The sequence below is a fragment of the Podarcis gaigeae genome (genome assembly GCF_964106915.1).
Source record: "Podarcis gaigeae genome assembly, chromosome: 6".
Classification (NCBI taxonomy): Eukaryota; Metazoa; Chordata; class Lepidosauria; order Squamata; family Lacertidae; genus Podarcis; species Podarcis gaigeae.
The window spans coordinates 42,979,340-43,260,555 of record NC_139682.1 but is presented as its reverse complement, the minus strand read 5'-3'; the positions used below and the strand labels follow the sequence as shown (position 1 = coordinate 43,260,555).

At 42.9% G+C, this 281,216-nt stretch overlaps 11 protein-coding genes and 1 long non-coding RNA gene across 14 annotated transcripts; 5 read left to right on the top strand and 7 right to left on the bottom strand.

Annotated features, from left to right (window-relative positions):
* The first annotated feature begins 4,109 nt into the window (after positions 1 to 4,109).
* Positions 4,110 to 20,858, top strand: LOC310847292 (acidic mammalian chitinase-like). Its single transcript, XM_083744860.1, has 20 exons — positions 4,110 to 4,160; positions 4,307 to 4,336; positions 5,086 to 5,290; positions 6,744 to 6,800; positions 7,105 to 7,270; positions 8,138 to 8,262; positions 8,394 to 8,517; positions 8,618 to 8,800; positions 9,667 to 9,783; positions 10,227 to 10,359; positions 11,439 to 11,591; positions 12,774 to 12,978; positions 13,614 to 13,670; positions 15,052 to 15,217; positions 15,349 to 15,473; positions 16,296 to 16,419; positions 17,411 to 17,593; positions 18,405 to 18,521; positions 19,597 to 19,732; positions 20,524 to 20,858. The coding sequence occupies exons 1-20, from the start codon at positions 4,136 to 4,138 to the stop codon at positions 20,790 to 20,792; spliced, it is 2,700 nt and encodes an 899-aa protein (XP_083600986.1). The 5' UTR covers positions 4,110 to 4,135; the 3' UTR covers positions 20,793 to 20,858.
* A 6,685-nt stretch (positions 20,859 to 27,543) lies between these two features.
* Positions 27,544 to 38,119, top strand: LOC310847299 (acidic mammalian chitinase-like; the record flags this gene model as incomplete). The annotated part of the gene is made up of 11 exons (XM_083744885.1): positions 27,544 to 27,568; positions 28,175 to 28,204; positions 29,169 to 29,373; positions 29,861 to 29,917; positions 31,025 to 31,190; positions 32,345 to 32,463; positions 33,512 to 33,635; positions 33,737 to 33,919; positions 34,941 to 35,057; positions 35,265 to 35,400; positions 37,732 to 38,119. The coding sequence occupies 11 exons, from the start codon at positions 27,544 to 27,546 to the stop codon at positions 38,010 to 38,012; spliced, it is 1,443 nt and encodes a 480-aa protein (XP_083601011.1). The 3' UTR covers positions 38,013 to 38,119.
* Positions 38,120 to 47,240: 9,121 nt separating this feature from the next.
* On the top strand, positions 47,241 to 54,978 carry LOC310847300 (acidic mammalian chitinase-like). 3 transcript variants are annotated; one of them, XM_083744886.1, is made up of 10 exons: positions 47,241 to 47,264; positions 48,044 to 48,245; positions 49,160 to 49,216; positions 49,433 to 49,598; positions 49,723 to 49,847; positions 51,520 to 51,640; positions 51,730 to 51,915; positions 52,603 to 52,719; positions 53,532 to 53,667; positions 54,631 to 54,978. In XM_083744886.1, exons 2-10 carry the CDS (start codon positions 48,103 to 48,105, stop codon positions 54,894 to 54,896), a joined length of 1,317 nt encoding a protein of 438 aa, XP_083601012.1. In that variant the 5' UTR covers positions 47,241 to 47,264; positions 48,044 to 48,102; the 3' UTR covers positions 54,897 to 54,978. The 3 variants fall into 3 exon arrangements, with proteins under 3 accessions (XP_083601012.1, XP_083601014.1, XP_083601013.1); XM_083744888.1 differs by lacking the exons at positions 47,241 to 47,264; positions 48,044 to 48,245 and adding an exon at positions 48,872 to 48,890; XM_083744887.1 differs by lacking the exons at positions 47,241 to 47,264; positions 48,044 to 48,245 and adding an exon at positions 48,971 to 49,042.
* A 6,208-nt stretch (positions 54,979 to 61,186) lies between these two features.
* Positions 61,187 to 84,384, top strand: LOC310847722 (acidic mammalian chitinase-like; the record flags this gene model as incomplete). Its single annotated transcript, XM_083745783.1, has 22 exons — positions 61,187 to 61,239; positions 61,872 to 62,012; positions 63,392 to 63,430; positions 64,885 to 64,914; positions 65,740 to 65,941; positions 67,333 to 67,389; positions 68,685 to 68,850; positions 69,587 to 69,711; positions 70,334 to 70,457; positions 71,284 to 71,466; positions 72,677 to 72,793; positions 74,047 to 74,176; positions 78,014 to 78,043; positions 78,705 to 78,906; positions 80,262 to 80,318; positions 80,678 to 80,843; positions 81,702 to 81,826; positions 82,552 to 82,675; positions 82,766 to 82,948; positions 83,252 to 83,368; positions 83,742 to 83,883; positions 84,194 to 84,384. Exons 3-22 carry the CDS (start codon positions 63,406 to 63,408, stop codon positions 84,382 to 84,384), a joined length of 2,496 nt encoding a protein of 831 aa, XP_083601909.1. The 5' UTR covers positions 61,187 to 61,239; positions 61,872 to 62,012; positions 63,392 to 63,405.
* Positions 84,385 to 87,884: 3,500 nt separating this feature from the next.
* CIMAP3 (ciliary microtubule associated protein 3) lies at positions 87,885 to 95,835 on the bottom strand. The gene is made up of 7 exons (XM_083745264.1): positions 95,699 to 95,835; positions 93,423 to 93,593; positions 91,950 to 92,092; positions 91,530 to 91,628; positions 90,109 to 90,245; positions 88,871 to 88,988; positions 87,885 to 88,136 (listed from the first exon to the last, which is right to left on the bottom strand). The coding sequence occupies exons 1-7, from the start codon at positions 95,730 to 95,732 to the stop codon at positions 88,065 to 88,067; spliced, it is 774 nt and encodes a 257-aa protein (XP_083601390.1). The 5' UTR covers positions 95,733 to 95,835; the 3' UTR covers positions 87,885 to 88,064.
* A 1,511-nt stretch (positions 95,836 to 97,346) lies between these two features.
* Positions 97,347 to 104,935, bottom strand: LOC310847297 (acidic mammalian chitinase-like). Its single transcript, XM_083744883.1, has 11 exons — positions 104,828 to 104,935; positions 104,240 to 104,269; positions 103,579 to 103,780; positions 102,428 to 102,484; positions 101,858 to 102,023; positions 101,157 to 101,281; positions 100,610 to 100,733; positions 100,226 to 100,411; positions 99,060 to 99,179; positions 98,823 to 98,964; positions 97,347 to 97,694 (listed from the first exon to the last, which is right to left on the bottom strand). The coding sequence occupies exons 1-11, from the start codon at positions 104,850 to 104,852 to the stop codon at positions 97,429 to 97,431; spliced, it is 1,443 nt and encodes a 480-aa protein (XP_083601009.1). The 5' UTR covers positions 104,853 to 104,935; the 3' UTR covers positions 97,347 to 97,428.
* Positions 104,936 to 115,653: 10,718 nt separating this feature from the next.
* Positions 115,654 to 201,934, bottom strand: LOC310847307. Its single transcript, XR_014565769.1, has 2 exons — positions 201,866 to 201,934; positions 115,654 to 115,800 (listed from the first exon to the last, which is right to left on the bottom strand). It is a non-coding gene; the product is annotated as an uncharacterized lncRNA (long non-coding RNA).
* On the bottom strand, positions 116,091 to 123,524 carry LOC310847294 (acidic mammalian chitinase-like). The gene is made up of 11 exons (XM_083744880.1): positions 123,452 to 123,524; positions 122,578 to 122,607; positions 121,586 to 121,787; positions 121,122 to 121,178; positions 120,854 to 121,019; positions 120,080 to 120,204; positions 119,248 to 119,371; positions 118,561 to 118,746; positions 117,793 to 117,912; positions 117,489 to 117,630; positions 116,091 to 116,468 (listed from the first exon to the last, which is right to left on the bottom strand). Exons 1-11 carry the CDS (start codon positions 123,474 to 123,476, stop codon positions 116,176 to 116,178), a joined length of 1,470 nt encoding a protein of 489 aa, XP_083601006.1. The 5' UTR covers positions 123,477 to 123,524; the 3' UTR covers positions 116,091 to 116,175.
* LOC310847296 (acidic mammalian chitinase-like) lies at positions 128,984 to 138,901 on the bottom strand. The gene is made up of 11 exons (XM_083744882.1): positions 138,780 to 138,901; positions 137,547 to 137,576; positions 137,224 to 137,425; positions 136,522 to 136,578; positions 135,039 to 135,204; positions 133,453 to 133,577; positions 132,180 to 132,303; positions 131,861 to 132,046; positions 131,132 to 131,251; positions 129,966 to 130,107; positions 128,984 to 129,352 (listed from the first exon to the last, which is right to left on the bottom strand). Exons 1-11 carry the CDS (start codon positions 138,802 to 138,804, stop codon positions 129,078 to 129,080), a joined length of 1,452 nt encoding a protein of 483 aa, XP_083601008.1. The 5' UTR covers positions 138,805 to 138,901; the 3' UTR covers positions 128,984 to 129,077.
* On the bottom strand, positions 143,076 to 157,076 carry LOC310847302 (chitinase-3-like protein 1). The gene is made up of 10 exons (XM_083744891.1): positions 156,858 to 157,076; positions 156,390 to 156,422; positions 154,824 to 155,022; positions 153,642 to 153,698; positions 151,635 to 151,785; positions 150,800 to 150,912; positions 149,000 to 149,123; positions 147,245 to 147,427; positions 145,455 to 145,571; positions 143,076 to 143,635 (listed from the first exon to the last, which is right to left on the bottom strand). The coding sequence occupies exons 1-10, from the start codon at positions 156,880 to 156,882 to the stop codon at positions 143,477 to 143,479; spliced, it is 1,161 nt and encodes a 386-aa protein (XP_083601017.1). The 5' UTR covers positions 156,883 to 157,076; the 3' UTR covers positions 143,076 to 143,476.
* LOC310847298 (chitotriosidase-1-like) lies at positions 160,275 to 175,177 on the bottom strand. Its single transcript, XM_083744884.1, has 11 exons — positions 175,025 to 175,177; positions 173,487 to 173,516; positions 172,150 to 172,351; positions 171,522 to 171,578; positions 168,849 to 169,014; positions 166,976 to 167,100; positions 166,673 to 166,763; positions 165,961 to 166,143; positions 163,459 to 163,575; positions 161,955 to 162,090; positions 160,275 to 160,843 (listed from the first exon to the last, which is right to left on the bottom strand). Exons 1-11 carry the CDS (start codon positions 175,047 to 175,049, stop codon positions 160,578 to 160,580), a joined length of 1,398 nt encoding a protein of 465 aa, XP_083601010.1. The 5' UTR covers positions 175,050 to 175,177; the 3' UTR covers positions 160,275 to 160,577.
* A 27,846-nt stretch (positions 201,935 to 229,780) lies between the features above and the next one.
* On the top strand, positions 229,781 to 234,895 carry BTG2 (BTG anti-proliferation factor 2). The gene is made up of 2 exons (XM_083744894.1): positions 229,781 to 230,401; positions 232,034 to 234,895. Exons 1-2 carry the CDS (start codon positions 230,227 to 230,229, stop codon positions 232,369 to 232,371), a joined length of 513 nt encoding a protein of 170 aa, XP_083601020.1. The 5' UTR covers positions 229,781 to 230,226; the 3' UTR covers positions 232,372 to 234,895.
* The last annotated feature ends 46,321 nt before the right edge of the window (positions 234,896 to 281,216 follow it).

The following is a 281,216-nucleotide window of genomic DNA, read 5'->3' as shown; positions in this document are numbered from 1 at the left end:
CTTCAAAGAGTAGAGAGAGGACATAACAGGTTAAAGCCTATGAAATGGTCCAGTAGGAAAGAGATTCTTAGTTGAGTTGCAGAATAACAAGCTCCAGAACCTGTCTTAACAATGACAATACAAAGTGGGTGTCTAATGGCAGTGGTGTGTCCACTCTTAAAAAAAAACTTCATTAGATCCCTTAGACCTATCCAATTACCGCCCAGTTTCAAATCTCCCATACCTGGGTAAGGTAATTGAGAGAGCGGTTGCTGAGCAGCTTGGTAGGTTTCTGGAGGAAACATCGGCATTAGATCCATTTCAGTCCGGTTTCCGTCCTGGTTTTGGGATGGAGACGGCTCTGGTTGCCTTAACAGACGATCTCCGTAGACAACTGGATCGAGGCGGGTCAGGACTGCTGATCCTCTTAGATTTGTCAGCAGCCTTTGACATGGTCGATCATGATCTTCTGGACCACCGCCTCGCAGACGTGGGGATACAGGGCATAGCCCGTAACTGGTTGTGCTCTTTTATCTCTGGTCGGGGACAGAGGGTGGCACTAGGGAGGGAAATGTCGTCGCACCACTCCTTGGTGTGTGGAGTGCCGCAGGGCGCAATTCTCTCCCCGATGCTTTTTAACATCTTTATGCGCCCCCTTGCCCAGATTATCCGGAGCTTTGGGCTGGGCTGTCACCAATATGCTGATGACACTCAGCTCTATCTGCTGATGGATGGCCACACCGACTCGGCCCCAAACACATTGACCAGATGCTTGGAAGCTGTGGCTGGATGGTTTCATGGGAGCCGATTGAAACTAAATCCTTCGAAGACAGAGGTCCTATGGCTAGGTCGGGATGGCATGGGGATGAGGGACCAACTCCCTTCTCTTGCGGGGGCCCAATTAGTGCCATTGCCTTCCGTTAAGAGTTTGGGTGTAATCCTTGACGCCTCCCTTTCCATGGAGGCGCAGGTTACAGCAACAGCCAAGGCGACATTTTTCCACCTTCGCCGCATCAAGCAGTTGGTCCCTTACCTTTCCCGCCCTGACTTGGCCACAGTGATCCATGCGACGGTCATCTCCAGGCTTGACTACTGTAATTCGCTCTACGCGGGGCTGCCCTTGAAGCTGTCCCAGAAACTCCAGCGGGTACAGAATGCTGCAGCGAGGCTCCTCACGGGGTCTCTGCCATGGGAGCATATTCACCCAGTGCTTTTCAAGCTGCACTGGCTCCCGGTGGAGTACAGGGTCAGATTTAAGGTGCTGCTTTTGACCTTTAAAGCCCTTCACGGCCTAGGACCCTCGTACCTCCGGGACCGCCTCTCCTGGTATGCCCCACGGAGAGCCTCAAGGTCCATAAATAACAACACCCTAGTGGTCCCGGGCCCTAAGGAAGTTAGATTGGCTTCGACCAGAGCCAGGGCCTTTTCAACTCTGGCTCCGGCCTGGTGGAACGCTCTGCCTCATGAGACCAGGGCCCTGCAGGATCTGATTTCTTTCCGCAGGGCCTGTAAGACAGAGTTGTTCCGCCTGGCCTTTGGCTTGGAGCCAGTTTGATTCCCTCCCTCCCCCCCCTCTCTTTTTCCCCCTTCTTTTCCTTCTCCTCCTGCGATGAGGCTACATTTTAATATTTTAATGTTCCATTATTTTAATTGTTGTGTTTTATTTTGTTTTTAAGTTTGTAATCATTCATCTTGTTTTTATTATTGCTTGTAAGCCGCTCTGAGCCCGGCCTTGGCTGGGGAGGGCGGGGTATAAATAAAAAAATATTATTATTATTAATGCAAAATCAAAGAATGTTGGCTTATCTAGCTAAAATTTGCTTCAAATAGAGGCAATTAAAGATTAAACTCTAAATAGATTAATTCTTGCAAAAAAATTAAATGTGAGTGGTTTTAGGTTGTCCCAAATTACTGACACTGAAAGTAGTGGAATTTATTTTTATGAATCAATAGCTTGTGTTCAACATAAACCATAGTGTTTAGTAGACCTATTGAAATATGTTGCTAGTCATGACTGATTTAACTAGAGATGAAAGAAGGAGCGATGGCAGATTTTGCTTGTAAGCCCAAAATGAAATGGTGCCATAGAAATAATGTAATCGCATTTGTCTACATGCACCTGTATGCAGGTGCACCTCTTGGTAGCAGGAGGTGTGATCCCAGGGTTTGAGAAGGTGGAGCTCACTTCACCCATTTCTATTGGAGCTGTTGACTTCTAGGTGCAGGTTAATGACTTTGAGACCTTGGGACCTTGACCAACTAAGATAGAGAGTACCAGTAGCTTCAAGGCTGATAAGCCTGCGTTTATGTAACCATTTTGTTGGTTCCCCTCATATCTCAATAGTCAATGTAACACTTGATTTTGAGAAGCAGAAAGAAAATGGACTTCCCTGGCATTTTCATATTCACCACCATCAATCTTTATTTAAAGTTCTGTCTTACCTTTCTCCCAAAGGAGCCCAAAATGTCGAACAACAAAACAGCAAAACAATGCAATAGCAAATTTAATGCCAAATATCCTCACAGCTAATTTCAAGGATATCTTGGAACAGTTTATTTTAACCATCAAATTTCTTGGTAAACAGGAATGTTTTACCCCTCAATATTAGCAGGCATTCCACAAATGGGGACCCACCCTCCATGTCATGGATAAGAACCATAGCTAGTAAAGGTAAAGGGACCCCTGACCGTTAAGTCCAGTCACGGACGACTCTGGGGTTGTGGCACTCATCTCGCTTTACTGGCTGAGGAAGCCAGCGTTGACTGCAGACCGCTTCTGGGTCATGTGGCCAGCATGATTAAGCTGCTTCTGGCAAACCAGAGCAGTGCACGGAAATGCTGTTTACCTTCCCGCTGGAGCGGTACCTATTTATCTACTTGCACTCTGACGTGCTTTCAAACTGCTAGGTTGGCAGGAGCAGGGACTGAGCAATGGGGGCCCACCTTGTCGCGGGGATTCAAACCACTGACTTTCTGGTTGGCAAGCCCTAGGCTCTCTGGTTTAGACCACAGCGTCACCCGCGTCCCTTGCTAGTCTTACTCAAAAGACAAGTTGCAGTTTCTGAAGCTTGGAATAATTGCTCATGAATCCACTGATTCAAAGAAAAGTACTGTAATGAATTAATAGCTCTGTAATATGGTGGCTGGTTTCAGCCAGAGAAGGGGATGGGCGATTACTTTGCAATTCTGAAGTGTGTTGCAGAGGAAATGCTCAATAGCAAAGTGCCTGGTGAGAAAACAAGAGATTGGTTTGGAGTTTGGTGTCAGCAATAGTCTGATGGCACCCAGCTCCAAATCCTGTTTTCATTCAGTCTATGTCATACAGGTAAGTATGCTAGATACATGGCCATGGAGAGTGGATGTTGGCTGACTCAAGTTGACTAATAAATTATAGCGGACACTGATAAAATGCTTCAGCAAACGTAAAGCTGCAGTCACATTTCCATTTAATGTACACTCACTGTTTCCAGCTCTGCTTTTTAGTCTGTGTTCACAAGGCATTAACCAAATTGGGTATGTATTCTATACTTCGTTATATGATACAACAGGATACCGTACATTGTTTCTCAAACCAGCTTCACACTGACTGGAGTTCTTCACTCAAAGTGTGAACACCGTGGCACAGAGGAAAAGACATTCTGTCAGTGCCCCCTGGCGTGTAGACAAGCAGGAACAAATGGAATCTGCAGGTGTGAGCAGCTGCGCAGGGTGCGAAACAACTTTGAAAGGCACAAAAAAAACAACCCCTTATCCAGTCCATGGGGGGATGTTGGTGGGAAGGGTGTGTGGACTGCATACATAAAACATCATCTGCAGAATACTTCAACCTAGTTGTGTTTTTCATAAAAAATGTAGCAAGCAAGGCAATTGGGCACTCAGTAAAAATACCCACGTTACTACATTGTGAATCTAGATAGATAAAATAACACAGTATGGCTTAATCCCCACCAACTCTGAATCCAAAGCATTAGGGGTTTCTTCTTACTGACTTCATTATGATTAATTACTATTTTTTAAATGTTCAGTAGACTTGTTTTGCTGTGATCCTACCTTCTCAAGAGTCCAGGTGTGCAGATTCCACGGCGATAAGAAGGCCTTGCCCTCCTATAAAGTGCTGCTCAGAGCTTCACCTGGCGCTCCTTCATGTGAAAGCAAGATGGAGAAGGTGCTGCTGTGGGTCGGTGAGTCATTTATAATATTTTGTAGACTGTCTCTCTTAAGGTTTGTAAGGTGGGATTTCTTTTCACAGACACCAAGAATGGTGCTTTGTTAAGCTACACTGTGCAATTTTTCCATTACGTTGGACTCTCTTCTCTGTTCTTTGCAGGTTTGGCTGTTTTGCTGCAGTTGCAAATCAGTAAGTACTTATTCCATCCCTTAACTAGGGATGAGCAGTGTGTTTGTGTGTGTGTGTGTGTGTGTGTGTGTGTGTGCAGAAGATGCAATTAATTAATTAATTAATTAATTAATTCCCTGCCCATCTGGCTGGGTTTCCCTAGCCACTCTGGTAGGCTCCCAACAGAATATTAGTAATAATTTAAAAAAGCGATAAAATATACTCTACCCAGCATGGTGCTGTCAACTGAATTTCGGACTTGAGAAGCTCAGGTTTACTTTCCTTCTACCTTAGCCATCCCAGGTAGACATGTCTCATTACTTTAGAGTCATTTCAAAGGTAAAAAAGGGATAATTTATATGGTAAGCCATCAAGAATCCTGGGAATTCCATGTGAAAGAAATATTTACAAATAATCAGAACTGCTATTTAACTCAAATTAACCAGTGCCCCCCCATATTTTATTCAAGTTGGCACTCCTAGTTGTATATATATACTCCAAGTCTTCTCCCTCACTCCACAATTTATCATCTTGCTTCATGCAAAATTTGCCTGAGTGATGAAGACTTTTGGCAAAATGGTACAAATTAAAATAGCCACATCCCATCTTTCCAAAAGTTTGTCCCGTAGGGGTTTTGTTCTTGCTTCCTACACAGTCCTTGCATGCTTACCTGGCATATAAATATACGGTTGGGAAGGGATTTTAATTAATAAATGAGATGTAATGAGTATTTTAAACAGCTGCTTCATTGTTTTGTTTCTTCCGATCAGGCTCGGCATGCAAACTTGTATGCTATTTCACCAACTGGGCTCAGTATAGGCCAGAGCCGGCCAAATACTTCCCAAACAATGTGGACCCACAACTTTGCACCCACCTGATCTATGCTTTCGCTACGATGAATGAAAATAAGATTGCCCCTTATGAATGGAATGATGAAGACAGGCTCTTCCCAGAGTTTACTGCACTGAAACAAAAGTAAGCAGCAATGCAACACCGCAGAACAACATTTCACATATAGATGTCTGTTTAGGGCCACGTAACTGTCAATTTATGTGCCAGGGTGATAGGAATTCTTCTGAACAGTGTCCCTTCACATGACGCCTTTCAGCTAATGTGGTGATGTCAGCTGCTTCAGTCTTCGCTTGCTGCTGTGCGTTACATCAGCTTTTGCCATGCCATCACTAGCTATTATTTAGGAACTTTGCTTCTAGCTGCAATATAATATTTGCCGTGCGCTGCGATTGGTTTATAATATTAGGCCCACAATTCCTTAACTCTGATTGCATCAACTAGAGCAGGCATAGGCAAACTCCAGCCCTCCAGATGTTTGGGACTACAATTCCCATCATCCCTGACCACTGGTCCTGTTAGCTAGGGAAGATGGGAATTGTAGTCCCAAACATCTGGAGGGCCGGAGTTTGCCTATGCCTGAACTAGAGAATGGCTGTGAATTCATACTAAGATGGTTCTTCACACGCTAATACTAATATACTAACTAGAAGTTTGAAGAGTTTTACTGAAAGGCATTAACAGTCCATGGTAGAGTGAATGAACATGAGCCCCTGTAGATCAGGTCAAAAGTATACAAAGTATACAAAAGTATACAAAAGTATATATATTCTGTCCTCACATTGACCAACCAGATGTCCATGGAAAGGACATGAGCACAATAGCATTCTCTCCACTTGTGTTCCCCATCAACTAGTATTTAGAGACATACTGCCACTGATCCTGGAGGCCGCAATGAAACACTGTGACTAGCCTTATTCATCATGAATTTAAAGGTCTCTGGGTTGGTGGCCATCGCTGTATCTTGAAGTAGCAACTGTGTGAAGGAGGATTTCCTTTTTTTCCATCTTGTGTCTCCCAACACTTAGATTCTTTGGTTCTAGTGTTATGAGAGAAGAGGAAAACAACCTCCTTGCCCTCTTTCTCCAATGTATGCAATAATTTTGCACACTCGGGTGAAGTGAATAGCACATGGAAGTTGGTTTGGGTTTAAATATCCACTCAGTCCATGTTACTTACCAAGTGGTCTTGGGCAAATCCCCACATTTTAGCTTGACCAACACTGTTGTTAGTAGAAATAAAATAGGATAATTCCATGTAAGCTGCTTTGGGCATCTTGTAAGAAAGGGAAGATACAAATGTGATAAAGAAATAAGCATTGGGTTGGATCCAACTAAAGTTAGACACACTTAGGTCCTATAGAAATAAATGTGTGAAACGTTAGTTGGTTTCAGTGGGGCCTAAATGCAACTCCTTTGGGTTAGATTCATCCGATTGATGCATGTGCCACATAAATACATAATTGCACAGGGAATGGTGCTGTACTGTTGTGTATAATACTGTCTTGAGTGTATAAACCTATATCTTTAAAACGTTTCTCTATTCACTTTAATATATTAATATATTCTGTGCCTTTTAGGAATTCCGAACTGGTTCAGCTGTTGGCTATCGGAGGGTGGAATTTCGGCACTCAGAAGTGAGAACGGCTTTTGTTTATTTACCTCTACACTGACAAAGAGTTCAAATTATGAATCAACCAGATGGTTAGAAACCACACTAAGCTGTAGCAGATGTTAGAAATTCTGAAAATTCACAGCAATAAAGAGAAATTAAGTAGTCTGTACGAAAAGGCAGGGCTAGAGCTAAGTATTAATTTATTTGCGAACATGTTCTTGCAAGTGTTCATACATTCTCTAAGGGAGGCATTTTTACCTTAAAGTAAGTTTTCCTTAGTACCACATTAAAAATGCAATACTAAGAATGAGATCTGTTCCTTTTAGATTCACCACAATGGTCGCCACAGCTGCCAACCGAAAGACCTTCATTGATTCAGTGATAGCATATCTCCGCAAATTTAATTTTGATGGGATTGACTTGGACTTTGAATACCCGGGCTCTAGAGGCAGCCCCCCTGAGGATAAGCAACGGTTTACCATCTTGATTCAGGTGAGGTACCAGCCCAGCATTCTCTCACAGATCTAGTATATTTCCATAGCTAGCTTAGCCTACTGAAAGCTTTTAACAAACATAGAAATCTCATAAGTAGAATGGATGATATATGCTGTTGAGTTGTTTCTGCCCCTAAATGGGCTATATACCAAGAACCTCAACTTATATACAAGGTTCCCCCTAAAGTTGCTTATCCAACCCTGTCTTGGAAATAACAGAAACCCAGCATTTTTCGGGATTGTGTTAATCAGCATGTTGCTGATCTTTGCAGATTAAAAACAGATTAATGTTTGGGATATATTGTTACCATTTTCAGAGCTAAAATGTTTTCCTCTCACTATCACAAAGGGGAAAAAATATACATTAGAATCTGGCAATTGCTGAACATGTGAAGAGGAACTTAAAAGTCCATTGCTGCTAAATGGCACAGATATAAAGCTAGATCAGTATGAGGCAGACCAGATTATAAATTTAGGCTCTGGCCTTTCAGATGGATCTCTTGAGATGAAAGGCAAGATGCTGGACTAGCTCAGCTTTCTGACTTAGTTACTGAGAGAATCCCTGATAAATTGGTACTCTTGACTGAGATCTCTGATACCATTGTCAGTTTTAGAATGGTCATTTAAACTCATGGTCAGAAAGACAAATGACCTTCTAATAGGCATGTCTGACTCCATGTTTAGGGTGCCTAGGCATCCTACTGTTTGGGCACTGTCATTTTAATTTGCATCAGTGCCCCACATTGATGCAATGCATTGTAGGAAATTAAAATGACCACAGCTGCCTAGTTCCAGAAAAAAATGACACGTGTTTGCTCTTGCTCCGCTAATAGGTATTCACTAATAGTTCCTCCTCCCTCTTTAGGAAATGTTGGAGGCCTTTACAGCTGAGGCTACCAGCACAGGTCGCCCCAGACTGCTAATCACAGCAGCTGTGTCTGCAGGGAAAGGAACCATTGACGCTGGGTATGAAATAGCCGCAATAGGAAAGTAAGTAAATGAAAACATGCATTTTCTTCATAATAGCCCCCTTCTCTGACTTTGGCTTCTCTTAGATACACTCCTAGTGCCTGTGTCAGAACGTTGGCTGTTAACTCTGCTTCTTGTGCAACTTCCTCCAGGCTCCTGGATTTCATCAGCGTGATGACGTATGACTTCCATGGCGGCTGGGACACCTTCACAGGCCACAACAGTCCATTGCATGTGGGATCCAAAGACCAGGGCGACTTAAAGTATTTCAACTGTGTAAGGAGATGGAGAATAGATTTGACCAACTACCATAGAATAAGACAGATATTAAATCCCACAACCCCCTCCATATCATATTCTTTTTTCCCCAAAACAGGAGTTTGCAATGAAATACTGGAGAGACAACGGTGTTCCAGCTAACAAGCTTCTCATGGGATTTCCCACCTATGGACGCACTTTCAGGCTTACTACCAGTGATACATCTGTGGGTGCTCCTGCTTCTGGGGCTGGCTCTTCTGGACCTTATACTAGAGAAGCTGGGTTCTGGGCCTACTATGAGGTAATGATTTGAGGAAATTTCAGGTTGTTTCTTCATTGAATGAGTATTAATGCCTGCTATCAATTCCATGCACGAATGCATTCATTCTGGGTAAGTATTAATGCATATTCATGACAAAAGGCTGTAGCTCAGTGGCAGAGAATCTGCCTTGCATGCAGATTGTCCCAGATTCAATCCCCGGCATTGCCAGATAGGGCTACAGAAGGACACCCCCATTTGTATTCCTGGAGCTGCTGCCACCAATTGGTGCAGACGGTACTGAGCTAGATAGATGAATGGTGGGACTTAGAATTGTAGAGTTGGAAAGGACCACAAGGATTGTCTAGTCCAACCCCCTGGAATGCAGGAATCTTTTGCACAAGGTGGGGCTTGAACCCATGACCCTGAGCCTAAGAGTCTCATGCTCTGTCAACTGAGTTATCCCAGAAGGGCACATAAAGCAGCTTCCTGGGTTCTTATGAATGGGCAGCCAGCCCATTGGCCACTCCCTACACAGTCGAAATGATTGCACAGGAATGACAGGTTCCCTAAAAACAATCCATAAACTGCCCAAATGGAAGGTTCAGATTGCATGTGTAGAGAATCCTATGCATCTTTGGGTACAAGCATAGGCTCCTATGCAAATTTATTATAATAGGAGGCTAATCAAATTGAATACCAATTGAGTACAATTACATTTAAAAGATACAAGTAAATTCACAAAGGAGCCCTCTTCTGCAAGTGACAGGCAGGAGCTGCTGCAGGTATGATCCTAAGCCTCTCAACCATGTGGTAATTTCTAAGCACAATGAGTGTCATTGTTTTCTTGACATGACCATTCTACTTCTTCATTTTGTCCTCTTGCTAATATCATAACATTTTGGCAGATCTGCACATTCATAAGAGATGCCACGGTTAGTTGGATTGAAGACCAGAAGGTGCCGTATGCCTCCAAAGGGAATGAATGGGTTGGCTTTGACAATGCCAAGAGTTATGAGTACAAAGTAAGAACCCTTTTTGCATACAGCTTTCCCCCTTACATTTGGTTTGTCACAGACATCGTTATCAGCATTCTCAACTTTGTGTGTTCTGTCACGTTTTGTGCTATCACAATTTGCATGTTGTAATGTAAGTGACTTCTTCCATGCAAGGCTTCCCCTTCCAAAGATTCAGTGTGTGGGAAACCACGGAGTTCCATGTACAAGCAGATAACCATTTCTGTGTGTGCATTATTCCATATTGTTTCGTGAAATTGTAATGTTATATGCTGAAAACTGCCCCGAGTGGTCTTTTTAAGGGTGGGGCATGAATGTTTTAAAAAGCAAGTAAATGAAATACAAGTCAGATGGTAATATGAATAGCACAAGAAGAGGCCCGATGCAACTGAAGCTTCCTCCAGATGTGAAAATGGCATCATGGGAATGTCATGATGATGATTCTCTTGCAGGCCCAGTTTGTGAAGGATAATAAGTTTGGGGGTGCCATGGTATGGGCAATTGATTTGGACGACTTCAGTGGTGGATTCTGTGGTGAAGGAGCCTACCCATTAATAAACAAACTGAAGAGTCTCCTTGCAGGAGGTAAGGCATCTAAATGTAGCACCAAAGGCCATCTTGCGCTCCACTGTGTGTGAAGCAGGATCCTCCACGGGCTCTCCAAATACAAGGTGGCCCTATTTACAACAGTGAGACATTCCTTCCTTGGGTGGGTGGGTATGTATGTATGTATGTATGTATGTATGTAGCCAGTGGGAAAATTCCAGCAAATCTGATTCCCTAGCATGTATCAAAGGGACTTCAATGCAGAATGTGAACTGATGAAGTTCTCCCCCATGTCATTTGATTTGTACCTGGCTAACGGCGTTTCCGTGTGCTGCTCTGGTTTGCCAGAAGCAGCTTAGTCATGCTGGCCACATGACCCGGAAGCTGTACACCAGCTCCCTCAGCCAATAAAGCGAGATGAGCGCCCCAGCCCCAGAGTCGGCCATAACTGGACCTAATGGTCAGGGGTCCCTTTACCTTTACACTCAGTTGAGGCTCACTGGGACAATGTCAGAGACTTTCCTCGGTTGTTAGCTAATCTGGCAACAAATTCCTGCATAGTATCCAATTCGTAGGTCCTTTGTCTATACAAATTAAGTTTGCTATTGCCTCCTGCCCTCTATCTTGTGACCAAGTGCAGATTTTGTAGCTTCCAACATCAGGCCAGCTCAGCAGCCTGATGAAGAGTTCAGAAGAAGTAGAAATTTTGCTCATTGTTTTGTGACATTTTGGGTGTTCCAAAGTATCGGTCAGTTGTGGATTTTGGTTTCGTTCTTATGGAACAGCAAGCTACTTTGGTCTTTTTTAGCAATAAAAATGTAACCTACTGCTTGCCCATCCAGTGCCCATACACCAGTATGCCTGTTGACGTGAACCTAGATCAGAGGTCTCAGGTGAATCTCAGAGTAATTAGTTTTTAAAGATTAAATGCCATTTCCCATCAAAACAGGAGCTTAAATGTATTTCTCAAAAGCCAGTAGAGCAATAAGATATTACTGACAGCTTAAAATACTGAACAAATTCAGTATTGTCAAAGAAGCCACATAAGTCAAAATACGTATTAAATGCACTCGCGGTTTCCACATGCCTTTCTGAACATCTGCACTTCTTATTGTTAGGCTGTGGTGATGTTCCAACTGTTGATCCTCCCACCATACCTCCTGATGAAACTACTACTCTTCCTGATGACGTAACACCACCTCCTGAAGAAACCACTACTCAGGTTCCTGATGAAACAACTCCTAAGCCAAGTGAAAATCCCGATGAGGATGGTGAGTTTGCTGTGGACAAAAGTTACAGTTAGCGGTGTAGGAAGATGTAGGGATGGAGCAGCTCATGGGTTGGAACAATTTTTAAACTGGCTTCTGGTGGCCTAGCAAGTGATTGTCAAGATGTGATAAAATATGTCCACAATTTTATTTTTGCATGTGTGTGTGTTTGTGTGTGTGCGTGTGTGTGTGAAAAACATGTATAAATGGAGAGACATAAACACTCAAAATGTATTTAATATGATATCTGTATTTTAGTTGTCTAGGTGATGTTCTGGCATAATATTCTGCCAACATTTGCCACTTTGAACACATCTGCACACTTTGGTTTCTGGCTCCACTCTCCAAAAGGTTGACCATAAGTAGGGAAAGGAAGGTTCTCTTTGCTTCTCATTTTTCCTATCTTAAATTCAGTTCCCTACATTTTGCAGCAATTTGCAATAAAAAAAAACCCACCTCATGAAAATTCACCAGCATTTTCATACAAATTTTTCCTAATAAATACATTTTTAATAGACAGTTCATAAACACATTTTTGCAAGCCATTTCCCCTAATATAATGCATTTTTAACTAATTTATTTTTATTAATACCTTCATTTTTATGCATATCTTCATTTTATGCATATCTTCATTTTTATATATCTTTCCCAACATATATGCAGTTTTGTAAACATACGGTTCCCCTAGCTTGAATACTGCAGTCGGCAACAGTGTCCAGACAGAAATTTGAAAAAAGAATCCACGAAAGCTCAACAACTTTGGGCAGAACTGAAAAAAGCTTAACACTGAAATATGGCAACCCTAGTAAACTTCGCTTGATTGGAGAACTGCATCAAAAAACTTGGATAAATGTGAACTTTGAAGGATAGTTGTGTTTGGGTTCATGTATTATTTCAGAAACAATATTGGTTCCCCATCACTGAACTATAGCTTTAAATTGGAAATGGTAGGCTTGTGGAATGATATCTGAAAGTTGTGTGACAAACTAGCTCTGGGATTTTGTGCTGTAGCCCCCACTCCTACTAGAGCCCCTGGACTGTCTTTAGAGCTAGGAAAGATTGCATAATTGTTATGTCTGCTGCTTAAAAATCCTCAGTCCAGACACGCTTTTAGAGGATAATGACTGAATGAACTCTGAACATGACTTTGTGTCAACAATGGCACCATCTCCGTTTTCTCACCAGGCCATTCCTGCAAAGTTGTGTGCTATTTCACCAATTGGGCTCAGTACCGCCCTGAACCAGCCAAGTACTTTCCAAACAACGTGGACCCACATCTTTGCACTCACCTCATGTATGCATTTGCAACTATGAACGACAATAAGATTGCTCCTTATGAGTGGAATGACGAGGACAGGCTCTTCCCAGAGTTCCAAGCGCTGAAGCAGAGGTCAGCTTTTTCTTAGAAACAACATTAAGATGTAACTGTGATGTGGGTAAAAGAGGTGCTTAACTTTTTGTAAGATGCTTCTGAGCTGTTCTAGCAGCTGATACAGAAGCTGTGGGTCCACCAGACATTTCTCTAGCCTAAACTGATACAGTGGTACCTCGGGTTAAGAACTTAATTCATTCTGGAGGCCTGTTCTTAACCTGAAACTGTTCTTAACCTGAAGCACTACTTTGGCTAATGGGGCCTCCTGCTGCCGCCGTACGATTTCTGTTCTCATCCTGAAGCAAAGTTCTTGACCCGAGGTAATATTTCTGGGTTGGTTCAGGTTACAGACCTGAAGCGTCTGTAACCTGAAGAGTATGTAACCCGAGGTACCACTGTACAGATATTGCAGATGTGCCATCTGATCTGGTGATAATGATACATTGGTAGCAGTAGACCTCATAAAGAAAGAACTTGTTCTGTAATGTAAACTTGACTTTATATAAGCATTAAGTAGAAGTCAGTGGGAAAATTTGGCAGGCAGAAGATATAAATAGTGAGCAGCTAATTTTTAACAAGAACAATATCTGTAGATTTTCTACATCAAATCTGTTTTCAGTTTTTGTTTAAATATATATATTTCCTTTTCACAGAAATTCTGCCTTGGTGACATTGCTGGCTATTGGAGGGTGGAACTTTGGTACACAGAAGTAAGTTTTCTCTATAACTTTGGAAACATGAGTGGTAATCAGCATACAACTGTTGAACATAATAGTATTTGACAACTGACAGACTGTGAGTGGAATCAGACTCCTGTAAGCTAAGCAGTGCCATCTGGGATGCCCTCCCTCAAGATTCCAGGTCTGTTTGACCTCTCTATACTTTTTGTAACAGGAAAGTAAGAGACTGAGAATGGCAAGTGCAAGGAGACGGGAGAGCTATTCTCTGACATGCCTAATTCAGTCACTTCCTTCTTAGATGTGACAGTGCCCACGACTGTGTATACATCACACACTTAAAGCACATTTGAAACAAATTCTTTCCCTCAAAGAATTCTGGGCACTGTGGTTTATGTCTCATGGAGTGACAATTCCCAGCCACCCTTAACAAATTATGGTACCCAGAGTTCTTTGAGGGAAAGAGCATTCTTTAAAGGTATAATGTGTACCCAGCTATAGACAGCTGTATATTTACATTCAGGGTTTGCTGCTTTCTTATTCCTTCCTTAGGAGATGGAAGGCAGGAATGGAGGCAGATGCCTGGTCTGTATTTGTAGTAAATTGAGGTGGTACAGTCCTGAAGCGCATAATGGACTGTACCATTTCAGGCTGCAGATCAATAATGCCACTTTAAAAATGTTCCTTTCCAGATTAAAAATACATGAGAGACAGATTATGGTCTAGTCTGCATCTTAGTGTTCTATCCTTTGTACTTGAAGAAAACTCTTAACACGAAGTGCACTAAAAATTTGAAAGCAACCCTCCTCTCCAGACTGAAATGGTACAGCCCATTTTACCACCTCAGGGCTCTTTCCCTCTTCTTTTACTGCATAAGTTGACCAGACCAGACCGGGGATATCCATGGGAGAGGTTAGTCCATTCTTTCCTCAGATGCATTCTGGTCTCTCCTTCCCCACTCTCCACTTTCAGGTAGCATGAAGAGATAAGGAAAGTTTGGCCTTCCACCCTCTCTTGCAAGGTGCTGCAGACCAAGATGTAGTGGGGGGGGGGGGGAGAAACAAACCCAAACACAGATTTATGCAAAGCTAAATGTCATATAACTGAGGGTAGGACTGTGGCTGATAATGGAAGTATCTCAACTGCATAAAGCAAAGAAAGCAAGAAAACAAAGCTGAGGAACAGAAAAAAAATAGTCTGTAAAGCAATGTGCAGTTGGATTGGCTGACAGGGAAAAAACGAACCGCAAACCAAAAAACAAAACAAAAGGAAAGATACTAGCAACAGATGCAAGAAAAACAGAGGTGCAGAACTGTACCTTGGTAAATTGGATGAAGGTAGGCTATACTCTTGCCTAGGAATGCTCTTTTAAGAAGGTGCTGCCAGACTCCACTGTTGCTTTTGTTTCCTTCAGATTCACTACCATGGTCTCCACTGCAGCCAACCGCAAGACTTTCATAAACTCAGTTATAGCATACCTCCGCAAATTTGGCTTTGATGGGATTGATCTGGACTTCGAATATCCAGGTTCTAGGGGTAGCCCTCCTGAGGACAAGCATCGTTTCACTATCCTTATCCAGGTATGAGATCAGTAAGTTCAGCAACCCGGCTGGTCAGGCTTCGCAGTTGGGGAAGAGGTTTGTAGAGACCTGTAGAAATAGGACTGTTTCTTAACAAAAGGCTGGGATAATAGTTCATTCTCTTCCTTTAGGAAATGGTAGCAGCTTTTGACCAAGAGGCCAAAGAGACTGGGAACAACAGGTTGTTGGTGACAGCAGCTGTCTCTGCTGGTAAACCGACCATTGATGCTGGATATGAAATTGAAGAAATAGGGAAGTAAGTGGAGAGAAAAAAAGAGCTTTGTTAAATGCGGTTATAGTAATGCTTAATTGATCAAGCCTGCTTGGAATTTCAGTCCTATGCCCTGTAAACCTTATCACTTGATGCTAAAGGAAGCTACATACAGAGGTGTACTCCCTTGCCAATTATTGCTTCACATGTTGCCAGAGCTGAGACTGCCAACTGGAAATGAGTACCAAAGGCCAAACGTCCTGCAAGACTTGTTGCATTGTTTGGCCTCACATGGCTGATTTTTTTAAGGCATACTGCCCCCCGCCCCCGCCAGATCAAGACCATGAAGTGAAGGCAGGCAGGAAGGTGTTTTTAACAATTTGCAACCACCATAATCCCAATCAGAATTGCCCTCCTTCGTCCTTGATGTCAATGGGAGAGCTTTCCTTTCATTTTGAATAGCAAGTGCAGAAGGGGGGCTTTTTACAGTTAGAAGCATGGTCCCCTACCATGGTCCTCACTCTCAGTCCCCACCTCAGCAGCCTCTGGGCAAGGCCAGAAAAGACATAAACATCACATAGAGTTTGGCCTTGACTGAATTTTGACTTTCTTTTCACCCCACATTCTGACTGATGGTCTCTCACTCATGGTCCCTTGCAAGTGAGGTTGATAAGGTTCTGAATGCACGAGAAAAACATTTTTATTGCAAAAATTAAAATATGCCAATGTGAAAAGTTTATTTCACTCTGTGGTGGGTGCGAAACCTCCAAATAACAAAACCTACCTAGACTTGGTTGTTTGAATTGTAATAATAATTGTAATTGTAAACCGCACTTGAATAATTGTAAACCGCACTTTTCATTTCAGACATCTGGATTTTATTAGTGTGATGACCTATGACTTCCATGGTGGCTGGGACACCTTTACAGGGCACAACAGCCCACTGTACGTTGGTTCAGCTGATATTGGAGACTTCAGATATTTCAACTGTGTAAGAATATAAAACACGGTTTATTTTCTTTAGTGGGTTGCTTTGTGTTGTAACATGGAGTCACCCCACAACTGCCTAACTTTGACTCCCATAGGTTCAGGTCAGGTGTCACAAACATGAGACTTTAGCTAGGAGATAGAAGCAAAACAGTGGCCTGTAGCCCTGATCTTTATCGTTGCAACAAGACTTCCCACTACCACAAAGACGAAGCAGCCAGAAGCCCCGAACAATGGTTACACCAGTATTTTAAAGTTTCCCAAAGTTTCCCATAATACATCTCAGGATGCATCATCAAGACATCATGGATATGTCACAGAAAAGGTGTAGTCTTCGGTAGATTGTGAGATCCAGGCATGCCCATGTCACTCAAATATAGTCTTTCACATTTACTCCATCACAGTACAAAGGAAAGTATTTACAGTTCCCTGGTTGCCAAGTCAAGTCAAATACACCCCTTTGTCTTGTCGGGGCTTCATCCCACTATGGGGTGGGTAGGCATTGTGATTGAGATGGTTATCTGTCTCGTGCTCTTGGGGCAGGATATCACCGGTCATGACTCCTTGGGAAGGCCCTGCAAACGTGACTGTACATCTCTCAGGGATTATGGTTGGCTCATACACCCCTCTCCTTATACCTCACTTTCCTGGGTCCTAAATGCCATTGGAACTGAGAAGATTGATACGAGTGATTTCTTATGAATTTCTAAAGTCTTGAGCCAGTACGTAGATACATTTATCAAGTGAATTGCTACATTTAGTACTGACACTTCCCCTGTTTCCTTTTTTTGGAGACCTGGGGCTCAGAGGCGAGTCGCAGGCTCCTTCTGCAAATTGAGCTGAGCTTCCCTTGCAGATGCAATGCCTTTGTAGATTGTACATGTTGTAGATGTTGCTGTGTGGGGTGGGAAGGTCTCTCACCCCCATTCCAATTTCCCGGTAACAGTGTTGGTAAACAACGATTGTGAGGTTAATTCACACTGTCATATTTGCAGGAGTTTGCCATGAAATACTGGAGAGACAATGGTGTTCCTGCTGGGAAGCTTATGATGGGATTTCCCACCTATGGACGTACCTTTAGGCTTACTACCAGTGATACATCAGTGGGCGCTCCTGCTTCTGGGGCTGGCTCTTCTGGACCATACACTCGTGAGGCTGGTTTCTGGGCTTACTATGAGGTAAGATGCTGGAGAAGTCCTAGGGCAGGATTCCTTTTAGGTTACAGTCCTATGTATGCTTACCTGGCTGAGAATAAGTCCTATTGAATTCAGTGGAGCATGCTTCTGAATATAGAATTGCACTCTAATACAGTTACAATCTTATGCCTGCTTACTAAGAATTAAGCTGCATCATAACTATACTTTAGGACTGCACTGCACATGGTTTGCTGCTATTCTCATGTTTTTTTCAGAATATATAAACCAAATGAGCCAAAATTATTTTATATACAAGTACCTTCAAAATCATGAACCTAACACACTGGAATATTTTGACAATATTACGCTACAAGTTTGGCCCACAATAAATATCATGCTGTCTTTCTACTTGACTTCTGGATTTGGATAAATTACAATTTTTTCTTAGCAGCTGTTATTATGGTTGTGTGAGGTTATTTGCTGAATTTCTAATATTTTGGTATCTGCATATATCAGAGTAGTTTTACCCACACAACAAATCTGTAGGGGAATTCAAACATCCACTGTTACAACAGCTGCTTAGTCTGCAAAGCAGCTTTTATGGTGCAGTCATATTGTTCCTGTAAGGGCATTTTAGGAGCTCTAGGATGCTGTCGCCCTCCATCTCCAAAAGTCAACAGGGACGTCTGCTGTGTTCCTCTCTTAACTGGGACAGAAAGTTCTGTTTCTGTGGTTTCTATGAATTAGATCATTTAAAACCAAGTAACTTCTCTGTTGTGACTTTAATTTCATGTTCCACCAGATTAATATGATTCAAATCCATTAATCTATTAATACCGTACTGTGCTTGCAGATCTGTACCTTTATAAGGGATGCTACAGTTAAATGGATTGAAGACCAGTGTGTTCCCTATGCTTACAAAGGTTCTGAGTGGGTTGGATTTGACAACAAAAAAAGCTATGGATGCAAAGTAAGGCTGCCTTTGTTGACTATGACCTTTTATTTTATGCCTCCTTATTACCCGCAGTGCCGTACTGAATGCCTGTGTTGCATAATTTGAACACACGAGTTGCCATTTCTCATTTACAGATCTAAGTGACCTTTAGATGTTGTCCCAGCCATTTAGGAGCTGGAAGATGTTTTCTCAACTATTTGTTTATTCAGAGTGCTAAATTGAAGTATAATGATTTATTTATATCATACACTGAAATACACAATAAAACCATAACATAAAATGACTCAACCACATGGGTAGGGTTTTATTGCATGTGTCTTTCCCATGGAATCTACATTGTGCTGTGGGTGCTGATTGCCTAGAAAAACATTTATACCCCCATATGGTTGGGTCCTTTAAATGTTCTCCCAGCCATGGGGAAAGGAAGCTGTTTACACATGACTGGCAGAATGTTCAGAGGGCATCAGCAGTGAAGAATGGAGTTGCATATTGCAGACCAGGAATAGCCATTGTGGGTTGGACTCCCATCAACCAACATGGCATGTGGCCAGGGATTATGGTAATTCATCCATTTACAGCCCTGTGATACCACTTTAAACAGTTATGGCTTCTCCCTAGGAACCCTGGGAACTGTAGTTTGTTAAGGGCACGGAGAGTTGTTAGGAGACCCCTGTTCCATTCACAGAGTTACAATTACCAGAGTTCCCTGTGAAGAGGGATTGGTTGTTAAACCAGGCTGGAGATTGGATCTCTGGGAGGGGAAGAGGGGTCTCCAAACAATGCTCAGTACCCTTAATAAACTACAGCTCCCAGAATTCTTTGTGGGAAGCCATGACTATTTAAAGGGGTATCATAGCACTTTAAAGGTGCAGTGTGAATGTGGCCTTGGTTGGCTACGTAGACCAACCCACAAACATTCAGGATACAAACATCAAGACTAGATTAATGGCTGATGTAATTTTGCCAAGTAGCCTGTTTGGTAGTTTTCCTGGTGTCATGCTGGTGTTGAATTAGTGGGTTTTTCTCAACAATTTTCACTGCTTGCTTGGGGGCAGAGCTTGTCATAAAGCATTATCCTTTTTGTTTATAGACCCAGTTTGTGAAGGACAACAAATTTGGTGGTGGCATGGTGTGGGCTATTGACCTGGATGACTTCAGTGGCTCATTCTGTGGTGAAGGACCTTACCCTCTCATAAATGAGCTGAAGAACCTACTTGCAGGCAAAGGTAAGATGGTACCAAAGGATCATTGGAGGTGGGGGAGTTATTAAAAGTCAAGCAGTTGTTTAGATTCCACACCTGACTCTTTGCAGCTATGTTTCAGTAATGGGAAAGATGCACATTCATTGTCCAAGTGGCAAATGTTTTGGAACCAGCACATGGTGTTTAAAAGCTCATCTCGCCACAAGATATCTTAGCGTGTGCTATTTAAATGAAAGAAGAAGCAGATGAACTTTTTGCAGTGCATGCATTCCTTAAAAGTCAACTGTGTTGACTTTCACCAGGTTGTATGGGGGGAAAAGGCACAGTCACTTCATGTGGCATTTGTTTCTATGGACCACCACACCAAATCCTACACAACATAGTACTTCATTTTGAGGAAGATTTTACATTTCTAGTTTAGTGTTAAACCACCAAGCTAGCTGACTGAGAAGCTCCTTTTAGAGCATGCATTATTTTGAATGCCCAGTTGCTGCTGCATGGCTTAAAACATTATTTAGCAAAATGAATCTCATTGTATACAGAGTTTCTGAATTCTATTAGAAAATAATTTATACAGGATAATAAGCTTTGCCTCCATGATATTTTATACAAACGTATTATATAATGCTCTGACACCCAGTCACCTGCATTATGTGAGAGTAACAATATTTCCTGCTATGGAAAGTGCAGCTCACTACCATTCCTCCTTCCTAAAGCAGGTGGTTTTTATACTCGTAGACTATAATGGTTCTAGGAAGAAGTTTTTGGTGGATGAAAGCAAATGTCTGATTCCTGATTTTGCATGTTTCTTTCAGTTTGTGGTGACCCAGGAAGCACCATAATACCATCAACCACTCCTGAGCCTATTACTACTCCGGGGCCTACAACCACACCTGATCCAGATGCTCCCACCACTCCTCCTGGAACAGAATTTTGTGCAAACAAAGCTGATGGCATGTATGTTAATCCAGTCGATCCCAATAAATTCTACATTTGTGCTGGAACTGCAACATTCCCCATGTCTTGTGCAGCTGGGCTGGTCTTTGATGAAAGTTGTAAGTGTTGCAACTGGCCACTGAATTAAGGACTCTCAGATGCAAGGTGCTAACAATAACCACCTCTTCTTACAATGCCTGTAGCACCTCCCTTTCCCTTCATATGGAGCAATAAAATTTATTCATGGATCTTGGTGCTTTGATGTTTTGTTTATTCTTTCGGGAGGCAGCAGGAGGACACTGGCCAATTTAGCCCAATTTAGGTGCACCAACATAACTATTGTATACGGAGAGAAATTCAGTGCAAACATTTCATAACACTTGAAACTCTCTCTCTCTCTGTGTTTGACTGGCATACTTTTTCTGCATGTGAATGGTTTCTGGCCACCAAGAACATCCACCTTCACATTAGATCCCTGAATAATACTTTTTTCAGACCATCTTTTAACGAGAGGAGTTGGGTGGAAGGATGTAAGTTGGAACTTTGGAGAGCTGGCAGCAAAAGTATTTTATTTTACAATGTATTTATTAGAAATATTTCTAAACTGCCCTTCATCCAGGGATTCTCAGGCATTGTACAATAATTCATTGTCAGACATGGATGTTACTATTTGCCTAATTTATCCCCTCCCACAAGGGATCCTCAGACCCCCAACACAGGCCCTTCCCTCAGGTACTGACAGGTGGATCCTTGACTCCACAGAGAAACAAGAACCCTTTGCATCCTAGGGGTTCCTTCTGTGTGCAGCAGCTACCTATCCTTTACCTTGTTTCCAGCTCTCTGAGGACCCTGGTCATCTTTGCTTTCCCTTTAATCCTTTGTGCCTGAGTCTCTGCTGAAGGAGAGGCTATAGCTTGCTCTGCCTTTACACCTCCTGACCAGGCTTCCTTTCCTGGAGGACCTCTCTCTTTTCTTTTGCCCAGCCATTCCCAATGGTGGTGCTGTGCTCCCGAATGCCCAATGCTAACCTTTTTGTGGGGGTCATAGTGAGTGCAGGAGTGTGCTGGCTTATTGGTTACAGATGTGAGTAGTATTGGCTTAGGCACTGGACTAGAACCGACTATATCTGACTCCTGCCTGCCATGCAGGTAGTCTAGAAAGGGTCAACCACCAATAGGGGGAGCCCTGTTGATGTACATCAATTGTGAGCTCCCGCAGGGTCCCTGATGGGGTCGTGGCATGGCCCTAGCCCATACTCAGGCTTCGGACAAGATCCACACCCCCAGATCCCTGTAATGGAATACCCTTAAAGAGGAGGGGCAGGTGAAGGCCACAACCTCCCCTCCCATAAACCAGGTTTTTCCAATGCCTAACCACCAAACCTTACAAAGTTGTGACAATTGCTACAACGCAGGCAAAAACCACATGGCTGGTGCCAACTTGCCAAGTGGGAAAATTCCTACCTGGTCTCCTCAACAGGTGACCAACCGTGGTCCATAGCAAGGCCAAGATGGTGAATGCATGGAAATAGGGCAGGAGGGCGGGAGATCCGAAGCACGAGTAGGCAAGAAGGGAGAGCCCCCTGGCTGCGTGGCTGGTTCAATAGCCCAAGCCATGCCCCCCTGACTGGATTGGTCGGCCAGGGGCTGTGACGCGGCCAGGGACTCCCTGTAATGCAGGTGGCATCGCCACGCCCCCCCCCCCGGCTGTGCATAGGTAGAGCGTGAGGTCTAACTGCAACTCTGCCCTGCCCCAGGAAGGGGAGCGGATTTCCCACCACCATGACTCCCAGGTCAAAGAAAGACAATTTGGAGACCACAACACGGCTGTCTCCTCACATTCATGTACAGCTAGGGATGGAGGAGAATTTAAAGTGAATGAAGTCCATACATGATTCAATTCATTTATGTTATTTTCACTAATTTATGCATTTTGTGCATACTTTCCCTAATCTGTGCACTTCTGTACACTTTTTTTTTTTTTGGTGGAGCAGTGTGAATATCAAAGGAGGTTTTGAATCACAGATTCTTTTGGGAAATGCAGATCAGGTCTGTTCTCATTAAACTGAGAGATGGACTGAATCCCTAGAGGTGGATTTAAGGGAGTGTGACTGGTTTGGTTGCACTGGGTGCAGAGAGGGGGTGCTGCAGGGGGGGCACAATTATAATGTTGAATGGAAGGCAAGGGGGGGGGACATCAGATATTGGCATCACACAAGGCACCATAGAATTTTGAGACCCACTGTTCTCCCCCCATCCCTAGCTACAGCAAGATTTTTTGCTCCTCTTCCCCAGCACCCCGAAAGCCTGTACCCCAAATTGCCATGCCAGCACTTTTTGTGTGTTGTTTATTTCTGGTCGGAGCCAGAAATGTTGAATGTATGGCTATGGTTGTCAGACTGCAACTCAGAGAATGTATGTGGGCCTTTCACAGTTATGTAACTCAAGGAAGGGGATGCAACTGTGGATACCCCTGCTTCCTCTAGCAGGCTTGGAAAGAGAGTGGCTAAAGGGGTGGGGGTGGGGGGACAGAAGAGGAGCCCAGTTAGAGCTGCAAATTTTCATGGCTGTTGAGCTGTCAAGGCGTCATGCATTCTCTACTCCGATTGCTGGACAACCCTATTAGGACTCTGGAGCTTGCAGCATTTGCCTGCATTTGCCCTCTTGGCTAGCAGATGGTCTGCTGGCTGCCAACACAAGTGAGAGAAACCTTATGAACCGGCTGAGGGTCTCAAAGGCATTCCAGTTGCTATGCAAAGCTGTTTCTAATACATGATGCTGGGGCCACAATACCTTCTTCTCACTAGCAGAAATGAAGTATGAATGTGTAAACCAGAGGAATGGTTTGTGATGACATTACAACGTGTAAGATCTTTCACTGCTTGTTACTAGCAAGGAGAGATGCAAAACTGCTGGTTTCAGCAACAGCAGCAAAGTATCCCCCATAACATTCAGCCCTGCCCAGAGATTACTTTTTGCATTTTGTCCATGAATTATGCATTTGCTGATGGGGATGCAATTATGAAAAAGAGTCTTAAAAATATCTAGACAATGGAACAAATTCCTAAGGACACTATATGCATTCAATTCTTTTATGTCTACTTAACACAAACTTAGTTCTTTTAAATCAATTTCAAACTTTCATGTAGTGGCATCCTTTTAAACCTTGGGATTTTGTACCACTATCCCTTCCTTCTCACATGCCAAAGTTAATTCATTGTAATGGTCTTATAGCCCAAATGCATCAACATAGATCAGGCCTGCACAACTTCTCACTTGCAAAACCAAGCATTGTCTATCGTCCTACTGCATTTCTTGCAATAGAATTTTATGGCAGAATGCCTACTACAAGACTCATCTATACAGCTCCAAATAAAACATGTTAAGTGTGTTTTAAGTGCAATATAGACTGTGACACTAGATGGTGATGGCATGCCTTATGGAAAATTCAATGTATTTTTAAAAACGCTTTAAAAAGCATTTTCAGAACAGTTTTTATATGTAGATTCCAACACAGTTGAAGTAGTTTTGCGGTACTTGGACTAATAGGAACTTAAGACGCTGTATTGTACATTACCAAGTCACAGCATCAGTCTATCTAGCCTAGCACATTATTATCTATATGGACAGGCAGCAGTTCTCCAGGGTTTCAGGCAAGGGTCTTTCCCAGGCCCAGTTGGAGATGTCAGGGACTGAACCTGGAGCTTTTATATCCACTACTTTCAGGCATAGCAGTAACCAATGAATGATCACATCAAGGACCAGTCCTGTAGCCAAGATGGGGCAAATCGGTGCACAGTCATTGTCTCCCCCACCCTGAGCTGTGCTTTGTCCCCCCTCTGGATTCTTAAAAAATGTTTTTTTTTTTTTAATATGTGACATGACAGGCAAAGACAGCCTCCATTTAAAGAATGACAACTTGTTTTAAGAAGAGGAGAAATTTAAGAATAGGAGCCTCTGAAGTATTCAGCAAATAAGGCAGGGTGAGCACACCGCAAAAGCCTCATTTAGAAGAGCCACCACAAAGTCTGCTCACTCAAGATTTTCCCTGATTAAGGGTGGATTTTTCATTATCACAATCACCCTATAATTACTTAAGTAATCTTGGGTGTGTGGGGAGGGGATGGAGGGTGGGGAAGCCTGCATTGTCACAGCAACAATCGCAGATAACAATGGCTCTCAAAGTGAACCATTCACAGTGGGATAGGTGTTAAACAGACTTGTGTTCTTGCCCCAACTCTATTCAATATTTTCATTGCCATGATCCTACACTTTGTCAAATGGAAACTCCCCACCAGAGTAGAAATCATATATTAAACAGATGGAAAGCTCTTTAATCTGAGCAGGCTGAAAGTAAAGAGTAAGGTTACCGCAACTTCCGTCATAGAGCTTCTGTATGCTGATGACAATGTAGTGTGTGCATGCTCAGAGGATGACCTCCGAACCTTCCTAAATATCTTTGCAGAAGCTTACGAAATGCTTGGCCTATTGCTCAACATCCAAAAAACCAAAGTGCTGCACCAACAAGTACAAAATAACCCTTCTGCAGTGCCACAGATGTTGTTACGTTAGAAAATGTTGATCACTTCTCCTACCTGGGCAGTTATCTATCCACAAGGGCCGACACTGATGCCGAAATCCAGCATTGCCTGAGCTCTGTGAGTGTGGCTTTTTCCCGATTGAAGTGCAGAGTGTTTGAGGACTGGGACATTCGCAGGGAAACCAAAATGCTTGTTTACAAAGCTATTGTACTACCAACCTTACTGTATGCTTGTGAAACACGGACCACTTTTAAACGCCATCTCCAACTCCTCGAACGATTCCGTCAACGGTGTCTCCAAAAAAATTTACACATCATTTGGGAAGAAAGCTGAACTGTGTTCTTCCAGTGTACTGGAAGAAGCAAAGATCCCAGTGTTGAAGCAATGGTTCTTCAACATCAACTTCATTGGACTGGTCATGTTGTGTGGATGCCTGATTATCATCTTCCAAAGCAACTACTCTATTCCAAACTTAAAAATGGAAAGCGTAATGCTAGTGGCCAACAAAAGAGGTTTAAAGACTGTCTCAAGGCAAATTTTAAAGAATGTAGTATAAACACCAACAACTGGGAAGCACTGGCTTGCGAGTGCCCAGAAACCTATGTCCCCACTGTGGAAGGACGTCACCTATGGACTCATTGTTAAAACCGTGTTTATTGAAGACAATCTTACTCGGCTACGAGTGATCACCGAAGAAGAAGAAGACCAGGTCAGTCAGGGCCACAGTCGACTGTCCTCCCTAGATGGGTTGGTGGCTACTTTTCTAGATGGAGCTTCGGAGATATGAGCTACAGTCTCTCCTGTGCTTCTGAGAAACTAGCTGGGACCTGAAAAGTGGCAACTTTAAAAACACATATCTTTCCAAAAGACAAAACGGAGACAAAGAGACCAGGAAATAGAGATATTCCATGGTAAATAAAGGTAGCTGCAGCATGTGCATCAGTGACAAAATTATTACAATGCAGAGATTGCCAGGGCTGCTCCTTTTCCCAAGGCAGTCCTGTTTTAAGGCGTCATCAGGGACACACCAGGCCTCCTTGGCAACCAAATAGCCAAGATCTGTTTCCAAACAGCTGATCTTTCTCCCTGCAGAATTGGCAGATTCAGAGTGGATTTGGGACAGAGTGAACTGCCTTGGCCGACTTTAGTGATTAGCACACTGGTGATTTATAGGCCATTCATCATGGTCTGAAGGGCACACTGGCCCTTTTGACACCTGGCAGGCATGGAATTTAACAAGACCAGAGACCAGGACAGCTGATTTGCTCCTATCAATACCCGGTAGGGTTTTCTGCTTCTTATCAATATGGTTGCAAGGCAGTTCAGTGGATAACAGCCAAGGAGATCAAGGTTTTTTGTGACTGCCTGAGTTATGTAACTCACAGTTCAATCCTATACTGTACATGTCCCTTCAGAGTAAGTCCCATTGAGTTTGGGCTGCCATATTCCCAAAAGTGAAAATCCGGACAAAGTTGTTGAGCTTGCTTCTCCCCCTCAAAGTCCTCTCCCCAACCCTAAGTTTTCAGCCTTTTTTTGAATTTTAAAATGATTTTTAAAAAAATCTTAACCCTCACCTTGCCATATGTCTGGGTTCCCCCAGACATTTTGCATATTTTCTGAAGATATGCCCAGATGCCATTTTCCTGTAACTCAGATGTATGGCAGCCCTAGGTTACTCCATTCTAGGGTAGAGAATGGCAGCCTTTAGTTTGCTACCGAGCTTTTGTTAGCAAGTTGCCTTAGGCTGCAATCTTATGCATACTTACTTGAATGAAAGTCCCACTGAAGTTTATGAGACTTAGGCTGTGCACACATTCCCATTTAAGCTGCATCCAGTACATTCTCAATCCTGGCACACGTTATATCAGCCACAATTCATAGCTATCCGGTGGTTTCATATTAAATTCTAAGTTTTGATGAGTTGCGCCTTCCAAAATCAGCTTTAATCCAAACTGAGAAAAAGAACAACCTTGCTATGTTTTAAGCTGGTAATGTGTACGCAGCCTTACTTTTGATTAAACATGCCTAGGATCCCGTTGTGGTTGGGAATCAGGAGCTAGACTTTGTCACAACTTTCATTGCAACTACTTGGTGACGTAGCTGTCCCATTGGCTAGTCAATGCCACTGTAATCTTTAGGGGACTTTGGGAGATTTTATCTTTGTGAAGGCTTCTCAGCAGTTGTTGACCTTGACTAAATGAAATTTTCTACCTGTGATATTTCATCTGAACTTTTTGGAAGTCTTATCTCCCTCATTGCAGGTGCCTGGGTCCCACAATGATAAGAGGGATTTTGCCCTCTACATAAAGCAGATCTTACCATTGGGAGTTGGGCACTCACAGTTGGAAAAACCAGGAAGATGGGGAAGGGTCTGTTGTGCTTTGGTGAGTATATCTTGCAGTTTTCAATCTTCCTACTACAATTGTTAGGAAGGACAGAGGTTTCCTACAGAGTTGGTCTTAATAGCCATGGGGTGAATGTGTTCTAGAAAAGGTTTCACAGTGTTGTCTTCTGAGAATGAGCAATAATGTTCAAAATGCTGTCACATGCTTTGGAACTCTTTTTATTAGAGTTATGCCAAATTTGTTCCAACATAAAATGTATGGGGAAAACGTGGAGCTACTGAGAGTGGGATTTCTCCAATATTTTTGAAAGAAGGCATCTTCCTGAGGTGATCCCAGGTAGTCAGAATCGAATTAGAAAACACTTAGATAACACTATTTTATCATGTCATCATTCATTCAATCAAATATAGCTATGTGATGATGCCATGAAGCCAAATCATGGCAATGCTTTTGGTGGACAATTCTGTTCCGCCTTGCAGCAGAATCCCAAAAATAACCCTAAAAATGGGTATAGGGTGGTGCTGGTTCATCACACAGGAGGTGCATTGTGTGAAGCATGGCCCCTCCATTTTGATTCAACTTTATTTCTACATACTGATGAAAATATTTTTATCTGTTTCTAACACGTTTGCCTTTCTTTTGCAGGTTTGGCAGTTCTGCTGCAGCTGCAGCTTGGTGAGAAACTTTCCGTATATGGTTAATGAGACTAAAGTAAAGGTGGCTTTCTAGTGAGGCAGAGTGTTTAAACCAGCCATATTTTCTATGCTGTTATAGTCCACAAGGGGTCACACAGTGAATATGACTGCTTAGGTAACAAATGACTATTATAGCATTAAGGTGTCTGGAAGGGATAAAGCTCTTTAAAAATATAGTTTACAGATATTTTGGCATGAGGATGCCATAGGGAAACAACTTTGTAATCTCAGTAGGATCAGTGAGAAGCAAACTAGACTTCCCTGAAGGATGGTGGAGTTATTTCAAACTATATGTGATTATTTCCTCCAGTTGTTCATTTTTTTTTAAATCACAGCACAGTCTTGCATGGGACACATGGTGCATAGCTGTCAACTTTTGCCGTTTCTTGCGAGGAATCCTATTCGGAATAAGGGAATTTCCCTTAAAAAAAGGGAAACGTTAACAGCTATGACATGGTGGGAAAAGGGGATGTTTAACCCTTCCACCTGTTCATCCTTGAAAATAGTTGTCCCTAGCTATTTTCCCACCCACTGAGGAAAATATAAAGGCTCCCTGTGCATGTATTTTTCCAACTTTGAACAACACGTTGAAACCCTCCAGTTCTGAAACAAAGTAGCCCTTCTGCCAATCCATGCAATTTTTTTGGAGGGGGGAGACAGACATCTGTAAAGGAGAGCCTGGTATACATGCACAAACTCTCCCTGTTTTGGAACTCTGAGCAGGGAGAGCTAATATGCACAAGGAGGTCCCCTTTTACAGACACCTTCCCTGTGTGGGCAGTGGGCAGTGGGTGTGGGAGATGCCCAATAAGGGCTAATTTGCAGCGAGTGGCTATTTTACTAGCTAGAATAGTTTTTATAGCATAGTTGTATAAGGCACAATGACAGCAAGAATGAAAATGAGCCCTGCAAATGTTGCTCATCTTTGTTTCACCCCCTTTCAGGTTCTGCCTACAAACTAGTGTGCTATTTCACCAACTGGTCTCAGTATAGGCCAGAGCCAGCCAAATACTTCCCAAACAACATTGATCCAAATCTCTGTACTCATTTGATATATGCCTTTGCCACTATGAATCAACATAAGATTGCCCCTTATGAATGGAATGATGAGGACAGGCTCTTCCCTGAATTTCAAGCACTTAAGAACAGGTCAGTATTTTCTTTCTCCAGAATGAAGTGAAAACGGGTGATTTTCCAAACACGATTTTCCAGGTATGGAGGCACAAATAGTATTGAAGACGGAATCACATATAACTGTTTTGATGCAAACGTGAGCACAAATAATCACGAATGCACAATAACAAACACATTTGGAGAGGCCCATAGTCTAATTACTATGTAAGCTTCATGCAAGCAAATCAAGATGAATCAATAGGTCATCTGAAGAAACCCTGTCTATTTGTACAAGCATGTAACATGGATCCTTTTTTAAAATTTCAATTTCAAGAAATTGTTGCAAGAGATCTTGAAATAACAGAATAATAATAATAATAATAATAATAATAATAATAATAATAATACGTTACTTTGTGCCTTGGTTTTTATTCAGCATTTCAACATTCCTTTAACATTTCACTTTTGACTCTGGAATCACCATGCAAGTTTCTAGACTGATATTCTCTTACATGTTTCACAGCAACCCCAATCTTGTCACACTGCTAGCTATTGGAGGCTGGAATTTTGGCACACAGAAGTGAGTATCCTTTCCACATACATACTAAACTGTGACAGTATTAAGACTCTGAACCCATAGAGTGTGTTCCTGTTGAGCATTTGAAACGCAAGCAGACGTAAGGTTCTGGCCAGAGTGATAGCTATGGACAAGCAATGATCTGAAATTAAATTGTGACACTGGTTGAGGAATAAGGTATGGGTTGTGATAACAAACCACTCCAACAGGGTAAAAGCAACTTTTGATGAGGGGTTCCAGTGACCTTGTTAACTAGGAATAGGGTCAATAAAAGTGATGATGATTGACATGATACCTGCAGAACTGTGTATGCTGTGTTCTAAATAAAAACACAAAAGCAACAAATCACAATTTTGTGCTACGATAATCTAGTTCTATGCCAATAATTCTGAGTTCTGTATAAATTATTACAAAATGGACATATTTGCATATATTTCTTTCATTTGCACAATGTAATCTGATATGGCTAACCAGAGGAGCTATCCAGGGTACTGGATAGGGTACTCTGCCTGACCTGTCCTACTTAGCCTTCCTTCTGGCTTCTGAGCATAAGGCAATGTCCAAATTGTCATACTTCTACTGGGTTCCTCTTACATGTTTCCCAAGCTGCTTGCCCATGGGCAGCTTCTGCATGACTAGAGCAACATTTAAAGGACTCAACCCTATGAGTGGGGACTGATTCCTCCAGTCAACGAATCAATGCTTTGCCAAGAAGGAATGCCGGTTACATGGGCAAGATCTATATGATCAGACCTCTGACCAGTGGTCGGGCCATTTAAACATTACTTGAGCTGTGTGGGAGATGGTCTTGGAGAAGTGGCTCCAACATTGTTGTGATAAAGTTTATAAAGTACATAGCAGCATTCATTAAGTAAGGGAAGAAGTTTGCCGCAATTCTTAGGGTGTAAATTTTGCATTCACTACTAATCTTTCACTGTGTGATTGTGTTTCATACATACTCCTGATTATGGGAGCATGTGTGATATCAGTTGCAAAAAAGAGCAATCATACATTAAACAGGGTAATATATTTTGGTTAATAAAAAGGGAATGATATCTAAATGGTATGCAAGGGCATGTGGGAAACTATCTAAGAATCCCCTCTTCCTAGGTTCACTGAAATGGTTGCCTCAGCTACCAATCGTAAAATCTTCATTGATTCAGTGATTGAATATCTTTGTAAGTTTGGGTTTGATGGGATTGACCTGGACTTTGAATATCCAGGATCGAGGGGAAGTCCTCCCGAAGACAAGCAACGCTTCACAATCCTGATTCGGGTGAGAAATCAACACACTAGTTTTGATAATCCCCCACAATCTGTGCTTCAGAAAATCAGCAGTAATGTTTGATTCCCAAAACCCCTTTGAAACCACACTTTCCTTATGTCTTACAGTTGTACATAAAGTTTATGTGCAGTTATTCACTACGCCGGATTTATGTACTGCATGAAAGCTTAAATGATTGGGACAAAATATTTTTGGCATAATATTTTGTAGCCTTTCTGGCTTTTGTCACTTTAAACAACACAATTGTTAGATTAGCACTGCTACACCAGAGCTGCACACTGTACAGCAGGTGACACTCTTCCTCCAAGGATTTAAAAGAATAGCAGCAGCAACAGCTGAAATATAAGCAACAGGGCATGACCAATAACTTAGTAATAATAATGACTTAAATGGGGGCAGGCATGTTGGTCACTTGCAGAAAACAATGGAAGAGAGTTCAGTAGCACCATAGGACACTAGTCTGTTAATCTTTAAGGCAGGAGTGGGGAACTTCTGACCTCTGAGCTGGATGTGGCCTGTGATGGGTTCTCAAATGGCCCTAGGCCTTTCCTCCCCAGTCCTGCTCACATAGTGACAGGAGAAGATAGATGAAGGAAGAGAAGTCCCACAAGGCTCTGTCATTTTAAATAACAGCAGCTCTAAAAAAAGTTCACAAATTGGTTTGGGTGGGTAGTCATGTTGCTCATCATTAATCGTGCAAAAAAGGAAATCGATCAATAGGTATGGCTCTTGCACTATTATGTTTCACTCACAATTCAGAAAAGGAATGGAAGCACGTCTTGGGACAAGAAACCCATTCCCTCCCCGCCCCCCCCCCCGGTACAAAAATATTATATTTTTAGTGCAGGGAAATGCACTGGAATGAATGCAGTGGAATGAATGCAAGAAATGTCCAACAAGCTGATAGTGTGGAATGTTCTAACATTTACGTACAAGATGTCTGTAGATCAAAGTGGTGTTTGACAACTTAAAAAAAAAGACATACATGCCAATAAGGTGGCTGGTGAAATAACCATAAATTTATGTAACACGTTAACAAATTTGGGGCTGTTTCAATATATCCTATAGAAATGTGTGAATAACAGATACTCATGAGAAACAACAGTAAGGTTTGACATGATTCTCAATACTGTATCTCTCCACAGGAAATGCTGGCTGCCTTTGAGAACGGTAAATGTAATGGGAAAAGGCTTTTGATCACAGCAGCAGTTTCTGCTGGCAAAGGGACCATTGATGCTGGATATGAAATTGCTGCAATAGGACAGTAAGTACCAGGAAGCTCAAATGAGGATTTCAACTCTGCTCCTAAATTAGTGGTAGAATTTCCATTTTGCGCAGTTAAGTACCAGTGTCACTGATGAAAACCTAAGAAGATTATAGAGTCATACCATAGCCTGGTATTGGATTTTCCAGTGTTTCTTATGTCATTACTCCATGACAGGGGTTCTCATATTTTTTACCTCAGGACATCACTTGAGATAACTGAAAACTACCAAGGCCCACCTTGGCTCAGAGCCAGAGCCAGTCACATATTGGTGGTAGAGCTTGGCTTAGTAAGCTGGCAAATATCAACACCATTTTCTGCTGATATCTAATCACTCTCTTGAAATTGCTAAATTCTTCTCCACAATTATTTTCTTGTGGCAAGGAATTCCATAGTTCAGCCTTCTTCGAGCTAAGTACAGACATCAGCTCTGGAGGTTTTGTGACTTGGAGTCCCCATTTCGGGCAGAATCTGCTAATCCAGAAGTGCTGAGTGAAGACAGCTTTTTATTTTATATTTTCCCTTCTGCTTGCCCACATGCTGCTCAAAGTATTTTTTTTACTCTTGTGTTGCCATCTCTTCTCCCACTTTTCTATTACATTTCACTTGTACCCCATTCCTCTCCAAACTGTGAGTTTCTTTCACCTTTCCTCTCTACCCCTTTTACATTTACTTCGTCCTCTCTTATCCTCTTCTCTGTTCCTAATTTATTTATTTTTCTGTAAATATTAGTCTTCTGTCTTCAGCACCTCCTCTTGCCCTTTCCCCACAGAGGAGGGAGACCTCCTTTTCCTCCTTGCTCCCAAACACCTGTCTCCTGACCACTTTGTGAGGACCTGCAGGTGTTGGTACTGGCCCAGCCAAAAACTACAGCATAGCTAAGGGGACAGGGGCACAAGGTGGGAAAATGAGGAGGTATTGTGGCACTGAGGCCCACCTAAAAGTGGTCCGATGCCCACTGGTAGTCCCCAGCTCGCTGCTTAAGACATGGTGGTCTATAAGAAACCATGTACTAGCTATAGCAATGGTTTTGTTTGATTTATTCCAGACTTTTAGATTTCATCAGTGTAATGACATATGACTTCCATGGTGGTTGGGATACCTGCACAGGACACAACAGCCCATTGTATGTGGGATCCAAAGACCAGGGTGATTTAAGGTATTTCAACTGTGTAAGTAAAGCCTCCTGATCCTAGAAATGCTATTATTGTGTGTTTTTCACGAGACAGATGAATGTACTGAGTCCTAATTCCACCCTTCCCCTTTTCCTCAGGATTATGCCATGCAATACTGGAAGGACAATGGTGTCCCAGCTCAAAAGCTGCTTATGGGATTCCCCACCTATGGGCGCACTTTCAGGCTTACTACATCAGATACAGGTGTTTGTGCACCTGTCTCTGGGGCTGGCTCTGCTGGCCCTTACACCCGCGAGGCAGGCTTCTGGGCCTACTATGAGGTAACTCTCTTGAGCAACTCTCTTTCAAACTCTGCTCCGCTTGTCAGGCTTTTCATGCAGGCTAAATGTGATATGACTGTGTATATGATTAGTTCCTGGGTCAAAGGGGGAGTACTTGAAGAGGGAACTTCCTGTAGAAGCCCGGAGACCTAGGAGTAAGCAAGGCTCTTTGTCTGCTGTAAAACAACTCAATGACCTCTTGCTTTAATAAGCACTTTCTCTGCATATGTTGGACAACCTGGAACAACAGCATCTTATTAAAAAATTAATTAAATGGCAATTCTAGAGAAAAGGGTGAAAGCGGAAGTATCCTTGGAGCTGAAAGACTTAGCATCCATGTCCTGTAACCATCTTGTGCTCTTCCTACAGTGCTTAATGGCAACAGGTCTGCAAGCCGCTAATAATGTCCCATGCAATATGAGAGGACTACCACATAGCGCAGTTGGCATGGACTAAGGCTGATAATTGCATGTTCTCATAGTGCTGGCACATGTTCCCAAGTAGTTGCATTGTTAGATACCCCCCACCCACATGCTATACTTAGTCTTAGATTATTTAAGCACCTAATTAGGGAACCGGACTACAATAGTTTTGTCATAAATGTTTCTCTCTATAGCTATCATGCTTATGCCAGCATTTTAAACAGTATCAGACATTTACCTTATCAAATGTGATATCTTGTGCTCAATAATAGGTGCTTAGCTGTGGCTTGCTTTTCTTACCCTCTGTTTCCAGGTCCACCCTCTCCTTTTAGATTTGTTCTAGAGGTCCAGTTTGAAATATTAATGATTTACTCTACACAGAGGTTCAGATCAAGGCCTTAGACACATGTGGCCATTCAGAGATAGATGTGTCAGGGGATGCTCTGATATGAGAGAAAATCCTTCTCAGGAAACCCTAACCCTTATTAGTTTTTAGGTGCCTGAATCAGCACAAAACGGGGGCCAAAGCTGAGCCCACAATGATGTCCTCTGGTATTAAGAATTGCAGAATGATTTTTGTGTGTGTAATGTTTTCACAGATTTGCACATTTTTAAAAACTGCCACAAAAGAATGGATTGATGACCAGAAAGTTCCATATACCTACAAGGGTAATGAATGGGTTGGATATGATGACATTTGCAGCTACAAATACAAAGTAAGATGAATGTGTTTCATTTTCTTTTTACCATTTTCCTAAAATTAGGACATATGTGGACTGCATGTTTGAACTGACATGGGATTTAGCAAAGATGTGAATTATCGCTGTCCAAATAAGAAGTGGTTTGAGTAACAGATATGAAATGAAAAGGAAAAATGCTGTGGAATTTTTTATTAAATAGCTTTTTGTTTTGTTTTTTGCCAGGTCAAATACCTGAAAGAGAACAATTTTGGAGGTGCCATGGTTTGGGCAATTGATCTGGATGATTTTCTGGGTACATTCTGTAATGAAGGAAAATATCCTTTAATAAACAAGCTGAAGAGACTTCTTGAATCAAATGGTAAGCTGTTTCCAGAAGGGTAGCCATGTTAGGATCTTGTGGCATCTTAAAGATGAGCAAATTTCCTACGGCAGAAGTGTTCATGGGATGGATACAGTTCATGGCATGAGTTGCATGAAGTAGCAAACAGATATACAAACAAAAAGGGTGACGGTGGGAATGTAGAGGACTGAGGTAAGAGGAAAATGAAATGCAGAAAGAACAGACTGTGTTGATTACCTGAAAGCAAGATAGTGACAGTGACAAATTAGCAACGCAGCAGTGATCTTGATGACACCCTGGCATTAACTTAATCTCAGTTTCAGCTACCAGTGACAGAAATGAATTGCCTGATAAACTATAGTTCAGCGGTTTCCCACTGAAGTTTCCATCTGTAACTCCTTTGTTCAATGATCTAGGACACTTGGAAAAATTATTCCTGCTCAGTTATGTTATTGTTAAGTAAATAGGCATGGTTAAGTTAATAGAATATTTGACTTCCTGTTTAAATAATGCTTCCAATATGGCTCCAAGACTAGGAATGGTTATACACTGCTCCTAAATCACCAGAAACAGTGTGAATGCTTAAAGATTCAGTCTCTGGCACATGGTCATAACTGGTGACCTTGCACTGCAGCAATGTCAGGATCTTAGCACAATTGCTACGCCTCTGCTGCTCACACAAGGACACTCACATTGGCAGTGCGGAACGGACAAGGTTTCCCTTTATTTCTTTATGTTGCATTCCCTGGGCTTCTCATACTTAGGACATAATATCCTGGGATTATTTTAGCCTCAGAATGATTCCACACAGGGCCGGATTTAGGTTTGATGAGGCCCTAAGCTACTGATGGTAATGGGGCCCTTTATATGTCTAGCTGTCCTTTGTCAACAACAAAATGTCGCTGTTTTTTGTGTACATACGCCTTGTCTCATGGACGTTCCAAGTTGCGTCCGTGGCAAACCTGGAAGTAAACACTGGGTTTGCCACAATTTGTGCATGCGCGGAAGCAGCTTCTGCCATCTGCACATGCGCAGAAGCGCACTACCGCCAAATTTATTGATCATTTTAATACTTTCTTTATTTGTAATTAAATTCATTAATGGTTTCATTACAATCAAGCAGCATATAAATGTTGTGAATGAATGAATGAATGAATGAATGAATCAATCATGAAGCCATTTTCTACAGTGTGAGAAGAGGACCATGCCTGTAAACAAACAGTGGAAATAAGCAACACCGAGTTGGGGATCCCCCTTGATATATCCATTGTATGATCCCATATAATATGATCATATGATCCCATATAATTATGAACATACAGAATTCCTTTACAGGGTTCTGTGTTCAATGGGAGTCACAAATTCCCAAGCCATAAGCCTGTCTCCCATGTGAAGTGCAAGTCAGCCCCTAGTTAGAATCATAGAATCATAGAGTTGGAAGAGACCACAAGGGCCATCGAGTCCAACCCCCTGCCAAGCAGGAAACACCATCAGAGCACTCCTGACATATGGTTGTCAAGCCTCTGCTTAAAGACCTCCAAAGAAGGAGACTCCACCACACTCCTTGGCAGCAAATTCCACTGTCGAACAGCTCTTACTCTCAGGAAGTTCTTCCTAATGTTTAGGTGGAATCGTCTTTCTTGTAGTTTGGATCCACTGCTCCGTGTCCGCTTCTCTGGAGCAGCAGAAAACAACCTTTCTCCCTCCTCTATGTGACATCCTTTTATATATTTGAGCATGGCTATCATATCACCCCTTAACCTCCTCTTCTCCAGGCTAAACATGCCCAGCTCCCTTAGCCGTTCCTCATAAGGCATTGTTTCCAGGCCTTTGACCATTTTGGTTGCCCTCCTCTGGACACATTCCAGTTTGTCAGTGTCCTTCTTGAACTGTGGTGCCCAGAACTGGACACAGTACTCCAGGTGAGGTCTGACCAGAGCAGAATACAGTGGCACTATTACTTCCCTTGATCTAGATGCTATACTCCTATTGATGCAGCCCAGAATTGCATTGGCTTTTTTAGCTGCTGCGTCACACTGTTGGCTCATGTCAAGTTTGTGGTCAACCAAGACTCCTAGATCCTTTTCACATGTACTGCTCTCAAGCCAGGTGTTGATCATGTACCTCTAAGAAATGAATAGCATTTGCAAGAAGGCAAGTGGACTGGACATCTTTGGTTTACATACGCACACAATGAGCTTTGCCTGGGAGCACTTTCTTATTTATTTATTTGTATCTAAATTGATATGACCTGTTTGCATAAACACACCTTCCCTGGGTGTCTCAGTTCTTTAGTATGATTCTGTAGGAATATGATTTTCTCACTGTGTTGTCAAATATTAATTTTAGAGCCTATTGTGCCAGACTGCCCTGGTGGTGTGACTCCAACGCCTTCCACAACTACTACAACCACTAATGGAGATACAGGTCCTCCTCCTCCTCCTCCTGCAACAACAACTCTGGGGCCCCCAGTGCCTGGTAACTTTTGTGCCAACCAACCGGATGGTATCCATGCGGACCCAGAAGACAAGACCAAATTCTATGTATGCGCTAACCATCAGACTCACAGTTTCAGCTGTGCAGCTGGATTGGTTTTCGATGACAGCTGCAAGTGCTGCAACTACCCTTAAATATTAACAGGTGGTTTCCATCAAGAAGAGATGATTAAAATTATGTAGCCTTGTGGTCCACAGCAGACCCCTTTGCCTACAAATAAAATCTACCAGGCATGGCTAAAGTATGTTTGTGCTGATGTCTTTTTGGTAAAATATATTGGCTGGGTGTCCTTACTTTCATTCATGATAAATTTAAAGAAGAAGATGTGGCTTTTTATGTCCCGGGCAAGATGGAGCTAAATGTGGCTTACCCAACATAGGCTTGTGCCTAGGAGGGAATCACCAAAGGGACTTGAAAAGGGGAAGGGCATAATCCAAAGGCATACAATGCAGCAATTTTGTTAAAGTTAATACTAGCAACAGAGGAAGTTTTCTTTATCTAGCCCAGCATTGTCTACTCTGGCTGGCAGAGATTCTTAAGATTTCCAGGCAGATAGTATTTCACAATTCCTTCTACCTGATCTCATTTTGTAGTTTTCTGTTGTGAACTGCCCTCGGATCTTCGGATGAAGGGCAGTATACAAATTCAATAAATAATAATAATAATAATAATAATTGGAGATGCCAAAGATTAAACCTTCAGCATGCTAAGCATCTCTCCCCAGTCCAATCTCAGTGTGGTGATTTCTTAGATGTGAAACTGCCCAGGAATTCCATGTATTCTGCCTCCCATTCCATCACAGAAGAACAAACAAATAATAACGAACAGTATCTTAATTTAGGCTGGATTCTGCCCAAATTAATAGTGTTGCACGCCATCCCAATCTTTGAGTGATGCAAGATTCCAGAGGTTCCAGGTGTGCTTACCCAGGGTCCATGTTTCCTTTTGGAAGTGAGGCACAATGGAGACTGTGGTGTCTTTAGGATATGTGTTTATTTACATAACCTGAGCCTACGATGCAGGGGTTCACAGCATTAACCCCCCCTGTGATGGAGGGGTTCACAACATTAACCCCACAGCATTAACAGAAACAAGAGGGTCTTGTTTCTCCCATAGCTGCAGCCTTGGATTCAAATAGACACCAGCCATGGGTCTAACCCTCTTTCCAGCTTGCTGTCTTTACCAGACTGCAACCTTTCCCCTCCAGGTCACATCCCAGCCAACTCTAAAGCCTTGCTTTCGTTCTTCTGAGCAGGAGGGTTCCCAACCACTTGCCATCTAGTACAGAGCCTTTGCTGTCTTAATGGCTTTCTTTATGGCTTAGCACCTTCCTCTTGTCCTTCTAATGGCCCATAATCTCAGTTGCTTTTCTGCTCAGAAAATTGGCCTATCTTATATAAAGTATTAACAATTGCCTTGATTAAATTCTAACCCCCACTGGACCCAGGAATTTAGAGGAGTCTGGTACCCACAAACTCATAACAATATCAGTCTGTTTAGAAATGACAACCCATCTTTTAACTTGCCAAAATACCCTAGGTGAGATCCAGAATAAATTAACAACACAGCACAGCACAACACAACACAACACAACACAACATGGGCGTGTAATACTGATGAAGCTCTGTGAAGCAGTGGAGTTACTGCTGCATCTGCAATCTAGTTACTCAGCACAAGGTAGTGGTGGGGAGAGGTAGATTGGGTCTGGAACAGGCTTTCTGCTGGTGCCACCAGTTGGGAGAGTAGCTTGGGCAGACCCCATTTCAGGGCCTTCTGTGGGGCTGCACTGGCAGCGATACCCCTGGCTAGCATCCTGCATGCCACTGAATAGTGGGTGGGGTGGGCAAGTTCTGTGCTGGTGGGATTGCACTGGCTGAAATGACCAAAGGAATTCCTCCACTCAGTGCTTGCTTCTGGGAGGACACAGGGTGCGCATACCCCTAAACATTTTGTGAAAGCCGGTCACCTTCCAAGGTGGGCTGGGTTGTGGTCAGGCCTCAGACTCTTCCTGCATTCAGCGGGGGGTGTGGCTAGTCCATAGGGGGAATCCCAGTTGCATCATGGCCACAGCTGGCCAATCCGGTTGGCTAGGGGGCATGGCTTGTGGCATTTAAACAGCTGCACAGCTGGGAGCTCACCCTTCTGTTCCTGCTTCCTTGGATCTAAGTTTGGCCTCATTGAGGGGCAGTATTTCAATCTGAGTAGGAAAATGAGAGTACCCCTAAACATTTTTTTAAGAAAAAAAGCACTGCCTCCACTCAATCCAAATCTCATATGTAAGAGGGGTGTGTATGCTGAATTGCATTAAATATCAAGTTATAAAAAATAGAATATAAATAGCAGAAGGGCAGCAGTCAAACAAAGAGGCACAATTAAACTCCAAAGCAGCGGTAGAAGATCATGCCACAGTTCAATCAGAAGCACAGGCAAATAAATTATTTTTAATCCCTCTCCTACAATTTAACAAGGATGGCAGCAGATGGACATTTCCAAGGCTGGCTGGCCCAAGAACAGATGGCACTTCAGGAGAAGGGCATGTTTAGTGCCCAGGCCCCATTGTTCAACTTCTGATTGCCTTTTGTAAGCTGCCTAGGACCCCATTTTGGAGGGAAGGCATGGGATGTATTGTGAACATTAGTTCTACTCAGAGTAGATGTATTAAGCAACTTGACTAACTTAGGTACCTTCATTTCATTTGGCAGGATTCAACTACCTGATTACACTAGCAGAAGCCAGTGCAATGACTCCCACTAGCGCAGAGGGGCTTTTCCAACTCTCTCTTCCCCTTGCATGCCCCCAAGTCTGCTCTGGAGGGTCAGAAAATCCCTAGAACAGCAGTTTGGGAGAATGCTCCAATGGGCAAACAGAAATGTTTGTTCTAATGGTACAATTAGAGCAATGTTGAATTCCCCCAGTAGGTCTACTCTAAGTAGAATTTATTTAAGCTTGTTGGGTTGATTTCAAGTAATAATTTATCCCTGTCATATACAGTGGAACATTTGCACACACAGATATGTAAATCTGTATTTATTTGTGCCATATATAAGCAAATGTAAAACAGTTCATAGCATAGAGGAACCTCTACAATTTAAAAATAATGTGCCCAACATCAAGAAATTGAAGTGTTCACCAACACTGGGTGGGCCACTGCTAAATAGTGTTTAGAGTAGATGGCAGTCTTGGAATGTTAATCTTAGTCCACTAGCTCAAAGCATCACCTCTCTCTCCCTCATCATAGTAATCAACAACAACATCCACTGAGTGTGTTGTAAACTAACATGGGCTATAGGTAGATGAGTGGAACTTGATTTGTGCAGTGGAATTTTCTTGGTTTCTCTCTGCATTACATTATCCTATGCCCCCTAAAGTCACTCCTGAGGGCCAAGCGACCCTCTGAATAGCTCGTGTGCAGCAGGGCATGGGGATGCTGCAGAGGGATGAAATTTGTAGTTGTGCACACACTTTCAGAAGTGTACACTGAAAGCACATGGGGTGGGGCAAACAGGTGTGATTCCCATTTGGCTAGAGATGATACAGATGATCAGTGCCAAGTGGTTACAGGCATACAATTATACTTTACTTCCCTGTCTAGTATAATGTATTCCTTTTGGGAAAGTATCATATTTTCTTCTTAAGGCTGCATTGTTAAGGGCAAACCTCTTGTGATAATGAGGAGCAGCTTATTAGCTATGTGCACGATTTATGCATGATGACTAAGATATTACAGTGGTACCTCGGGTTACAGACACTTCAGGTTACAGACTCCGCTAACCCAGAAATATTACCTCAGGTTAAGAACTTTGCTTCAGGATGAGAACAGAAATCGTGCAGCGGCGGCACAGCAGCAGCTGGAGGCCCCATTAGCTAAAGTGATGCTTCAGGTTAAGAACAGTTTCAGGTTAAGAACGGACCTCCAGAACAAATTAAGTTCTTAACCCGAGGTACCACTGTATTGTTAAATACCATGGTGATTTTAAAAAAATGCATAAAATTAACACTGAAAAACTTTTGCAATAACTGAGCTTTGTAGACCTTTTGTGGCCTGGGCAGGCCTGGAACTAGTTCCCGTGTCTTGTTCCTCTCTAAGGAATCAAGTTCAGCCTTCATGGCATTTAACCATGGCTCAGCATCCTCTGAGGTTAAACTTTGGACCTCTTGGAAGCTTGAAGGTTCCCAAACCTTCTCTGAGTTACTAACAACAGCTGTATCTACAATGACTGTTTTAGCAAACTCTTCAGCATACCTTTCGGGTGGTTTATCCTATGTGGCCCTTTCAGATCCGCATCCTATATACAACTATGGCCCAGGCAGGCTGCAGGTGGCAATAGAAAGCAAACTAAAAATGCTTTTGCAGTTCATCAAAACTATCCAGCAATATCAAGTTATAGGAAAACTGGTGCTATTAACAGTAATCCTTCTAGTTGGTTAATTGGTTCGGCAGCTTCCATGCATATGACGTGTGATGCTAATTATTTCCCCCAAATGTTAAATAATAACTAATCAGAGGCAGCTACAGGAGAGCGATGAGATTCAGGTGAGGGTCAGATGCCTTGTCAATCCCAGCAGCTATATAAGAGGAAGACCTGGCCTGCGGCCTGCCCATATGGTGGGTCCATACTTCACATAGCAGATATTATTGCTCAGGTACACCAGTGTTCAGTGATGTTTTTCCAGCAAATGTACCATGTGGGTGGCATGTCTGCATCTTTAATCAGGATAGGAGCATGATTATATTATCCACAATTTGTTTATTTGCTTCAGAAAACAGCAGTGTCATCATAGCTTCCATAAAGTGTGGCGTCATAAAGTGAGTGATAAAATGGATTATGTTTACATCACTGCTAAAAGCCCCAAGTTCACATGCAACCATTTCCATTAATTCACTGGGTAGCCCTGGATAAATGGATATATCTCAGCATTCGACTTCAATCCTATGCACACAACTTTAAGTGCCATTGAATAAAGTGGGTCTTATCTTTTAGTAAACATACACAGAATTGCTCTTTACATTCCCAGTCTGTAAGTGTAAAAAGTACTATGGAGTTGGTTCATTCAGTTCAATCCTTTGCCCCAAGAGCATTCATTAAAAGATAGCTATAGCAACTTCTGTAAAAAAGGACCTAATGAGGAAATCTTCCAACCTCATCAGGTGACAACTCTGTTCCTGGTTGGTTCTATTCATTCGGCTGTTTTGTAGCCTCTCAAATCAACACATCTATAAAATTGTACTTTTTAAAAAATCCTTCCAACTAGACCATCATAATCTCCATGGTCACCATCATGTGGTCTTCAACAAAATTGCTTTCTGGTCTCATCCAAAATATTCTCCAACTTTCCCTATCTTATGCTATGGCTTTTGTGTTGTTTACTTCAATTGACCAGAAATAGAAATGTGAGCAATGTAACCTTCATAATAAGTATATAAAAACATTTCCCTCTGAATAATTGCTGTGGAAGAGTCTAACTTTGGCTTTGCATACATGAAGGCAAATCAAGGCCGTTGAATAGGAATGCCAAATGGGTATTTTCAAAACAATAGAAACTGCTTTGCTGTGGATATGGCAGGCTAAGTACAAACAGAGGGAGGTGGCTGGTGAGGCAAGAATAAATAGCCTTGACTTTCTTTCATTATTAGATGAAGCTCAATCAGTCAAGTTACTTGTCACGTTCTGAAGGTTAAGTTGACACCATGCCTAGTTAGAACATTTCAAAGAGTTTGCTCTGATTCATCAAATGTTTGCTCCACTCTTGCCAATATTTATCTTTATTCAAGGGGCATTCAGCAGAAAGATGCCAAAGGGGAGGAGGCTATTATTGAAGAAGTACTGAGTCATTACACTTCTCTTATATCACCCTATCCAAGTCAACAAATCTGAGAAACTCAGATGTTGAACATCTGAATTGCTCTATGACTGGCTCAGCAAATAGCATCATCAAAATGGAACCACCTAATTAAACCCGGGCTGTAAAACCTGTGGCTTTCCAGAAGTTCTTGAACTACAACTCCTATCATCCCTGATTTCCCCCCATGCTGGTTGGGACTCCAACATCATGGTCCAACACCATCTGGAGGGCCAGAGGTTCCTCGCCACTGTATTAAAACCTTGGGTACTTTGAATATTAGCGCTATGGTTTATTTCCAGCCTGCCATCAACATGGAGAGAGCATCACCTGCTGATTCAAAATTGATTATCAAACCTGTCGATGCAGTCCTGGATATATGATGGATCAACACAAATATTTCACTAGGAGCTGCAACAAAATATATCTGAATATGCATAAAAGCAGAAACCGGTGACGTCATGTTCTGCACCATTTTTCAAAAGCATGCAAAAACTGACCCTGACTGTATTTGTCATGCAAATTTGTTATGGGGGTATAATTGCAAACAATAAGAGAATTTGTTGTCTGGTGAAATGTACACACATTTTTGCTGGGCCCACTAGGATACGACACCTGCAGTTTTATTTGTTATTACCGTATTTTTGCTCTATAAGATGCACCAGACCACAAGACACACCTAGTTTTTGGAGGTGGAAAACAAGAAAAAAAATTTCTGTATCTCAGAAGCCAGAACAGCAAGAGGGATCGCTGCACAATGAAAGCAGCAATCCCTCGTGCTGTTCTGGCTTCTGGGATAGCTGCACAGTCTGCATTCACTGCATAAGAGGCACACACATTTTCCCTTACTTTTTAGGAGGGAAAAAGTGAGTCTTATAGAGCAAAAAATACGGTATTTTATTACATGAATATCCTTCTCTCCCCCTAAGGAGCTCAGGGAACATAGATGGGTTTCTTCCCTATTTTATTCTCACAGCACCCCATGAGAATAAAGTAGGGTTAGGCAACAGGGGATGGAAATTCAGTTCACATTTAAAACAGAATCTATAAAATTTGCAAAACAATATGAGAACTACAACACAACCATCTTTCAAGATTCGCACTTACCTGAATTTTGCAAGGGAGTTCTCCAACGAAAAAACGTTTACAAAAATGCATATATTTGGGAAAAGTGTGCATCAAAATGAATGCAATCATACCTTGGATCCCGAATGCCCTGGAACTTGGACATTTTGGCTCCTGAATGCCGCAAACTTGGAAGTGGTAGTTTTGGTTTGAGAATGTTCTTTTGGAACCCAAACTTCTGATGGGGCTTCTGTGGCCTCTGATTGGCTGCAGGAGCTGCAGGAGCTTCCTGCAGCCAATCAGAAGCAGAGATTTGGTTTTTGAATGTTTTGGAAGTCAAAGGGACTTCTGGAATAGATTCTGTTCGACTTCCAAGGTACAACTGTATCTTAGTGAAAATAACACACAAGCATGCATTATATTAGGAGAACTTGCTAGCAACAATAAACTTCATCCAAAAATGTGTTTATTAGGAAAAATTCACACTAAAATGGCGAAGAATTTTCACCAGGACAAAAATAAAATAAAAAATTGCTGCAGAAATGTAGAGAACTGAATTGAAGACTGGAAAAATGAGAATCTGAGAGAACCAAAATGGACACACCCCTCCCATCCCTGGTAGTGATTGTTCCAAGGGCAGTTCCCCTAGTCTGGCCATTATATCACATGGGTTCTCTTTATGTCTTTGCCAGGGTAGAGACTTTTGAAGTGATAGTCAGATGCTCAAGTTGCTGTTGCCCTTGAATACATGGGATTTTATTGATTGTTCTATTTGTCTGGGTAGTATGCAATCTGGTGGGTGCACCACAGGTGTGTGGGTTCCACAGTGATAGCTGATATTTCAGCCTCCATATAAAGCCTTGCTCATCTCCTGATCTGGACTTCCATTCAAAGTCAGGAGGAAAGATGGGGAAATTTCTGCTGTGGGTTGGTAAGTCACTCTTGCATTCTCGAGACCTGCCAACTGTTGAAACCAGATTTTTTTAAAAAAAAAACATCCCTGGAAAGCTTTGCATTATGACATCTTTCCCTATTAAGTTTTGTGTTAATACACAAACTTTGCTAAAACATTTGCTTAAGGGCAGATTCAGAGGGTGAACAATTTCTTTGTGGTCAGGGTCATTTGATGGCCCGATATGAGATCAGGAAGTCTTATTACTGGCAACCCACTTTCCCAAAGGTGGGAATTCCAGAGGCATCTCTGAGTTTAGGTTTCTTTGTATGAGAAAGCATCAGTGTTTTGATAGCATTCAATTCGTTCACAAATATAGAAGCAGCTCATAGTGGAGCCGACAGGAAAGCTGCTCATCTTGCACCAACCCCTCAGAGACAACAATTGCACTCCAGGGATATTTCCACTTCATCAAACACACAGTCTCCAAATTCAAAAGGCCAAACTGTTTCTCTGCCATCTCCCTTAGCATTGGGGCATGGGGAGGCGGGACACAAGAAGGAGCTTGGCAGCTGATTCAGTGAAGGTTGCCTGGCCAGTGTAAGTACCAGAGCTGGGAATGTAGCACAGCTTCAAGTCCTCCTACTGTTGGCCATGGGATAGGCTTGTATTCTTAGACATAACACACTTTTGGCCTCTGGGTAGCTTTATGGACAGTGGCGTAGCGTGGGGGGTGCCAGGGGTGCCGGCCGCACCGGGCGCAACTTGGGCGGGGGGCGCACTCGCACTAGCAGCTCTCTGCCCCTACTTAAATCCACGGGTTAGGGAGCCCGCACTCACTCGGCTTGGCGAGGAGGTCGCAGAAGGGGGAGAGCAAAGCCTTCTGCCGCGGGCAAAAAAAGGAGAGGAAGCCGGGCGGGCGGGTGGGCTGGCTGGCTGGCGGGGGTCTGGCTGCGCCTGCTGCTGCCGTTGCCGCTGCTGCCGGGCTTTGACAGCTTGGCGAAGTGGAGGGAGAGGAGCTGTATGGTAATTGTGGCTCTCTCTCCACTGGCCGCACCGAGCAGGGAGTCTGGCGAGGAGGCGGGAAGAGACTTTCCCCCCTTTTTTCTACCTCGCCTGGTCAGAAAGGAGAGCGGAGTCTCCTCAGGGCGCCCTCAGGCAGGGCAGGGCAGGGCAAGGCAAGCAGAGCGAGGAGGAGAAAGAGGGGAAGGGGGGGGGAAGCAGCCAGGAAACGCCGCGGTGTGGAGGGGGAATCAATTAAGGAGAGAAAGCGAAAAGCCTTGGAAAAAGGGAAAAAAGGAAAGAAAAGAGGCAGCTCCGGGAGAGCGCGGGGGAAAGAGAAGCCTCGCTGCTGCTGCTTGGGAGAGTAAATTACTGTACTTGCCTTGCCCCGGGTTAGGGGGCGCAAATTACTTGCCTTGCCCCGGGTGCTGATAACCCACGCTACGCCGCTGTTTATGGACACTGGGAAAACATTAACAATGGAATGGAACCCTGCTCGTGGTGTTTCTCACTTTCTCTTTTCTTATTATTCTTATTCTGCCATTTTCTTTTGCAGGCCTGGCCATTTTGCTGCACCTGCAGCTGGGTAAGCAGCTTATTCATTTTATTTGTTTGTGTCCATGTGGCTGCATTATATATGTGAAGATGCATCATGACCTGATTCCCGCTAATGGAAGGAACTGGACACTGATAAATAAAGTCACACTAATGAAACATTTACAATATGCCACTCCCCCCAATTTCTCTGAAATATAGAAATAGGGGCACAGTAGGGACAATGATTTACTAGGAGCAGGCAAGAGTGTACAGACTGTTCCTGGTACAATAAGAGGGACAAGGGAGTACATGGCACTCATAGGGATAACTGAGCTCAAGGTTGCAATGACATGTTGTTGTCACAGGGAAAGGGACTGGAAGATGAGGGAGAGGGAAATACCTCAGTATAAAATACAGTGGTACCTTGGGTTACAGATGCTTCAGGTTACAGACGCTTCAGGTTACAGACTCCGCTAACCCAAAAACAATACCTTGGGTTAAGAACTTTGCTTCAGGATGAGAACAGAAATTGTGTGGCGGCGGCGCAGCGACAGCGGGAGGCCCCATTAGCTAAAGTGGTACCTCAGGCTAAGAACAGTTTCGGGTTAAGAACGGACCTCTGGAATGAATTAAGTTCTTAACCTGAGGTACAGAAGTCCAGCTCAGATGATATGTAAAATCTAAAAATCCTTAATATTATTGCTGAAGAAAATGCATGTAAGAACAAACCCTGTGTTACTTGAATCAGTCATTGAATGTGTGACATGAATAAGCCACAAGCAGAGGTTTCTTCTGCCTAATTAACTGTGGTTTTCTTTCTCCATCCAGGCACAGCTTATAAACTCGTGTGCTACTTCACCAACTGGTCTCAGTATAGGCCAAGCCCTATGACGTATTTCCCGGAAAATGTCGATCCACAGCTTTGCACCCACTTGTGTTATGCCTTTGTTACTATGAAAAACAACGAGATAGCACCTTATGAATGGAATGATGAAGAACTCTTCCCTCGGATCCAAGCACTGAAAGAGAGGTCAGAATTATGAAGTTGTGTTAAGGTAGCTTATCTGAATCCTGCTTATAAATACAGGGTGATAAACAATGATAGAGAAGACCGGTTGAGTGATATCCAATGAAGTAGTTTCAATAGTGCTAGGCCTCTGGCTGCTCCTCCCTCTCTTTTCCCCACATGCCCCTTGCTCCCTCCCCAGTTCTGGAGAGTTGGGGGAACCTACAGAACACATTTGAGGCATGCATGGGTGAAGGAGAGGGAGTGGAAGTTCTAAAGTGCAGCCAGAAATTCATGCGCTAATAGAACTACCTTGTTGGAAGCCACTCATTTAAATCAATGGGCATAAATAAAGTCCACTGATGTCACACTGTAATGACTTAGCTGGATATTACCCATACTCTGCAACAGCTATAAATGCAGAATAAACTATCAGCACAGCACCACTCAAACACACATCTCCTTCTTGTGCCTGCATCTGTGGCACAGAAGAATTTGGTTGCTGTTGATTCTTGTCTCTGAAGGTAGTGGCAGAGTAAATTTTGGATTTCTTCCACTTCTTCACTCTATAATTCTGTTGTTCACATGTTGCATGCAACTCATTTTGGTAGAAGTGGAATCTGCTGTTGTGCCTGCATTCATGGGAGTGACATAATATGTCAAACAAGGGTGAGATCTCATGGATTCCATCTGGTTTCAGATATTGGGTCACCAGTGCTGCATTGTGCATGCTGCATAACTTCATTGTATGGCAAAGGGTGATGTGAGCAAGTGGCTACCAGTGTCAGTGTGGCCGCACAGCCAGATTTTATAGTTCAAAGGTGCAGTGCAAACACTGTCATTTTTCTTTATCATTAAAGAAAATAGTGTTGAGGGAGGGGTGTTTAAAAGCAGCAAAATAATTGTGCTGTTTGTACTGTGTCTGCCTTTTCTCACAGGAATTCAGAACTGGTGACACTGCTCTCAATTGGAGGATGGAACTTTGGCACCGAATTGTGAGTCTTTTCCTATTCATTTTATGCTGGCACCACTCATGGTGAGAAGGTTACTGATAACACCATACATAGCCTGAATCACTTCTAAGTCCCAGATATTTCTGAACAAAGAATTAACGAAGAGTGCTTAACTTTGCTGTGTTATGCTCTAAAGTTTGTTTTTATCTGCACTAGCAGAAAAAAAGAAATCATATTTAAGAGTGGACTTCTCCACAGGTTCACCATCATGGTTTCTACAGCTGCGAATCGCAAGACCTTCATAAATTCAGTGATTGCATACCTCCGTAAATATGGTTTTGATGGAATTGACCTAGACTTTGAATACCCAGGCTCTAGGGGAAGCCCTTCTGAGGACAAGCAACGCTTTACCACCCTGGTTCAGGTAGGAATGTCACCTGAATACACCAGTTGCAAATATTCTTGACCATTTTACCTGCTTTACTCAAGACATTAATAAATTCATTTATCCTGTTGAATAAGCATTGCTCACCATTCTTGTATCATAGGAAATGCGGGATGCCTTTACACAGGAAGCTGCAAGAAGCAGGGCGTCTAGTCTACTGATCACAGCGGCAGTGTCAGCTGGTGTGGAAACGATTGATGCTGGATATGAAATCGCTAAGCTAGGGCAGTAAGTAGAATTCTCAAGATACCCTGGGTCTAATTCAATGTGATCTTGCACAGTTATTGTATGCAGAAAGTACACCCTCTCCTTTTATAAATACAGGAACAGGTTGAAATCATAATGGTCATCTTTCCTAAATACAACAATTAATGCGGCCTTTGTAAAAACACACATTACTAGGGTCGGTTTTCAATACTGCACATGGGCTCCTCAAATTTACCAAGACTGACAATTCTCTTGAAATGAATGGGATTTCCAAACCAGTGTTTTTAAGATCAGGGTTTTAATGTCCCTTGTAAAGATCCTGGGAGATTCATTAGGTGTGGATGAGTGTTGGGCTGTTGCTGTTAGGATTGCAGTGGCTCCTCAAAGTCTGAGAGATTGCTGAGATGGATGTTTTAATGGCTAAAGGAAGAATATATTTTTATCTGATTTAGAAGAGTAATGGACACTTTTTATTCAGAATGTAGTCTATATTGTAACCATGTAACACTGCAAAAACGTGTTTTGGCAATTGCTTTTCTTTCTTAACAAAACCAATAGTAGACAAAAGTAATTAAAAATGGGAGTAGGATGGTTTGTGCTCCCCCCTCACTCATAGCCATAGGTTGTATCCAGTTGTGACCCTCTGCTGATGGAATGCTCTTGGGCCTACCACAAGTTTCTGTTGATGGAAATGAGGAAGACAGTTTTTCCTGATTTCCTCTTCTTTCTGCATTTCCCTCAAATCTGTTCAAATGGGTTGGTAGATCTTTTGGAACAACATAGTAGGCTGTGTGAGGGGAAAGAGGGAATTCGCAAACCCCTTCCAGTCAAGTGACACACACCTCTCCCATTGAATCAGAGAACCTTCTGTCAGCCAGGTTGGACTTCTGATCCATAGGACTGAACTGCATATTTTCCATATCTTACAAGGGCAAGGGGAAGTCTATGTATATGGGATTCAGTAAGTGCAAAATGATGCTCCATTTGACTGGTGGCATTTTAGTTCATTTCCCCACAAGAGCAAACCACAATGACACAGTGGTTGAATTCAGTGCCTGGTGAGCCACCGCTTACTAACTGTGCTGGTCTCGGGGGGAAGGTACTGTTACCGTAGTCAGAGTTCACAGGATGAGAGGCGAGGTCCGAAACAGGGAGCCGGGCGGGGTCAGGAACACTCGAAGATCAGAAGCAGGAAGCCGGGCGAGGAACAGGAACACTGGCAGTTCAGGTCTAGGTCCGGGTAAGAGCAGATACTCCACAACGATGTTGCTCCTGCAACCTGGGACCGGGCTGACTGACCTTTATCTTCTCTAAGGCCAGGGGCGGCCCCGGCCCCCAGGAGCCCCGCCTCTCCTGGCCTTAAGGCGAGCACTCCTCCTGGGAGCAACCAGTTCCCTTCGCCTCTCTGCCCTAAGCCTCTGCAGTTCAGGAGAGGCCGAAGGGTTACTGGGCCCCGGGGAAGGCTCACCTGTAGACACTGAGTCCTCAAGCACCTCTGGGGCCAGAATGGTTTCACCTGGTGCCTGCTCCTGAGGATCTGACACAGGTGCAGGCTCCTCAGAATCTAGACCTTGCCCCAGTTCAGCCGGCCCAGGAGGCAGGGACTCCTGTGCAGGCTGGGATTCCTCTGGTTCAGCCTCTGAATCGGAATCCCAGGCCATCACACTAACGGATGATTACTGATTTGCATCAGACTCATGGATTTCATCAGCGTGATGACGTATGACTTCCACGGTGACTGGGATAGTACCACTGGATGCAACAGCCCCCTGTACTCGGGTTCTGACTGGTGTGACGTCGACTATTTCAACTGCGTGAGTAAAGATCCCTTGAAGCCCCTTTCTTATCTATCTAGTAAGATGAAAATACATTGTAAAAGATGCACCTCTTTGTGTTTTGGCAGGCGTATGCGATGGAGTATTGGAGGGACCAAGGGGCCCCGGCTGAGAAACTCCTCATGGGATTCCCCACCTATGGGCGTTCTTTCACGCTCAGTAATAGTGGCAGCACAGGTCTCTGTGCTTCAGTCTCTGGTGCTGGTCCCCCAGGGCCATTTACAGAGGAGGCTGGATATTGGGCTTACTTTGAGGTATGAAACTGAGAACATGATGCTTTCTAATAATGAATTTTATAATTACACATATAAAAATTTGAGGTTTGTTGCTGGTTCTGAGAATATTTACTGTTGCTGTTACTGTGATGCAGTTCATATTTGCATTGGGGTCCACAAACCTCCTTTGTCCTTTCTTGAAATACCAGAAGAGTTGAAAGACAAACTTACTTGCCCACCATCGTTTCTGCATTACAGTCGTGCCTTGGAAGTCGAATGGAAACCGTTCCGGAAGTCCGTTCGACTTCCAAAATGTTCAGAAACCAAAGCGCAGCTTCTGATTGGCTGTAGGAAGGTCCTGCAGCCAATCAGAAGCCGTGGAAGCCCCATCAAATGTTCAGCTTCCAAAAGAACGTTCGAAAACTGGAACACTCACTTTTGGGTTTTGATTGTTTGGGAGCCGATTTGTCCAGGAGCCAAGGCGTTTGAGATCCAAGGTACGACTGTACATGTCAAGTCCTCAGTGAGTCTAAATCAAGCTGCCTAATTTTCAGCCAGGCATTGTTCAGTTATGTGGATAGCTACCTATCAGGGATGCTAAAGTATTGGATTTCCTGTATCAGTAGGAGCTTAGACTAGATGGCCTTTGACTCAAAGCAAACTAGCAATAGCTTATTTGTTTCAAGGCAAGTCTGGATAATCTCATTAATTTTCTGGTTTTGATAGGTGTGCGCTTTCCTAAAGGATGCTGAAGTACGATGGCTGGAGGATCAAAAAGTCCCCTATGCCTACAAGGGGAATGTATGGGTTACATATGATGACATTTGTAGTTATAGACACAAAGTAAGTCTTTTTGTTTGTTTTAAAACTTTATTTACTAATTCTACCTCTAAAATATTTATTTCTGCTGTTGAGACATACATGATTACACTTGTTACTGAAGGGAGAATGATTGAACTTTACCCTCTTTTTCCTTGCCATACAATTTTATAAATGTTTAACATGTCTCCCTGTTGTTAAATTAGCTGCAGGGAGAGCAGTAAGGTAAACATTTGTACCATTGTATGATAGTTGGAGGAGATTTTTGTCTGGTCCATACTTTAAATGAACCAAACCAATTTGTACTGCCTGAACTAATAGCCAGACCAGAACATAATTATCCCTCAGATTCCACACTTCTCCAAATGTTGTGATAAACTTATTGGCTCAAATAACATATTTGGATGCATGAAAAAAAAAAGATATTTTAAGATAGAAATGAGTTTAAGTTTTTAAATCCATATTTTGTGATAAAATACATATTTAGATACAAATGTTCATACGGACTTGTTGTATGCAGATATATCACTGATTAATGCGGAAATGGGATGGAATAAACTTATGAATGAACACATGCACAATTGATACAGAATGATTTCTCTATCATCACCCTTAATCTTATCTTTTCTAAATTTAGAAGCCCCTAAACCCTGGAAGGTCTAATGGGTGGGTCAAAGACAGTTCTTTTTAATGAATTAATTCTATGGAGGGTAATGATATACTAACTGTTATATCATCTATTTCTGCCTACCTTTTTTGGTGATTCCATTGCATCTGTTTACATCTGATGGCAAATCAGAATATATAGTCAATTTTTACATTTCTTAAAATTGTAGGCCAAATATCTGAAAGAGCATAAGTTTGGAGGCGCCATGGTTTGGGCCATAGATTTGGATGACTTCCGTGGTACTGAATGTAATCAGGGAATAAATCCTTTAATAACTGAGCTGAAGCGATTGCTTGAAACAAATGGTAAGAGAGTGTGATGGAGTGCAACTTTTTCATCTTCTCTAGTATTGAAATGGGAACGAAAAGTGCATAACATATTCTGAGCAAGCCTGAATTGTTGGTGTCCCTCTTGCTGGCTTTTCCCAATAGTTACAATAATGACAACCTAGGCAACTGTGTTGGATCAGAAGTGCCTCTATATTATTACTTGGCTGGTTTGGTGCTTGAGAAGCCTTCTCTTTCACCCACACCAGGGGTTCTCAAAATTTCTAGCTCACTCAAGAAGGCTGGGAACCATGGCCACATGTATTGTAAATGTGCATTCACAAACTGATGGTGCCGAGGCAGAGCCAGTCACAAATGGTGGAGGATGGAGCCAGAGTTTGGCATAATCAGTTGGCATTTACCGACATCATATTCTGTTGATATCTAATTCCTCTTCAGAAATGGTTCCTTCTTTTCTTCTCCCGCAGCCCATCTGTCCCTTTTGCCTCCCTCCTTCCCATTTTCTCTTTTCCTTCCCTTAGACTTGGCTGGCCACTCTGCCCATTTCCTTTATTCTATTCTCTTCCTTCCCCCTGCCTCCATCTTAGCATGTTAAAGCCTTGTTCTCTAACCAGCTCCTGCACACCCCCCCCCTCTGTACTGCACATGTTGGGGTAGGATGCTGTTGGTCCAACCAAAAGCCTATGGTACATCCAGGAAATGGGCTGTGGTGCTGAGGCCCATTACTGGTTCTTAGCCTACAGTTTGACCAGCTGGAGAGAATATCTGACATCTGAGAGAGAGCTATCATTTCCTTGACTTTGGGAATGGACTTTGGTAGGGAACTGAAAGACTCTGTAGTCTTCTCCCTCAGTTGCATCCACCATGCACATGCAGTGGGAATAAGGGAGATGAGGAGAACAGGGAAAAGAGAAAGGTGTCTCTGTGTGTATAAATGAGAATATCACAACTGTTAACACTAGCTGTTCAATTTTGTTTCAGATCCCATTGTGCCAGACTGCCCTCTGGTTGATCCTCCAAGTACACCTACGGTTGATCCTTCAGTTACGCCCACAGTTGATCCTGTCGTCACGACGCCAGGGGATTCAGGAGATGGAACTTTTTGTGTTGGGAAAGTTGATGGCATGCATGCAGACCCCAAAGACAAGTCAAAATTCTACATTTGTGTGGGAAACCGGACTTTTCAATTTAGTTGTGCAGCTGGCCTGGTCTTCAATGACAGCTGCAAGTGCTGTGACTACCCATAATATGAACACTACCCCAAACAAACAACAAAGATCAGGCTTACTGTGGAAGTCTCCACTTCTCCTAAATAAAATTGTGAAACAGCCATGGGGTTCCAGTACACAATCATTTCAAAGCCAGTACACAACAATAAGAACCATTATTAACACTATGCATCAAGACAGGATGTGAGTCACTGATTTTCTAAGGCAGTTTAGAAACAATTTGCTGCTTTAAAATAGTGACTTGCATTCTGTTTTGATAGAGCAAACCTTAGCACAACAACTAGAACCATAGGAAATTGCCTTATTTTAGGTCTGTTTTCATGTCCACATAGCCCAGAATTGGCTGTAGCTCCCCAGGGTCTCAGGGAGAGGTTTTCCCCTTCACATGCTAGCTGATGCTTTTTTCAAGTAGAGATGCCTGGGACTGTGAAAAGTCAAAGTTAAAGCAGCAACAGCTTATGTAAGACAACCACAATATGAGAACATTAATTGCCTCTTTGCTGCTTGCTGGCAAACACCTTTCTAGCTCTCCTTACTCAAATTCGCGATCTCCTCCAGCATTGTTCAGATGCAGGCCTTATTCTGACGTGCCTTTCTCTATTTAAGATTGAGTTTCAGTGTGTCTTCCCACCCACATCACCCACCATAGAGTGTTTGCTAGTGCCTAGTTCAACTGGTTGAATAGGGAGAAATGGCTTCACTATCCATCTCAGAACTTTGGCAGAATAAGATCTGTTGTCTATTAAGTACGCTCCTATTCAATGTATTCTGGTATACTGGCTGCTACTGAGATCTTCTGTATCAGCTCATGTGGTCTCCCACTGAGCTACTCAGCTTAATTATACTCTGCTTCCATAAGTTGTCCTCCATCAGCAGGGTTTTGCATAGGATCTATGGGGAAGGTGTTTTCTCTTTGGTGTTTCACAGCTCACGCAAGACAGTAAATACTGGGTGCATATCACTTTCCAGAACTCAAGAATCCAAGACTGAATACAAGAAGGTGCGTGGTGGTTTACAGTAAGTCAAACTAAGTGAAGATAGGAAGTTGCTCTGTCCTCCAGCCATCTTATGAAAAATATAATTACAGGCTTCAGGCTTGAACCTTCGAACACAACCAAGGCCCATTTCCCACCACAGAGTGACTTTTAGCTCAGTTATTGCAATGGAAATCCACATGGAACCTGAACTCTGTGAATGAGTTGCCTACCATCACACTTGTGGCTAGAATACCTTGGGGGCAGCCTGTAGCCACCCACAGCCTTGAATCCATCTATATAAAGAGTAGGATTCTTGACACTGATCCATTAACACAAATCTTTCCCATTTGAGATGGCAGAAACAAATGGAAAAGCAAGAGTGATTTTAATACATCTAAGCAAGGGGGAGCATGTCCTATTTCACCATGAACATGCCGCCATGCTGCTGAACCATGTCACAACCCTTACCTGGGAAGCTGTAGAGGTAGTACTCCAACCAGTGCCCCCGAAAGTGGAGAAGATCTCATGAGATCTTGCTGGAAACTGGTGCTGCTGCTGGCAATGCTTCTTCACTGGTGGTGAAGGTGGTGGGGAGGGACTGATTTGCCCACAGGGGCACTGCCTCTTTTATTTCCACTGCCTGAGGCAGCTGCTTCAGTCTGCCTCATGGGCGGGCTGGCCCTGATCTTAGTTATCATTTGTTCTGGCCATGAAGAGCAGATTTACTTTTCAATTGAAATATTTTTGTGGAAATTCTTGTTGTGTCAATTGGATTTTAAAATTTCAGTGATGAAAAACAATAATATTTCAATTATCCAGCTGCTGTATAATGGAAATCAACACTGCATTAAGCAGTGTTCGGTCAGGGCAAGCATTTCAGCTTTTCTGGTGAATCGTTCTCCCCTCTGCTCCCTCCCCTTATTCTCTGTGTTCTTCTGAGTCTCCCAGAGCCAACTAAAGGGGGTGAGTGGGGAGCAAGGGGGAAAGGCAGAGTATGGCCTTCATCATGGCTAGTAGCTATTGATAGACTTTTCCTCCATGAATCCTTCATAGGATCCCTCACAGATCCCATGAAAGACCCTTTGTCTGATATGAACTTATTAGTTTACTCAGACATAATACTCCAATAAAAGCTGTTCAATCGCCTACAATTATTTCAAATGATTACTGCTAACAAGGTAATATTAAGAGCTAATATTTGGGTTACAATTGAGCTCATTTTGCCACAGGCAGGAGAATTAACAGTGTATTTGTTTTTCTGCTTCTGAGGCAAACTTTCAAGGTGGGAAACTGTATGTTGGGCAGCATACAGGATATTTGGATGGAACAATGAACAAGTGATAAGATCATTACAAGGTCAGGGTCATCACAGTCTGTCTGTTGCCCTGTGGGTGGTGTGGGAAAAGGAAAGATAATCTAGCCAAAGTCATTAGCCAGAGGAACAAGGATGCCTGAGGGATTGCATCCTCTACCTCTCAGGATGCAGAAGATTGACCTGACTTAACAATTATCTAAAGGACCTTAAGCTTCTGGAAGCTTGCTCTGCCTTCCTATCCTGAAAGAAGTCTGCTACAATAGTTGCCCTTTGGCTGTAGAGGCAAGACTGAAGGCAATGGTTCCAGCCACTAACCAAGGGCTTTAGGCGGTTGCACTCCTTTTCTTTTAGCAAGACTTGTGCTGAAGTCAGAATCACTGCCATAAAACACTACCTGTTTGGGGTGTTCACTGAAGGTTTAAGCATATCCATTTTAGAGGGAATCTATGCAGGTGGCGCTGTGGGTTAAAGCCTCAGCGCCTAGGACTTGCCGATCGAAAGGTCGGCGGTTCGAATCCCTGCGGTGGGGTGCGCTCCCGCTGCTCGGTCCCAGCGCCTGCCAACCTAGCAGTTCGAAAGCACCTCTGGGTGCAAGTAGATAAATAGGGACCGCTTACCGGCGGGAAGGTAAACGGCGTTTCCGTGTGCGGCTCTGGCTCGCCAGAGCAGCGATGTCACGCTGGCCACGTGACCTGGAAGTGTCTCCGGACAGCGCTGGCCCCTGGCCTCTTAAGTGAGATGGGCGCACAACCCCAGAGTCTGTCAAGACTGGCCCGTACGGGCAGGGGTACCTTTACCTTTACCTTATGTGCTGTGAGAGGGGGGCTGGCTATGAAGGAGGCTATGTGCTGAGAAAGGAGGACTGTAGGGAATAGGGGCCAAGGTTTTAGTGCTTTTAAAATAATATTACTCAGTGGTAACACTGGATTCACAGTTGCACCCAAAATTCATGGATGGTGAAATCTGGAGGTATGTGTGTGTATTTGTGCCAGTTTGGAGAATTTCTCCAGGGGAAGGTTGAAACTCAGGAGGAGCTCAAAAAGAGCATTCTCAAAATTTTACCTTACCTTTGTTATTGTTTAGTCGTTTAGTCGTGTCCGACTCTTCATGACCCCATGGACCAGAGCACGCCAGGCACTTCTGTCTTCCACTGTCTCCCGCAGTTTGGTCAGACTCATGCTGGTAACTTTGAGAACACAGTCCAACCATCTCGTCCTCTGTCGTCCCCTTCTCCTTGTGCCCTCCATCTTTCCCAACATCAGGTTCTTTTCCAGGGAGTCTTCTCTTCTCATGAGGTGGCCAAAGTATTGGAGCCTCAGCTTCACGATCTGTCCTTCCAGTGAGCACTCAGGGCTAATTTCCTTAAGAATGGATGCGTTTGATCTTCTTGCAGTCCATGGGACTCTCAAGAGTCTCCTCCAGCACCATAATTCAAAAGCATCAATTCTTCGGCGATCAGCCTTCTTTATGGTCCAGCTCTCACTTCCATACATCACTACTGGGAAAACCATGGCTTTAACTATACGGACCTTTGTTGGCAAGGTGATGTCTCTTTTTAAGATGCTGTCTAGGTTTGCCATCGCCTTTCTCCCAAGGAGCAGGCGTCTTTTAATTTCGTGACTGCTGTCACCATCTGCAGTGATCATGGAGCCCAAGAAAGTAAAATCTCTCACTGCCTCCATTTCTTCCCCTTCTATTTGCCAGGAGGTGATGGGACCAGTGGCCATGATCTTCGTTTTTTTGATATTGAGCTTCAGACCATATTTTGCACTCTCCTCTTTCACCCTCATTAAAAGGTTCTTTAATTCCTCCTCACTTTCTGCCATCAAGGTTGTGTCATCTGCATATCTGAGGTTGTTGATATTTCTTCTGGCGATCTTAATTCCGGCTTGGGATTCATCCAGCCCAGCCTTTCGCATGATGAATTCTGCATATAAGTTAAATAAGCAGGGAGACAATATACAGCCTTGCCGTACTCCTTTCCCAATTTTGAACCAATCAGTTGTTCCATATCCAGTTCTAACTGTAGCTTCTTGTCCCACATAGAGATTTCTCAGGAGACAGATGAGGTGATCAGGCACTCCCATTTCTTTAAGAACTTGCCATAGTTTGCCGTGGTCGACACAGTCAAAGGCTTTTGCATAGTCAATGAAGCAGAAGTAGATGTCTTTCTGGAACTCTATAGCTTTCTCCATAATCCAGCGCATGTTTGCAATTTGGTCTCTGGTTCCTCTGCCTCTTCTAAATCCAGCTTGCACTTCTGGGAGTTCTCGGTCCATATACTGCTTGAGCCTTCCTTGTAGAATTTTAAGCATAACCTTGCTAGTGTGTGAAATGAGTGCAATTGTGCGGTAGTTGGAGCATTCTTTGGCACTGCCCTTCTTTGGGATTGGGATGTAGACTGATCTTCTCCAATCCTCTGGCCACTGCTGAGTTTTCCAAACTTGCTGGCATATTGAGTGTAGCACCTTAACAGCATCATCTTTTAAAATTTTAAGTAGTTCAGCTGGAATACCATCACTTCCACTGGCCTTGTTATTTGCAGTGCTTTCTAAGGCCCATTTGACTTCACTCTCCAGGATGTCTGGCTCAAGGTCAGCAACCACACTACCTAGGGTTTGCGAGACATCCATATCTTTCTGGTATAATTCCTCTTGCCACCTCTTCTTGATGTCTTCTGCTTCTGTTAGGTCCTTACCACTTTTGTCCTTTATTATGGTAATCTTTGTACGAAATGTCCCTTTCATATCTCCAATTTTCTTGAACAGATCTCTGGTTCTTCCCATTCTGTTGTTTTCCTCTATTTCTTTGCATTGCTCGCTTAAGAAGGCCTTCTTGTCTCTCCTTGCTATTTTTTGGAAATCTGCATTCAATTTCCTGTATCTTTCACTATCTCCCTCGCATTTTGCTTGCCTTCTCTCCTCCGCTATTTGTAAGGCCTCGTTGGACAGCCACTTTGCTTTCTTGTATTTCTTTTTCATTGGGATGGTTTTCGTTGCTGCCTCCTGTATAATGTTACGAGCCTCCATCCATAGTTCTTCAGTCACTCTGTCCACCAAATCTAAATCCTTAAACCTGTTTCTCACTTCCACTGTGTATTCATAAGGGATTTGACTTAGATTGTATCTTACCGGCCCAGTGGTTTTTCCTACTTTCTTCAGTTTAAGCTTGAATTTTGCTATAAGAAGCTGATGATCTGAGCCACAGTCCACTCCAGGTCTTGTTTTTGCTGACTGTATAGAGCTTCTCCATCTTTGGCTGCAGAGAATATAATCAATCTGATTTCGATGCTGCCCATCTGGTGATGTCCATGTGTAGAGTCGTCTCTTGTGTTGTTGGAAAAGAGTGTTTGTGATGACCAGCTTGTTCTCTTGGCAGAACTCTATTAGCCTTTGCCCTGCTTCATTTTGAACTCCAAGGCCAAACTTGCCAGTTGTTCCTTTTATCTCTTGACTCCCTACTTTAGCATTCCAATCCCCTATAACGAGAAGAACATCCTTCTTTGGTGTCAATTCTATAAGGTATTGTAAGTCTTCATAGAATTGGTCAATTTCAGTTTCTTCAGCACCAGTGGTTGGTGCATAAACTTGGATTACTGTGATGTTAAAAGGTCTGCCTTGGATTCGTATCGAGATCATTCTATCATTTTTGAGATTGCATCCCAATACAGCTTTTGCCACTCTTTTGTTGACTATGAGGGCCACTCCATTTCTTTTACCTTACCTTACCTTACCTTTTTTTTTTAAAAAAAAAAACAACAACAACTCAACCCTAAGAATTTCATTGTATGAGCTCCAGAAGAGGTGTCTCACTTGGTCTGTGTACCAGGCCAGTCCAAGGCTAATGCAACTTTACAAAGCTGTGCTTCTGGGGCTCACGAGGAGGAGAAATCGGTTATCTTGCTATTCATCAGCTGCTTTATTTGCTTTCTGAGTACCAGCTGCTTGTCATTATTGTATTGTGTTCCTGCAGATCCTACACTGTGTCAAACAAGGTGCTTTGTGAGGTAAAGTTTGAGAAGAGGTAGAGATTCCTTGCAAAGCAGTAGGATTATTTCATACTCGATCAGGTATTGAGGATCTTGTTACCTTTTAAGAACTTATGTTGGAAGTCTGAGCTTTGCCAGTGTTTGTGTATGTGTGAAAGAGAGAGAGAGCAAGAGAGAGCACTTTCCCACATTTCTATGAGTCACTTATTTTCAGAAGGGGAGTCAGTGTCTTGTACCTTTAACAGCTTTATGAAGGATGGAACATTCCACATCTTTGCTCTGCTCTGCAATACAAGCTGCATGAATCAAAATTATCTCTTCTAGGCAGGGAAGATTAACAAATTAGCAAATTAAATTAAGATGAACAAATATGATTAACAAATTAAAAATGGGTTTCGTGTTTCAGGCTGTAGTTAATATTGTGTGCTCCTGAGGGTGAAAAAGCCAAAGAGCCCTGGACGAGATAATGCTAGAATATATTTGAATAACGCTCTCTCATGGAACAATTTCAGGTCATGGATGCAAACAGATTAATCTTAATTTATTTGTAAATATTGTTGTGGTGGAAATGGACATACCTGTGTGGGATCAAAGGTCTCTTCCTGGACCAGTTGCATAACTGACAGAGAGGGATATCAATGTCTCTTTTGGCAGTTACTTCATACCATGTTTCATCACAACATTTCTGTCTTATGACTTCCTTTTCTTTTCAGGTATTGCCTCAGAATATCAAGAATATAGGGCGTGGAGAGTGAGGAAGCAAAATGTATAAAAAGGTGCTTTCTGAGACGTGCAGTAGGCAGAGACTGAATGCTACAGAGAATCGTGCTCTTTGAATTGCAGGATTTTGACAGGTCTGTAGTTGCATGAATAACTATCTAAAATTAAAAGGAGTTCTGTGTAGGTCTTCAGGCTTTGTTCTGTGGGTTGGATCTCATGCTGAATAGGTGGAAGCTGCATTTATGAGAATGCAAATTACTTAAAGGGTGTGAACTATTGAATGAGTATTGGCAAAACATATGGAATGGTGCTGTCATATAATTTCTAAGTTTTCCATTACTGCAATATGCTACAGAACCCCCTAGATCAGAGGTGGAACATTCCATTTTTCTGCTTGAGGCAAAAGGGGAAGTGCCACCCTGCCCTGCTGCTGCCACTTCTGCCTTCCACTCTGTCACATTCACCACTGGTGGAGAAGCGCTGCTGCCATTGGTGCCATTTTGGGGCAAGCTGGCCCTGATTTTGGGTGAGATCTCACCCCAGAAGGCTGTGAAATCAGCACCTGGAAAGCTTCTTCTGCCTGAGGCAGTGGCCTCACCCTGTCTCGTGGCTGGGCTGGCTGGGTCCTAGACTCATTAGAGTTGTTTTGCTGTTGCAGTCTAGAGCAGGGGTCAGAAAACTTTTTCAGCAGGGGGCTGGTCCACTGTCCCTCAGACCTTGTTGGGGACTGGAAAAAAAGAACAAATTCCTATGCCCCACAAATAACTGAGAGATGCATTTTAAACAAAAGCACACATTTTACTCATGTAAAATCACACTGATTCCCAGACCGTCCGCGGGCCAGATTTTGAAGGCGATTGGGCCAGATCTGCCCCCCGGGCCTTAGTTTGCCTACCCATGGTGTAGGGTTCAGCTGTCTCTCTTGGGTTGCCACCTTTCTTAGAGTTTTATACCCTGTATTCTTCTTATTATGTTTCAATGTTTTCATTATAAGCAGCATCTTTAAATTGTTGTAAGCTTGCAAGTGCAACCTGTCTCTTTTTAAAGCATGTACAGTACATAATTTTCTGAAGCACCATATAAATAACTTTTGCTGTTGTGGTTGTTGTTGCTGTTTTAAAAATTGTTCTTTGCTAATGTTAACAAACTAGCCAGTCAGCAGTCCTATTATCTTAATCAAAGCTCCAACGCAGAATGTGTAGCTGATTGCTACAGGGGACATAGGTGCACCATGGGACTATGGAAGGGCTGTAGATTAGTGGTACAGTACATGCTTGGTGTTATGTATTGAAGTTCTCACCCTGGCCACCAGGAGTATCGTGTATATAGTTTTCACTCAGGTCCACATCAGCTTTTTTATGTAGACAGAGAACTAGCCATATATATACAAGTCACACACAGAGAGACAGACACATCACTCAGGGGTATGTTATTAAGCATGGGCAGATTTTGTATTAAGGCAAATTCATTCATTTTTCTGTATCTCCATCCCTCTTCCTGCATTTTTGCCTAGGTGCAAGTGTCAGTATGGGGAAGCTACTACTGTGTGCAGGTGAGTGTTGTATTAGTATCTGTGTTTCATGATAACTAATAAATAAATAAAACAATGTCATATAAATGATGTGGGGGAAGAGCTCCTTGTTATATATAATTCCATAATTCTTTCTCCAAGGGTTTAGTTTTATCAGGCAACACCTCCCCACACTACTTTCTTCTCAAGAGAGAAAAGATACAGAGCTCTGTATCCTTTTTCTTTGGGGGCTAAAATCAGCTGGTACTCCAGAAAATTGAATTGTACTTACACAATTCCTGTCCATTCATGTAGGGCACTATGTATCAATATGTGGAGGCCAGGTGCACGAGGATTGGAATAAAGGGTAACTGGATCTGGTGGGCGGGCTGTATTTTGACTTCCTCCACCCACTGTGGACTATTTTCACAGGTGGGTGTACCCACCTGTCAATCACTTGATGCCAGTGTAACACTGGATGCAAACCACATCAGCATAGACACGGGGCTTTGCAGGCACTGCCAACCAGCTGATAGGCACTGTTCTGTCCCTCAGGCCTGAAAGTGGGCCTGGGCAAGTGGTTTATTGCAGGGATTCCAAACTAGGATGACAAAAGTGCCAGAGAGACTTACAACACAATGCAGAGATTCTTGCTGCTCCGTCTTGGAATGGACATTGAAGTAGCAAGCATGCCATGACTGTCCATGCCTGACCAAGCATTTATGTATTACTTCTACAGAAATTGGACTTCTGGTAGCAGTAGTCTAATTAATCCCACCTGCCTGAAGGCCTGTTCCCAACTCCCATCCATCCATCCATCCATCTGTCAGGTGAAGGAATAGGTGACAAGGGTCCAGGTTGCATGGGTAGCTCCTGACTTCCATCTCCCTAGGCCAGCAGCCAAGCACTCAGACAGCAGATAAGCATATCAAAGGAAACAGATACACATATGTGAGAGCAATTTCACAGCAGGTACCAATTAGTCCCAGGGTTATCTTGACTACCAAGATAGCATTTATAGGCTTTCTGGGATGTTTGGCTTTACACAGGCATCTCATACATACCTCACATTTGGCAGGAAGCCACAACTTTATCCACCCCAAAGCTGATGTCACATATGGCTTCAGATGGATAACAGGTTCATGTGATTGGGAGAAAACAGCCTAGTGGGGCCAAATAAGGATTCCTGCTGGGCCAGAGACTTCCCACCACCTGCAGCAAAGGAGGACAGCATTAAATCCCCCAGCCTCCTGTGATCTTATTAATTATGATCTCCGCATCTGATGCAATTTGCATATAGCCCCCACCCCAGTCCGGGCAAATGCCAAACCCATTTAATGACATGTTTTGTTTGCCCCCCAAAATGCATATTTTGCCAAGCTTCATGGAAACCTGCTTGCCATCTGCCTACATTTTGAGTAGAATGAACAAGAATTACAGTGCCTTCTTAACACTTACATCTAATGTTCAACATTCTTGTTTCTTTTGCTTTGCAGGTTTCATCCTTCTGCTGAATCTGCAGCTTGGTAAGGCTAACTTCCTTTCTGCTTGTTTGCTAGGGACTAGTTCTAAAAATTTGACAGATCTGCCGTGTGCATAGCCTGTGTGCATTGCTCCCAGTTGAGGCAAAGCAGGAACACTTATTGTTGGGTAAGATCACAGCTCCATATAAGGGGCTCCTTATTTCAAAATGCTAAAGCCCTGCAAAGCTCCTTTATTTAGAGTACCACTATTTCATCAAGAGTCCAATCAAGTTAATGTAGGATTTTTCTAAACTGCTCAAAACAGTTTGTCTTATAAACACAGACATGTGATGAGGAAATGGTTTGATATAAGTCTGGGTAACTGAGGTCGAAACTCCAGCAGCTGCTGCTCCTAGCCAAATAAACTTGCACCAACTCTTCTATTGTGTTTTTTGGGGTGGTGGAAGTTTCCACAACAATCACTTCCCACATGTCTAGACCTGGAAAGTTGCTGGCTCTATAGCTTTCGTTTTGTGTGGAGCTGGTGGTTCTGCCCTGCAAGAGGGTCAAGCTCATGATGAGGATTTGAAGGAAACTGTAGAAAACAGCGTGGGTTGAATTCAACAAAGTCATTGTGTGAGGGAAATGGAACTCCTATCCCTTCTGCTCCCCGTTGTGCCACTCACACCCTCCCCCAAAATCCAAAAAATAGGGAGAACCGCTAGAGCAGACATGGGAGACTCAGAAGGGCAAGGAGGAGAGAAAGGTTTCATTTCACAAACAGGAGTCATTCTACTTGTGTGCTGACTTCACTGCGTAGGACCCTGCATTACAAACTGCATGCAGTATGATCTTTTCTAAATATAACCTTTTGCCTTCTCTTTCCAGGTTCTGCCTACAAGCTTGTGTGTTATGTCACTAACTGGGAACAGTATAGGGACCCGCCAGCCAAGTTCACACCAGATAATATAGACCCACATCTGTGTACTCATGTGATCTATGCTTTTGCTGGCATGGACAACAACCGACTTACCACTATAGAATGGAATGACGTGGAACTCTACAAGAAACTTAATGCCTTAAAGCAAAGGCAAGCAGCTCTCACAATGAATGTATTCACATCACAATGTTTGTTTAATAGCTGCTTCTAGACACTGCCTGACAATAGCAGCAGATGTAGAAGCAAAAGAAGGAAGAGTCTCATGGGGTCCCTTCATGAATTATGTGTTTAATAAATTAATTAAAGTACTTTTAACCTACACCTCACCACATGATTTCAGAGCAAGGTACAATACAAATTAAAATACAACCAACACAATTCCAGTATATGTAGTTGAAAGAGCAGGCAAGAACACAATACATCTTAAAAATTACATTATATAAACTCTCAAGTTAACCACCCACAGGTTCCTTCATTGCAGAAACAGTACATTGGTATTGTTCTCAATATCACACAAAAGCACAGGGAAACCAGCAAATTTTTACCTCACAGGGATAAAAGTGTCTCTGCCAATCATGCTTTCAGGGGGAGGGCATTTCTTAATTGAGGCGCCACCATAGAAAGGTCCCCATCCTATGTCACCACATAATGTTTTCCCCTTGGAGGCGCAACAATAAGAAGGCTCTCCTTCTAAGATCTGTGAACATGGGGAAGTGTTCCTTTAGAACTAAGACTTTTAAAATATTCCTCTAAAAATATAAAGGGTGGAAGTGCCAAACAAGAGTTTGAAAGTATGTGTTTCCTAGAGATACTTGTCTAAGCACTAGGATTGGCTATGGCTCCTATGGAGCATACACATGGTGGTAAATCTGTATTTTTTGCTTTGTAATGTGAAAAAAGTAATTTGGAGATGCCTGACATTCAGGGGGATGGGGATGGTTGGAGTGATACCTGATGTTTCCCTGTGATGATCATTTTTTGCATAGTAGAATTCTGTAACTATGTTTCTAAAGATGCTTGAGAGTGGAATGATAGTCATCAGGACACATATTCGTTTTGTTCTGCCCTGCCTTAATCTCTGATGAAAGAGCTTTTGCAGGTTTTTGAAGCACCAGGTTGGGAAAGACTGCCTTGCAGGAATGCAAATGTCAGTTATGAAGGGCTGCCTGCTTGTTCCTTCCACTGTAATAGCATCTGCTTGGCCAGCCTTCTCTGTCCTTGCTTGGAACTGCCAGCAATCTCAAGAACAACAGCAAGCTTTTAAGTTCTGTCTCACTTTGGGCTCTGTCCCTGGGAGCTGCTTTAATTTCCCCAATGGCCCTGACAGAAGAACTTTTGGGATTCTGCCCACACCCCTGAAAATGAGCTAGAGGAGCTCTCAAAACCTGTTTGGTTCTGAAATTTATATTCTACAGTTATAAAGGAGCAACTTGTGATGTTAGTCTTGGATATTTTGAGGTGGGGAGGGTAAAATTCCTTTTTAATTGTCACAAAACATTTGTGAAATGTTAATTCCACTATATCTTTTTCTTGCTTTCTAGGAATAATAAGCTGCTCACATTGCTGGCTGTTGGAGGGGGAAGCTTTGACAACCAGAAGTAAGACCCTTCTCTGTCTTATACTCATAGAAAGAGCAGAGGGTGTTCATGAGATATAGCTTCCTAAGAAATTTGTGATTTGGGACACCCGACTTAAGGCATTTTGGAGAGCTTGAGTCTGACATGGAGAGAATTTCCTCCTTTGAGAAATGATTGTCCTTCAAAGATCAAGGAACATTTTCTGTCTTTTGTTTCTGTGTACACTATTATTCAGTGCGAGCCTCCTTCCCAGAGATGCAGTAATGGCAGGGAATGATTTTAATAAGAGGGTCTTTTTAATATAAAAAAGGGATTAAAGAAGAGGGGGGAAAGGAAGAACCCACCCCACCAACAAATGCAAGCTCTTTCTCCTCGTTGAATCAGTTCACTCCCCTCATTTCATTTCATTTCATTGGGGAGGTGTGGTTGAAAAGTCCCCCTAAATTTGGCCAAACCCCCAAAGAGAGCAAAAGGGGACTAATCCTAATTAGTAGAAAGGGTGGGAGGGGACTGTGATGTAAACTGGCCTCACTTCACTGATGGTGGGGGAGTAATTTGATTCAGTTTATATTTAAAGATGAACTTACCAGCCGAATGGCCTGGCAGACGGTCTTTTATCCTTGCCCTGGGGGTGGGGCCAAGTGCCACCATTGACCAGTTGATCCCACGCTCAGAAGAACACCCAAAAGGCCCTGCCGCCAGTGGCCAATTTGGTGGCAGGCAGATGATCCGGCCTGCCATTCGCCGGTTCACAGGAGCGGGCTTGGGGCCCCGCCCACAACGCCATAAGGGGCAAACGGACTAACCAAATTCATACTTTTTGAAAAATTATATAAACTGAAACCCTCAGAATTCATACTTCTTCAAATTTTCCAGTGCGATTCCCCAGGTTATGTGTCCAACAATGCACATAGTAGCCTAAAATGTGCATAAAAATGCCTTATATTGGTGAAAATTACATCCAAAACTGCATTAGGTTAGGGAAAATTTCTTGCAAAAATGTGTATAAAACTGCATATAAAATATGTTTATTATGAGAAATTCACACTAAAATATTGAAGAATCTTCATGAGGAGTTTCAATTTATTTATTCATTTTTGTGGATTGCTGCAGAAATAGAAGCAAATTTAAGATTTTAAAAATGAGAAACTTGGAGAACCAGTATCGACAGATTGGTCCATCCTTGGTCCCTACTGATATCAGAGCTCTTCCATTTTATAGCAGCTGTTCATGATGCCCAGCAAAAAATAAGAGTGAAATATAGGGTGATGTAAGTTGTAAAAGGCAGCTGTCAAAAAATAACACATTTCTTCCAGGTTCACTTCCATGATATCCTCTCCAGCAAATCGGCAGACATTTGCCACCACATCGATTGATTTTCTCCGCAAACATGGGTTTGATGGTATGGACCTTGATTGGGAATATCCAGGTTCCAAAGGCAGCCCTGCAGAGGATAAGCATCGCTTCACCATCTTGACTCAGGTATGAAAAGAAAATAATATAGATGTTCATCCTAGCTTCAGCAAAGAGTGCTGGAAGCCCCTAGGGAAATAGCATGGATCATACTTACTTTGACAAAAAATGGTCAAAACCTTTCTTAAAAACAAGTGAATGATTGTAACAGGGTTACTTTATTTTAAAATGGTATTTAAAATTAATTTCCTGGAATATATACTGTAGTGATAGAACATATAAGTACCTCTGAGCATGTATAGAGTGCTTTTGTAATCACAACCAGCCTCCATATATTTATTCTTCCACATCAAGAGCAATGGTTGGTTTGGGTCCCAGTGATAAATTATGTAATGCTATGCATATCTACTCAGAAGCAAGTTCCATTAAATTCAATGGGGCCTAAGTGACCATACCTGAAAGAAAGCACTATTAAACTTAATGGAATTTTCTTCTCAGTACACATGTATAGGATAGCACTGTGAATTACTAAATATGACAAAGAAGACTCAATCATCAAGAAGAAGAATGCTATATTGTATGCTCAGATGCAGTCAAATAAAAATAAACAGGCATGCCCAACTTGTGTGTGGATATTTATCTTTATTTATTGATTAAGTTTATATCCTTCATCTGAAGATATTTCTCATCATGATATGTATGGGTGGAAGTTTCCAGACTGCAAAAGGCCAGCTGTCCTTTGAAATGTGTTCTGTTCAGTTGTACGTGAGCAACACCCAACTACTCCTGCTGTTTCCCTCTGAAGGAACTGATAGCTGCTTTTGAGGAAGAGGGCAAAAGAACAGGACGCCCACGGCTGTTGCTTTCTGCTGCGGTATCTGCTAGCAAAAACACCATGGATGCTGGATATGAAGTTGCTGCCCTGGGGAAGTGAGTCACATGCTTTCTGCTAAGCGACATGCCCTGCGTCAGAATCTCTGTTGAACACCAGCTCTGAATGCTCTAAATTCTAGGTCTAGGACAAATTGCTAAAGAACTCAGGAGAAAGCCGTTCAAATGAAAAGCCTCTGTTTTTCCTCCCTTCTCTTTCTGCTTTATTGCTATTATTATTACTTACAGTATTAAATTTGTGCTTCTGCTGAACCTGTACACAGTACACTACACTGGCTCTCCCAAAGATCCAGCCCATTTCAATAATTTTGAACCTCCTCTGGGGTTTGATGTCCTGGTTTTGTAGGCTCTCATAAACAGTGGTTTGTAGGGTGGTATTTATTGACCATTGTGTCTATGCAGCCATACTGTGCTGTAGGCTTTATATAAATAAATCTGGGCCTCATTCTACAGTGCCTCTGGAAATATTTCTGAGGGCTTTTAAAGGAGCTACTACATCATGCTTATGTAATCACAGGTTGTTGTTTTTAATTTTTTTGGTCTATGAATCAAAATAACTGTCTTATTATTATCACTAACAGTGTGGCTGTTGGATCATAGATTCCTTAATGTTTGAAGAAGTTGTTCCTTCATCTTGCCATTCCTTTCTGTGTGCATCCAGGAGTCTTGATTTAATCAACGTGATGACCTATGATTTCCATGGAAGTTGGGCACCTCAAACAGGACACAACAGCCCCCTGCACAGAGGTGCACCTTCCTATGACTCAACGCCCTTCTTCAACAGTGTAAGAACAAAGAACACTTGGCCCAATCTTAAACTCATAGCTAAATTCCAGTGACAATTTTCCCCACTCAATGCAGTAAAACTATATCAAGCCTAAGCATTAGGGTGGCCACTTGTACACCACCAGACAGGAGGAGATGTGTCATGAAAAAGACCTGAACAGATTTTCATGTCCCAATTTATATGTCTAGATGCAAATTTAGAACCAATGGCTATAAATTCAAATAGAAATAGAAAACATTTTACCATAGTGGGGAAGATGGGACCAAGTGACCTGTGTGCTAGCTCAGTCTGCTGTCCAGGAGCTGTTACTGGGTGACTTCAAGGCCCCTGCTCTCCCTTTGCATGATTCCTTATCTTTAAACTGGGCCTGGACTGGACAACTCTTTAAAAAGAGGACTTCCTCAAAGAGTGGACTCTTCTCTGTCCAGTGGGACACATGGCCACCCTAGCAAACATGGGTGGGTGGGTGATTGAAGATGAGGCTCAAAATACATGTTTTGTGTAGCTGCATGAAGAATTCCTCTTTAAAAAAAAGAAAATTCAAAGGCAGACTATATCTGAATGATTTTCAGCTCAAAAATCACCTCCCCCAAGCTTCCCCAAGCTTCTTTTTCATTTACAAATGTTTTTGGAAGACACGGAGACCCTGACTTCCCACAGATGACAAAGCAGCTTGAGGAGGTTGATCGAAAGAGGGAAAGGGTTAAGCAGCCCCTCACTGCCTGCCCTTCCTTTCAGCTCCTCCCAAATACTTTTGTCTTTTAAAAAAGTAAACTCACAGAGGAAAGAATGACAGAAGTCTGCATAATTTGTCTGTGCTTCAGGAATATGCCATGAAATACTGGAAGGACAATGGAGCGCCAGCTGAGAAACTCCTGATGGGCTTTCCAACATATGGACAGTCTTTCAAACTTGCTAGTTCACGAACCGATGTTGGTGCTCCAGCCAGTGGTGGAGGTTCTCCTGGACAGTACACCAAAACTTCTGGGATCTTGGCATATTACGAGGTAAATGGGTCTTTGGCGTTTTATTACAGAATATTGACGATTGAGAGCTACTATAATGTAGATGATCATGTTGGGGAGGCAGAGTCAAATTCCCACAGCTGTAAAGCTCAAAGGGTGGGCTTGGGCAAATCATTTTCTCTTAACACATCTTATTTTGACATCTTAGTTTTGTGAGGATAAAGTGGGGTGATCCTGTGGTAGGTGCCTAAGACATAACCAAAGTCTTAGGCAGCAATCCCATGAATATTTATTTGGGAGCCATGCCATGGGTACAGCCCTGTTCAGGCCTTCGCCTGAATAAATGTGGACTCAAACCAGGGAAGGGACAGAAGTGTCCATGTATGCTTCTCTGTTTCAGACCTTCCTGAACTGAGAGGGAAGATCTGAAAGCTGACACTTAAGTGCCTTCAGCAGAATGTGCTTGGCATCTTCACTGTGCTTGGGCTCCTTGCCTTATCAGGGTTTCTGGTGGGGAGGAGTCTAAGCACCTGTGGGAACATTTGGGATGGCCCTTGGGTATGCATTTCTGCTCTCTGCTTTCCATTTTTAGTCCATAAGCATTTAGAGGAATGCCTGAATCGGGGCTTCAGTGTTCCGTCAATAATGCATAGGACCAGCTTGTAGAGCTGCAGTCCATTGCTAGGGAGCACCTGTTATTCAATGCAGTGGGATATACTTCTGAGTTGACAAGTGTAGGCTCACACTTTTAATGAAAACCAGAACAATTTTGTTACAGTATACTGGAGTGGGGTGTCTTGTCCAGTCCAAGGGCCACAGGCAAATATTGGTAGAGTGATGGATGTGACTTAACTTAGCAAAGTAGTTTACCTTTCGGCCACACAAAATCCATAGGTTTCTAGGCCTCCATCCAGATAAGCTTAAGGTGTGATCACATGCCAAGAGCACATTCTAGCCAAGCAAAGGCACTCATGGAGGATGTGGTGCAGGGCCATTGAGGCGTGTGCCCTGGGGAGAGTCCTGAAGGTCAGAGGCAGAGGCTGTAGGAGGTCTCATTTGGCTGCTGTATACAGTAAATTAAAGCTGCAGACCACCAAATGTTGTACCCTTCCAGCTATAAAATAACCAATGATTCTGATGGGGGAAACTTGGAATGATTAACTTTTAGGATTATAGACTTTGTTTTTATTTTTGTTCATACTTCCTTGAGTTTCTGCTCTTTATCTAAACAGGGATTCTATCATTTTGACAGGTGTGCCCATTTTTAAAGGGAGCTACCAAGGGATGGATCGAAGAACAGAAGGTTCCTTATGCTTTCAAAGCTGGAGACTGGGTTGGATATGACGATGAGAAGAGTTTTCAGTTTAAAGTGTGTCACTGCCTTGTGATAATTGCTACATCCTATGAGAATGAAAATCCTTTAGGCCCTCTAGCTGCTAACCAAATTTACAGCCACATTCTCACAGACATGGGCTGTATCCAATGCTGCTATTCCACTAGTGCAGCAGACTCATGCAATGGAACTTCCCCCTTTTCTCCTATCCCTAGTGGCCCCTGACATGAAAAGTTTACAGCATCCTCTGGAACAGATTTTGAGGGCACACAGGGAGAGGAGCGGAAATGGAATTGGAAGTCCAGTTGCATGGGTGGACCTCTGTGTACACATGTTCTTAAAGGCTCCATGTTATTTAAAATCTTCTTCTTTCCCATGATACACCGTTCTGTTCCTCAACTCCATTCTTCCCCCTCTAACAGACAATCTGAATTCTGGGGCCTCTGAACATGGTTATTTTTTTTTTTTTAGTGTTCAACTCAAATATTTTTTTGGTACTTCTGCAAACCCTGGGATCCCCCAGGGCATGCTGATACCCTCTTTTATTTATAAGTAGCATTGTTTGAGTACCATCCTGTTGGCTGGCACACAACATTTTGGAAGTAGAAGGAGTGTACAATATTAAGAATTGTCTGCCTCATTCTTATTTCACCCTGGAAGTAAACAGAAATAAAATTCTGCTTCTTCCCTTATGCAAAATCAATGTTAGCAGCTCCAAGTGCTCTTTAGCCACCCTCTGTGGTTACCTCACAGAAAGAAGGAGTGTCTTATTTATGTCACCACAGAGTGGCACGCTCTCGATTCACAGAAAATGGGTTACTGAGCCACTGTATGTTAGTTCAATTTCCTTTGAATGCTATGCTTAAATGTAAATTGTATCTTTTTGTAGACTGCTTTGAGGTTGTTAGTTTTTTCTTCTTAAATCAAGTGGTATATAAAGTGTCATCTAGTCTAACCCCCTGCTGTGCAGGAATCACAACTAAAGCACATATGACAGGTGGCTATCCAATCGCTGCTTAAAAGCTTTCACAGAAGGAGAGTCTACCTACTGAGGGAGTCCATCCACTGCTAAACAACTCTTACTGTCAGAAAGTTCTTCCTGGTGTAAAGCCAGAACTTCCTTACATATATTGTAAATGTGCTGCAGTGTCCAGAAGGAATTTGTAGTTGCCTGTTATTAGCAAATGGTAGAAGAGGCATGTTATGTGACAACTATTATGGAAAGGGTACATAAGCACTAGTCTGTGGGCTATTTACAAATGTTCCCCCCCTAAACTTCTCCTTTGCAGGCTGAGTTTCTGAAGAGGGAGAATTATGGAGGAGCCATGGTTTGGACTCTGGGGATGGATGACTTCTCTGGCAAATTCTGTGGCCAAGGAGCCAATGTCCTTGTGAATAAGCTTAAGGGTCTCCTAGGAAACTGAGGTAATGACAAATTAGGCTGTAAGGCGCATGTTTCATTAAGCTACCAATCTAACGTCCAGTGAAGTTTGAATTAGGCATACTAATTGCATCAGAGTTTCAACCCTTATTTTCTAACCTCTCTTTTTAGATTTGAATGTTTGGAATAGTCTTAAGGGGATTCATGTGATAAACCCTGCAATATGAAAGCATTTTAAATATTACACACACACACACACACACACACACAGTATATGGTCTCTCAGCTGTAGTCTTCTAAGTGGCTCACAACATGAATACAAGCCACACAACAAATAAAGTTGCTAAAATTGAAATTAAATTGAGACAAGAAGAGAAACCCACTTTGAAAGGGCAGCAAAAGATCAAATAGAAAGTTAAGCAAAGCTTGTGCATTGCCTACTTACCTGGAAGTAAAGGCCACTCAACTCAATGGGACTTGAGTTACTCTCCATGTGGCCCCAAACTATATGCACCCCATGGATGCTATTTAGTAAACAACAACCAAGCATGCAGAGGCCTATGGAATGCACAGTGTCATGTCTGAGTTGGTCAAGAGTCTGAGGAAGTGTTCCAATACAGGGTTAAATGTTTCAGGGTTGTTTTTGCTCTGCTATGCTCTTGATAAATAGGAAGTCTTGCAAATATCTGATATGCTTCTGACATGCATTTGTTCTCCTAGGACAGAACATGAAGTATCACACCAAGCAAATAGAGCAATGCAACGTGTTGTGCAACAAAGATGGATCCATGTTATATCTCTCACCTCCTTGAACCTTTGCAAGCAAAAAGATACTTCAAGATATTCGCTGCCTATTAGCATGTGATCATCCAGACTTGAGCAACCTGTTGGGGAATCTTCCATTACAAACTTCTGTTTGAGTCTGCTGCGTGTCTTGTTTTTCTTCCTTTGCTGTTAATCAGATTTTGAATATCATGAGATTTATGCAGAATTGGAATGCACATGCTCTTTTTAGGCAACCTTGATTTTCTATTTCACTATGCAATCTAATAAAAAAATTATTGCATTTACTTGTACTTTAAATCATTTTAAATTGTGGCACAGTGGTGATGACAATTAAGACATTTTTTCCATACATCTGATATTTATAACTTAAAAGAAAAGCTGACCAACATAACTAGGTGCCTCTCCCTTAGCTATTTGTTTCCACCTGTCTTTAAAAGAGAAAGTTTATAAAAATCAAAGACACAGGGAGCTTCACCTAATTCTAGTTTCCAGGAAGGTGTTTGTTGCTTAGTGAGTACCTGAGTCTTGCTGTCAAGGTCCAAAAGAGGATCAGATGGCTTTTTGCTCAGTGAAGAGGCAGAGACAGCAGTGCTTAAACAAGGAGAGATTATTATTTAATCAACCTGAAATGTAAGAAATTGTATTTATTTTGAGAAAAATTCTAATCATCACTCCCTCTATTTTTTTAAATGAACCCCAAAGTGTATAACTCTACTCCCTGGAAGAAAGATCAAGGACTGCTATGGGAGTCAGAAATTCAACTAAATTCTGCTGCCCTTCTGATTGGCTAAGAGATGGAAAGTTAGAATAGTGTTATGACTTTGCAAGACACTAATCTAGACGAAAAATGGGAACGCTTGCCCTTGAAGTTTGAGATCATTACTTAGAAGACAATGCCAGAGTTTTTGTTAGGAGGAAGTTTTAGGATTTAAGTTGGCTGTGGCATGATCAAGGGGGAAAAGTGTCAATCTGTTAAATGCAGCAAGTTGGAAAAAGGGGGCGGGGCAGAACTCAAGTTGAGCTGCCTGTTTTGAATAAGAGATTGTAGCCATGAGAGAGATAGAACCCCCTTGGAGTGTAATGCTTTGAACCCCTGCATTGTAGGCTCAGGTTGTATATATGTGTAAATAAGCCATACATCATAAAGACACCACAGTCTCCGCTATGCCTCATTTCCAAAGAAAACCCTGGGTAAGCATCTGGAACCCCTGGAATCTTGCACCACTGGGAAATTGGGGTAGCGTGTAACAACAGTGTCTATAAGTGAAGCTGGGGAGCAGCAGGAGGAAGAAAGACATGGAAACTGGAAGAAAAAGCTGGAATAGAGAGTGCTGCAGAAGATCTGGACTCCAGGGACAAGTTGTTGGACAATAAGTCCTATCATCACTGACCATTGGCTATGCTGATTGGGGTTCATGGGAGCTGGAGTCCAACAACATCTAAAGGGTCACAGATTCTCCATGCCTGATTTAGCTTATGTTCTGTTTCCAACAACGGTCAGATTCAACTGGAGGCTCACAAGCAGGACCTGAAGGCTTAGTAAATCATCCCTTCTTAGAGGACAAGAAGTTCTGTGCAAGTTCATTTTAGCTTTCACAGCTCTGCTCTGTCAGTTTGACTACACTGATTGTTGTTGTTTAGAAGCTTCTCAAAGTCTCATTTCTAGCATCATCAGCAATGGTTTTAGATTGTAGTAGCAAAACTAGAGGAAACTCCTAGCTATGTTGCTGTTATTCAGCTCCACTTTGAGTTAAGGCTCCCACTTCTCTGCTATATTGCGTTCCCCTATTTTCAACATGAAGTTCAAGACCAGCATTAGCAAAGAGTCTTATCTTGCACTGATATAGTGCCATGGAGGTGTGCCTTGCAGAAACAGCCTTGGGGATTTAGAGATAATCTCAAAGTGACTTTTTGTGGGGGGCTGAAGGCCAGTTGCATAAATTTTTGGCATGGTGTATGGCTGCAAGTCACAAACTAATGTTCACCTAGGGTTTTTTGTTTTTTAAGCTGTAATTTAATGATAACCACTTGTTGGGCATGAAGAATGGCAAATTGTGCAAGAATACTTTGGCCCCATTTGGACACAAATATCATTGCTTATTTATCTAACATCTGCATGTTGAGCCGTGTGCCTTGAATGCTCTAAATAGTTGTCTAGAAAGGCTATTAGAGCCTCTTCACATATGATTACTCAACACTTGAGCAAGTTCAGACTAGGAATAGACAAATCCGTCCATTCTGCTTTTATCTTAGTTTTCTGATCTAAAGCTCACTTTCCACATTTCTGCATTGGGTTGCAGGGTTATTTACTTTAAAAATTTCTCCTGAAAATATCATTTTAATGTTATGTTTTAATGCTGGGACCTTAGAGTGAAGAGTGGGTTGTTGTTGTTGTTGTTGTTGTTGTTGTTGTTGTCCTTTGCCTACACACTCAGAGGCTGACAACACTAGGATTTGTTTTCAGCTTAACCACATATGTAATTGGGTTGTAAGATTTCTAAAATTGAACATTAAGTAATTAATTGAACCTTCATTAAAATCATTGGGACCATTTGCCGTCAGCATCAGGGCTTTGCTGACATCCAAATCTGTCAAAAATCAGAAAATATAGGCCTTTGTGGTTCTCTTCATACACACAATGTAATTTTTCATAAAGTCAACACTTTTTCCATCCTTGAAGTTAGATCTGTTTTCTGTCCCGGGATTTATTCTTCAGCCACCTGTGCACTTTAGCTGCCAGATGTATGCCCCTTTAGCAGGTGTGTGGCTCCCATACTGATAAGTGAGCAGTTTATAAGGCTGTGTTGGATTTCCCCAGATGGGCCATTTCCTCTGCAAAACAGATGGGGAAGATGCTGCTGTGGGCAAGTGAGTGGTCCTGTGTGTAATTTTACATCTTGAGAAACATAAAGAGACATTTCTTCCTAGAAACAAGGGAGGTGAACTTTGAGCTTAGACTTGGGAATGAGAACACCATCAGGTTTGCTTATGAGACACATAACCCTGGAAATGAGGTGTTTAGCAAACTGAGTCAGATGGTTTTATGCATACTGTAATGGTGTTTTGTTTTGTTTTTAAATCTTTTGTAGGTCTGGCCATTTTGCTGCACTTGCAGCCTGGTAAGCAGAATTCCTTCTTGCTCATAGATTTATTCCTCAAAAATAGATGGAATATCTGAGACAAATTGAGGGTGGGTGCAAGATGTGCTTTCAGGTTTAATATTGCCATTTTCATTTCTGCCCCCTCCTGATTTGGGAGCTTGCAGTACTAAGGGTGTGATTATGAGTAGCAGCAACCAGCACAAAGGAATGTAACATTAGGAATGAGAGACTGTATCTTTGCTTTATATAAATCCACAGATTTCTGTAAAGGAAATATATGGTCCCTCATTCTGGGGGTGATAGGAGTTGTAGTGAAAAACATCTGGAGAACACGAGCAAAGGCTAGGCTAGAGACTATAACTTTCTAATCGAGCATTGTGCATGTATCTTAATCACAATGAGTTTCCTAAATCAAGAGGTAAGTGCACAGGGCCAGATTGAACTAAGTTGTTGCACGAGCAGAATGAGATCTGCTTGTGAAATGGGACTTTGCTCTGGAAGGCTGAAGGAAAACCTAGAACAGGTTTAAGAGGTGGGAGGAGAGGGGCAAAATTCCTGTTGCGTGAGCTGACCTCATTCCATTAACACATAAAGTATGCTGGTTTTAGAGTCAGTTGCTTTGATTTCTATGTTGTTCTTGCCTATGACATTCACATCACAATGTTCTTTCTTACCTCAGGATCTTCCTACAAGCTGGTCTGTTATTTCACAAACTGGTCCCAGTACAGGCCTGATCCTGCCAGATATAAACCAGCAAATGTGGACCCCTGCCTGTGCACACATGTCATCTATGCCTTTGCTACTATGAGCAATAACAAGATCGCCCCCTATGAATGGAATGATGATGTCCTCTATCCACAGTTCAATGGTCTAAAAGAATAGTTAGTAAATTCTTTAAGCACTTGGTCATTACTAAGAATGAACACAGATTGGTTTATCTCAAAATAATAAGGCTTGTTTGGACCTGATCTGATTTTCTAAGCCCCCTAGTTGTAAATGTTTGATTAATTTTCTTGAAAAAACAGCAACTGGAAGGTTAATATTAGTTGCTGCAGAGCTGCAAAGTACTCTCTACTCTCTGCTCACTAGGCCAATGGCCAGAAGAGAGAAGGGCAGACAAGTCAGTTCTGGGCACTGCTACAACAGCCCAGAGTCTCCCTAGTGCTAAAGAATCTATCCTTTGCTATTGTCTAATATAGGGATCTCAGATCTGCAGGAGTCTTAGTCCAGGCAACTCATCACTGTTGAAACCCGCTTAAAAAAGGTAAAGGTAAAGGACCCCTGACAGTTAAGTCCAGTCGCAAATGTGGTTGCGGCACTCATCTTACTTTACTGGCTGAGGGAGCCGACGTTTGTCCGCAGAGTTTTTCCGGGTCATGTGGCCAGCATGACTAAGCCGCTTCTGGCAAAACCAGAGCAGCACACAGAAACGCTGTTTACCTTCCCACCGGAGTGGTACCTATTTATCTACTTGCACTTGACATGCTTCCCCTCAAAAATATGAGACTGACTTATACTGTGTCAGAGCATTAGTTCTGTTGTCAGACACTATTCACACTAATTGGCAGCTGCTGTCGGGCAGAGGGCTCTTCCTCATCCTGAGATCCTTCTATTGGAATGGCTACTGGCTGATTATTATTATTATTATTTTGCATACAGTATATGCTCCCTATTCACTGAACTGACTGTTCTATGCCTTTTGCCTGCCAGTTCCTTCTTGTATCTGTGTCCCAGAACATGCCACGTCTCCAGGACTCAGAGAAAACTTAACTTGACATCAAGCACATTATTTAGTATAGGAGAGTCCCAATCAGAGAGTTTCAAGGGAGGTCGTATCATGGGCAGAGAAGCTGTTATAACATTAACAATCTGGAAATGCTGTGGGGACAATGGCTTGATGTACCTGTCTGCATGGCTATTATTTGCACTGGGAAGTAATCTCTTATTAGTACCAGCCTTCCTCCCAGGGCACAAATAGGGGTTGTGGGGAGGCTGCTGCTCGATATCAATGGATCGAAGTCCCTTCCCATGATTCTGTGGCCCCAACTCTGATCACTCCTCATGGCTATTTAGTAAAAAAAAAAAGAACAAACACACAGTCCTATGATCAACACAGTATCTAGTTTGGTCCTCAGACCACGCTTAATGGCAGTTCACGAAACAATAAACGATGATGGGAAAAGGAACAATTGCATATTATAAATTTATTTCCTAATTTTTCCAATCCCTTCCATAGCAATGAGAAAATGGTTACCCTTTTGGCGATTGGAGGATGGAATTTCGGCACCCAGAAGTGAGAACTTTTCTTTCACATGTATAATGAACAAGATGGGGAGGGGAGGGGGGTAGTTTGTGGCTACTGCTGCTGGCCTGCTGAGGAAGAGGCAATGAATGGATAAAAGGGATGTGGAGGATTTTCACGAACCTCTGGTGGATAGAAAGATAAGACCACTGTGGAGTTAAAGGAGGAGAGTTGGGTTTTTTTTTGAAGAGTCAGAGGGAAGTATGGGATAAACAAGTACAGTAGAAACATTTTGCGGGGAAGGAAGTGGTAAGAGAAGCTGAAACAAGCTAGCATTGCTTAATTTTGTGGTTCATATCGTATATATCCTCATACTTTCAGTAACTTAAAAACAAATCCGGTTTTGTTAGGTTCACCACAATGGTTGCTACAGCTGCTAACCGCAAGACTTTCATCGATTCAGTGATTACGTACCTTCGTCAGTATGGGTTTGATGGGATTGATCTGGACTTTGAATACCCAGGTTCTCGGGGCAGCCCCCCTGAGGATAAGCATCGTTTCACTATTTTAGTCCAGGTGAGGAAGCTTTGCCCAGCATCCTGTGAACATCGTGCCTTGCTCTCTTTGCATAAACAAATGTAATGCGGTATGTGAATGAGTCGATTATTTCAGATCCTGAAATCACAAAGCAGATGCTGATTGATATGGTTGCTTAGTCACACATTACCTTTTCTCATGTGATGGGAGTTATCCTCAGCCAGGAAGGCTCCCATCAACAACAGACACGCTTGTCCAAATAAAGCACTAATTCCAACTAAATGTTGCTAGAAATAAGGTGCCACTGCCATTTACACAATCACATAATAGAATATCCTTTCCTAGAAAAAGGAATATACTTCACTCCATTTCCAGGTTTATAAGAATGTTAAAATAATTTGAAATTTCTTCATATTTAGCTATGTTTAAATGACAATCAGCTGACTGTACTACTACTACTACTACTAATTTATTATTTGTACCCCGCCCATCTGACTGGGTCTCCCCAGCCACTCTGGGTTGCTTCCAACAAAGATGAAAAATACATTAAAATGTCACACATTAAAAGCTGCCTTCAGATGTCTTCTGAATGTCAGGTAGTTGTTTATCTCTTTGACATCTGATGGGAGGGCGTTCCACAGGGCGGGCGCCACTACTGAGATTAGTTAGATAAAGAAGCAATCTCAGAAGCAATGGCTGAGCTTTCTAAATTCCTCCTTATATGTACATAATGGCACCATAATGGCACTTTGGTTCATATACCAAAGAAGTGGGATTTCTTCATATATATATAAAAAAGATGTTGTTGCATACCACCAATTTTTGAAACCTTGCACACAATGAATTAGCTAGAACTGAATGCAGCTGTTAACTTTACTCACCCATGCCCTTCTCCAGGAAATGCTGGCTGCTTTCTCAAGTGAAGCCACCAGGAGTGGGCAACCCAGACTGTTGATCACAGCAGCTGTATCTGCTGGCAAAGCAACCATTGATGCTGGATATGAAATTGCAGAGATAGGAAAGTAAGTGACAATGTGCTAAATTGGGGACTTGTGAAAATAGGACAAAGCAAGGCAAAATTCATTATTCATTTGGAGGGAATTATTCATTATATTAAGGAAAACGTGCATACAGAGAAATATATACATGTCAACAATATGAGACAATATATTTGTGCAGTCTTGCCAAAGATTTAAACTTGGTTGTTTGACATTCAAGAATTTAGATGCAGCATTTTGAATTCTTTGAGTGACCACTAAAGGTCTAGTTAAAGTTCAACATAAGTGGCTGTAATACCCACTTACCTGGGAGTAAGTCCTGTTTACCTTTATTAAGTTTACAGATAGATATGCATAGGATTGTAATGCTGGACCCATATGACACTAAGCTTTAGCTTTCTACACAATGTCCTCTTTAGCTTGTCCTGTGATAAAAATGAACAGTGTAGTCAACTTGAACTTCATTTGTTGGAAAGGTTGGATGTGAATTTAACAACTGGACAAATATCCTTGCAGAAAAGGGGAGCGGGAGCTGAGGATCATATAGCTAACTGTTTAGAAAATTACAAGTCAGATGTACACAATATTGTTCAAATGCATACAGTTTTTGTATGGTTTCATTCAATCTTCAAAAGCTAATGTGAAAGACAATTGGGTTCAGCCCACCAGTATCAAGAGGATCTTTATTTCAGCATATGGATCCATTAGGCAAGTTGTTATTACTCTGCCTTTTTTTTTATTTGCACAAGGGTTCTAGATTTCATCAGTGTGATGACCTACGATTTCCATGGAGGATGGGACACCTTCACAGGTCACAATAGCCCCCTGCATGTGGGATCTGCAGATAAAGGCGATTTTGTGTACTTCAACTGTGTAAGGAAATGCTAACAAACTATTGTTTGCTCAGAGCCGGTAAAAAAAATGGTCAGTTCATACCTATATTTATTATGTTCATATTGAAAGGAATTTGCCATGAAATACTGGCTAGAAAATGGGGTTCCTGCTCAGAAGCTTATGATGGGCTTTCCTACTTATGGCCGTACCTTTAGGCTTACCACAGCTGACACATCGGTTGGCGCTCCTGCATCTGGTGCCGGATCCATTGGACCTTACACAAGGGAAGCTGGTTTCTGGGCTCATTATGAGGTAAATGAAACATTTAAAAAGGACCAAAGTTTAAAAGCATGCAGTATTTAAAAATATCTAAGCAAAGTGCATTTGGTCTCTCAGCAGCTTTTGGCCTCTTGGGAAAAGTCACTTAAAAAAAATAATCATTATTTATCAGGTGCATGCTTTTTCCTCTTTGGTATAATTACAGGAAATGCTGCTAGGAATATTACATTAGCCACAGAAGTGCACCTCAAAGGATAGAATATATTTCACTGATAAAACACCAAGTGCCTGTACAGTTGTTTGCTGTTGTTTGCTAACATGAATGTTCCTTGACAGATTTGTACGTTCTTACCAGAAGCGACAACCGTCTGGATTGAAGATCAGAAAGTTCCTTATGCCTTCCTGGGGAATGAGTGGGTTGGGTTTGATGATTTAACCAGCTACAAGTACAAGGTATGTTATTTTTTTTCTAGTGTATCTAACAGATTGATCTGTACCCACACTCAAAGTACCTTGCAAGATTTACCAGTGCAATGTTTGAGCTTTATAACAATGCTTGGTGCATATGTGTGTGTGTATATGTATTGCCGACACTGATCTTGGGATTTTTTTTGCGAGTCAGCTGCTGACGTCATTGAATCAACTTTAAGTTAACATTGACTTTTAGGAATGTAGTCAAGCCCTTAGATGCATTGATCTAGTCGAGTGTTTGTCTTTCCCAAACCCCATGAGTCTAAAGAACAGCACCCCAACAATTCATGTCATGTTAGTGCGTGCAACTGACATCAAATGTGATGGGAATATCTTGTACTTGCTTTCTGCGCAGGTTGAATTTTTGAAAGCAAACAACTTTGGAGGGGCCATGGTTTGGGCCATTGACCTTGATGATTTCCTAGGCACTTTCTGCAATACGGGGCCATATCCTCTGATATCACATTTGAAGACACTCCTTGACATACAAACTCCAGGTAGGTCAATTTATTGAGAAGAACTCTGCACTAAGACGTGTATATGCATGTGCGCACATGCGCAGAGCGCCATGCTGCAATCTGGAGGTGCAAGGAAACAAGTAGCCAATGATAAACAAATTATGTGATGTGCAAAGACACTTCCCAATATGTTTTAGCAAAAGGGGGGCAATTTAATGCACACCCAATCCCTTTTGAAACCTCTGTGGGGATGTTCCCTCTAAGTGACTGGCTTTGCACTTTAGTACAACTGCAATGTATTAAACAACTTCTCTCAAGTGTCTTCTCTGATTATATTCTCCACCCTTAGGTTGTGTAGCTCCACCCCCTCCAACAGTCCCACCTCCTCTTATTTTCTGTGAAGATAAAGCTGATGGTATCTATGCCAATCCGGATGACAAATCAAAATTCTATGAATGCTCTGGGGGCAATACTGTTTCCAAGAGTTGCGGAGAAAGTCTGGTGTTCGATGAGAGCTGCAAGTGTTGTAACTGGCCTTGAGCCTGTGGCTACCAACAGTCACTAAATAAAGAGATGGAATGGCATGCAAGCCTTCTCAAAGAATGTATAAACCAAGTGGGCAATTCCTAATGATAAGAAAAAATAGATGGGAGCAAAATGAGCAGAGGAAATAAGTGACAAATGGACCTTAACAGGTGATGGGAAACACTTTACAAAGTGCTGGAGTCCGCTGTGGTTTGGGTTAAACACACACACATCTTTCAGGGTCAATTCAGTTTCTTCAATAAGACCTCAGGATGTAGGAGACAGCTAGTAGCAGTATTATTGTGCCAGAAAAGCATAAATTGATTTCTCCCTTATATTTTAACCCCCCCTAAAGGTTTTTTAAATGGATGTTTTTAGTTTAACTGTTTTCTGGGACAACTGGGGCCCTCTCCTTTCACTCCTCTACTTCCTAGAGAGGCTTACAGCCCATCATGGATATGTTGAAGGCTGCATTCCTATGCATCCTTGGGTATGACCCCAACTGATCTCAATGGAACATACTGAATAAACACCGTAAAACAAGTACTACCAAGTTACTTCATAACAGGTGTGGATATGATTGCAACAGGCTTAATTTAAGTAAAACCTTGCTTGCCTCTATAGATGCCTATTAATAAATTGTAGAAAAAATATTAGAATAGTAGAAACACATAATCCAGCCCTTATCATAGGGGGAATATTCATTATTTGTATCTTATGCCTCCCAGGTCTGAGGTCAGTGGTATTTGCATATATAAAGTTGGCATAAAGCTTCTTACAAAATCTACCTGAGCAGTTTAAGCAACTTGCAAACACCTAGGAGCTGCTGCAGGACAAACTGTGCTGCTGCTAGCAAACCTCTTTCATCAGAGTACTAGACATAGTGGATTTCTTTAGCAACAGGTGAATTGTATCCCAGAAAATGGGAACTGACAGATTTGAATTCTAGTCTGCGGGTTATTGCTTCCAGATAAAACTGTGTATAGCCAAGGCAACACTAGGCCATACTCTGATGGCTTGCAGTAAACTGTGGTGCGACCAACATGAAGTCATGAAAACCTGAAGGGGAAAGATTTGTCTAGGAATATTCTATACTCTCTGGCAAGGAGTAAAAAGAGCCTATGATGCTAGACAGAATGGAGTTACACATTCCGTATCAGATTAAGTGCCAATGAAATTCATACTACTTGAGCAATATGCTAATCCCTTGAAAATGAAAAACATACACACTGACCACACAGAATAATTTTCTGAATTTTATTATGCAGTAAAACAAATACATTTGGCTATTAATGACACATTGCTAATTATAATAAAAAGCAAGGGACTGGATGGGTGGTAGAACATCAAGCGCTATATGGCCTTATTTCACTTTGAATTTTTCTCTGTCAACTGTAAATATTTCTTCTTTGCTGTAAGGCACATGGTTTTACAGACTGTCTAATCTGAACCCTCTAGCTTGCAAGATGTATAAGGGAAGTCGTACTTAGGAACTGTAGGAAATGATATATCAGCATGTGGCTCCACTGGAATCACAAGGCTCCCACGTGAAACAGTTAAGTGTAAACAATGTTTAGAGAAATCGTGAGTTCCCAAAGGAAACTGCAAGTTCCATAAATAGGGAGGGTTATATAGATATATTGGGTTATATCCAACACTGCCATTCTGCACATGCAACAGAGTTTTGTTTGTGCAATGGCATTTTCTCTTTCAGAGCACCCCCTGAACCTGCTGGGGTGGGGATAAGTAAAGGAGAGGAAGAGGAAGTCTCATTGTGCAAGTGGGCCACTGTTTGTGCAGTGTTTGATATAACCCACTTTATTGTGATGCCATAGATAAGACAAGAACAGCAACAAATAGCAGGTTGTGGGCTAGCTATATACTATCTACCAGTACTGAGTGAGAAAACTGCAGTAGTCTATCAACATGTTTCTTATCAAGCATGTATTTCCTCCCATGTTGTAGAACAGATCAAGGAACAGATTGTATGGATGAGCCTACAGTTGTTCACAATGAAATATTCATATACCATGAGTACAAGTTTATAACACATTGCAAACATATGTTCCTAAGTAAAGTACCTGTGCCTCAGTTCAGACATAACAGGAAACCATGGTTTTTCACTTTGAGAACAAGTTAAAGTCTTAAGCTCACATGCTCCTTCCCATCCCTCCTCTTTCATGCAACTCAATGAGAAGATCAAAAGCTTCCACAATTGAATTAAAAGAACAATAGTTCCTCATGATGCCAGAAATTTTGAAACTGTGGTTTGTTTAAACTCTGAATAGTGAAAACTAGCAAAATTAGAACTGTGGTTCCTGATCTCATTTTATTAATCCAAGTTTGGACATCTCAAGAAACTGTTTAGTTTAAAATATAAAGGTATCCTCTCCACAGGCATGAAAGTAGAGAAGGAAGGAGAGATTGCACAAACCTGAGGTTCATCTAGGGCAGGGGTCTGCAACCCGCGGCTCCGGAGCCGCATGTGGCTCTTTTACACCTTTGCCGCGGCTCCGGGGCGGATACTAGCGAGGGGAGGAGGCGCATTGTGCGCCCTGACCCTCCCCACTGTGACGGGCGCTGTACTGGCTGTGATGTCGCATGGGGGCGGTGCGTGCGTTAGTCACGCACTGTCCCGACGTCACCTTCCCACCCGCTGTCAGATCGCGGCTCTGGAGATATATTTGTTTTAAATGTCGCAATGGTTTTGCGGCTCCCAGTTTTTCTTCTTCTTCGGAAATGGGTCCAAGTGGCTCTTTTTGTCTTAAAGGTTGCAGACCCCTGATCTAGGGAAACCATGGTTTCCTGCTTGGTATGAACCAAGTTTCTCTTTCCCCCAGCAGAGGGTGTCTTTGTGTAGGCAGTGCACTTTTCAGTGGTAAAGCAGCAAGAGTGAATAGCATTAAGAATCACCTCTCCCCTGTTGCCTACTTCAAATTTCAGCCTCCGTAACTGCATTATGCAAAAGAAGAGAACATTGCATAAAAGAAAATGCAGAGATAGAAAGCAGGCACTGTTGTGCTTAGACATACATACCAGGCCACCTATCATCATATCATACACAATAACAGCAGATAAATGAGCCACATGCTTCCAGGGCCTCTTGTGGTGCAAATAGCATGAGGAGGGTCAAGAAGTAAAAGGTACAGGAGATTCTGGATCTGGGAATTTCACCAGGATGTGCTGCTGCAGGCAGTAGCGACTCGTATTTGACATGGCTTTTGTGGGCACTGTGACCTCGTAACTCGAAATGTTGGCAAGATTTTCCAAAGTTGGTCTACAAATTAAAGTGAGTCAGTGACTATCTGTGCTTACAAATTATCCAAGCCTAACTGACTGCAAACTGGGAGGACTGGCACATGCAGCAAGGAAGGAAAACTGAAGGGCTAGAATAGCTGTTGTCAACAGGCAAGAGTCAAGACACCTACATTTTAAGATACTTTTTGGCTTCACAGTTATGAGTGCTTCACATAAAATCAACAGTTTTGAACTAGGCAATAAAACTAGGAAGGTAAGAGGCATAACAAGACAGCTGTTTATGAAGCAATCTGGTAACTGAATCAGAGTAACAAACAACTAACAAAGTCTAAATTTCCCTTAACAAAAACAAACAAACAAACAAACAAACAAACAAACAAACAAAGGCAAATTGGTAGTTCAAGTACACAGAAGAGGAACGACTCCAACCAGAGTAATTAATCACTGTAGTATATGCTCAGGTAGGCCACTAGGTTCCGGTGCTTCCTAAACTCTTTGTCCGAAAGCAGCTAAAACAAATACAAATATAAAATATATTCAGTGTTGTTCAAAAACCCATTAAGCACAATAAAGAAGCAAATGTTTTAGTGCAGATTTCTATCTATAGCTCCATGTCCAGAAAACAAACCGTATGAGACAAAGGAATTCCACAGAAAGAAATGTATGTTATTGTCTTCTGAAAGATCTCTAAGTATATTCCTTCCCGGGTCCTTCCCAAGCAGTCTGAGACTCTGACACCTTGTCTCTGCTCTGCCCTCTTTATACCTCAGAGGGTTCTAGGAGACCAGGGTGCGGAAGCTGGTCACAACATGAGAGAGACCCCATTGGCTTCTTCAGCAGATTGCCTCATCTCTGCCTCTTGGCCCCCAGACTCTCCAGCCTCCACTTCTGCCTCTGATTCTGGACTGCTGCCTGCCACAGCCTCTTCCTGCTCACTAAACCCTGTTACTTCATCAGCTTCTGGCACCTACTCTCCCAGTCTGCTCCCTCTTCTCCCTCTGACCACTCATTGTTGTCCCACCACCAATCCCCTGGTTCTGAGCCTTCACCCTTTAGGGGTTCTGTTGGGGGTTCCCCAGCTGGTGCCTCCCACCACTCTTCTGTACCCAGCCAGTTCATGACAGATACAGCCCTGAAAAAAATGGCTCTCCCTTGCTGAAATCAAGCCTGTTTGAGATTCTAACATTCTTAATCCCCAAATTGTCACAATGATCATTTAGAAAACTGTATCTGAATTTCATACCTCACTTCTCAGCGTTCTTTTCGCTGGCATTGGTATTAAAGACCAGTCTGGAGCCCCAAACTTCCCTGGCCAGGTGACATGCCTGTGTGGCATGCCATATGGGTCATATGTTCCAGGTCTAGAGAGAAAAGTCCTTGCATCATTTCTTCAATGAACTAATATGCTCCATTATGCTGTGCACTTTACACATTCCACATTAATACACTGAGATAATGTCTTCATATATTGTGCTTTATTCCGTCATGTTTATACTAGACTGGTAAATTTAAGAGTTATTTTTTTAAAGAAGACTGTAGCTACATCTCAACAGTGATTTGGGTAAATTGCAAAAAGCAACTAAGAATAGGCAAGAGATTAGGGATCCCTGTAATTTTTTATTTCAGGGTTGTTATTTTTTTTACAAAAATGAACTTTGGCTCTCAGTGCCCATACAAAACCATGTAGGAAATAATGTCTCATGAAAATAATGTAAAATAGAGTCTGTATTAGTTGCAGCTTTCGTACCAGGGCAGTCCAACTTTCCATACCAAGTGGGCTGCAAGAGTACTTTTACACAAAACCTATGGGCCACACACTGAATTAAATTTCTGTATTGTAAATTAAAGTGTTCACAATATATTTAATATTATTTAATATACACAATTGATATATTTAATAAAATATATATAATTAAATACATATTTAGTTACTAAACAAATTCAGTTCACAAACAAGTATATGCACTTTTGTTTAACAACGCATGATGCAAAAATTTTTTTTAAGACTTTAAGATGGCCTTTCTTGACTGTTGCCAAGGACTGCATGCAGCTTGTGGGCTGTGGGCTGGACCACCCTGTTTTGGTTAGTAAACAAGTATAGTCCCATGTAGAGTGTATTACAGTCATCTAATATAGAGGGCATCAAAGCATGGATTATTATAGCCAGGTTATTCTGGTCCAGGACTAGCTGTAGCTGGTGAACCAGCTAGAGCTGGAAGTAGCCACTCTTTGCCTCTGAAGCCAACTGGGCCTCAAGTGACAATGATGGACCAAGGAGTACCCAAAGCTCTGATCTTGCTGTTTCAGAAGGATTGCAACCCTATCTAGAACAGTCACCTCATCAGTTTCAGGGCATGGAATCACCCACCAAAAGCACCTCCATCTTGTCAGGATTCTGCATTACATTATCAGTTTCGTTAAGACCTTGCTGCTCTCATCATAAGGGGAAGCTTTGTAATGAAATGAAATGAAAAATGGTACCCAGGATAAAAGTCTTTGTCCAGAAGCTTCTCAGAAAATCGTGGCATATTGCTGCAAAAAGAGACATGTGTCGGCTGGCGTCTGTGGTGGTCTCTGATCCATATAGACTGGTATGCAGTAGGATCAGGCGTCACATGCTATAAATGGAGCATATAAAATTAAGTTACAAGACAAATCCTCTATTAAAATATTGTTATGGAACTGGTGAGGGGGTTGCCCCACTAAACACTAGAAACGAATAAATACTAGGATTTTGATTAACTGGGATATTAAGGTTCAGAACTGTGCCAGACAGGGAATTCTGGGAATTCCTGGACTGGCTTATGCAAATTCTCCTGGCTGGCTATGGGGAAGAAGAGCAGACCTGTTAACATTATAAAAAAGGTGCTGATAGGCCACAGGAGGATCCTTTGGGCTGGGGAGTCAGATGTCAAATGTTGCCGGGGTAACTATGTGTTTGATGGGGCAGGAAATGTGAGTTTGGAAGCAGGGATTCCTGGGGAGAAGACAGAGAAAGTAGGGCAGTGATCCATCTTGGAGAGGGAGGTGAAAGGGTCTCCTGTACTGTTGTGAACCATGCTGTAATTCACACACTACAGATTCATTTTGACTTGACAATCCAGGAAGAAGGTGGAGTTACATACTCATTAAATTCGACTCAGTTCATTGAGGTTTACAGCATAGTCCTAACCAGGTCTATTCAGAATAAGTCCTACTGAACTCAATGGGTCTTACTCAATAATGTGTGTCAAAGACTGCAGCCCTAATTTCCTTTCCTGGGCAAAGGAAAGTTCAGCAAGTATTGTAATTTAATGGCAATACTAAATTTCTGACATTGAAGCTGCCTTATCTTGGGTCAGTGAACTGGTCAGTGAACTGGTCCATAGTACTGTCTACTCTAACTGGCAATGGTAATCCAAGGTCTGAGCTAGAGTTCTTTTGCTCTCAGCCTTCATTCTGCATGCAAAGCATGCCACCTTGAACCCTTGAACCTTGCATGATGGAGAACAGAGAATGCCTCTTCTAAGAGGATGCTTGCTGCAATATCTCTATTTATAACTTAAAGCAAAGAATTACTGCTTTTTTCTTTAGAAAATGTTTTTTTCATAATATTTAATTAATTGCTCAATCAGCTACAACTCATACTATTTATCAATTAAGATTTCATTAGTGGCACAATACTTGTAACAAATAAAGATTGCAGTTTAAGAATTGGCAAAAGCATAGCCTCGTAGCACCTAAAGAGCATGGCTCAGAACATTTTTAAAAACCTGCTGGCATCTAATTCCATAAACAGCTTACTTCAGGACAGACATGCTGAGGCCAGATTGAAGTCAATGGAATTATTCCAGGACTATTGTAGAGGAAGTATAATAGACTATATAAAACACAGTACAGTAACGACTGAAAGCGGTCTTTACCTTGCTGAGTAGTCCAAAACGTGGGGTTGTTCTTGCTCCCATGGTGTAACCTTTAGTACTCTCTGGTCTGCGAGCCAATTGGTATAGAAGGTTGTCCTTCTATTAATTTTTATTTAGGAAAGAAAAGCACTTTGGTTATTACAATGCTACACATTTTATATACTTTACTATTTGTTATATTCATACATCACCCTTCTTCCAAGGAGCAGTGTACATAGTTCCTGAAACATTTCATCCTTAAAATCCTGTGAGATAGGGGAATGGGACCAACTTTAACAAAATATTGGGGGACAGTGCAAAGGGCAGCCCATTTTTAGAAGCAGTTCCACCAAGAGTATAGGTACCAAATCTCCTTTCTTTACTTCAAAGTGAAGATACATAAAGAGAAAATACAGCTAAATGAAGTACAGTATAGTTTACCTCTGCATAGTTATAAGCTCCAGGTCCACGATCAGGATCACCTTTAATTGGCACATTCTCATTGCCTAACCGATCTGGAGGGTAAAAAACGGGGAATATTCTTCTCTCCTGACATGATCCAAATGAATTTCGTTGCTGTGCAGCTGCAAAAACCAGGAATAGTTATGAGTGTCATTTAGAAAGAATACCATCTGACTTGCCGCATGTACTGCTAGTAACGATGAATGATGGGATACAAAAATAAAGGTATGGCGTGTTTTTCTGCCAATTGTACTGTCATCAGCAGTGACTTGTGAGGGGGAGCAGAAGCTACAGTGTCCTGCTAGCAGCGATGCTGCCATCATTAGGGAAGGGATGTGGCAGCAAGATTGGGGAAGCCCCAGGGTAGTGGTGGTGACCCTGCAGATGTGCACTTCCCCTGAAATGCCCCCTGTACTGAATTCAGGCTGGGAGCTAACTGCAGTCAAAGCATATTGGAACAATGGCGGACATCAAACTTCAAACGAACAATGAAATTTCATTATCATACACAGTGGTGGAAATGTTTGAACAACTAGTAATCAATAAGAATTAAAATGGGATGTTTTATACGCAGGGATGGAAATAAACAGAAATGATAAGTGAACAGAAATGACTTCTTCAGCTCCAGGACTGATAATTATTTTTTGTGTGATCTCTCTTCATTGTTAAATGTTAAAACATACAAGTAAGAACCACTCTGACCTTGGGGTCCTACTGAATTCCACTGGACTCACTCCCAGTAAAGTGTGTAAAAGAGGTGGACAGCTCAGCTGGTTAGAGTACAGTGCTGATAATGCCAAGGTTGCAGGTTTGATCCCTGTATGGGACAACTGCATATTCCTGCAATGCAGGGGGCTGGACTAGATGATCCTCAGGGTCCCTTTCAACTCTACGATTCTATGATTGTTACCCTACATTGCGTAGAGTTAAACATGAAAAATTTGCTGTGGCTCCACTCATGACAAAGACTGTTCTGCATGGTCTGCTAGCATGCCCCAGAATCCTTTGCAACATGCAGCTGATTCCTGTTTTACAGCCTCACCAGAGGATTAAAAAAAAACTAATGGTTTACTGCTGCCCTTGGGGTGTACTTCTCATTTGGCGACTCTAAATGGCCATATGCTTAAGTTGTGTACACACTCGAAAGCACGTTCTGTAGAATTCAAATAATTCTGTGTAACCCCACACAAGAGTTACATTTCCCAACAACGCTAAACACACTACAGTGCCCGGAATTCTTTGAGGGAAATTATGTGCTTTCAATGTATGTGGTGAAAGAAAGGGGTGGGCTCAACTGTCTCAGGGAAAGATCCCGTTTCAGCTCATCAAAAGCTCCTTTTTCAGCAGATGCCCATTCCCTGGACGGGGGAGAAGGGAGACGCGAGCTCGCCTGGCGCACCTGGGCGACCTGCTCGCCTCACACTCGTTCTGGCCAATCCGTGCCCGCCTCACCTGAGAGCTCCCACGTCAGCTGGCGTTGTCCCATGACCAAGCTGAGGGCGCTCCTCTTGTGTGCCGAGCCTCCCTGTTGCCATGGAAATACACCGAGGTGGAATCTATTCGCAATGCCCGGAAGACCTGAGCGGTAGTACGTCATTTCGTCCGAGCTATTGACAAAAGCCGCTGCAGGGAGAGAGGACCAGGAAAAGCACACACGTGTGTTTACTCGCCGGGCGCTGGGGAGGTTCAATCACCTGTTCCAAATATATATATATTTCTAAGTGTAACTAGTGCTTATTTTATTGTAGTTCTTCTCCCATTTGCGTGCGTTTTTAATTCCTAAATTGGCCCATTTGGCTCAAGTCTTCTTCTGACTGAGAGCAGAGCGAGAAAGAGAGTATACACACGTGCTGTCCTTAACAATGGTGGTGATGAGGGAGGATGTATCTTATAGGTAGGAGGCTCCAATCTCGGACCTGCATTCAGTTACAGGGCTTACCCCGGAGCATGGGAAGTAGTGCTGAAAAGTAGAAAGAGCTTGGACTACGGCTCCTATCACCCCTGAACATTGGCTAAGCTGTGTGGGAATGATGAGAGTTGTAGTGCTACAATAGCGAGTGGCCCAAGGTTGTAGAGAGGTGCAGCCAGAACGAACCTGTTCTCCTTGGTCAAAACAAATCGGTGATGGAGGGGGCAGTACCACCTTATGCATCACAGAGGAAAGGTATAATAAACAAATTATGCTGCTTGTTGAACTAGAGCTTAATCAAGTCAGGTTTTTCTCTCTTCTAATTTCTGAATGATTTATGGATTGGCTCAAGTGCTTGCATTAGTCAAATTGCTTTAATTTAATTTAATTTAATTTATAAAAATACCTCTTCTCCCAGACCGTTTACTAATTAAACAATCTATGGCCTTTAATGTTTCATCCTGTGTGTGCACAGGATGGGCATTCTTTTCGTTTGCTTCTGTGGTATGTATTTTTGTGTTTTGAAATTGTAAACCAACTTTTGATCTTCAGGTGAAGGGTGCTGTAGAAATTTAAGAAATAAATAAATACATTTAAGCTGGGATATCACTTCAAGAGCAGCAGATTGGTGCTAAGAGCTATGCAGCTGGAGAACGCTTCCTTCTATTGCTAAGATGCTGTAGGGAAAGAAGTCAGTAATGCTGCTTTAATTATATTAAAAATGGTGAGAGGGACTTATTTATTTGCTTACCATCATTAGTGTGCCTGGTATTTTGCAGAGTGCAAAAGGACAGATCCTTGCCCTGTGGAGCTTACAGTCTCACAGTCTTGACAGAAGGGAAGGAAGTGGAGGCAGGGCTAAAGAGGGTAAGAATATGTACTTAGGCTTGGTTGTTGTAGGGCATGGGGACTAAAGTCTTTTCAGACCAATGCCATGATCAGTACTGTGTGGCATGTGCACCTTTTTTAGTCACTCTTGATCATTAAGAGCTATTTGTTTTTAAGACTTAATGGGTTCTGCTGTCTCACACACCTTTTGCTATTGCTTTGTTCCCTTACCTGCTCCTCCTTTTTGATGGTGCTAATGCACCACAGTGACCTTTACAGCCCTGTTGCTTGATGACTGAAAATTATGGAGTCAGGCGTTTTTCAAAATTACAAAATGGTAAAGGACCTCAGGACCCCAAAGTCCAGTCAAAGGTGACTATGAGGTTGGGGCGCTCATCTTGTTTGTCCACAGACAGCTTTCCAGGACGGATCTTTCTAAGTACAGTGGTACCTCGGGTTAAGAACTTAATTCGTTCTGGAGGTCCGTTCTTAACCTGAAACTGTTCTTAACCTGAGGTACCACTTAAGCTAATGGGGACTCCCGCTGCCGCCGCATGATTTCTGTTCTCATCCTGAAGCAAAGTTCTTAACCTGAGGTACTATTTCTGGGTTAGTGGAATCTGTAACCTGAAGCATCTGTAGCCTGAAACATCTGTAACCCGAGGTACCACTGTAGTCTACCCTGCCATTATGTTGCTTGCCACAAAACTGCCAGCTGACTATCCCTTGTCCTACTATTCCTAGTCATTTGCCAATCCCTGACTCATTTTTGAACCACTCTCTCGCACATCCTTTGTTTGGGACTGCTTAACTTTTATGAACATCACCTAGGACACTGTTGGCACTTGATGAATGTCACATTGAGATAGGTGGGCCTGAGCATGAACTCTGAAATATTAAGTGGTATGAACTCACACAGATGATAAATTCTAAATAGATTATACTAACTAACAGCATGTACCCGGCAAAAACCCCACATAAAATGGCTTACCTGGCCATAAATTTGAACCTGACTTCAGTGGCATGGTAGAGCATAAAACTAACAGGGACAGATAAGAATAGCTGATCTTTCCCCCTCTCAAATAACAGAACTGCGGTTCTTTTCAGGGACAGCCAAGCCTGACATCATACATACTATAGAACTGTAACCCTTGGATCGCGTTGGTCTAATTATGACATAACAGTCTACATCAGGGGTCAGCAACCTTTTTCAGCCGTGGGCCGGTCCACCATCCCTCAGACCATGTGGTGGGCTCGACTATATTTTTTGGGGGGGAAATGAACGAATTCCTATGCCCCACAAATAACCGAGAAATGCATTTTAAATAAAAGCACACATTCTACTCATGTAAAAACATGCTGATTCCCAGACCGTCCACGGGCCGGATTGAGAAGGCAATTGGGCTGCATCTGGCCCACGGGCCCTAGGTTGCCAACCACTGGTCTGCCTCATTTTTATAAAACAGTGGAGGGGTAGTGTCATCAGGGCACAACTTCTCTATGGAAGAAGCTGTTTCTTTTATAGTCATGAGACATATTTGGCATGATGTGGAGTCTCTGTTTTCTAGAGCATTGATCTTCAGTTGTGGGTTGGACCCAATATTGCATCCCAAGGTGCTTTAATGTGGGACATATCAGCAGTGCTATCACCAGACAAATATATGGCATTAAATAAATGATTCCGCAAATGCATTTCTGGGTTATAGGTGAGCCTGAAAAAGTAGAAGACTACAGTTCTAGAGTATGAGTTACAGTATTCCTCACTTGTGTTTGAGGGGCCTTACCAGTTGAATCAATCTTATACTCAGCTGAGTAGGGGATTGCAGCTATATATGGTTGCCAAAACATTTCCTCCATTGCTGCACCCTTTTGGGGAATAACCACAGTTTCCAGTTTCCATCATTCCTGGAGAATCAGGTTTCCCCTTCAGATGCCCTGTGCCATCCAAGATGACTCAGCTTTCAGACCTCTGCTCTTGGATCATGATGGTAAGTGTAAAGGATGATGAGCATATACTGTATACAAGCAGAATTGCTGCAGAATGTTTTTCCACAGCTTAATTCTGTGCTGGCCATTATGTTGCCACTATTCACAAAGGCACCAAACTGGGCAGATGACAGGCTATGCTTTGGATGCTGCTGAAGCAATGTATTAATTATATTTAAGTGTCCTTTTCATTAAACACAAAATTAACAGTTTGTTAATAATGAAATATAAAGAAATAACTGGGACGTGGGTGGCGCTGTGGGTTAAACCACAGAGCCTAGGACTTGTCGATCAGAAGGTCGGCAGTTCGAATCCCTGTCACGGGGTGAGCTCCCGTTGCTAGGTCCCTGCTCCTGCCAACCTAGCAGTTTGAAAGCATGTCAAAGTGCAAGTAGATAAATAGGTACTGCTCCAGTGGGAAGGTAAACTGTGTTTCCGTGTGCTGCTCTGGTTCGCCAGAAGCAGCTTAGTCATGCTGGCCACATGACCTGGAAGCTGTACACCGGCTCCCTCAGACAAGAAAGCGAGATGAGCACCGCAACCCCAGAGTCGGCCACGACTGGACCTAACAGTCAGGGGTCCCTTTACCTTTACCTAAAGAAATAACTAGGTAATACCAAAACATTATAATGAAGGAGATGAACACACTAGGGTTTAACTTGCACGCTTTTATTTCTTAATTTTTTGCCATGAGTTTAAACTGAAAAGCCTAGGTAAGAGCTGGATAATCTGGTTTTATGCCCAGTTGCAGCATTCACAGCTTGGATCAAAGACCAAGCCAGCCTGGCAATTCTGCTCATAGGTGACTCCATTAAGACAGTGCCAGAAAGCATTTTTGTTGTTGGCCACGGGGTACAGACCATTGGCTTTGCCAGCACAGAAACCACTACCACCACTGCTGCCACTGCCAGAACTTCCACTGCCAGAGCTTCCACTGCCACTTCCTCCACCGCTAGGAGCAGCTGTGATTGGAGGATTGGGTTGGGCAGGAGCGGTACAGCCTGAAATAGAAAAAAAGCATCACACACTTAGATGTACAGGATCAGTACAGGATCAGAAGCAATGATTCTTCAACATCAACTCCGTTGGACTGGTCATGTTGTGCAGATGCCTGATTATCATCTTCCAAAGCAACTACTGTATTCCGAACTTAAAAATGGAAAGCGTAATGCTGGTGGTCAACAAAAGAGGTTTAAAGACTGTCTCAAGGCAAATCTAAAAAAAGTAGTATAAACACAGGCAACTAGGAAACACTGGCCTGCGAGCGCTCCAGTTGGAGAACAGCCTTTACCAAAGGTGTCATGGACTTTGAAGACACTCGAAGTCAGAACGCAAGGGAGAAACATGCTAAGAGGAAGGCACACTTGGCAAATCCACATTGTGATCAACTCCTGCCCGGGAACCAATGTCCCCACTGTGGAAGGATGTGTCGGTCCAGAACTGGCCTCCACAGTCACTTACGTACTTATTGTTAAAACTGTGTTTATGGAAGACAATCTTACTTGGCTATGAGTGATCTCCAAAGAAGAAGAAGACAGGATCAGTATTGCACGTATTCTTCCTTTGTCCCTAATTAGTCGTTATTTAATTTAATTATAGTCAGAACCTCTTGAAATGGTAAAAGCTTGGTGGAACAAAAATGCCTTTACTAAAAGGTCTAAAAACAATTGGTAGGATGACTACTAAACTTGACTTCTGTGCTATGCTATAGTTTCCAAGATCAGTTTCACAAAAGCAGAAGGTATTGTTGTTTGTCATTGCTCTAGTCTTTTCTCTCTTGCTGCCTTGTTTGCTTGAAAACTGCATGATGCCACCTCTCCCATCTCCCTCCAAAACCTCCTTCAAAGCTCACCTTTTTATGAAGCCTTTGGCTGAATCCCTTAGTTCCCATGCTCTGCTGAACCAGGGGATCTGCCAGTTTCTGTTCTCTTAGTTTCTAATTTTTCTAATCTTAATCCAGAATGTATACTGTGATGTGCATGATGCTGCTTTTTCCATGCTCGAACCATTTGTATGTGTTTTAAGAAAAGTGGTGTATTTTTATTATTAGCATTACTGAGACATGACTGTATTGCCATTTACAATATGCACATGTTAATTTGAGAAAGCGTCTTATTGCTGGTACTTACTGGTGCTTTGAAGACCAAGAGCGTTCTTCAGGGCAGTGATCAAGGGGTATTTGCCTTGGTTGCAGAAAGTTCCAGTGAAGTCATCCAAGTCAATGGCCCAAACCATGGCACCTCCAAAGTTGTTCTTCATCAGCCATTCAGCCTTCGAAGAAAGAAACAAAAAAACCAGTCTTGAACCTACCTGGACAGTCTAATGCACGCGAATGAATGAATGCTTTTGTGAGATTGGTACCATACCTTGATCTGGAAGCTCTTGATATTGTCATAGCCCACCCATTCATTGCCTTTGTAAGCATAAGGGACATCTTGAGGACCATCCCAAGCTTGAGTGGCTCCATTCTTCAGGAAGGTGCAGATCTGGAAGGGAGCAGCACACAATATTACCAGCTTACATGCTTGAAGAATAGCTTGCTTGGGGAGGAGAGGCTTTGTGCTAATAAACGTGGTGGAAATCAGTCCCTTAAAGTTTATAACTGACTTATTAGTTTTTAAACATGATTTTAAAGCTGTTTATCTTTGTCAGAAGATTCCTCTGATCTTATGTCTCCATTGCTTGAATCTGTAATCCACATTAAGGAGTGTGTCAAGAACAAAGCTAGTCAGGTTATTTCTCCCAGGAAAGAAATTTAAAAGAATTTCAGCACGAACTCAGATTTCATATGTTGCCTTCAAACAGAAAAACTATGGGTTATTTGGAAATGTGTATTTGACACAGTTCTTCTTGCACCTAATGCTGCAATAAGCGCTGTATAAATTAAAAAATAAACCCAGTTACTTCCAGTAACCTACAGCAATCTTGTATTTAATTTGAGTTTATCTTGTACTGCTGTTTTTGTAGATTTGAGTTATGAAATATTTTTTGTCTGTGTTCTGCTATTTTTTAAAATATATTTGCTTGAGAAGTTGGCTATTAACACTTTTGGAATGCATAATTCCAGAACAGTAACCTCGTGCTATCATAGCAGTCAACTAGTTTATTCTTTCATGAAATCATATAACAATAGCAACAGCTAATTTCATGACATGAATATAAAATAATAATAAAATTATTTGCAGTACTATTTCATGCTACAAATTGGTCCAACAATTGACCCATAATAAACTGAGACTTTTCTAAGTGTTTCTCCCACCCTAGCCTCTGCTGAACCAAAAACTTTTTATCCCCTAGAAAAAAAGGAAGCTCAGGTCAGGCATTCACTGCATGATATTTTACTAAGACGTTTCTTGCCATGGAGACAACTGTGATAGATCTAGGAGCACCCCATGCTACATACCTGTTCCTTCAGACTGGGTACAATGATCTCCAAAACAGACACTTGCCTAATCCTCATCTCATCCCTTATATTGTTGAGATAATAAAATCTGCCCCTAATTTCTCACGGACATAACTTTGTGGCACATACCTCATAGTAAGCCCAGAAGCCAGCTTGTCTTGTATATGGTCCAGCAGGTCCAGCCCCAGATGTTGGAGCACCAACAGCTGTGTTGGATGGGTTGCTGAGGATGAAGGTGTGTCCATAAGTTGGGAATCCAACAATGAGCTTCTCAGCTGGGGCACCGTTGTTCTTCCAATAGTTCATGGCATATTCCTATAAGGAAAACACAGTGCTAAAATGTCTCCAAAGACATAGTTGGAAGTTTCCTTGAGCGAATTTCCTTATTTAAAGTCAATCTCTTTATTTATAGTTCCCCTGCCCTCCAATCAGAACATTTTGGGTCAGCTTTATTTCCTTTGTTGAGGAAAGCTGATTTAGCTATTAGTGACAAAGCTTCTGAAATATACTTACAACATTGAAGTAGATGTTGCCGCCAGTGTCTGCAGGACCTCTGTACAGAGGGCTGTTCTCTCCAGTGTATCCCTCCCAGGAGCCATGGAAGTCATAGGTCATCACATGGAAATAGTCCAGGTACCTGTTGGGGAGGTAGGTACGTAGGTATTCAGAGATGGGTTCATTTGTGGCCAATTTGCTATCTTACCAGGTTGACAATGAGAATTGTGATATTGATACGGATAATCTATAGCTGGTCTTCTAAATTCTATGCAGAAAAAGCCGAAAATCCATAAGTAGGGCAATACCTTTATTAGGTCAGCCAAAATGTCACAAAATAGTGAGTAAGATTTTGAGTTCTCTAGAACACTTCATCAAGCTGAGAGCAAAGCAAAGATCTGTGTTAAGATGGAGTTTAGGAAGAGAGCGCAGACCTACCCAGCTACCCTTTTGCTTTATTGAGGCAGCAAAGGGTGATATCTCTTTATCGATTGCTCACTCAGTATGCACATGCCAGGCACCTCTAAGCAGTAGCCCAAGTACATCTGCGGTACAGTATACTTACTGGCCCAGCTGAGGAATTTCATAGCCTGACTCAATGTTGGAAAGTCCACCAGCCACAGCAGCAGTGACCATGAGCCTGGGCTTGTTGGATTGTTGGGCTTCCTGCTCAAAGGCTTCCCGCATTTCCTATGAAAGAGAAGAAGAGCTGTAGCAATTACTTCTGCCTCATGCTGTATATTACCCTCCCACTCTTAAGGAGGAAACCCCTGTTTCATATGATAAGCACAGACATTGAGAGAGTCAATAGCAAAGTGGCAACTGGAACATCTGAGGGGCTGCAGGTAGGTAGTTACTAGGACATAGTGGGGCAGTACTCTTATTTTTCCTGCAACATAACATAGGAAGCTAGAGTGCAGCAGTCCTGTGTCCCATGCAGTCATATTCATAACATTCAATTTATTCAGAGATTCTTTGGAGTCTTTTCTGCCCATCTTCCTTGGTATACATAGAACTGAAAAATCGCAGGTACATTTATGTATTTGATGCTAGCCCTTAGATATGTAAAATTTCCAGGTGTCCAGCCTTCTTCCTAGGTGACTTAAATATCTCATGCTTGTGTATGGGAATTGCTTAATTGTCCACAGTATCTTTTGCAAGGGAGGGAGATAGAGAGAAAACCAGAGTACGTTGATTCCGGCTATAGTGACCTCCTGGCTCTGCCTCCCATTAGCTGTCCCACCCACAGCACCATCTCTAGCTTACCTTAACCAGAACAGTAAAGAGGGCCTTATCCTGAGCAGTGCTGCCTCGAGAGCCAGGGTATTCCCAGTCAAAGTCCAACCCATCAAATTCATACTGGCGCAGGAATTTGATGACTGAGTTGATGAAAGTCTGACGAGTTGCAGAAGTGGCAACCATTGCATTGAATCTAGGCAAGAACCAGAGAAGTGGAGAATTAGGAGAAATAACTACAACCAGCATTCACTCCACTCAGCAAGAAAAGACTTGATAAAAAGTTGCAATGCACTACCCAATCCAACCCCAAATCTCAAGATACAGCAACCCATCCACCCCAAAGCAGCTGTCACAACTATGAAAATGGTGCACCAAATTTATACACCAGGGATTCCATAGTCAGGTACCAATAATCAAATAATTGTAAATGGTTCAAATAAGTGAGCCAAATCCAATCCGCAGGGGAGAAAAAAACCTCCCGTATCAGTTGACTTGTGAGCCAATTCCTTTCAGATCTCAAGTTAAGGTTATGATAATTCAGACTTCGAGTCAAACCCCATCACTGAATTGTCGCAATAAAAATGTTATGATGCTTACGGCGCTGTTCCAAAGTTCCAGCCTCCAATAGCCAGGAGAGTCTTGAGTTGTCCATTCCTTAAAAAAAGGAGTAAGAGAGATTAAGTTCAGTTCTGTATTTTTTTTATTCAGATGATTACTTTTCCTTGGGCAGAAGAGACACTATTGTTCTATAAAATATTGACTGTGACACATCTCATATAAGGCTATTCAAATAACCATTTTTGTTTGTTTGTTTTGCTCCTTTTTCCTGGAGCAGTGAGAAATCATTCTGATTTCAAGGAAGCTGATTATTTAGACCCATTTCAGTCTAGTTTCCACTGAAATAGCATTGGCCACCCTGTCTGATTATATTAGGAGACAGACAAGGAGAATTGCAACCCTATTGATTCTATGTGGCATTTGATATCATTGACTCCTAGATCAGGTCTGTTAATATGTTGTCTAGTTCACAGGGTTCTACTCTGTCTCCCATGCTTTTAAACATCTATATGGGATTTGCAGGACAGTGTTATCAGCATGTTTACATAAATAACAAAGAATGAATCCTGATAAGATAGAGGTACTGATGGTGGGTGGTTTCTGGGTCTGGGAATTGTGTAGATTGCCTGTTCTGAATGCAGTTCCACTTCCCGAAGGAACAGGTGCATAGCTTGGGAGTGCTTCTAGAGCTATCATTTTGACTAGAGGCTCAAGTGGCCTCAGTGGCTAGGAGGACATATTCCCAGCTATGGTTGGTCTGCCACATACAGCATTTCCTAGACCAGGATAGCTACCTGACTACAATAGTACACGTTGTGCTAACCTCACATTTAGAATACTGCAATGTATTCCACGCAGGACTGCTCTATGTGGGTCTTTCAGATAACAAAGTTGCATTTCCAAAAAGAAAAAGGAGGAAAAAAAAGGTATACAACAACTTTCACTGGAATTTGTATATAAATGCATTTGTACCTGAAACAGGTCTGGTGCTGCTTGATACATTCTAGATTTGTCGCATCCTACTGCAACAACTTCACAAGAGAAGCCTTGTGGTTTCCTGCCTTATACTGTATAATATCAGGCATTTGCTACCAATCATGCAGATGTTTTCAGAGAGGCACTCTGCAGAAAATGATCTGCAGGCAATTTAAGATAATAAACTAGAACCAACTTGTCATCAGGCAACTTACTGGTTTTTCAGCCCGTTGAAAGATTGGTAAAGGGTCACATCATTCCACTCAATGGTTGCGATCTCGTTGTTCTTCATGCCAGCAAATGCATAGATCAGCTGGGTACACAGGCATGGGTCAATGTTGTCAGGTTTGAATTTTCCCAGGCCTGGTCTGTACTGGGCCCAGTTGGTAAAGTAGCATGTCAGCTGGTAGGCAGAGCCTATGGTTAAGAGAAAAGTTGTAATAGTAGTAGGATATGTTCCACAATGAACCCAGAGTGGCTGGGGAAATCCAGCTAGATGGGTGGGGAATAATAATAATAATAATAATAATAATAATAATAATAATTATTTACAGGCCAGGATTTGGGACAGAGTCTTGGGCCTCATTCAGAAGAATAAGCAAGAACTCCTCACCCAAAAAACCCCAACAGGGTGTTTTGAAATAAATGAAGGAATGCACATTACCATGTAAAGGGAGAGGGCATGAATTCAACTCAGAAATTATCTTGTTCTCTTAATGCTATTCCTTAGGAACAGGCAGATCCATTTTTTAAACATTTTATTTATTTGGTGTATTTTTGTTTATCTCCCAAAATAAGCTCCCGAAAGTGGCACTAGTGGCATAGGAGATGCTCAACACTGCTCAATTGCTTTCCCTCTACCTGTTTATTACTTACCCAGCTGAGCATTCAGCAAAAGCGCCAGACCTACGAAGGAAATAAAGAGTAAAGAAATATGCCATTGAGGTAGGTGTGTAAGAGAGCCCAATCATATGGACTTAAAAATAAAAGGCATTCAAATAAATGATGAACCCAAGAATGTTTTGCATTAAATAATAATGGCTCTGAGATCCCCCCCCCAAGGAAAAACAAGCAGTTTCCCCTAATATGCAGTTTTGGGTGTTAGTTTCACTAATATATGTGGTTTTATGCACATTTCCCCTTAATATATGCATTTTTGTTTGGTTGGCAAACTGCATCACAAAATTTGGAGAAGAGTGCATTTCGAAGCATAGCCGTGTTTCAGTTTGTATATTGGTTTGAGAAATGTAGACTAGGTAGTCAATAAACTGCAAACAAAATCTAATTTCCCCTCCATCCCTACTCAGAAGTAGGTCTCATTAAGTACAATGCAGCTTTCTCCCAACTAACTCTTGATAGGATTGCAGCCTCAGTCACATTTCAGACTGGCCCATTCATTACAGTGTTTAAGAATAAAACTCAATAACACAATGTATAGACATAAAGTGGTCATTATAGACTTACCGGTAAGGAGAATCAACTTAGCCATGGTTGATCTGTGTACCACTTTTCCATAGTTCTCAACTGCCTTTTATAGACGACATCCTTATTTAATCACATGGCTCCTTATCAGAAAAGATAACCAAATCAGCTTTTTGACAAAGCTAATTGGTAGTTAATGGATTAATAAATAGATATTTCCATCTCACCTCTGCAGTTTGCCGTTATTTTCCTACAGTGGATTATGTAAACCTGCTGCCATTATGGAAATGACAGAGCTACAATAATAGCCTCATGGACATAAAGCCTGTTTGGGAACGTGTTTGCTCTAATCTGTATGGAGTTGATAGTGGCTATTAATGCTTCTAATTGTTATAACAGTATTTGGATTGCTGTGTAAACAGCGTTTCAAGGAATATGACTGTGGAATCTTAGTGGAGAGAATGACGATAGATAAAATTATTTCAAAGTGAACTGTAAGGCAGGGAGACCCAACAAGGTTTTGTGTATCTATCTGGTTTGCTGGCACTGCCAGCTTTTGTAGAGTCACAGTTTTGATGTCCTTGCCCTGATCAGCCACTGATTTTCTTGTGGTCAGTTGGCCTTTGCCTCTACAAAGGCTCAGAGCTTGGTTCCTCTGCTCTTAAGGGGCGCAAACCTCTAAAATGACTCTGGTCGAACTCTTTAAGGGAAAAGTTAATAGTGAAATGGCATTTACAATTAGTGGATGCATTTCAAGCCCTTGTTTTTACTATAATCAGTCTGGGGCCCTGTTGTAATAAAATATTTGGATTTATGTTCACTCATACTGAAATCCTAAATTTGGGTGGGATCCAGAGGACTTCATCATATTTAAGTCCAATTTATCTCAGTTAGCAATTAACAGCAATCAGTTTAAAGATACAAACTGGTATGATGGTATTTGGAAAGGTAGAAAACCAGTCTAGGTCATCTGCATAGAAATCTTTACTTTTATTTCTTGCATATATGCTACTGGAAATTATTCCAAAGTTAATTTTGGTTTATGTAAATCTTTAAGTGTTATTTCCTTGTAATATCATGCAGAAAGTGTTCAGTGATTTGCTGTCTTTTATTTAAGAATATTTATGAATGTGGAGTCCTGGAAAAAAATAAAAATTCCTGAACTTTAGAGTCATCCAGTGAAATCAATCCAATGTCCTGTATTTATTTGGTGCAATGTCATGACATTGCTGCACAGTGTTCTGTGCTGCTACACCAAAGCCACTATCAAAATGTCAACAAGACATTTATTAATAACCTTTATTGGAGATATCCACCAGCATGAAAGCTTACATTTGAAACCCTTTTATCAAGTTTGCACATGTGACACCCCTTAGAAGGTTACCTGAAGCTCCAGCTTTTGGAGGCCCAATGGCTTCTGAGAGCAGGTGCACAGCTGCTGTGGTGCTTGCAGTTCTGTGGGCCAGGACCTTATAAAATCACAGACAAACAATATATGTGGTACTAATCATAAGTGACCAGTGAAATACCAATATTTACACAGTGCTTCAATTCAGCCAAATATTGGTTCCTAGTCCCTTTTCTCCTTGCCATGTTACTGACCTTTAACCTCTGGGCAGCACCAGTATTTTTCCTTATTGCTATTGTACTCATTTTAGTTCTTTTATTGTCTGTATATACTACAATTATTTTTTGCTGACTTAATAAAAAAGCCCAGATAACATAGTTCTTTTTAGGGAATGGTCATGTGAAAGCACTGTACAGTGGTACCTCAGGTTAAGTACTTAATTCGTTCTGGAGGTCTGTTCTTAACCTGAAACTGTTCATAACCTGAAGCACCACTTTAGCTAATGGGGACTCCTGCTGCTGCTGTGCCGCCGGAGCACAATTTCTGTTCTCATCCTGAAGCAAAGTTCTTAACCCGAGGTAATATTTCTGGGTTAGCGGAATCTGTAACCTGAAGTGTATGTAAACTGAAGCATATGTAACCCGAGGTACCACTGTAGTGCATGTGAACAATGTCTCTTTATAGGTGACTTTCATTTTGCATTTTAAGTATTCTTTACCATTTTGAATATTAAAGATACAAACAGCTTTATGTCTTTAATATGAAATCTCTATGTTATACAGTTGATGCACAACGCACGTGAAGGGTTATGTTCTGGGGATGGTGCTTCAAGCCAAAATTGTGCATAGTCAAACCAACCCTGGAACTGCCCCCAGGCAAGAAACCCTACCTTTTCGAAGCCATTGTGCCAAGCAAGCCTTGCCCCCCCCAAGGCAGAGAGCCTCCCAGAGCATCTTAAGCAAAGCAAAGAGCTTAAAGCTCTTTCTGCATCAGGTTTGCCCACTGTGGAAAGAACTTTTAAGGTCTTTGCCTTGCGTGTGTTTAATTTGTGCCATGTCAACTGGCTGGCAACCAAGCACTTAAAACTCTGATGAGGCAAGTTAAATGCATGTAAGTTGTGAGTCGACTGTACTCAATGACAGTCTTCCCCAACCTGTTCTAGATACAGGTAGGTAGCCGTGTTGGTCTGACACAGTCAAAATAAATTTAAAAATTGTCCAGTAGCACCTTAGAAACCAACTAAGTTTGTTCAGGGTATAAGCTTCTGTGTGCATGCACACTTCTTTGGATACACTGAAACAGAAGTCACCAGACCCTTATATATAGTGGGAGGGTGGGGTGGGGTTTTTCTCAGAAGGGTAGTAGGAGATGGGTGATTGACTCAATGGTATGGTAAACCTGTTGATGACTGTTAACAACTGCAACTAGTCCTACAGGAAAAAGCAAGGGATAGTATGCAGAAGACCAAAAATAGCTTTAGCATATGTAATGAGACAAGAATCCAATATCTCTATTCAGACAAGGTCTCTCCATAGTTTTCAGTTTAGTAATAAGTTGTAATTCAGCAACTTCTCTTTCAAGTCTATTTCTGAAATTCTTTTGTAGTAAGACAGCTGCTTTGAGATCCTGTATTGAATGTCCTGGGAGATTGAAGTGTTCTCTGTCTTGTGATTCCTTTGGTGTAGGGTTTGGCCTGTTTGGCCAATATAGAGAGCTGAAGGGCACTGTTGGCATTTGATGGCATACACAATGTTAGAAGATGAGCAATTAAATAGGCCTGAGATGGCATGTTTGATGTTATTGGGTCCAGTGATGGTGTTGTCTGGGTGTATGTGGCAGCAAAGTTGGCATCTGGGTTTATTGCCAACTTGAAAGTTCATAAAGATGTCCCTTCTAAGGAGGGTGTTTCCGGCAAGACCAGAAACAGCTGAACTTCCTCTTCTGATGTATTCTGTCTTGAAGCCCCCCCATATGCCTAGACCTTGGGCTAAGGGGGTCAGCTCCCACCCCTTCCTCATTCTCTGAGAGTGTACTTCCATGGTCTTTCCCGCTCTCTGAGCTGCTTTCGTTTCTAGTCCCTGCAGTTTGCCTTTCACTGGCACACTGGCAAACTGCTGGCTGACTCTCTGCAACTCTGCTATCAGTTGGCATTCCTAAGGGTGGGGGAGTTGGTTCTCAGCTATAATTCTTGTGTCTTGCAGTTAACCCTCTCTCTTCCTGGCTCCTTCCTTCACTGGGAGCTGACTGCAAACTTCCCTTGGAGACTGGCTCATGCATGACAGATATGAACTTTCTGGTTTCTTCCCTGATCCTTGATGCTTCTGGGGGAGGAGAGAATCCCCCACGCCTGACACCTAGAATCCCAATGACACAGTAAGCTAAATTTTGACTTAGCTCAGCACAGGTGTAAAAAAGAATCTAGTATAGCAAAGTGAGAGCCCACATATAGAATTATAGAGTTGGAAGGATCAATTAGTCTAACCCCCTGCAATGCAGGAATCTTTTGCCCAATTTGGGGTTCTGTATGGTTCTGGTAAACCATAGTTTGGCTTCCTGTGTTGTTCAAACCATCTCCCTCTCTCTTGCTTTCAGGATCACCCTAAAACGAATTACTTCTGGTAGGCAAGCCCGAAGTCAATGGTTATACCCCATGCTTATGCCAAACCTCTTACACATGTAATCAATAAAAGTTGTGGTCTTATTTGACCCAAAGTACTGTTTTTTTGCCTGGTTACTGTATTCTATAAGATTGGGTGGGTGGTGGTGTGGTGCCTGGGCACGCAACACTCAGCTTTCTCTTGCCCCCCATTGATTTTTTATTTTTATTTTGCCTGCAAAAATGGTTTTACATTATTTCATATTTTCTTACAAAGGAATGTGGATTCTGGGCCTCTGATAACAAGTAGGCGACTATGGACAGATACTTAAATCTACAGGATTGATTGTGTTATGGCTTGTGTTATTTTATTGATATTTATTGTTTGTTTATTTAATTAATAATTTTTCTTTAAAAAACCCTGCAAAGTGGTTTACCAAAACAAAAAACAAAAAAAACCACAGCAGTAATATCAAGAAAAATTAACACTCCTACTTTAAAACATACAAAAGCTAAAATAGTAAGATTAAAATTACTTCAACTTCCTAAGCATCTAGGTATGCTTTCCTAAAGTAGAATGCTTTTAGCAGGTGCCCAAAAAGAGTCTAGCAAAGGCATGTGCTTTGTTGCAATAGGCGGGGAGTTCCAAAGTGCAGGTGCTGTCACAGTAAACAATGCAGTACGGATATTATGTGGAACCTGTAGTAATGCTTGAAACTACTGAAGGGGAGGTTTTATTTATTGTGGTTTCACCATGCTTTGTATTATCTGAAAAGGAAAACATTTATTTAAAAAACAGGACTGCACAGCAGCAATCTAGTCTCATCATGATCAGTGGGACTTATTCACGAGCCGACGATGCATAAGATGGGCTGCAATCCTATGCACCCCTTGCATCCAGCTTGTACCTAAAACTCTGCACAAGTCTGCACCAGAGAACTGTAGAGTTGGAAGGGACCCCTGAGGGTCCTCTAGCCAAACCCCTGGGCCAATGCAGGAATCTCAACTAGATCATCCCTGACCGATGGCCATCCTTCTTCTGTTTTTCCCCTCAGCCAGGACACACAACGGATAAAGACACAACAACGGAGACTGGAGGTGGGGGCGAGAAACCCAGCAGAGGGTGGGGCAGGAGGGCGGTTCATTAAAAACTTTTTTTAAAAAAAATGCCTGCTCCAAAGGTCTTATCTTACTAAACTAGGGATTAAATAGCTATATCTGAAATTTTATGCATATCAGTTAATATCTTGACCCTGCTCCACTGAATTGAAAATTCAGCCTTCACGACATAGGAAAATGGCCAAGTAAACAGCTATTTTTGTGGAGGAGGGTCAAGATATTAACTGATATGCATGAAATTTCATATATAGCCATTTAATCCCTAGTGCAGTAAGATAAGACCTTTGGAACAGGCATTTTCAAAAAAAAGTTTCTTATGAACCGCCCTAGTAGGGCAGTAATTGCTCCTTGATAATTTGTCACCTCCTCTATGATGGCACCTGGGGCGGATCACCCCCCCTTCCTATGCCCCTGGATAGGATCACTTCCTCCCAAGGTTCCCAGTAACTTCCACTTTGTGAATCAGTTCCTCCCTGTTGGTGAGGACCAGATCCAAGACAGATGATCCTCTTGTTGCTTCTTCCACCTTATGGGAAATGAAATTGTCAGAGAGGCAATGGAGGAATTTGTTGGACCTTACATTCGTGATAGAGTTGAGTTCCAACAGATATTGGGTAGTTGAAGTTTCTTATAACTACTGTATCTCTCCTTTTTGATTGTTTGGCAATCTGCTCTAGGAAGGCATCATCCCAAGTCTTCAGTCTGGCTTGGAGGTCTAAAGTCAATGTTGTTTCCCTCTCCTACAGTTTTAACTATCTTGGGTCAACTGAGTATGCCAGTTTGTGTAACACAGTTAAATTTGGGGTGGGGAATCTACGTAACTGAAAAGTTTGCAAAGCTACAAAGCTTTGTCCAATAAAATAAATTGTCTGAGACCAAGCATATCTTTCTAAGAGGGATCTGCTCCGTGCTTTAGGATTTCATGGACTTGTAGGGGCTTGTGGATAGACAGGCTTGCCTTGTGGTGAAAGGGTGGGCTATCTTTTCTAACTGACACCACATTTTCTACTTCTGCATCCATTATTTTCTCTGGTAGTAATGTTAGATCTAGATGCTATAAAATCTAACGTGGTCGTGAAGATGAATTCATATTGATTCACCTATATTAGGAACTTTGTATTAATTTCCAAGTGGTCAATGGGAAAAAAGTTTGGGAACCACTGATTTATGCTGTGATGGGATAATGAGCTGCTTGTGCGTAAAAGCTTGATCCCTCTGGGGTTTGGCTGGTCACCCAAACCTAGGCACTAACGGAGCCCCCAAAGCATGACTCCGTCAGTCGCTGGTAGAATCCGACAGTGGGCGTCTACGGAACTTACTCCAACATAAAAGTTGTTTGACGGACATGCGCCTCCTGGACTCTCTGCGTGACAGCTTCCGGCGAGGGGTGGGGGTTGCTAAAGGGGGTCTTGTTACCTCCTCACTGTTCTCACTAGAAGTATCCCAGAGTCTCTCCCCCGATTCCCTTTCCGCTGGAACTCCTGCTCTCCCCCTACTGGTTCCTTCTTCTGCTGTAGAGTCTCTCCTATTCTCCTGGAGCCTCTCCACCACCTGTCCCTCCGATGGCAGTTCCCTGACATCCACCTCCCCCCCAGGGCCCCCTTCACCCCCCCCGCCTCCTCTCCCACTGGCGGTGAGGGCGGAAAGCCCCAGAAGGAACTCTCCTCGTCGTCCGAGGATTCAAACACTTCTAACCACGGCGTACCGTCTCTCTCCTCGTCTTCCTCTTCTTCGTCGGAGTCGGCTTCCTCACCCACCCCTGACTCTGGGAACCCTTCAAACTCCCCTTCCTCATCGGTGGTCCCAAAGTGTTCCCTTCTAAATCGTGCCATGGGTTGCGGTTTTTTTGGGAAACGCTGATGAAATGTTTCTATTAAAACCTCGTCCTTGACTAACTCTGCTGGTACCCAAGTGTTTTCCGACTCAACTTCCCCCTCCCATTCTACCAGATATTCCACCTGATTCCCCTTCCACCTGGAATCAATGATTCCTGCCACGTTCATGTCGCGTTCTCTCTCTTCTATCACGGGCGTTTGGGTGACCTCTCTCTCATGCTCCCCCCACTCACGTCCCTCTCGGTACGGCGACAGTAATGACCTGTGAAATACTGGGTGCAATTTCATGTGACTGGGCAGTCTGAGTTTGAATGTTACTGGGTTGACCTGCTGTATGACCTCAAAGGGTCCCAATCTTTTGGGTCTCAATTTCTTACTCCCTCCCTTGAACGGTAGTCCTTGGGTGGATAGCCACACCCGGTTTCCCACCCTTATAGTTTCACCTTCCCTCCTATTTCTGTCTGCTTGTTTCTTATATTCTTCCTTGGCTTTCTCTAAGTTAAGTTGAAGCTGACGGTGGATCGCTTCCATCTCTTCAAAAAAGTGTTCCGCCGCTGGCACGCTCCACCTCTCCCCTCCTTCTCCTGGAAATGCCCGGGGATGACACCCATAATTTGCCAGAAAAGGACTCATCCCTGTGGACACGTTCTCCGCGTTGTTGTAGGCAAATTCTGCCAGAGGTAACTTATCTACCCAATCATTTTCTCTGTCTTTTACATAACACCTCAGGTATTGTTGTAAAATCCCGTTTGCCCTTTCCGCTTGCCCATTTGTTTCTGGGTGCCGGGCAGTTGAGAAATTGAGTTCCACGTGCAGTAAGCTCATAAGTTTCCTCCAGAACCTGGAAGTAAACTGTTTCCCTCTGTCGCTGACCACCCTCAAGGGGGCGCCATGCAACCTGAAAATATGCTCTACAAATAACTTGGCGGTTTCCTCCGCGGTGACCGCATGGGAACAGGCTATAAAATGACACATCTTAGTTAATAGATCTACCACCACCATGACAGCTGTTTTGCCCTTGGATTTTGGCAGGTCCGTCATAAAATCTATGGATACTGCCTCCCATGGCCTTTCTGGTGTGGGTAAGGGTTGTAATAGCCCCGCTGGCGCCACCCTCTCCCCTTTCGCTCGCTGGCACCTGTCGCAACCCCTGACATATTCCCGTACGTCCTCCCTCACCTTGGGCCACCAAAACTCTCTGGTAACCAACCACATGGTTTTGTGCTGTCCAAAATGCCCCGCTGTGGGGCTGTCATGCAACTGCTTGAGTACTCTGCCCCTCAGTTCCCCATCTGGTATGTACAGTGCCCCTTTGTAATACAACGCCCCGTTCTTTTCTTCAAACCCCCCTGTGTTCTCCTCTGTCCTCCTGAGTTCTCTGAATTTCTCTTGGGCATATTCATCGTTCTCAGTACCCTCTATCAGTTCCCTCTGCCCCACCAATGCCGCCCCACACACCCAGCGGTCTTCAGGGATTACATGCCTTGCCTCAGGCGCTCCCTCCCCCTCTAAGTACTCAGGTTTCCTGGAGAGAGCGTCCGCCCTCACGTTCTCGGAGCCTGGCACGTAACGAATCTCAAAGTGGAATTTGGAGAACTCCTGGGCCCATCTCACTTGTCTCGTGCTGTTCTCCAGTATTCCAGATTTTTGTGGTCAGTTCGGACTTGAACCTTGTGCTGCTCCCCAATCAGCAAGTGGCGCCATTTCCGGAATGCTTCATGAATGGCGAGCAGTTCTCGGTCGTATACTGTGTAGTTCCTCTCGGATTTGTTCAACTTCCGCGAGAAGAACGCACACGGTCTCCATTCGGACGTATCTTTTCCCGGCTGGAGAAGCACGGCCCCCACCGCTCGGTCTGACGCGTCAGTCTCCACCCTCATTGGTTGTTGTAGATCTACGTGCAAAAGTTGCTCTTCCGACGCAAACGCCTGCTTTAAGTGTTCGAACGCCCGCTGCGCTTCTTCCGTCCAAACAATTTTTTTCTTGCTGCTAAGACAATCCGTGATGGGCGCTGTTAAATGGGCAAAGTTTTTGATGAACTTCCTATAGAAGTTTCCGAAGCCCAGGAATCTTTGCACGTCCTTCTTGGTCTTTGGTGTTTTCCATTCCAGTACCGCTTGAACCTTGCTGGGATCCATGGCCAATCCCTTGTCAGACAACCGGTACCCCAGGAATTCCACCTCCCTGGTATGAAACTGACACTCCTCCAGTTTCACCCACAGCCGATTTTCTCGCAGTTTGCTCAGTACTTCTCTTACATCTCGCACATGCTGCTCCTCATTCTCTGAGTAGACCAGGACGTCATCTAAGAACGCTACGCAGTTCTTGTAGAGCAATGGCCCCAGGACGTGATTCATGAACGATTGAAAACAGGCCGAGCCCGCCTGTAGGCCGAAGGGCATAATGAGGTACTCAAAGGCCCCCAAGGGGGTGAACATAGTGGTTTTCCACTCATCCCCCTTTCTCACACGTATCAAGTTATATGCCCCTCTAAGGTCCAGCTTGGTAAAAATTTTCCCTTTTCTCACACGTGTCAGAATGTCATCAATTCTAGGCATAGGGAACGTCACTGGTTCTGACACTGCATTTAGGCCCCTGAAATCACACACAAGCCTGGGTTTACCCGTGTGTTTTTTGTCCACAAAGAACACTGGGCTGCCCCCCACCACTCGTGACTCTCTGATGAAACCTCGCTTGAGGTTCTTGTCAATGAACTCCCTTAACTCCTGCATCTCACTGTCTGACATTGCATACAGCTTGCCCACTGGCAATTGTGCTCCTGGGAGTAAGTTAATTTGACAGTCAAAGGGTCTGTGCGGGGGCAGTTTATCTGCTTCCTTTTCGCTAAAGACGTCAATCAAGTCAGCGTATTGTGGTGGCACCTTCCCCTTGTCCATCACTTCCATCCCTGCTAGAGTGGCCCTGGCCCCTGCCTGAGCCTCTCCCTCCTTGCAGTGTTCTAGGCAATGTGCTGATCCAAAGGAAACCACTCTCTGATGCCAGCCTACTGTCAGATTGCTGTGATGGGATAATGAGCTGCTTGTGCGTAAAAGCTTGATCCCTCTGGGGTTTGGCTGGTCACCCAAACCTAGGCACTAACGGAGCCCCCAAAGCATGACTCCGTCAGTCGCTGGTAGAATCCGACAGTGGGCGTCTACGGAACTTACTCCAACATAAAAGTTGTTTGACGGACATGCGCCTCCTGGACTCTCTGCGTGACAGCTTCCGGCGAGGGGTGGGGGTTGCTAAAGGGGGTCTTGTTACCTCCTCACTGTTCTCACTAGAAGTATCCCAGAGCCTCTCCTCCGATTCCCTTTCCGCTGGAACTCCTGCTCTCCCCCTACTGGTTCCTTCTTCTGCTGTAGAGTCTCTCCTATTCTCCTGGAGCCTCTCCACCACCTGTCCCTCCGATGGCAGTTCCCTGACATATGCTATAGTTTAACATTGCTTTATGACAGATTGCATGAGTGCCCCCTCCCCCTGTTTTGAGTGGTGCCTGGCACCTCATGGTCAGTTTTGGGGTGCCAGGCTATGACATTTTTATTTACCCAGCCCTTTGGCAGCTAAGTTAGGTTATGACCTTTTGGTGGGATGGGGTAGGACTGGTCTTATTGTGTTATTGGACGAACATTTTAGAGATTTTGTATTCTGGACTGTTTGTTAGATTTTTTTTTTACTGTTGGTTGATTTTATCTTTTTGTGCTTTATCTTCTTAAGTTGCTTCAATACTTTTTGTATAAAATGCAGATAATGATAGTTTATGTGAAAGGTAAATTTCTTTGAAGGTTTGTTGTTGTTGTTTTGCACTGCGGGGTCACCTGTTTTTGGATCCCCCTCTGTTGGGGGTCAGGTACATGCAGCCTCTGCAGGCCACATGATACCAGCCTAGATGGCAGGCTGTGAGTGTCATGGAGGCCACATGGGTGCCATCACCCACATGGGGCAATGTTGCAAGTAACCAAAAGCAAAGGCCGGATAACATAGTTTTATGGGTACTGGTTCAGGAGTCAACAAGGAAGCCAGTATCACAGGAAGCTCCCCTTGGATTATGAGCTATATTTCCTATGTAACTTTAAAGGTAAAGGGACCCCTGACTGTTAGGTCCAGTCGCGGACGACTCTGGGGTTGCAGCGCTTATCTCGCTTTACTGGCCGAGGGAGCCGGCATACAGCTTGAACCAGAGCAGTTTACCTTCCCGCTGGAGCGGTACCTATTTATCTGCTTGCACTTGGCGTGCTTTCAAACTGCTAGGTTGGCAGGAACAGGGACCTAGCAACGGGAGCTCACCCCGTCATGGGAATTCAAACAGCTGACCTCCTGATCGGCAAGCCCTAGCAGGAGAAGCAGGTGAAAAGAATAGCAAAGCCTGCATGTCATGCAAGTAAATTGACACAGAGGAAAGAGCCATAGGTTTTGCTGAATTTTATTTCTCTTTTACAGCTACATGGAATGTCGGATTGGGAAGGCTATGGAGTTAAAAAACCTGATCACTTCATGCCCAGTTGCAGCAGGAGCAGCTGGCATCAAAGACAAGACCCGTCTGGCAATGCTGCAGGTAAGTCCTGCCGTTCACACAGTGGTAAAAGCTGTTCTTGTCTGTCGGGTCTGGGTACAGGCCTCCGGCTCTGCTAGCACAGAATCCACTGCCTCCGGTGCTGGGGCTGCCACCGGAGCCACTGCTTGGGCTGCCACCAGATCCACTGCTTGGGCTGCCACCGGAGCTTCCTCCACCACCGCTGGGGGCTGGTGGGATTGGCTCAATGGGCTTGGATGGGGCTTTGCAACCTGGAAGAGAAGCAGAGGGCAAGCCATCTCAGATAACCACTACTGGCTCAAAATGTGAATTCTACATCATTCTGAACTTGATTTAAGGGATTCTGTCTACATGACATGTGTTTGGCTTTTTCCACAAAGAAAACCTGCCTTGTACTTTCTCCCTAGTGTGTGATCCACATCAGTGTGAATAGAGAAGGTGATCTCCTGATCTGCAACTCCCATCAGCCCCAGCCAGCCTGGCTAATGGTCAGGGATTATGGGAATTGTAATCCTAAACATCTAGAGGGCACCAATCAATCATGAGCACAAGGAAAAGGCTTTTAAAAATCTTATTTAAAAGACCTCTGATTTCTCATTCTACTCTAGATCTGCACAACTTGTGATCCATTGAGCTGAATGCAGGTCATTAGCTATAAACTGTGGCCTGGCAGTTTTTTGAGAACTTGTCTTTTTCTGTTTCCAGGCAGGTAGCAAGAACTGAAGGTTAATTCAACCTCTGCTTGGCTGTCACACACAGGTGGTGGGTCATGAGTTGTACAGTCCAGCTCAAATCCTTCCAGAACTTGAGGGTCCCTGTAGCTGTAAACCTAAAGTACTTGGCTATCTGTGGAGTAGGTCAGGAACTACAGCTCAGTGGTAGAGTATATGCTTTGCATACAGGAGGTCCCTGCTTCAGCCTTTGGCATTTTTAGTTTAAAGGGTCCAGAACCTGGTGATGGGAAAGACCCTTGGGATCTGTGGTCTAGATGACACTGAGCTAAATGGGCTGATAGTCTGTCCTAGCATAAGGCAGCTTCCAGAGTTCTTAATTTACGAATACATAGGTTCTGCATTCAGTGCCCATGATATGATCTCCAAAATATACCTTCTCTTTCACTCTGGACTGCAGCAGCCCTTTCTCCCCAAGTCTTGGGGAGGTTAGTTCTAAAATAATCAACAGTGACTTGTTTTTCAACATTATGAGCTTTTGCTGGAACTTTGGCTTTCACAATCGTTTTGAGAGCTTTTCCTCCTGCTGCTGCTACTTACTAGCACTCTGCAGTCCCAGAGCATTCTTCAGGGTGGTGATCAAGGGGTATTTGCCTTGGTTGCAGAAAGTACCAGTGAAGTCATCCAAGTCAAGAGACCAAACCATAGCACCTGCAAAGTTGTTCTTCTTCAACCACTCAGCCTGTCAGATGCCAAGAAAGATGCCCAAGTCAATCAATATAGAGAACCTGTACATTACATCAGCCATAGTCCTCATACCTTGATTGTGAAACTCTTGATGAACCTACCAAGACATTCTAATGCACCAGAATGAATGTATGCCTTTGTGAGATTGGTACCATACCTTGATCTGGAAGCTCTTAATGTTGTCATACCCCAGCCACTCATTTCCCTTGTAGGCATAAGGGACATCTTGAGGAGCATCCCAAGCTTGAGTGGCTCCATTCTTCAGGAAGGTGCAGATCTAACAGAGGAAACGAAAAAGGCACGTTGTAAATCATTGCAGGATTCTGTCTTGGTTGCTGTCTCATAATGCTATGTGCATAGTGCAGAGAAGTGAACTGAAAGTATCACTGCACAAATCAGCATAGGCTTCATAAAGCTTATAAGTATTTCCTCCATGGCTTAAAAAGGAGGCACAATGCGTATCAAGAGTTGAGAATACCTTGTTGGCTGCACAGTGAAAAAAGTTATTATCTTGTCCTCAGTTATCTGAAAGTCCTGCCTACCCCAAAAACCAATGTGCATTAGCCACATTACTTCATCTCAGTATAATCTTGAGCAGAAATGCTAAAACCCAGGTGCCCTAGCTAGTGATATCCATACAAAAAAATGGTCCCTTGGTCCCTATGGAGGAATTTTTTTCTTGCTTTCTGTCTGGCACTGAGAAAAATCTCACCGGCTACTAAGCTTTAGAAACATTTTTTGCACCACTAGTTTTGTGCAAACAGCATATTTTCCAAGCTATTAGGCCAAAATTTAGTTGTAGCATCTTTGTAGGATTTCTTATTTGATTGGCCTATCTTTAGAATTATATTCTTCATCTGTATAGTGTAAACTGAGTGACGCAAATAAATGTTTTAATGGATTGTGGTGGGAAAAGTGAACAAACCTCATAGTAAGCCCAGAAGCCAGCTTGTCTTGTATATGGTCCAGCAGGCCCAGCACCAGTTGTGGGAGCACCAACAGCTGTGTTGGATGGATCGCTGAGGATGAAGGTGTGTCCATAAGTTGGGAATCCAACAATGAGTTTCTCAGCTGGGGCACCATTCTTCTTCCAGTAGTTCATGGCATAGTCCTACAAAGGCAAATCATTTGTTACTCTCTGCTTGCAAAGTGGAATGCTAATTTCTTCATTTTTTTTAGGTTTAGTTCCTGGCAGCTTTTGAAGCATCCTGTAAAAATAGGCTTCCAGCTTGGGATGAGTGAATCTGCCAGTTGCAGGTTTTCTCTCTCAGTTTCTTCTTTTTTCCACCCTTAAATGTGGTTCTCCACATTTCCATATCAGCGTATGATTTTCATTAAAGTAAGCACTTTTGCCTTATACACATTTTTTTTGCAAAGCAATTTTCCCTAATACAATGCCTTTTTGTATGTTATGTTCACTAGCGTATTATTTTTAAATGCACATCTTACCCTAGTATATGTACTTTTGACACATTATTTTCATGCAGTATTCGGAAAAGTGTGACTTTCAAGGGATTGCTATGTTTCAGTTTACATGTTGTTTCAAAAAGTGCAAATTAGGCAGATTGACCTTTAAATGTCTCCCCCAGCCCTACTTTCAGCTTATACTTACAACATTGAAGTAGATGTTTCCACCAGTGTCTGCAGGACCTCTGTACAGAGGGCTGTTCTCTCCAGTGTATCTCTCCCAGGAGCCATGGAAGTCATAGGTCATCACATGGAAATAGTCCAAATACCTGTGAGGAGATTAAATGTATCTCTGTCCAGTTCTTCTTCTTCTTTGCAACTATCAGTAATATGTTGAATAAACCCTATGCTTCTAAGGCTTTTGCAGTCTCACCTTCCATAAACATTACCTCTCTAGACCATAGACCATTTTCTGCTATGCAGTAGCACCACCATTCTTTTTACTGACTATATATGATAGCATTTGATGCATAATTAGACTCATAAATGCAGTTTCATAGTGGAAGCCCATCACAGGCCCAGTTTGCTCTTCAAAAAGGATCATTATTGTGGCTTTGACTGATTATATTTGAAATATTTGATCATTGGTTTTTTTTTTAGCCCACCTTCTTAGGTTTGTCCTTCAGGATGAATATCTATAGCACTATCAATGTTTTGGTGCTTTATGAAAGTAATCAGCAGAGGAAATAGTATCTGTGGCTGCCTTGTCCCTGAAGTAACTCTGTGTACTAGGATTGGCTGTAAGGTATACTGCTCTCCTAAAACCAGCCAGTATGCCAATACTGCAGCTGCCTCTATGCCAGTGATGCTGGCATAGTGATTTTACCAATGATACATACTGGCTTGGTTTCACTTTAATGCAGAGTGTGCAACTGATGAACAATACGGCACACATCAGATGATTCAAAATTACATTAATTGTAAGGGTATCTTCACCTATGCATATACAAAAGACAGAAGTTAAATTCTGTACTTACTGGCCAAGCTCAGGAATCTGGTAGCCTGACTCAATATTGGAAAGACCAGCAGCAACAGCAGCAGTGACCATGAGTCTGGGTCTGTTCACTTGTTTGGCTTCCTTCTCAAAGGCTTCCAACATTTCCTACAAAGCAAACAGTAAGGTAAATGTGAATTTTCTGACAGAGCCCCACACTCTTGTTACTGTTCGGGTTTTGAGTCAATCCTATGAATTTTAGTCAACAAAATCATTAAAGTGACAATTTCAGACTATAAAAAGTGCCTATGAATAAAAATTTCTTGAAAAAAGTAAGAGGTGAGGAACCTGTGGCCCTGCAGATGTTGGTCTACCACCGTCCCTGACCACTGGCCATGCTAGCTTATGCTGATGGGAGTTGTAGTGAAACAACAACTGGAGGACCAGAAGTCGCCCCACTCCTGTTTTAGGTGTCACAGGAAGCACTGTTTTAGAAGAGGCACCCACTTCTGTGTGAGATAGATGAAAGCCTGCCTCTTCTAAAATGATGCTCACCAGTTTTGGTTTTTGTAGATAATGATATTAAAAATAAAGACCCCATCAATCTGAGGCAATTTTTAATTGATAGCAAGGTTTTAAAAGATTGATAAAACCTATTAACTGAGTAATGGGACAGTCGTGGGTGTTGTATTCTCCTAACTTAGGGTGGCCAAAACCAAATAAAGGCAGAGATAAATTGATGCTAAACTATCCAATCTGGCTTCTCCCTTTCTGGGTGGTGGTGGTGAAATAAGAACAACATAATCAGTGGTTTTACCTTAACCAATAAAGTAAAGAGGGACTTATCCTGAGGGGTGCTGCCTCTAGAGCCAGGGTACTCCCAGTCAAAGTCCAGCCCATCAAACTCGTACTGGCGCAAGAAAGTGATGACAGAGTTGATGAAGGTCTGGCGGGTCTCAGGAGTGGCAACCATTGCAGTGAATCTGTAATGTGGCCATAAGAGGGTAGAAGATAATTACCTACTTATTATGTGCATTCTTCTCTCTATTACTAGGATAAAGTATGCAAGCGTTGTTTCAACTTACGGTGCTGTTCCAAAGTTCCAGCCTCCAATTGCCAGAAGAGTCTTCAGGTCCCCATTCCTGTCATGGAAGAGATTGCAGAGATTAAATCTATCCTATTTCTGGAACAAGGAGTCCCGAATTGGTTCCATCTTGCTATCCATTATGTGTTTGTTTTTATAATCTTGAACCCCATTTTCTTATGACAGACGATCTGTCAAGTAGTCTAGAATGAGTCACTTTTTATTATTGGTTTGCATCCCAACATCAGCTGACAACCTTGTAGTATCGTAGCTCCACATGTACTCAAACTTTCTTGCTTCTTTGTTCTATGTAGCGTTAGGTTCAGCTAGGTTACAACCCTGGCCATTGGATCCCTCTGGGCAGGAAGGCATATGATAGTGCCTTCTGTTCCAGTTGAGCCTCATATAAACAAGGCAGAAGAAGAATGTGGGAAGGGCGGGTGACCATTGTTCATGGATACTCACTGGTTTTTCAAGCCATTGAAAGATTTATAAAGAGTGACGTCATTCCATTCAATAGTTGCAATCTCATTGTTGCGCATCCCAGCAAAGGCATAGATCAGGTGAGTACACAGACAAGGGTCAATGTTGTCGGGCTTGTATTTCCCAAGGCCTGGTCTGTATTGGCCCCAGTTGGTGAAGTAGCATGATAGCACATAGGCAGAACCTATCAAGACAAATAGGACAGGTTATAATAAAAGTTTAAATGGAATCGAGGAAGACTGAAGGGTGAGAAGAAGAAAGACAAGTGTGTATTTTCTTTAGCTGTAATAAAACATGTATACCTGCCAGGTCTTATTCTATATTGCAGATATGGCAGGTCATTATAGTAGGTGCAGAAGAGCATTCATTGCTGTGATATTTAGGAGGGATTGCTGCAATATTCTTAGAGATAGACACGTGCAGCTTAGTGTAATGTAGATGCACTAATTTTCTAAACATATTTTCTTTCAAAATATGCATTTCAAAATCCCCTTCAATGGTTTTGAAAGCTGAGAACTGTGTTGCAACGTTTAGAGAAATGCAAAATACCACAAAAAGCTATGGTCTCCACTGAAAAGACCACAGTCTGCCACTGTGGAGACTGTGGTGTTTTTATGATATTGGGTTTATTTACACATATATGCAACCTGCACCTATGATGGAGGGGTTCACAGCATTAACACCCACAGAGGCTCTTGTTTCTCCCAAAATTACAGCCTTGGATTCAAACGGAAATCAAACATTGCTCTCAAGAGGTGCTTTACCTCTAGGTCAAATCACTGCAACTCAACTCTAAACTCAGGCTTTGTCCTTCTAACTATCTATGAATTGAGGGAAGGGCCCACCCATTTGCTGCCTCACACAGAGCCCCTTTCCTTTGTTTTCCTTAATGGCCCATCACCCAGGCTGTCACTCCAACACAGGAAGCGACTAGGTGACACTTAGACATTAATTTAAAGAGCTGCTTTCCATACCTATTTGTGCATTCAGCAGGAGCACCAGACCTATAAAGAAAAAGGGAATAATTTGTAAATTAAATATGTATAAACTTTTATGAGTTGTTTAGAAATCATAGTGTATCACTATTTAACTTTGAGAAGAGTGGCAAACAATTTCTGTTTTGATGAAAGACTTTGTTGTAGGCCTTATATATATAGTTATTCAAACACGATTTTAAATAGAAGCACATTAACTGCTTGAATTTTCAAATGAATTGTAATGGAGGTATAATTTACAATGTGCATGCTACTTGGAGGAGGAATAATTAATTTTCTTCCATAATTTGTACCTCAAAGGTATCCATGGACTTCATTGCTAAGTATTATGCAGGAATTTTCAAAAACTAAAATTAATAGTGGGGAAAGAAGGGGTTGATACAACTGAATAAAAATCTGCAAGATTTTCAGTTGTAAGTATTACAGGGAACATATTTGGGTCTCCAGGAATTTTCCCCAACCTTATCTGGAGACCCAAGGGATTGAACCAGGGACTTTTTGCATGCAAAGCATGTGTTTTTCCACTGAGCTATGGTTATTCTCCAATGGAGGGAATTCCTGATTTCCAAATATCCCGAATAAAGAAAGCTTTCTCTCCACACTATGGAATGGAGGAAAGCAACACTTCTTGTTTTGTAAGGAAATATGGTAGTGAATGAAATCTTTGCTATAGAATAGCAAGAATAAAATCAACTTGCTCAGTTATTTTGAAATCCATTCGGTTAATTAAAAGTTGTTCTCTTTTAAATAATAGAATATGCACGAAAAAGTAAGGAATGAGAATTACAGAATGAGTTTCTTCTACCAGCAGAGAAAAGATACACCATTTTATGAATTTCAGATTTGTACTTACCGGTAAGAAGCATCAACTTGGCCATCTTGGTCTCTGTACTGATCTAACGTTGTTTCTCTCTTCCTTTTATACCATACACTTGCCCTTCTACCTGTTCAGTGCCTTGTGACCAAAGCATCAGGTGATTGGGACATTCATCTAAAATTATTGGCATGCAACAAATTCCAGTACCAGAACAAAGGCACAATTAAAAAACCAAACTTACGAAAAGATGGTTATCAATATTTTATATTTTACCAGTGCTATTGGGATCCTGGTGGAATTAGATTACAGTGTTTAAGTCCCTTTAATTGAATGATAACATATAGAAGTCAGGACTGTATATTTGCTGTACCAGTTTGCTTTTGATTACACTTATAAATTGAGAACAAACAGTTATATAACCTGTTTACCGAGGACTTCCAGCTGTTTGTCCCAGTTACCTGATTGTTCCCTTGCAAAACTGAACTGTGTGCATGTATTTTGTCTCTTTGAGGGGGCCGATCTAGGGTGAAGGGGAGAGAAGTGACTAGAGGAGAAGGTTCCCCCAGCATTTGCTCAAAAATCCAGATGTGTCCAGAAGCCTAGAAAGGTTTGCAACCATGGTTATAAATGGACAACTGACGATTCCTTAATTAGTGAGAAATTACGAGGATCTCCCAGCCAGGAATACTCTCTGCTTCCCTGGTCTAGGTTTAACAAAACCATGGTTAGAAAACTGGTTCTCAAGTCTTGTTAGGCTTTCCTATGTCACAGGCGTAGAACCTGTGACCCTCCAAATAATGCTGGACTACAGCTCCTATAAGGGACGTGGGTGGTGCTGTGGGTTAAACCACAGAGCCTAGGACTTGCCGATCAGAAGATCGGTGGTTCGAATCCCTGCAACGGGGTGAGCTCCCGTTGCTTGGTCCCTGCTCCTGTCAACCTAGCAGTTCGAAAGCACGTCAAAGTGCAAGTAGATAAATAGGTATCGCTCTGGCAGGAAGGTAAACGGCGTTTCTGTGCGCTGCTCTGGTTCGCCAGAAGTGGCTTAGTCATGCTGGCCACATGACCCAGAAGCTGTACACTGGCTCCCTCGGCCAATAAAGCGAGATGAGTGCCGCAACCCCAGAGTTGGACACAACTGGACCTAATGGTCATGGGTCCCTTTACCTTTACCTTTTTACAGCTCCTATCACCATTGAAGAAGAAGAAGAGGAGGAGGAGTTTGGATTTGATTTCCCACTTTATCACTACCTGAAGGAGTCTCAAAGTGGCTAACATTCTCCTTTCCCTTCCTCCCCCACAACAAACACTCTATGAGGTGAGTGGAGCTGAGAGACTTCAAAGAAGTGTGACTGGCCCAAGGTTACCCAGCAGCTGCATGTGGAGGAGCAGGGAATCAAACCCTGTTCACCAGATTATGAGTCTACCGCTCTTAATCACACTGATCATGCTTGCTGGAGTGTATGAGAGCAGAAGAGTCTGCTGGCTCAGGGCAAAGGTCCTTCTAATCCAGTATCCTGTTCTCACAGTGGCCAGTCAGATGTACATAAGCAGGACCTGAGTACAACAACACTCCACTTGAGATTCCCAGCAACTGGTATTCAGAGACATGTTGCCTCCAACAGTAGAGGTGGAATGTAATCCGTGTGGCTTGTACCCTCCATGAAATTATCTTACCCTCTTTTAAAGCCATTCACGTTGGTGGCCATCACTGCTTCTTGTTGGAGCAAATTCTATAGTTTAATTACGTACTTTGTGAAGAGGTCCCTGTGGTTTTTTTGTCTGTCCTAAATCTTCCAACATTCACCTTCATTGAATGGCCCCAAGTTCTAATGTTCTGAGAGAGGGAGGAAGACTCTATCCACTTTCTCTACATGCATAATTTTATACACCTATATCATGTCACCACTTACATGACTTTTCTCTAAATTAATCAACATGGTATTGACCTTTTTCATAGCTGCCACACACTAGGTAAACATCTTCATCAAGCTACCCACTATGATGCCAAGGTCTCCTTCATCACCAGTTAACTCCAGTTCATACCCCATGAGCATGTATATGAAATTAATATATTTTTTGTCATGGTGTGCATCATTTTACACTTATGTACTCTGGAGAGATCCTTTTGGAGCTCTTCACAATCTATTTTTGTTTTAACCATGCTGAACAATTTGACATTAGCAATCTTGGCTTCCTCGCAGCTCACCTCTAACTCCAGATTATTTATGAACAAGTTAACCAGTTTCTTAACCAGTTACCAATCCACAAGAAGACCTCTTCTTTCATAACTGCTAAGCTTACTCAGAAGTGTTTGATGAAGTCTTTTATCAAAAGCATTTTTTTGGGTGAGTTGGTGTCTAAGAACTTCTGAAGAGCACAGATTTCCTACCCTTGTCCTAAGTGAACGACTAACTTCTCCATTGTGTTGATTGAGAAACAGTCATATTTTTTTTTTTTAAAAAAAGCATATGGTGTCAACAAGGTGTTGCATTACAGGATCTGCTGAGGAAGTCAGGAATTCCTCTATTCTAGGGACTACAGAACTCAGTAAGCATCACTTTCAGGTGACCTTTTTATTGACTTGTACGCACAAAGTTTGTGAGGAGGTGATATGACATTTGTTCCTTGAACATTCATTCAGCTTTGTTGTGGAGGTTATTATATGATATCACATTAATCAATAATTATAACCACACTTTCCAATAACTTTTCCTGCCACAAAAGTCCATTTTTTAAAAAGTAGGCTTGTTGTGCAAGAGACCAAATACACTTTAATTGCGCTACTTGAATTTACCCAGTATGCAACTGAATCCCACCCATAAAATAGTGACAGTCCGTAAGTGTCGTATCTGATGGATTTTCTACTTGGAATGCTATATCCCACTACAGTTTAGGCATGGCAAATTATTTCAGCTACTTGCGCAAAACAGCTGTGTTTCAGGATCCATAGCAGGAAAGAAAGAATTAACATAAAAGGTGAGGTTATGCAATGATCTAGCCATGCTGTGTGCCTAGTTTCACAGTGAAACTAACAACCAATGAATTGAATGCTGGCTTGAGCTAACAGTTTTGCTTGTTTCCTGTTTTCCTTGTCAACATTTTGCAATTTGTAAATTATTTGGTATAAAAAAAATAATATTTTTGAGTTTCAAATTCAGATTGTTACTGAATAATTGCCTCAACACTAGAAATTCAAATGTTTCAGAGTTGTCAGCATGTCTTTGTCTTGATTTTGGTAGAAATCAAATGTGAAGCCTCATAATAATCTGTCAATCTTCAAATACCATCTACCTTTACACAAAAAAGTCAAATAGAGTCAAGTATCAGTTATCAAATACTATTCTGTTTATTTCATACAGCTGCTGTAGTGCCAGCCACTGGGTCAAGACAGGGTGAGCACGGCAGGATAAGATAGTGGGAAGATCCTTAAGAAGCAGGAGACATGCAGTTGAGGAGCACCAGTTGCCCCATCATGAATGTCTCAGGTTGGCTGTGGTCATGAGCTTTCTTTGCCCAAAAGCCTTGGTAATGACTGTGAAATGGCCAGCATTGGTAGCCCATTAGGGAAAATAGCATGGGTGCATGTTCCCAACTGTGTTGGGCATAACACTGCCACACCCTTCTGTCTAACATGTCCACATTTGTGTGATCAAGCCCGTTGACAACGATGATGGCATTTTGACAATCAAAACCACAATTTCTTTGAGGAAGAATGTATATAGTTGTAGGCAGTGCTTTCTCCCCTTAAAAAATGTTTAGGGGTTCTCTCATTTTCCTACTCATATTGAAATACTGCCCCTCAATATCTCTCTCTCTCTCTCTCTCTCTCTCTCTCTCTCCTCTTAGATTCACAAAAGGTTTAGTGGTAAGCGTACCCCTGCGTACTCCCCAGAAAAAAGCACTGGTTGTAGAGATGGGGGTGAAATTCTATTGTGCTTGCATTTAAAAATGAACCTAATGAATTTGCACTTTCCAAAACAATATGAAAACTGAAAAACTGTCATCCTGCAAAATTCACACATAGCTGAATTTTGTGCTGTAGTTATTCAACCAATGTTTCCAAGAGTGCACATACTAGGGGATGATGGGCATAAAAATGCATTTCTTAGTGAAAGTAACATACAAAAATGCATTATATTAAGAGAAAAGTCTTGCAAAAATGTGTGCATTAGTTAAAGTTTACATGTTTATTAGGAGAAAGTGGAATAAAAAAGCTGAACGATTTTCTTGAGGATTTTTTTTTAAACCACAAATTTCTGCAGAAAAGTGGAGGACTAAATTGAAAATTGGGGGAAATGGGAAATGGCGAGATCCTTCCATTCCTAATGCTTGAAATGTTTCCATGTTGGACTTGGAAAGTTTTTGTAGATCTTTTCTTTCTTGTTGTTTCCATGTGTGTTGGTGATGGCAACTGCTCTGCACTCCACTCATTGCCCCAAAGGAGGAAATACATTATCAACAAAAAGGACAGAAGATTACACAGATCTGCATAAAACTGGCAAATGTTGATTTGTATGTGTAGGTACATCTCAGTATAGTGCAGAAGAACATGACTGGGTGACCTGGGTCCCTGCTCAGTCCACTGTCCAGGTGCTGACTTCAAGGCCCCTGCTCTCCCTTCTTACTGTTCTTGGGCTTTAGACCAGACTTGGGTTGGAAGACCCTTCAGATGGAGGATATTTTGAAACAGAGGCTTGTCCTCTCTCTGACAGCCCTTCAAATAAAAGTCTGCCCTCTGGAAAGCAGGACACATGGCCACACTAGGCCTGAATTCATTAAAGGTTGCTGCTAATTGAGGTCTTTATATGTTGTGGTGGCAGTCAAGAAAAGCATTGAGGGTTGGGGGAAGTTAGAGGGAATAAACAATTTAATTGCATTTGGTCACCCGATTGCTACAATCCCAGAAATAGCATCCATAGGGGTAGCTGGGTACATACTATGCCTTTAAAGCACATTTGAATAACATTCTTTCCCTCAAAGAATTCTGGGCATTGTAGATTGTTAAGGGTTGCTGGGAGTTGTAGCTTTCTGAGGAGTAAACTGCACTCCCCATAATTCTTTAAGGAAAAGACTGTGCTTTGAAGATGTGGTACTGTATATACACAGCCTTACTATGCCTGCCGTAACAAAATCAACAAAGAATGCTGTAGCATCTTTTATAGTTTGTGGAGTGTGTGAATAGAGGATTTTTCCTCACTGTAGGAAAATGGTGATCTTCAGACTCCAACAAGACCACTATGCTGCTGCATTTATTTCCCTATATCTAACTAAATATTTACATGAGAGCTCCATACTTTGTCTCAGAATTGTAATCCTTGTCATGATTTTCTCTTGCAGCATGTTTTATATTCCTATGTTGACAGTTTTCTTGCATGTTTCATTGGACACTTTTGGGATGGTAAAAATGATCAGTATGTTTTCAAAGCAAATGAATAAATTAAATAAATCACACATTTGATCAAGTATGGGGTTGTTTTTTTACAGCACTGCAAGAAAATGTAATTGAAGTACTTGACTTAATGGGAAGAGATACTGAATTTGTGCAGAAGAAACCACAGACTATGATTTGAATGCAATGCATCTTTATTTATCATGCTGAATTCTTTCCTTGCTGTTGACTGCAGTGGAAGGTGTGTGTACTACTTTGTGGCTGTTCTCTTCATGCCCAGTTGCAGCAGGAGCAGCTGGCATCAAATACAAGGCCACTCTGGCAATATTGTTGGTAGGTCTTCCCATTCACACAATGGTAGAAGCTATTCTTGTCAGTGGGATCTGGGTAGAGGCCACTGGCTTTTCCATTGCAGAAGTTGCCACCAGAGCTTCCACTTCCACTTCCACTTCCACCAGAGCTTCCACCACCAGGTGGGGCTGCTGTTGTAGCCTGGGCAGGCTGATTAGCATTAGTGCCAAGGGTTGTTGCAGGCACCTTACAGTCTGAAAGGAAGATGAGAATGGCGTTAGAACTTTAGGAACACAGAAGGCTGCCTTAAACTGAGGCAGACTTTTGGGAATATCTTTCAATATTGCCTGCACTAGGAGTGAGGAACAAAAGTCTCAAGGAGAATTTACAATTTAACGGAGTGTGGCAAAAGAAGCCCTGGCCAGGCTAGACATGACATTAACCGCATCTTTGCAAAAATATAACCAGCAGAGAATGTATGCAGGATAATGACTGGGGCTGCAGCCCATGTAGAGGGAGAAATGTAACCTTTCCCTCCATTGTGAAAATTCAGCTAGTATTTGCAATGAGAGGAAGGCGTCCAAGGTAAGTAAGGACATCAGAGGAAAGATTTTCCTAAGGACCATAGCAGAAAAGGAAAGGGTTAAATTCCACCTCCCATCTGCTGAAATCCAGATAATTATCATCACACCCAGTGGCTTTTTCAGTAGTGGACCAGCCATACTGCCTCAAAAGAAATGAGCCAAAGAGGACAGAGATGAACACACAATAGGAATCAGTAGCACTATTTCATATACAGACAAAATGATGGTTTCTGGGCATGCCAGGCACTTTGTTCTATCTTGCCAACAGGAGTATGTTACTCACTTGGTGTGGTGACTCCCAGTCCAGATTTCAAGGCATTCATCAGGGGGTATTTGCCTTCCCCGCAGAATGTGCCAGTGAAGTCATCCAAGTCAATAGCCCAGACCATGGCTCCTCCGAAGTTGTTCTCCAACAGCCACTTAGCCTGTGAGTTAGATGGTTAAGCATTATGTAGTAAATGAGAACCAGAGCTATCTTTCCTTTGAGTTGCTAAGATAGAGAGAGAGAGCATAAATGGCTTGACTCTACATTCTAGAGTTGTGGTCTGTAACTTTTAAAGCTGCAGTTACAGGAAATAGGTTAAGGAATTACAGTACATAAATCCTAAACAGATAGTCTGAAATCCTAACCATATTTGGAGAAGAAAAGCCAGCTGAACTATAAGGAGTATACTTTTAAAAAAAACAACACACAACAGACTTGGATTTGCACTGTTAGATGCATGAAACACAGTTAATCAAGTTATTTATTTATTTATTTATTTAGGAGGGAAATACTATATAATTGTTCCACTATCCCCAGTTTTCCTGGGTGTGTGTACTTGGGTGCAGTTTTCTTTCTACAGTGGTACCTTGGGTTACATATGCTTCAGGTTACATACGCTTCAGGTTACAGACTCTGCTAACCCAGAAATATTACCTCGGGTTAAGAACTTTGCTTCAGGATGAGAACAGAAATTGTGCAGCGGCGGCAAAGCAGCAGCAGCAGCAGGAGGCCTCATTTGCTAAAGTGGTGCTTCAGGTATGGAACAGTTTCAGGTTAAGAACATACCTCCAGACAGAATTAAGTTCTTAACCCGAGGTACCACTGTATATGGTCATGGGAGACTTAAGATGTTGTGCAATATTTTCATATTCTTTACAAATATACAGGCAGAGCATAAATATACAGGTGGAACATAATGGATACTACTCGCCCATTAGGCTTCAGAAAGGGAGGGTGGGGGGAGCTTGTTCCTCCTCAGCTCCCTAGAAATCCTTCTGCTCTGACCTTTCAGACTCAACACAGTCTAAACCTGCAGTTTCTTCAAAGACAGCTTGATGGCAACACGCTCCACAGGAATGGGGAAGGTGGGAGAAGAAAGGCAAGATGCCTTCTAGGAGGAGCCTCCGGCCATTTTAGAAGAGTGCTTAATAAGGGCAGAATATGGAGACAATAAACAGGCTTACCTTGATACCAAAACTCTTAGGGTTATCATAGCCAATCCACTGATTTCCTTTATAGGCATAAGGGACTTCCTGGGGAGCATTCCACACAACCGTGGCACCCTCCTTCAAGAACGTACAGACCTGTGGAGACAAATATCTTGGATTAAGCCAATGAAAGTGTTTGATCTAGTTACCCAAGGCTAGCTAAACTATGTTGGGTTATCTTTACTTTACACCCATTTCCAGAAATCATACGAGTGTTTGTTAGCTGTGAGCGGGAGAGAAATGTGGAAATCATAGTTGGCCTTAGAATTTTATTTTATTACAATTTTATTACAAGGCAGATGCATAAAATTTCATTCCTTCCAACCATGTCAGCTCTAACAGTGCAAAGAGTGGCTTGCACATTGCCATAGTTTAAAGCAGGCTGATGGGTGTTTTAGTCAAAAACATCTGGAGGGCACCAGGATAGCAGATGCTGGCTTAAAAACAGCACACTTTCTGAATGCGAGAATTGGCCATTATGCTCCTTGGCACAGAAAGCAACAAATAAACACCCATTCAAAAACAGGAACATGAAACTATACAGAAATAAACCGGATAACTATATTGGCTCACAAGTGCAATATCCAGATGCAAAACTGCATCAGTAGTACATAAAAAGCTATAATTAAAAAAAATGAAAATGCAGGACATCATGATAACTAACAAATGTTCAGGATCGCTGCAAGAACTATGCCAGAGTTTTACCTCAAAATAGGCCAGCGTCCCAGCTGCTTGGGTGTAGGCCCCACCTCTCCCTGGCCCAGAGGTTGGTGCATCCAGGCCATGGTTAGAAGGGTTGCTCAGGGTGAAGGTGCGAGCATAGGCTCCAAATCCCACCATCAGCTTCTCAGCTGGTGCACCATTCTTCTTCCAGTAGTTCATAGCATAGTCCTGGTGGAAAGAACATTGAGGAGGCAATCAGAAGGCAAATCATGGGACAATTCTGAACTACATATCCAGCAGCTGAATATGTAGGGTATGATTGATGGTAAAGGAAACCCTTCATTTCTGTTCAGTCACTCACCACATTGAAGTAAATATAGGAGCCTTGGTCTTCAGGGCCTGCATACAGAGGGCTGTTCTCACCAGTGAAACCTTCCCAGGATCCTCTGAGGTCATAAGTCATTACATTGATCAGATCCATGTACCTTGGAGGGACGTGAGGGAAGCAAATAGGCAAATATATCAGTCCAAAAAGGAAAACTTTGGACCCTTTCCTCATATGTGTTTACTTTGTTAAGTAAGTATTGCCACTTCTATCTGAAAAAACGGGAGAATCATGGCTGTTGCACATTTATATATATCAGTTTCAATGTATTCAACATTACAATTCATTTAAATTTAGGCAAATTTACAACCGGCCAAATGTATCAGATTTCATTTGGTTAGGATTCTAGCCAGGAGGCATTATTATATAATATCCTCAGCCATCTCTAGTAATTCTCAGGTCCCTATCTCGTTTGGTCTCATGATTGAAATTGTTGATAAGTAAGAAGGCAAAGTGTCTTGCTTCTGCAATAAAGTTTAATTGTTAATATTAATACAATGTAGATATTGCCAAGTTCCCAATCACTGAGCATGGGGCAGCCTCTCAAGATTTGTGAGATTTGCAGGGTATAGATGCAATACACACAAGATCCACACAGAGACTTTCATTAATCACTTCAACATTACCGCTAATGTTTGTTTTTGTCACTGGTGAACACAGTAATATTCTCCAATGCACACATTAATAAACTGTTATGTATCTACTTCAGACTATGCTAAAGGATGTAAAGAATTCTGTGCTGAAACATAATTTGGCTGTGCATGTCCTCTGCCACATAAGTCACATTCTTTCCTCTTTCCTGAACTGACAAGTATAGGCAAGATCACAGGCAGATACAGTGGATGGAGATAGGCAGGTACTCTCTGTTTAATCTCTGCTGCTCTTGTTATTTCAGATTTCACTGAAGTGCTGAGTCATAGACATAACCACTGCTTGCTTGATATGTGACCAGGAAACCAGCCATCATATTCTGGATTTTTTTTATTAGTGTTTGGCAAAGTGAGGAGGCACCCACTCCAACCCAAGAATCTCTCAGCTTTTACCATAGTGGGTGATCAGAAGTCTTAAGCTATGGTGCAATTGCCATAATGACCAGTCTACCCCAATGTCAGTGTCTTTCCACTGTGTACGCCTGTCTCCTCTTAGGAACATAGGAAACTGCCTTATACCAAATGAAACCATTGGGCCAGCTGCCTCTGTATTGTCTATGTTAGCTCACAATGAGCCAAGATATCCACATGCAACTTACTTAGACATCTCTGGGATCTGGTAAGCAGTCTCAATGGTGCCCACGCCAGCAGACACAGCTGCAGAGATCAACAGTCTGGGCTTGTTGGTTTGAGAAGCCTCCTGTTCAAAAGCTTCATACATTTCCTGTTATTGGAAGAAGTGAATTGTCACAAGCTACTCCAGGTCTGGATCGAGGGTAGGGGCAAGGGGGGCACGTGCCCCAGGAGGTAGGTTGGGATGGTGGAAAAACTACAGACTTGCTGTGCCTGCTCCTGTGTGTGTATATGTGTGGAATGGTGGTCAAGGGGGAAATAATTATTTATCCTCTTCAACCTCCCCCCTGCTGCTGGAGTAAGCACACTAGGAGGATTAAAGGGAGCAGCAGTGCAGACATTTGCTCCTAAGAGAAAATTTGTAACTCCAGCACTAAGCTACTCTTTTAAGAACACCCACCCACCCTTATCTGAGTTTTTAAAATCTTCATTGTCTGGTTGGTAGAGCAGGAGACTCTTAATTTCAGGGTCATGGTTTTTAAAAAATGTTTAACATGCTTGGCTTTGCGGACATAATGAAGTGATGTTCCAGAATGTAAGGCACAGGGTAACTAAGAAAATTGGGTTGTATTCAACGTAGCACTAAGTAGCTCATTGCATAAGGAGAATGGTTTCCACTTGCTTGATGGAACTTTCTCCACTTTCTGCATGCCCCCCCCCCCACCAAAAAAATATTTTCTGGGTCCCCCGTCTAACTTTCCTGAGTAGAGATGGGGATGGTGTTGGGCATGCACAGAGGGTGGGGGGAGTGGGCAGAAGCAGAAGTCATTCCACTCATGCAGTTATTTAATCAAAAACTGTAATCACAGTCTCACTTCCCTCTATATCCACTTCTGAAGCTCTCCACCCACCATTTGCCTCAAACTATGAGCATCACAAACGCTGTTAATATTTCTGAGATGCAGATTATTGGAACAGGAACAGGGTACTCAGCTACATTATATTTCCCATAATAAAGTTCACAACTCATTTTCCTGAAACACTTTTTTGATGTGTCTAGATCCAGCCCAGGAAAGAATGAGAAAAAAGGTATCCTACCCTAAAGACATGGAGGTGTTATTATATCTGTTTTAGTGATTGTGTTGCCTAGACAAATAAAGGTAAAAGGTAAAGGTACCCCTGCCCGTACGGGCCAGTCTTGACAGACTCTGGGGTTGTGCGCCCATCTCACTCAAGAGGCCAGGGGCCAGCGCTGTCCGGAGACACTTCCGGGTCACGTGGCCAGCGTGACATCGCTGCTCTGGCGAGCCAGAGCCGCACACGGAAACGCCATTTACCTTCCCGCTGGTCAGCGGTCCCTATTTATCTACTTGCACCCGGAGGTGCTTTCGAACTGCTTGGTTGGCAGGCGCTGGGACCGAGCAGCGGGAGCGCACCCCACCGCAGGGATTCGAACTGCCGACCTTTCGATCGGCAAGTCCTAGGCGCTGAGGCTTTAACCCACAGCACCACCTGCGTCCCAGACAAATAGCACTGGGTAAAATTCCACAACAAACCTTTGATTGCTATATTAGTCACCTAGATACAGAGAGAGCACATTGTCGAAGCCAACCTTGAGCAAGACTGTGAAAAGTTGTTGGGTATCAGCGGGGCTGCCTCTGTTGCCAGGGTACTCCCAGTCAATATCCAACCCATCAAAGCCGTACTTGCGCAGGAAGGAGATGGCAGACTGAATGAAAGTCTGGCGGTTCTGAGCAGAGGAAACCATGTCAGAAAACCTGCAAAGAGGAAGGTTGGAATGATCAGTTCCACAAATCTGAAACCACAGAGCTTAATTAGATCTGCTGCTGATGGTCTGAGCTAGCTCTCACCAACCTAGTGCTCTCCAGATACTTTGATTATTGCAAACAGCATAGCCTTTTGAGATCGTTAAATTCTGAATTCCACAGACTTCAGGAGGGATGGGGAACCTTCAGCGCTCCAGATGTTGCTGGTCCCCACCTCTGGCCACCCCTGACCATTGCCCATGCTGACTGTTGTTGATGGGAGTTTTGGAGTCCAACAGCAGCTGCAGGGTCATAGGTTTCCCTCCCTGAACTAGAGGTTTTGATTTCCTGCTCCATAATGCTATCCCTGATTTAGATAGGAAGGGGATATCTTCAGTCACTTAACCTTAAAATCCAAATATTTATTCTTTCTTGATAATATTCCTCACATCTCTTAAGGCATGTTCATTTCCCACATGCCTACAAAGGTGTTAAGTGTGATATTAACTGAGTTATCCAATTTTATCTCCTCAACAACCCTGCAAGATAGGTTAGGCTGGGTGACAATGACTTGCCCAAGGCCACCCAGTGGATTCCATAGCTGAGCAAGGATTTGAACCCAAGTGTATCCAGTCCAAGTTCAATTGCATTGGCTGTGAACCGGAGTTCCCTCCCTTGTGAGGAACAGCTTACATTAATCTTCATTGTTTGGACTTGAAGACACTTTCCTGTTGTTTCTGGCAGTGTACCCAGCATATCCAGTGTATCTATGGATTTAATCCAGTATAGAAATGTGTGTATGTATCTTGTGAGATGAAAGTTGCCCCCTGCCCCTGGAAGTTGCTTTTTCTGACTACTTGGAAGCAGAAACATGGAATCTACTTCCAGATGCACACAAGGAGCTGGAAACAAAAAGAGAAATGCAGAGAACAGTCTCACAATACACAACTCTCACACACATCTACATATATGTGTCTAGATTTGTACATGTAAAAGTGGTCCTTGGCTTCTTTAATCTAGAACCATACTGCTATACTTAACCATACTGTTAAGGAGCTGGAGGAAGGAAAAACAGTTCTCAGATGTGCTAATTTATGGGCTAGGGAAATAGAACAGCTAATGTAGAGCAAGGTTGGAGATGATGCTAAACAATATGTCCAGGTGGAACAGAGGACAGGGCGCCTGCACCAGTTGTGTAGAAGAGGAAATTTCAGCAGTTCTGGAGGTTCTCTCTTCTGTTCAGCTATGAAGGGCACAGGGGCTCTGTCCTCTTTTTCGCCTGATCATCCTAGTGCTAAATATGGGAGGGGATCTCCTAGAAGACCTTACTTTTGGGTACCGAAGTTCCAGCCTCCAACAGACAGCAAGGTTTTCAGGTCAGGATTGCTGTAAAGAAATTATTTGGAAGGTCATTAAAGAGACTCTGAACCATATGCAAACAGTTACAAGCGGGCTGTCTTTAAAAAGAAAGAATTGAAATATCCACACAAACTTTACAAGTAGGGATCGATCCAAAGAGAATTCCTGTACCCTTTAAGAATTGCACAGAAAGAGCGATTGTTAATATAAAAATGCAACAGATGGCAAGATCTAATTGGACATTTGCTTCTCATTCCTCTCTACACTCCCTCAGAATCTGGGGAGTTGCAAGATTTTTGGAGCAAATTTAGGGGGGAGCCTGTCCAGGGCTACAAGAAACCAGAAAGCAAATTGTAAAAGTGTGCTTTTGTTGTGAAAGTGGGCAGAAGGTTGCCTGGAGAAAGGAGCAGACACACCCATTTATTACTTTCTTTTCCCTTCTGTATCATATATGTCTGATTTTTGCTAATATGAAAGACAGGTACCGGTATATTATTGAAACGGAATAGGAAATGCAAAAATTAGGCGTAAGCCATAGGAAAACATGGAGCGAAAGTTGCATGGAAGTTCATGGGATTTAAACTTAATACTCAATCCCCATTTATTTCACTGGAAATTCTCTTGATTCTGCCCCTTGTGTTGAATGTTGTATGTCAAACTGCTGGATCTTACTAGGTTTTGAGTCCATTGATGCCACCGTAGAGAGCCACATCATTGTACTCGATGGTCTGGATCTGGTTGTTTGCCATGCCCGCAAAAGCATAGATGACATGAGTACATAGGCATGGGTCAAGATCTTCGGGCATATAACGTGCAATACCAGGTCTATACTGGCACCAGTTGGTGAAGTAGCAGACAATATTGGTAGATGCACCTGCAGTTTAAAAGGTTAAAGTCAACCAATGCATTCAAATTGTTTACTAGAGGAGAAACTTCTTTTAGCTATTCCTTTTCATGGAATAAAATAAAATAAAGAGAAATTTGCTACAACTTACCCAGCTGCACATGCAGCAGGAGAGCCAGACCTATGAAAGAAAAGTTCCATTGTTAATCAAACACAAAAGCTAGTCATGTGTATTTCTTAGTTCACCCCAACTACAAGTCAGTGAACAGATCTACACTACAAACTTGCATTGTCTGCATCAGTGTCATGGCTTCCCCCAACAGAATCATGGGAAGTGTAGTTTGTTAAGGGTGCTGATCAATTGAGAATACTTTGTTATAGATCCCTAGGCTTTCTCACCCATGGTTCCTTTGAGAGACAGCATTACTCCTAAGCCTGTTTAAGTCAATGGTGTTCTCATCAGGTGGTTTTGTTGTAGATCTCTGAAGCTTTTGAAGCAAGCCATGGGCTTGTCCTGATATATTGCAAGCAATGGTTACTGGCTTGATGAGACAGACAATTCAGTTTGTTATATGTTGTGGTCCTGTCTTAGATGTATGATAAATAAATACTTGGATTCTGGGATCCTCTTCATAATGGCATAGATATAACGGGTGGAAATTCACATTTATGAGGAAAACATGGGGTTTTCCTGTTTCCTAAATAAGGCAGCGGTGGGGAACAATTCCAGATGTTGCTGGACTGCAGCTCCCATCAGTCTCAGCCATCATTGCCAATGGTCAGGGATGATGGGAGTTGTACCCAGCAATCTGCCCCACCAGTCCACCTCTGTCTCCTTCAAGTGTCCTCCCTTCACACTGACGTTATCTCAGCAAATGCAGGATTGGGATTATGTGGTTGTTGAGATACTGTGTAGCTTTATCCTGACTCATTTGTTGCTGTAAAAAGATATTGTGGATCACTTACCCAAGTTCCACACATTAAAAGAATTATTGAAATTTAAGCGACATCCTGAGAGATTTCCCTCAGTCTCTTAAAACTCTAGAGCAAGGAATTCCAAAACTTATTTTAATCTATGCCTGTTCTTACTGTTGGAAGCATTTCTTGTTATCCAGCCTAAAAACATCTGTTATAATTTGTTTTTATTCTTATGTTCTTAGTAAGAGGTCTATTTTTTCCTAAACCATCACAGTTTCTAGTCAATTTATAAACATTTTTTAGAACGGCCATCAAATTACTATAGCTAGGTAGTCTATAGATGTAGTAAGCTAGGTCAGACTAGAATAGTGTGTTGACGAAGGCAGAGAACAACAAAAAGAGATAGATTGACAGAGAGATGGAAACTTTTGCCAGCTCAGTGGTAAGTTGAGCCTGTCCTACTCACCAGTCAGAAGGAGTAGTTTGCCCATTTTGATACCTGTGTACTAGGTTGTTTCATCTGCTGTTTCCTTTTTATAAGAAGCATTCAGTTCCCACCTCCTTCAGAACACATGTGACTTCAGATGCCCTCACCCCCCAAAATTAAATAGAAAGTTAATATGTAATCATTGGTAGACACAACTAAAGTAAATTACTATACCGACCGTCCTCTTCACCTTGGAATATTATCTTTCATCCCAATCTTCTGAAGTTTGGGATTAAGCAGGCATGCATTGAAAGAGGAAGGTTATTTTTGCATGCTAGATCCTAAATCAATGTTATACCCTTCCACTCAAAATTTACCAAAGATATTGGGTATTGGATAAGGAAGGCAAACATATGTATCAGTAAGATTTGCTTATGTAATTACAGTGTTGAAAATGGACCATTTAATTGCAGAGAAATGACACTGGAAACAAATCCATGAGCCCTTAGTGAGGCATGAGAGATAACAGCTATTTGGGAAGCAAATTAATTATTGGTTCAGGCCAGTTTCTAATCAACTGCCACCAAGAATTAAAGTGCTATGGCTGTGCATAGGCAAATTCCATTCACCCCAAAAGCATATCATCCTCAGTAACACATATTTTCCTGAATTTTAATTAGAATATAAATTTAAAATAAGCATTTATACATTTTCTCCATACTCAAAATCAACTCCAAGCCATAAGATTCCCAAGTGGAATATTTTGATTCAATAACACATTACAATCGGATAAAAAAAGATTCCAACTTTTAATATTATTTAACCTAATCCTATTTCTTCTTTCCTTCCAAATCTAACAAAGGGAATAAATTTCAACACATGCAGAGTAGTTTCAATTATCTTAGTCTATTTTTAAATCAAGGTTGTAATTCTATACTTCCTTACCTGGGAGTAAGTCCCATTTAACTAATATGGGGTCTTATATCTGAGCCGATGTGTCAAGGGTTGCACTGTTTAGAACCATTTGATGCTTTCCATGTATATGTTACTTCAGTTCGTGCCATTATTAAATTAGCAGCCAACAATCCTCATGGTGCAGTGCCTGCCCTGGAGAACCAGTCTGGCAATTGTCACTCTGTGAGAGAAACAGGGTCTCCTAACTAGTCTCGGCACATTTAACAACCTATACAGTTATTTTGGCCCCTGAGGCAGGATATCTCAGGACTTCCTCTCCCTCTTCCTGGCAGTAGAAATACAAATAAACAATGCATTAGCTAACAGTCCACTGCCCTTTCACAACACCCCAAATCAGCTGCCTGAGCTAGTGTGTTATTCTGCTTAATGGTAGGGCTTAGTGCTGCTGCATACACATTGACAGTGATGGGCTGTTTACTAGTGTTGCGTCTCATATTTTATTTGCTGGTCTCTAATTTGTAGCTAAGCTGATGCTGTGAAGGGTCATAGCTCAGAGGTAGAGCATCTGCTCTTCGTGCAGAAGGTCCCAAGTTCAATCCCAGTCAGGTTTGATCCTTGGCTGGAAGAGACTCCTATCTGAAATCCTGGAGGACCACTTCCAGTCAATACAGACAATATTGAGTCAAATGGGCCAATGGTGTGACTTAGTATAAGGCAACTTTCTGTGTTCTATTGCAGCACTTGAATAATGTCTTGCATCCCCTGCCATCAGAGGTTGCTTAAATAATGGGAGTTGTCAGAGAGAGGGCTAAAAAGGCTCCCTGAACGTCCTGCTCACAGCCATCTGCTGCCATTGTGTGCTCCCTCCCCACCCCAACTCATCCTTCTTCCTGCTGTTACTACACCCTTGTGCAAATTAATTGAAACAAACAATGAATGTAGTAGTTTCTTGTACAAAACTCACATAAACATGTACAAAACTCACATATATGTACATTAGTAATGGATATGACCTCTGCTATTTTTAAGCAGCATTTGAACATGGTTTGGCAAGGAGTCTACTAGTTTCGAACAGTCACTGTTGATTTTCAGATCCCTGTACCACACTTGAATCAGCGCCTGAATGAGATTCTCCATAGTCGGACAGTCTGCAGCACGGATGAGACTTTTGCATATATCCCACAAATTCTCAATGGGATTTATGTCTGGGGAATTCCCTGGCCAATCAAGTACCTGTATTTGCTGCTCTGTCATGAATTTCTTCACCACTTTCGATGTGTGGCAGGGGGCTAGGTCCTGCTGCAATATCCCAGTACTGTCAGGGTTATCTTTTCCAGCTCTGGATTAACTCTCAATAAATTGTGGTGAGTGCATCATTCCTTCCATTGGCTGCAGGCTTCTGACACCATAATGATCAACTGACTTTTTGTGTTTGAGTACAGGATTATGAGTAAGATAGAAAACATGCTTTGTTTCAATTAATTTGCACAAGGATGTATGTAGCCAATCAGATTTTTCTACGCACTTACATCGCTGAAATTGAATGAAGTCAGTTCAAAGTGAGTGCAATGCTTCCTGAATTACACTGCTTTCACTCTGAATGTACAAATGCTTGTACCGCTTTGAACCCCATAAAATTGCTAACATGGACCAATTTTGCAGAGTATTGGAGAGTTAGTCAGAAGCTAAACTACATGATTGCTGACTACATGCCTTGCAAATTGGGTCTACATTTCTGATTCAGGGCAAACCTAGCACATTTAAAATGCCTCAAAGCTGTATGCCATTGCTCATCATATGCTTGATTATCTTTGCTGGAAACAACATCTGTTGTAAACGTTGCTTCATAGGTGCTTCTTTCAGAATCTCACATTTTTAAAAAATGCTTTGAAGCTAACAACAGCAACAAAGGCCAAAGAAAGCTAAACAGCAACAACAACAAAAATCCCTTATACCTGGACTGCTGAAATAGCTAAATAAAATAAATACTTTAGCAAGGGACTGTTGCCAAAAACACCCAGCTGCAAAAAAAAATCTACCAGCCAGCTTTGAAAAATGCTTTCATTCTATACAATGCATATTGAAACAAGTCAATTAGCTTTTCTGATGGTCCTCAAACCAGGCTAGGGAATCTGTGATCCTCCAGATGTTGTTGACTTCCAGTTCACATCAGCCCCAGTCAGCATGTCCAGTGATTAGGGATGATGGGAGCTGCAATCCAGCAATATCCGCAAGACTACAGGCTTCCCATCTCTGCCTTGAAAGAAAGGGGCAAATGGAATTGACCAGGGCCTTTGAAGGAATCACACCTTAGAAAGCAAATGTAACATTAAGCATTTGTCCTTGGAATTCTCTTATAAAAACATTTACTGGGGGAAAATTAAGATAAGATATAATGTTGCTTAGGACCTTGGCAAGTTTTGGAAATTGCCCTAGTGCTGAAATAACCCCAACTTGTACAGAGGACATAAATATGATCTCAACTTAATAAGAATGGGATTGGACAAATAATAATGATAATTGCTTAAACCCTTAACAAACTTCTGGATACAGAACTGCACTTGACTGCAGTTGATTACTGAAGATAGCAACACATTCTCTCATCCAGATTACACACTTGGGAGAGAGGTTGCATGCACATCTTAAAGCACATCTAAAGCAACCCTGTCCCCAAGAATCCTGGGAAATATAAACTACAATTCCCAGGATTCTTTGGGATAAAATGTGCCTGAAATGTATGGTGTTGTCCTCTTGGTATGGTGTTATCCTTCTTGGTAACAAACATAGCACTGTGTGGCATGGTTGCAATGCTATGCACACTTACCTAAATGCAAATGTGGCTCATTTGCAATAGATTAAGGCTGCAGGAGTTTTGTGCAAATGATTTTGCTTGATTGTGTGGAAAGGACCTGAGAGACAATTTCAGCCTCCATGGGTGGCATTCAACTAGATTTTACTCAGAATAGATCCATTGAAATCAATAGATATGACTCAGGTTGCTTAATTTCAATGGATCTACTCTGAGTAAATACTAGTTGAATACCACCCTGTGTGTGCAAAATGCTTGTTTGTGAGTGTGGTTTTTTTTTTAATAAAAAAAACAATTACATTTACACATTGAACATATTTTAAACCAGATTAATGGCACAACTTTGATAGCTCAATTGGTTAGAGTGCCATGCTGATAATGCCAAGGTTGCAGGTTCAATCCCCATAAGGAATAGCTGCATATTCCTGCATTGCAAGGGGTTGGACCAGATCCTCAGGGCCCCTTCCAACTCTATGATTTTATGAATCTGTATGCCACACCTCCTCACCCAACACATCATTAGAAGACATACACGCACAAACACAATTTCCGAGATAACTATTTTGCAGGATAAGAAAAGAAAGCTTTCCCCGAAAAAAGACAGGAGAGTGTTTTATTGAATGTATTATTTATATATTTGGAAACCAATGCAAGCACCACCATTACAACGGTGAGTTCATTTTTAAGACAGCTAAGAACAGACTTAACCAGTAATGTCATAACCCTTGATCCAGGAACTTGGCAATAGTGATGAAAGACTGCAGAAGCACAGAGTGGGATGTGGAGAAACGATGTCTTCACTTCACAGCAGTACAGCAAATTAGGAAGTAACATTAACCAAGAAATAATAGAAAACTTGCTATGGCCGTCTACATTATAGCACTTTAACATGCATCTAACAACCAAATAAACTTCCTGACATTTCCCACATAGAAAATGGATCATCTGCATTCATGTCTAGAAGAAACAGATAAGCTCCAGCATGCCTTCACAGTTCTCCTGATATTCAAGATTATCCTTTTGCAAAAACTGGAGCTTTTTTATCCAGTTCTTTCTTAATAGCACCAATTAGTGGGTATTTTCCCTGGTTGCAGAAGGAACCCGAAAAATCATCCTGCTCAAGTGTCCAAACCATAATACCTCCCAACTGATTATCCTTCATGTATTGAACCTAAAGAAGATTAAAAAAGAAAGGGGAAAAAGAATTAAAAAACAAAAACAAATTCTATATCAAATGTAAAATTTTATGGAATTTTTTTGCATACCATACATGGATTTTGTCCACACATCATGGCACACCATACAACATGACTTACCATGCATGAACCAAACACGGTTGCTTTGTTCCTATCTTGCTAGCTTGGGTGAAAACAAATCACCCCCTTTCTTAACATTACATCCAAACCAGTCTGTAGTACTTTGTGTTCTCCATACACAAAGCAGAGAAGAAGAGAGCAACCCACAGCAAACCATTAATTATGGCTTACCATGGTGTACAACCTGGGCTGTGGAAGCGTCTTAGTCTACGCTGTGGTCCAGGTGTGTAAAACAGGCTACTGCTGTCATTTCCTCAATATAGACACATCTGTCTGTCAAACAGCTGGAAGGCCACCATACTTCACATGCACACATTTGACAAACATATCTTCCAGGATGGTACCAGCCACCTCTATAGGTCTTCTGTTAGGGCTGGATTTTCACATGGCAGTCAAATGCACATGCATTCACACTCACAGCACAGTGCATTAACACCATATTCATGCACATTGCACAACAAATTTCCATATGATCCCAAAGTGCACACATGTATTCTGGGACAGCTCATACATGTAAAGCAGCAAAGTGATATTCTGCTGGGATTTTTTTTATGGGCCTCTGTATTCTCTGATGTTGGCAGCCTGATAAAAGAATAGAATTGTGAGCAGACCTGCACATTGCTTAGCCGTATAGCAATCCAAGCTACAATCTCATACCTAACAGCCACACAGCTTTATACAATGGCTTGCCACCTCGTTTGAGTATCATTGCTCAGTGAAATAGAAAATTAGATTGAAACCAAGCCAATAGTCAAATCTTTGTAAAAACCTGTCCAGGCAGTCCCCCCCCCCCCTTATGCAGGAGTTACATTCCAGAGCCCTGTGTGCTTAAATGAAATCTCGTAAAGTGGAGAATTCCCTCTAAATACCCCCATACCAAAAATACTGTATTCAAAAATACCTACAACTAGAATTGAAACTCGGGGGCTGGCTGGAAGCTGGAAAAGCGGCTGCTGCTGCACTACTCCATATATCAGCTGCTAGGTGGGGAAGCTCAGCAGCCTAAACAAATCCCTGTTGTGCCTCCAGTCTGTTTGGGGCTTCCTCCTCCCTCACTGATATTCTCTTTGGGCTCTGGAAAGGGTACCCTTATGAACCGCAAGTGCTCTCCAGCTCTCTCCTGCCATTTCTGGGTTTGAATTGAATTAGTGAATTGTTACCGAATTGATTATACCTAAGTGTTTTCGAGGTTACCAGCATGAGTTTGACCAAACTGCGGGAGGCAGTGGAGGACAGAGGTGCCTGGCGTTCTCTGGTCCATGGGGTCACGAAGAGTCGGACACGACTAAACGACTAAACAACAACAACAACAACAACAACAACAACAACAACAACAACAACAACAAGTGGGGGACACCTGTACTGCCTGTCACAGTTTTTCTTTTATTCTGCTTCTTGCCACTTAATTTGCTAGTTCTTGCAGATATGGTCTGTGTAGGCAGCTGGGATCATCCAGCTCCTATCCTGATGTACATCTTTGATGGAAACAAGATTTGCCCTCTAAATAAAATTGAGTGGTGGCATCTTTCTGTACGACATTCAGGAGCTCAGCCACTGTGGCTTATTTTAAGAATAAGAGGACCTATCCTCACACAATTTCATAACTTTCCTTACCAATACCTGTAGATCATGCAACTTAATGGACAAAGGGAATAGACATTTGCCAGTACTTACCTTGATCTGAACACTTGTCACATCTTCATATCCAACCCATTGGTTCCCTTTATAGGAGTAGGGGACTTTTTGTTCCTGAATCCATTCCTTCTTGGCACCGGAATTAAAGCCACAGATCTGACAAGAATAAATCGAAAGTCATAAATATGAATGTTGATGTCAGCAGATTGTCTATTACTGCAGGACAGGACTGGCCACCATTTTGTCCTGACATCAACCTTTTGCCTGCCAATGATGGAGAGGTTTTTCACCGACAATGGAAGGTGCTGGTGACATATTGCTTGGGGAGTCTGATCTCATAGAAGTGGGTCTCTCCTCTAATAGGCCACTAGACCCTTTCCTTGTGTCAAGATCTCCACCTGCCAACCTGCTAGGACCTTCCCCCAGGTTAGTTCTCCAAGGTCCTCCCATTTATCCTCTGACTATTCTCTCCACAATGTTTCCACAGCACTCATGACGCTATAACAATATATATGTGAGCTATATGCAGTTATAAAAAGTAGGTGAAAGTTTGACCACAACACATGTTTTTGAAGAGAAAATCTGATATAGATTTATAGCTCTCCCCCATATCATTGCTTTGAGGTCCATAAAGGGATCCCACAGGTAGTGGTACAGTTTGGACACATCACTCCCCCACTTTCCCAATTCTTGCCAGTTAAATTTGATTTTAGGGCAAATGCTTCATTTCAGATTGAGGACTTTAGCTTTCCCATTGCTTTGGGACTGGAAGTGCATACCCTCCAACAGTGCTTTTTTGTGGGGGTACACATATCCCTAAACATTTTGTGAATCTAAGTTTGGCCTCGTTGAGGCCAAATATGAGTAGGGAAATTTCAATATGAGTAGGGAAATGAGAATACCCCTAAATATTTTTTTAAAGAAAAAAACCACTGCCCTCCAACATTCCTCATGAAAATAAGAACATTGCTCCCCCCCCACCAATTGACTCTCCTTGACCCCTCTCTTTGGTCCTGCCCCCACGGAGCATTTCCTATCAGAAGAGTGGTGAGTGCCACCACCACAATACCGACAGGACACAGCATACATTCTAACATGCTGAGAAAACCCCTTATTCATTTTTTATTTTGCTTTGGTAGATTTAAAAAGAAAAACACACACCAATAAATAAATTTTAGAAAGGGTCAAGATTAAACGTGGGCGCACAAAGCTTAAATAAATCCAGACTCTTTGCTCTCTGCTCCGCTTCCACTTTTTTCCTGCCCAGGGCGGCCCTGTGCTCTGCCTGCTCCTCAGAGCCAGCACATCATGTGGGCCTGGGCCTCGGCAGCTTCTCCTCCTCACCTGCTATCCAGCAGCTGCTATGAGCTGCCCAAGGGAGGAGGTAGGCAGTGGCGGCCATGGAGAGGCCATGGAGAGGCAACGGGATGCTCCCTCGTTGCCACTGTGGCTCAGGACCAGTGCTAGCTCCTCCTCGAGCTCAGCAGTGGCAGCACTGGTGGGGAAAATAGGGACATTCTGGGATCAAATCAGAAGCTAGGATGACATAGTGGTGTGTGCATTCTCTCTCTCTCTCTCTCTCTCTCTCTCTCTCTCTCTCTCTCTCTCCACACCACACCCCCCATGTGATGTCTGGGTTGTCTATGAAGCCATACATATCTAATTATGTACCATTTCTAAGACAGAGCATGAGATAACTTTGTGTTAAATTTCTCCTGCCTTCTTCCCATCCTAATTCTTATTTGAATCCATTTCCTTGAGATTGATGAGACAGAAGGGAATTGGAGTTTCTATAGGCTAAATGGGAATTTAAATGAAATCCTCCCTACCTCATAATAGGCCAGTACCCCCGCTTCTTTTGTGAAAGGACCTAGTGTCCCAGCACCAGATACTGGGGCTTCAACTCCAGTCAGCTTGGTAGAAAGGGTATAAGACCGGCCATAAGTGGGGATTCCCATGATGATCTTCTCAGCTGGGGCACCTATGCTGCGTAGATACTTCACAGCGTAGTCCTGAAGAAGGAAGAGTAGACTAGTTACTGCATACATTAGGTAGGAAACTGAATGTTATTTCTAAACTTCTTTATTTATTATTTCAATTTCTATCCCAGCCTTCATTCATGGTCCCAACATGGTTAACAACATAAGACACCATTAAAACAATTAACAATTCAGATAAAATATACAAAATGACAATACGTCCTGCTCATACCCAGACCCATGATGAGGACAATTGACTTGAATATTATTTATTTATCAGCAAAGCACTCGGTTATGCCAGCTCCTAAATTGCAAGGGATATACACACCACTCCCCGCTAACTAGCTCTCTAGGCAATCTATCTCTGTAGACCTGTGTTCCATCTTGGACATTTGAGCAACAACATAGCCACGCCTCTTCCTGATTTCTTAAATGCCCTTGTCTGACATGGCCAACACAAGCACCCAATAGCTCCTCCTCAGTGACAGCTCCAGCTTCTCCTGTCACTTCAAGTCCCTCCTTGTGTATGGAGACAGTGGTGGGGAAGGATGGAGGCGATTCCAAAGGCACCACTCTCTCTGGACCCACCACAGGCTCTTCAGCTTCCAATACCTCCTCCAGCTCCCCACACATCACCGACCCCTTCCCCTAGATCTTCCTCCTCCCCGCTTGCCTCCTCTGCCTACACATTCTCTCAGCCCTCATGCTCCTGCCCATCCCTGACCCAAAATGCAGCACCATGATCAGTTTCTATGTGACCCAGTAAAGTATTCCCAGCAAATGCTTGGCTGAAGAAGTGTGTTTTTAGCTGCTGCTGAAAAGGAAGCATTGATGGCACCAACCACACTTGGAGGGAGAACCAAAGTGTTATCACAGAACAGGCCCTATCTTAAACTTCACCAATTGACAGGGTAAGAAGGACCTGACTGAACCACTCAAGATTCTAGCAGCTGTGTTTCCCCTTAGCTGGAGCTTCCAAACTATCTTCAAGGGTAGCCCCATGACGACCGTATTACAGTAATCTACCAAGAGGTTACCAGAGCATAGATCACTGTGTCAGGGCTCTTATGATCCAGAAATGACCATAGCTTACCAGACATAGCTGGAAAAGGACACTTTGAGCCACTGATGTCATTTAGACCTCCAAAGACAATGCTGGATCAAGGAGTACTCCTTAAGCTATGAAATGTTGCCTTCAAGTGAGGTTCTCCCCATGCTGAACAGGTCACCTTTCTACTTCCTAGACTTGCCTGTTCAGACATGTTGCAGATCTGTTGCTCAATGCTATTATCTATGGGTTGCATTTGCCTTGGAAAAATGCAGGATCCTGAATACTAGGCTGTTTTAATACCAGACTGTTTTATTTGGAAAATCTGTCCCCTATCCATCTGCTTGAGTTAATCTATCTTGTGCCAGTTATGAAATCAATGGATGGAGGGGGCAAAGTAAACAGAGCTTTACCACTGATATTTGATTCAGAACCTTGTCCACCAGGCTAGCTTTACTATTGCTACAGTAAAGAAAACATGTGGCTTTTTTTAAATAAAAAAGCTTATGGAAAAGCCCTTTGAAATATTTAACAAAGTCCTTGGACTGACAACTTACAACGTTGTAGTAGGATGCAGATCCACTGTCAGCTGTGCTCTTCTGAAGGGGGCTTAAATGGCCTGTGAAACTTTCCCAGGCACCGTGAAAATCAAAGGTCATGAAGTTAATGAAATCAACATATCTAGAGAAAGAAGAACAAATGGTTACTCGAGACCCTTGGGGAATAACTACAGTTATCTTCAGTTTCTGTTAGGTTTAATAAATGTCATCCACACTAGCCTTCCAGAATGTGGGTGTGTTGCACTGCGCTTCTTGGCAACTCTCCAAAGCTGTTGCCATAAGCAGCGGACACTTGTTTTTTAAGATAAAATTCAGGCTTAATTAGCAGGCATGCTCTGAACTAGGGAAGATAAAGTACTCTGCTAACTGATTCAGCCACTGGGTGCCAAGGATTCGACCTGGAGAAGGACTTTTGTTGCAACTATCGGTATGTTGGGGAGGTGAACTTCCATTACTTCCTTTTGATATATATATATATATATTTATATATAAATTTTTATTAAGTTTTTCTTTAACAAATAATTTTGACAACCATGTTTACCAATTTACAGTTTTTGAACTTCCACCAGTACCTCCTTCAATCATCCATTTTTCATATCTTTACACATTTTCTATGTAGTATTGCCAATTTGATAATAGCCTTCCATCTCAGTTTCTTTCTTACAATATACCTTGGTTTATCACAAAGCCTCTTTAAAACCCACTAGCATTGTCTGTTCATCACATACAGTTTTCAGATATTCCGTAAACTTTCCCCAGTCCTCAATGAATTTGTGATCTTTCTGATATTTAATTTTTCCAGTCATTTTATCCAATTCTGCATAATCCATAAGTTTCATTCTCCACTCAGTCAAGGTCGGTAGTTCCTCTTGTTTCCATTTTTGGGCCATTAGTATTCTTGCCGACCTTTTGATATATTTTGCATTTGCTAGTTTTCTTGGCAAATCTCCCCCGAAGTACGGTTTGAAATAAGCAAGCAGGACTGAAAGAGTATCTTGCTATCATTATTGTTATGGTTTAACTACAAAATTGACTGTGTGAAATTTGGACTATGATTTTGGCAAAGACCTTTAATTGAATGATAAAAAGAATTTACGATGGGAGCTGCGGTGTTTTTTATGGGAACATCAAGTCATTAGCAGCTGAAAAAAGATTACAGGAGGGAATTTTAGATATCTGCCCGGCGCTAATGGCGAAGAGGCAAATCTCCTCCGGTCTTGGCAGTGACACAGTAAGAAATGCAGAAAGTGAAAGTGGATGAGAATGTTGGATTACAGGACAATATTTCACACATAATTACAAAGGACTAATCCGCTTGTCTAAACAAACTCAGAGGATGTTAAAAATAAACAAAGGATCAACATTTGGAAATGTTTATTGGGATTATCTGACTAATTAAGGAATGCAGTAACAACATTAGATCATCACTCCCTGAACTTCAGAGCATGGGAAGTCACCCAAAGATTTATAATTTGGCATGATTATTTGGCTGTTTTGTTGTATTATAATTTGAAATGTTTTATGTGGTTTTTGCTGGATTGTTAAATTGGAAAACTTAATAAATATTATTTATGAAAGTAAATTACTGTTATTTATTAAATTTGTATACCACACTTCTCAGAGTACACAAAGAAAGTTGTGCAAATAAGTCTTAAATCATCATTATAGCATCTGTTTGCTTGCCTGAACCATTTAAACTGGAACTAAAGAAATGCACTGCTTGCTCACTGTAATTGCCCCACCCAGTTTGCTGTTCATTCTGTTTAATGTAGATTCTTTTTTAAAAAAAGTACTTACTCTGAGATTGTCTGAATATCATAACCTTTGTCAATGGCTTCCCTTCCAGCGGGTATTGCAACACTCAGTAAGAGTCTTTTCTGACCCCGCCTCCGAAATGCTACAGACAGATCCTAATGGGCAATGCAGAGGATTAATGCAGCTACTACTACTATGAATCTTACCCCTCCTTCACCATAACATCCCAGGGCCATTTTGTTATTGTAACTTGCCCTGGGATGTTATGGTGAATAAGGGGTAAGAAATAGAGCGGTACAACTTAAAACAGAATAACCAACCATTCACACCCCCACCCCAATCAGGTTAATTCCTAGTTTTCAAGTAGGTCACAAAAATAAATTTTGCCTGTCAAAAGCAAAGAGGTGCCTTTTCAGCTGAATAATGATGCTGTTAGATTGACTTGTGTAGGGAGGGAGTTTTACAATTGGGGGCTACCACAGAGAAGTCTCTCTCCTGGTCTGCCACTCCTCAGACATCTGAGGAGTTATCCACAGTTATCTTTTATCCCACATTTTCAAGGCACCAATCTACATTTTCCCATTATGTATCCAAGTGCTTTTCCCCCTTTGCCCCACATCTTTCCCCAGAAAAACCTGATCTTTACAGCTGAATTGAAGCAAATGGCTTTTCATTTTTTCTGTAGATTGCTGTTTGTGCCAATTCAGTGGTAAAAGAGCGAGGTTTTGCAGAGAAAGTGGTGGAGCAAAAACAAAACAAAGACATAGTCAAAACAGAAATCATAAGTTATTATTTGTGATTCCTTCCCATCACTGTCTTTTGAATCAATTTCTTTGTTAAATGTATTTGCATAAGGATGATTTGTATTTTGCTTTACCTTAACCAGGTTAGTCAAACGGCTTTTATCAGACAGCTCTGCTAAGGGCCAAGCAAGATCAAAGCCATCAAAGTTATTTGTCCGAAGCAACTGCAACACAGACATCACAAATTCTGAGCGTGTGGCAGGAGATGCAGTTATTCTTCTAAAGCTATTACAGACAGGAGACAAAAACGTAGAGGGATTCTTGATTACTTTGTATTTTTCATAGAAATAAAATGAAGCCATTATTATTATTTTTTACAGTAGATGATTGAAGTATTTCACAATAACTGGAAAAAAGTTTCCATGGGCAGAGAAGTATTCACACTGAAAGTATCACACCCTCCAATAGAAAACTCAGTACACCATGCCAACAGAAATGGACCACTGGAAAACAAAAGGGAGCCAACAGAAGGGTTGGAAAAACTTGTTGATGACCAGGGCCATCTTTACCCAGTGGTGCAAGGGGTGCGGGGCACCTGGGCGCTGAATTTTGGGGTGTGTGTGTGTGTGCCAAATGTATACCTACTGTATACCGGTCCCTCTCGATCGGCGACAGTGAAAAGCAATGGAACTGTCAGGTGGCTGTTGCAGTTTGAGAGTAACCAGGCAGGACTCCGACCTGTGTTTTACAGGCTTTATTTTGGTGCACACTATTTACAGTGAAGAGCCCCAAAGCTCATGTCTGGCTCAATCGCTAGCAGAATCCAGGAGTGGTCTTTTTATGGACCTCCCCCAACATAAGAGTTTCGTTACCCCCAACCGTCTCCGTCCCTCTCTGCGCCTCAGACTACTGTGCAGGATGGATGGTGGCAAGGGCATGTTTTCCTCCTGTCCAGCTTGCCCAGGTGTGGTGTTAAGGCTCGTACCAGCATCCTCTGGTCCTTGCACCTCTTCCCCACTGGAGGTGGGGCTTTCCTCCTCCCCAGAAGAGGAACTGCTTCACAAGATTTTCGGAGGCTCCCTGTAACACAACTGCCCTTCTATTTCTTGCCTCTGAGCCAATGGCAGTTCCCTGACAGGAGCGAAAGTCCCCCCCCCCACCATTGCTCTGCTACTCCATAGCATCAAATATCACCAGCGAGTCAGGAAACAAAAGCAATTTATTCCGCTGCGTCATTGTTGCAGGTGAGCGATTCCCCCCCTTAAAAAAGGAAAAAAGGTCAGCAACTTTGGCTTCCCCCCCAAAAAAGCTCAATAAAAATTAATTTGGGGTGCTGGGAGGATCTTTGCACCCTGGCAGTGCATATGCTAAAGACAGCCCTGGTGATGACTATAGAAAAATAAGAAAGCAAATTGGGAAGGTGAATTGGCCTGTGTTGGTCCTTTTACAGCTCACAGTATATATTGGAGGGCTTGACTGGCTGGAGCACTGGAAAGCAGCACTCTTGTTAAAGGAAGAAGGTACACATTTTGTTGCAGGTCCCACTTGCTGAGATGAATTGTAATCTAAAATCCAAGAGAAGAATGGTTCACTGTGCAACTTTATACACCAGGGTTTGCCCATGCTCACCCTCCCACTGGAGGTGTCAAGAAGCATTAGGCTGTCTCACAGTTAGACAGGGAGAAATGTGGAAATAGTCAGGCTCTGACCATCACCACACATGTTCAGAGAGAGAGAGTTTACAGCAAGGTGTCAACCCCACTTCTGGGAAGTATACTTGCTATACTGAAAGGACAGGCCACTTTGGAAGACAAACCTTGGGCTTTTTTTCACTTACGATTTTTACTGGCATAAGCAAAAATTAAGTTCAGTGGTACCTCAGAAGTTGAACGGAATCCATTCCGAAAGTCTGTTCAACTTCCAAAATGTTTTGAAACCAAGGCATGGCTTCCGATTGGCTGCAGGAAGCTCCTGCAGCCAATCGGAAGCCGCAGAAGTCGTGTCCAATGTTTGGGTTCCAAAGAACGTTTGCAAACCAGAACACTCACTTCTGGGTTTGCGGCATTCGGGATCCAAAACGTTCAACTTGTAAGGCATTCGGGATCCAAGGTACGACTGTAAACAGATAGCTCTAGACTTACGGTTCAGGTCCCATGAGAGCTCCACCAACAGAGAGAAGGGTCTTCAAGTTGCGATTTCTAAAGAAGAAAAGAATGAATAAAATAAAGAGTATTAGGATAGTTTTAAAAAATGATTTCAGCAAAGCAGAAGTCAACTTTTTTTATAGCACAGAACATAATCCAGAGTGTTACATGTGCACAGTTAATTAATTTTCTCTGGATTGTGCAGAAGGGGAGGGGAGACTGGCAGTAGGCCAAGCATTCTGAGTAATAGGCTGTATGGAATAATCAGAGCATTTGATACACTTGGAAGTAGCATAGTTTTCACCATCCCTCATTTAGTGCTACCAAAGCAGTGATGAGTACTTTAAATAATTGTTTCAGCTGATGAACAGCTGGAGAGGTTAGAGTAAAGTTGTGTCCCTTGATACACTCCTCTTCTGCTCAGAAACAACCTGCCAGAGACTGCTTCAAGGCTTTTACTTTAAAAAAGTTTGAGAAAGAATAATACAACTCAACACAATGTGATATTTGAACCCCAAATACCCATCAACCTGTGAAGTTAGTTAAGTAAATGAGGCCTCTCCTTTCACAGTGGTTTAATTATCAGCATTATTGATTCCATTGCTGGTGGAAAGAGCAGTGACTTGCACTGAGGAAACAGTCAAGGCACTTGCTGTCTTGCAAGAGATAGAATCTGGGGGTGCACACTGCATGCTACATAACACTTGGGTTTTACCCTTCTGAAAACAGTGAACACTAGCTACTGCTGGGGAGGCAACTAGGACTGGAATCATGGTGGATATGATATAACCTCCCTGCCATGGTTATACCAAGAACTGTCCCAAAGCATTCATTTTTGAAGATGAAAGTTTCCATTGGCTCCAATGAGAGCTTCATTTTAGATACAAAATCGGGGGCTAATTATCACTGGGACCATGGTGGAGGGGAAGGGTTAAACAAGCCATGTCCAAGCACACACCATGTTTCTGATCACCATTCCCGGTGACTATTTATTATTGTAAAACATACATATGAGGTTAAGTTACATCTTCATATGTAGTTTGACCCAAGGCCCACTCACTCCCTGCAAGAAAATTCCCAGCTAGGCTCAGCGTGGGCTGTGTCAACAATAGAGGATGCTGTGGAGGTAGGGTCCCCTTTGTGTTTCATGTTTTGTATGTGCCTTCTTATGTTACCCACCTTTTAAGCTGATTGAGAGTCCCATACGTAGTGGCATCATTCCATTCACCGGGCTCAAGCTGGTTGCCACTTATTTTGGCGAAAGCATAAATGATGTGGGTGCAGAGATTTGGATCAATCTGATCAGCGACAAAACGCCCTGAAGTTTCCCGGTACTGGGACCAGCTGGTGAAATAGCAAACCAGCTTAGAGGCAGAAACTGTTAAGATAATTAGGAGAGGTAATTAGGTTAAGATAATTAGGAGAGATAATTTTTTTAAAAAGAGTTCGTTCCCTTCCAGGTAGAGATGTAAGAAAGCATCGCTTTCCGCTGCCACCTGTGTCCATTGGATGCAGTGCTCCTTCCATCCCTCTGTTCTTCGGCTTCTTCTGACAAAACTTACATTATTTGTCTTGCTGTCCACTGTGGTGGAATTTCACATCATTAATTACATTGTCATTGTTTTGATCCATACCATTCAACTCAATGCAAAGGCAGTGCAATACAAACTGGGGTGGGGAGTAATCAATTATGTATGTATTGTTTGCAGACTGAAGACAACAGTGAATACTGATTCTTTTCACTAGATCAATTCTGTTCTGGGCATGGGATGAATAAGCAAACACCAGCAATTTCCACTGGCATTTCTACCAGAATTCTCCAACAGCCATACTTCAAAATGACCTTTTCATTCACCCTGACAGTGGTGGACATTAGGTTCTCAAATGTCAGCAGCACCCTGTGTGACACTAAAATTCAGTGCCCCCCGCCTCTCACTCTCCATTCTACAGCATTGTTGTGGCACCTCCTGCAGTGCCACTGCCCTGGTCACATCACCCCAAAACCGCCTCTGATCCTGATTCGTTTGCATAAAGTTTGTGGGGAGGTTAGAGGATGTCAGCTCTTCCCTGAGCATACATACTGATTTGTTTGCAGGGATATTATATGATGTTCCATAAAGCAATTGTTCTCTTACAATCTTCGGGGAATTTCCCTTTCATGGAGAGTCCATTTTTGAAGTGAAGTCAGTGCACCAAACCAACTTTAATTGTGAAACTTGCATTTGTCTGTATGCGCTTGAATTCCACCCATAATTAATGACAGCCTGGACACACCCTTAGTCAAATAATATGTAGGAACCTGCCACAAAAGGGCAAAATGCAGGACCTCCAATTGCTTGGGCAGTTGGTACATATGTAGACTCACTTCACACAGCCTGCATCTATATCAGGAGTAGGGCTTACAGATGTGCTCCTTCCTTCCTAACCTCTCCCTGCCCCACTCTGGGTTGAAGGCAAGGACAGGAATTCTATCTCCATTTAGTAATTTTGCACACATCCCAAATAAAACACTGATTCCGACCCTTCCCGGGGAGGGGGAAAGTGTTGGGCCACTTTCAGACATCCTGGGATACCTGTTCAGTGGCCAAAGCCCCATCATGGAGAGCTTCCCTCATTACCAACCCTTGTAGAATGATTGAAATGAGGGAATGTGAGCATATTAGAACCCTAGTAGAGACTGACACAAGGAATTTCCAACCCCAGAGTGATTTCCGAAAGCCAAGAAAAGAGGAAAAAATAACTTACCAGACTGCAGAAAGATCAGCGCAGTGATGCTTACTGCAAAAAGTCAAGAGGAGAAAATCATGTTATGACAAGACCAGACCTGCTATAAATACCATATTATCACTACCTTTTTCAAATTCTTGAATGTTCAAAGTCATGCACTTTGATTAATAAAACTACTCAAGTCAATGAGCATGATTACCCTAGGCAGAGAGGGATTTCAAACTTGCTTAGATGGTTAGCTACATGGGATTTCCCCACACAGGGATACGGGCTTTTCTGTATTGCCCATGAAATTTTAAAAGGTACATAACCATAAACATTCAAAATAGTATTCAGTTACCCTCTCCATAACTTGTACCCAATTAGCAACATCAACAACATGCAATCAGTCACTGTTGTCCTGCCAAAGCAAATCCTTGGAACTCCAGCTGGAGAAAGCCCAGGATAGTCTCCAATCCTAACCTTCAATCACATTGCCAAACTCACCAGCCCACATGGAAGCCTGACCCATCCTGGCTGCTGTACCACAATGACAACGTTGCTTTCTTTACAATTGTGCTTCCACACCGCTGATCCCAACCTTTTAAAAATAAAATTAGAAGAGGAAGTGAAGGCATGTAACAAGTGTGTGGCTTTCACACACTTGAGTGAAAATGTCCTCATTTCTGTTCCTGGAATGATTGTGCAATTGTCTAGCCAGGAAGTGTTGCAATCAGGACTGTGGAATTTTTATTTTTCACAGCATGCTGGTTGAAGCTGACATAAGGGGAAAACCAAACCAAACAAGTTTAATATCCTTTCCTATGTGTTCCAGATTACTTGATTAGCACATTTTAAATCTTGGTACGGGACCAGGTTTATCCAAAATACTTCGGCCCTGTTCACTTGTTACAGTTCACATGTTCAGTCAATGCATGGGTGGAAGGTGGACTGTGCCAGCTAGTCCCACTGCTACCACTTGCTTGACTAACCATGCCAAACCTGGCCTTTGCCTCTGCCCACTAGCACCCAGCATAGGAGGAGTCCCACTACTATTTGCCTGGCTGTCTTGTCCTCTGGTGGTTTCCTTGATGGGGCATCACCAGCTTTTGTCCCCTGTTAGGGGACCATCCAGCTAACTCTCCTGAGCTGGCTTGGCTTGTTAGTATAACTAAATCCAGGGGATTCTCTGTTTGGCAATGTTTAACCAAACCATTATTCAATCAAACTTTTACTAAATCCAGGCACAAACCCATAACATCATGGAGTTCAAGAAGGACAAAGCTGGTGGGGGGGGGAGTGCAGTGGCAGGGGTGTCTCTAGGTGTAAGAAGAACCCAGACTTGCATGGATTGAACATTTGAGCACTAATAAGTGAACTGGGGCTATAGATACACATTGATTTATAGAGCATTCAGATAGCGGTTTCCGGTGCTGATCAGCTTAACACACCAAAAGCACTGATCAGGTACACTTGGATCTCATCACAAAAAAGAGCACACCAAATTGTTTTGAAGACTATCCTCCATTTTTGTTTGCTGTGATGTGTGAGCTAGGCATGTACTGTATATATGACCAACCTGTGCTGTTGTCATTCCTGGTATTCATAGCAGAACTGTACAGTAGTCTGGCAATATGGTACAACAATTACTTCCTAAAATGTATTTGCAGGTGTATGATGGGATCAAAGTATTAATTAGGGGCCCTTTTTATGACAGGATAAATAAGTTATTTTTTATAGGAATGATATTATATTGTTTTGATTGAATTGTTTTGATTGATTGAATTTGATTGAATTGTTTTGATTGAATATTGTTTTGATTGAATTGTTTTGATTGACCTTAATAGCAGGCCATATGATCGATTAATAGATAGATGATAGAGTATTGCCAGATATATCTTTGAAGAACCCAGCAATCTAATAAGCTGATGGGAAATGGAGCCCAACAACAGCTGGAAAGGTTATAAACCTTCCTTCTCATAGATCTAATCTAGCCACCAAGAGATGTAAGGGAAGAGAATCAAATGTTGTGAAAGGAAGGAAATTTGTGTATTGAACTGTGTTTTCTCTCATTTTACTCTTTTCCCTTTAAGTGACTTGCAAGTACTGTAGAGATTTTCAGAGAGAAGCTGCCCTGCTGGGTAATTAATCACTTTCCTACTTTTGCAAATTCATGTACCATTGTGATGAACAGTTGGTATGAGAGTCTACATTTCATTGTTTTTTGACGCAGAATCTAGCCTAGTGTGAAAGCTCTTTGCAGAAGCGAAAGTGATATAGCAAATGTTGTTCCTAATTCATACACAGCTTTCTAAGACTCTGTAACTAATTCAGCGAATATTAGCAGCAATTGAGGATTATTTTTTTTAGGTCAGAACATTTAAGATGAACTCAGCTTAAAAAGTGAGTCAGTATTGGTCCTATATACATATTTAGGGATCATTTTGAATGAAACTGATTTGACCTATGATGTAGTTGCAGATGAAGTAATTGTAGTTTCAACATCAGACAAGGGGAATACAGGGCCTAATAATCACTCCATGCTGGATAAATACAACCAGAAAACCAATGATGTTAGTTATGAATGAACAAATAATCCATCAAATAAAAATAATAGCAGAATAACTTGGTTAAGTGACCAGGACAATAATTAGTCCATAGTGGCTTCTTTTAGTTAAGGAAATAAAGGAGCAAGAGTTCTTGAAGTCTATATCAATAGTCTTAGTAGAGTCACACAGTAAACTCAGTGGTAAAAGAATAAATTTGAATCAACTTAAACTGTATGTGTATATGCTTCACTGCTTCTTATTGATGATGGATGCTGAGCGCTTGCAACAGCTCTGATATTTGGGAATTTTTCTCTAAATCGCTTACATGAAATCAGAATCAACTGCTTAGAATCCCAAAATTATAGCTGCAATCTTAAACATCCAAGGGAGCCAGCACCATTGAACTGAATGGCCTTATGTCTAAGTAAACATCGCAAAGGATGGTTCATTGTCAAGAAAGACAAACCCTTAGAGATGATGAAGGTGGCTGGAACTGTGGCTTTGGCAAGAAAGGACAGCCAGCCTTCTGATCATGACTCCTTTCTAACCTGCCCTCTGTTCATGAGTCCATGAAGACCTCAGTGACTCAAACAGAATCTATTGTTTTCTAACCTTTCATCTCAGTTACACAGACTTAAGATGGCTAGCTTTTTTTCTTCCTATGCTCCTAACTGTGATTAATTTATAGGCATTTTTAAACTGAAATGCCACTTCAAGAAAACCTGTATTTTCTCCCCTGCAGTTATGAAAGCAGACACAAGGCTGTATTTCGGTTCAGAAATGAAATCAAACCATCTTTAGGAGGCTAATCACAGTTCTTCTGTGCCACATGTATATTTCAGCCCTAGTGGAAACAATAAATACAAAATAGCTGTATGCTTAAATTCAAGAGCATGGTTGAGCTACTCAGAGAAAAGGAACAACTATCTGATAAAATATAGAACATTATTTGTTAGAGAGGTGTAGAGTGCCATCTATTGGCAGAAATACTGGGCACAGCCACCAGAAATAAGTTTCCAATTTCTAGATTCAGGTAGGTAGCCGTGTTTCTGCGTATTTCTGACGCAGTCGAAATAAAAATAAAATAAAAAATTGTCCAGTAGCACCTTATAGACCAACTAAGTTTGTTCTGGTATAAGCTTTCGTGTGTATGCACACGTCATACATAGAGCCAAGAATTGCAAAGTTATTAGATACTAAAGCAAAAGCAGAAATGTCACTCTTTTGGATCCTAAATTTGTTCCTTGTGGGGTTTTTTTAAATGAACCAAACAGAGAGAATGTTTTGAAATACATGTTTAGTACCAGTTATTATTAAAATGAATTCACGGAGCTGGTTGCCTGCTAGGTATGCAACAAAACAAGCCTCTAACTACTTTTAGTTGAAATGAATTTATTTTCTTTTGCTAAAATTATCAGAAATAGGGAGCAAGTGGCTACATATTGTATAAGCAAACTATTATGAAGTGCTCATATCTTGCTGGCTGGTGCGTTGTTCTTTAGTGCAAAGCAGAAGCAGATACTATAACTCTATTTGTTAAAGACTTGGAGAAATATGCAGATGAACATATTGGAAGTATAGGCAGTTTTACAGGGACAGCATAGCACTTAGTTCTGAAGTACTTAGCTCTGAAGACAACGGAATGTCATCTTTGGGATTTGCCTATATTAGAAGCCCTTTATTGAGGATGATTGCAACATTTGCACTGGTTGTCAAAAGTTAGTCCTGTTGGGCAAGGCATGCTGAAAGTCTTTTTGTGGGTGCACATATAATACTTTGTGGCATCTTGCAAATCAGCATGGATCCCATCCTCCTTGTCAAGGCAAAAGGTGTCTGCTGTAGGTGCATCAGGTTGTGGTACATCAGGTTGTGGTGCATCAGGTTGTGGCACATCAGGTCTTGGAGGTTCAGCAGGAACTGGAGGTTTGGGGTTTGGTACCAGGCCTGCCAGAAGAAGAATATAGATAGTTTATATATATATAAAATACTGTATATATCTGGAGGTGGCGCTCATGAAAGGCTCCAGCAATGCAGCTGCCTCTTCTGCCTCTTCCTCTGACTTCTTGTTTGTGGTACCACATGCAAGGCTTCTGTGCACATTGACTTTTAGGATGCTGTGGCAAATTTAAGCTTGCAGTGTGAGGTACGCCTTTGATTGCTCAATCAAGGAAAGGTGGTCTTCAGATGTTCCAGATTAATGAAATAAATTGAATGGTGCTGAAATCTAACTTGAAATTTAATGGGGATGGGGTGAAATTAGTCACACACAAAGAGAACCTTTCAATATCAGTAGAAAAGGAACCAGGGAAAGTGCTGTTTGGTGCAGAGAAGTGGTGTGTGGGAAATGTTCATAAAACAGAAGGCATGGTGTGGAGAAAATGTTTTTCTCCTTCCTTCATAATACTAGAACCTGGAGTCACCCAATGAAGGGTGGGAGAGTCAGAAACGGTTAACTGGTTAAATGATGGGATTTCTTGCTTCCACAAGAAATGGCGCTGACCATATTAGATGGATTTCAAGGTAGGGATTAGATGAAATTATGGAAGCTAGGGCTGCTAGTGATGGGGAGAATATGCTGCCTCCAAGATCAGAGGCAGCATCCCACAGTTGCTGGGGGAGGGGGACAGTAGGAGAGACCTAGTGCCTCACGTCCTGCTTGTGTGCTTCTCAGAAGCATGTGGTTGGCCACTGTGGGAAAGAGGATAGTGGAATAGGTAGGCTTTTGGTCTGACCCAACTGGGCTCTTACGTGCTTACACAGCCTTCATTGTTCTTTCGCTGGTGTGTTGCATGAAGAGGAGGAGAAATGCATAGCCTAAGAGAGCTGTTTTAGGTTAAACAAGTTTATTTAAGCACAGCCAGAGGCCTAAAGGGAGACAAGAAACTCCCCTTTTCACAGAGACCTTTTTTCTTCTTCTTATATCATGGGTGCAACTACCTATTGCTATATAACAGGAAGCCAGAATGAAGTAAGAGTGTTGGGTAAATATTTAGTTCCCTACAGGGCTTGTGACTGAGGATTTCAAGAAAAACAAATATAATAACAAAGGATTAACCTGTGGAGCCAAGTTCTCTCTTCAGAGTCTGGAGGAGTGGGTATGCTCCTTGGCCACAGAAAGAACCACTGAAGTCATCCAGATCTATGGCCCATACCATGGCACCTCCCAGCTTCTTTTCCTTCAGATACTTGACCTGAGAGAAACAGAAAACAGGAATTCAAAGGCTTATGGGAGTAATAATAATGGTGAGCACCCTTCTAGGGCAATGAATATGGCTCCTGTTTAAGAAGGAAATTAGAATATTCAGAGGTCTGTAGGTATGCTGCCTTTAACAGTAAAGTCCAAGACAAAAGTAAATCATCATGACAACTGACTGCTTCAATATGAGCAGTTGCTGGAGTGGTGGGACAGAGCTGACCTCCAGACACTAGCATCACTGCAGTTTATGGCTAGAGCCAATCCAGCACTTCCATCAGGACATCCATGCAGCCCAGTGCCTTGCCCCACCCTACCTATGTAAGCAGCAGTGATGTCAGTATTGGGAGAGCAGCTCTGCAACATCACCCTATCACTGGCTGCTATTGTTCAACATTAAGCATTTTGTCCTTGGAAAAGCATGGTGAACCATAGCTACCCACTGCATGTGTTTTTATTGATTGATTACATTTATATCCCACCTTTCCTCCAAGAAACTCAAAGTGGTGTACATGGTTCTACCTCTCCCACATTTTATGTTCACAACAGCACTGTGAGGAAGGTTGGGCTGAGAGATGGTGACTGGCCCAGGGTCACCCAGTAAGGCTTTTCACTGAGTGGGAATTAGAACCATGGTCTCCCAGGTCCAACACCCTAATCACTATAGGCAGTGAAAACCTCAGCTTATGTCAGACTTCGGGGAATCAGATCTCTCCCCCGGTGGCAGTAATAAACAGATCAAATGAAAGGAGAGTTCTTACCGGTTAGTTTCTTTAATAATCACAGTGAAAGACAAAGTAATGCATATCTCTCTAGAAATGGCGATGCTCCCAGTAAAGGTTCAGCCCCTCTGCCCCCATTAATCTACGTCACTCCTATGTTGGGTAATCTGAGTTTGTTGCCGCTGTGCTTTCTGTTTTACCACTCTCAAAGCCCTTCTAGTGTTAGGCGAAGGGGGGGACAAGTGGGTCAGGAATGCTGTCCAATGACACTGAATTTGCCAGCTGTCTCTCTCTTGGTGTTTCCTCTTCTAGTTGTTCCTCACCCAGTATTTCCCAGCTTTCCCCCTCTGGACTATGCCCCTCTGCAAACCACTGTTCTAAATCAACACTGTCCTTCTGCCCTCAGGAAAAGTGGGGGGGGGACTCCCACCATTCCTCCTCAGTCCAGCCCCTGACACCTTAATTCCTATTGGAAATTGCATTCTACATAGCAAAGTGGTCCTTAAACAACCTAGTATCTTTATTATCTAGTAATTATGTAGCTTGCTAGCATGTTTACTAGGTGATGATTTTGAAGCATAACATTGACTGAGGTCCACTAAATGTTTTGTACAGATAAAAGCAAATATATGTATAATTGTTACCTTAGTTTTAATGCTGTCCACATTGTCGTATCCTACCCACTGATTTCCCTTGGAGGAATAGGGAGCATTCCCCCCTGGAATCACTGCTGTGGTGGCACCTTTATTAAAGTTGCAGATCTGAAACAAAATAGATTGGAGCATGGCTGTGTTACCACATGGTTGAATTGAGGTCAGACAACTTCCCCATTACGGAGGTGTAGAAATCAGAGCCTGTTGCAATTGCAAGAAGGGCAGTTAAAATGACCTAGGAGATAGAGCAAGCTTCCTCTTACGAGGAATGGTTTCGGCATTTGGGGGCATCTAGTTCAGAGAAAAGATGACATGATAGAAGTTTATAAAATTATGCATGGCATGGAGAAAGTGGATACAGAAAAGTTCCTCTCCCTTTCTCATGCAGTAGAATTCATGGAGATGAAGCCGAATGGTGAAAGATTTAGGACAGATTAAAGAAAGCACTTCTTTGCAAAGCACATAGTAAAACTATGGAACGTGATCCCTCACCAACCAGTGATGGCCACCAAATTGGATGGCTTTCAGAGAGACAAATTCATGGAGGACAAGTCTACCAATGGCTACTAGCCACAATGGCTATCTTGCACCTCCACAGTCAGAGGCATTGTGCCTCTGAATAATAGGTAGGTGCTGGAAATTGCAGGTGGCCAGAGTGCTGTTGTGCTCATGCTCAGCTTGCAGGTCTCAAAGAGGCATCTTGGTGGCCACTATGAGAACAAGATGCTGGACTAGATGAGCCATTGGCCTGATGCAGCAGGCTTCTCTTATGTTCTTAAAGCTGTCTGTATCAGGTGCCTTACCCTTAAAATAAGTAAAGCAAAATAGGGGTTTTAATGCTACTCCAGGAAGTTCTGGAAATATATTATATGACAGAGAATGATTGCTGACCTGAGGAGGGACCATAGCTCAGTGGTAGGCCACATGCACATGACAGGTGTTGGGAAAGACTTCTACTGGGGACCTTGAAGTGTCTCCACCAGCCACAGTACAGTGTTAGTGCTGCAAAGTGTTGTTAGAAGACCCCTATTCCCCTCACAGAGCCCCTGAGAAAAGAAATTAACTTTTAAACCACTCTGAGAACTGTGGCTCTGTGAGGGGAATAAGAGTTTTCTAACAACTCTCAGCCCCCTTAATAACTACATTTCCCATCATTCTTTGGCAGGGAGGAAGCCACGATTGCTTAAAGAGGCATGATGTTTTAAATGTATAGTGCAGATTATGATTATGATTATTGTTGTTGTTATTTATGGAATTTATACAGTGGTACGTTGGTTTACAACCATAATCTGTTCCGGAGGTCCAGTTGTAAACCAAAACAGGTTGTAACCCAAGGCGCGCTTTCGCCAATGGGGCCTCCCCCACCATTGGTTTAAATCCAAAAAAAGGGACATGCACTTCCAGGTTTGACGTGGTTGTAATCCAAAACGGTTGTAATCCAAAGCGGTTGCAAACCAAGGTACCACTGTATACCGCCCTATAACCGGGGGTCTCAGTGCGGTTCACAGAATGAAATCAAGATCTAAAACCACAAAATACCTAATAAAAACAGAAACAACAACCCAATAACCCCACTTTGAACCTTCTTGGATTGCATGTTCTCAGCCCTGTCCTGAAATTTGCCCACAACTTTCTCAACAAATCTGAGGATGTGTGTGGCATGAAAAGCAGAAGAGAAAAGGGAAGTATGTGTCCATAAGTTTGAGGATATTAGTTAATTGGGGTTGGGGAAAGTAAAGGCAGTGGGTTTGCCATGATCAAAACACAGTAGCAGATGCTCTTAATTCTAGATAAGAAAATGAATTTTTATTAAGACCTGCTCAGGAGGGGAGGCAGCTGGAAGTCTGGAGCCACATTGGAGCCAGAGAGGACCATGTAGTGGGAATGGAAGGGCTTCCATCTGTTCCAGCCTCACCCCTCTCTATTTCTCCTCACTTTCCTCCGGATTCTGCCATCCCAGTGCCCAGCCCAACAGTGCAGAGGGAGACATGGCAATTAACTGATTTCACCCGCAAGAAAGTAACTGGAAATAAAGTAACTGCAAATGGCGCTGCAAAAATGATAGGAATGGGATTTTTCAGTACATCACTAGATGTGTCCCCATGACAACAAAATGTTGGACAGCTAGATTTTTTTTAATATAGGACCACACTGGGGAAGGGGCATGTGTCACGAGGATGACGTAACATAAGTCTGCAAGAAGAAAAGGTTGCCATTTTTGGAGAGTAAAATAGAGGTGAGTTTTGGGGGCTTTGGAAGTTAGTGGTATCAGGGGTGCCCTGTCTCTGGAGATCTGATGTGGCAGCTTTCTTCTGCAGTATTTAAGTGCCTCCACCTATACACAACCTGTATTTGTAAAACTAAAAACAAACCTCCCGCAACAACCCAGTATTGCAAAACACAAACTTTCGTAAGCACTCTACTCCTGGAACATCCACCACTTAGAGAAGTGGGGCAAGCCTAACAAGATATATGTTTAAGCATCTTTCCTACCTCATAATAAGACAAGAATCCAGCCTCTTTGGTGAAAGTGCCAGCTGTCCCTGGTCCTGAGGCTGGCGCATTAACCCCATTTTGTGTGGAAGAAAGGGTAAAGGTTCGTCCATAGAGAGGAACTCCCAGGACAAGCTTTTCAGCTGGTGCTCCTTTGCCCATCCAGTACTTCACAGCATTGTCCTTGATGAGGCAATGAGATAGAAAGCATGATATCAATGCACGTTGCCCAATTTTACTGTTCAGATCTCTGGTTGCTCCACAGACCTGTAGTTTCCCAGCAGCCACGACTCAATGGACTATGGATGGAGACACGAGACTTTTCCCAGTCTGTATCAAATTCTCATATTCTCATACTAACTAATTCATTAGTTTAGTCTACTCCATTTCCACATTATTCAATGATGAATATTTTTAAAACGATACGAAACCATAACAATGGCATTTAAGCATGCATTATATCACAATATATATTGTATCTCAATGTATTTCAATATGTATCTCAATATGTATTTGATCTGTTTTTGTACATTTTTTCAGCCAAAAACTTTATCCCAGTTCCATATTGGAAACCTTTCACAGGATGTAGAGCTTGGCAAAGGCTGACCTAGAGGACCAAGAAATAGTGGGTTTGCTTTGTACCTTTGGACATTTTCTTTACTTTCAATTAAAATGAGAGGCTACAATTTGCTAGGAAATATTTAACACTTACGGTGTCAGGGTACAGAGGGCTGACATGTCCTGTAACACGTTCCCAAGATCCATGAAAGTCATATGTCATCAGGTTGATGAAGTCCAGAGACCTGCAAGGGGAATTCGAATATGTTTATTCCATCTCTAGCATAAGAATCCTGAGTGGATGCATTGTGGGCAATTATGTGCCCACTGGCATGATTTGTCAACCATGATTTGAAATTATTTGACTAAACTGGTTCTCAAGTATCAAATGCAAGCTGCCTGTGAGTTGCCACCATTAATTTCCCTTCATGGTTCATAAGTGCCTCATCATACTCACTGGGAAATCTTGTCCACTTCATAGCCATTGTCAATGGTTTCCTTCCCAGCTGCCACAGCAGCAGACAGCAGCAGCCTTTCCTTTCCTGTCCGTTGTGCTTCTGCCTGGAATTCTTTCACCATTTCCTAAGGCAAATAGTTGAGTAGAACAATAATTAAATTTGCTTTTGTCCTTCTCTTAAAGCTCAAGGATGTGGAAAAGATGGAAACATCCCCATTTCCACACTCTCTAGCTTCTTGGCCCACCCCCACATCTCCTGCTTCACCTATGCTGGCCAATGACCTCTGCTTCATGCCTTGCATGGACACCAAGACAGATACACAGCTCTGAGTCATTGGATGCGATCTCATCCAGGCCTCCAGGGTCCTGCTGAGGCTCTCTCAGCATGTTAATCATGGCCTCTCCCTCCTGCCTGATGGACTCAACCAGCCACCCCCCTCATTCCCCTCAGCAGCCTCCTCCTTCCCTGCCACCAGGTTGGCCAAGATGCAGCTGAAGAAGCTGGAGCAGGGACAGGCTCCTCTCAGATTTCCTTATTACTGAGAGCAATGTGGGTGAGTTCCTCATCAACGGCACCTGGGCAGGCTACCTGGAGTCAATATCTACCTTACCACTGGCAGTAGGCCTGAGAGCCCTACTGTCTCCTCCATCACCCACTGCATGAGGACCCCAGCTAGTACAGCATCTGGTTGAGCTTACGTGTATTATGTGTATTTTATGTTTATTTTAATGAACCAAATGGAGTGAAAGTGTGAGTTATGAGAGTGTGCATGAACTTAACAGTGCTTAGCGTTTTTCCCCAGCTGCTATTTTGTTAAGTTGTTAATATTGTTTTATAGATTATAAATGCTGTATTGATTTGTTAATCATACAATATGACTTTTGTTGCAATTGTGATGTTCGGTTTATTTTTCAGCTGCTGTTTTATAGATTGTAATTGTTTCATTGATGATTTGTTAATTTTTTATATGATTTATACTATATTTCTGATGTTCTATTATGGTTTATCATGTTGTAATTTATTGTTTGTAAGCCGCTTTGGGATTCATTTGAATGAAAAGCATCATAGAAATACAATAAATCAAATTAAAATCAATCAATAAAAAGGGAAATATAAATTGAATCAAAGCAGAAGAGGTTTCCCAGTAAAGAGTGGAAGTGTAGGTAGGGACCTACTGATTCAATCACTTTTCATCAGAACTACTTGAAAATTCCATATGCTTTGATTACATTTACACCCCACACCTTTCTTCTGTTCTGGAACCCAAGGCAAAGTACAAATAGTTCCCAGGCAGATGACCAGATCCAAACCTGTTTAGTTGCAGCAAGGTGGTGGCCTCGTGTACCTTCAGACCATACTGTAGGGCTAGCTTATAGAATATTTATATGTTATCTTACCTATATGTTATAGGTTCAACCTATTAGCTCACTACTTGAGGCACAAGAACCTATCTTTAAGCCCCTTGTTCCATATTGTCTCAAAAACCATTCCAGATGTGTCTGGTGATTTACACAAGTGAAATGTGATTTTCACATTTCACATAATTTAGTTTTGCTGGTCTAGGGCTCTATTTGTATACACAGTTCTGATATCTTGACTGGTGGTCAACTTCCCTTTCATAACCGAGACAAAGGCAAATCTAGGGGTTGGTCTCTGGACAACACCTTGGCACAGCCTGGGATTTGACACAAGTCTGAATCTAGTAACTTGATTCCATCCGTTCACAGAGAAAACAATAATTCATATTGTCTCTTTGCAGCACTCCCTGATATTCCTATTAAATTCATTGCCTGTTGTGCACAGAAGTTGCCCCTGGAATCTGCAGCCAGACAGTAGAATTGGTTGATGGTGATTTGCTGAGTTTTACTGTACCTGAACCAAGGAAGTGAAACGCATTTTATCAGCTGCAGGACTGCCTCTGGCTCCAGGATATTCCCAATCTAGGTCCAGGCCATCGAAACCATAATTTCGCACGAATTGTATCACAGAATTAATAAATGTCTGACGTGTGTCAGGAGTAGCTACCATAGCAGAGAACCTAGAAGGGAAGCAATTCAAGTCAAAAAGATACACATCATGGCTGTTTTGTTTGGCACCCGAGACAGTGATGGTGCTAAAAATACAAAATATCTTCCCTTTGGTTATCCACTGGACCCTTTCCTTTTAGTTTTCAGATGGTTGCTGAAGAAGACTTTGTCCACCCACAAGCTTTTACTGTTTGATTTTAGTTTTCCAACATGCTGCTGTTTTGCTTCACTGCAAGGTCACCATGTTCTGGTGTCCTGGTTCAGTCCTGCTCAGACCTCAAACGTGGAGTCTCCTTAGAAGCAAATTAGGAAGAGCAGGGCCCACAGCAGATCTCTGTACCACCAGTGACCCTGAGGAGCCATCAGATCTGGACATCCCCCCTCCATGACTGGAGCTTACATCACCCATCACCTGGGCTCCTGGTTGGCTCTTGTAGCAACTCTCATCACTCCCAAAGCCACAAAGATGCTTGTGTGGGGTTAAATGATCAGCAGTACATTCTGGAGGTCTCGATTCCACCCCTAACAGTCCCCTGCCAATGCAAAAAATATATATGTCTAATTTTACAACATCCATGATAGGTAGAGAATCATGTCATTAAGACCAAATTGTAATCTTTGCCTATTTATTTCTTACAGTTCATGGCTGCGATAGTCCAATGCCATGGAAGATGTGGTCCAAAACATTCAGAAGGCACCAGAATGGTGAAGGCTACCATACTGGCTGCATAAGCACACACACTCTGGTGTATTGGTAGTTGTTAATTTTGGAAAAGCATAACTGGTGCTTACAGTATTTTTGCTGCCAACCAACAATGCCATCTTATGAAGAACAGGTCTACAACTGAAGCCTTGGGGCAAATCAGGCAGTGTCCCCATAGAATACGTAACACAGGAACAGACTTTCCTTTTATTCCATCAAGCCATGGGAGAAACTTCATTGTTCAATCTGTTTTTGCTTTGCTTCTATAAAGCATGCCCCTGACCTGATTTGTCTCCAAAGAATGGACTTGGGAGTAGGGGGAAATGAGGTAAACCACAGTGTGTGATTATTCTGAGAACATATGCTTCTCAGAGTTAATGTTCCAACTGTAATGCCTTTGTTAGATGAATCTGAAGGACTGGTTTCAGTGGGCATTTTCAGCACTATGGTTAACATGAGATGGGAGATTGGCACTAATATGCATAGTTCTCAGTATTTCAATTTCATGGTCATGTGACCTTTAAATTATTCTGAAACTATTTGCCTCAGTACAGAGGGGGGAAATGAGGCATGTTTACCTTCTTCCAGTTTTCCCCCAAAAGCATCTTAACATTGCCACCCAATTAAAAAAAAATTACCTTCATGAAAATTGGCAACTTAACTTTAAATAGCAGCTTAGGTTGGTGTGCCAACTATGAGCCTACATGGATGGAGTAGAATTTTTGCTTTCTGTTATTCAGGCCTTATTCAAATTACTGTAATTCAGAGGTAGCCAATGTGCTTCTTCCAGATGTTGCTGGAGTACAGCTCCCATCATCTTTGATAACTGACCACACTGGCTGGGACTAATGGAAGTTATAGTTCAATAATAGTTGGACGGCACCATGTTGGCTACTGTATCTGTGTAACGCATTGGAAATGGGGCTGTTTTAAAATACAGTCTAGAAACTGAGAGCAGGGTGGAAAATTGCTGCAAGTACTGGCTGGGACTCTGCCTCTGAGCATATTATGGTAATACATCATCTTCCAGCCCAAATCAAAAAGTGTTGATTTTGACCTTTAAAACCCCATCACAGTTTGATGCTACAGTATTGGTATGACTACCATTCCCTGTATGTACCTGCAAACGCTCAGAGATCATTTATGAAGACACTTCTCTAAGTGCTTCCACCATCCAGAATATGATGGGTGCCTACTAAAGAAACAACCTTCTTATAAACGCTCGCCTAATGAACTTCACACCTTATGCTTCCTTTTAAATCTGATACTTTAACCTTCATTTGCTTTATGAAAACAAATGAAACTGAAAACATGCATTGTTGCTACCAACTTTGATTTTTTTTTAGCTTCCTTTTAGTGCTGTTATCTTTTGCATTTTAGTTATCTGTCGTTTTTATTTATTTTGGAATTCCTTACACACTAGCCAGAACATACGCATTATTGGGCATCTAGTAAATGCAATGCAATGCAAAAATGAATGAATGAAATAGAAAGATGGGGTTCTAGGATTCCAACAGGAAACTTTCATGATGCATATTATTATTGAGAAGGGGGAGGGAATGGGATATGCTACAGAACGGCACAGCACACAATATTTGGTCTGGACCTTGATTTGGGAATTTGGAAATGCCTGGTGCAATTTGAATCACTTCATAGGGACCTCACTTCACTGTGGACTTCTCCCAAATCTCTCTGAAGCAACTACAGTATTTCAGTTCCACATTCAGGATTTGACTGAAGCAAACACCCATTTTATTACATATTGCCTACTCATGATGAAGTTCCTCTTTTAGAAACCCCATGCCCAAGTCTTACTTTTGACTTCCAAATGTCCATCCACCAATAGCTAAAAGTGTCTTCAGTCTTGGATTCCTAGACAGGAGTGAAAGAGAGGAACAGAGTTCAGGTAATTTTTGTCTTGCACAGCTGAGCTTACAAATATCTCTGATCATTCCCAGTGAAGTTCATTTGTGCTGCTCATGGAAGCTAGATTTTCTGCATATATTTCCCAGCTGCATGGAAAATAGTGTACACAAACAGATCATGTGTACTGTATGTAGTTTTCTTTTGAAGTCCCAACTTGGGTTTGAGGGTATGGAGCATAGGAAATTGCTTTTAAACCTTACTAGCAAGCATAGGGCTAGTTAGTACATGAAGGGGTTAAGATCACAGAGTTAGATTCTTAGACTCAACTAGGTCTCACCCCCTTTTACCTCCATGGGGAAGTAAAGCTTCTTCCTAAGAAACAGTGAGTGACACAGCATTATATAAAGGTGTTGGCTTGACCAGTTTTCCACCTTCAAATCTCATTAACCAAACTCTATATAATTCTTAAGTCCAGAATTCTCTATTATCAGAAAATGGGAGCACTCATACAAGTTTAGATCCTAGTTCTAGGAAATTTAAAAAAAAAGTCATCCTTCCTCCCCAGCCCTCTCCATACTTTTGTTTGAGATTCTGGAAATCCTTGTAGAGTGTTTCATCATTCCATTCCAGTGTTTTGATCTTGTTCTCTGACATTCCCGCAAATGCATAAATGAGGTGAGTGCACAGATTAGGATCAATGTTCTGAGGGAGGAATTTCCCTTCACCTTGTCTGTACTGAGCCCAGTTGGTGAAATAGCAAACCAGTTTGAAAGCAGAGCCTGCAAAGATGAAAGTGCATGTAAAAATTATCTGGAATTGTTGACAAAATAACTTACCTACAGCTCCTGGGAGATTGTACTGATGCATGCTATCTCCCCCGCCCCAATATCTCTCTCTCTCTCTCTCTCTCTCTCTCTCTCTCTCTCTCTCTCTCTTTCTCTCTCAAGTTTGAGAATGGACCCCACTCTTGGTGAGGGAGTTCCAAGGTCAGATCTGCCCTCCCTGCTTCCACAGAAACATCCAGCCATCCTGGCCTTACTGATGATAGAGGTCCAATGTGGGGACATCACACCTTAAGGTTACAGCCTTGCTCTTGTCATATGGCTGGATTTGTTCCATTACTATATTTGCCCACCCATATTTGTAGAGAAGTGGAAAGCAAATAGATAAACAAGTTGTTTATAGTTTTAGAATTTAGATATGCCTTTCATATATGGGAGAGACAAAGTTTGAAACAGAACCTATTATTAAATAAATAAATAAATTTCTTTACTGCCAAGTATCACAAGGCAGTTTACAATATAAAAACACAAAAATCCGCACCATAGTAGCAAACAATACCCCCCTTTAAAAAGCCAGGGATTGTTTAATTAGCCCAAGGCCTGGGAGAAGAGGAATGTTTTTGCCTGGTGCCTAAAGATATGTGACAAAGACGCTAGGTGAGTCACTGCAGAGGAAGCCACTACAGAAAAGGCCCATTCCAGGGGGGAGCCACTTCAGAAAAGGCTCATTCTCATGTTGCCACCCTCCAGTCTTCTGACGGAAGGGACACACAAAGAAGGGTCTCAGATGATAATTGTGGGGAGAAGGAGTCTTTAAGGCATTGTGGCCCTGAGCTGTTTAAGGCTTTATAGGTCAAAACCAGCACTTTGAATTGGGCCTGGAAACTATTTGGTAGCCAATGCTGTTGGGCCAGGATTGGCATGATATGTATGTTCAAACTATCTTGCCCAGGTGAGCAATGCCAGGTGTTTGTGCTAGGTGCTGACACCTGGCTCCGTCATGCGCGGCATGCGGTAGATTATTCTAAAGCAGGAAATGTCTTAACGAAGCCCAACAAACCCAAGCTTTACTCTGCCTGATTTTCACTTGGCTTGTTCTAAGCAAGTAACAACTCTGGGAAGGCTTACTTACTGTAGTGAAAAACCAGCAAGATGGCAAAACCTAGAGAAAAATGAAAATGGAAGACATTAGACAGGTAGCTGGATTCTTTGGAACCTTCCAATAAGTTGATTCTGTTATGATAATTGTTAATAGCATTCTTATTAGAACTAATAGCATTTTCCGTACATGAATTCAAAATGGTTTATAGACTAAAACACCAAGTTGAATTTTCCTAATGATTAAAACACCAATATCAAATACCGGTAACCACATGCCTGAACATCATAATGCGTTCCTTTACAATAGGTCTAGCCATGTATTATAAAATACTGTACCAATGGTACTTAATCCCTCAATAGAATATACAAAATGAAAGACAAATGATATCATTTTGGCTACATGTCCTGTAACCCATAAATCTCAAGCTTGCCCCTCTTCAATAGCATTTAATTTCCTGTGCTATTGAAAGAGCTTGAGGAATAGTTTTTCATCCATCCTGCTAACCCAGTAACCAACAGCTAAAATGATTGTGAATGTTATGAAGGTTTTTGAGGTCATTCAGATAAAGGTTAGAATGTGATGGATGGTATATTTTCCCAAACAGAAAATGAAGTGTTAGGGTGTCTTTGTCTTTTCTCATATGACTAGAAGCAAAATAAGGCACTGCTTCTGGTCTCAAGCTTTAATAGTTGGGATGAAGGAGAAATTTCAACCAGTGTGTGTCTTAACCCTTTGCACCATTAGCCAAAGTCCCCTTTTTGACACAATCTACTGGTGATTTATTCTTAAAGTAATTCAGATCCCGCCCCCTCTCATTACCCCATCTGCTTTTCTTTCAGAATTCGCTTAATACAAACCTTCTGCCACACCATGAGAAAGTTGTCTACGGCTGTGGAATAGTACCTTAGAATATAATTCAAATAATGGGGTCTAATCTTGAAGCCCAAATCAGTCAGCACAAGCAAACGTAAGGCCTGTAATTGAATCTTTTTAGATTCAATCAAAATCAGTTTGTGATTTTAAGTCCTTATGAAAACTGAACAGCATTTTAGTACAAATTTCTCCAAAGAAATTTGCAAAGCAATTTCCCCAAGGATAATGCATTTTTTAAATTATTTTTGCAAATATATGCATTTATGTGCACACTTTATCCAAAAAATTGCATGCTTTGTACAACCTACTTTACTGGAGAACTGCATTGCAAAATTCAGATAGGTGCACATTTTGAAAGATGCCTGTGTTTTAGTACACCTATTGCAGGCATAGGCAAACTTGGCCCTCCAGAAGTTTTTTGGGACTACAACTCCCATCATCCCTGACCACTAGTCCTGTTAGCTAGGGATGATGGGAGTTGTAGTTCCAAAAATATCTGGAGGGCCGAGTTTGCCTATGCCTGACCTATTGTTTTGGGAAGTGCAAATTACATATGCTTACTTTTTCAGTATGATCTGGATCAAAGTTCTCCTCCATTCCCAATAAGAGCACATTGCACAGTAGCATATCTTAATGAGTGAAATCTAGCAAAACAACAACATCCAACATACACATGCTATTGAAGACAAACTTACACGCCAAAATGAATGCTCGGCCCATGATGAGTACAGATTCAGCACAGCCCTCCTGTTCTAAAGAAAGCTGGTGGCTGTTCCTCAGAATTTGTCTCAGCTCACTTTGCCTGTGGCATTTATAGCTACTCGCACCCAAAAAGAGTGATTGTGAAATCAAAGGAGCATTTCCCCTATGTGTGTGTGGTCAAGGCGTGCTACAATCAGGTGGTGATGAGCACAAGGGCTGTGCCAACAACTATTCTGTCTCAGAAATTCTCTTCCTCTTGGAAATAGGCTTCTATTTTTCTTCCTCATTCTGAGGTCACATCAGAATTCCTTCAAAAGTTGAAATTTCCTTATTGTTGGGAACAGACAACTAAAGGTGGAATGTGGTTTTCTCTCTCTTTCCACTATAGCATTTCTGCAGTGCTGTCTCTGCAGGCTCCCCAACTTGTCCACATTTACAGAACTGAAAAAGCCCCAGGGAAGAAGTTTTTTCTTTATTTTATTTAAAATATACATAGTTCCATTTTAATTCAAGATCACAAGGTGGTTCACTACAAAACACACACATTAAAATATGACTAAAACATGTTTAACTGCATAACAAGACAGGGGAAACATAACATTAATCATAGCCACCTCAATCTGACATCAAAAGCCTCAGAGAGCAGATATCATGAACTGGCAGGACAATGGGGAAGAGGAAGAAGACCCCAGTGAGGGGTGTGGCTGGGACTGGGACACACTGGGGCAAGCTGGAAGGAGAGGTTGATGTAGGAAGTACTCATGGGGTGATGGAGGATGATGAGGGGATGGGGGTCAAGTGCACAGGAATCAAAGCAGCAGGACCCATCACCAGAGCCATAATGACCCTCACACGGTGGGCTCTGAGGCATAGGGAGCAACGGGTGGGGAGCTCCAGGAGGCTGAGGCACGCAAGGGTCCACAGCCCAGCTCTCTAGCTCTGGCCAGGTGAGACATGCTAGCTCTGGGAGGAGGGGTGTGATTCCTCAGCTGGAGTAGGATTGGAACAGGTGAGGGTCACATGCCTCATCAAGCCTAGATGCTGCAATCAGCATAAAAAAGGGAAGCAGAGTTGAAATGCTGTGTCTTCTCAACTGCCCATGTTGATGGACCTCAGCTTGGATGCTCCAGGATCTCTGCCAGATGGTGCTTCGATTTGGACTTTGGACACGTGGCTTGACCTTAGACTAAGGACTTGACATACTGACTTGATGCCAGGTAGGCCTGGGGTTCAGGACAGCAGATGGGCCACTAAGAGAAATAAAGAAAATCTGAAATCCAGAACTTGCCACAATGCAAGCAGAGGTTAAAATGTGTCACTAAAATGTAACCCTAACCCAGAGACTTCACTCCTGTGTTAATTAATAGCAAACGTCAGATATAAGGATTGCAACTGGTAATGAGCCTACTCATGAACACCAGAGTTTGCATTGCCCAACTGTGGGAAAACAAGGAAACCCCCACAGTGAGGCTCCTTTGTCATGCCAAAATCATTCAAATATGTTGATTCATGGTGATTTCACTTCAGTGCATTGAATAACAGCCACAAGTTGTCACTTCCTTCCAGTTTTGAGATTGTGAGCTTAAGTGTCAATGATTGGTTCATGAGATATATGGGAGGCAGATAGGTTTGAAGACTATCTTTGCTATTATTAGGCTGGTGACACAGAAAAAGCGGACATTTATCCTCATGTGAATGTCCCAAGACTATATGTACTTGTGTACCAGCAAAAACAAAGAAATGCATTGTCAGAGAGTGTGAAAACAAAATGCCAGTTGAAGCCAGGGGAAGATGCATCTATTTTCAGCAAAGCTGTAAATGGTTTTTAAAGAAGCATGTGGAGCTTCAGTTAGAAGGTTGCTCTTGTTGCTTTCAGGCACCTGTCCTGAGACCACTCCGTGCCAAGCAGTGCTATTTTTCTAGAAAAAGAGGTGCTGGAACTCACCATGAACGCTTCCCTTGTTCTCTTAGATGTCAATGGCACCCACCTGAGAGGTGCCAGAACTGAGTTCCAGTGATTGTGGCTGAAAAACCCTGGTGCCAAGGATATGTGCGTGATACAAAATGTGACAATAGCTTCACTCATTGAAAAGAGCAGAGCTTGCATGTTACAATTTCTGCTACTCAGTGTAATATCCTGGATTTGTTGCCAAAGACAACTTTTTGTTTGGTGATTAATGAATGGATGTTCTTGTCTTCAGGAAGTTTAAATACTACTTACGCAAAAACAACCACCTTAATCTAAGGAGAAATTAAGACAGTGAGCCAATACTGTTACCTTTAACAATGAATAATAAAGAAATTGTCTCAATGAGAGCTTTTGAGGGATTAGCACCAATTTTAAACTTTGTATCACCCTATACTGAAGCCGAACAAGATGTTACTTTAGTTGCAAATTAGCAACCATTTCTGGGTTGTTGATTTTTTTTAAAAAAATGTATCACCACCAAGTACCAGGGTCCTGGTTTTCACTGAGATCACAACACACCAGGAAGGGGAGGTTTGCTTCTTTGCTCCCTAGCTGCAATCTGGACAACCACCACCTTCAAAATGGCAGCCAGTGATATGGAGGGAAAGCTCCCACTGGCACCATTGGGCTTATAGTCCTTGGCATTTGGTATTCAATTAAGTTTACAAACATTAAGAATGTGTGTATGTAGTGTGTGAGAGAAATATGCATGTGTGCCTGTGGTCTGTATGTGTCTGGGGAGTGCATGTGTGTGCTGCATGTGCAAGAGCTGCTGTGTTACACCAGACAATAATTACGGTAGTTGATTTTAGGATTATAGTAAGAAATAAAGTAGATAATCTAAACCTGCTCCTCGGGTAAGCAATACTGAGCTAGATGGATCCATGACATGACTCCATGGAAGGTGCTTCCAATGTTCTTAAGCTGTGTTCACACCCCATTTACACTGCACTCACTGCATATACAGTGCTGGGTTTTTAATCTGTGTTCACACAACCTTCTCCAAGATGCATATGTATCCTGTACATCCCTACCCCCATTAATTTCCCGCTGGTATGTACACAAACCTCAACCAGGGCCAGGGCCTTTTCAACACTGGCTCCGGCCTGGTGGAACGCTCTGTCTCATGATACCAGGGCCCTGCAGCATCTGATCTCTTTCCGCAGGGCATGTAAGACAGAGTGGCCTGGCCTTTGGCTTGGAATCAGCCTGATCCCCTCCCCCTCTTTCCTTTTTCTTCTGTGATGGAACCCCTATTTGGGGACTTCCCTGGCTTTTTTCTGGCCCACGTAGGACCAGTCTGGATAGTTGGTCTTGGTGAAGATTTGACGTTTTCTGGGCTTCCACTGAAATGAGGCTGCATTTTAAGTTGTATTTTAATCCTGTTTTTAAGTTGTATTTTAATTTTAATTGATGTTAGCCGCCCTGAGCCCGGTCTTGGCCAGGGAGGGCAGGGTATAAATAAAATTAAATAAATAAATAAATAATAAACAAATAAATAAATAAATAAACAGAAACCAATTGAAACTATGTGGGTGGCTAGAGGTGAAAGAGCTGTGAAATGCACAGGGAGGAGAGGAAACAACTTCACTTTGCTCTAAGGTGGTAATGTAAACACACACACACAGAGAGAGAGTTGTGTGACTTAGCATTCTGGAATAAGCGTGACGCAAATCCCATGAAACTATGCCACAGCAGATGAAGACAAAGAGAACGACCAGTGTAGATGAGGCCCATATCTGTAGTTAAGGTAAAATGGCCAAGAAAAGAAAATGATTGAAGGGAAAAAGAAAAACAGATAATATTCTTTTCTTGTTTGCTTTCTCATAATGCAGTGGTGCTATCTATTGGTCTTAACAACAGAATAAGTAAAGGTAAAGGTAAAGGGACCCCTGACCGTTAGGTCCAGTCGTCGCCGACTCTGGGGTTGCAGCGCTCATCTTGCTTTATCGGCTGAGGGAGCCAGCATACAGCTTCCGGGTCATGTGGCCAGCATGACTAAGCCACTGTTTTTAAAAATATATGTTTGATTTTTGAAAATGCAGCTGTAAAAAGTCCATAGGATATACAGAACAATAAGATAATTTTTTAAAAATCCCACCTGTAAATGTGACAGAATGAAGTACAGAGGTTGTTTACAAGATGGTCAGTATTAAGAAGTAAATATAGAGCGATGTGAGGGAGGTGCCATCTAGAGGCTTGGAGAGTGTGCAGCAGCTAAGGCTTTCCATGGGGTTTCTTTGAGGTTTTGCGTGTTTTGAGATGGGGCTCTTCCAGATGACTTATTGAACATTCATCCTGGTCACAGATCTCTCTTCTGGCTGGTGATAATTTGTGGGTGAGTTCTGTAACAAGTCACAGATGCAATAATAGTGTATTAGTGGTGGGTTTACATAACATTTGTGGATCTAGAAGAAAACCATGATAGTCAATACTGCTTGCACTTGTGTGATCTCCATTCCTGACCTCTGTTGAACATGCAAGTTGCAGCAATTTCCACTCCTGTTTCAAGTTTTGATGAATTCTCCAACATCTCTACTCACACCACTCATCTATGCAGATGCAACAGTGGTACAGAAGTGTGATTTTTTTAAAAAAGGTTTTTTTATTTTTATTTTTCTCTACTGGTATAGAGTAGGTTCTAAAAATGAACTCTAGCCTCTGCTTGGTTGGATCCATCATGTTTTTCTTCACTGTTGCTCAAGATGCTGTGTTCCTGCCATTCATAGGTGTCAACACCCTGGGTGCCCGAGCACCCACAAAATTCCCCATGAAGGGGCTTGGCACCCACAAATTTCAGTGCCGGAACCATCCATGCTGCATGGCACCCACAGCCCCAGGCACTCATGGTCATGGGGCCAAGTTGGCACTCCTGTTGCCATTTCACAACCCTTGGGTCTGTAGACAACCAAGTTGTTGATTGGGCTGCTACTGGCATTGCAGAGTTCTTGGAGTAATTGTGACAATGACACACTTCCCTGTTTTTAAGTGATAGTCCAGGGCTTTGATAGAACTTCCAGTCATGGCTATGGGGAACCTCCCTGTGAGTCAGCAGCACCCACCAGTCTTTTTCTAGGACAATATCAAAGGAAGGATACAAACCTTCTCCCTCCACTATGACAGGTGCAGTTTTCAAGCTTCAAAAACATGGACAGTACATGGATACCTTTGCTAGAAAGATGTGTGTGTCTTCGTCCCCCCCCTTAACATGTTAATTTGCATTGCAGGGGGTTGGACTAGATAGCCCTTGGGGGGTCCCTTCCAACTCTACAATTCTATGGTTCTAAGGGCAAAGGTATAAATCACTCCTGTAGCACCACCAGTGTCCACATATTAAGATAAAGAACTATTTCATTTAGTTTGGCAATGAGAAAGCCTGAACATGCTTTGTTCTTTTCTTTGAAAGAAGAGGAGTTCGGATTTGATATCCTGCTTTATCACTACCCGAAGGAGTCTCAAAGTGGCTAACATTCCCCTTTCCCTTCCTCCCCCACAACAAACACTCTGTGAGGTGAGTGGGGCTGAGAGACTTCAAAGAAGTGTGACTAGCCCAAGGTCACCCAGCAGCTGCATGTGGAGGAGCGGAGACGCGAACCCGGTTCCCCAGATTACGAGTCTACCGCTCTTAACCACTACACCACACTGGCTCTCAGTGTTGTGATGGCTTGTGGTATTACAGATCCCGTCCCCCCCTCCCCTGATAAACTGGTTTTGTAATTCTCTAAAACCCTACAAAACCTATTTGACCAGAAGTAACACTGGGACAAAAGAAAAAAAGCATGTATATACCCAAACCCTGGAAGCCTCTCGTCACACCCTTTCCAACTGCCTTTAAAATTATTATCTTTCTCCAGCAAAGACAGGAGGGTCACAGAAGGTTAGCAATAGTACACCTTGGATGTCTTAGTTGCTTTCATTATTTTGAGGAGAAACTTCAGTTTTCACAAGTAGAGGGTGTGTTTGCTATTGAAACAAATGAAGGGGTGCTTGAGAACACTTGAGCTTAGAGCATCATGGGAACTGAACTCTTCAACACTCTTGTTCTGGACATGGACCAAAAAAATGCAGAACAAGATGCCATGAATGCGTATTCCATCACCATGAATTGTCAAGTTATTCATTTTAAATCTGCCTGAGAGATGGCCATGAGTGGGTGTGTTGTTACTGGGGGTGGGTCACCAAGATCCACATATGTGAAAGAGACAGTCTCTGTGCTTTAGTTAATTTTGAATATAACAGATCTCAGGTGAAAAGTTAACCAGGAAGGGAGCAGCCCTTTCCGCTGCTGTTCATCCATTTGAACGATGTTGCTATAGTTACTCACTGCAAACATAAACTTATTTGTTCAACCTCCACTGTGAGAGTGAGTGACCTTGGAACTGCTAGGAGCAGGGCGTTGGTGCTTCAAAGGCACCCATTTGAGGGAGATAAACGGAGCAGCTATATCAGCAGGCTTGCCATTTTGAAATGCAGAGGTGCTTCTCCCCTTCTTCCACTTTGTTAAGGGAGCTTTTAGGTAGAGGCGTTTGCCAGAGAGTGTGTTGAACCTGTGTACCTGTAACACACCCAAGAATTGACCTGATCCCTGTGCTCAGAACTGTGATTCAAAGGGAATGACAGGGGCTCATTGTCCTCAGCCTATATAGCTGCTTTCCTCTTCTTGCCATCCACAGATCTGTGAACTGAATCTGTCAATTTATTTGCTCTTGGGCAGTAAAACATAATGCACAGAGCTAGCAACATATTGCAGCCACAGTGACCAGTAGTCCAGTCACCCGCCCTCTTTTTGCAGGTGCAGTGCAGCAAAACTAGAATCTGGCTCCTCATATGTTGTTGGACTATAGCTCCCATCAGCCCTGACCGGTATGGTCCAATGGTCAGGGATGGGCCATAGCTCAGTGGCACACGGCATCTGACTTGCATGTAGATGGACTGAGGTTTGATCCCTGGCATCTCCAGGTAGGGCTGGGAAACCCTGAAACCCTGGAGAATTGCTGCCAATCAGTGTAGACAGCATTGAACTAGATTGGTCTGACTCCATATCAACAGTTCCCTTTATTCCCTATGATGATGGAAACTGTAGTCCGACAACATCTGGGGACCCAAGCTTGAGAAAGGCTAAACTAGACTATGTGTTTGGTGTGGGCTGGGATAAGGAGGCTCCCTCCTGCTGCTGGTTACTCTCCTCACTTGCTTGCAAGGGACAGAAAGGTGGCAAACCCATTTGCATTTTTCAGGCATTCCTTGCAAGCAAGCACTCTAAAGGAATGCTGACAAATCCTATCTGGGCTTGTGAGTTGTGTGTGATGGTGTTTAGCCATCCCTAATTTGTTGAGGAAATCTCTGGATGGTCGATGGTCTCTGGTCCCATTCTGCTCCAAGCAAGGCAACAAGAATGATTCTTGGCATTTTATGAATGCAATCTCAACCCCCCTTGACCTTCAAACTGAGTGCTTTACTCTAGTGCTCAAGAGACCAATGACGTGCCCCTGGTGCCTACTCTTGGAAGTGATTACACTTCAATGATTACTAATATGTGCATAGAGTACCTTTCTGCAATCTGGTGTCCTCCAGATATTGTGGACTACAACTCCCATCATCCCTGACCATGCTGGTTGGGACTTTTGGGAGATGTAGCCCACAGCATATTGGCGGTACCAGGCTTGTGAAGACTGGCACAGAGGTGCAGTCTCAGGTGTTGCATGGTGTTCATCACAGCTAAACTGGATTCCCCCCCCTTGCAATATTCAACCTTGGGTGCTTTGGTGTGTGCCATGCCTGCTGGTGGGTCAGTGGAGGAGGCAGGTGACAACAAGCAGCCAGTGAGCAGCACAGAGCTGCCCTCCCAACAGCTTTGTTGCTGCCATGGCAAAGTCAGGGCTTTGCAAACTCAATGGCAGAACCTGTCTAGTGCCCCCACTAATGTGTCTATGTAGTCCTGACCTCCGTGTCACCTTGTCCTACTTCACTGACCTCAATGCCACCAGTTGCTCCAATGACAGAAAAGGACATTGCTTCCCACCAAGGTTCTTTCTTCTCTCCACATTTTGTCCCAGCTGCTGCCTGGACTTAATAAAAGGAGAAACTGGAAGTTCTCCCTTTCAGGGTTCATGCCTGGATGTTTTGGCCCTCTCTACCCTGGAGCAGAAAGAGGGCTTTGCTGTGCTTGCAGGTGGATCAGCCGATGAGGCAGCCAGTAGAGCAAAACACCAAATCCTGCCAAGATCATATCCCGTCTCCTCTCCAGAATAACAGCAATTTCTGACACTGTAATAGTATACACTGCGTGGGAAGGTGACAGCTGAAACTCCCATCCAGCTGCCCAACAACTGCATGACAGAGGCACTAGTTCAGTTCTCTTCTGAGTCTCATATTTCCTCTTAAAGCAGGATCACCATAGTGAACAATGCACAAACTTGAGAATGTGTGCATCGCCAGCACCTACTAGGGCACTCGCAGATTAATGAGCTCTGAAGAGAGCTATTAACTCAGTGAAGGTGCAAAGGAGACAGGGGAACTGTGGGAGATTAGCAGCCAAACTTAACAAATGCATATTCTTGCCTGTTAGCATGAGAATGAAATAAGTCCACAGAGCTATGTTGCTGCTAGGCAGATACTCAGATCATAGATACACAATTGGGAGAGAGGGCTCTGTGTGATGTCATTTCCCCTCCTCCCCTGGAGAGGAAGGAGAACATAATACTTCCTGTTCCCCTCCCTCTTCCTTTGACTAGCCATGGCAAGCCTCCGCTTGCTTCAGCTTTAGGTACATGCTTGAATATAAATATTTTGAATATAAATATTTTGCCTACTGCTTTTACTGCTGCCGTTGCTGTGACCTGATGCAAGATTATAAGTCAGTAAATGATATTTTTCAACTTCTCAAGCTGTTGCCTGATTCTGAAAAGGAGAACCAGCTTGGTTCACAGCTGGATTTGCTCAAAACAATGATTTACAGTCTAATTCCTATGCTTTTGTTGTCATGGATGGAATTTAGAAACTCTTATTTATTATTATTATTTATTAAATCTGTATACCACCATTCATCCATAGATCTCAAGTGGTTCATCCTACACATGTGGGTACCCAGAGTGATAAATTGTAATTAATATAGCCTCTCCTACTCATTAAAACCCATCCCACAGGAACTTGTATCATCACTACCTTGACTTGATCCTCTGCTGAGCCAGGAGATCCTTTCCCCAAGTAGACCTTTTTTCCTGAGTATATTCTTGCCAAACAAGAATATGTGACTTTGGGCTTCCATTCTGGTCTGCCACCACCTTTGCTCTTGAGTCTCAGAGAGTGATGGGGAAGAAGAAGAAGAAGAAGAAGAAGAAGAAGAAGAAGAAGAAGAAGAAGAAGAAGAGGAGTTTGGATTTGATATCCCGCCTTTCACTCCCTTTAAGGAGTCTCAAAGCGGCTAACATTCTCCTTTCCCTTCCTCCCCCACAACAAACACTCTGTGGGGTGAGTGGGGCTGAGAGACTTCAAAGAAGTGTGACTGGCCCAAGGTCACCCAGCAGCTGCATGTGGAGGAGCGGAGACACGAACCTGGTTCCCCAGATTACGAGACTACCGCTCTTAACCACTACACCATACTGGGAAGAACTGGGGATCAATATGGGGTTGAGGATGGGGTCACTGGGAGAATAAGGCAAGATGTCTCTAATATGGGGCACTTTAGGCTATCTTTCAACAGGTTTATCCATGTCTTCAGTGGGAGCAGAATGCTTCCTGGGGCCCCAACCTCTTTCTCCTATGATATCTCTCCACCACTTGGCTTGGTTTTGGAGAGTGTACTTGTTTGGATAGGTGAAGGCAACATTTTGTAGTCTATCCATCCTTTTGCCAGTAACGTTTTGGTGTATATGGTTTCTTTTCAGCAAGGCATTTGGTTTTTCCGGAATCTAATATTTAGGCTTGGTATAGGGGTGGTAGAATTCAAGGAAGAGGCAAAGAAGAGTAAGGGAGAGGGAAGCATCAGTAGTAGAAGTGGGGCCTACAACAAAATGTTGCCGTGTGGAGTGTGCCCTAGGATGCCAACCACTCATATTGCATTTGAATCCGTTTTCCATCCCCTCCCAATCAGTCAGTATTATGTGGCTACTAAGTACTCTTGGGACTATTTTGGAGCCACACCATTCTTTTAAATAAATAAACAAATTTCTTCAAAACTCAGGGTTCCTTGAAATCTGCTAATATCTCCCTCTTGAGCCTGGGTAGTGTGTTGGTGTTCGGTATATAAGCAACAGCACTCACAGCCTGAACATCAGAAGTAGAAGGAATGATTAGGAGGCTGCCCGGCATTTTGATAAATAGAAGCTCTTTAGAAAGCTTTCATTGGTTCCTGGGCCTTCAATGTATACATTTTCAAGAGTTTGCCTGCGATTGTGTGCAGGGCAGAAACCTGCTTTTTGAATTAGAAAAGGTGGTGGCTCAGGAACAGGAAGCCAAATTCCTCAACAAATTCCAGATGTTGTGCAGCAAAATTCATGGAATAGTCTGGCAAAGCCATTTGTTTTCTTTCATAATGCTTAATAGCACACAGTGGCAGGGAATTGCTTGGAGCAGGCGGTGGGGGGATGTGACCTTCCAAATGTTGTTGGATTCAACTCCCACCACTTCTGGTTAGCCAGCCTAGGAGGAGTTGTGCAAGGAAAGGGCAGGAAAAGGAGGGCCACAGATTCCCCATCCCTGACTTAAGAGGGATTCTGCAGTTAAAGTTCATTTCCGCAACACCAATCTGCAGGGACAAGAGAGAGCTCATTTCTCTTCTTGGAATCTGGTATTTTATAACAGACTGGAGCTAACTAACAATGTTTCCACCAGATATTTCCATCACATGCCCCCGTGGAATCCTTGCCTTAAACCATCCCCCCTCGCCTTCTCATAAATGCGCCATGTAATTCCTTTCAGTTTCTTCTGCTTGGGTGCCTTCGGAAGGTACAAATGTGGTGGGCTTTATGAGGTGACACACGGGAAAGCTTCCCATGTGCAGAACCACATGCACTGTAACAAACTCAGTGGGGAAGGTAACTTGATGCAAAGCTCAATGAGGTATATAATCACATCCTTATTTCTATGCTCGGTGGGGCGTTGATCTTCTCCCTTCCCTAGAGTGAGCAGCTATAATTAGGGCCTGGTAAATGCAGACAGCAGTTTCCTCCCCCTATTGCAAAACACTCTGGCCTCTTTTGCCAGGGTACAATTCTCCATATAAATCTGGCTCCTCTGTGACAGGCAACGCAATGGGCATTCCTAGGAGATCACAACTGCCATGTGGTCTCTGCTGTGCCTGTGACCACAGTGACCCCAATGTCATGGGTTTTTGTGAACTCTGTACCCTCTCCTCTTTTCTGCCTCTGACATTTTCTCTCTTTGCAGGACTTAAAGCCATGATTTCATTGCCTGGGTTCCTCCTTATTCTTTTTTTCCTTTAGGTTGTGTATGGACAATAATTTCTAAGGTGCACAGGAAATAATTTCTGCTTTACTAGCCTTGGTCTAGATCCATTAGCAGCTGGATCACTATAGAAGACAGAGTAGGAAGCAGGGAGAGGCAGTGGCCATTGCAGAAGCAGCAGCTTCCCATTAGGAAAACTTAACTGCTGCCATCTCCACTAACTTAATACAAATCAGTAACCTGGTGGACCCTGCTAGAGGCCCAGCAGCATCTGGTCTTACCCCTGCCACCCAACATTACTTGAGTGGAAACTCTGCACTAATTTGCTACTCTACTACTTCTTTTTAAACACATCCAAACACCAAAACATAGGTATCTATGATGTGTTTGTTCATTACTTTTATATCTCACCTTTCTTCCAAAAAGCTCAAGGTGACAAGCATAGTTCTCCTGCCTCCATTTTACCCTTACAGCAACCCTGAAAGACCATGAATGGCCCATGGTCACCCAGTGAACCTCATGGCCAAATGGGACTAGAATCGTGGTCTCCCAAGTCCTAGTCTGACACTGCACCACATTGGCTCTCTAGGAGTGAGTTTGGACCATTATGAATTACTCTATGATACCACTCTAAATAGACATGGCTTCCCCAAATGATTTTGGGGCTGTAGTTTGTTAAGGATAATGAGAGTTTTTAGGAGACCTCACCCCACCCCCAAGCTAAAGTCTCTTGAGTTCCCTGAGAAGAGGGGTTGATTGCTGAAGTACTTTGAGACCTGTAGCTCATTGAAAGGAATAGTGGGTTTCCTCAGCACCATTAACAACTACACTTCCCATGGTCCTTTGGGGGAAGCCACTACTTTTTAAAGTAGCATCATAGTGCTTTAAATGTATGGTGTGAATGTGGTTTTAATGGAGATTTGTATGATGGGCATTGAGATAGCTGTGTTATATTCTCTCCACCTCCACCCACTCAAGTCTCTGAATAACCAAAAATAAATTCATCTCTCTCTCTCTCTCTCTCTCTCTGTGAGAGAGAGAGAGAGAGAGAGAGAGAGAGAGAGAGAGAAAGAATACCTTTCCCCCAGGACTGTATTCCCTCAAAAAGTCAATGGCAAATTGTTTTGATAGTGCGCGTAAGTTAATTCCTTCTGTGGATGGAAAACTGACATGTTAGGGAGAAGTATTGGGGGCGGGCGGGGGGGATTCCTCGTGTAAACTTGAACCCTGGGCTTAGATTTTGCTGCTAAGAAATCCAGTCACCCACACAACCTGTAAAACTCTGGGCCTCTGAAAGAGCAGCTCTGTCGACTTTGCCCCTTGCACTGAATTCTAAGCACGTCAGCAAGAGGGAATGAGGAAAGAGGGTGATAAACAACAGACTTATATGTTGTGTTTGGACCTCATAAGCCAAAGGAAGAGGGATGTGGAGAAATTTTTGGCTTGGGGAAAAATTCCAGTTCTGAATAAAGTATCCAGAGATAGAACTCTTCCAAATCTTCTTATTAGTCACTAGTGGCCCTCCCTTTCTGAACTGAAATAACACTCTTCTGATCCTTCCATTATCGCACTATATCTAATTACTTACTTATTAAGCTCTTATCCCACATGGCACCACGGTGCAGCCGGCCAACATCTGCCAGCTTCTAATTAATTCTTGCAGACAAGCTTGGAAACCTTAACCGCCTCTTGAGATAACACATAACAGCTGCCTCCCATCAAACATTTATGACCCGTAAAAAAGAAATGGGTTGCAGCCACAGTGGCTGAAGACACCAGGCTGACCGGGCAGAGGCAGAAACGCCTCTCTGGCCAAGTATAACTCAAGGGGGTGGATTTACCCAGGGATCAGTCAAAGGTATTCATAGCAGGAAATTTGCCCAGCACTGGAGCATACAATATTAGAAATTATTTTATTTTCTATCACAAGTGTGTGTGTGTGTGTGTGTGTGTGTGTGTACATACAGTAGTTAAAGGAAAATCTCTTTAGAAAGTTGTCAAAGATCAGGTGTCACTTACTGTAGTGAGGGCAATTCTTGCGTGGGCTGTGGTAAAAATTTCATTTTTTGCAGAATTGTCCCTCAGTATTCCTGACTGCAGCAAAGCCTCTGGAGTCCCTAAAAAGAAACAGCTGTCCATTTTAGCAGTCTATTATTTCTGGATGCAACACCCTCCCCCGCAAAGAACTCTCATAGAATCAAGAAATACAACATGACACATGACACAGATCACATACTTTGAAATCCCCCTCTTATTATAACATGATGTGCTTGTTTTAACGTCTCTGGCATCTGGCATGGCCTCTCTATGATCACCATGACATGCAACCAGCAGCCCCATTTTGTGTCATGAAGGGAAACTCCAGATTCCACAGTCATATTATATGTCAGCCTTGAGGTGGAAAGGGAGGGACAGATTGCTTCTAGTAAGTATCACTTTACACTGACATAATAAATGAGATCTTATTTCTTCAGCCGTAAGGGCTAAATACATTTATGAGTAACTAAAAGAGTGAAAACTGGGGAAGAAATAGAACTCCAAGGGAGCTGAGATTCTCCTTCTGTGTGAGTCACTGATCTGGGCAGCATTTAGTTTATTCAGTTTATTTAGTTTATTGATTACACCTCTTCAAGGAGCAGAAAGTGTCATATGGGAGGAGATTATCCTCAAGTTGAGTCGAGAGTGATTGATCTTCATTGTTGAATGGGGATTTGAACCAAGATCCTCCCAGTCCAAGAGCAGGGATGGGCAAATCTGTCAATTTCAGACCTCTCATTTTCTCTTTTTAAATCTTAAATTCAGTTCTCCACATTTCTGCAGCAATTTGAATTTTTAAAAAATATAAAATCCTTATGAAATTTGTCAGCATCATAGTGTGAATTTCTATTGCTAAACATTTTGTGCGTGCAGTTTTGACAATATAATGCAAGCAGCTTCCCCAATATAATGCATATTTATATATCATTTTTACTAATATGTGTTTTATGCATGTTTTCCCTAATATATACAATTTGTACATATTGTTTGGTTGGGGAACTACATTGCAAAATTCAGAATTTTGAAGGGTAGCAGTGTTTTGGTTCCCACATTGGTTTGAGAAGTATGAATTGGTTTCTCATTAAAATGTAAACCAAATGGAATTTCTCCTCCCCTTAAAGTAGGCTACTGTCATTCATACTATCATATTATAGATGTGAGGGGAAAGAGACCTGAGGGAGACAATGGATTGCTAAAAGCAGGGGTAGGCAACCTAAGACCCTGGGGCTGGATGCGGCCCAATCACCTTCTCAATCCGGCCCATGGATGGTCTGGGAATCAGTGTGTTTTTACATGAGTAGAATGTGTCCTTTTATTTAAAATGCATCTCTGGGTTATTTGTGGGGCATAGGAATTCGTTCATTTCTTTTTTCAAAATATAGTCTGGCCCACCACATGGTCTGGTGGATGGTGGATGGGCCCACAGCTGAAAAAGGTTGCTGACCTCTGGCCTTAAAGCTACCTACAAGAGCTTGTGCCTGTAGTGAGGTTTGTACCATGGACTTAATTTTTAGCTCCCTGCTCACTCTCTTAACCATTATGTTGCACTAGTTTAGTGAACTGCAACTTGTTTCCTATAGCAGGGATGGGAATCTGTAGCCCTCTAGAAGTTTCTAGACTACAATTCCTATCATCCCTTATTGGCCATGTTCATGGGGATTGGAGATCAGCATCTGAAGGGCCTATTGGAATGTCTGGGTATCTTACGTAACCAAACAATGAGTTGTGGAATCTGCTTCCTAGAGAAGTTTAGGGTCAGCAACCATGCAGGAAAACAATAATTTTGCTTTGAGGCCAGTTGCCCAAAAGCCAAGCTTGTTTTTCCTCTCCCATGCCCACATTTTTAAAGCAGTTTATCTCAGGGCTGGGGAACCTCAGGCCTGTGGACTGAACGCAACCCACCTATCTCCACTGGATTACCCCTTGGCCACACTCACTGGTGGAGGAAGGGGATGCGGTGGGTGGGGTCCACCCCGGGTGTCATCGCTGAGGGGGGTGACATCGCCGCCCTGCCCCCCTGGGACGCTCACCCCACCCCCGCAGGCACCGCTCCAGGTGTCGGAGCAGCTAGCTCCACCTCAGGCCACACTCCCTTCCCAGCAACCCCGCTCTCACTGGCCCTGCATCACATCCTTGAGTGTCAAAGGTATCCCTGACCAATGGCCATGCTAGCTGGGGCTGATAGAATTTGTAGTCCAACAGCATCTGGGTGGGTGTGGGGTACAACTCTTGTCAAGAGTTAGCTACTTTTATTTTAGGGCAACAGCTTTTGTGCTGCTCTCAATTTCTGAAGCTCTCTAAATTTGCTGAGCTCTGTCCCCAGGCCTTTTGGAAGTAGGAAGCTGTGTCATACCAAGTGAGACCACTGGGCAATCTAGCCCAGTATTCTCTTCACAGACTGGCAGCAGATCTTCAGGTGAATGCCAGGGATTGAAACAGATACCTTCTGCATGCAAAGCAGATGCTTTACTACTGAGCTTCAGCCCTTCCCAAAACTACTGAGCTCCACACTCTTGGCTCCACCCCCCCAACACCAACACCCCCTACTCCCAATAGCAGAATGTGTTATTTCAAGAGATGATTTGGAAACCAGAAAAAAAGCTTTTGCAGGCAAGCTCTGTCTTTATTTTGCTTTAAGAGGATTCTCATGACTTCGATTCTTAAATAGGCTTTAGCTTTGAAAGATGTTCTGGGTGGTTTTATAAAATGGTTGGTTTCCACATTTTCAATTGGTATGTTTCATGGTATTTATCTCTTATTTTATTATGGCTTTATCCTGCTTCTCCTCCAAGTAGCTGGAACTAATGTAGATGATGTCTCTCCCCCCCCCCCCTTATCCTAAAAGCACCTCGTGAGGTAGGTTACACTGAGAACTGGAGACCGGGCCACCATCCGCCAGTGAGCTTCAGGACCAAGTCCAAGCCAACACACTAACTACTTCGCCACAGTGGCTGTTCATGGCTTGAATTGAAAGTCTCTGCTGTAAGGAGGTTACACTTCTTTTCTTTTTAAGCAGCAACTCAGCAGACATACAGCAGCAGTGAAACCAAGGTTTTTCCTTTTGATTCACTAATCAGCCACAAGGAGCCGCTGGTGACTAACACTCAGGCACTTCAGTCTAGTTTAAGAACTATTGTTCAGTCTATAATCCTTGTTTACAGAACAGAAATTTGTGAGCTTTGGGTTACTAATATACTCTATAGTGAAGAAACTACCACCACAATTTGTGCTGAGTTGTTTTGAATGGTTAAAAATCTATTCTGAACAATACTATCCTGAGGTAGAAGGACAGAATGGCCTTTTCTTTGTATTAAGAACTACTGGATTAAAACAACACGTGGATACAATATATTCAATGTCTGTAGGAATTATTAGGGATCTTGCATATTGCTCATATGTTTTAAGCGGAAGTGTGTATTCTTTATGATTCTTCTGCCTCGGAAAGACTGTTGTATGAAGTCATGTTATCAGAATATCCTAGAGTTCTGTTTTTCTTTCAAGAGGGAAGTAATATTCCACTTGGTGAAGATGGGAAACCTAGAAAATAGGATCCTACGCAGTTAACATTGTCATGAATGCCCCATCCTAGTTTGGATCCAGAGAGTCCTTTTTAAAACAATAAACTTCAAGCAATACATATTTTGCACAATAGGAAACTTGCTATTTCCGATGAGGGATTTCAAAATATAGGAGAGCAGTACACATTATCTAGAAGAAGGCATTCAAAAGTTCTTAGACAAGCTCATCTTTCCAGAAAGATAAAAGGAACATGGAGGTCAGATGTCAGACCCTTCTGTGTTTACGTAAGCTATAAATGGAAACTGCAATCCAGTGAAGTACTGTGCCATTCCTCTAATCTATTATTACGACTGAATTCTTCAGCTAAGGTGGTGTTCCAGATTCTTGTCTATCAGCCCTGCAGTGAAAACCCCAATGAAGTCTTCCAGCCCTCAACAAGTGCTATCCTGGCTGCCACCAATATAAACATTACCAGGTCTTTCTTTGGAATGTTTGTTTGTAGCTGTGAATATGGATAGTAATGCTGTTAAAGTACCTTCAATATATTTTGCTGCGTTACTTGAGATCTTCCAGAATCATATCCCAGAAGTTTGCTAGATAGTGGTATGACCATATATGCCTTAGTGTGTCCCTACTCACATCCCCTCCAACACTTAGGTGGGAAGGTATTGTTCACACAGTGTAATTTCACAGGGGTAAGGTGCAAGCAATGTATCAGTCTGAGGTTGAGATGGTTTTAAGCGACATCATCAGACAACCATTTTCCTTCCAGAAAATGAAGACCTTTGCGGTTACTGTGTAGTGAGAATCAAGTGCATTTATGCAGGACTAGCTCTACAATTTGGTGGAGTTAGTTAGTATCCTGGCTCAGATGCAGTTCTTGATTTGCAGAAACCCAAAAGCTTTATTCAAGAAATCAGTACATGGCCTTGGAGTTGGATCAAAGTATGGGACACAGGATACATACATCTACAACAGAACTCTAGGGTTCACAACAACGTGATAGCTAAAATGTTGTCACAACACTTGACACATCCCTCCCATTTTACTTTTAAAGAAAAGGCTGGGTCCAGTTATTTTTATGGTTCTCATCCCAAGCGAGCAGACTGAGCTTGCAAGTGTGTGCTCCTGTGGATGGGCTGTGGATGCCAAGCATCCTTGGCAAGAGGACCTCTGTCAGTCCCTCCAAGTCCCCTTCTGCCTCTGGTTCAGCCAATTGGCCACCTACCTCCTTGGCTACAGTGGAAACCTCACTCTCCAGAGGCAGGGCAAAAACTGGCCCACATGGGCTAAGGCCCGAAAAAAGCTCAATATGGAGGCCAAATGGCCGAAGTATTGGGAAATATTAGAAAAAGATGGAGATAATTGGAAATTGCAGAGTCAGGAGAAAATGAAAGACAAAGTGCGAGATTGGTTACACTACGCTCAGATTAAAGAAGTTTTCAAACTTGACAAAAAGTTAGGATTCCAGGTGGAAAAATCGAAGCTAGAAACGGAACTGTTAGAGCCTAAGACTAAGGTATTTTCAAGAATGTATAACTTGCTGTTAAAATGGAATACACAAGATGAAACGGTTAAATCAGCTATGGTAAAGTGGGCACAGGACATTGGATATAACATTATGTTTGAGGACTGGGAGAGGTTGTGGACTACGGGGCTGAATTTTACTGCATGTAATGCTTTGAAAGAAAATGTTATGAAAATGATATATAGATGGTATATGACCCCAGTCAAACTTGCAAAAATGTACTGCTTGTCTGATAACAAATGTTGGAAATGTAAAGAAAATGAAGGAACATTCTTTCACCTCTGGTGGACCTGTCCTAGAGTGAAGGCTTTCTGGGAAATGATTTATAATGAGCTGAAAAAGGTATTTAAGTATACCTTTCCTAAGAAACCAGAGGCCTTCCTTCTGGGCATTGTCGGCCAGAAGGTGTTAAAGAAGGATCGAACATTCTTTATGTATGCAACAACAGCAGCAAGGATACTTTTCGCCAAGCATTGGAAAGCTCAAGATCTACCCACACTGGAAGAATGGCAGATGCAACTGATAGACTATATGGAACTGGCCGAGATGACTGGCAGAATCCGAGACTTGGGAGAAGAGACGGTGGAGGAAGATTGGAAGAAATTCAAGACTTATTTACAAAAATATTGTAAACTGTATGAATGTTAAGAAGGATGCCAGAGTATAAACAACTTGGCACCATTAAGCTAGACAAAGTGAAATATGAAGAGAAGCTAAATTTAAGAGAAGGCAAAGTTTGGGAAATTTTAGGTTATATTTTAATTTTTAAGATTTGAATTAAAGTTACCTAAATTAGAGAAACAACATTGGAAAACCAGATAATAAGAATAGAAAAAAGGGGATAAACTTGCTGGATAGAAATTTATTGTCAGGAACGCAGGAGCAGGAGGTGTGAGGAAGTCCAAGAAGTTAAGAAAAATATGTTAAGAGATGTGTTATATTTTATTGTTTTTTTTTGGTATTGTAACTAAGACAAAAATTATCAATAAATATTATTTAAAAAAAACAAAACTGGCCCACCTGGTTCTGTGACATCTGGCAATAATGTCTGACCCACCCACCTGTCAAAGTTGGTCCACAAAGTGGGGCTGGATAAAGCTCTGGCCCCTGGATGAATGCTCAAGGTAGCATAACCCCCCTCATCAACAAGACAAGACAGAAGCAATGCTCCATAAAGACAGGACACTGATTAACTTCTGTGAAAGTGTTGTACAAGTAACTCAGGATGATGCTCAGTAAGAAGGTCATCTGGAGGAGCTCGTGACATTGTTTATGAGGAAATATCCTAAACTTTGAGTATGTTTCTTATGGTCTAGAGAACCTCTGTCCATTCTGGAAACATAACAAAATGATCAAGAGAAACTGAAGCACCTGCCCATGTGTGTGATTCTGGACCAAAGATTTCTCCAAATGAAAATACAGTCAACACAAAAGGGGTTGTCAGTGTCACACACCCCATTTAAGATGTGAACTGGCAGCATTGGAATGACACAACTTGTTTACCTGCCTGCTCTTACCATACAAAGAGCCTCATTTTTATCGCCTTTTCAAAACAAAATATTCTAGCAGTTTAGAAGACTGACATGGGAATGAAAGGTGTCGTGTGTGGGCAGGGACGGATTAACCGTTCTTTGGGCCCTGCTCCCAAAGAACCCTGGCCTTCCCATGCCTCCAGACAAAAATGGCTTTTACTTTTAAATATCTATAAATATCACAAGACTGCTTTCGTTCCACTGCAATTAAGAGGAACATTTTTTACTAGCCCATATTTACCAAATGCTATTAAATTGAATTACTGAAGGAGGGGTGTGTTTGGCATCAATGGGAGATCCTGGGATGGGACTTTGGGGTGTGCGTATGTGTGTATACACCTGAAGCCAATAGAAAAGCAAAGCAAACCTGGGATATGATAAGATAAACTCTCTGGAATTAGCCAGCGCACAAACTGCTGATGTGCTGGGAAAATAGCTATGAACTGATTCACTTGTAAAGCACATTTAATTTTAGCACATCTGATAACTTCACTTATACTCAGTAGTACATTTCTCAGTAGAACAGGAGATGGCTAAATTCCCTGCAGGCAGTTCACAGTGGCAAACACTGCAAGAGGGAAATGCAAGTTATGGAGTACAGCATCATTCTTAAAAAGAAAAGATTAAGATGGCATAAAACAACACAGGCCTGTTCAATGGTTCTTGAGTTTGACAGTTATAAATGCTGGCAAATTGCAGCATGTCCACTTTTAAGCACCAGCACTGGTGCCACCTTTTCCCTTTCCCAGGTCCAGTATTTAACACTAACCATATTTGGGCAGGTGCCAGGGCTTCAGTTCACTCTGACACCTGCCCTATCCCCCTTAAAAATGATCTTCACCAGCTCAGTTTTCCAGGCAACACTAGGAAGATGGATCTAGGCACCATATTCATTCACCACTACGCCTCCAATACAACATCACTCTGGGGCCAGGGATGTCACCATCCAAGCTCATGTTCAATGAAGTCATTATCTGTGCATTGCAGCAGCCATGTCAAATGCACACACCTCAACTCAACTACGAAGTGAGTTTTCAAATCTGATGGAAGCTAGTTTAAGGGAAAATGCACCAAAGAGCAGTATTTCTCAAGAAACTGCAGGATAGATAAAGACTGTGGCTAACATCCTGAGTACACAGCTTCAAACACCAGTGAGGGGCGCACACTGGGGACAGAGTAAACAGTAATGTGTACACAGCCTAAGGGTGTTTATGACAGGCAGGGCAGAGCAGGACATCTCCCCATCACTGGCCAATTTCAAAGTATTCCTTTCGCTGCTATAGTGCAAAAGCAAATGGTCCAGAGACTCCCGACAAATATAGCCTGAAGGGATGCACATAAACCATTTGCAACAAGGCCATCACAAGGAATTGTGGGTGTTGAATGCATGTGACTTCCTGAAACCTATTAATTGGATTACCTTTTAATACCTCTCCCTTTTTTGTCCAACCCAGGGTTATTCTGCTTGCTTTTCCCATAATGAACTCCTTAGCCTTAGAGAAAAAACACCCACATAAGTGCCAGAGCCAATCATGTGCAGATTCACAATATTCAGTGGTGTAGCGTGGGTTGTCAGCACCCGGGGCAAGGAAAGTGATTTGCACCCCCTAACCCAGGGCAAGGCAAGTAATTTGCGCCCCTAACCCCTAACCTGCCGCTGCTGCCAGCTTCTTCTTGCTGCTGCCTGGGCTGGGGTATTCACAGTTCTACGAATCTTTGGCGCTGGCTTGCTCCATTAGTTTAACTTGGGGGGTGTGTGTGAGAGAGAGATTGCAATCGTGCTATGTGCACCCAGAGGGGGGGGCACGGTTGCAACGCAGTGGGGGGGGGGGAGAAGAAGAGAAACTAGCAAGAGAACCTTGATTTCCCTCGGCAGCTCTGTGGGGAAGGAGGGCGCAGACTGGTCTCCTTCCTCGCCACAGGATCCTGGCTGCAGGGCGCAATTCGGGAGGCTCGGCTGGCCGGACCCAGGCCCCGCGGGGCTCCTCCGTGCTCTCCTCCCCCGGCCGGGCGGCGCCTGCAAAGGCTGTGGGTTCCGCTGCGCCTCTGTCTCTCTTTCCACTGATAGCGAGAGCGGGGGGGGAGGAGGAGGCCACCTGGGAGCTGGAACCAGGCGCCAAATAAGGAGAGCCCAGATCCTGGCCTTGTATGGCGCCCACCCCTCGGCCCCCGCCCGGCACCGCCGCCCCAGCACCTGCCCGCTCCTCCCAAGGGGGCTCCTCTCCCTCCCACCTCTTCACAGCAGTCCTCGCGGGGGGGGGGACAGGCTCGAGTCTCCCCTCCCTCTTGCGCCCCGTCCCACGCGCGATCCTGGCCAGGCTCCGGCTCTGGACCTCCTTGCTGGCGCCTGCTGCTCCCCCTGGTCGCCCAGGCCGACCCCTTCTCCCAAAGGAGCTGAGCCTCGAGGCTCTTTGGCAACTTTGGAGGCGGTGAGCGCGCCCCCCCAGATGTTGCGCCCGGTGCAGCCGGCCCCCCCTGCACCCCCCACGCTACGCCACTGACAATATTACATTGTTAAACTACTTCCTTGCTTTTTAGCTGCTTGGAAGTGGAATGGTACCGTATTTTTTGCTCTATAAGACTCACTTTTTCCCTCCTAAAAAGTAAGGGGAAATGTCTGTGTGTCTTATGGAGCAAATGCAGGCTGTGCAGCTATCCCAGAAGCTAGAACAGCAAGAGGGATTGCTGCTTTCACTGCGCAGTGAACAATCACTACCAGGGATGGGAGGGGTGTGTCCATTTTGGTTCTCTCAGATTCTCATTTTTCCAGTCTTCAATTCAGTTCTCTACATTTCTGCAGCAATTTTTTATTTTATTTTTGTCCTGGTGAAAATTCTTCGCCATTTTAGTGTGAATTTTTCCTAATAAACACATTTTTGGATGAAGTTTATTGTTGCTAGCAAGTTCTCCTAATATAATGCATGCTTGTGTGTTATTTTCACTAAGATACAGTTGTACCTTGGAAGTCGAACAGAATCTATTCCAGAAGTCCCTTCGACTTCCAAAACATTCAAAACCCAAGTCTCTGCTTCTGATTGGCTGCAGGAAGCTCCTGCAGCCAATCAGAGGCCACAGAAGCCCCATCAGAAGTTTGGGTTCCAAAAGAACATTCTCAAACCAAAACTACCACTTCCAGGTTTGCGGCATTCAGGAGCCAAAATGTCCAAGTTCCAGGGCATTCGGGATCCAAGGTATGATTGCATTCATTTTGATGCACACTTTTCCCAAATATATGCATTTTTGTAAACGTTTTTTCGTTGGAGAACTCCCTTGCAAAATTCAGGTAAGTGCGAATCTTGAAAGATGGTTGTGTTGTAGTTCTCATATTGTTTTGCAAATTTTATAGATTCTGTTTTAAATGTGAACTGAATTTCCATCCCCTGTTGCCTAACCCTACTTTATTCTCATGGGGTGCTGTGAGAATAAAATAGGGAAGAAACCCATCTATGTTCCCTGAGCTCCCTAGGGGGAGAGAAGGATATTCATGTAATAAAATACCGTATTTTTTGCTCTATAAGACTCACTTTTTCCCTCCTAAAAAGTAAGGGAAAATGTGTGTGCCTCTTATGCAGCGAATGCAGACTGCGCAGCTATCCCAGAAGCCAGAACAGCACGAGAGATTGCTGCTTTCATTGTGCAGCGATCCCTCTTGCTGTTCTGGCTTCTGAGATTCAGAATATTTTTTTCTTGTTTTCCTCCTCCAAAAACTAGGTGCATCTTGTGGTCTGGTGCATCTTACAGAGCAAAAAATACGGTATATTGAAAGTAGAGCTGTGCTGAAAATTTCAAGCATTTCAGTTCTGATCATCTGTGGGGTGGGTTTGGGGCAAAATGAAACACCCCCTTCTCGAATATTGGGGGGGGGGATTTTCCCAAGCATTTTCAGGAGGGTGTTGCCACTTTTCTTACATATCTTTATCAGGTGACCAAGGGTTTTCCATTTTTTCTTGTTTTCAAACTCTCCCCCCCCCAAAGCTCCACACTGCTCATATTAACAAAATGCCCTCTCCAAAGCAACACACCAACCACCCTTCCCAGCATGCCCTGGGAATGATGTCAGTTCATATCACATTGTATTTCTCCCAAGGCATTCTGGGAAGAGTGGCTGGAGAGAAGTGGCATGAGGCTTTCTCTACCGTTCCTTCCTGGCTGTACTCCTTGTTGAGACCCATTAAGGGTGAGGAACCTGTGAACCTCTAGACATTGATGGACTCCCAATTCCTATCAGACCCAACCAATGAAGAAATTTTGAATAAATTTCTTCCCCTCAATAAAACAGCAGGAAAGAGCCCTCATTTTCACACAGAGAATTTTTTTGGGAAAGGCGCAGGGATGGATTTTAGTAGCCTTAATAGAAAGTCTCTTTCGATAGCAGTGCGTGTGGTTGAGCATGCTGATCAGGTTCTGTACAATTTTTATATATATATATGTATAAAGTATTTCCTAATCAAACGTGTGCTGTCTTCCACATTAGCTTATTCATATTTTCCCCCTTTCAGTCCTGGGAAAAGATTCTACCTGCTACTGATAAGGAGTGGGAGGCTGTTGCTGTGCTGGTGCTGTTTTGTTTACATGATTAAAGGTTACAGCACTTTACTATTCATTCGTCTCCTCCCAGTCAAATTGTGGGTGTGCATGCCTGAGAGTGTGCTTGCAAGCGAAGAGGCAGGCCTTAATGTGATCCAGGTTTCATCTTGGGTCCAGGTGAATAAAAAAGAATTGAGGGTTTTTCTGAGCTTGTGTAGAGTTGTTCTTTCCCCCTGCCCCCAATGAGGAATTGGATCCCTCTGGAATAAGTTTGGAACTAGGTTGGCTGAATGCAAAAGAGAAAAAGAGGGTTCCTGCAACTTCAGTAGCTGAAGAGGGAGCATCCGCAGGTATAGTTTGCATGACAAGTTGCCCTTGCTGAAATCTCGTCTTCTACCCAATTATTAAAAGTACTCCTTGTAAGTTGGCATCTATCATGAATGCAGGCTTGAGAACTGCAACTCCCATTTTAGCAATTAAACATCAAGGAGGTGGGATGACCAGTGGATAAACCACCTCCTCCTTGTGTGGAATTTAACCACTGTACAGTGTGTTATCGTTCACATAGTTATCTTGCAAATAAATCAAGGAATGTAACAAGTGGCCTTGGGTGTTCTTTCTCTCTTTTTAACCCCTTCATCAGGGATGCATAGAGATTATTTGGAGCAAGTGGTTTCCAGGATTCAACCCCAAAACTTGTTTTCAAATTACAGGCCCAGCCTTTCAACACATGAAGTCGTGACAAAGGAGACACCACAGTCTTAAGAAAACGTGCAGAATGGCAGTTCTGTCTCAGAGATGTTATAAGCACAGCTTTCCGCTTAGGGTTGCAAGCCCTGGTATCATTCAATATGAAAGTTAATAGCGGTTATACAAATATGAGACTTAAAACAGGAGCCCAGGCCGGAATAAGTATGTTCTGTGGTTTTATAGTTTTAAAATTGATTTTTATTTTCATTGTATTGAGTTGCTTGTATGCTGTTGAGAGATGTTTGTAATTAAGCAACATATAAAGTTTCAAAATAAAGAAATACTACTGAACATGTAGATCACCACACTACACAGACAAGAGCAGCTGGAAAACAAAGCAAAAACTTTGGAGGAAAAAGCCATGGTTTCTTTGACTATGGGTTAATTTGTTGTTTATTAAATAAAACATGGCATTGTGTTATATCACAGTTCAACAACTGCAGCACATCTCTTGAGACAGCGCTATACATTCACATTCAGGTCTGAATCTAATGTCATTAGGTATGTGGGGTGGGGGGCTTAGATATTTTGGCATCTGAGAACTGCAAAATGGCTCCCCTTCCCACCAGGGAAGATGTCTACAGGGGCTTAATCTGAGTATGCACAAACCATCATCCAACACTTCTTCAGCCTGCTCAGCAGACAAGAAGCTTATTATGAGTAATAATAGCATTGTCCCTCAGTCCCCAGGTGTGTCTGTGACTCAGGGAACTTCCAGACTACCGGTTTATTCAGCATTTATCCAGATTTGTTTGCTGGGAGGTAAAACAACACTGCACCAATTAAATGTCATCACACACTTTCCTGGGCATTTTCCCAGCGCTTTCCTTATCACAGAAAGTCCAGTGTTTGGGGGTTTTTTTTTTGGAGGGGGTGTAAACAGGTTTGTTGCACAACAGAACCAAATCAACTCCAACTGCAGAACCTGAATCTGTTGGTATGTGGCATTGGAAAAGAACAATTGTCCAAAAGTGTCCTCAGTTAAGAACATGACCGTAAGAAGAGCCAGTTGGATCAGGCCAATGGCCCATCTGGTCCAACATCCTGCTCTCATAGTGAACCACCAGATACCTGTGGGAAACCAGCAAGCACAGGATCCAAGCCAGGGCTGGATTTAGGTTTGATGAGACCCTAAGCTACTGAAGATAATGGGGCCCTTTATATGTCCAGCTGTCAACAAATTGTCACTGCTTTTTGTGTTGAATATACCATATATACTTGAGTATAAGCCGAGTTTTTCAGCATATCTTTTATGCTTAAAAAGCCCCCCTCGGCTTATACTCAAGAGAGGCGGGCGGTGGAGGGATGAGCGGCGAGAAAGGTGCCCTTTCGGGCTGCCTGTTCTTCCTCTTCCGCTGCTGCTACCACCAGGTATGTGGTGTGGTGAACTGGCTTATACTCGAGTCAATAAATTTTCCCAGTTTTTTGTCCTAAGATTAGGCATATATTCTGGTTGGCTTATACTTGAGTATATATGGCATGCTATATGGTAATTTATGGACCTAATAGGTCCATAAAAATGTAAAGGTAAAGGGACCCCTGACCATTAGGTCCAGTTGTGGCTGACTCTGGGGCTGCGACGCTCATTTCGCTTTATTGGCCGAGGGAGCCGGCGTACAGCATGACTAAGCCGCTTAGCACACAGAAACACCGTTTACCTTCCCACCGGAGCGGTACCTATTTATCTACTTGCACTTTGACGTGCTTTCGAACTGCTAGGTTGGCAGGAGCAGGGACCCAGCAACAGGAGCTCAGCACGTTGCGGGGATTTGAACTGCTGACCTTCTGATCGGCAAGTCCTAGTCTCTGTGGTTTATCCCAAAGTGCCACCCACGTCCATACACAACACAAAACACTGTTGTTGTATGTAGGCTTTATTTTATTTGTTTTTTATAATATATTTTGGAAATGTACATTCAGGTTTTTTTCCTTTAAATTTTTTTGGGGGCCCCAAGAGAGTGGGGCCCTAAGCTACAGCTTGTTAGCTTATACAGTACATATATCTGGCACTGATCCGAGCACAGGAGCCCTTTCTCCTCCTGCAGTTTCCAGCAACTGGTATTCAGAAGCATCCAGTGGTTGACCTCCACATGTCTTATATCCTAAATCATGGATAGGCAAACTAAGGCCCAGGGGCCGGATCTGGCCCAATCGCCTTCTAAATCCGGCCCGCGGACAGTCTGGGAATCAGCGTGTTGTTGTTTTTTTACATGAGTAGAATGTGTCTTTTTATTTAAACTGCATCTCTGGGTTATTTGTGGGGCATAGGAATTCGTTCATACTTTTCCCCCCAAAATATAGTCTCCCCCCCCCCCCACATGGTCTGAGGGACAGTGGACTGGCCCCTTGCTGTAAAGGTTTGCTGACCCCATGTCCTAAATTCTTCACTCTATACTTGGTCTAACATTTTAAATTTTGTTATGCCCAAGAATATCTCTATTTCTAAAGGTTTTAGAGGCGAGCTCCCCTCTCCCTCAAAGGATTCCCCTCCCACACCCACATCTGATGTGCCCCAAAGGGAAGCCGCTGTTCCTTGATCAGTTCCACCCCGCCATCCAGCTGTTTCCCACGGACCGAAAGGGTTAAGCAGCCGAGAGCCTCGCTGTTTGCGTCCTACGTCACATGTTTTTCAGAAGCGCTTACCAACCACCTACAGCGAAGCTGCTGTTGCTGACGCTCGAGAGTCTGCCACGTCAGAAGCCGCCTAAGCAGGAAGGGAAACGCATTCCTTATTTGGGCGCAGAGAGCGGCGGAGCGGATTGGCTGGGAGGGAGGGGAGGGGCAAGCGAGGGGAACAGCTGCTTACTGTCAGTTACTGAATGCTAATCCCCGAGACAATGGGCTGCGTAAACATTTCCCAGGACTGGAAAAATCCCTTTGCCTGAGCTCAGCACAATTTGAGCCTTTGGCGATCGCTGCCGATAAACCATTTGATCTCGGAGCGCTTCTCGGCGTCCTTTATATATATATATATACATACATATAAATCTCTCTCTGATTATTTGCCTCCCCCTTCCCCTAAGCAACGTGTTCACAAGTGGTCAACTGAGAGAAGAACTGAAAAAACCTCACTGAAAGTACTAAAAGTGCTGAGGCACAAGAAAGAAACATAGCAGCTATTGTTTCCTTACAAGTTCAGATCTGATCCCCACTCCAGCGTTGCTCTATCTATCTAAATATATATGTATATCCCATACTATGACTCAACATTAAGGGATAATTAGTATTTTTTAAAAAATACACAGTCTCTCACATTCCCTTTTGAGCTTAAGCCGAACCAATGCCTTTTTTCGGGGGGTGGGGGGTGGGGTACTTAGGTATGCAGTACCAGCACATCTATTTTTTCTTTAGGGCACTTTCTGGAACAACTTCATGGTGGGTACTGGCACCTATTTGTCTAGAAAAAAAGCACTGAGTAAAACCCTGCTGGGACAGAGCAAAGGCCCATCATGTCCTGCCTGCACTGGATTTAGGGTGGTGCAGGTGGTCCCAGCACAGGGCTGAGGAGGAGCAAAATAACAACAACAACAACAACAACAACAACAATAATAATCCACCTATATATGGGTACCTACCCGTGACGGGGTGAGCTCCTGTTGCTCGGTCCCTGCTCCTGCCAACCTAGCAGTTCGAAAGCACATGAAAGTGCAAGCAGATAAATAGGTACCGCTCTGGCAGGAAGGTAAATGGCGTTTCCGTGCACTGCTCTGGTTCGCCAGAAGTGGTATAGTCATGCTGGCCACATGACCCGGAAGCTGTCTGTGGACAAACACTGGCTCCCTTGGCCAGTAAAGCGAGATAAGCGCTGGACTGGACCTTAGGGTCAGGGGTACCTTTATAGAGAAGATTCATAAAAAGCAACTGTACCAAAAGGAATTAGAGGAGGGACAAAGTTTGTCCTCAGAGAGCCATATTTCCAAAGTCAGCCCTAATCCCGTTCTCACAGTGGACAATCAAATGCCTGTGGGAAGCCCACCAACAGGACCTGAGTGCAATACCAGTTTCCCCATTTGTGATTTCCCCAAAAGTGTTATTTGGAGGCCTTAGCTAGTGGAGGTGGAACACAGCCATCATGGCTAGTAGCCATTCATGGCTTGATCCTCTCTTCATTTGTTTAATCCCCCTTTAAAGCCTTCCAAGTTGGTAGCTATTACTCACTACATTTTTTGTTAGAGGATTGCCTTGCAGTAGTGAATTGTTTCTGTTCATAAATACCAGGCTTCTCTATTTTGGTATTTCAACATTTAAAAGCAGTATAAATATAGAACATTTCTTAAGGCGCTAAGAGACAAATGCTCCTCACAGTGTGGGGATACACATTGTTTTAAAAATGTGATTGAATGATGGGAGAAGACCTTGGAGGTTTGTTTTTTTTTTAAGACACTTGGAACATGCAAAATTTAGATTTTTTGCTTCGTTCCCCAAACCTATTTTAAAGCTGGACATGCATCTAGAAGCATAAGTAATTGAACTGGTGAACTTACCTTATTTTTTATACTGTTGAATGTTTACCTGCTGTATGTATAGATAAAGTAAAGGGACCCCTGACCATTAGGTCCAGTCGTGTCCGACTCTGGGGTTGCGCACTCATCTCGCTCTATAGGCCAAGGGAGCCGGCGTTTGTCCACAGACAGCTTCCGGGTCATGTGGCCAGCATGACCAAGCCGCTTCTGGTAAACCAGAACAGCACACGGAAACGCCGTTTACCTTCCCGCCGGAGCAGTACCTATTTATCTACTTGCACTTTGACGTGCTTTCGAACTGCTAGGTTGGCAGGAACAGCTCACCCCATCGTGGGGATTCGAACCACCGACCTTATGATCGGCAAGTCCTAGGCTCTGTGTTTTAACCTACAGCGCCACCAGCGTCCCGCTGTATGTATGGTAAGTGGTAAAAAGCAGGTTTCCAGAAGGTCCACTATTGCATTTCTGAAACTATAGTAGACCAACTGTGGAGGCAGAGCATGGCTAGTCCTGCCTGTATAACAGGGATTAGGAATCTTTTTCAGCCAAAGGGCTGCATTGCCTCTAGGCAACCTTTTGAGGGCTACATGCCAGTGGTGAACAGGGCCAGAAGCACATGTGGGCAATGATAGCAAATTTCCCCTTTGCCCAGTTGGCTAGTTTCTGCACATGTTTTCTCACATTCCTCCCTATCTTCCATCCTGGCAAACAGAATGCACATTCCAGCCAGATAAAAACTTTCAATGAGGGTGTGGCATGTGGAGTCTCTTGAGGGCCAGACAGAAAGACTTGGAAGGACAAACTAGAAGTGACTTGTGAGACCCATGAACAGGTTCCTGCATATATTTAAAAGTGTTGACTGTGGCTGTGTGGGGGCGGGAATTTACAGGAGCACCTCGGCACTGGAGAAGGGATGTTTAATCATTTCCTCCGTTTCGGTTTCCTAATTAAAAATTTCCCTCCTTGAAGCTGTTATTTGCTCCATGGGGTTGGGGGGTGGGGAAATGCTGGTACCGTACAGGGAGATGACATTTTCAGCTTTAATCTCCAATCTCATGCTCAGGTACTTGGGAGCATGAACACAGTAGGCCTTACTTATGAGTAAACATCATAGTATCAGGCTGTATATCATAGAACCTTTATGTGGCCTTCTTGCAGAAACTCAGTTTCTTTAGTGACCAAATTTCATAGTGCTTTTCTGCTTTAAATTGGTGGAATGAAAAAGAAATATTTTTCAAGCTTGGAAGAATCACTGTGATGATGATGGGAATCAACTACATATCTGCTAGTAAAAGCAACATAAAGCAACATAAAAATAAAATTGAGTGTCCAAATATTGTAATGACATAGCACAATGTTTAGAAGTTGTCTTAATCTTTTACAACCTTTGAGAACTCAGCAACTGGTTTCCTATTGATGTGCTCTGCACTATCTATCCATAAGGTCTTTACTCATTTCCTAAAGCAATAATTTGCTGCCACTGTCTCTACAGCAATTCTGGCTCAGTAATGTTTTTCATCTTTGTGGTTGTTTTCTTGCTGATTTCTGTAGATGCATAAATGTGAAAACTTTTGTTTTTCTTAGGTTAGCCATATCGATTGTTCATGGATTATTCATAAACTATGGTAGATCCCTGAATGGTTCCATTTCACAGAACTATCTTGAAGAAATCTGTGTGGGTAAGCTAATTCTTTCTGATGAAATATTTTCAAATAGCTAAATGGAAGGAAATGACTCCATGTTCCTCATCTACAATACGTTGTACCAGAATTAATCTAGTATCAAGATACTTCCATCCTCAGTAACCGGCATTATAAAACTGCACATATGGTCTATAGAATGAATCCTGTAGAAAGCAATTGTTTCCCCTGATCAATAATATTTACAGCATAAACATATAATAGCTTAGTAACATCAAAGGCTTCAATCTTCTTTAGACCCAAGGGGGGAAAGGCTGTATCTTATTTTGGTTATTGTTTTATGAACCATATAGGTTTAGCTACACATGTGGATTGAAATGGGATTTATTTGTTTAGATTGCAGGAGGAAAGCATATTTTCTAAAAATTAATCCCCACCAAACACATCTGATTCATGTAGGCCCAATGTTGTGATAAAGCCCTGATTTTGTGAGATGTATAAGGAAATGTAAGAGTTTTCAATACACAAAATAGATGAAATTACAAATTTCTGTTCACAGCTTACAAGGAATGCAATATTGCATTGAGATTATGAATGGGGAAATCCAATTTTTTACAAGGGTGCTTATGCAGGTATAGCTAGGCACAGAACTGCAATATAGAAAATTAATTAAACGCAAACGACTCCAAGGGGATAAAGGAGACATATGCAGGATGGATGAATACAAATGGAAAGATGTGGCTGAGAATTTAAAAATGAGTCTTTGCAAAATCAAACGCCCTTTTTGTTTTACCTCCAGGTGGGCACCCTTAATTTGGATTATTAACAAGGTTATACTAAATTGGTATAAATGAATTTAAATCCAAATTAAATTACTGTATTCCATTTGGGAGGACTTTAGGTGTGTGCATGAAGTAGCAATTTCACATAGATAAAGCTCTGTTGCAACTGTTCCAAGAGACAGCCAGGCTGGTCTAGCACTGGGATTTCTTACTGGCTGAACAGGAAGTATATCCATGCCCGTCTCCTTCTTCTCCGCCATTACAACCTTGAGGCTAGTCTGTAATTTTATCTTCTTTGTAATGAATATTATGTCATCATCACACCCAGGATTCGAATCTCATGGGAGCTACCAGTCACAACCTGTGGCAAAGGCCAATGAGGCTATTGCAGAGGAGAAAAAAATCAGCCATGAATTAAGCTTTTATGCTCTATGCGCTATTTCTCATCAGTTGAAATTATGAAGCTCTGCATAATTACAGAGAGTAGCCACGATGATGTGTAACCCTGGCCAAATCAGTACATTTCTAAATGCTGTTATAAATCCTCAGGAAGATGATTGAATGACCACAAACGCTTCAGAGGTGTGTGGTTTAAATAGAGAGTTAACTATTTTCATTATACTAGTACCAACTTGTGCATTGAGGATTACGTATAAACTGTATAGTTCCTGACTAATGGGATCTGCAACGAAATGTTGCTGTGTGTTCTCTCTCCTAAAAGGAATGGTCCTGCTTAGAGTTTCAGCCAGCCATTCTCTCCATACGGAGTATTCTACCTCTGCCTCCTCTCTCCCATTCTGTTTCTCTTTCTCCAACTCTACCACTCTGTGGCTGCAGAATATGAAGCTTTCTTTGTGTTGAAGTCTCCAATTACCTCACAGGATTCTTAGGAGAATGGAATGAAGTAAGAATGTAAGCTACTTTGTGAAATGAAAAGGATTTAACAGATAGGATAATAGCAGGCCAACTTCTTCAATGCATTAATTGTCAAGGGATAGTGATAAAAAGTAGCAGGATGAAGACAGCGATGGGGATTCTGTTAGGAAAGCAAAAACTCTTTCTACTTGCTTGGATAAGAGCGAAAAGCCTGCCTGCATTTATTTTTGATCCATGACTAAACAGGGCTCCTACCGAATGATGATATCACACCTTCTAAATTCTTGACTCCTGTTCAGTATTCACTCTGGACACATTTCATATCATGCTGTTTGTGGTTTGTCCCTTTTCAAGATTGGGTCATTCTTTTGAGTCTCTGCCAGACTTGCATAATGGACCAGAGGCTTCTAGACAAATGTCAAACATGTTCTGTCTACAAAAGAACATATCCTCCTGCCACTGAATTTAGGGGGTAGGAGCCAATAATACTTGGGCCAGGGTCCAAAGAACTATATGACCAGTTCATTGCAGTCAAGGGAGCTGTGGACTTAGGTTTCAAAAGCAGATTGCGATATGGGAGGATGGCTGCTGTTCAAGAGCAGGAGTTGTGGAGCTTCTAAAAATGCTACTAGACATGCCAAGTTATTGGGCATACTTAAATTACTCCTTGGATCTCGGCCAAAGTAAAAAATCTCCGTTGGCCCATATATAATTCTTGTGCAGGGCAGAACAAGTCTGATCTAATCTCATAGATCATCTTGCTTGTTGCACTATTCTGGGCTTGCACTTTCTCTCCTCTTCTTAAATGCTTGGCAGAGTTCATTTCCTCCACCCAAGCACCTGGCCTCATTTAAGAAAGAGACATTTTTGATGCTGATTATCATTGATCTATAGCAATGAATGTCCTGTAAAATGACTGTGGTTGTGGGGTGTGTGTGATATAAAACAAGGTGGAAATGAGGTCCACAATCCTGTTTGCTCACCAAGACCTGAAACATATCGTTTCACTGAAGTCTAAAGAAAAGTTAGTAGCTGCATGGTTGGGATTCCCAGCCTTTAGAGGGCCAGTGGGCACATTTGGAATTTTGAGGAAATGTCATGGGCACCAGTCATAAAATGGCTGGCACTTCTAATGGAGCAGGAAGAAACAAAATGTTGCACAGATGCTAACCAATACACAGAAAAGGGGACCTACATCAGCCACTGCCACTCTTGGTCACAGAGAGAAGCTCTTTGCACCAATCCTCTTTCTAGAATGGATGTAAGACTGGGTGTCCAATGCAGACATCCAGTTGAAATATGGCCACATTTAAGGATGTGTGTTAAGCGTAGGTGAAGCCAAGTCAGTGCAAACAGGAATGGAGCCGGAAGAGCAAACAACCTCTCTTTGTTTCTACAGGGATGCATACTGAGACTTTTGTGGGTGTCATAGGAAGTACTTGTGGACATACTGGCACCAGTATGTTACATGGGGTAGGGCTTTCTAGGCTGCTTCACACCCAGACTCTGGAATCCTTCCTTTGGGTGGCCTGCCTCTCCCCATCCCATTCACTTTTCCAGAGGCTGCCTTCGACAGGCCTTCGGTTTGGAGTAATTTGTACCCATTAATCCATGAGGGATGTTTATCTGGCTCTTTTTCCTTTGCTCTGCTGCTGTTCTTTGTCGTCTTCTTTTTTTAAGCAACTGCTTTTTGCACTGTGCTTGATATTCTATTGCACATTGCTTTGTGGGCTCTGGCAAAGAGAAACAGCTAAATGACAAGTCATTAATGGATATAATTTACCACCTACTTGTGAATGGCACTCTTGAAGGCTTTGCACACAGAAACTGAAATCATGTTTCCCACTTGCCTTACCTTTCCTGAAGATGGAAAAAGCTGGTGTGGGGAGAAGGATTTGTATGGACAGTACCATAGAAATCAGTTGCCAATTCTGAATTCGAGTTCATGTGAATCACTACTTCATCAATGACAGCAGCATCTCTTGACATTTCAGAGGGCGATGCAGAAATCTAAATGACAGTGAAGAATGGATGCAAAGGTAATGGTGGGAAATATGTGAACAGCTCATTCTGATCTGCGTTTCCATGCATTCAATGGAAAATATCACAATGCTCTGTTCCATCAAGTCTTTTCTATCCAGATTGCATTGTATATACTCCTACAGAAGGAAATAAAGTAGCTTAGTTACCACCCTAGACCAACTGATTACTGTGTTATATCATTAGCATCAGCAAGGTCAGGCTGATGCCTAGAACTTATAGTTATATTTGAAAACATTGGCAGCATTGAGATAAATTCAACAGTGTAAATATGTTTTGATGGATGTAATAATGGAATACTGAATAGTTTAGTTTATGTAAAACATGCAGGGATTTATGTTATGCCAAATGAACCATGGAAAGAGAAGAAGGGAAGTCATTGATATTTTAAGGTTGTTCAAATGAATACTCTGAAGCAGGCTTCCTCAAACTCAGCCCTCCAGATGCTTTGAGACTACTATTCCCATTATCCCTGACCACTGGTCCTGCTAGCTAGAGATCATGGGAGTTGTAGGCCAAAAGTATCTGGAGGGCTGAGTTTGAGGAAGCCTGCTCTAAAGTGTAAAACAGAAAATGTAATTAAAAATATATTTTAAAAAAGAACTTATAGCTATTTGAAGGGTCCCAGATCCAGAGTGATCCCTAATCTAACCTCAAACACCATTGTTCTGGTGCCCGGATGATCAAGAAATGGGAAGTGGATTAGGGATAGTAGTATAAGTGGTACACTCTCACTGGGGCAGAGGATCTACTGTCAGGACACAATGCTACCCCAATGAGAGAAATGGATCCTTCACCCTGAGATAGGGCACCACTTGTATCTCTTTGTGCTAAAGCAATAGCTCAGTGGTAGAGCACATGTTTTGCATGCAATTAGTCCTACATTCCAGTCCTAACATCTCTAGGTAGGACCGGGAACCCTGCACTGCCAGTCAGAGTGTACTGTAGACAATACTGAGCTAAAACAAAAAAAATTCCTTCCAGTAGCACCTTAAAGACCAACTAAGTCAGTTCTTGGTATGAGCTTTCGTGTGCATGCACACTTCTTCAGATACACTGAAACGGAAGTTTCCAGACCCTTTCTGAAATTCCTTCAATCTCCCAGGACATTCTATACAAGATCTCAAAGTAGCTGTTTTACTACAAAGGAATTTCAGGAATAGACTGGAAAGAGAAGCTGCTGAATTACAACTTATCACCAAACTTAAAACCATGGAGAAACCTGGTCTGAACAAAGACCTTGGATTCTTATCTCATTATACATGACAAAGCCATTTTTCACCTTTTCACTCCTTGCTTTTTCCTGTAAGACCTATTGCAGTCGTTAAGAGTCGTCAACAGGCTCATCACAGCTATCTGCCAATCACCCATTCCCACCACCCTTCTGAGTAATACCCCTCCCCACCTTCTCACTATATAGAAGGGTCTGGAAACTTCCGTTTCAGTGTATCTGAAGAAGTGTGCATGCACACGAAAGCTCATACCAAGAACTGACTTAGTTGGTCTTTAAGGTGCTACTGGAAGGAATTTTTTTTGTTTTGACTATGGCAGACCAACACGGCTACCTATCTGTAACTAATACTGAGCTAGTATCGGATCAGTGGTCTGAGTCACTATAAGGGAGCTACCTATCCCCATTACTCTTCCTGTTGGGAGGCCTAGGAGACATTTCTGCTCTGGCCTGTGTGTAGATGAGAGTGGATGGTTCTTTTGCAGTGTGTCTGCTTACATGTTGCTTTAAACAGCTTTTGTGCACACTTGCAGAAGCACCGTGGGCATATATGTGAGCAGATTCCAGGCTAGTAGAATCTGATATGGGCTAGAACATCCATTGTTTCTTCCAGGTATTTAAGAAATTTGATACTGCTGATGACAAAATATTTCAAATATCTAATTCATGCTAGAAAATATTTGTTAAGCATTTACCATGGTAGGCAATAGCAAATTCTAATGCATATACCGGTACATGCAATTGCTTGTTCTTTTGGCTTACATTCTGGTCACCCTGTATCACACAAATGTTAAAACAACAACAACCAACAGATCGTCCACGAATCAAATCTGGTGACCCAGACAACCACCCTTGGCTGATCCTCCACTTTGGCTGATCCTCCTGAAAAAAATAATATAGGTGTTTGATCCACAGCCCCCTTGCTCACAGCTGGCTTCAGAAGAAAGAGAAGGTAGTTGAATAACAACAGTGAATAAGTGGTGGGGACCACAAGTCCTTTGAAATGTTCAGTGTACTCAGCTCATATACAAATGTGAGCATAGGCTCAGATCTCTGCTTCTGAGCGTGTTTTCCAGTTGGCCTTGTGCTTCCAGAGTTGTTAGCATTAAGGATTGCATCAGATCCTATGGGAAGGGGGCCATGCAAATGTTAGCTGGTTTAATTGTGCCCTTGTTGCCTGTAATACCCAAAATGTCTGCACATTGTACATAACTGCTTTGTTATGAAACCATCAACCTGAGGTGTGTCCCTTCATGATGCTGCATACATGTTATTCCAGGTCCGATTTAACACTGGGCAAAACACCACCAATGACATGTAATTAGTTTGTACCATTTGTCTAATGACTCCTATTTCCACGTGTTAAATATGGTGAAGGAAAATAGTCCTTCATTAATGGGAGTGCACTGCTCATGCACTGCTGGAACTTACCGGCTTGCAAGAGCTGTAACTCTAAAAGCTGGCATATTGCCTGACTCTGCTGCCCATTAGAGCCCTTCCTGCAGAGTGACATTCCAGATAAAGGCCAGTGCAGGACTACTGGCCTGCACAGCTCCACTGGGCCTTCCAGGTACAAAACATACTTTAAAAACCACCTAAATAGCACTGTAAATAGCCCAGCGGAGAGATGAATGCAGGCAGGTATGGACAAGGGCAAATATACCCTTGCAGTAGAGGGAATTGCATGCTGCCATTTATTTTTTTAAGTTGAGCTTGACTTGTACTAGGCAGCAACAGTGAAGGCACTGGGCACATGATTTCCATAGAATTCAAACTATAATACAATAAAAATACAGTGCCCCAAAATTATTGCACTTTTTTAAGGAAAACACAAAAGATGTTGAGCCTTCTCCCCCACAACCCCGCCTCAAATCCCCATGGTTTTTTAATTGACTTCAGAACAAAGCGCCGCCTTTCAGACTCTGCCCCCCCCATGTCAGTTCTACCTTTGAAATCCCATTAATGTTTGGGAAAATCCAGATGTATGGCAGCCCTACAATATAAGAATCAAAAGAAGCAATGGAAATACAATTAAAAATCAATATGCATATTTAGTGCAGTGGATGTCTTCTCTTCAGCCACAAATTAACAGACATGCTGAGGACTGCCTAAATGAAGTTCAGTCCATGGGTCACAATTTGGGACCCCCTGTTTTAGGGGACTGGTGCTATTTTAGGATTAGAAGTCCCTGCCTGTGTTATTTGTTTGCTTACCTCCTAGTTAACCTAGATATGTTTGTAAATAAGCAGCTATTACACCCCCGACCTAAGTGTCCAAAACTCTTCTCGAAGAAATTGACTGACCCTGTAATTCTGCCCTGGGAATTTCCTGCCACTTGGGGAAATGGCATGGAGTTACCCTGCTTACAGCCAGTCAGGACTCTTGTGGGCGTCCCCACAATGGCTTATCTATTAGCTGAATGGATAAGATTTAAATGCCCTGCCCATTTCTAACTAGCTGGGCAAGTTCCACTTTAGAATTAAAGTTGGGCAGTTACCATTGGTAATTGACCCTCCCTGTGATACTTTTAAACTTCCTGTAATAACTTTGCAAAAATGAAAGACATGCATGATTTGTTTTGGATGTAAGCATTGGTCTCAAATACTGTAGTTATGAAGTCCCAAATGTACAATGATTTGTGAGTGTGAGTGTGTTTGTGTGTATTGATGTATTCAGTGACCCTGATGTAATTCAGCTTGGGCCAAGAAGATGCTGGAAAGTATTTCTGACCCTGCTGCCTTTGTGGACATCACAGAATGTTCTGACACAAGGCAGGAAGTATTTTTCCTATCTTTTACGCACAAACTGAAATAATGGGGATGTCGTTCCCTGGCAGAACTTAGCGTGTAGCAGATCCAAGGTCTAGTCCACAGCATCTAAGATTTAAAGACTCTCAAGTAAAAGCGCTGCTCAAATTTCTGGTGGTCTGTTGCTGCTCTGCATAGTAGGAAACTATACTGTCCTGGATGGGCATTAGACAAATCCGTATGAAAAGAAGAGGGCATTGCAGGGGATCCTGAGAGCTGAGGCTATGACCAGAGCCAAGTCCTGGGAAGGATGGGACAGGAGGTAGTTCCTGAATACAGCAGACACAAAGAGCTAGGCCTTAACTTTGTAGAGAGCTCTTTGTGTTTGTATAATTGGTTAAGGGTCAGAAATATTATTCACTGGCTTTAAAAGCTCTGCCTCCAGTTTAAGCCAAAACTAAGCAGTAACCTGGTATTCCCATCCACATTATGGGTATATTATTATTATTTTATTGCTCAACCATCCAAGTAGGGTGATTCTACTACTTCCCTGGGCCACTGTTTTTCATTTAGAACCCTTTCCTTCTTGCTTCTCCTAGAATTTCGTGTGGATCTACATACCTGCAATTTAAACTCTCCCCATATGTGCTTCACCCATTGTAAAAAAAATATAGGAAAAGGACTTCCTATAAGGCAGCTTCATGTTTCTGAGCCAGACCATTGGCCCATCTAGTTCAGTAATGTCTACACCAGGGGTTGTCAACCTGGTCCCTACCGCCTACTAGTGGGCGTTTCAGGATTCTAGGTGGGCGGTAGGGGGTTCTATGGCACAAGCTGAATCCTCCTTCCATCGAGCACTGGTGGGTGATAAGGAAATGTTACCATCAAGAAAGATGCATTAGTGGGCGGTAGGTATGACTACCCCTGGTCTCCACTATCTGGCAGTAGCTTTCCAGAGAACCTTTTCTCCAGTCCTATCCGGAAATGCTGTGAGTTGAACTTAGGGCATTCTACATACCAAGCAGATGCTGCACCCCTGAGCTGCAGCCCTTCCTCGAACCTCCACATGCAACCAGTGTGTAGCTTCGAAACACACAATGATTGCACATATGATCTCAGGCTCATTTCCAACTAGACATGGATAGGGTCAAGCTGATACACATATGAGAAGAAACGTGGTCTAATATTTCAGGAAGTCAAGGGGTTGGGGGGTCTGCTATGCTACTTATCTGCTACTATGCTGAAGCTGGTTGCTTCAAGGAGTAGAATTTAGGGAGATAGGTAAAAGCTACTAGATTTTTTTTTTGGTACAGCTAGACATTTTTTGACATGTTGGCCCTATCAGTGGGGAGTGCCAGTGGATGCTCCATTTCAAGCAGCAAAATGTCTTGAGCTGGCACTTGTGACCAGTGTGGTGTAGTGGTTAAGAGCGGTAGTCTCGTAATCTGGGGAACCGGGTTCGCATCTCTGCTCCTCCACATGCATTGCTGGGTGACCTTGGGCTAGTCACACTTCTTTGAAGTCTCTCAGCCCCACTCACCTCACAGAGTGTTCGTTGTGGGGGAGGAAGGGAAAGGAGAATGTTAGCCGCTTTAAGACTCCTTAAAGGGAGTGAAAGGCAGGATATCAAATCCAAATTCTTCTTCTTCTTCTTCTTTTAATCGGGCTTGCATATACAGTATATCCAAAGTATATTTCACATTGCTCATGCTGAAATGATGAGAAGAGAGATGCAAGGCAAACTCTGCCCTAATGATGTCCTGTTGGTGAAGTAAACCAAAAGACTGAACTACAAATCAGACTCCCCCTCTGCCATGAATTCGTTTAGATGGCCTTAGGCAAGCCATTCTCTCTCTGTCTCAGACCGCAGTCCCGCCCCCCCCCCGCCCCCGGCCATTGTCTGTAACAAGAGAGAGAATAGCAACTTACTTTCCAACCAGATAATGCTTGGAAGCACACTTGGAAATATATTAAAATGCCCTTCTGGGTGAGGTTAAAGCCCTATCAAGTCCAGCATCCCGTTCTCACAGTGGAGAACCAGATACCTATGGGAAGCCCACAAGCAAGATCTCAGTCCAACTAGTCTTGAGAAGCAGACTGCCTCTGCCGGTGGAAGGAGAACATAGGTATTGTGGCTAGTATCTATCATCATATCTCGTTTTCCCTTTAGAGGACACTGCTGTTACCTCAGCTAATGGCAGTCTTGGCTCTGTCTTGCTGGCTGCCACGATGCCTTCATAGCTGAGCTTTACTTGAAAAGCCTCCAGCAAGATCTGCCACAGGCAATTTGTTTGCTCCCCTCTATCCCAAAGTATCCTTTGTTGCCGTGGGTCCGTTGTGTGTGTGTGTTTAAGAAGTGAAATTGCTGTCAAGTTGCTTGGAGGTAGTTGCCATGAAGAAGGAGGCCTATTTCAGGATTCTTGAGTGAACGGCATGTTTGTCTGAGTTATAATAGGCAGGCTGGAAAGAGAACAAAAGCAAAGGGGAGTATGAGGCACAGAACCCTAAACAGCCCTCTGAGGTGATCATTAAGGCCATTGCACACAAATGTAGAGAAGAAAGGTATTCTGGTGCAACCCAGCTCTTGTAAGTGCAATAAAAAAGCCCAGATGTCCAGCCTATTGCTGCTTTCAGTTCCCCTCTTATTCTTTGGCCTGGAAAGGTTACTTCCCACCCCCATGTTTCCACACCAAACCCTATTCTCACATCCAGCCTGGCTATTTTCACTGCTCCCCCCCAACCCCCCCTCCCGATCATGCTCACCTTTCCTTCATCTTCTAGTGAGCCTGATTTTCTTATGGTACTGCCATCTCTCACTTCCAATTTAGTTCTATAAGTAGATTTTCCCATAGTATCAAGTCTCCAGCTGACTGCCATTGTATTCTATTTCAGTCTGAGATTATTGCGATCCAGCTTTTCTTTCTTTCTCTTTCTTTCTTTCTTTCTTTCTTTCTTTCTTTCTTTCTTTCTTTCTTTCTTTCTTTTTCTTTCTTTCTTTCTTTCTTTCTTTCTTTCCCTATCCTGTCTAAGGCTGAGAGGCTGATCCCTTGAGAGGAGGGTCCAATTGCTGCCTGTTGTTTCCCATAAAAATGTGAGAAATAATAATTACAAGAGCAAAATATGTGTCTTTGCTGACAGAACCAGACACTCCCTCAAGGGCATCTGGAACAACAACACAGGAAAGGCAATCCAGTGGGCATGAAGCTGATACCAAGCCCAGGAGCACTGGGTGATGGGGAAGTTGACATGTTGTTGGACAGAATATATATTTGTGTGCTCTGATGCTGCAAAAGCTGACAGGTGTCCACATATAGAAACTAGAAAAACAGTGCACTCATTTGAACTTTGGACTGGGAGGAAATGCTTAGCTTTGAGAAATGAAGCTCTCTCTGTGTGTAGTCACATGAACACAATAGAAAAAACGTGTACTGTAACTCCCTTTATCATTACAGCTCCCTGCTAGGGAAACCTGCACCTTTTGAACTTCAGCTGTTAAAGAGATAGACCCTTTTTCAAGGAAAAAATGGGCAACCTCAGCCACAAAAACAAAAAGCAGCTTCTAAGCTGTTTTGTCTGTATCACCTCATGTGTTGGTACATCTTGCAGATGACTATTGGTGGTCCATGGAACACAGATTGGGAACTCCTACTCTAGATCTGTCTTGCTTAATTGCAATTACAGTCGTACCTTGGAAGTCAAATGGAATCCATTCCAGAAGTCAGTTCGACTTCCAAAACGTTAAAAAACCAAAGCATGGCTTCTGATTGGCTGCAAGAAGCTCCTACAGCCAATTGGAAGCCACAGAAGCTAAATCCACCTCTGTATCCCTAACAGAGGTCTTAGAGCACACTGATTCTCTTATATTATTAAAGGTAAGCACAGTTTAGCCTAATCTGTGCCTGGAAAAATGAGGGCCTGGGAATCGCATATAAACTGCTATGAAGGGTGCAATTTAAGCATAATAAAGAAATGAATAAATATGCAGTATTGTGGTCAGAAGGGCTAAAAGAGGTGTTGGATACAGATCAGGGCAGAGGAATGGCTTAGAATACACATCGCCGCTATCATTTTGTGATTTAATATATATCAGGACTTCTAGAGTTGGTGAGTCTTACTCCTTATTCAATATGGTGTCCAAAGGTTTTGCACTGAACCAGCTGCTAAAATGAAGGGGGGGGGGGAGAGAAAACCTTCCTTTTATCAGTGCCTTGCTACCTACAACGTGCTTTTTATTCCCAAATCATGTCATTTGTGATTTCAGGTGACAGACAGTATGAAGCACAAGGGTTTTTTGTTGTTGTTGTTGTGTTTTTTGCACTACCACCCACACTAAATCATTGTCATCAAAATGCCAGCTTGTCCCCCATCCCCATTTAATCCAGTTTTTATTTTTTTGCATAATACCTTAAAAACAACGAAACACTATTCCTAATGACCCGTCCGTGATATCTCAGCAACCCGTTTGCAATATGAAGCTGCCATCTGGAAGCAACCTTAGCTCAACGATAAAAATAGAGTGGGAGAGAATACAAGTAAGTGGCATGATATGACGTGTGGCATTACGTGACACAATCTCTCTTCCCATGAGAGCTGTCTTGCTAGATTCAAGCACTGCCTCTTTCTAGTACTCCACTATTTATTCAATCCAAAATGTGCTTAGCAGCCCACTTCTTCAGTGCAACTCACAAATCCTGCCTTTCTAAGTGGAGGCCACTTGTTATGGCCACCACCTCCTCCTCTGCCACATGCTCTCGTAAACAATTAATAATTGTGAAAGGTCTAGTTGCAAGGTCTGGTGCAGACAATAGAAGTATTCAGAGTCACCTGGCAACACCCGCCCAGGTGTGGTACCTCCAGTACTGCCTAAGCAATCCCAGGGTGGTGTTAGGAACTGTCAGGTGTTCTCAGTACCCATTCAGACTTCTCTGTGTCTCCACCCCTCAGTTAAGTAGATAGCATCACTTAAGGTGGAATTAAATTCTCTGTCACACACTGTTCTGGATTCTAGAGTACACAATAGTTTTGTGAACTGCAGCGATCAAGTGTGAGGCAACACAGACATTTCTTCATTCTTGGCTCCGGGTTAATGTTTAGCGTACACAGAAGGTTATTCAAATAATGATGCTTTGACCTTTTTATCCACCTCTTTCCTTTATCTTCATTGTACTTTCCCTGGAATTATAGTTGAAATGACCAGTTAAAATTGCCTAAAATGAGGATTTGCATCACCAAAAAGGAGATACCAATTTGCATAAAATTTGCATTTGGTAATATATCTACAGCTGTGCAAATTTAGAAATAATATGCCTTTCTTGTCTGAATGGAGGATAGTGAGAGCTATGTGAGTATGACTGTGCAAAGGTAAAACTTGTGTTCATTGCTGCCCCTACTTTTGCTTCTGGCCTTGTCCACTACCCAGATTAGAACTAGCATGCAACAACTTCCTCACACTGCAGAGGAATATGCCAAAGAATTGGGTATTCGAGGAAGTTTGTCAATTGCAAAACGGGCCCATCTTACTGCTACTACTAGAGGCAAGTCATCTTATTTCTGTCCTTCCAGCTTTGCCTTGCCTCCTGATTTGCTGACAACAGCTGCTGAAAGCTAAATGCTACCTACAAGGCGGATGTGGGAAGAAAACAACAAAACAAAACTCAAAATAACCAGATGCAGAAAGAAACCACCTACAGCAAGCACAAACATGTGAGCCATGCACCTCGCTGAGCAGAGAATCTGCAAGGGCTTGGCATTGTCTGGGGTCTGCTTAACCCCAATAGCCTCCATCCCCAGGGTGGCTAGTCGTTAAGAAAGGATATTGTAAAAGATGGGTCATGTCGAGGGCAAGATTGAAGGCAGGGGTGGAGGAACGCATAATCATCAAAATATTCTGGGATGCTCAACGAAGCTCAACTAGGGTGGGCAGATTCTAACAAGGAGAGGGTGCCAGCACATTGCAAGGCAAACAAACCAACAAGCAAAACCACCTGCTAAAATTCTCTTTTCCATGCAATCGTTAAAATGGCAGGACCCAGGGTCTCTGTTTCACCTAACTGACCACCCTAACTGATGTGCTGTGTGCCACCCTAAGCCAAACACATGAACGATCTCTTATAGGAATCAAATCAACCTGCAGTTTTAGGGTCCTGAAAGTGTCTGTGTATGCATGTGCACCCAGAGTACTGTTTCTCACCCTTGCTTCTTTCTATGATATTTCCTGGTTACATGCATTGTCCTCCTTCACATGCTGGCTGAACGTGGATGACAGGAGGGCTTGACTCCTCTGCTGATTGGCGACAGGGAGCAGGACTGGCTTATGCTGCCTTGCATCTTCTTGCATGGGTTATTTATGTGCCTAGGGCTGGGTTGTCTGAACCTCCCTAATAGTATGTGTAGTAGTTAAGTGATGTACATATGCATATGTGAACTAGGGCAGAGAGACAGAGAGATCTGAAATTCATGAGGGGCCAGGGATTTCTCTCAGTAGTTTCATGGAGGAATGGCACTTCTCACTTCTATCTTCTTCTGGCGGACCTTTGCCATTTGTATCGATATGGTGGGATGTTCATCCCTAATAACAAACATCAGTGTCAACGTCAAACAGGAGCAGGGTGTGATTATTGCAATTCCTTCTGCCTGTAATCAATCAATACCTTATGAAGGGCTGGGCTGCACTATGTATTGAATGGATGTTTTCTTTGATTATTGAGATTAAGATTGTTATAATGTCCGTACCATTTGCTGCCTTTAATGCGGAACAAATGGGCACATTGCAAAAGCAGAAAATATACATCATGAAGGCCAGTATAGTTGACACACTCCTATTAGTGCTGGAACACTCATCTAGGACAATGCTGTCATTATTATACGTTGCCCTTATTCACCCCATTTTTACGGGAGGAAAACGAAGAGTCCTTTCCTGGCAGCAAAGGTCAAGTAAAGTTCCCTCTTTAAAAACACACCACTGCAACCAAACTCACCCCCATCCCTTTTATGTACAAAATAACAAATACAAAACCATTGCTAGGCTTGCTTTTTTGACTGTGCCTCTGCCTGTAGCCTGAGACAAAGCATGTTTTCTTGCCATGCAGAAGAAAGTGATAGGGAAAGCATGGCTTGTTTAATTTCTATATATTGGGCAGTTTTAAAAAGGCACAGGAGCAGTTAAATGGTTTGATCTGTAGCAGGGATGGAGAATCTTTCTGACCCTCCAGATGTTGCTGCATTCCCGACTCCCGTGAGTCAAGCCAGCATGGCCGATGCTAGGAGTTGTAGTCAGAGGTGGACCTAGCCGCTCCAGCACCCGGAGTGGCATACATGCTGTGCACCTGGGAGCAGGGCCATGGGGGCGGAGTGAGTGTCCCAGGGGGCGCCAGGGTGAGCGTCCCATATGGGGTGGAGCAAGCCGCCCATTGCGGGCTGCTTCCTGGGTGGCAGGGGGGGGGGAGAGAGGAAGCTGTGCCACTTTGCCAGCAGCCTTCCTCCCTTCCTTTTGACAGTTCGGGGGAGGTCCCCCCCCAGGAAGCAGCTCAGGAGTGTGGGGGAAACAGCACGCCACCTGCCCACGACTCCCAAGCATCCCCTGAGCTGTCAAAATGAAGGGGGAAGGCCGCCGACAAGGCGACACAGCTCCGCCCCTTCCCCCCACAGCTCGGGGTAGGCTTGGGAGTTGCGGGCAGGCAGCGCACCGAATGTCACCCCCTCAGTGATGACACCAGGGTCAGACCACCCCTACCGCCCCCCTTCCTCTGTCCCTGGTTGTAGTCCAACAACATCTGGAGGGCAACAGTTCCTGATCACTTAGTACATTAAATTGGCTGTCTTTTAGGTGTCACACAAATCCTTTCTTAAAATTTTCACCCAGACATTTAAAAGCATTTTTACTATCTCTAGATTTTAAGTGTACTTTTGTCTGTTGGTTGTCTTGAGCAAAAATATAAGATCTAGGCAGATAAGCCCCAAAAGCCTGTCAAATTCAGCATCCTGTTCTCACAGTGTCCAATCAAATGCCTGTGAGAAGCCTGCAAGCCAGACCTGAGTGCAATAGCAGTCTTCTCACTTGTCACATCCAGCAACTGGTATTCAGAACAGAAGCGTACCTTGGTGTTGACAAAACTGGCCCCTGCTGGGGGTGCAGACTCAGCTGCGTGTGCAAAATTCGCCTATCAGACTGTCAAGTGTATGTCATGTATATGTGTGGTGATGTGCCACTGCTGTTGCTGTGAGATCAGTCAGATGGATGGGGCACAAATAATAAAATCACTAATACTACTACATCTTGTGGAAACAAATTTCATAATTTAACTATGAGCTGCAAGAAGTACCGTACTTCTTTCTGTCTGTCCTGAGTCTTTCAATGTTCACTTTTATTAGAGGTCCTGGCTTTTATTTTTATGAGGAAGAAAAACATCCGCTTTTTTCTCCTCTCACTTGCATCTTTTTCTCTAAACTAACAGAGGAATCCTCTGTAGACCTACATAAAAGTAAGTCCCACTGACCTCAATGTGGCTTAACTTTCACATGAGCCTGCATAAGATTGTAGGCTTTAAGAATCCCAAATGTCGTACTCTTTCTCTGTAGGGGAATTTGTTCCAGCCCCTTGTTTGTGAGTGTATTTTATTGGTTTAAGGCTACAGTGCTATACGCACTTACCTGCCAGAAAGTCCTGTTGAACTCCATGGGACCTGCATCTGTGTAGACTTCATAGGATTTTCCTATAATATTTGTAAATCACACTGAAATCACTGATAAAAGGCAGTATATAAATGTTTTAAACATTTCAAATGAATACTTCCAGGCAGTGATCCTACAGAAGATGCACAATCTCTTTAACATTTTTTCTGCCACTGTTTTTTTTTTTTACCTTTACACTATAATCCTATGCATGATTACTCAAAAGTAAGGCTTATTTATGTAGTTCACCGGAGCTAACTGCCAAGTTAAAGGATTGCAACCTTATTTCTTACCATCCTGATGACCTGACCTGTTATTGCCACTGTGTTCTGACCCTGGTCTGAAAGCCAAATACTGTATTATCTTTGATATTTATACACAGTTCCAGCTAAGCAAGCTTCAGACCTGGTTTGGCCAGTAAGCACAACTGAAATCACACAGCCTTGAAACCCAGGTCTGAACACAACTGCAGTGAGATTCCCTCCCCCCACAGCTTTCAGAGTTAGTTTGCTTTGTCTGTGCAAACAGATAGTTAACAGATTTTTCTGAGGGTAAAAAAAACTCCCTACAGCAACCCAATCCAGTGACCAGGCAATTTCAAGCAGAGGCTGCTTTTGAAAATACTACTACTACTACTACTACTACTACTAATATTTTAAAACAACAACTTTCCTTTACTTTGAAATTTAATAAACACTTCAACACATCCCCTGCAAGCAGAGTTTTGCTGATCAGTTCTAGGCATGTCTACTCAGAAGTAACCCTAAGGCTGCATACACACCATAGCTTTAAAGCACATTTGAATCAAACCCCACCCCCCAATTATGGGAAATGTTCTTAAGGGCGTTGGGAATTTTAGTTCTGTGAGGGGTAAACATTAGTTTCCAGGATTCTTGAGGGTGGGGAGGGGGAAATGAGCTTTGAATATACTATAAATGTACAGTGTATACAAAGCCTAAGGCTGTTTACCTGAGAGTAAGCCACACTGAATTCTATGTTACTTCTGAGTAAACATGCATAGGGTTGCCCCATAAACAATGTTACAATTCAGTCAGAGGCATACTTACAGTCCCACTGAGTTTAATCTGATTTAATATTTTCAATTAGAAGGAGAGGGGAAACCCTCAAATAAATAGGCACTGCCTCCTGCATACGAGGGTGGGGTGGTTTGTTTAAAAAGCCAAGTAAAGTGAATTCCTGGGAGATTCTCAGCAACTGGTATCCAGAGGCAAGTAAGTCTCAGAAAGAAGGAACCAAAAAACCCAAACAAACAGCAAGCTACTAGTTATCTTACTGGTACGGCCACATGTGCAATACAAGCTTATGCATACTTGCTCAGAAGTAAATCCCACTTATCTGCATGGGGTTTCTTCCCAGGGTTAGGGTTGCAGCCACAGGCATTTCAAATTCTTGTTTCATGTTGAAATCCTAAAGATGTTTAGCAGGGCGTAATTTCCACAGTGGAACTTTCTTCTGCGTAAACATCCATAGGATTGTGATATAAGTGACCTAAGGAAATGCCTTGTTCCACCGCCTCACATCTCAGCGCACCTCAGCCTGACGTGTGTTGAGAACTGCACCTCATACACACACACAAACAAACGCAGAGACTGTGTGTGTTTTCCCATGACAATGCAAGTCAGCCTCTTCCTTCCCTCCTGTTATTACTGACTTTCAGGGCCTCTAGGCCCTGTTACAATACTGCAATTTTCCCTTTCACAACTTTTCCCCTAAGGCAAATATTAACCTCAGAAGAAAGATTTTCCTCAAGACCACAGCAGAAAAGTAGAGAGTTACATTACACATCAAACCACCCCCCTCCCACCTCACTGCTAATGCAACTGCCCAGTTTTCAGGTAAGAGTCAGTTCACGGTCCCACAGACCGGAGTGTGTGCGCACGAATGCTATTTCCAGAGCTCCTTCCGGCGTGGAGTAGGCATGCACAACTTTCCATTGGCTGCAGGAGCTTCCTGCAACCAATGGGAAGCCAGCCAGCATCGCGGAAGGCGGTCCCTGCTCTGCTCCGTGCCGGTTTAGCACGGTGCATGGGAGCCGACCAAGAGGGCAGTGGGGGTCCATGGGCTGGTTAAACAACCCCCATGGGCTGCTTGTGGTCCATGGGCCTTAGGTTGCCGACTCCTGGTCAAAACTACGGCTTAGCCCAAGTGCAAGCTTGGACGAGAGGAGACTGCAGCTGCTTTGCTCTTCTTCCTCCAGTCCTGCCATAGGGCAAACCTTGGTGAGAGCTTGTGGTTTGCCTCAAATGAGACAAACCATGAGCCTGGGTTCAGATGACATACTAAGGCAACCTTTGGTCAGTGAAAGCAGAACTGGAGAAAGAACAAAATTGATACACTCACTGCTATGGGAACCCCCACACTGGCATGTTCATGTTAAACTATGCTTTGGCTTAATGTTGCTTGCAAACCAAGCTAATCTGCATTTTTTAAAAGCCCACACCAAACAACGAAATAGACTTTTCATGCAGAGATTTAGTGCCACGTGTAACTAGACCCCCAGAGAGGAAATTGCCATAGATAAGAAAGGGCACCTTGGAGTAAGCCACATTTAATACAATAGATCTTCCTTCCAAGCCAACATGCATAGGATTTATTGCACACGTCCTCAAGAAACTTCTTCAGGGCATGATGAAGATCTTGAAGCCCAATGTGAGGATGTCGCCGGCAGAGATATACCGGTAACCTAAATAGCAGCAATCCTCAACCTGTGACGGCTGATGTTCTTATTTCAGCTGCGTCTCTGTATGTCTCTCCATGTGTGCCAATGCTTTAAAAATAAAAAAAGCCCTTGCATGACTTTAATCCAGTGGTTTATTGCAAAGCCCAGAGACAAAGCTGGCTATAGTGAGAGATTTGCTTGGATCCTTCAGTCCAATGATGCAGATACTTTGCCATGGCAGATGGATGGGGGAAGGGAAAACACAGCTACCACATTGCCCTGTCTTTTTGTAGAGACTTTGAGAAAAGAAGACCAGCTCATTCCAAAACCTTCTGAAAACCTGAACCACTGCCTGTCCAAAATTACGACTTGTAGGTGTGGCTGCTGTGTTCTACTCCAGATGAACTTAAGCAATTGCATATTCACAGCGAACCTCCTGGGTTTCTCATGATCTCATTGTGAAAACAAACAAGAATCTCACTGAGGATCTATTGGAAACTGGGCCAGTTTCTTATCACAACGCAGGGGGTATTCTCCAGAGTAGCCAGATGCAAAAGAGGAGATAGCCCCCCCCCCCATCACCACACCTCTAATAGTTGTGTAGAAGATGGAATTTCATTACAAGCTACCTATGATGAACATATGTCTTTGACACAATTCAGTGGTTTGTCTGGAGTGAGACAAACCATTAGCTTTGGTCACCTCAACTCAAAAAAAAGGTATTGTAGAGTTGGAAAAGGTTGGCAACCAAAATGATCAAGGGGCTGGAACAACTCCACTATAAGGAAAGGTTGCAAGATTTGGGGATTTTTAGTTTAGAGAAAATGCAAGCAACCCCATACATTTAACTTAAGTGTGCTGTTTTTCTTTTTTATATGCACTACACTGCATTGCTGAAAACCTTAATAAAAATTATTACCAACCTCTCCCTTAAGAGTGCTTTAAATGTATGGTGTGTACACAGCCTTGATCTTCATTCCACTTCACTAAAACATACTAAAACCACATAAGGTTTGTTAGCACAGCGATGTTAGACATCCCATTAGATGTCCCATCACTCATATGACAAGATCAAGTGATCATTCAATGGCTAATACCAGAAACTCTTGCTTCTAAACCCAGTTAAATCCCATGCTGAAAGTCTCCATGAATACCCGTTGAGGATCAAAATGGCTATATATTATTTTCATTATAGATGTGATGGCAGAAAATGTTTCAGCAGTAAGTCAAGGCAGGAGAATATTGGACTATGTATGCGTTGTCATTTACTCTGGCTCCAGTGCACTCCCACCACTGGTGTTTGAAGCTGTGTGCGCATGTTGTTAGCCACAATCCAGATCTGTCCTGCAGTTTCTTGAGAAATACTGCTGTTTAATGTCCCCCCCCCCCAACAAGGCCGCTTCTATCTGATTTGAAAACATAAGCCACGTTCACTTCACAGTTAAGCCGACGTGTGCAGCTTTGAGATAGCCATTGTGCATGCTCATATGACAGCACATGAATAGGATTTGGAGGGGGTTGCAGGCAAGTGAGTGATGTGCAGTGGGTAAAGACAGTCCTGCCACCTCTCTGGTATGCACCACAACGTGCAAATGCAATTCTGAAATGAAGCAGGGGAAACAACATTGCTGCATTTTAAACTGCTAATGTGTACATAGCCCTTTAGAAGTGTGTCTCTTCTCTTCTTCTCTCTCAGCTGAAGGAAACCATGCAAGGTTTCACAATTCAAGGTGGTTTTGTTTATTATGTCTATTTATATCAAGTGGACTTTTGTGCAGTCTATCAAGCCAAAGTACATCCCTCCAAATAAAGGCCTGGAAGGCTGGGGGTTGAGTTGGTCTGCGGCCTTCATTGTGTTCCTCTCTTAAGCGGTACAGCTTAGAAACACTGCCTGGACTGAACTTTTTTAAAGCATTAAAAGTACAAAGAGGGATAAAAGAAGGGGGGAAACCCCCTTTAAAAAGCCAAAAAATTGCATGAGCAGGGGTTCAGGAATGTATCCCCTGACACCGATGAAATATTTGGATAAAAGGCAGTATACAAATGTGAAACATAAATAAATAATCATCTGTGCAGAACAACAACAGAAAAATCACACAAAGAGCAAATATAAAGACAGATGGGGATGTGGCTAAGAAATAGAGGTGGTATTTGGAATTCCCTTGGCTGTGCTAAAGAGAGCTGTTGGGCTGGAGTCTGGAGAGAATCAAGCTCACATCCTCACTCAGCCATGAAACTCTCTGAATGGTTTTGGGCCTTGCAGCCTAATTTACTGTACCTTACAAGGTTGTTGCGATGATAACATTAGGAAAATGGGAGAACCATGTACTCAAGAGCCCCTTGGAGAAAAAGCAGGAATACACATGTAATAAAGCTAAATCAATAGAACCCATTAATGCCAATAATGGCTTTAATCAGGAGTGCTGCTAGGTACTTAAAGGACTCAAGGCACAAGTCCAGACACCAATTTGCATACCCTAATTTATATGTTATGGATGCCTCTGGGAAATTAAGGCGGTGGGTGTCTGTGGGGTTTCATCAGCACTGCGCTTTGCAGACTGTCCAGCTGCCTTATAAGCAAATTATTTTTTAAAAGTTTAATTGGGGGAATGGGGGGAGGCAGGAGATCTGAGGTCTGCAACAAAAGACCCAGGGCCTGGGCTTCTGAGCCACCTCCTAACAATGCCTCTGGTTTTATTACCCTAAACTGTGTTATTCCTTGATTTGAACAGAGTGGAGGGGCTAGCTATCCATGTGCAGGGAGGTGTTGTTGTTGTTTTTTATATGGGGAAGTGTTCTGTCCAGCAACCCTTCTTCCAGGCTAAGTAGGTATAATCTTAGAAGGACAATATCATGTAGCATTTTTTTCAAAGCTTTGACTCGTTTCACTTTCAAGGCAATGTTCCTAGAGAACAGGCATCACACAGGGAACACTGCGTCCCGTGAGCTTCTCATTTGAAACAGCAAGCTTGGGGATTCCCTTTAGGAATAGGAGAGAAATTTGATTCAGTTCACATTTAAAGCTGAACTTATCCAATTCACAATTTCCAAAACAATATGGGAACCAAAACACACCTATCCTTCAAAGTTTGCTGTTCTCCAACCAACCCAAGTGTACAAAAATGGATATATTGGGGGAACGTGTCCCTAAACATGAATATATTAGTAAAGACTACACACAAAAGCAAATTATAATAGGCAAAATTACTTGCAAAAACAGAGAATGACTGTTGGGAGAAGAGCAGAGAGAAGAAACACCATGGAATACGGTCCAACATTTTGCCGATGAAAATAGGGGCCACAGATCCTAGGGCTTGCCAATCAGAAGGTTGGCGGTTCGAATCCCAGTGATGGGGTGAGCTCCTGTTGCTCGGTCCCAGCTCCTGCCAACCTAGCAGTTCAAAAGCATGTCAAAGTGCAAGGAGATAAATAGGTACCACTCCGGCGGGAAGGTAAATGGCGTTTCCATGCGCTGCTCTGGTTTGCCAGAAGCGGCTTAGTCATGCTGGCCACATAACCTGTCTGCGGACAAACGCCAGCTCCCCTGGCCAGTAAAGCGAGATGAGCACCGCAACCCCAGAGCTGTCCACGACTGGACTTAACAGTCAGGGGTCCCTTTACCTTTCCCATTGCATCTAACATTTCTCCAGTGAAAATAGGGACATCCTAAGGAAAAGTGGGACATTCCGGGATCAATTCAGAAACCTGGGCAGCTGCTCTAAATCAGGGATGTCCCTGGAAAATAGGGACACTTGGAGGGTCTGCCATGGTACACCAGATGCCTTCATCTGACACAAGTCCAATAAAACATGTCTCTCCCATGCCCTGCCACAGCAAGCACTGTAACTCTCCAGTGCTTTGACTTCACTCCTAGGCACACTCCTCCATTGCCTCTTAATACAGACAAATGGCAACAATACAAAAATGTGTTCATTAGGAGAAATTAACACAAAAATGCGGCAAATTTTTCATGAGGTTTCTTGTTTAAAAGAAACATCGCAGAAATGTGGTGAACTGAATTTAAGCTTGCTAAATGAGAAAGTGAGAAAACTGAAATGGGCAGATGCTTTCATCCATAGTTTCCTCCCGAGTAGATGCCCTCACAGATAATCGTATCCTGGAGAGAACAAACAGCAGCAGCCTAAATCTGACTTCTGAGTAAACACGCACAGGATGTACTGTTAAGTCCGTTTATGTGTATCTAGGATACAGATCTGATTTTAAAAGCCAGACTTCCCTGGGTTTTTTGGGGGTTGGGGACTAGCTGCTCCCTCTTCCTTGTGTTTCCGATTTGCTTGGCAAGCTGCAATCTCTTTCCCTTAATCCTACAGCTCCCCTACTAGGCAAAGCCCTATAAATAGCCTCCCAACACACGCCTCCCCCTCCAAACGGAGCCCAGCTGCCGCCGCCGCCATGTTCTCGGGGCTTGGCTTTCCCAGTTCACTCGCGTCAAAACTTCCACCCTGCTGAGGTCACAGCTTCATTTGCATTCCGGAGGGGGGGAAAGAGCTCGGCCAATCGGGAGCGTGCGGGCTGGTGACGCCTCGGTTTCCAAGCGTATTAAGAGCCCTGCGCTCAGCCCGAGCCCGTCGAAGCCAACCAGCGGGCTGGGGAGAGCGGCGGACGCGAAGGGAGCCCCCACCAAAGACCATCGTTAAGCAGCAGCAGCCGCGGCGGCTTCCGCGGGGAACGGACCGAGCCCAGGCTGCGCTGCCATCGCCTCTTGCCGACCCGCACGTTCTCTTAAAAACAGCCCGGAGCCTTAAAGGGACCGCCCCGACCTCGCCAATAAGCCAGCCATGAGCCAAATCCAGCGCTGGAATGGGAGCTGCGTTAGCAACTGCAGCCGGGCGGACATGGTGCCGGAGATCGCTGCCGCCGTGGGCTTCGTGTCCAGCCTCCTCCGCACCCGCGGCTGCGTTAGCGAGCAGCAGCTTCAGGTTTTCAGCGGGGCCCTGGAAGCGGCGCTCACAGGTGAGAGGACGGAGCCCCCTCCGAAGGATAAGCGGGGATGTCTTTCTCTCTTGGACTCATGGTGGGGCCAGTTTCCTGGGCCAGGTTACTTTTCCCCGGCGCTGAACAAGTGAGGGACACCCACCGGTCTGATGCGATCTCCTCTTGTCTTTCCTCCCCACCCCCGTCAGTTTTCTAGATGTCAGCATCCCTAGGAAAAGTCTTGGGTTACTTAGTTCAGCTTGTGTCTCTCTTCTCCCCACCCCACCTCCCAAAGCCAAACGCAAAACTCTTTAAAAAAATAAAAAATCCTCACCTATAACTGCGTAAAGATGCAGTGGTTGGAGAGAATTACCTCCGCTTCGGTGGGAGACTTTTTTTGTTTCTAGCAAAGCATTCTCTAACTGGGTATATCATTGCTGTAATAATAAAAAATTCAGACTGGAAAGCATCAACACAATCTGTTGGCTGTGCTTTCTCCCTTCTCTCTTCCTCTTCCCCTCCCCACGTTAATGTTATGACATCAGACAAAAACTTTTTTGAGCTACAAGGGTGTGGGAGACGAGAGCTCTTTGTTCTTGTCAAAGAGGAAGCTTGATAGTGGCAGAAGCCACTAGGAAGTTCGTTTTGTGCAATCTCTGCCCCAAAGAACTGGGAGGATCAGAAGGGCATGCTAGTTAATGGGTTCTGTGGAGGAGATCTGAACCCCTTTGCTGAGCTCCTGCGAACTACATGGCTTTGTCTGAAGCAACTAGTGTCAATAGTTTTAGAGAATCTTTGCTTATAGTTAAATTTGTTCTACAGCTGCTTGAAGTAAAGGCGTAATTCTTCTGCCGCAAACTTAATAGCCATGGTGTTTGTGCTTTTTGGATAATTTACTCTCCCGAAGTGCAATCCCAGACACCTTTACTCAGAAGTGTATCTCCACTGAGTTTAATGGCACTAACATTCAGGAGCTGCTAGCAACTGAGTAGCCTCTATTGAGAAGGCTATCTTAATCACTGCCCCTCTATTGTGTTACTGGATATATAATGCAATTAGAAGGGTTTTCCTAACAAATTAATTATGGGATAGAGCTGTACTGTCAGTTTGGGGTACAGAGGTGAGGATTGCCAGGGATGCATGCTAATTACATTGTCTGCCAAGGAGCTTTAAGTGATTAGTAAAGTACTCTGGCTAATGCATCAGTTAAACCTCCTGGAAACTTCTAGGTTTCTGGTACTCCTGACAAAAAGCACACACACAAAAAACACTTCCTTACTGCCAAGCCTCAGAACTTGTCCACAACTATTCCTGTATCTTTTTTTTTATATTCCTCATGGGAAATGATGGTTGAGTTGTCAATGGGAAAAAAAGCCCTATTGAACTCAAAGGGTTCAATATTAGAACAAACCTTTTATGGTGCTAGGACTTGGTCTGTGTAAAAGGTTTGCCTTAATAATTTTTTGAAAAGATTGAGAGCATATGGAAGTTGAAGTCAGGATGATTGATTGATGTCAAAGTCTCTATCAAACCGAAGGCATAGGATGGGAACCCAAATAAAACACCAAGCTAGCAGCTGTACATTGCTTTGTGTAAAATGTCTCTTGTATTTCAGCAACTATTCACTGTGATTGCTTACCATTCTTGGTGTTTCTTTTTGTGCCCTTGCAGAGCATTATAAACATCACTGGTTTCCTGAGAAACCCTTCAAAGGTTCTGGCTATCGCTGCATCCGTATCAACCATAAAATGGACCCTATCATCAACAAGGCAGCTAGCCAGATTGGACTCAACCTCCAGCAGCTATATCAGCTCCTGCCCAGTGAACTCACACTCTGGGTGGACCCTTACGAGGTATCCTACCGGATTGGTGAGGATGGATCCATCTGTGTTCTATATGAAGCACCTGCAGCACCTGTGAGCTCCTATGGGATGCTCACCTGCAAAAATCAGATGATGCTGGGGCGCACCAGCCCTTCCAAAAGTTACATGATGACAGTCTCCAGCTAAGCACTCCCTGTTGTCCTTACACTGCCAAGACATGGGCTACTGTATACCTCACCTGAGGATGTATTTTTTTAAAAATGAAGAGCTATTTATATTTTTTTTAAAAAGTGAAAATCCAAAATGAAATCAAATAGTAGGCACCACTCTTCCGTGGAGTGGTGTTGAGGTGCCTTTTTAAAAGCTGTTGCAAGCTTGCGAGTCTATTAAAAAAAAAAAAAAGCCAATATCTACCTAATTGGTGTTGGATGACAATTCTGGAGGGTTGACCTACCTACCTGGGAAATGCAGGGTTGGAAACAAGGGGGGTGGGGCAGGGCACAGCACTTTTCAGCAGTGACTAACTATGGGGTAAGTGCTACAACAACTGTGAATCTAAAGGCCAGGATGGTAGTACTTAAGTCATGAACCCTACATGTTGAGATCGGGGTGTCATGGCCTCATTCTAGCTGTGACAGTTTTCCTTAAAAGTCCGTTCATTTTTATTAAACTGGTATACAAGTTCTGCTTCACCACCAGCTTCACCCACTATCCTAATCTGAGCAATTCCTTCTGCCTTCTCATGGCTTAAAAGCATTTTACTAAAACACAGTCTCAATGATAGCCACTTTCTTTGGTCTATTGGGTGTTGAGTTTCTTAAGTGCCAGCCCATCTTTTTGCACAAAACTTGATTTCTTTCTTTCTGCACTGCACTGCATCCTGTACCTCGTGCTCATGCAAAATTCCAGTTGGCACACAAATGTATGGTTTCTAAAATCATAAGATTTGCTTGGGGAGGAGAACCAGGATCTGGGCTGAATCACTGGCTGGTTACTCTGTAGCAGTCAACTCCCATAAAACAAAAAAGTGCAATGGCCAGGCCAATGTGAACTAACCTACCTACTGGGAGATGGCCTTGATCAGGGTTTTATCTGTTCTGATGCCTTTATCTTGACCTTGTAAAATTCCTGACTATGCTGCCAATAACTGCTGAGATGTGATTTCAAAACCAGGGCACTTAACTTTTCTTTTTTTAAAGACCAACATCTTCAGAGCACAAGGTGTTCTTGGTTTATCTCTTGCTTTGAAGGGATGACTGCTTTGCCATCCCCAGAGCTTTTCCTCCTCTGCCTTTCGTGAATTGAGTTCTCAAGACACTGTGCAATATATTTTTCTAAAATTTGGGCACTCTGGAGGAGGAGAGGCTTCTGAGGGACAGTTTTCTGTTCTCGAAGCATCTGTTAACTTTTCAAAACATTTTCTCACACAACTCTTAAGATGTTTTGTGCTCGAGTGTATGAATGTTTGAACAGGGAAATCTCAGCACCGCAGTGGCATACCATTGAAGGGGTATTGTACAGAATAGGGTTTTTTTAAAGACCACCTTTTTAAAAAGCTGGAACTTGCCAGGAAGTTCTCCTGGGCAACCTCTATTGAGATGGGTAGAAGTTTAACAAGAGTGTCAACTACAGAGTTCCTATTCATTTCAGTTGGGTTTGCATGGTGGGAACTTCCTTGCACCCCAAATTTTCTAGCAGGTGCATCAGCCCATCTGTGAAATCATTTTAATTTCTTCAAGCTCAATATGTGAAGCTTCTAGTGTTTGAGCATCAGACCCTCCAGTCAATAAATGCAAAGGTTGTAAAGCACTAAGGGTCTCCTATAAGCTTAAAAGATGTGCTGCCACTCCGTTAGCATACTTGTGCAATATTTGGTAGCATGACAAGGGGAACACTTTCTGCACTGTAGCTTTCCCCCCTCCGAGGAAAGATTCTGTTCAAAGTCTACCTGGGAGGTTTGTTCCTTATCTGGTGCATTGAAAACATGATACGAGTGGGAACTGTAACATGTCCAGGAAAAAAGTTTGTTTTGCTACACTCCCTGCCTCTACATGGAATTTCCCTAATGCCAGTACTTGTTTGGCTTGCCAGGTTGGCATGATCAATGCAACTCTGTTTAAATGTATCTTAGTATTTCCACTTATTCCTTCTTTACCAACGAAGGGTGCTTCTGAAAAAACAAGCTCTATTCCATCTCCTTTGTTCCCCCCACTCCCCAACATCTTTGAAGGATTGATTGAGGGAACAGAAAAGGTTACCAAATATCATGCTATTGTACCAGGCATGGAATCTAGTATTAAGATTTTTGTTGTTGTTAGCATTAAGCCAACCAAATTTGGCCAAAATCTGTTTTGTAATGTGCATGTAAAAGCTGTGAATTGATGTATGCTCTTTGTTGCCTTCTGACTACAAGCCTGACACAAACTGTTGCAGTGCTGACTAGCTGTGATTTAGGAACAGCTTATGGGTGTGAGTGTGTGCCCTTTCCTCCCTTTCAAAAACGTTTGCAAAACTTGAGCTGGACTGTTGAGCGGGACCTACTTTTCATAATTGGTGAAAATAATACAAAGTTTGTAAGCTATTTTGTGTTTGGGGGGATGATTATTGTACAATAGTGTTTTTATATGCAAAATGTACAGATATATTGAAAAATGTACACTTTTGTTACTTTAATAAAAATGTAGCAATTTAAATACGTTGCTGGAAATAATCCGAGGCACTGGCTCATTCTTTGCAATAAGGGGTCCAACCTATCTGGCTCTTAAATAAAGAGCATTGCAACAATGCTGTTCCTACTCAGAGTAGGCCCATTATAGTCAACAGGCATAACTAACTTGGGCTTGTTAGTTGCAATGGGCTAGGGTCCTACTGTGAGTAGGACTTAGTTGATTGACTGCAACACTATGTCTACAATCTGATAATTTTGTGTTTGAAAAATAGCTTATTGGTGATTAAGGTAATGTAGGTAATGTAGAAAAAGGATGGGGATCTTGTGGCCCTTCAGATGATGATGGTAATGATAGACCTGCCAATTTCCATCAGCTCCAGCAGAGATGTTGCGAGTGGTAGACTCAACAATAGATTCCCCACCCCTGTTATAGAGCTGCTATAGTTTGCTGGTTATATCTCCCATTTTTTCCTCCATCCTCCTATGGGCCTCTGGTCAAGCTGTTTTTTCAAGACACTGTACCCATATCTCAAACAGTGCTTGGGACTACCAGAAATGCACAGAAGCAGCCCTAACGGGGATTTATGATGTGTGCCTTCAAGGCAAGACCTGGGGAGGGGAGGGGAAGTCCAGGGCTCTGATTGGCCAATGAGCAGGACAGCCCCCTCTCATCTCCCCACAGCAGGGCTAACTGGCCACATTTTGAAGTGAAGTAATACATGTGGCTATTGAAAGAAGCGTTTCTGTGTCGCCTAACTGTGCCAGTGGATAGCAGTTTAGGTGGATTATTTGTAGTAAGTACGAAGATGCAATAACGGGATTACTTTAAGGAGTTAGTACATCTGAATCGTACACCTCATTCCAAGTGTCCTAGAAACTCTAGGGCTGCTTGTGAATGGTGTCATCTGAATACCTTGTGTTTTGCAAGGGGAAGAGGCAGCAGGGATGTGGGTAGCAGTTGAATGGGTTGCATTTAGCCAGCTGTGCTTGAGGGTATGCTGTGATGGCTCCCAGAATTAAAGGCACTGCAGAGCCCTTCCAGGTACCAAGGGGACAAGTGATGCTGGCAAGGAAACAGCTCTGCAAGGTTGTGTGCCCAAATGCAGAACAGGTGCTGATTGCTTCCCATAAATAATGATGATGATGGTGGTGGTGATGATAAATGAAATGTGCCAGTTGTTACACTAGACAGGATCTCAAAATACAGTTGCTTTCCAAGTGATCTGACTTCTGCCTTGCAAGGACTGCCTGTATTGCTATCTGTCCCCAGTTTGCCAAGTCATAAAGGGTTTTATGGAGGTCCCTGGAGTTTGGTTCCGCATCCCTTGGCCAAGCTACTATGATCTCTACCTTTTTAATATTTTTTTTTATTAATTTCCATTTTTCCACATGTTAAAACAACATAACTTGCAACAAACACGCCAACCTCATTGCTTAAAAATACCACTTTTTTACAGTTCACTCCAAAAAAATTTTTCCACATATTATCTTTACATTTTAACTTGTACTGAGATTTTTTTTAAAAGCACAGTGCTCCAATGGAGTGTTTTGAGGGGACAGATTGGACTTCTAAACAAAACAAAAGAGTTGGGAGAAGCTGCATTTCCCTAATCAGTTGTCAAGGAAATGACAGGCAGGAGTCTATGTTTAATGCCATCCTTCATGACTCTGACTTCCTTGCCAAGGTTATGCAATTTCAAAGTAATTGGCTGAGAAAAGGCTGGGACATCGTTCTCCAGAAATAGCAATTCCAAGAACACAGTATGAAATGAAAGAATATTGGATGCCCAATTCTAGTAGCATAAAAGAAAGCAAAGCCTTTGTCTCACTTTAATAAGGATCTTATTCTTTCAGGTCATATTTCTCTTGTGCTTTAGATTATTCAACTAAGTGAGTTCTGGCACATTTCAGGGTGTTCTGAATTTGATCCAGAAGAGCAAAGGCAAGTTGGTCTTACCTCAGAATCTAATTGCACCCTTAAAGCAAAAGTAATCTCAATCTCATGGGATGCAGGTGGTGCTGTGGGTTAAAGCCTCAGCGCCTAGGGCTTGCCAATCGAAAGGTCGGCGGTTCGAATCCCTGCGGCGGGGTGCGCTCCCGCTGCTCGGTCCCAGCGCCTGCCAACCTAGCAGTTCGAAAGCACCTCTGGGTGCAAGTAGATAAATAGGGACCGCTTACCAGCGGGAAGGTAAACGGCGTTTCCGTGTGCGGCTCTGGCTCGCCAGAGCAGCGATGTCACGCTGGCCACGTGACCCGGAAGTGTCTCCGGACAGCGCTGGCCCCTGGCCTCTTAAGTGAGATGGGCGCACAACCCCAGAGTCTGTCAAGACTGGCCCGTACGGGCAGGGGTACCTTTACCTTTACCTAATCTCAATCTCTGGACTTTGGATAATAAAATCGAACCAAAATAAAGTCATATTAACAGTGGCACCTGTCTTGGGACAATAGATAACAGTGTGTGATTGTAAAATGGCAAATGCATTACAAGATTAAAGCAGGCACGAGCAGAAGAATCTAAATGTGTGTATGCGTGCTTCAATATTTATATTTTTATTAAAATATGACCATACAGTATTGAAAATAAACATTTATCTAGATCTGCCATTACTATATTAGATATATACATTCTACCCTCTTGTACAAGTCAATTTGATCACACCAATGATATCTTATAGTCCTTACAACATAACCAGTATTCAGCCACTGGTGGATTTGGATTTTTTCATTTGTATGCTAATTCTTTTCTTGCAGCCATGAAGAAGGTTTGCTGTCTGGATCCTATATCAGTAATCTGTGTGATTCCTTTCAGATAGCACAATAATAGCACCAAAGGATCTATTTAACGTGAATTTAGTGCAATATCCAATCAGTAGCATTTGTACAAAGCTGAGTCCTGAGATACTGTGCTTGAACCACTTTGCCTGGGAAGGTTTGTGCCAACTCACCTTCATTTTATAATGTACAAGCATGCGAGTAAACAAAAATACCTATTAACATTAGCAATCTGGCATGATGCCTAGGGGGAGCCTGTTGTCCTCCTGTGTTTTTGCCATCTCTTTCAGACTTGTTCAGTTAATTTTTGCCATGATTTGTTGTGGTACAAATAACACATTGCTTGGTGAAACTTTGGGGTTTTGATCCATGTTGCTGTTTTATTATTAGGGTTGTATTTGGCCCAGAAAATGAAGGCCCATTGTACCATAAGGGTAAAGGCAAAGGGACCCCTGACTATTAGGTCCAGTCGTGGCCGACTCTGGGGTTGCGGTGTTCATCTCGCTTTATTGGCCGAGGGAGCTGGCGTACAGCTTCCAGGTCATGTGGCCAGCATGACTAAGCCGCTTCTGCCGAACCAGAGCAGCGCACGGAAATGGCGTTTACCTTCCCCCGGAGTGGTACCTATTTATCTACTTACACTTCAATGTGCTTTCAAACTGCTAGGTTGGCAGGAGCAGGGACCGAGCAACGGGAGCTCACCTCATCGCGGGGATTTGAACCGCCGACGTTCTGATTGGCAAGTCCTAGGATCTGTGGTTTAACCCACAGTGCCACCCGCGTCCCATAAACTTGAGCTAATCACTCTCACACAAACCATGTTGGCACTGTACTGTTAGCATCATGCACATTTGCAGCAATTTAGCTCTTCAAGGGGGGGGGGGAATAAAAGCTCTTTTTAACGCTCTCCACTACTACATATACAGGTATTTGAAAGATCCCGAGCTTGTAAGAGAGCTTTTAAAATAGTGGCTGATTACCAAGCAATCATGTAGATTCCAGAACTCTATTTAGAAGGAGATGCACACCCTCCATTTGACCCAAGTGCCTGATATAAAAGCTATGTTTGGGAGAAGTTTCTCAGGTGATGAGATGATTCACCATCATTTACATTGAGTCACTGGCAATCAAGATGACAAAAAAGATTGCAGGTGTATTATTATTGCTGTTGGTGCATGGTTAATTGTGTCTGCACAACAATCACCATGATACCATGACTCTTTAATAAATAACAACATCTAATTCGCCAGTGGTTGTGTTTCAGCTGGCATAAGAGTCTTTATCTTTGGATGGAACTTTGAAACTCTGCATTTGTGAGCATTTGAAGGATAATTGGTTGTTGTTTTGCTATTGCTCTTCTAAGTCCACCCCAATGCTAAACCAATTGCAGTGCTCTGGGGATGTCAGTTGCAGAGGGCCTTCTCAGCAGTGGTGCACTCCCTGTGGAACGCCCTCTCATCAGAAGTCAAGGAGATAAAGAACTATGCAACCTTTAGAACACATATGAAGGTAGCCCTGTATTGGGAAATTTGTAAGGTTTGACGTTTTACTATGTTTTTATATGTGATGTAAGCTGCCCAGATTGGCTGGGGAAACCCAGCCAGATGAGCGAGGTACTATTATTACAGTCGTACCTTGGAAGTTGAACAGCTTAGTTCCTGAACGTTTTGGCTCCTGAACGTCGCAAACCTGGAAGTGTCTGTTCCGGTTTGCGAATGTTCTTTGGAAACTGAATGTCCAATGGGGCTTCCATGGCTTCCGATTGGCTGCAGGAATTTCCTGCAGCCAATCAGAAGCCATGCTTTGGTTTTTGAATGTTTTGGAAGTCAAACGGACTTCTGGAACGGATTCCATTCGACTTCCAAGGTATGATTATATACTGTATTATTATTATTATTGAAATCAAAGAAGTGCTACTCAGTTTGATTTCTTTTTCCCTGCATTGCTGTGTACGTAAAGTCCACTGGGATTCTCAGAACCTGTTTGGGTTAGCCCATACTGTATGAGTGCAATCCAGAGCCACTGATTCAGTGGGAGTTTTCCAGTTGACTTTAATGAGGTGTGGATTGCATCCTGAATTTATCTCCCCACCCGCAAACCTGAATCAATGGCTTAACCTGGAACCAATGGGAGTTGTCTCCCAGAGCTCCTCCCAGCAGCGAGGTAACCTACTTCCATGGAGCCTGGCAAACAGGCTTAGCAATTATGTTAAGCGCCAGCCCTCAATCTTTACTTACTACTCAGGATTTTCCTGGTCATCTTGATAGCCAGTCTCTTCCTCCACAAGGCCTCTATACTGTGTGCAGCTTACTTCTTCCACGTGTTGGAAGCCAAAGTCTTCCTTTCCCATCCTTTTTTTCAGTGAAGGAGCTAGCGGAAGATGCTAGCTAGCTCTTTTATGGTCAATATGCAACATCAGTTTCCTGGTCCAGCAGACTTCCTGTGTGACCTGCAACAGTAGTTATCACACCATTGGTATCCCTGCCTGTGTCGCAGACTCCTTTCAGGCATGTTTATATGACCAAGCACTATGGTAGTTAACACAGGTAATAAAATAATTACAGTGCTAAATGGGTCTGTGTCCCCAGTACCAAAAGGTATTTGTAGGTTGCTAGTAGCAAGCATATGCCACAACCAACACTGCTTCCCAGCCAGTGGGCTTTTAAATGAGAGCCAATATGGTGTAGTGGTTAGAATGTCAGCCTAGGCCTGAGGAAACGAGAATTAAAATCTCTATTAAGCCATGAAGCTCCTTGAGTAACCTTGGGCCTGTCATTGCCATCACTCATTACAGACTGTACTGCCCTAGATGGGCCAATGATCTGACCTGGAATAAGGCAGCTTCCTAAATTCAAATAAAAGAAAGAGGCAGGGTGACCCACTCATGTTGCTCTGAATTCCTTGGAGGAAGGACAGGATGTGCATGCAATAAATAAACAATTATTATTTATCTCTTTGAAAATGGGAAATAAAAATTATTAACAATGCCAACAAACAAGAAGAAAACATGCCACCAGCATTTACCACGAGGGAAGTTTTGTTAAGTGCTTGAGCCTTGAAAAAACTCAGGTCCTGTCCTGTAAAGAGATCTGTACAAAACTAAAATAAAAAAGTTATAATGCGTATTGAAATATGAAAATGGATATTAAGGGTTATTTAAACTCTCAATTCTTTTCTTCTTCTTTTCTTTTTAAATATATCTCTTTTGCTAATCAGGTTTTTTTTTAAATTCTGTGATTAGAAGAAGAAGAAGAAGAAGAAGAAGAAGAAGAAGAAGAAGAAGAAGAAGAAGGAGTTTGGATTTGATATCCCGCCTTTCACTCCCTTTAGGATTCCCTGTCAGGATTCATTTTGAATGGCCTTAGAAGGAAAGCATCATAGTACAAATGAAATTGGGGACGCAGGTGGCGCTGTGGGTTAAAGCCTCAGCGCCTAGGACTTGCCGATTGAAAGGTCGGCGGTTCGAATCCCTGCGGCGGGGTGCGCTCCCGCTGCTCGGTCCCAGCGCCTGCCAACCTAGCAGTTCGAAAGCACCTCCGGGTGCAAGTAGATAAATAGGGACCGCTTACCAGCGGGAAGGTAAACGGCGTTTCCGTGTGCGGCTCTGGCTCGCCAGAGCAGCGATGTCACGCTGGCCACGTGACCCGGAAGTGTCTCCGAACGGCGCTGGCCCCTGGCCTCTTAAGTGAGATGGGCGCACAACCCCAGAGTCTGTCAAGACTGGCCCGTACGGGCAGGGGTACCTTTACCTTTACCTTTACAAACGAAATTGCTATGTGAAATGTGTGTCATGTGGTGGCTGCCATGTCATGTGGAGTATTTTAGGCCAGATACAAGTAGTGTTTCAAGGGTTGCATCATACATATTTGTTTGTTTGTTAAACTTGCTTCCTACGCTTCTACCAATCGTTGCTCAAGATGGCACAGAGCCAAGAATGCAAATGCAATGCAATGCAATAAAATATACATAGGCATACAATGGAGTGGGTGAGGGGAAGCCACTCTTGTATTTTGGTTAACAGAGAATACACACAAGATATCACATGTTCACCCAATGCATGGTCAAGTTGTATACACCTGCTGTCCTTGACTTGTCTGTTGGTCACACACTCTACTATCCATGTGTTTGTTCTCAGCTCTCTGAAAGACATGCATGTACAGCTCTTCTGTGTGTGGGATGTATGTGTGAGGCGACCCTGTTTAGACAATTCATATCTAGGAGTTCTATGTGTGCAAGACTTGCATGTGGCCATTGGGGACACTTACCTCACCAGCAAGAACCTGGGCTATTCTGTACAACTCTGCAAGCTCCTTACATGTTCTTTCAATGTGTGAAAGAAAAAGCCCAAACACCATTGTAATGTGGGAATTCATGCCTAAATACATTTTATTGGAGACACAAAACAGTTTCCTGGGTGTATGAATAGTAATATAGATATAAGATGCAGTTCACGAGGGACTACCCCTTTCTATCTGTGCAGCTCCAGACATGTAGATAAGGATAAGATGTCTCTCTGTGTGAAATAAGTGTGGGTGAATATGTCAATTTTGGTTTATCCCAGTTTCTTGTTTTCCCAGTTTTAAGTTCACTTCTCCACATTTTCACATGTTTGTAAATGTCTTTTTTCAAATGTTCTCTTGAAAATTCTTCAGCATTTTTGTGCATATTTCTCCTGCTATACATGTTTTTAAATGCATTTCCCCCTAATATGCACATTTTTGCAAGGAATTTTACTTAATATACTGCATTTTTGCCTGTTACTTTCGGTAATACATGCACACTTTAGTATATGTTTTTGTACACACTAATTGCTACACTGCAAAATTTGGAGAAGCGTGAATTTTTAAGGATGGTTAGATTTTGGTTTGCATATTGTTTTGGAAACTGAATTAGTTAAGATCACCTTGAAAGTTTGCCTTTGAACTGACTGGGATTTCTCCTGCACCCCTAGTGTGAAGTCAACAACCCTCTACAGAGTTTTAGATTATATAAGATAGAAGCAGGGCTTTTTTCCAACTCAGTTGTGGGACCGTGCAGGAGGTTGCCCTTGCCATTATAAGATAACAAGGGAGGCGTTCATGGCGAGTTCTGGCACCTCTTTTTCTAGAAAAATAGCACTGGGTAGGAGCAAAAGAAAATAGCAAGAGCTGAGAACGAGGGTGGTTCTTCCTGACTTGCTTGCCCATCTTTCACAAAATTCTACAGTTTTTGTTTGTGTGTTGGGAAGCTCCCTGTTTCCTCATAAATGGAGACAGATGCACAATGCACAGGCACCAAAAAAACCCCAGATGACTCAAGAAAGGGCTGGGAGTTATGTGGTGCGGAACTTATCGCAGCTGCCAAGCCTTTATTTTGCATGTTTTACAGTGGCACCAAGTTCCTTGTTCCCAGCTGCCTCCTCTCTAACCAGACACAGAAAACAGCCTATATAATTATCTTAGATGTACAAGAATGCTCCAGGTAAAAGGAGGTAGCCTTTCCTTCAAATCCATTTCCACTGGTTGTTTTAGCGTATTTTAAATATCTCTTCTCTTTTAATTGAAGGTGGTATAGAAACTTAATAAATAAAAACAGTGTTATTTTTCTAGGAAAAGAGGTGCCGGAACCTACCACGAACATCTCCCTCGTTCTCTTAGAATGGCAAGGGCACCCACCTGAGAGGGGCCGGAACTGAATTCCTTCAAGTTCCAGCTGGGGGAGGGGGGGAGAGTCCTGAGTAGAAAAAAATAAAAATAAGATTCGAGTAAAATCTCAGTGTTGGTGCTTTTTAGAACACTTAGTCAGCCGTGTGCTACTGTTTGAAGTCTGCACGATGATGATGGCCCTATTTATTAATCGATTTGCAATACATTGGTACCGCAGGTTAAGTACTTAATTCGTTCCGGAGGTCCGTTCTTAACCTGAAACTGTTCTTAACCTGAAGCACCACTTTAGCTAATGGGGCCTCCCGCTGCCGCTGCACGATTTCTGTTCTCATCCTGAAGCAAAGTTCTTAACCTGAGGTACTATTTCTGGGTTAGCTGAGTCTGTAACCTGAAGCGTATGTAACCTGAAGCGTATGTAACTCGAGGTTACATAGAAAAAATGGCCACCCAATGTTTCATGTCCTCTGGGCATCTCCCAAAGAATGAAAAGAATAAAATTCAATATTTAAAAAAGCGCATGGTGCTAAAACTCTGCAGAAAGGGAGCATTCTGGAGCTGGGAAACACGTTTGAGCTTGTGCTCATGTCAGGGAGGTAAACATTTCAGGGCCCCTGGGTGGGGCACCGATGAATGATTCAGCCTTTATTTTTAAGCAGCTGGCGGAGAGCGAAGCAAGCTGAAGAGCCCTTCTCCAGTGTGGCAGCACTTGGCCTCCAGGTGTTTCCTGAGCTCTTTTTGTTTTCTGATGTGGGGGAGGAGGAGACATTGCGCCGGGCTCTGTTAAAGACCTGTCAGGCAACAGTGTAAGCAAAACGACAAGCTCTTGTATCTGGGGAAATCAGTCTGTAGCCTACAGCCCAGTTTCAACACCTGCCTGCCTGAAACCTACAAGGGGGAGGAGGGAGGGAGGAGAGAGAATTAATTCAAGTTGTGGCTTCAGCGCTTCTCATTCGTTTCAGCTGCCGAGGACACCAAAGTTCAATTTACCACAAATCCGGTCTCATTAATGTGTCAGGGAGGAGAGACGCATAGGCCAAACACATCATCATGCACACTGTATAAATTAAAGCAGTAATGGTTAAACTGTGATCATCCCAGGACCACCAATGTCCCCCCAGAATCACAGTGAAAATGACAAGAGGGAAATGCTGAAGAGCAGGTTTCTTTGAAGTTTCAACCACATGCTCCCTTCTCAGTGTGTTAAAGACAAAGCCATCTCTCCCCCCCCTTTTACAATTTTTATTTATACTTTTCAGATATATATATTTCACTGATTTTACAATCATTTTGACATTTTAAAACTTGACTTCCTTCTCCCTCTTTCTGCAGTTCCTTCAATTTATTTTTAATATCCAAATTAACTTAGCTTACTCATTTATTTATCTTCTTTAAATATATGCTCTTATGTAACTGCAGGTTATTACAATAATCCTGCCAGTGTTTTTACCTGTTTACAATTTATCTGTAAATATTCAATAAACCATATAAAAAGTTTGTTATCTTGATTTCTTATTCTTCCAGTAAGTTTCGCCATTTCTGCATATTCCATAAGTTTTTGAATCCGTTCTTCCTTTACTGGGACTTCTTCTTTCCATTTTTGGGCAAGTAGCATTCTTGCCGCTGTAGTCGCATACATGAATAAGTTTCTATACAATTTAGGTAGTCCTATCCTTATAATTCCCAAGAGAAAGGTTTCTGGTTTGTTTTGCAAACATTATTTTAAACATCCTTTTCATTTCATTGTATATCATTTCCCAGTAAGCTTTAACCTTACCACAAGACCACCAAAAACAGAAAGCCATCCTGCCCCTTTAGTGTTGCAAACCCCCAGCTGGGGGTGGGCTGGTGCATGCATGCAGTGGCGTAGCGTGGGTTGTCAGCACCCGGGGCAAGGCAAGTAATTTGCACCCCCTAACCCATGGATTTGCGCCCCCTAACCCATGGATTTGCGCCCCCTAACTCGTGGATTTGCGCCCCCTAACCCGTGGATTTGCGCCCCCTAACCCGTGGATTTGCGCCCCCTAACCATAACCCCATATTTTGCGCCCGGTGCGGCCGGCCCCCCCTGCACCCCCCACGCTACACCACTGCATGCATGACTTTTAATTTGGAATCCTTTGGGGCATTCTCCTTCATGGTAGATGCAGTGCTAGGAAATATGGTGCTGCACACAAAAGAAAGCCAAGCAAACTCAGATAATGATATTTTACCTAGATGCAGGAAAGATTAAGGCTGGAAAGATACCGTTCATTTAAAGCACATTTCCCCCAAATAATCCTGGGAACCATGAGGGGTTAATTATATTTCCTATGACTTTTTGGGAAACACTGTGCATTTTGAGGGAAATACATGGGGTGTGTGCAGCCTAAGAATCAGGCCCATAATTCAAACGATGGAGCCAAGGATATAATGCCATCCAATGGACTTGGATGTGTAATCAGGACTGGTTCTATCATTAGGTAGCGTGAGGTAGTTGCCTCGGGTGGCAGATGCTGGGGGACATGGGGTGGTGGTAAGATGCTGGAGGACAGAGCTATGACCCAGACACAGCTAGCCAGGGCCATCTTTAGCATGTGCAAAGATCCGCCCAGCGCCCCCAATTTTAGTTTAGCCCCCAAATTAACTTTTATTATGCTTATGTCAGACACCATGCTTACGCCTTAGGGCAGGGGGCAGAGGAGTTAGCCAAAGCGAAAAAACCCCCACATTTTTTTGCCACACTGGTGAGCAGAAGCGACCCTCAACCCACCAGCCCTGAAGCCGGCCAAGAGGCAGCCTGTCCCGCTCCGTCTTGGGGCAGTACGGCTCTCCTCCGTTGGCACTCAAGCTGGCTTGTCAGAGCGTGGCATCGGGGGAGCGAGAGAAGGAGGGTCCCGGGCCGGAAGGGAGGCATCTCAAGGAGCTTCTCACCTTTGCAGGTCTGGTTGCCCTGGAGCGCCGCCTGGAATAGGACCAGGAGGGGGACAAGGAGAGGTGCGCTGGTTCCCACGGAGGCTGCCCGCGACATGTCTTTGGTAAATGAGTGCACAAAGTCGAAAGTCCTTTAATGAAACAGTAGGTATACATTTTGGTAATAGCTAGGTATATATGCATTTTTTTTTTCTAGCTTGATCAAAATTATTTATTATTTCATAACAGGTAAATAGTTAAGAGCTTAGGCGGCTTCAGTGGTGGGCGCCTGGCGCCCCCCAGAATTCGGCACCCGGGTGCCCTGCATCCCTTGCACCCCCGGGTAAAGATGGCCCTGCAGCTTGTCTTACACCACCTAAACTAGTCTGCTGCCTTCAAATGTGGTGCAGGATGATGTCCTGTTGCCTTTGTTGAAGAAAGAATCAACTGCCATTGTGCCTGTATGGAACTGAGAGGGTAAGCCATCTTGACCTTCACTTCAGGTAGCAAAATGCCCTGGGCCTTCCCTGTGTGACATGCTCCTACAGTCTGCATTTGCAATGTGGTGAGGCTGTGGGGAAATGTTTAGCTTGTGTTGAGTTCCAGTTGTCACTGCCCACGACATGCTGGTGTGTGTATGGCAGCACTATGTACTGGATTCAGTTCCACTCAACTTCCCACATGGGTCTCTTAAATTGTCTAGAGATTAACCATTCTAATACTCCTGCTGCTATGGGTAAATTTGGATTGGCCGTTTATTTAAAAAAGAAGAAGGAATAATGTTGCTTATGCAATACCTGTTTACTTGTTTAGTTTGGAATACTCATTCACCAAGTTATTCCACATACCCCTAACAATGCTTAATTTCTGTTTCTGCCCTGTTGCATTCTTGGCCTTGATGACATGTTATAGCAATGGGCTGCATAATGCAAAAAAACAAAAACAAAACACACACACACACACACACACACACACACACACAGTCTAGAAGGCTGTTCAGTGTAACCACCACCACACTGCTTTCTTGTTCAACACTGAAAATCTACATGGAATTTCCAGTTGGAGTCAATAGGCTGGTTAATGTGCATCTCTGTTAAGGAACCAGTTGCATCATAGAAATAACTACTTTTTAAAGGCTCGGTTATGCAAACAGATAATAGTAAAACCAATTTCTCTCTCCGATTCTTACATTTACACAGAGTGGCATGCCTTTTCCAGTGGTGTGGTAATTTCATGTTGCTGAAGAGGCACGTATGTGAGCATCTCAGTCATGTGGTTAAGCCTGATCTTTTGGTTCTTTCCCATGCACTTCGTGGCCTAGAATCTGCTCATGCAACTACTGAGAGGGAAAGATCCTCTGGTTGTCCATGCCTATGTGGTTCTGATTTTTCATATGCTCCTCAGCACTGCGGGACCTCACCATTGGGGAAGCGGCTCTCACTAGTAGGCCAAGACCTGCCTCACCTTACCCTTGCATCCCTCTCCCTTTATAGGGAGCAGAAGATATCCTCTGTAAGACTAGGTCTGGACAGAGGCTTCCTAATCTGACAATAAATCGGAATGATGTGTTGCTGAATGCTAACCATAAGAAGCAGCGTGTAGCACACAGCCAGAGACTTTCCAGTCTGAAGAACTTGGCATTATCTTAATTTCATTGTCAACCTATTTCCTTTTGCATAGAGCTGCAGGAATGGAGACTACAAAGCTAAGGCTGTGGGTGGGACCCCTTAAATATCCAAGTTCCCTTTTTAATTTTTTTTTTAAAAAAGGAATGTAAGCAACATTTTCTGTCACACTTCCTGACTCTATGGGACTTCCCAGTAAAGAACAATGGGAGGCCAAAGGCGCCATCCTGGTTAGGCCTGAGAGGCAAAACGACTCTGAGTAGAAACACACACTCTCCACTTGCTTGCAAAAGGATAGATACTCTCCTAAGAAGTATTTGAACCAATGAGTGAAGAAAAATAAAAGAATATGAGGCTAGGGTAGGTGTGAAGTGTTGCCCGTGGATACCTCAGCAGAATATTTATTTGCCAATCTTCTGCCTCAGCCCCCAAGCATCAGATATGAATGACAAAACCTTGTTTCAATTGCTAGTTTGTGGCTCATGGCTCGCTTACAGTTTTGTATGTGAAAAGTGCCTTTCCTTTAAGTAGCCACAGGGGTTCAGCAATGGGGAATGGGGGGCGCTACTTGTTTGAGAGGGTGCTTCTCCCTACACTTCCATTCTGCCATTGCCATCGAAAAGAGCCAAGAGCCACTGTGTACTCCAGATTCAAGATGACCGCTGTGGCTTAGTTTGCCTGGAAAAAATGTTTACCCAAAGGGCACAAGCAGCAAACATCCCCATAACAGGAATGGGCAATATAAAATGTGATTAAACTGTACTGCAGAACTGTTGAAATCTCAGGTAAGTAGGGCATTGAAAGCATTATGTGATTCAGTTTGGACTCATCGTGACCAAGTTTGACCCTCCTCCTCTTGGTGTTATTGCTCGCCCTTTGAACCTGCACAGTGCTTATTTGCTGGTTACGCAAGGAATGTATTCACCACTGACAGAGGCAAAACATCACGCTCAGAAATAAAAGGAACCTGCAAATTTCATCATTTTATTACAAGCCTCGCAGTCTGGAGATTGAAGAAAGCTTGATGAAATGGTGAGCTTTGTGATGAACACATGAGAGCCGACGATCCTGGACAGAATAAGTAGCACTGCAGCTTAGACAGCTGGTATGCACAGGCTGCTGCTGCCCATTGTGCTGACTGCATTGTCTCATTGTGTCCTCTGGTTCTTTGTCTGGCTTGTTGCACTCAGCAGTTGTCTCACATTTAACATCAAAGCCCTGGGGTAAGTAGGGTCCGTCTTCTTGCTCTGCGATTGTACAGAGCCTGGCACTTGATGGCCACAGCCCATTCACAGGTCCCTACTGAAGTTTAAACTTTCTTGAATGTATATGGACACACAAAGACAAAGACATTTATTCTGTGTAGGTGAGTGCCTGTTCAAGTCACTTAATATGTATTCACAGTGCTTTTTTTCCCTTTCAAAAAAATGTTTAGGGGTATTCTCATTTTGATCCAAGAAAATCACCATTTTATAGTTCAAATCGGGAAAAATAAATACAGCAAATGGACAAAAGTACAAAGATTCACAAAATGTTTAGGGGTATGCATACCCCTACGTCCCCCACTGAAAAAAAGCACTGTATATTCAGCTGCAATTAGTACAGCTAAGGTGTATGGCCCATGGAGCTCAATGAGACTTGCAATGGAATACGCATAGGATTGCTCTGTTAGCCTGCAATCCTAGACATGTCTACTCAGAAGTGCTATTGAATTCAATAGACAAGCAGGGTTGGGATTTCAGCCTTAGTCAGCACATGTTTACCTTTGTTAATCACAATCCAACCAGTAAAAGGGGTTTTTCTACCCTGTCATTGTTATGGGTTAAGTGATTGCGCAAATACACGGCCAGAGCTGGCAGTTCTTTTAGATGAGTTATATTAAATATCTATGTCTCAATGTTTATACCTTAATTATTATACCTCTTAAATAACTCATATTAAGGGAGGCTTACAAATATATCTCTCTGTTTGTACAGAAACACCCCCCCTATAAATCTGTATCACATCAAATTTAAAGAAACAGGAAAACAAGCGCAAACAGCAGTAACACACACACAGCAACAGCATCATCATCATCATCATCATCATCATCATCAAAAAGTACCAGCAGGCAGCAAACTTAAAAACAAATAATCCTGGAATCTCAGAATAAAATGGCAATAAGAGCCAATTTAAAAGGGGGCTAAACAAACCTCCTTTGAGAAACTGACATGAACACGGAGGCAACAAATTATATATGAGAAAGGCAGCTCTGCGTATTATCTGCTCCTAATGCAATGGCTGCTTGCGCATACATAGATCTGTGCTGGCAATCTTCCAGAACGAAAAGCACATGGGCAAGGTTGCTCCCGGACGCGGACAGATGGGCTCACATGGGAGTGACCCTCGGCTTGCTTATTATATTCTCCCTGGTTTCGTGACAGCAGCAGCCTTGCCTCCCTGCCTCCCCCCACGACTCCGTTCCCAGTGCCATCCCTCAGCGAAGTGTTTGGCTGCTGTCTGCACCATTCTCATTTATGACCTGTTGTGGGATAAAAAGAGGCTTGTTCACCGCGACACGCAACTGGTGTGGGGGCAACTGTTGCCATCTGTCTAGTGGGGGAGCTTAGTGGGCTGGGAAGGGGAGGTGGCCTTGTTGTTTTGTTTCTTCTTTCATGCATCACTAAGCTGCACCTTTTGTCTTTTGGGGAGGCGAGAGGAGGGGGGGAACTGGGCTGAGGGAGCTTGGGAGCAAAGTGGCCTCCTATTATTTGTTCATTACACAGGTCAGGGCAGAGCTCACTCACATCTTCAGGATTTGCATGTTGATTTCTGTTCACAGAGTTTTTTCTCTGGCCTTGTGCAACTTAATAGCCCAAACTGAACCCCACTTTCTCTCCTGGTCCCCACCATCACCAGTGCTCCCCTTCTTTCCCATCATAGGCCCTTTGGACTAGAAGGAATAAGTGAGACATCTTGGTTCGAAGGCTAGGTGGGTGAAAGGGACTCTTTAACTTCCTATTTTTAAAAACTTAAAGAGAGAGGTACGTTGGGTTTATTCATTGCTCTTCATGATTCTCTCTCTCTCTCTCTCTCTCTCTCTCTCTCTCTCTCTGTGTGTGTGTGTGTGTGTCCAAGTCCAAAAAGTGAGACAAATTGGTCTGAGCACAACACACTGGAATTTTTCACATTAATTATTTCATTTCACCATCACAAAATCTTTTTGAGGTCAGAGGTATTTTATTCACATTTTACGGAGAAGGGAGTATGACTTGTCCAAGACTACCAAGGCCAAGGTTAGGGAACATCAGCCTCATCCAGCATGGCAAATTGCCTCAGATAATGGGAGTTGCAGCCCAACAACATTTTGAGGGCCACAGGTTCCCCATCCCTGGACTAAATAGTTTGTGGCTGACTAGCTAATTTGCTACACCACAACCTTCTTCTAACTCTTTCCCTGCACACCCTCCAACATTTCTCTGATGAAAATAGGGACATCCCATTCCATAATGATAATTTTACTATTTATACCTCACAAGTCTTACTGGGTTGCCCCAGCCACTCTGTCCAGTTTCCAACATATATAAAAATATAACAAAACATTAAGCATTTAAAAACACTTCCCTATACACAATTGCCTTCAGACGGCTTGGGGTTCGGACAACTCCATATCCTCCAACATTTCTCCAATGAAAATAGGGACTTCCTAAGGAAAAGCGGGACATTCCGGGATCAAATCAGAAACTGGGATGGTTTCTCTAAATCAGGGTCATCTCTGGAAAATAGGGACACTTGGAGGGTCTCTCCCTGTTTAGTTGAATGTAAAAGGAATGGAATAGTGGGAATTCAACTCACCTCCCTTTTCAGTAAAAGGCTCTGAGCATGGATTGCAACAAGTTGTTCTAAAATCACCAAATCATTTTGACAGTAAGGCTTTGCTGGTGCATTCATGAAACATCATAAATTGGAGGTTACAGTATGTGTATGCAACAGAGGACAGAAGGATGGATTGCTCAAGTTTCACCACCTCTCTCCCCTGTAGGAGGGGTAAACTGGCCTCAATGTTATGCTTAGCTGCTCTTATTTGGTATCTGTTTTACATTGTTTAATTTTATCTTACTAGAGTTTGGATGTACTTATTGTGTTCTGTTGTAACCATTTTATAGGAAACAGTCCTGAGATTGCAATGTGATGAAGGGCAGATTATAAATGAGGCAAATAAATGAATACAATAAAAGATACACTCAGCCAGGGAGCAACTGCCAGAAGAGAAAGGGGACAAAATAGATGTGTTGCGTGAGTTGCTCATTTATTTTATTATTGTCACTGTAGATATATAGTTCTACAAGCAGAAATAGAATAGGAGGTGGGGTTCTAAGGTTAGGCAGAGACAGGCAATGGGAAGCTAGTGAGAGATATATCACTAGCCTAAGTAACTAGCCTAAGAAAGGACATGCAGCTGAAATAAACACATATAGCTTCCCTGTTTTACTTTTGCCTCCCCATCCTCTGTTGTTTCCACTGTATCTAATTTTCATTTGTAAGCTCCTCCAAGCAGATTACCTTATACTCTGCAAAGCACTAGATGCTCTGATGGTGCTGCACAAACAATAATAAATACTTTAGGATACAGGACTGGTTTGGGACAGTTTGATGGTTGTCCCAGATTACGCACAGAGTCCTCTTATGTTGGACAAAATGGCAAATTGTTATATGTTAACATCTCTTGTGTTTATTTTCACACAGAGACAGTACCAGGCTCGCCTATCTGGGGAGAGCATTCCATATCCAGAGTGCCACCACTCTCACTGTAGCATGGGCATAGCCAGGATGGGGGGGGGGAGAACTGATGTGATTGGTCAGTTAGTTCAGTACTGTATTCCTATTGTTTTACTTGATCTAGGGAAGCAGCTGCCCCGCCCTGCCCTCAGTGGCTACGCCCATGCGCTATAGTTTTTTATTTCACAGTTTTTCAGGTATCCTAGTCCCAAGACATTATGAACTTTAAAACCAGCACCTTGAATATGGAACTTGAAAATGGACTGGTAGCCATTGCAGCTGATAAAAAACTGGTGTGAAATGACCCAAGTCCTAGTTAACTATATTGTAGCCCTATTTTGGATATACCGTATTTTTCGCCCTATAGGATGCACTTTTCCCCCTCCAAAAATGAAGGGGAAATGTGTGTGCGTCCTATGGGGCGAATACAGGCTTCAGGAAGCTATCCGCAAGCCTTGGGAGCCCGTGGGAGTTCCCGCCAGGCTCCCAAGGCTTGTAGACAGCAGCCTGCAGCCCGAAACCCAGGGAGCACAGCGGAGCGCGCCCCGGGCTTCAGGCAGATATCCGCAAGCCTGGGGAGACCGGCGCGACTTCCCGCCGGGCTCCCAAGGGTTGCGGATAGCAGCCTGTTCTGGGGGCTGGGGTTGGGGGAAGCTCGGGCTTCCCCTGCCCTAGCCCTGCGCCTGGGGGGGGGAAAAATAATTTTTTTTCTTTATTTCCCCCCCAAAAAACTAGGTGCGCCCTATGGGGCGAAAAATATGGTAACTACAGGAACCTTCTTCAGCTGCGGGTCTCCAGATGTTGCTGGACTACAACTCCCAGAATCCCTGGCCATTTGCTGAGGTGGTTGGGGATGATGAGAGTTGTCGTCCAACAACATATGGGGACTTGAGTTTGAAGAACTCTGAACCAGGAGCAGCTGGAAGGGGCAGTGGCACACACCTGCCCTCTTTCACCAGCATCGCTGTGGCTTGCTAAAAAGAAGAGGGGCACAGGTAAGTTGACAAAGAGGTTAGTGCACTGCAGATGCACTGGTGGGAGCAAGATGACACTCTCCCCAGTGCATCCACACCTCCCTGACCTCCCTGCTGCTTTGCCCGTCTCCCTCTTGGTAAGTCATAGTGATGCAAGTGCAAGGAGGCCGGGTTTGTGCCACTTCCTCTCCCCACCAGCTGCTCCTGTGCCAAAATCTGTGCCAGGTGTTTTCAAAGGCAATCCCAGGAACACACACTGCGGTAATCTAGAATAATAGTCCCTCCCATCTGATTTTCACCACATGATGGCTGGAAAAGTCAATGCAGATTAAGGAAAAAGCTGTTTTGAATCCTTTCTTAATCCAAAGACACGTCAATGCAATTGAAGGAAAGATTATTTTGATTTAATCCTGATTTTCTTTCTTTCTTTCTTTCTGTTTTAGGCTTCTACAGTAGCTTTAGATGCTAGAGAATGCCAGTGTTCTAGATAAATAGGCCTGCTGGAGTTTATGGCCAGAACAGCATCTAGGCCATATTATGCCAGCCAAATGTTCTGTGAGAGAACAGGAACATATCTGAAATACTTAACCATTGTGGGCACATCGCTACCAATTCATGTCAGGTTCCATAACTTTTGTAAACCCATTGCAGATCTATAGCCCTTTCCGGTTTCCCTTCTCTTCCCTAAAACTGTCATGTTCCATGAAACCTGCACCTCTTTCCCTTCTTTGGCATCAATCCAGCATTTTAATAACTTACTGCTGAAGGAATTGTGACTGCATGATTTTCCTGTTGTACATTGCAATTATTGCTCCAGAGATTGCTAGAGAAAATCCATCTAATATGCAACCACCTCAATAAAACTCTGTTATGTTCCCAGGCATCTGTAACTGCCAGATAAAAACTGAGATGTTTTCATTTAAGCTAGGGAATGCTGTTATTTTCCTGAGTACATTTCAATTGCATCAATTTGCTACAATGAGTTTGTGTGGTAGACAAATGATGCTCCCTGATAGACAGGTTTGTGAGACTCAGGTGGCTGTATCTGAGGCTAGTCCTGCTCAAACAGAATGTTCACGGTGGGCAGCAAAACAGCAGTGCCACAAGCCCTGTGATACATCTTATTTGAGACATTTCTTGTTTTGAGGCTACTTTCAAAGAGGAATATGATACCTTCAAAGACCCTTAAAGTACCAAGAAAATACTAGTCCATATCAAGTTGGTTATTCATAAACAGGGGGAGCAAGAAGCACATATTTATTCCATGATAACATACCTTTCTAACATACCCATGATAACATACAAATTGTCAGTGTGCTATGACTGTGTTTACCCCTCCACCATGGGCTCAAGTTGTATATATGTGTAAATAAGCCATATATCATAAAGACATCATAGTCTTTGCTATGCCTCATTTCCAAAAGAAACATGTCAAGTGCCTCGAACCCTTGGAATCTTGCACCAATCGAAGACTGGAGTGGCATGCACCATGCAATATGCAACTTTATAACAGTTAAATGTGTGCTTTTCAGACTTGCTGAGCAAGGTATATTTTGAAACACCCTTTGAAGTAAATTGCTTGTCTGGTTTGTTTACTCCTGCACTGTTAATCTCTGCCTCTTGAATTTTACTTTTTAGCCTCTTTGTAAGATTGTTCCATAAACCTACCAACTTCCTTCCTTCCATGCGTTTGAGATAACAGGAACTCACCCATGTAAGTAATGTCACCAGGTATCATAGGACTGATTTTTGTTGCTGTGCTTTTCTGGTCACCATTCTTTAGTTTGGCTGCATTACATAAAAGAAGATACTTGACTACTAGGCTACCATTATGCAGCATCAGGTATAATAACAGTACAGTTCAGTACATATGTGTTCAATCAGAAGTAAGTCCCACTGAGCTAAGAACTATCCCTCAGAGGCACAACTGAACTAGTGTTTCACACCGGGATATATGCTAAGGGCATGTTGGAGCATGTTAGCTCAATTGTTTTAGGGTGTCAGCAGGTCCAGGCATGCAATGCTGAAAGAGGTCATGAAGCAGCATGTCATGCACCATTCTGGACTAGTTGAGGCTTGCAGGGCATGCCTGATCAGGTCTTATGGGACATGCTGGTTCCAGCAAAGGAATAATACAATACAATACAATACAATACAATACAATACAATACAATACAATACAATACAATACAATACAGTGGTGCCTTGGTTCTCAAATTTAATCCATTCCGGAAGTCAGTTCCTAAACCACAGTGTTCCAAAACCAAGGCATGCTTTCCCTTAGATAGTAATGCAAAATGGATTAATCCATTCCAGACATTTAAAAACAACCCCTAAAACAGCAATTTAACATGAATTTTACTACCTAACGAGACCATTGATCCATAAAATGAAAGCAATAAACAATGTACTGCAGTCACACAATCAGTCAATCAGTAGCTGAACTGGGTTCCACACAATCACAAAAACAGAACAAAAAAGCTGCAAAAGCAAAAACGCAAAATAAATAGCAAAAACAGACAGACCTCAGCGTAACACTCGAAACGGAGCACGTTTGGCTTCCGAAAAATGTTTGTAAACCGGAACACTTACTTCTGAGTTTGCAGTATTTGGGTTCCAAGTTGTTTGAGTACCAAGGCGTTTGAGAACCAAGGTACCACTGTACCATATTTGTATATCCAGCATTTGGACAAATTAGAGCATGCTTGATCATGCCAACCGAAGGGTGAATGTGTTACATCAAGTTTGAGTACGCTAGGAAATCTTACATCTCCATCCTATGAGCTGGTTCATTGGCACAGAAGCTTGTGGGTAAACTACTGTGTGACATGTCAGTTGATGTGACAAAATTCCAACACCTGCTTCTCTTAGTGTAAAAGAGGCAAATTTGATGGGAGAAGTGTCTGGGTTGTAACATTGCTCCAAGCTGCTGTGCACCTTCCATAGTTCTAGATATTCACCGTTATAAACACATAGCTGAAAACTGTGATCTGAACATTGTTGGATTTTGGGGTGTTAACTACAAACCCCGTGTTTGATATGCCAGTTACTCAGTTCATGGGGTGCTACAAAACAACTGCAAAATTGTTTGGCACAGGTTTGGAGAGGATCCCAAATTTGGGGTCCATAGTTAATGGGAACAAAATAATCCTGTAGCTAAGGACGAAGGGGGAGGGTGATTTTCAGAGGGAAAGCATTCCCTCTCCCTGCCTCTTCTCTCTTCAAATTGCTTACTCCCAAAGACGCTTTCCCCTACAAGAAGCAGCTGTTGAGGTGTCAATCTGCCCTCAGAGGTTCAGAATCAGGAGTCTCAGCAGCAGCACAGTGGCACAACTCAGTTCTAGCACCAAGGCTTGCAGGAGATTGGAAGCTTATGCCAAGACTAATCTCATGGTTCATGTGTATTCATTGTAGTGTGAATTTTGTTTTTGTTTTTGTTTTAAATATTTTTATTGCTTTTTAGAAATACAGAAATACAGAAAAAAGAATAAAGAGTGGTTATAAGAAAGTAAAGTAAAAAAATAACAAATTTCCATATTCTTTTTCCATCTAATCTATAGGACTTCCCCACATCCTCCGAACCCTGCGTTCTCTGTCTTATAAAGCATCAGCAATTTGTTAACTTATTTCAAAACTTATTGTAACTTCCATTTTATCATGTTCCCTATTTTCAATTTTACTGTAACTCAATTCTTATATGTTTTATATTAAACACAATAAAGTTGTTTCATTATTTTACCTCTGAATTCTTGTGTCTTAATTTTCATTTCATTAACTTACATTTGCTGAAGCTAGAATTTCCTGAAAGGTGCATTTTTTAACATTCATACAGCTTATAGTGTTTTTTCAAATAGTCCTTAAACTTTTCCCAGTCCTCCTCAATTGTTTCTTCTCCCGCGTCTCGGATTCTGCCAGTCATTTCAGCCAATTCCATATAGTCCATCAACTGCGATTGCCATTCCTCCAGCGTGGGTAAATCTTGTGTCTTCCAATATTTTGCAATCAGGATCCTTGCTGCTGTGGTAGCATACATGAAAAAGGTTCTGTCCTTCTTAAGCACTCTCTGGTCCACCATGCCCAGAAGGAAGGCCTCTGGTTTCTTAGGTAAGGTAAATCTCAGTACCTTTTTTAGTTCATTATGGATCATTTCCCAGAAGACCTTCACTTTCGGGCAGGTCCACCAGAGATGAAAGAATGTCCCTTCCGCCTCTCTACATTTCCAACATTTATTGTCAGACAGATGGTATATCTTAGCTAGCTTGACTGGGGTCATGTACCACCGGTATACAATTTTCATAATATTTTCCTTCAGGGCAGTGCATGCCGTAAATTTCAAACCGGTGTTCCATAACCTTTCCCAGTCTACAAACATAATGTTGTGCCCCACATCCTGCGCCCATTTTATCATGGCGGATTTGACTGTCTCATCCTGTGTATTCCACTTAAGCAGCAAATTATACATTCTCGAAAATAGTTTACTTTTTGGCTCTAACAATTCAGTCTCTAGTTTCGATTTTTCCACCTGGAATCCAACTTTTTTATCTATTTTAAATACCTCTTGAATTTGCGCATAGTGCAGCCAGTCTCGTACCTTAGTTTTCAATTTCTCCAAACTTAACAACCTCCAATTGTCTCCAATTTTTTCAATTATTTCCCAATATTTAGGCCAATGGGCCTCCATGTTAAGTCTCATTGTAGTGTGAATTTTGTACTTGGCACTGAAATCAGTGTCCTGGATACTCCAAATTTCAAGTTTAGGGATGGAGATGAGGGGTCATGTCTTGTCCTCAGGATTGCCAGAGTTGTTTTGCATTTGTGTGCTTTCAGATAGTCCCTATTGCTGGCAATCAATTGCATACTGGCAAATTCAAGCTGTGCAGTTAAAACTTATCTGGAGCTCTTGCAAAATGGCATCAGGCTCTCCAAAAGATCGGACATTTTGTGGTAAGAGAAGTGATAGGGAAAGTGTGGGATGACACTTGCTTGACTCAACAGCCATCTAATCTCCCCCAAAACAAATGAGCATGAATGCCCATTAAGGATCTGCTGTAGTTGTCTTATCTCTCCACAAACAATTCAGGGACCCTTGCCTCAGAGTGTCTGTAAGTAACCCAATGAGGTCAGGGAATGGGCTGGGTCAAGGGCTCTATATCTTGTGGCACCTTAAAGGACCACAATTGCTTAGCAAGAGCATTGTTTGCAAAACTCTATGGCTGTGTTTTTTCTATATGGAGGATATTTTGTCTTTTATCATGAGTATAGATGGAGATTAAATGACTCCACCCAAACTTGCAATCATAGCATACCACATTAATAATAATAATAATAATAATAATAATAATAATAATAATAATAATAATTTATTTATACACAACCCATCTGGGCAGCTTCCAACAAAATATTAAAAATACAATAAATCATCAGATATTAAAAACTTCCCTAAACAGGGCTGCCTTCAGATGTTTTCTAAAAGTCAGATAGTTGTTTATTTCCTTGACATCTGCTGGGAGGGCGTTCCACAGGGCGGGTGCCACTACCGAGAAGGCCCTCTGTCTGGTTCCCTGTAACTTCACTTCTTGCAATGAGGGTACCGCCAGAAGGCCCTTGGTGCTGGACCTCAGTGTCTGGGCAGAACGATGGGGGTGGAGACGCTCCTGGGCAGAGGCCGTTTAGGCCTTTAAAGGTCAGCACCAACACTTTGAATTGTGCTTGGAAACGTACTGGGAGCTAATGTAAGTCTTTCAGGACCGGTGTTACGTGGTCTCGGCAGCTGTTCCCAGTCACCAGTCTAAGTGCCGCGTTCTGGATTACTTGTAGTTTCTGGGTCACCTTCAAAGGTAGCCCCATGTAGAGCGCATTGCCTTCAGTGCAATAATATGCATTTCTACTCAGAAGTAAGACCCACTGAGATTAATGGTACTTTCTCCTAGGTAAGTATGTATAGGACTGCAGCCTCAGTGGCCATATCACAAAACCACTGCTTGTTCCTCTGCAGATGAAGATGTGAGGGAGAACAGGCATTACAGAATTCTTGTTACTTAAATTGCATTTTGGATTTTATTCAAACTTGCATTTTAATAAAATAGTTTGGTGCTGGGCTTCTGCGCACATTTATCCAGAGGTTTAGTTGCCCTGTGTTCTCTGGGGCTCATTTCTAGGTCAGTGTGCAAGACTGCAGCCCAATCTGGCAACTCGTTTGAATGAGGTAATCTTGTGTTAGAGCAAATGCATGTGTGTGATTCTCGGAAGGTGAGGATGGTTGAAGAAGAAAATAGTTGCCAGTGCCGCTCCCAGCAGCCCCTAAACTCCAAGGACAAGAAAATCCAGACACTACAGACTGAGAGGATGAAAACGAGCTGTAAAGTTTCACAGCAAATTGAAACACAGCCTGGCCTTTATTTGTGCAGTGAGACAGCCAAATAAAACACATGATTTGTGCCTCTAGGCAGGCTTTTTTTATTGGGGAAGGGGATCTGGGGTATGTGTGAAGTCCTGGGTTTGTGTTAGGAAATTATTTCAAAGAGTGTGGAAAGTTTAAAATTCCTCCAGGCTCTGTTTGTACATGGTATATATACTAACTCTATTCTTGGCTCTTTATGATGGTGAACATTGATCTGCACTAACCTACTGGAATTTTAGCTGCCCATTCATAATGGCGATATTCAGAATCTTGGTAGCCCGGACATCAGATGCGAAGAGCCTGGCCATCCGCAAGAATTGTCACCAGCAACATCAGCTACTGTCACTTGCATTACATTACAATTAATCACTTTACACTGCAAACTGTACACATCTGCTGAACTCAATGGGTTTTAATTCTGAACAGACATATATATAAGATTTCACTGGTAGGTATTTGTAAGGTCAGCTCATATTGTGTTAGGTGCATGGTTCATGCTTTATAGGTATCAGATATCTTTTGACTTTCCCTTTAATGCAGGGAGAAGAAGCTTCCATCAGAGCTCCACACTATGCAATGAATTTAGGATATTATGTCTCTGTAGAAATGCCATTATAAGAACCACCACAGCTTTTCAGTGTTGGCATTATATTTTAGACATCAACCTAACAGGACCATTTACTCCTTGCACAGATGATTTCCCAGATGTAAGATGCCCTCACACCCATAACTATGTGGGCGAGGGGGAAATGGGATTACATTGACCTCTGGTCCTGCCCCTAGTCTCCACATATTTACTGGAAGGTTGGGACAGAGATTATGCTCACTTCCAGATGACTTGTTCATTGAGCATTCATTCTAATTTGTTTATGTGGAGGTTATACAACATTACATCAATCTGTTGTTATCCCACACTTTCCATTTTGCATTTTAGTGACACTTTCCTCACTGCAAAAAATCCAATTTGGGGGAGAAGTGGACTTGCCGTGCAAGAGCCCTATTGGACTTTAATTATGCAACCTCAGTTTGCTGGTATGTGATTGAATCCCACCCCAAAACAGTCTGGAAGCTTGCTATGTGTGTACAAATTTTTGTGTGTTTGTCTCAGTGCAGTATCCCCAATAACATGGAGAGATTCCATATGTGTACATTTTTATGTGTATAGAGGCTGCTCTGGATTTATTTCTGTACCTTTTTAAATCCAAAATCCCAACAACAGTTTTATAGCTGTAGGCTTTAAAGGCAGCAATGAGTGATCTCTTTTTATTGCTCCTTTAAGTCTTGTTTTTCATTGCCATTGTGATCCTCAGCTTGTTAGCCTAAGATCCCAATCCTGATAACAAGCCCTTTCTATGAAAAGAAGGAAGTGCCGCCTGAGCCCATGCGTGTTATGCTAGTTCCAGGCTTTGGTCCACCCTTCACACTCAGTGGACCTCTTTAACTTGGAAGTCACAGGGTGTGCCAACCAACAACCCCCTGTTCTTTTGACCTTTTTGGTTGCTCTGTTGAAAGGGAGAATGGTGGAGTTTTTTTTTTTTGAAGTGATTGTCCTTTGCTGATCTTGGCAAAGGTGTTCTGGCAAATGCCCAAATAGCAAACTCTTCGCTCTCATTCTGTATTCTTGTATCCATGCATGCTCAGAAACATGCATTTAGGAAAGGACTGTGACAAATACTTCTCATGCAGAAAGCCCCAGTTCCAATCTCCAGATAGGACAGTCTCAAATCCTGGTGAGCCAATGCCAGTCAGTGTAGCCAGTACAGAGAGAGATGGGCCTGATGATCTGACTCAGATACGGCAGCTTCTTAAGTAGATCCTACAGAGTTCAATGGGATTTACTCCCAATAAGTTGCAGTCTTAGGCTGTAATACTATACACTTAGGGCTCGACCACACTTCTGCTCGTCCTGTGCCTAGTTGGTGGGTCAAGGAACCCACAGAACAGAATGCAGGGGAAAGAGAAGGGAGACCATTCTATCTGGCAAGTAGAAATGCTTGCACTGATGGAATAACTATAATAGCAATACATTAAACCCCCTTCCTCAGAACGATACCATGTGGAGGTTGGAGAGATCTCTAGTGAACTCTAAAATTATGGGAAGAGGGTAGAGGAAGAGGGGCAGCAGTGGAGTTCACCATCTTGGGTGACATCATGTCTTATGTGGGCTCTGGGAGTTATCTGTGCCTCCTATTCCAAATGGGATTATCGGGTGCGTGAATCATGAGAGTCTAGTTTGGCCCTTAGAGCCACCTTCTACAGAAGGTTTCTGCTGAGGACAGGCAAGCCACAGTATTGCATTCCTGTTTGTTTCATTATCAGCAAAACCCAGACCTCAACAAATCAAATCCCTAGATGTATTTGAAAACTACAAGACATGTTTGCATTTGTCATTTGATTTCTATTAATAATCAACATTCCTGGAAAAACACTCACTAGAGCAGTGTTTCCCAACCTTGTGCCTCCAGATGTTTTTGGCCTACAACTCCCATCATCCCTAGCTAGCAAGACCAGTGGTCAGGGATGATGGGAGTTGTAGGCCAAAAACATCTGGAGGCACAAGGTTGGGAAACACTGCACTAGAGGAACACAGGTTAGTTATTAAAACTGTATGGCACATAATAGTATATTCAGTGCTATACTGTTAGAAAAATAAGGGAGTCTGCCCTGGCAACAAAAGAGGTTGATTAATGTACAGAAAACTTCATTAATATTGCAGATGTCATAATTGTTGCTGGTATATAATTTTATATGTTTTTGATGGGAGGAAAAAAAACCACGTTTGTGAAAATCATATTGAAAAGTAACAAAAAAATAATGATTCCTTATGATTCAATGTTGTAATGATATGGTTTTTCTCTTGTTTGTTAACTGCAAAAATGGGAGGGGGAACCTCAGTAAACGAAGCCAGATTGAGAATAGGTACTATAGGAAGGTGTAAGGTTTTTCCCCTGAGTCAAGGGCCAGACTGCAATCCTCTCCTCCTTCTCCTTGTGCTGATTCATCAACCTTACAATCTGAGACTAATCACCACACACAGACAGAGATAGAGAGAGACGTGTGTGCAAACACACACAAGCACCAGACATGGCCAGACAGGAAAAGAATAACTTGTGATTTGCATCACCTCCCCTCTCCCTCCCCACCTCAACAGCTTGAGGCACCCTGGAGAGAGATGGCCGTTTTAGGAGGCAGAGGAGGTAATATAAACACGAGGAGAAAGAGAGAGGTACAAGAGGCAGGCACAGACTGGATGAACAAGCAACTAGAAAAGACTGGAGATGTTTTTTAGCTGTGGGGCCTCATTGAACCGCTCTCCACTGCCTTCTCTGCTCTGAGCACTACTTAATATCTGAGGGCTTAGAAGCCTGGCTCAGACACCCTTGTAATTTTTACACTAATCTCCACACTGGCTCTTTTTACTGTCTCCTGTTTGGGTCTTGCCTGCATTAGTGACTCATGGAAACCACCCCACCCCATGCCCCAAAGGCAGCTTGGAGTGTCCTGGCACTAGCTGGCCGGGGATATGGGATAGGATCAAAGCTCTTTCTCGAGAAGGCGCTGCCAGACACCCTCAGTGAACCCTCAGCTGTTATTTCAGTAGGAATGTTCCTCCTCAGCAATAAAAGATCTATTTCCCAACCTTCTCTTCCCATACCTTCACTTGTGCAGAATGTTAGCACATGAGAGTCAGCAGCTCATAGTCCCAAAAGAGATTTCTGAGTGTATGTGGTAGGAAGGGGCAAATTAAAAGGGCAAGAGGCACTTGGTCTTCTCACCAGTCTGCACCAGTCTTGGGGCAGGGCTTTCCTGGTTCTAAACAAAAACCCTTCCCTCCCTGCCCGGTCTGGGCTTTGGGCGAACTTTCCAAATAATTGCTTTATTGTTCAGGAAATGCATAGGTGTTGCTCAATTGTTGCAGAATGGTGTTTTTGAAAGCAGCGATTCAGGTGTGGGAAAATATATTTTTTTCCAGTTGGAAAGGAGAAATGGGTATTTACAGCATACGAAAATATCATTGGTTTCATTGAATTGGCTAGTGTCATGGTTTATTGGTCATAACTGGACCATGCTGATGATGAGTGACACACACACACTGTCCTCTAATGCCCATTTCTGACTTTGTTTTAAAGGGTATGAGGTTAAACAAGGGATGGGGAACCTGTAGCCCTCCAAATGTTGTGGGACTCCAGATCCACCAAGTCTGCATGGCCAATGGTCAGGGGTGATGGGATATGAAATCCAGCAACATCTGAAAGCCACACAGGTTCCCCATCTCTTGGTTAAACGATGATATTGCAGTAAGACCAGTAAACACAAGGACATGCTGAGGATGCTGAAGGTAGCTGGAAAATATATCCCCCCCCCCTTTTAGTTTAAGAAGAGATTGTTTTAAATAGCTGACAGGGCATTTTGTGGAGCTGACATAAGATCAAATTGATGAAAGATTTTAGAGAAACTGAAGTTTATCCTGAGGGCTTTTTCACACATTAGAAGTGCCTTTCACTCGAGCCTCGTGAGCTATTTGTACAGGAGAGAAAGCAGCAGACAAAAAAAAAAAAGAATTATTTTAAATCTAGATTCTAAATTTCTATGTTAGAATTACAATTGTGGGAGATATGTAGTTCACAGGTATATGAATTAGCTACCACTCTGGGTCCTTTGAGCAAGCAGTACGTATTGCTATTTATTTTATTATTCCTCCTTTTTTCCACTTCAGTGGATCAGCTACCTATTGTACATCGGAGTGGATGAGGGGCAACCCTTCGACATGAAAGCCAGAAATATTGTGCTTTCTTTGCACCTCTGCTTGAAACATGGACAAAAGGGCAGGAAGAATGTCTGCCTCCCTCTCTCTCCCTCCGCCCTCTAAAAGAACAGGCACGGCAGATGTTAGCTGAAGCACTGTTTCCAAGGGTAACCCTGGAGTGCACACACACACGCTTGTAGCCAGCGGGGTTGGGTTGGTGCCTTTTCACTCTTTGCAGTTCCCATGCAGCGTGCCTTGTGAGTTAAGGGGACCCCAGTGTAACTGTCCCCCTTTCTCTGGTGTTAGGGTGAAAAACTGCCAGGTTTTAAAGGAGGTACGAGCATCCATGAACCTCGCCTTGCAGAATCCTGACCTTGTCAAGTGTAATCACAGAGCAAAGCCAAAATGGCACAGAATTCTCCGCAGGCAATACATTGCCTTTGTCCTTTGCAGGCCTCTTCTTGGAGCCACGGCACCGATCACCAACATGCCTTTTTGAAAGCAAAACAAAGCACGACTTGATATTTACGGCACACACGCTTCCCAGCGCATAATGGCGCATGCTGTACAGTACAGTGAGACAGATGGCCAGTTAAACAAAGAGGGGAAGGCATGAATGAAATCCGAAGGGATGGGGAATTTCTTATCCACAAAGCCTAAAAATACTTCTTGACTATTTTAGGGGGTGAGAGCAAGGGAAATATACAGTGTTGTCAGGACATGCCTGATGACTAGGTGAGATTCCTGACTATCCCAAAAGAAAACTGTGACTTGGATCTAGAGATGGCAAGAGTTAGACATTAATTATTGCCTTTGTATCAGGAACAGTGTGGGGTTTAAGAGAGTCTGTGAAGTAGGTGGCAAGTCAAAACCTCTCTGGGGTGCAGCTTGTAAGAGGAATAATAAAAAGAGGCTTGCAAATCAGGCCTCCTGAGATTTGTCATTTCTTGGAAAGCAGAAGTTTGCAGTTCTTCTAACAGTCAGGGTGATATGGCTACTGCATCTGGTAAATCAGTGTCTAGTGGTTAAAGAACAGGACAAAATTGAGAGCCTCTCAGGTTTTTTTTTCTGCTGTTACTATTGGCCCAACTAGAAATGCTATGGAAAATCCATTATTGGAGCTGAAGTCTTTCTCTTTTCTTAAAAGCAGCTATGGGTGGCAGGATACAGGTTGGCCACAATGCCATATGTGCCAAGTGCCCTGGGAAAATGGGACATCAATTTTTTTTGCACAAGATTGCAGAGGCCATTTTGGGTGCCATGATCTCATATGCTTTCCTGCTGCACTCTCGCCCTGAAAAAGCACATTTTTGTGCGAGATTGAGTCACGGGTCATATGATTTATCTGGGAGCACATCCTGGAAGATGCACACCCTGGTTTTGGGTCTGGAAAAGTTGGATGGTATGCAATGCTGGTGGAAGAGACTGTAATATCCTTGTGTCTCGTGCTATTTCTCTGATGGAAATAACACTTAAAAGCTATATTTGCTCTCTCTCTCTCTCTCTCTCTCTGTGTGTGTGTGTGTGTGTGTGTGTGTGAGAGAGAGAGAGAGAGAGAGAGAGAGAGAGAAATAATATAGTTTATTTATTGCATTTATACCCTCCCTTTCCTCCAAGAAGCTCAAGGTGGGGTACACATTCTCTTCCTCCCCATTTTATCATCACAACAACCCTGTGAGGTAGGTCAGGCTGAAAGATGGTGTCTGACCCAAGATCACCCAGTGAGTTCTATGGCTGAGCAGGGATTTGAACCCAGGCCTCTGATGTCCTAATCCAACACTCTAACCACTGTACCATACTAGCTCTCTCTCTGTTTAAACCACATCTCCCCCAGAACCATAGCTTTAACTCAAACCCTTTCCTGTGGCTTCTTTTAAGCAAAGCCATTGATCACCACATCACATCCAGTTTGCTCCCTTGGGCCTTAATGGTTTTCAGTGCTGTGCCTAATGGCACTCCCACTTGCACATCAGGCCAGTGGAAGGTTAGCATTTTCCCCATGGCCAGAAAGTGGATAAATTTATGAAAGAATTCCAGGAATGAAATTTCCAGGAATGAAATGTGCTATAGAGATTTATTGGTTTATTTTGCATACTTGAACTGCATTAAGGAAAGTGCATTCTATGTCATTTCTTCTTACCCAATATACTTAAAGGGGAAATTATTTAAAGGGGAAATGAGTCGCTTGCAGATGAAAAATTAAGTCTGCTCATCCTCCAACATTTCACAGATGAAAATAGGAACATACTTCTTGTGCAAAATTTGCAAGAGCCTGACTATCACAGCCACAATTGTAGTTTGAGTCTCCCTTTACACATCGCTGCCTGACCATTTTAATCAGAATGTTGAGTGTTGAATAGAATGTTGAGTCACACAGTGGATCTGGCTGTACTTATGAATAGCTCCCCTAGCTGCATTTTTTAAAAATGGGGAGATAGGGAAGGGAGATGCAAATGCAAAAGATGCATTATATGCTGCTGTTTTGTGTTTTGTCCCTGTGTGTGCATTTACATGCATATGCAGTAGGGCCAAAATACATTCCCGACCACTAAAAAAAAAAGTAACTTCTAAACATTAAAAACTCTCCCAGCACCACAATAGAAATATAACTTTTAGACATCCAGATCTCCCCCCAAAATGCAATAGACACTGTCCCTGGTAAACAAGCAAAGTTAGAGCATGTAAGCCTGATAGATAATGACTTGTCCAAGGCCCCTCAGCAAATCTACAGTAGATATGTTGATTAAACCCAGATAGCCGCCTGTGTAATACCTGGGTTGTCAATGAGCATGACACCATCTAGGCTAGAGAAAAATGGAGACAAACAATGTTTGTTTTTTTAAAAAGAATTTAAGGTGGAATGATTGAGTCATTATCAGTCACACCCACACCATACGCTTGAAGCACATGGCTTCCCACAAAGAAAACTGTGGCCAGATGGGCGGGGTATAACTAAGAAAATTGTTGTTGTTAAGAGTCCCAGGAATTGTAGCTCTGTGAGGGGTAAACTACAATTCACCGAATTCCTTGGGAAAAGCCATGATTGCTGAAGTGCTTTAAATGCATGTGACCTTTGGTCTACCTACATTTATTTGGTCCCCCGTTTGGTCTGCGCTTTTACAGGGTTTTACTAAAGTACAGTGGTACCTCTGGATGTGAACGGGATCCGTTCTGGAGCCCTGTTCGCATCCTGAGTAGAACGTAACATGTGACTGTGCGTCTGCGTGTGTGTGGGTCACATTTCGCTGCTTCCGCACGCGCATGCGCGTGACATCATTTTGAGCGTCTGCACAAGTGGCGAAACCCGGAAGTAACGTGCTCCGTTACTTCTGGGTCGCCGCAGAGCGCAACCTGAAAACACTTAACCTGAAGCTACTTCAACCTGAGGTATGACTGTACAGTGGTACCACAGGTTACATACGCTTCAGGTTACATATGCTTCAGGTTACAGACTCCGCTAACTCAGAAATAGTGCTTCAGGTTAAGAACTTTGCTTCAGGATGAGAACAAAAATCGTGCTCTGGCGGCACGGCAGCAGCTGGAGGCCCCATTAGCTAAAGTGGTGCTTCAGGTTAAGAACAGTTTCAGGTTAAGAACGGACCTCTGGAACGAATTCAGTACTTAACCCGAGGTACCACTGTATTTGTGTCCCATGCTTCAGACTGATGTAGCCCAAGATGGCTTGCGGTACAAAATAACCATAGCATTCAATGCATAATCAAAATACTGCCAAGGCCTTGCAAAACAACTGAAGAAGGCAACAGCCTGGAGGAGTGTCTGCAGATCAGGGCTGCCAGCTCCACCATCAAACACGCCATCCTTCAACTCCCCAGAAAAAAATGGAAACAAAAGCACGATAATCTTTCTCCCGTGGAGGCCGTCTGGTGTTGACACTGCCCTTGCCCTCCGCGTCTTGACCTGACCTTTGCCCATGACCTGCAGATTCAGTTTGGGAAACCCTAACCCTATGGGGTTAGTTTTGTGTCAAGTCAAAGGCTTCTGGGGTGTGTGTGTGTGTGTGTGTGAAGGCAGCTTTAAAATGCAGGATGTTTGGCAGCCTTTGAAGAAAGCAATGTAATTTCCTAGATGCATGAGATTGGAGGTTCTGGGAACTTTGGTACAGAGTTTGTGTTCAGCCAAGAATCCCAAATAATTCCACTCCATCCCTGCAGGGTGGGAGCAGAGCTGCTGGGCTGACAAGCTGTTGAGGGATGCAACTTTGCCTACTCCCAGCCCTGCAGGGCCACCTGTTGTATCAGGCCAGCTCCTCTCTGGAGTCTGCCTTTCTCTCCTGGCAACAGAATGAAAAAGCCTCCGTCCCTCCTTTCCCCACATACGCCCTAGTTCAAACAAACTCATCTTGGCAACAGTCATCCGATTGGTTGGCTGGCAAAGGCTGGCGGGCCAATGGGGGCTGTTGCACTCCGGGGAGATAAAAAGGAGAGGCGTGGATTCCCTTTCAGGGCTGTTAAAGGGTTTGTGCCCTGTTGCAAAAGAGAGGTGGGGGGAGGCCCTTAGAACTGAGCCTGGTGGCGGGGAGATTAAGGAGGGGTGTCTTGGCAGCTGTTTGTTGTTTCTGCAGCATATTTTCCCATCTCTGACCTGCTTTTCCTGAGGCCTGAACCTGCTCCATTGAGTGGGGCATGAAAGACGCCTCCTCATTCACCCCCCTCCATCCTTGCTGACGCAGCTGCATTAGGCAGGACAGTCGCTTCAGCCAGCCTGGGATCTCTGCCTCTGCCCTCTGTCCCAGCCAGGCTTTTGTTTCCCAGATCTCTCCCTCCCTCTCCCTCTCTCTCCGCCTCCCCCCTCACACACACACGCCACAGAGTTGGAAACCTGCACTGATACATTTATGATCAAGGAAAGCGAGTGATTCCCCTCAGAAGAAAAGTTGCGGCATTTGGGAGATTTTCGTTTAAAGACAAGGCAAGCAAGACAAGACGTGTCACGGCACAAGTTTATCATCAGCACCATCTCATTTGTATGCTGCCTTTCCATAGCTGCTCAAGGTGGTTTACAACAATGAGAAAAGGATTAGTTAATTCCAAACAACAAAAGTAGCCGTAAACAGTAAATAAAACACATCAACCATAATGAAACAATATCCACGTGGTAAGATAATGATACAAAATAATGAAACAAAAATATCGGTAACAGTATCAAAAAGCTCCAAAGAAAGTACTTTTTCACGCAGCTTGTAGTTAAGCTGTGGAGCTTGCTCCCCCAGGAAGCAGTGATGCCCACCAACTTGGATGGCCTTAAAAGAGGAAACATTCATGGAGGAGAGGACTATTGATGGCTACTGGCCGTAATTGCTATGCTCTGCCTCCACAGAGGCCATAATATGAATACTAGTTGCTGGGAAGCACAGGGAGAGAGTGCTCTTGTGCTCTTGTGCTCGAATCCTGTTTATGGGTTTCCCACACACCTGCTTGGCCACTGTGAGAATGGGATGCTGGACTACATGGGCCAGCAGGGTGTTATGTTCTTATGTGTTTAAGCTACCCCAAAAGGACTCATAATTTGAAGAGGATTTGACACATGATTTGAAGAGGGTTTCAGCTCCTTTGGAGCATGTTGAGGTTTGTGGGGTTGAACAGTTTCAGGGGCCAAGATATCGACTGCTGCAGTTGGCTCCCCTTCTTTGAAGACTGGTTAACTCCATTTCAATGCCACATTTAATGCCACAGGACTTTTCAGTGATGCTTTCCAGGTTTAAAGTGCAGTCAGTTTGTTCTTTTCTCAGTTCAGATTGAAGCTGGGTGTTTATTTTTTTTGGGGGGGGGGAATCAAAACACAGTATTTCATAAGAAACAACAGAATAAAAATGGATTGTGACTTATGTCCTGTGTATACTGCTTCTTGAATCACCAGCAGGAGCACACTGGATGCAGAGTGTCTACACAGCTCAAGTCTATGGTAGTGGTGGTTTGGCCTGTGGGGCTGTGATTACAGCCAGCTACAAATAATTTGTCCTGTCTGAGCTGCACACACACCTGTTCAGAATATGGCAGCATGGGGAAAAGGCTGACCAAAAACACTGCTATCATCATGAGTTCAAAAAGCTGTGGGAATGTGCTCGTTCACAAACTTCAATACAGCCAAGCAGAGTTATTTTGTCTAAATAAATCTAAATGTTTTGGTTCTAATCTAAACTTACTATTTCCAGTACAGAAGAAGACAGGCATTTGACACAATTTTGCTACAGATCTAATGAAAATGCAGTAACAATGGGATAATTCTTTTTATCTGACTTTGCTTTATAGACAATGGAGGAAGAATCCAGAGAATGGGTTCAGCAGCCTTTCGCACTGTGACTTACATGTCCTTATAGTTAGGGATGAATGAATCCATACCTTTTTCTCACTTTTTCTCCCAATCATAAATTCTGTTTGTCACATTTCTACAGCACGTGGAGATTTATTTATCTTTGAAAAGTTCTCATGATAATTTATCAGCATTTTATTGTGAATATCTCCTAACACACACATATTTACAATGCATTTCCCCTTATTTTTCTACACTTAAAAAAACCCTATTATATGCATTTATGTGCACACTTTCCCCTAGTATATCCATTTTTGTGCACATTACTTGGCTAGGGGGCTGCATTGCAAAATTCAGAGAAGTGCAAATTTATGGTTGTGTTTTGGTTTGTACTTTGTTCTGGAGAGTGCAAATTTTGTAGGTTTGCTTCTAAATGGATATGGAATCCAATTTCTCCTCCATCTCTATTTGTAGCTCATTTACTTGGTTATGGGATCTGCATCTGTGCTGCGTTGCTTCCCACTGTGTCTCTTGCCCCTTCCTCTGAACCAAACCTTTGAAATGCATGTCTGTGCCAGAATAACCAACCCCTGCAAGTGTACTGTTACTTGCCTGATTGCTTCTGTTCTTATAACTAGGCCAAACTTGAGGGCACTGGGCTAGAGGGTGGGTCTCTGGATGAGGGGCCCTACACTTGAAACACATGGGGTGGGGGGCGTCTAGCATTCCTCTGCTGCTTGAGTAACTGTGTTAGTTTTGTAAGGGATCTTGGCACTCTAAGGCAAGGTTCTGTCCAGGGAACAAAGACTGGTGTGTATTGGGCTTCCGTGCACAGGAAAAGGGAGGGTGCTGCTGAGCAGCTGAATGAGCAGGAATTTACAATCTTCCTTGAAACACAAATAGTTTATAGCACAAATGCCTGCTCCACCACAACAGCAGCCGGGCTGTTGGATTCCTAGCCCAAGTGGCCGTCTTTGAGCTGGAATATGTTGCTATTCTACAGAATGAAAAGCAGCAGGCAGAAAATTGTGGTGTGGTTTCTAGCAGGGGCTTTTCAAGACATATAAGATGGACTTTAGGCGACTGCCAGAATGCCAGTGTGTGCTGCTGCCACAACTCTAGAGGTAACCCATTACTTCCAAATGTTGTTCCAGCTACAGAAAGCCCTGTGGCAATTCATCATTCTAGATGCACCAATCTGCTCAAACAAGGTCCTATCATTGATAATACTACATGGTATATAGTACTGTGTGGCGAGTTGACTTTATAGAGTAAATTGACCAGAGATTCTCTGAGTCAGGTAAATTTGCCTCCACAGCTTCAGAGGCCACAGTTTCTATTAACATGAATCATTAACCATTAACATTGAAATCAAAGGGTGTATTCACACACGAAGCGTAAACAGTTCTTTGAAGCTACCTTGTGCTCTTTGTGCCATTGTGTGAAGGTTCTTAATCTGAATGTGGAAGAGAATGCACACAGCAGTCATGGGAGCCATTTTGTATACAAAGCTGGTTTAGGCCTTACGTGTAGAAAACATCACAATTATGAGGTCTTTGTTTGGCGGTGTAATTGTCTGTGTTTCCTGAATAAAAGTCATTTTTCACAGCCCTTGTTCTCCTAAGTCAGCAAAAATTATTTTTTGCTGTTCTTTGCGGGCCTTAAAATTGGTGGGACAGTGAAACCTCTGTCCACCTTCACAAGAAATAAATGCTTGCTTGTGTGGGCACTGCAGAAGTTGGAAGCACTCTTCCTGTTCCTTCAAGGTACCACAATCCACCGTATGGAGTCATATCAGCACTTGTGTTATTCCCACAAAACTTTACAAAACACAAATAAAGTAGCATGGTTTTCTATTTAGTGAAAGCCTGCTTTGGTTTTTGCAGAATTCACTATTATGAGGCCTTTTGCCGCAATACAGATTACATATTTGCAAGTATTTGTAATATCTCAGCTTTTGGGAAAACCCACTATAGCCTGTAAAATGTGGTTTGGTCCTGAATATGAGAAACATTGGTTTGAAGCCCTGCTAAAACACAGTGTATAAACTTAGAGCCACGTTTCCCATCTGTATGTGTGCCCCGTTGTTTGCCACTCATTATCACACAAGCTGTCCTGATGAAACTGGTTCACATTCACATCACACATTCACAACATATTTAAAGAACACGGCTTTCTCCAAAGTATCCAGGGAACTATAATTCCCAGCACCCTTAGCAAACTACAGGATTTTTGGGGGGCAGGGGGAAGCCATGTGCTTTAATGTATCATGTGGATGTGACACATGTTGCCAGGATCCAGAAAGCATTATATATTAGTCAAAATATGATTGCATTTTAATAAATAGCACTGAGTAATAAATTTCAGAACTGTTATTCCAACTCTTTGCAGGCTCAGATGCATTAACATGAAAGTTTCATAGCCTAGAGCACTTTTATTTAATCTGCTCACTGCAGACTCTCTTTTTTTAGCCACACTGGCAAAGGCAGTTCTGTGATTGCCTGCAGGCATGTACAGAATTCTGTGTGCAGTGGATTTTGTAACCAGTTGCGACCGCAGCTTTTAGGGCAGTTAAAATACTAAAAGTGGTTATAGAAAGCATTCTGCACATGACAGTCAGCAGTCACATGACTGCCTTAATTCATGGCAGTGTGGCTAAAGTCAGCATTGTAGGGTGAATAAAACTTGCGGCTGCTGCGACATGAGGCAATCGTGTAATCTGGCCTTTGGCAGCTGCATAGATTAGGTTGGAGGGCACAGACCTAACCAATGAAAGGTTTCTCTGTTCAGAAGCAAATCATTGGGTGAGGTTTATGGCAGCGCATAAACGGCTCAGTTCTGCATATGGTAGCAAGCTCAAGCCAACTGGATTGTAGACGCTGCTGCCCACTGGCATTTAGAGCAGCCATAATATACCTAGGATTCCTGCAGTGGATGGAGAGGAAGAACAAGTGTGCAAAATAAAGAAGGCCTCACTGGGCAAAATGTATGTGCATAAAAGAATAAACTGGCTTACAGACCCAGCAAATTTTAAAGACTTTCCTTCCCTATCATTTGTGTATGTGCTCCCTCAACCTCATGCCTCTCTTTGATGGAGGTGTGCAGATATGTTCACCCTGCTTATGTGGGTGCTGCTGGCCTGTTTAAATGACAATTTGGGTCAGGCTGAAAGCTGATCCCTTAAGATGCTGTTGGCAAGGCTGGAGGAGCACAACTACAGACAAAAGGAGGGAGACAGGGGTTACATAGTTAGTCTCTTTCAAAACACACAACCACTGTCTCCCTTCTTTTGTTAGGTACTTCGGTCCTGAACACCTGCGGCCTGGCAAATGGGTCAGGCTTTGATTGCATCGCACCACTTTTTTTTGTTTTCCTGCCCCAGTTTCCCTGCCAGACAATCTCTTACCTCACCGACTTCCTTAATCCAGCTGCAATAACTTGATGCCTTCATTTCTGAAAGGGTCTACACAGCGTTTCCAGACACATTATGTACTTGCTTGTAGCCTTTGATTGGTTTGGTGACTTGTCCTTGTGAATGGAGCACAGGTTTCATAACCTGTTGTTGCAAGCGTTGCAGCTCACCATCACTGGGGTGCACAGACTAACTTCTCTCATTTACTCCTGGTTGGTGCATGCCTTTCTAAGGTTAGTTTTTAAGGTATGTCAGGAGCCTTTGTTGCTTGTGCTGCAAGAGACTGGCAAGATGCTTTAGAAGGCAATATGAAAACATATTGTTTGTGTGTGTGTGTGTGTGTGTGTGTGCGCGCGCGCACGTGTACACATGTGCGTGCGTGTGTGTGTCCCCCCCCCCCGGAGAAGAGTCTTAGGGAATTTTCACAAGTGATGCTTAAATTGTCTGGCTTACTAGCACTGTTTGTGGGCATGTCCAATTATTGTTAGTAAAATAGAATAGAAGCCAGAAACCTAACTTTCGTAATCTACAAGCATTTTGTCCATTAATAGATTTTACATTCACAATCAGGGCTGTAGCTAGGGGGTGGTGAGGTGGGCCTCTGCCAGGGCGCACGATTGAGGCGCACAAAACCAGCTTAAAAATGTGTCCATAAATATAAATATTGATTATTGCCTCATAAGAAATGGTTTTAAACAGAGTGTGAATTGAATGTGTGGAGTGTGTGTGTGTGTGTGTGGGGGGGGGTTGGAGGAGAGGCAGAAAGAAGAGCTAATTTGTCCATGGCTATGGGGCACAATCTGGGTGGTTCTGCCAGGGGTGCAAGATCACCTAGGTATGGCTCTGTTCCCAGTAACAAACTGTTTTAAGGAAAGATGGGGCAGTTTCCATCTCATCAGTGGATGAAGTAAGGCATGACAGTAGCAGATTTGTATACTTAAGCACAGATCTGCTCCAATCAGGTTGAATTTCATTCCCATTTTAAGAGCTAAAGGCAGGGTTGGCGCATTCTGTTTCGCCACTTGAGGCAAAACGGGAAGTGCCGCCCTGCCCTGCCGCCACCATCGCTGGCAGAGAAGAGGCACTGGCATTGGTGCCCATCTTTTTGCAACAACTCACCGAAATCTTGCAAGATCTCATGCACGCTGCAAGATCTTGCGAGGTTTCAGTGAGATCTTGCAAGCTCTTACCAGAAATCAGCACTGCTTCTCCACTGGTGGTGGAGAACTTGGGGGCTGCAGCTTCAGCCTGCCTCATGGGTGGGCCAGGCCTGGATAAAGGGGCATATTAGTGACAGGAGTTTAGGATTAGGCAGTGCTTCACCCATCCACCCCCTGTTTTCTTTTACTGTCCACTTCCTATTATCTTTAAAAACAAAAAACAAAAAACACAACTGCACAGTTCTCTATCTATAACAAAGTTGTATCCAATAGTGGTCCAGCTCCTTTCCATTCTGTCGTAACAGGAATATAGGGCTTGATACGGCCAGTGCGAGGCAAGTAAAGTACTAAGAGAAAGCAGGCATATTCCATTTAATTTTAATGGCCTTCTCATCCTACTGTGTCTCTGCTTCTTATGAAGCAGCCTACAAGAGCTCGTGCCACTTTACATTTTTTTTAGCCTCTAAGGCACATAAAACTCTTGTTTCTGCTGCTAAGAAAGAGGGACACAGCTATACTGGGAGAAGCTCCATTTCTCTAGTGGAGCAGGAACATGCATTGGAAATGCAACATTGTCATCCAGTGGCAGAAACGAAGAATTGCAAGCAATTTCACTAAACAGAGAAGAAACTGTACTTGGAGGAAGAGGCAACAAAACAAAATGTGGATTCACACAGGCCCCATTAATGTATGGGCACCCACACAATGGTCTTTTCTTCCCAGTGCTGCCCCAGACTCTTCCCTCCTTTAAATGTGCCACCCCCGCATTGGAGTAAAGTCTGAAATACCCATGTGAGTGCTTCTGTGAGGTGGATGCCTGCTTCCCTTGCTCCTGAGTAAGTCTCTTGCAGCTGTCCTCTCTCAACTCAGTCTCCTTGTGTTCCTCCCCCAAGCCAGATTGCCCCCTTTTATTTAAGCTGATCTAATAGTGCACAATAGTCCTTTAATGACTGTTGTATGCAAATTAGTTTCTTTCTGTTAAAGTTGGGGAGGGGATAGTCATATGGAGAAAGGGGGAGTTTGTTGTGTTCCCAGCTGCTTCCCTGTCAACATTGTGCCTGACAAAGATTCCTGCGTTAATTGAAAGTAACAAAAGTTCCTAATGGCAACAAAGGCTGATCAGGTTTCTTTTTTTTAAAAAAAGAGAAATGTTTTAAATGCCTCAGTTTTAAATACATCCATCCTAAGCTGGCATGGAAATAAGTGCCACTGATGATTCTGCAACTTCCAAATGAACTGTGTGAGACTATTTTGTCAGTCGCCACCCAGTGCTCACTTATTTGAGATCAAGCACATTCAAGTGAGCAAGACTTCAAAGTAAACACACTTGAGATGGGCTGTTTGTTGGAACCAACCCCACTGTTTCCCTCTTTTTTTATTTAAGCTTTTCTGATTTGCACACATCTGGTTGGAGCACAAGGAAGGGGTGGTCTTTAAGGCTAAGTTGGAAGGCTGTATAGATAACATCAGGGGACTTTTGACAAAGGGGACTATTGCAGGGTTGCCCCCCACCCCCCGCCCCCAAGCCCTGACAAGAGGCAACCAGTGACACCAGTTGTTTTGATGTTTATGTTATAGCAATTCCCCAGTCTTTGCTATTTTGCCTTTGAGGCTGTCTTATTTTCGGCTGCTGCCATCCTTGCATATTTGTGGGATAGATCAAACAGCACCTTAGTGGCAGCTGTCACCATACTTAAAAGCTGAAGTATCTCTATAAAGCTCCATAAGTTTAACATAGATCAGAAGGGCAGGCGGTAGGCCTGCTATATGTCCAGATTTTCCTGGACGTTACCAGGATTTCAAAGGCGGAAGTGACATCCGGGGGGGGGGGGATTTCTGAAAGGCGGCACTTTGTCCTGGTTCTTAGGCAAGTCAATTGAAAAATTGTGTCTTTTTGGCGTTTTTGTTTTAACAAAAGGCTCAACAACTTTCATGTCTTCCTTTAAAAAACTCAACAATTTAGGGGTCCTCCTAAATTTGTCCTGGCTTTTACTTTTTGAAATATGGCAACCCTAGCAGGTGGAATAATATCCTACTTAAGTGTAGTATTTGTGATCCCCTTAGCCTGGTGCTAGCACTCAAACTTTACAAAGTCAAGTTGGGTGAGCAAAGCAAAAGAAAGAAAGAAAGAAAGAAAGAAAGAAAGAAAGAAAGAAAGAAAGACGGGCTTCTAACCTGATACCAGTTTTGGGCAGTTATCTAATCTGCCCTGGTTGCTGAGATGCTTGGCCCAAATAGTTTTGGGGTCTCATTCCTTCTAGTCTTGGGCCACCACTTCAGTAGAGCAGGTAGACCTTAGAGAGTGGGGCATCAAACGCATTGGCAGGTGGGACTGTGTAGCCTTCCAAAGCCTATGCCCATGATAATCTTGGCATAAGAGGTAACCAGACAGCTCTAGAGCATCATGAGTTGCCTAGGTGAGGATACATGGCCCTCTGTTTATTACAGAAGATAACATTGTGTTCTCTTCAACCAGTGTTTGCTGACAGCTTCTACCAGGTTTCATATGTGGCCATTCTATTGTCTTTTGGGTGAACAAGTGTGTAAGCCACTCCAGCACTAAAATTGGGGTGGGGGGGAAATCTGTTCAGTTTCTGTTTTAATGTGAGCCTCTTGAATGCACACATCCTGACTTGTGAACACAGCTATCCTTCAAAATACACGTGTTTCTGAATTTCACAATGCAGCTTTCCAACCAGGCAGCTCTTGGATGAATCCAGTTTTTCTAGTTCAATTTCATTTGGGGTTTAGGTCTGGTTTTGGCATGAAAACTGCCTTGGTCACCCTACATGATGACCTCTGTTGGGAGACAGAGACAGTGAGTATGTTCATGTGACTTTTCCTTGATTTCTCAGAGGTCTTCAATACTATCAACTATGGCAATCTTCTGGAGTGGCAAAGATTAAAAGAATAACACAGTGGTACCTTGAATGCTTCAGGTTACAAACTCCACTAAGCTGGAAGAGTTACCTCGAGTTGAGAACTTTGCCCCCCAGGATGAGAACAGAAATCGTGTGCTGGTGGTGCAGTGGCAGCAAGAGGCCCCATTGGCAAAAGCACCGTTTCAGGTTAAGAACGGACCTCCGGAATGAATTAAGTTCATAACTAGAGCTACCACTGTAGCAACAACAGCAGTGCAAAAATGTATATATTAGGGAAAAGAGTGACCACAAAATGTGTATATTAATGAAATCACTGCCAAATGCATTGTGTTAGAGGGAACAGAAGGCAAAAATAGCTATATTAGGAAAAATTGTGTACAAAAAATATACTATTAGGAAAAATGTGTATGAAAATGAATATTGGTTTTTGTGAGGACTTTATTTTTATTTTTTTGCAAACTGTTGAGGAAATTGGGCAAACTGAATTTAAGATTGGAAAAAGGAGGAAATGAGAGGAACTGAAACTGACAGGCTCATCCATCGCTAACTGGAATGCAACTGGGGTTTGGCAAGTGGGCCAGAGTGGAAGTGGGAGGTGATGGCAGGTGTTTTAGAATCAACTGCTGCCCACCTTGTGTCACCTGGTCTTTCCCCAAAGTCCTGAGGACAAGACTGTCCATGAGCCACCAGGTGAGGCCACAATCTAGAGGTGGGAAGGACTTGGGCACTGAAAATGTCATTTATCTTTGGAATGCTGCTTAGGTGGGTTTGGAAAGGGGTTCAGTGCCCTAAGAAAGATGACAGAGATAGATGTAGAGTTAAGCAGGATTTAGGGAAGCCCCTGTTGCCCTTCCAGGAGGGATTAAGCTTTCAACTGCTCAGTTCTATAGGGATAATGGGATCAACCTGTCTGTTAAAGGGTATGACCTGTTTATAAAGGATTTTCAGCAAGGCCCTCCTGGCCTTTTAGTCAGCAGGTGGGGAGGGAAAAACTAAACATTAGCTAGCCCCAACCTGTGGCAGGAATGGTGAGAAAAGGGGATATTTTAGACTCGGCCTAGTGAACATGCTTGGGGTTAAGATGGGGGGATTTTCCAGGCAACCTGTTTCATTCAGACTGATTTGTTTAGTTCTCAACATTTCTGCAAATATCTGTAATATATATTTTTTAAAAATGAACATTTCTTCTAATAAACAGTTTGGTATGCTCTTTGGACTAATATGCACATTTTTGCAAGGCAATATCCTTTAATATATTGTGTTTTGGATGTTGTTTTTACTTATATAGGCTTTTTGGTGGCCACTTTGCCCTGGCATATGTACACCTACTTGGCTGAGAAACTGCACTGCAAGATTCATGCAAATTTGGAAGGATGCCTGTGTTTCAGTTTGTGTATTGTATTGTAAAATAAAATAAAATACAAATGTGCTAATTTCACCTTTGAATGCTGCTTTTATTTCTCCTCCATTTCTATCCCTGGCCACTTCATCTCAGCTGAGATTGCCCAGCTAAGGTGAGATGAAGCAGTAAGTTCCCTCCTTTAAGGAGAGGAAGTGAGGCAAGGCACAGATAATTTCACTGACTTATTCAGTGCTGCGACCCATGATGGAGCTGCCCAGCTAAAGTAGACAGTGTCTTCAAGCTTGCTCCATCTTCTATGTGATGACCCTTTAGATATTTGAAGATAGCTATCGTATCTCATGGGACGCGGGTGGCGCTGTGGGTAAAACCTCAGCACCTAGGATTTGCCGATCGCATGGTCGGCGGTTCGAATCCCCACGGTGGGGTGTGCTCCCGTCGTTCGGTCCCAGCGCCTGCCAACCTAGCAGTTCGAAAGCACCTCTGGGTGCAAGTAGATAAATAGGGACCGCTTACCAGCGGGAAGGTAAACGGCTTTCCATGTGCTGCGCTGGCTCGCCAGATGCAGCTTGTCACGCTGGCCACGTGACCCGGAAGTGTCTGCGGACAGCGCTGGCTCCCGGCCTATAGAGTGAGATGAGCGCACAACCCTAGAGTCTGGCAAGACTGGCCCGTAAGGGCAGGGGTACCTTTACCTTTACCTATCATATCTCATATCTGTCTTATCCAGACTTAAACATACCCAATTCCCTCAACCGTTCTTCATAAGGCTTGGTTTTCAGACCCTTGATCATCTTGGTTGTCTTCCTCTGCACACGTTCCAGCTTGTCAATATCCTTCTTAAATTGTGGTGCCCAGAACTGGACACAGTATTCCAGGTGTGGTCTGACCAAGGCAGAATAGAGTGGTATTATTACTTACCTTGACCAGGACACTATCTTTCAGTTGACGCAGTTGGGAGAACACACACACAATTCCACTGGCAGCAACCCAGACATGTGGTACTGTTCAAAAAGAGGCTGAAGAGTAGGTATGTTAACTTGTAGGGTTGTGGCATATAAGAAACAAACTCAATGTTGAAGCGTTTGCTATGTTGCTGCAAGTGCCAAGTTTCTGCCACTAGAGGGCAAAACTAGATCACATGATTTCTGTTGCTGATTAATTGCATACCTCCCTGCATTTCAGAAATCAAAGTAAGGATGCTTTTGGTTCCTTGCAACACCCTTATTCCCACACCAAGAATGGCTACTGGGCATGGCGGAATCTGTGCCAAGCTCAGTTTTGGCATCTTGTTTCAATGCCAAGGCTTAATCCAGGATTATTTGAAGCATTTAAAACACCCCCAAACAAAATCAGAATGCATTTAAACCACATTTAGTACGCAGATAAAGTCTGCAGATTTCTAGATCAGAGGATATTCCTTTCAGACACATATGAACCTGAGCTTCTAGAAATTAATTAAGCAGTAT

Excerpts from the sequence above, each read along its gene's own strand:
- CIMAP3 (XM_083745264.1), bottom strand. The coding sequence starts at position 95,732 with ATGCCACTGAAGTCAGGTTCAAATTTATGGCCAG. Across the intron at positions 90,246-91,529 it reads GTTTTGGACTACTCAGCAAG|CATGTGACGCCTGATCCTAC; the intron begins GTAAAGACCGCT and ends CTCCATTTATAG. Across the intron at positions 88,989-90,108 it reads GACAAAGACTTTTATCCTGG|ACCTGGAACATATGACCCAT; the intron begins GTACCATTTTTC and ends TTTTCTCTCTAG.
- LOC310847300 (XM_083744886.1), top strand. The coding sequence starts at position 48,103 with ATGACGTATTTCCCGGAAAATGTCGATCCACAGCTTTGCACCCACTTG. Across the intron at positions 49,217-49,432 it reads TGGAACTTTGGCACCGAATT|GTTCACCATCATGGTTTCTA; the intron begins GTGAGTCTTTTC and ends ACTTCTCCACAG. Across the intron at positions 53,668-54,630 it reads GCGATTGCTTGAAACAAATG|ATCCCATTGTGCCAGACTGC; the intron begins GTAAGAGAGTGT and ends ATTTTGTTTCAG.
- LOC310847297 (XM_083744883.1), bottom strand. The coding sequence starts at position 104,852 with ATGGCTAAGTTGATTCTCCTTACCG. Across the intron at positions 102,024-102,427 it reads TGGAACTTTGGAACAGCGCC|ATTCAATGCAATGGTTGCCA; the intron begins GTAAGCATCATA and ends GTTCTTGCCTAG. Across the intron at positions 99,180-100,225 it reads GCTTCTGGGCTTACTATGAG|ATCTGCACCTTCCTGAAGAA; the intron begins GTATGTGCCACA and ends GCTCCCTTCCAG.
- LOC310847298 (XM_083744884.1), bottom strand. The coding sequence starts at position 175,049 with ATGGGCCGAGCATTCATTTTGGCGT. Across the intron at positions 171,579-172,149 it reads TTCCAGAATCTCAAACAAAA|GAATCCAAGACTGAAGACAC; the intron begins GTATGGAGAGGG and ends ACTCCTGTCTAG. Across the intron at positions 166,764-166,975 it reads GAAGTGGACAAGATTTCCCA|GTCTCTGGACTTCATCAACC; the intron begins GTGAGTATGATG and ends TTCCCCTTGCAG.
- LOC310847292 (XM_083744860.1), top strand. The coding sequence starts at position 4,136 with ATGGAGAAGGTGCTGCTGTGGGTCG. Across the intron at positions 17,594-18,404 it reads GTTTCTGGGCTTACTATGAG|ATCTGTACCTTTATAAGGGA; the intron begins GTAAGATGCTGG and ends CTGTGCTTGCAG. Across the intron at positions 18,522-19,596 it reads AAAAAAGCTATGGATGCAAA|ACCCAGTTTGTGAAGGACAA; the intron begins GTAAGGCTGCCT and ends TTTTGTTTATAG.
- LOC310847294 (XM_083744880.1), bottom strand. The coding sequence starts at position 123,476 with ATGGCCAAGTTGATGCTTCTTACCG. Across the intron at positions 119,372-120,079 it reads CAGATTCCTGAGCTTGGCCA|GTATTTGGACTATTTCCATG; the intron begins GTAAGTACAGAA and ends ATCTCCTCACAG. Across the intron at positions 118,747-119,247 it reads GAAACATCTACTTCAATGTT|GACTATGCCATGAACTACTG; the intron begins GTAAGTATAAGC and ends TTGCCTTTGTAG.
- LOC310847296 (XM_083744882.1), bottom strand. The coding sequence starts at position 138,804 with ATGGGCAAACTACTCCTTCTGACTG. Across the intron at positions 135,205-136,521 it reads TGGAACTTCGGTACCCAAAA|GTTTTCTGACATGGTTTCCT; the intron begins GTAAGGTCTTCT and ends TCCTCTTTGCAG. Across the intron at positions 131,252-131,860 it reads GGACGCTGGCCTATTTTGAG|GTCTGTACGTTCTTGAAGGA; the intron begins GTAAAACTCTGG and ends TTGTCTCCACAG.
- BTG2 (XM_083744894.1), top strand. The coding sequence starts at position 230,227 with ATGAGCCAAATCCAGCGCTGGAATGGGAGCTGCGTTAGCAACTGCAGC. Across the intron at positions 230,402-232,033 it reads CCTGGAAGCGGCGCTCACAG|AGCATTATAAACATCACTGG; the intron begins GTGAGAGGACGG and ends GTGCCCTTGCAG.
- LOC310847302 (XM_083744891.1), bottom strand. The coding sequence starts at position 156,882 with ATGGGTCAGGCTTCCATGTGGGCTG. Across the intron at positions 153,699-154,823 it reads ACTCTCAATCAGCTTAAAAG|AAATCGCAACTTGAAGACCC; the intron begins GTGGGTAACATA and ends TTTCTTCTTTAG. Across the intron at positions 151,786-153,641 it reads GCTCTCATGGGACCTGAACC|CTTTAGAAGAATAACTGCAT; the intron begins GTAAGTCTAGAG and ends TGTCTGTAATAG.